The following is a 288,358-nucleotide window of genomic DNA, read 5'->3' as shown; positions in this document are numbered from 1 at the left end:
TAAATTTGTGCAGCTGCTATGGAAAGCAGTATGGAGTTTCCTTGAAAAACTAAGAATAGAGTTACCATATGATCCAGCAATCCTGCCCCTGGGTAGATATCTGGAAAAGATGAAAACCCTCATTCGAAAAGATATATGCACTCCAATGTTAATAGCACCACTACTTACAAAAGCCAGGACATGGGAGCAACCTAAGCATCCACTGAAAGATGAATGGATAAAGATGTGGTACATGTATACAATGGAATATTACTCAGTTGTAAAAAAGAATGAAATAATGCCATTTGCAGCAACATGGATGAAGCTAGAGATTATCACACAAAGTGAAGCAAGCCAGACAGAGAAAGAAAAATATTATACGATATCACTTATATGTGGAAACTAAAAAGTAATACAAATGAATTTATTTACAACATAGAAATAGACTCACAGGCACAGAAAACAAACTTATGGTTACCAAAGGGGAAAGAGAGGGGTAAGGGTAAATTACAAGTATGGGATTAAGATACACACCACTATATATAAAATAGAGAAACAACAAGGATTTACTGCATAGCATAGGGAACTATACTCAATATCTTGTAATAACCTATAAAGGAAAAGAATTGGAAAAAATAGGTATACGTATATAACTGAATCACTTTGCTGTACACCTGAAACTAACAAAGTATTATAAATCAACTACACTTCAATTTTAAAAAATAAGAAAGAAAGAAAGAAAGAAGGAAAGAAAGAAAGAAAGAAAGGAAGGAAGAAAGAAAGAAAGAGAAAGAAAGGCAAAGCATCCCAATGTCGGCCAACTTTGGTTCAAGGACTCACCCACAGCTTTGCTGAACCTTCCATTGACTGTAGTGAAGTCTACAAGGTCCCAGCCAAACTTCCTTCTTCCCATTCTTCTTCTCTCTTCCTCATTTGGGATCAGACTTGCATCAGGGTCTGACTTGTCTCCCAACCATATCTGACCTCTCCCCATTGTTTTTTAGCACAAGCATTTTACACTGGCCATAATTTCCTTATTTAATGCTGTCTTGGCATCTGCTTCTCAGAGCACCTAGATTAACACAATAGTTATTTGAAAGAGATGATATATATTCCATATGCCATTTTGTTCAATTAGAATTAATGTTCAAAATAGTGATCTTAAAATTTTCTAAGATCTTGAATCATTAAAGCAATATAAAAGTATCAAATTTAACTCATAAATTATAAAATTATATTTAGTAGGTTATAGCTTTACGTGAGGATATTATGCATTTATATTTAAAAGATTACTTTAAATGGAAAGGGGGAGTCATTATAAGAAATTCGAGCAGCTAATTGTATTAACCTCCCGTAAATATTCCAGCATTACAAATCACTGAGTTGGAATCACAGATAAGAGTGATCTTTGAGGCAATGCAGTATCCCAGGTAATTAGTATCTTTATTTTCCAGCTACTCAGAAAGATGAGGATCCATTTATGTTGTTCTCTGGAATCCTTCTCCAACTTTTTAAAACTTCTGAGCAACATTACTGCTTCTAATATTAAAAAATAAATTGTGATAATAGATGTATTTTATAAATAAGATGGATAAATACATTAAAAAGCTATCTGACTAACCAATCACTATAGCATATTACAATAAGTTTAGCAAACACTGTAGGTCTTTTAGATTGCAGGCAGCAAATAATCTAATGTTTCTCTTACACCATTGTTTCAAAAGAAATCCATACTCTCTAAAAAGGAATTACTTAGAATCAATCAAAACAAATGATTTAATCAATATACTAATTAGGTTAGCAACTGAATCATTCACGAAGTTATGGTGTTCAGGTTTATTGATGTGAGTATTCTAAAGGCCAGTGTAATTTGAGAATTGTAGCTTTGCTAGAGAATGGTAGTGTATCTCTTTAGAGGTTAGAATTTGACTTTGAAGAAAATGTCGTATGGATAAGCCTTTACTCAAAGGACTTGCGCTTCTTCACATTCTTAGGAATTGTTTACTTTCTCTTTTGCATTAAGCTGTGGTTTAGAAATCAAGTTTGCTGTTAATTCTATCTCTGTTGGATGCCTTTTGACTCAGGAGACTAACAGACTCCTAAATGTTAGCAGGAACATCAGTTGATCTTTTGAAAGGTAACCAATGAATTTGGAGTTTTCTTGGCCAAACAAGTCAGGGGATCACAGCCCAGTCCTGAGCTAAACTTAAGGACAATAAGATTAGTTCTGATATCTAGAAAAAGAATGGAACATATGGGAAAATGCTAGACTTAGAAAAATTAATATTCGCTGATTTTTCTTCACAGTTAAAATTAATGGAAAGCTAGAAAGGCTAGAAATGTTGTAAAAACTTAAATATGCACAATTAAAGAGTTGAATAATTACGTGGAAAGTTTGAATTATATAAAATTTTGCTATGAAAAAAAGACCCAATACAGATCTTTTTTTTTTTTTAATCTTTATTGGAGTATAATTGCTTTACAATGGTGTGTTAGTTTCTGCTTTGTAACAAAGTGACTCAGTTATACATATACATATGTTCCCATATCTCTTCCCTCTTGCGTCTCCCTCCCTCCCACCCTCCCTATCCCACCGCTCTAGGTGGTCACAAAGAACCGAGCTGATCTCCCGGTGCTATGCGCCTGCTTCCCACTAGCTATCTATTTTATGTTTGGTAGTGTATATGTCCATGCCACTCTCTCGCTTTGTCACAGCTTACCCTTCCCCCTCCCCATATCCTCAAGTCCGTTCTCTAGTAGGTCTGTCTTTATTCCCGTCTTACCCCTAGGTTCTTCATGACATTTTTTTTTTTTTCTTAGATTCCATATATATATATGTCAGCATACAGTATTTGTCTTTCTCTTTCTGAGTTACTTCCCTCTGTATGAGAGATTCTAGATCCATCCACCTCACTACAAATAACTCAATTTCGTTCCTTTTTATGGCTGAGTAATATTCCATTGTATATATGAGCCACATCTTCTTTATCCATTCATCCGATGGACACTTAGGTTGCTTCCATCTCCTGGCTATTGTAAATAGAGCTGCAATGAACATTTTGGTACATGACTCTTTTTGAATCATGGTTTTCTCAGGGTATATGACCAGTAGTGGGATTGCTGGGTCATATGGTAATTCTTTTTGTAGTTTTTTAAGGAATCTCCATACTCTTCTCCATAGTGGCTGTATCAATTTACATTCCCATCAACAGTGAAAGAGGGTTTCCTTTTCTCCACGCCCTCTCCAGCATTTATTGTTTCCAGATTTTTTCAAGATGGCCATTCTGATTGGTGTGAGATGATATCTCATTGTGGTTTTGATTTGCATTTCTCTGATGATTAATGATGTTGAGCGTTCTTTCATGTGTTTGTTGGCAATCTATATATCTTCTTTGGAGAAATGTCTATTTAGGTCTTCTGCCCATTTTTGGATTGGGTTGTTTGTTTTTTTGTTATTGAGCTGCATGAGCTGCTAGTAAGTTTTCTAGATTAATCCTTTGTCTATTGCTTCATTTGCAAATATTTTCTCCCATTCTGAGGGTTGTCTTTTCGTCTTGTTTATGGTTTCCTTTGCTGTGAAAAAGCTTTGAAGTTTCAATAGGTCCCATTTGTTTATTTTTGTTTTTATTTCCATTTCTCTAGGAGGTGGGTCAAAAAGGATCTTGCTGTGATTTATGTCATAGAGTGTTCTGCCTATGTTTTCCTCTAAGAGTTTGATAGTTTCTGGCCTTACATTTAGGTCTTTAATCCATTTTGAGTTTATTTTTGTGTATGGTGTTAGGGAGTGTTCTAATCTCATACTTTTACATGTACCTGTCCAATTCTCCCAGCACCACTTATTGAAGTGGGTGTACTTTCTCCACTGTACATTCCTGCCTCCTTTATCCAAGATAAGGTGACCATATGTGTGTGGGTTCATCTCTGGGCTTTGTATCCTGTTCCATTGATCTATCTTTCTGTTTTTGTGCCAGTACCATACTATCTTGATTACTGTCGCTTTGTAGTATAGTCTGAAGTCTGGGAGCCTGATTCCTCCAGCTCCTTTTTTTGTTCTCAAGATTGCTTTGGCTATTCGGGGTCTTTTGTGTTTCCATACAAATTGTGAAAATTTTTCCCAAGAAAGCATAACGCAAGTCTGAAGACCACACATTAGGTTTCCAGTAAGAGTCCCATTTCTATCCACTGGCATCCTACTCAGGTTATGGATATTTTGCTGGCTTTGTGGGTTTACAGAATTGCTGTTTGTAGCTTGATGGGCTGCAGAAAGAATTTAAAGTGATTAACTTCCCTTTTTGTTTACACATAAGCATTTACTTTAAACATCAATTTCAGGTGAAATAAATAAAATTAAACTCTGTTTAGAAAACAGTAAACCAAGACATTTGTGATGCACTTTATCCTAATAACTTGTGCATTCTTCAGTTTGGGGAGCTATCAACTCTGCCTCATTGTTTGAAATGTTTTTATTATGTTCATGTATTTGGGGAATGATATTATGACTCAGAATTACGTGGTAAGAATTGTTTAGATGATACACAACACCAAAAGAATAAGTTAAAAAGAGAAAAACATAGCTAACCAACTGATTATCTTATTTAGGTGCATAGTATCTGTATAAGAATGAACTCTATACTTAGACGAACTGGGTTCAAACCCCATTTCATGTATTTATTATGAAAGGAGGCTGATTAACAGTATCTACCTTTTAGGGTTAGCGAGATTAAGTGGGAGAATTCCTGTAAATCCCATTAGCATAGGGGTTGACACATAGACAGGGCTTGATGACTATGAGCCATATTGTTATTGCCAAGCTCAGCTGTCACCTCATCTGTGAAGCTCATCTCCCAAATCTTCCAAATACTTTAATGAGAACTATCCCTTTATTTCTGTACTACTTTGGCATTTTGTTTACATCTCTCTTATAGCACTTCTACTGTGAATTATGGTTATTAACATATACTATACCGGTCTTCTGCATTAGATATTAGGCTCCAGATGGCAAGAAGCATGTCTTCTTCATCTTATATTTTAATCTCAGTACCCCTTTCCCAAGACCTAATACCAGGTTTATGCGCACTGGACTTTAAATGACTGTTTATTAAGTTAACATGACATGTTCCTCATCACCGTTCGGGTCTCATATCAAATGTCACCTCTCTGTTGACTGATTCCAAGAAGCCTCCTCAGCCCTACCCACCCCGTAACCAAAGTAACTCTACGACATCACGCTGTTTATTTCTTTCACAGTCCTTATCATTTGGGGAAATAATGTAATTAACATATATTCTCGTTTGTTGTTTGTCTCTCCTGACAGAATGTAAGCACCACGATAGTGGAGCTCTTGTTCACACTGAATCCTTAGCCCCAGGACAGTCAAGAGTCAATTTAAGTACTCTGAAAGTACTTCTTAAATGAATCATTATACCTCCGAGGGCCCAGGTATGACAGTGGCAGTAGAAGTGATGTGTCCCAGTGCCCCTTGTTTAAAGAGCTAGTAAAGTTGCTGATGGCTTTTGAATGCTTAAAAAGGTGACATTCAGGAAGAACTGTGATAAGGTGCCAGTCCCCACCTCACTCACTTTGTCTTTGCCATCCCCAGCACCCTCTGCTCACAGAGAGACCCCACCCGCAGGCTTAAGCCCCAATGAATTCCCAAACCAATAATGGCATGAGGAAGGAAAGTCTCAAACAGCTGTTGGAGCCATGATTGAAAGAGTTAATGAGGCCCCAGTCATTCCTGCATGGTTTAGACGAGGTTTGCCTACATGCGAGGGTCTGCCAGATAGTACTCCCCAGACAAGCACTGTCTCTTCGTATAGGTAATGCAAAACTCTGGTTCACTAGCGTCTGGAACATTGCACCATTTGAATGATGCAACCAAAGTTTTGAATTACTTTTATTAAATGTAGTAGATGAAGATGGTCTTCCACTTGGCTCATCCCCAAATCTGTACCGGGGTCTGGTGAATGACCTGGGGCCTTGAGAACTAATCCAAAAGATCTGGTAGGATCTTTCGTAGAAATAGTGTTGGAGCCTGATCGTCATTACAGAACAAGGCCTTTTTGTTCTTCTTCTGATTGAAGAATACAGGAGTCTTAACCAATTATACAGAGTGTTTCATATATTATGGCTTAGAAAGAAAATAAACCCTTTTTGGCAGAATGTGTGACCTTGGTTTTTTTGTTTTGCTTTGTTTTTTATTTTTGGCTGCATCAGGTCTTCCTTGTGGCGTTTGGGATCTTTTTTTGTTGTTGTGGCACACAAGCTCTTTGTTGCAGTGCTCAGGCTTCTCTCTAGCTATGCGTGCGGGTTTTTTCTCTCTAGTAGTGGTGCGCAGGCCCCAGGGTGCTGGGCTCTGTGGTCTGCGACAGGCGGGCTCTCTCGTTGAGGCGCATGGGCTCAGTAGTTGAAGCGCACAGGATTAGTTGCCCCATGGCATGTGGGATCTTCGTTTCCCGACCAGGGATCGAACCCGCATCTCCTGCATTGGAAGGTGGATTCTTTACCACTGGACCACCAGGGAAGTCCCTGTGACCTTGGTTTTAAAGAAATTACATGAGCTATGCCATAGTATAAAATTATCAACTCAGCTTCTCATTAACTAAAAAATGGTATTACTTGGACCAGAAATCTTGACTCTGGAGCTTCCAGGTTGGTGACCACGTGGAGGTGCTAGGATAGTGACACTCCCAGAGAGGGCAGGGAAGTGCCACATTCCTTCCCACACACCTTGCCCTGTGCATCTCTTTTGCCAGTTGTTCCTGAGTTATATCCTTTTATAATAATCCAGAAGTAATCTAAAACACAAGACACAGAGACAGAACATCACATGGGGACAGAGGCAAGGACTGGAGTGATGCATTTACAGCCAAGGAACACTGAGGATTGCTGGCAACACCAGAAGCTAAGAAAAAAAATAAAACAGATTCTTCCCTAGAACTTTGAGAAAGAGCACAGCCCTGCCAACACCTTGATTTTGGATGTCTGGCCTCCAGAATTGTGACAGAATAAACGTCTGTTATTCTAATCTACCCAGTTTGTGGTACTTTGTTTTGGCAGCCCAGAGAAACTAATACGGGTTCCTCTACATGCTGCCATGCCCATCTGTGGATTAACCAAATAGTAACAAAATTTTCCTCTGAGCAAAGCATTCACTACATAACGAAAGAAGCACAAAAATTTTTTGCTTCTCAGAGGGTTTATTATAGTGGCTAGGTTGTTGCTTACTGGAGAAGGATTGAATGCATTTTCAGTTGTGATGGATTCCCGTAATAAGATTAAAGAAGGATACATGTCCTCTTCTGTGAAAATTGTAGAAATAGGCGTGAAAAGAGGAGCCCTCAATGTTCATTATATAATGTTGGGTATAAATGAGAAGAGAATTGATTTATTTGCTTTCCAGGGATAATTTGATGAGTCAGGATTTTAAATTATATCGTCTTTTCAGACAAAATTTAGATCCCCATGTGCTCAATTGTATTCCATTGGAATTGCAAAGTTTTGCTGTAGGAAGACTTAGCAGGACAAATGAGTGATAAAACCATAAGAAATTAGGTTTTAGAAAAATGAAAACTAACTTCTGGGAAGTTGCTGGAATAACACTGGTCAAAGAATAACGCAAGTTGTATTTTTACACAACAGAATAGGGGCATTTCATACATGTAAATATGTCTCTTTTGTTTTTTGGCCACACTGCATGGCTTGCAGGGATCCTGACTAGGGATGGAACCAGTGCCCCCTGATATGGAAGCGTGGAGTCCTAACCACTGGAGCACCAGGGAATTCCCAATATGTCTTTATTAAAAAACAAAACTTGACTCTCTCACAGCCTCCAACCAATCCGTCAGCATATTTTGGCTATGTGTCCTTCAAAGCATATCTAGACTCTGACCATCTCTTCTCACCCTCACTGCTCCCGCTCTAGTACAAGTTTCCATCCTTTTTCCTGGGGGTTATTGCAGTATGCTCCTAATTTGTGTCCCTGTGCTACCCCAGACCTTCTCACTCTTTCATTCAAAACTCTCCAGTGGGCTACTCAATTCGTTCTAAGTGATGGCCAAAGTCCTTACAATGCTCACAAAGACCTACATGGCCTCCCCCTGTGCCCCTGCCAGCAACCCGCTACCTCCCTTATGGTTACCTGCTACCGTCTCCACCTTGATCACTCCACTCAAGCCTCGGTGGCCTCCTTGCCCCTCCCATCCCCTGAAATGCTCTTCATGCAGGTAGCCACAGGGCTACTCCTTAATTTCCCTCGGGACTTCGCTAAAATGTGACTTAATCAATGACCCTCCCTCTATCCCACTGTTTTTCTCCATATCTCTCATCACCACGTGCCCCACCATACACCTTATTTGATTAGTCTGCCTCTCCATACCCGCAAGGTTCTGCATCTGCAGATTCAACCAAACTTGGACGGAAAACATTTGAAAAACAAAATTCCGGGAAAGTTCCAAAAAGCAAAACTTAAATTTGCGTTGCACCAGCAACTATCTACACAGCATTTACACTGGATTTACAACTATTTATATAGCACAAAAATACCGCGCTATTTTATAAAAGGGACTTGAGCATCTGCCGATTTTGGTATCTGTGGTGGGTCCGGGAACCCATCCCCTGCTGACACCAAGGGACCCCTGTATTTATCTACTCTCTGTCTGCACCCGCTGAAACGTAAGTGCAGTGAAAGCAGAATGTTTGTATGTTTTGTTCACTGCTCTACCCCCAGTCTTTAGGACATCCCCTGGACCACAGCAGCACTAAACAGATATTTTTTGATACATTTCACTTTACATTTTTCTGACTCCTTCATTAGACTCTAAGTAAAGACTGTGTTTTATTCACCTATTTCTGTGTTCCACATATGTTCTTTGAATGAATATAAAACGTTTTGAAAGAAATTTATAGCTCCATTTATTTTGAAATTCACTTTACACTTACAGCATATAGCAACTAATAGGCACAGATGGTGTTACTTTTAGGTTTGTTTGTTTGAATAAAAGAGGAAAATAATTGAAAGCAACCAATGTTCATTTTGAATATTGATTTCTAATCTTATTTTAAAATTCAAATTATGCTCTGACATGTCCTAAAGAACTGAAGCAGACATTTTCAATTCCATGGACATTGAATCCATATTTCTTAGGTTGATGCAAAACTGAGGCTCCCTGTTCTCTTATTTTAAATCTCTCTTTTATTCCCCATTTCTATACACAGGGGATAAAGGGAAACATTCATCCTCACAGAATGGCATGGCGCGCAGAAGTGATGAGGGTTGCACTCTAAGAGGATTAAGCACACAAAGAAGATAATTAACTTGCTGAGGCCCCACAGAAAACTGTGGAATAGGAAGAGCAGCATTCAGAGTTTCTGTTATCCTAAGAAAGATCGATTCAAATAGCTACAGTGCATGCCTCAGAGTTCATCTGTAAGCCCCAAGTGTTAACATAAATGAAGAATATTTAACCTTAAACGTAAGGCAGAGAAAATAAAATGTTCATAATTTAAAAGTGGCTTGCTTTTAAATATAGGCTGATGTCTAGTTTAAGACCAGAACAGACTATATTTTTGTTACTGTCTTTAAAATCATCCACAATAGCAATAGAACTCCACGTAATAAAATTTCACTAGGGAAAAATGATGAGAATGCAGAGATACTAGGCTTACTTCTCTAAATGCAAACCCTTATAGGTGGTTTAAATAGCCTCTTATAGGGTACTTTCCCTGGATGGGGAAATTATGAGCAATTTTAATTTTCCTTCTTTGAGCTTTTAGAGTCTTTCAAAAATTTTATAAAGAACGTACAGTTTTTAATCAGAAAAAATTATGACAACTATAATGTGCTTATATATTTTTCCTAATACATATAATGCTCAGCCCTTAAATTTAGACATTAGAAATGTACCTCACGTGTTCGAAAGCAAAACGCCCAGTTGATTGGGCAGAAAAACAGCTCCAAGGCTACTGAATTTGACTCATTCCCTGAGTGCTGTTTATTGTAAATTGAAAATGTAGTGCCAGGCAGATAAGTCATCATCTAAGAAAAGTGAGTCAGAGAGCGGAACCACTTTTGACAGGCAACTGGACTTTGGAAAGAAAGGGCTAGAGAAAGAGAAACTAATTGGAAAGAATCGGAGATTTCTTTGATGCCTGTAATACCCTACATGCAAGCATCAGTGAGAAATGGGCAACAGTTAATGTTTTAGATTTTGCCTAATGATCTATTATCCTCTAAAATCTTGGGAATATTCACTAATACTCTTGAATACATTATTTCAGACAAGATTTAAAATCATTCTGACACAGATATGTGCCTTCAGGACATTCCCCACAGGAATATCTTTTCTCCTTCCACTCTCTGGCTTTGGGAAGTTTGGTTCAATTTGACCCAACTCTTAGGTCTCTGCCAATGCAGAGTTGCTATACACAGAATGTTGGTGGCGGTCTCTTAGTCTTGATAATACCAGCTAGACTAAATAATTCCTCTGGGTGTCATCTGCAAGCCTAAAGGTGTAAATCAAGAAGAAAAGCAAAAGGAATTCAAGGGTGAAGGGAATTTCCGCCACCTTTTAAGTAGTGAGATGGGGCTAATTGGAGCAGAATTGGTTGGGACAATACAAATAAATGTGAGGTGTTTATAAGGAAATTGATGTACATTTTAGATAATTAAAACCCACAATTTTCTTAGTGTGTATTCAAATATCTTATAAATACAAACAATATATTATAATGTGTCAGTTTAAAAATAGAAATATTTATGTAAACCATGCACAATGCCTTCAAAGTTTCTTCAGCATTATAAATGGAGCAATACGTGGGAAGAGTGTGCCATCTAGTGGATAAAGGAAAAATACATTTTTGTGTAGGAAGTGGAGGGCAGGGTTAAAACTCTTTAAGTAAATGTTAGCATTCCTCATTATACTATTTTATTAATCAAACACTTCTTTCTTAATTCAGAATCAAGTAGATTCAGATATTTTGATATATACAGTGCTTTAAAACACATAAATGATTCTGCCAATACATTCTATTACTTTTTTTCTGTTTAAAAGTGTAACACATGCCATTGTAGAAAATTTCTAAACTACAGAAAGGTACAGAGAAGAAAGTAAAATCTATAACCCTGCTGCCTACAGACAACACAGTTAACATTTTAATGAATTTCTTTCAACTCATTTTCTATGCATTCACAAATGTTCATATAACTGACATCTCAGAAAGTAATGTTTGAAGGGTGCTTTAAAACATTAAAGTTACACTATGTGTTTTTAACCATGTGATTAACACTTGCTATTGTTCGGGGAGGTTCCTTTCCTGGAGGGAATAAACTATGCATTGCATGGATAAGTGAGAGAATATCTTATGTTTAGGAAACTGCGAGTGGCTCAATACTGTTGGAAAGTGAAGTTAGACATTTAAGTTCAGTGAGAAGAATGAACAGGAGTTGGAGAGGTATGTGGAAACTGGACCAAGAAGAACCATGGGTATGCCAGTTGGATATGTTGTCTGTTGATAGGGATAACTATTGAGGAATTTGGGGTAATGGACTGATGTTATTGGATTTGGATAGCACACAATAAAAAAAAAAGTAATTTGATACTAATATGGAGAGCAGACTGTAATAATGGCTCTCCAAGCTCGCTGCACTTTATTTTCTTTTAATTTATTTATTTTATTTATTTATTTTTGGCTGTGTTGGGTCTTCGTTGCTGTGTGTGGGCTTCTCATTGCAGTGGCTTCTCTTGCTGTGGAGCACGGACTCTAGGCTTGCAGGCTCAGTAGTGTGGCTCGCGGGCTCAGTAGTTGTGGCTCGCGGGCTCTACAGCGCAGGCTCAGTAGTTGTGGTGCACGGGCTTCGTTGCTCCACAGCATGTGGGATCTTCCCAGACCAGGGCTCGAACCCATGTCCCCTGCATTGGCAGGCGGATTCTTAACCTGAGCCACCAGGGAAGCCCTGGCTGCACTTTAGAACTACCTAGGGAGCTTTAAAAATACTGATCCCCAACTCCAGTCCAAACCAATTAAATCAAGATCCTTGGGAATGAGATCTTTTAAATAGTTTCTCAGATGGTATTATTATACAGCTTGGGGTGAGAATCACTAGACTAAAGAGAGATGAAACCAGAGACAGAAAATACCACTAAGAAGGGAGTTGCATTAGGTCATGTGAAAAATTAAGTGTGCCTAAACTAGGTTAGTGACAGTAGAGGTGTGGAGAAGTTGCGTAAGTGGTAGAATTGATGCGAGTTGATAATTAATTGAACACAAAGTATGAAAAACAAAAGAATCAAAGATTATTCTCTAATGGTATCTTGGCAGATGGTGTCAGCAGGAAATACAGCTGATTGGGCATGTGCGGGGGAATCAGAAAGTGTTTTAAGAAGCAGCTACAGGGACTTCCCTGGTGGCGCAGTGGCTGAGAATCCGCCTGCCAATGCAGGGGACACGGGTTCGAGCCCTGGTCCAGGAAGATCCCACATGCCGCGGAGCAACTAAGCCCTTGCACTACAACTACTGAGCCTGCTCTCTAGAGCCCGTGAGCCACAACTACTGAGCCCATATGCTGCAACTACTGAAGCCCACGTGCCTAAAGCCTGTGTTCTGCAACAAGAGAAGCTACCCCAATAAGAAGCCTGCGTAACTCAACGAAGAGTAGCCCCAGCTCACCGCAACTAGAGAAAGTCCATGCGCAGCAATGAAGACCCAACACGGCCAAAAATAAATAAATAAAATTAATAAATTTATTAAAAAAAATAAAAGCAGCAGCTACAATTTCCCTTTAGATTCATCGCTAATGACACAAACACACTTAGATATATTTTGTTTGCCTGTTGGGCCAGATAATGTCTCTCAGCTCCACCCCACCCTCTAATTCTCTCCTTTGGTGACCTTGGGACCCAGACTACAAATCACATCTTTCCTCCACCAGGTTCTTCCAGCAGGGGCATGAGAGGAAAACTGCAACACTGGTAAAGAAGAGGGATTTGCTCTTCCCCGTTTGCCTTTTTGGTGGCTTCCTGTCTGATAGGGGTTCTACTGAAAATCGCTTAGGCCACACATTTTTCACCCCTGTAGACATCATGCCTTATCTGTAGCCACCACTGACTCCAATTTGCTATTTTTTCAGCACTTGTAGAACCAGCCTCATCCCTACCCCACCCCCGCACAGACACCAGCGGCCAACAATCCAGTGTCTCCTCCTCAGAGGTCTGGGTTTCAGCACCCCAGGGACCCCTCCCTAAATTTCTAAGTTTTTCTCTTTGTTCCCTTTGCTCCTTCAGGCCTAGGGATGGTACATGCTTCCAGAAGTTGCTATTTCCACGACTCCTTAGAGTTCTCTTTTTACTCATTTAGTTGTTATCACCTTTATATCTATATGACTATTCCTTATATTAAGCTTTTTCTACTCAAATAACTTGTGTAGTATCTATCTCCTGACTTGACCCTAGAGGGCCACGTTGGGTAAAAAAGTTCACCCTCAACCCTAATTTGGCCTGACCCTCATTCTAAGGGCCACCACTCTATATTCTAGACTAAATAAACACTGAGCTACAATGGACGTTTCAGCAGCTCTTTTTATAGAAGAGTTAAATAAGCATCTCCAATCAGTACAAAGTATAAAAACCTAGAAGTTGTGGCTTTACCTAATTCTTTCTCTTGTACCACATAAGGGAGAGAGGAAGAGGGAAAGCCTCAGGGCTTCAGATTGTTGTCCTTTGTTTCTGAACTCTATCTCCCCAAACTCTAACCCTCTTCCTGCAGACCTTGCTCAAGCCTCCACCATCAAGGGTCTCCACCCATTTTCTCAGGGAAATTCAACTTGTCGCCACTTGAGAAAGGAGCCACGGTTCTTGTGTGTGGTTAAACACACAGGCTTTGTTCACAAGGTGATGGGGTTTTCCTGGGCCTGAGGTTTCCCAGAGGGACAGAGGAGTTTGCCAGTGGCCCTGAGGGCTCTGGTTTTGTGGGGCAAAGATGGTGAGTGCTCTGATTCCAGATTGGTCTCTTCATCAGTGGGGCACTCCTACCATTTTCCACTTGATTTATAAAAGAACAAAGGGGACTTCCCTGGTGGTCCAGTGGTTAAGACTCCAGGCTTCCACTGCAGGGGGCACGGGTTCGATCCCTGGTCAGGGAAATTCCACATGCTGCATGTGGTGGCAAAAAAAAAAAAAAAAAAAACAAAAGCAACTCACTTCCATGAGTTTTCTTCCCAAGACAACACAATCTAGCATTATATGAGGAAGGTATAATCTTCATATTGATGTGACTTTGACTCTACTTTTTTGGGAAAAAATAACCTTTGAATTCCTAGATATGGACCTTCTGGCTTTTTCCTGAGCATGTCCATGTTACTAGAACCATCGCTTTAGTTAGGAATTGCTCTGTATGAATCACTTAGGGAAAATGCCAGCCTCAAATGGATTCTTTCTGACAATGTAATATTTCCTCTCAGAAAAGTGTAAGTGATGGTGGAGGAAGGGGATCTTTTTTATCCCATCAAACTGTCTCTAACTCTATCTCTATCTCCATCACTTTCTATCTCTGTCTCCATCCACAAAACCATCACAGGGGGTGGGATAGGGAGGGTGAGAGGAAGACGCGAGAGGGAGGAGATATGGGGATATATGCATACATACAGCTGATTCACTTTATTGTACAACAGAAACACAACATTGTAAAGCAATTATACGCCAGTAAAGATGTTATTTAAAAAAAAACCCACCACAGCTGATCTTTTGTCCAAAACACTAAGGTAGGAGCAATATCAAAATTATCCATATTAACTGTCTCCCTTCTCTTCACTTGGAATGTAATTTGAGATTTCATACCCTACAAGCAGTGGATTTCATTCTAAAATCATAAACTAAAAAGCTTCTGCACAGTAAAAGAAATAACAAAATGAATGGGAGAAAATATTTGCAAACCATATATCTGATAAGGGGTTAATACCAAAATATATGAAGAACCCATACGCCTCAATAGCAAAAACTCAAACAATCTAATTTTAAAATGTGTAGAGGAACTGAATAGACATTTTTCCAACAAAGACATACAATGCCCCACAGGTACATGAAAAGGTACTCAACATCACTAATCATCAAGGAAATGCAAATCAAAACCACAAGGAGATATCACTTTATACCTGTCAGAATGGCTACTATCAAAAAGAAGAGATAACAAGTGTTGGTGTAGGTGCGGAGAAAGGGGAACCCATGTGCACTGTTGTCGGAAATGTAAATTGGTGCAGTTACTATGGAAAACAATACGGAGGTTCCTCAAAAAATTAAAAACAGAACTACCATATCATCCAGCAGTCCCATTTCTGAGTATATATCCAAAGGAAATAAAATCAGTATTTCAAAGAGATATCTGTCCTCCCATGTTTATTTTAGCATTATTTACAAGTAGCCAACATATGGAAACAACCTAAGTGTCCATTGATGGATGCATGGATAAAGAAAATGTGCCAAATTTATATATATATATATATATATATATATAAAATGGAAAATTGTTCAGCCATAAAAAAGAATGAAATCCTGCCATTTGTGACAACATAAGTGGACCTTGAGGGTATTACGCTAAATGAAATAAGTCAGATGGAGAAAGACACTGTATGATTTCTCTTAAATGTGGAATATAAATTTAAAAAAAATAGCTCATAGCAACAAACATAAAATGTAATTTAAAAATATGCCATGTAGGGCTTCCCTGGTGGCGCAGTGGTTGAGAGTCCACCTGCCGATGCAGGAGACACGGGTTCGTGCCCCGGTCCGGGAAGATCCCACATGCCGCGGAGCGGCTGGGCCAGTGAGCCATGGCCGCTGAGCCTGCGCGTCCGGAGCCTGTGCTCCACAGCGGGAGAGGCCACAACAGTGAGAGGCCCGTGTACGGCAAAAAAATATATATATATATATTTTTTTCTTTATATGTAATCTCCATAAATAATCTTTAAATAATCACAGATTTGTAATTTTCTTTGCAACGTTTATGCCTTATTGGGTTACCTAAACATCTAGTTCAATGCTGTATTGGAGTGATAGTGGTAATCATTCTTATTTTGTACCTGACCTAATAGAGAGTGATTAAGTGTTTCATCATTATGTGTGCTGCTTCTTTAAATATTCTATCAAGTTAAGGAGGGCCCTTTTAATTCTGGTATCTAAGTTTTTATCATGAATGAATGCATATTAAATTCTGTCTAAAATTTTTTATACAATACAATGAAATACATATTGATATCATTTTTCTTTTTTAGTCTTTTAATGTGGTTAATCATATTAATTGAATTAATCTGTCTTTTAATGTTAAACTGACTTTGAACCCCACACGATTGATCATGATAATAATACTCTTGGAACTCAGAATCCAAATGAGTAGGAACTATACATTCTTTAGAGACAAAGAAGTTTTCAGTTGTAAAACTTACCTACACACAACAAGCAACAAATGGACATATATTAATATTTTACTGACTAGCTCTAACTTGTGTCTTTATTTACCTCCATCAGTAATGCATCTATTTATTTAATAATCATTTGTTGAGCATTCACTAAATGTCATCCACTCTTCTGGTACAAAGATGACAAAGACATAACCTATCCCATTAAGAAGCTCATAATTTAAATGTGAATGGAGTGTGTGTGTGGGCTGGACCACAGGGTGAGGTTGGCACAGAGAGAACAAAAGATAATGGAAAACATATACAGTAAGTGCTCTACTACAGATGAATGAACAAAATGCTAAGGAAATAAAATGGGGAAGTACTTCAAGTGTTCTTTCAAGTAATTAGACTTGAATCTTCAATGAAGATACATGTTTGTCACCAAAAGATGATGCAGAAGAAAACAATGAGAGACTTTTGTGCGGATTAAATTTGTGTTATATGCCAAGACATTATGGCCTGGGGGATAAAGCAGTGAATAGGCCACAAAAATCTCTGCTGTTTTCGATTGACTTTCTAACCAACATCAAAGGAAAGAAACAACTTGCCCAGAGAAAGGACCTTTCCTGCTCAGGACAGCTTTTGTATGAGCACTCCATCAACAGTTCTGGATGCCACACAATGCAGCGATATCCAAAGTGGGCAGCCTGCAGGAAGATAATACCAGCGTTTCTATTTATATTTAGTTTTTAGATTCTTCTAGTATTTCTATTTTTGTCTATGCACTAACATGAACGTAATTTACAAATTATTATCCATAGACTTGGAGTGCGGACTCGTTTTATTGATGTGGGTATTTCATCCAAAAATTTGAGGACCACTGCTCTAGAGTCCTCCGAAGTCCTCAAAACAAAAAGTAATTTGAATTTAACTGTCTTGAAAGTTACTTAACACTTCTAAAACACTAGCAATGGAGGAATGTTACACAGCATTAGGGGTGGCTGGGGAAAGTATTTTTCTTAAAGGCCTTATAGACAATCCCGGAGGAGCTGCCTATATAATTGTTAATAAAGATTGAAAAAAAAGTTCTTAGTGTTTGCAGGTTTGGGCCGCCGCTGGGAGCAACTCTGGTTGTTCAGCTTAAATGTTCTGATACTAAGCAGAGTCCAACTGGTTGGACTGCTCGGTGCGTAATCCACATGGGCCGCCAGGTTCAAGTCTGAGCGGAGAAGGACCCGCTTTCGCCCCCCCGGCCCCGAAATGCGCCCGAGAACAGCAAGGCCGCGACCGACCGCTCAAAATTGCTCACCGGGACTTTTATCCAGAGCCCAGAGCGCTGCCAGACGCCGTACGTAGCGGGCGCAGGTCCAGCGTCACGTGTTCAACGAGCGCTGACCTCGCGCCTGCGCGCTGCCGTCCTTCTGGCTCCACTAAGCCTCTTCTACCTGGCGAACCCGCCTTCCCGCCGGATCGTCACTTCCGGCGTACGCTCTGCGTGGTTGGTGTCGTCACTTCCTGCCTGTACCGGTGTAGACGGTGTGGGTCGTGGCCGCGGATTCTGCGGTTCTCCCCCTCCCCTACTCTCCTCCCTCCCTCCCTTTCCCTCCCTCGACGGCGGTCGGTCGTCCGTCGCAGACTCCCTGACCCGTCCCTAACCCCTTTCTGACCTCGGGGCCACCGGATTGGCCTTTTCCCGTTTCCCGGCCCAACCCCAGAGTCAGGGCGGGGGCCTTGAGGAGTCGGAGGCGGTGCCACGGAGGAGAGAAAAGACCAGACGACCCTCGGCTCCCCCGCCGGATCGCACGGCTCGCAGCCGCCATGGCGATGAGGCAGACGCCGCTCACCTGCTCGGGCCACACGCGGCCCGTGGTGGATCTGGCCTTCAGTGGCATCACGCCTTACGGCTATTTTCTGATCAGCGCTTGCAAAGGTGAGCAGGGCCGCTGATCGGGCCCCTGACGGCCGGCACTCCCCTTTGCCGAGCGGACTGCGGCTCTCGCAGCCTTTGAGGTTAGGGTCCACGGTGGGCTGATAGGGAGAGGAGTAGTGTTAGGGTTTCCTCAGCTGACGCCGAGGGGCTTTGCTAAGTAATGCCCCTAACCAAGGTCTCTCATTTTAGCTTTATTGCTATTTCTGGAAAAGCTGAACTGTGCACTTGCTTAGACGCCCCGGCCAGCAGACACCGTAAATAATCTTTCAGGGATTCGGGGAATGCAGAAACTAGGCCAGGCCTTGTTTTACACCTTAGTTTACAAAGACTTGCTACTCCTGTTATCTCTTAGGATACTGTTTGTTGTATGGAATTTTTCATTTCCATTTTTCAAATGGAAGCTGAGACTTACTGTTAAGAAGTTTGTCCAAAATAAGACGCAAATCTAGATTGTTTTCATGCAGATCAGTAGTCTTCTCACCGAATTACAAATGCTTCCCAAAGAGAGTGTCCAGCTCGGTTCTTCAGTTAAGTTATTTCTGGACGTTCCTTAGTGATCCCTGTGAGTGAGAATAGTTAGACAACAAAAGCAGGGGAGAAAAGACCAGACGACCCTCGGCTGGTCTTTTCAATATGATCATTTTATGTTTGAATCTTAAATTTTAAGTAATCTAAACTTGTAAATCACATGTCTTCTTAAATATCTTTTAGATGGTAAACCTATGCTACGCCAGGGAGATACAGGAGACTGGATTGGAACATTTTTGGGTCATAAGGGTGCTGTTTGGGGTGCAACACTAAATAAGGACGCCACCAAAGCAGCTACAGCAGCTGCAGATTTCACAGCGTAAGTGCCGCCAAAAATGGCCCCCTTTGGAGTTGTCTGTGGATTGTGTTCTGAAATGATCAAAACTTCAATCAAAGTTATTCATAGAATTCTCACTGCCTGCCATATAGAACACATAGTGTTTGATCTCACCAAAATTCCACCCTGATCCTGCCTGCTTCTTTCTCTTAAATAGTTCTCACAATGTTCAGAGACTTAAATGACTAAATTCTGCATGTCTAGATTGGGACCCAGGAATCTGCATTATTAACAGACACTTCAGATAATGAATGTTGATGGTCATGCTTCCAAATACTGCCCCACATGTGCTGGCTGAGTGGTATCATTAACTCCTATGACTTCCTAGTGCTTAATGACCCCACATTTTTAGCCCAATTTCACTCTCATTTTTGTTAGACATATTTAAAACTCCCCAACTCAATTATTCTTCATATTTTAAGTTTTTTAAGGCTGAAATCTAAATCATTCTTGATTTTTCCCTTCCATCTAGATTATCATCTTCTTTGTTGATTCTACCAGCAGAATGTTTCCTGACCACATTGTTTATTATGCCTCGGCCACTGCTGTATTAGTTTAGGTCCCTAATACTTGTCCTTTCCCATCTGTTCATCCTCCCTGGTGCTGCCAGTTGTATTCGTGAACACAGATACAAATATCGTCATGTCAGTTCTCCATCTCATGATCTCTTGTCTTCCCTGTGCTTTGTCAGTGGTCCATGATGTTGGGTGTACATTAGAAGCTTTTAAAATACTCAGATGCATGTATCTAGAAATTCTGATTTAGTTGGTCTGGGGGTGCTGTCCCGAACATCAGTTCTTTTCCTTGAAGGTCTAGGTGATTCTGATGTGCAGCCTTTAACCACTGGCCTAAAGGTTAAATTTCACTTGTTGGCTCTTGAAAATTTGTTCTCATCCTAGTTCATCATTATCATCATCTGGCACTGCACACCGTATGCCCCACAGTCTAGTTATACTAATATTGTTGCCAGAATACACCTTACCTATTCTGATTTTTGGCGTTTGCGTATGTTATTAAAGTGATTTGCGGTGACCCACTTTCCCCATCTGAACATGTGTCATATATAACTTCGGTACCTCTAGTTCCTAATTGTGTTTGTGATTTAGCAGGCACTTAAATGCTTAAACTAAGGAAGGCAATGTCAAGGGCTGTTGCACATGTAATACTCTATTAAAAGATTTGAGGCTCTGGAGAGTAAAAGTGGTCTTGTTGATTTTTTTTTTTTTAACATAATTTCACACTAGGGAGCAATTGTAAATGTGTTTGTTGCTCCTTTGTATTAAGCAAATTAAACATACTAAGTTTATTATGAAAAATGAAGGCAGATTGATTGAGTGGTGGATACATGACTATATATTTGATGAAACCCGTAGACCTCTATATCTTGGAGTTAGTTTTACTATATGTAAGTTTTTAAAAATAAAATTTTTAAAATAAGGAGAGGGAGATATAATCCCATCCTTATGTGGGATTAAATTTGAGACGATGAGAGAGCAGTAAGAAAAGTTATAAATGTCAGTATGAACTTTTTTTCTGTGCCTTCAATGAATAGATGTTATTATGTTCATGAATAACCATTGTAAGGCTTTGCATGCTGCCCTATTGTGATTGTATGAAATTCTGATAAAATAAGGAACTGCTTGGTTTTATGTCAGTCCTGTAATGTCAACAGCTTCAGGTCAAATGTTGCTGTAGATGTCAGCATGTGTGCTTATAATGTGACAGAGACTCCTTTGATTGTTAATTATGGGAGGTGAAAAATAGGAAGTAAAAGTGATTCTCAGACGAGGAAGACTTGAGGAGTGTTGGAAGGTGAAGGTGCCCATTCCTTCTTTTTGCTCACACTGTTCCCTGTGTTAAACTTCTGGCTCTTATAGTACTTATTGACTTCAGTGTCATTGCTTTTTGAGGCCAGGGGCCATGTTTTATATTTTTTTGTATCCCTGGTTTGTTCAGTACTTTATGTTTGTCAAATAAATAACTTAAGGCATTTTTCTAAAGTAGAAGGATAAAGAATGGACGAATTATAGATCTTGGTTTTGCTTCTAAGACATTTGTGTCTGCCATGAGTTCAGCTTTTTTTTTTTCCCTTCCCCTTTAACTCCTCCAAAGTTTGTTTTTTGCTCAGTCCAGTAGGAGCATTGTCATTGGGAATGAATGTCATTGATTTTATAACAGAGATGGAAAATTGGAATTAAAAGCTCTAGATTTCAGATATTTGGTAAGTGGATTTTACAAATGTCATTATTGAAACTAGGTCCCAGTTTGGTGGTAAGTTAATAGTTAATAAAGTGGTATTTTAAGTTAAATATAATTAGGTAATAAATGTAACAAGATCTTAGACACTATAGACATTAGCATTAAAAGAGACAAGCTTTTGTTTTTTGTATTTTGTTTTGCGGTACGCGGGCCTCTCACTGTTGTGGCCTCTCCCATTGCGGAGCACAGGCTCCGGACGCGCAGGCTCAGCGGCCATGGCTCACGGGCCCAGCCGCTCCGCGGCATGTGGGATGTTCCCGGACCGGGGTACGAACCCATGTCCCCTGCATCGGCAGGTGGACTCTCAACCACTGCGCCACCAGGGAAGCCGAAAAGCATTAATTTTAATGGGGCCATATTGTCTGTGTTTGAACCCAGGCTCCATCCTTTAATAGCTCTGTGACCTTGTGAACTTTGTTTAATCTCTTTTTTTTTTAGTTTCATCATCTATAAAAATGAGAATAGTAATAGTGCCTACCTCTGGTTGTGAATATTGAATAAGTTGATATGTTTCTAATATTTAGAATATTGCCTAAAATCTAATAACTATGTAAGTGTTACATGTGTAGGGTAACACTGGTAGCTACCACCCCTACTAGACCAAAATCATGTGTTATTTTGGAACTTCTGTGCTAAAGCCATGAAACCTTTCGGTTTCATGCAAGGAAGTTTGAGTAGATTTAAATAACAAGAGGGAATAGTTTTGGGTTTTTCCCCCCTCAGTTAAGGCTCTCAGGTGCCATCATACAGTGAGAAAGATGTAAGCATTTACATTAGCCAGGCCTGAGTTTATGTGGTAGCCATGCTGTATTTTCAGTTTGATCATGGGATGCTTCTTAAACTTTGGTTTTCACATCTGTAAAATGAGTGTAAGTCTGATTTTTGTGCAAATCAGAGAGATCTTTCTCCACTTACATGCCTGGAGTCTAGCATAGTGTCTGTTACATAGTAGGTACTTGGTTAATGGATGCTGAGTCTTACCCTTCAATTGCTCTGTGTCTGTCTGTGAGGTGTGGGAGTATGTGCATTCTTTGTTTATATTCTTCTCTTTTAATGACTTGTATGGGGTCTGCTGTTATGGAACTTGACCCAACTAAAGAGCTCCCCAGCTTACCTGATTAACCGTAGTTGGTATAAATTATTTTTGGGTGATTGTTTTTGTTCCCTCATTCTTAGGTTTCTCAGAAAATTCATTAATTTCATGTTTATCTAAAGGATAATTTTGTTCCTATTTCTTGTGGAGAAAATATATTCAGCAGAGCCGGTCCGTGGGTCAGTTTAGAATGTTAACTTGAGTTAATTCGGGCAGTCAAGTCAGCTGATGTGTACACTGTCCCTGAAACACCATCCTCTTTATGTCTTTTAATTCATAGAGCTAATGTTAGCACTACATCTCCTGATCCTCTTCTCAGTCCCTCTACTGTCTTCATCTGGAGAGTGCCAAAAGTAAAGAAGATGCCTGTGCTCTGTCCACAGAGTGCTTAAGTAGATCTAGTACAAGTGACTAGAACATGCTCTGTCGAGAGTGCCGAACTCAATTTTACTAGTGTTTCTAAATAGGAGGAAAACAACTAGATGTGTGGGGCTTCTGGATGATACTCCTCCAGTCACTCCAGTGCCTTCCTCCTCACCAGTGAATGGACATGGTCTAAGCAGCATACTAAGATTTTAAGGAGTTTGGGGAAGATGATTGAATATACTTGAAATTAGTATTTCTAAAGACATTGCCCAGAGTTCCTTTGAGGCATGGCATCATATGAACAGGATAGAGGTTTCAGGTACATTTGATGTTTTCTTCACTTTTGACACCTTCTGTTATTGCAGCAGTCTAATCTTTGTGAACTCTTATCACTGATTTCCCTGTGATTAAGAGTAAGCATATGTAAACAAAAGTAAAAGCAAAGCAAAGTTAAACACAGTAATCAGTATAAGCTGAGCTTTGTGGAAAAAACAGAAAGGAATGGTTAATGGAGGTGAGATGAATAGAAGGTTTAGTGAAAAGATACCATTTGTGATCAACCGAGGGTGAGTAGAACTGTGATAGCTGAGAATGTAAAATACATGCTTAATAGAACAATATGAGCAGAGACAGAGGAGCCTGGAAGAAAATACATGGCTTGTTTGAGGAGTGGTCTATAATCTGGTGTGACTAGATTAGGAGAAATAATACAGAATGAGGTTGGGGAAGTAGGGTTGGACCAAGAGAGTTGAATTGGAAACGGGGGAGATTAGAACAGGTTTCCTGTGCAAAGAGAAATTAATATTTGAGAGTTTAGTAGCAGTACCACTCATAGTTGACATTGTTTCTCTCAGAACATATTTACTCAGCTACTCATGACTCAAGTATATAATTTGGAAGGTTTCTATTGTATCATCAGCATTTATTCCTGTTAGATGGTTCATGTTTCTTTACCGTTGCACATGCTATTAATGCTTATCTACAATGGCCTTTCCCTTTTTTTTCCCCTGGCATATTTCTACATGCTCTTTAAGGCTACAGGTTTTGATGCTTAGAGTTTCTGGACTTTCTGGCGTAATTAGTGGTGTGTTTTTTGTGTTTCTATAGTCATGTGTGTTTGTCATTTAATTATATTTCTTAAATGTATTATTTAATGGATTTTTTTTCCATCTCAGCTAAAGCTAATGCTCTACTAAGGCAGGAACTTTCTTTGGGATCATTTTTTTTCTCCCTTTTGTGCCCTAGTACTGAGTCTAGAGTGACATACTTGATATATTTCTTGTGTGTTTAATGAATAAATGAAGAAAAGATACTCCTTGCTTTTCTCTGTTTTTCTTTCTCCACTATTTCATTGTTCACTTTTTTTCCTAAAAATAACTGTCAATTACATTAAAATGGAAATCTTTAGGGAGCGTAGCTTGTTCCTCATAACAGTTTCTTTTCCTGCGTGGAAAGTTTTCTTGTTTATTTTTCAATGACCTCTTCTGACCTAAAATGAATTGTTTTTTTTTTCTTCTTCTTTACTGTTTAAGCTTTTTTATTTGGGGAACCCCTTACAGTATTTTTATGAACTATTATTTCATCATTATCCTCCAACGTATACACAAACATACGTATGTGTGTGTAATCACATACATATTTTGGGTTGGGTTAGGGAAAATAACAGTTGAGAGATTTAAAATCTTCTCAACATTAGCATTATATAATCAAAGGCTGTTACTTTGTGTGGAAGTTAATTGGACTAGGATTTGAGAATTTAAGAGTCAACTTTGAGGAAGAGATGGGGAGAATATTTTCTTCTCTACTGTCTTGTTTTAAAATTTCATGTAACTTCTGTCAAGGCTTTTCATTCTCCTGTAAAATTCTTTTAAAGGACTTCTTGTTTTTCATTTCTTGTTTCTCATGTACACGAGAGTAAAGAATAGAGAAAAAATATTGGAAAGGTGAAACTGAACTGGTTAAAATGTTTACAGTCTTGCTAAAAGGATATTATGGCTACAGGCTAAAATGAAAATAAGAATGGATTGCTTCATGAAACTTGTTTACTTAAAATTTGATATTTTCCATTGTCAAAATTAGATTGTTATATTGTTTTTACTTTATCATGTAGTTATATAACATTTCAAATATCTAACTTATTTGGTAATTGTCAAAATTACCACATGTTTATCTTTTAATTTTACTTTTTATTTTTAGCAAAGTGTGGGATGCTGTCTCAGGAGATGAATTGATGACCCTGGCTCATAAACACATTGTCAAGACTGTGGATTTTACGCAGGTATCAGAAAATGTAATTTGTTTTAGGAAGTTAAATTGCTGTTATTATAGGATATGACAATGGTTTTATATTTGATTGGTTTGTATATTTGGTTTTCTGGGGGAATATTTGGTGTATATTGGCTTATATTTGATTTGACTGTAGATTAAACTGTACACCTTTACAGTTGACTCTTGAATAACACAGGTTTAAACTGTCTAGGTCCACTTAACATGGATTTTTTCACTGATAAATACTGCATACTGCAGTATCACATGATCCACAGTTGTGGAATCTGCACATGTGGAGGAACTGCATGTGGGAGGAACCACATGTATAGAGGGCTGACTATAACTTATACGTGGATTTCGACCGTGTGGAGGGTGGGTCCCGTGATCCCTTTGTTGTTCAACTCAATGAGTATTTCTTCTTAGTTGATCCTATGAGGCTTTTAAGAACCCTGGAACTCTTGTATCAATACTTCAACAATAGCAACAAACATCCGAAAAGCCCAAATAATGTTTCCCAGCCACTTTCAAAAGGGAGAGGATAAATTTGAGATCATCACAGATGTACTCCTCAGTAGGCAGCCGGATCAGGGCCCACTAAGAGACGCCATGTGGAGGTGGTATGACATTTGAACTGGGAAGCTTACAGGGCTTTGGCTATTATGAAAAGATAAATGCTCTGCAGTATTTTCTCAGTAGTAATTGGTCTGTATGCATCTCCTTGTGACATCTGTGAGCCTTATTTGGATTCTGTTTGGTGTTGAAGAAGTTTCAAAGAGATGTAGCTTTTAAAATGGTTAATCTAGTAAGATCTTACTTATGTGTGTTTTCAGGATAGTAATTACTTGTTAACCGGGGGACAGGATAAACTGTTACGCATATATGACTTGAACAAACCTGAAGCAGGTAAGTGTAATTTATACGTATTTGTGGTTTTGTTTTCTTTTAATTTAAGTAACTTTTCCTGATTAAAGGAATTCATATTTAGTACTCAAATTAGGAAAATAAAGATAATCACAAAGAAAAAAATTAAAATATGAGTCCATCATCCAGTATTATTAATTGCTGATAACGTCTTTAGCTTTTGGTTCGTGTTTTTCCAGTTCTTTTTTTAATGCAGATATCTTTTGAAATATTGATTTATTTACTACATTGTGCTTGTATAGCCTTCCTACAATTTAAAAAATTATCATGGTAAATTTTTATTATGATACTGAGTCTAAAAAGGTGTGTAACAGTGTTAACTACCTTTTGGTTAGAAGGATGGTTATTATCTGTAGAAGGTGAGAAGGGTAAGAATTCTCAGTGTGTATACATACTTAGACTTTTGAACCACACTTTTGGGTATATTAGCTATTCAGAAGAATTTTAAGAATCTGTAATAATAGTTTTTTCATGTCTTTAAATATTCTATTCATTCTTTCTAATGACTGTGTGGCTCTCTATTCTGTGGGTAAGTGAACTAGCCAATCTCCTATTATGGCTTATTTGGTTATTTACAGATTTTAAAGATTATAAGCAGTGTTGTGCTTAACATCCTTATAGTTGCATATACTTCCACAATTGTTTCTGTAGGATACCTACATAGAATAGAATTGTTGGGACGAAAAGGAGGTATGCTTGGAAGCCACTGATAGATACTACCAAAGGGCCCTCCAGTGAAGTATAAAAATGTATCTATAGCTAACCTGTTCTAGCAAACACTGATAACTAGCTTTATCTTTGCCAATTTAATAGAAGAGAAATGATTGTCTTATTAATGTGCACTTGAAAAATTATTCATGAGATTAAAATACTGTTGAATACCATTTTAATGTACTTCTTCTTTTGTGAACCAAGCACCTGTACATCTTTTTATTACTCGTTTTAAAGTTTCTTTATTGTATTCTCAGTAGTCATTTGCTTTTAAATTTTGTCAGTAAGGTTTATGGTATGCACATTTTTAAAAATTGGTAAATGGTAAGTGGTAAAAAACCTATCATTTCCTTTATGAATTCTCTCATTGCACAGAAGTTGTAAGATATACCTTTTCTTCCCTAGTCAGATATTCACCTCTATTTTGTAGTATTTCAGTGCTGTTCTAGTCACATACTATGTATTTTAAAAGCTACCAAAATATGACAAAAAGAATTTTGTTTTATTTATTATATATTAGTTAGGGTCTTAAATTTTGTATCTTGGGTACTACTGTTTATTCATAAGTCAATAAACTTTTGAAGTTTGTAAGAAAGTCAAAGCTACATTGGAAATTAAACAGTTGTTCTTGAAATATCTTTTCTAAAAGTACTTCTAAGGTGAGGAAACAAACTACCTTTGTGGATTATTGTCCTTTGGCACCTGGTAATTTTTCTCTTCATTCTGTCTAATAACTTTATGCCAACACATAGCAAACTACTCTGACCTCACTGAATCAGTGTATCTGTCTGACTCAGCAAGATAGTTCAGGGCTCAGGTAGACAACTTTCGTCGTCTTTTACCTTTCTCAAAGCTGCCTTTTGAAAGTGGCTCTTCCACTGTCTTGCATTGGAAAGAAGAGCAATTAACTGAGCTTTTACTGTCTGTCAGAAACCCATTAGAAACTTTAGATGATGGCTGCTGTAACGTGTGCATGGTTTTCATCTGTGTCTTGGTAGCAGTGTCTGTCTGTGTTTTGCATTCAGCTCTTGCTATCCACTCAAACATCATGCAGCCAAAGAGTAAGTTGGGATCATAGTACTGGTGTAGTGTTGTCTCTTTGGACATATCCACCACTGGCCAGCCTCCAAATTCCCACACACAGAACTTTAGGAATAGAGATATTGTCGCTTGGGGAATTTAATGTGAAATACCTCTAGTAACTGTATTTTTTTTAAAAGGAAAAGAAAAAGGCAAAAAAAGAAACTTTGAATGTATATTCTCATATGATTCTTATACTCAAATCCAGGGTATAGTAACTATTGTTAATCCAGTTTCCAAGTGAAGAAATGTGGTCTTCAAAAGGTTGTGACTTGCCCAAAGTCAAAGTTGTGTTGAATGTTATTGCCTCCAACTTCTCCTTTTGCCCAGAGATAACAAGTGGTTTTGTTTTTGTTTTTTAAGTCTTTGGAAAGTCTCGGACAGAGACCAGTTCCCACCTTTTTGTTGCTTTTCTCTGCCAACAGTGACTTGGAAGAGGGTCCTAGCATTAGTGTTAGCACTAGAATTAGCTCAGGCTGTCTTGTTCCTGGGTCCATATTCTTATTAAATTATGCCACCTTAGTTATTCTTTTATTTCACTGAAGTACAACAGTGCTTTCAAAAGCAGAAAAGTAAGCTGGAGGGAGTGGTGTATTCAGTCCCATCTACATGTATAGTTCTTGGGTTCCTTGTCACGCAGATAAATTTTTGTTTCAGTATGGGAAAACTAAATGTATCCTAGGTAAACATCAAGTTTAAATTGTGGTGGGCTTTGAAAAGTTGCAGTCTAATTTAAAACATAGTTTTTCTTTTCTTTTTACATAGTTGTTCAAATATTGCTTCGTTTTAAAAATCAAATATTAACAAATGTATTTTAAATTGTTTTATCTTAAGACCCTAAGGAAATCAGTGGTCACACCTCTGGTATTAAAAAGGCTCTGTGGTGCAGTGAGGATAAACAGATCCTTTCAGCTGATGATAAAACTGTTCGGTAAGTAATTTTTCTTTAATAATTTAAAGTTTGAAAAATATTTGACCTTAGAGCTTATATTTGAAAGTTTTTTATAACTACTATGTAGGAAGAATTGTGTCTGAACATTACAACTTTGGCTGCGCAGGGGTCAGATTTTTCTGAAGCTATCCATTTACTGTTATAAACATAGAGCAGAATTCACAAGACAATTAAGACTACTGACACCTTTATACGCAGATGCTCTTAACCCGGGTCAGTGGGTAGGCTGGCCATAGGGTGTCAGTAAACCCCTGAAATTTTGTACACAGTTTTGTGAGCTGACACCTAATGTATTTTTCTGTGGAAAGATAACTATCAGACTCACAAAAATCAAGTGTAAGAACCATTATTTAGAGCAACGCTGAAATTGATTAGATTAGGAGTGTCTTAATAGCACAGTTTTGCTGAATCATTTGGGAAGTATATTTAAAGTATTAGTTTTGATTTCATCGACAAGCTACCAAATAATTTGATGTTTTATAGGATCCCCAAATTTCTCAGTATCATCTGTAATTTATGAGTTGGAGTAGAGGTTGTTTTACAATTGTGGTTATTTCATTGGTTAACCTGCAGATGTAATTTAAGCTGGAAGCGTTTTTCTTAAATGAGTAAATACCTCCTTACTGTCCTCTTTTTCTTTTTTTTCTTCAGCCTTTGGGATCATGCTACTATGACAGAAGTGAAATCTCTAAATTTTAATATGTCTGTTAGCAGTATGGAATATATTCCTGAGGGAGAGATATTGGTAATAACTTATGGACGATCTATTGCTTTTCATAGTGCAGTAAGGTATGTCTAAGAAATACCTTCATTTTCTTTTCTGGTAATACAGGGGCAGTTTAAGGTACTTAAAAATTGGAAGGCATATGCTAAGGTATTTAACTCTTTTAAAGGCAAATTTTGGCCTATATTATGTAATATGGAGGGAGGTGTTTCCATACCCAATAATAATGAGTTTTTTAAGAATTTGGTATACTTTAATCAGAGGAATTAATCAAATTAATTTCCAGATATTTAGGACATTTATTGGTAAAATTCACCAATTTTTAATCAGTATTTTTCTTAAAAGGATCACTAGACTGGTGCTGTAGTTTATATTGTTCATTACTCTATAAAACCTCTGTGATCTTGATTCTGCTATTTATTTCACTTTAAAATTTCAGAGAAATTAGTGATTTTTTTTTCTGCTTCCAAGTATGGTATAGACCTAATGATTTTTTAAAAAACAGACTTAATTTTTGTGACTGTAAATGTATTAAATGCTGATGTTGAAAATTTAATTTTTAAAAACCTACAATCGTACAGCCAGAAGGTTCATGATAAGCTCTATTTTTTGCTAGTCTTTTTTCTTCGTGTGTGTGTGTGTATTACTGTGGGGTTTTTTCTTTAGTTACTAGTACCCTAATGAATATAACTTTTATTTTTTATATTTTTTGCTGTACGCGGGCCTCTCACTGTTGTGGCCTCTCCCGTTGCGGAGCACAGGCTCCGGACGCGCAGGCTCAGCGGCCATGGCTCATGGGCCCAGCCGCTCCGTGGGATCTTCCTGGACCGGGGCACGAACCCCTGTCCCCTGCATCGGCAGGTGGACTCTTAACCACTGCGCCACCAGGGAAGCCCTATTTTTTTAATTCTAAAATACTCTTAGCCATTAAAATTCTTTGCAAACAGTTTTACTAGGTGTTTTGCATCATAGGTTATACTAAACCATGTATCAGTTCCCCTGTTTTAACACTGCAGTGAGATTTGTGGTACATCTCTTGAATGTTTCTTTACAAGAGAATCCTGTAAGTAGAATCATCAGTTCAGAGGTTAGGAATGTCATGGCTGGTGCAGTCTGCAGCCTGCGTGCTGCTTTGTCACCTGCCCCACCCTGCCTGCCACGGCCCTGGGTGGGTGCCTTCCACACGCTGTGCAATCTGCTCTCCAGTGGGTAGATTCACAGAGAAACATGACAGCAGAAAATGGTGTTGGAACAGTGGGGATCAGCAGTTTTTCACAGGAAGCTTTGGGAGATGTTGTTTAGTGTAGTCTCCCTGAAGTTGGAACAAAGTTGAACAAACAAGATGAGTTTGGTGCTTTGGAAAGTGTGAAAACTGCTAGTGAACTGTGTTCTCCTCTATCAGGAGAAGTAAGTGAAATTAATGAAGCCCTTGCAGAAAAGCCAGGACTTGTCAATAAATCTTGTTGTGAAGATCAAGACGACACTGTAAACCCTTCAGAATTAGATGAACTAATGGGTGAAGAAGCATGTGAGAAATACATAAAATCTATTGAGGAGTGAAAATGGAACCCCTAAATAAACTAGTTTGAAACAAACAAAACAAAGGGTGGCAATGTGTTTAAAGTTCTTAGTAAACATGCCACTTACTTGATTTCCATAAGGAATATACCACATTATACTCTGACCAGCAGTCCTAACCTTTCCTCTAAAGGGCCATCTGCAGAGCTAAGCTTCACTGAATGGCAGAAGGAAAGAGAAGGCAGTCATAATGGACATGAGCAATTAAGAATGTAAAAGAGTTCATACACACTCAGTGAATTGATAATAATAGTAATGTTATTGATAATAATAATGTTATTGCTCAGAACCATTAAATGGTACAACTACGTTCATTGTTTCTGGATTTGGGCAGCGTGCAGCCCTGCTGTAGAACGTTGCCTGAAATGTTGGTGGTGGAGGTTTGCTGGCCTGTTAATACATTCTAACATTTAAGTCAGAAAGTTGCTATTCAGTGATCCTGCGTAAGTCAGCTTTAATTTTCATGCTTTGTAGTGTGTGATGTGGGAATAGGATAGCAACATTTCAGAGCTGAAATACTCTAACGTTGTGTGTTGGAAACCTTTCAGGATTTTTAGGGTTAGACTGGAAAAGAGCCAATGTCCAAACTCATTGATATTCAGGTGATGCTACTGTTTTGCATTGATTTTTGTTATGTAGCTGCAGTCTCGGATTTAGTTATTGTTTTATAGCCTGATAGTTAAAAACTGATCCATTTTTAGCAGTTCTGTATTTCACAGTATTAAAGGTTTTTCCTGTTGCAGAAACTTATAAATTCTCAGCAGTTGAAAATAATATACAAATAATCCTTTATATTAATTACTTACTGTAAAAACTTTTCTATTTACAAAGATAATACATGCTTGTCCTAGAAAAATTAGACAATGCAGAATTAAATTTTTTTCAAAGCAAAAATCCCAGTATATTAGCCATACTGTTTTTTTTTTTTTTTTTTTTTTTTTTTATGCGTTACGCGGGCCTCTCACCGCTGTGGCCTCTCCCGTTGCGGAGGACAGGCTCCGGACGCGCAGGCCCAGCGGCCACGGCTCACGGGCCCAGCCGCTCCGCGGCATGCGGGATCCTCCCAGACCGGGGCACGAACCCGCGTCCCCTGCATCGGCAGGCGGACTCTCAACCACTGCGCCACCAGGGAAGCCCAGCCATACTGTTTTAATTAGCCAGCCCAGTCATTTTCAGGAAGGCATTCACTGCACAAAGTGTGGATATCCCTCTGTGGAAGTATCTTTGTATTTTGGAGATGAACTTCACTTGGGCATAGTATCCTTCTGAATTTTTAATTTTTTTGCTAATATTATTTAGAGGGGTTTTTAAAGGTGTTTTTACTCTTTTTTTTTAAAAATTGAAGTGTAGTTGATTTACAAGGTTGCGTTAATTTCTGCTGTATAGCAAAGTGATTCAGTTATACATATACATACATTCTTTCTTTATATTCTTTTCCATGATGGTTTATCACAGAATATTGAATATAGTCCCCTGTGCTCTACAGTAGGACCTTGTTGCTGTCCATTCTCTATATAATAATTTGCATCTGCTAATCCCAGACTCCCACTCCATCCCTTCCTCCCCGCCCCACAGCCACCAGTCTGTGTTGTGTCTGTGAGTCTGTTTCTGTTTCGTAATTTCATTTGTGTCATATTGTAGATTCCATATGTAAGCGATATCATATGGTATTTGTCTTTCTCTTTCTGACTTACTTAGTATGATAATCTCTAGGTCCATCCATGTAGCTGCAAATAGCATCATTTCATTCTTTTATATGGCTGAGTAGTATTCCACTGTATATATGTACCACATCTTCTTTATCCATTCATCTGTCGATGGGCATTTAGGTTGTTTCCATGTCTTGGCTATTGTGACTAGTGCTGCTATGAACATAGGGGTGCATGTAGCCTTCTGAATTATAGTTTTGTCTGGATATATGCCCAGGAGTGAGATTGCTGGATCATATGGCAACTGTATTTTTAGTTTTTTAAGGAACCTCCACACTGTTTTCCATAGTGACTGCACCAAGTTACATTCCCACCAACAGTGTAGGAGAGTTCCCTTTTTTGCACACCTAGAGGGTTTTTTTTTTTTTTAACATCACTGTGTTTGACTAAATGAATATTGGATTATTCCTTGAGTTTCAGAGTTTAGGAACAGTTTAAATGTATAATTGTTTCCTTATTTATTAAATAATAAAAATTTATAAATATTATCTAAATTTTTTTTCTAGTTTGGACCCAATTAAGTCTTTTGAAGCTCCTGCAACCATCAATTCTGCATCTCTTCATCCTGAGAAAGAATTTCTTGTTGCAGGGGGTGAAGATTTTAAACTTTATAAGTATGATTATAATAGTGGAGAAGAATTAGGTGAGTTGTCCTCTTTTTCTTAAAATGTAGGTACCTTGATGAAATGTTATGTTTCAGTGATTAATACCTCAGCCAGTTTTTTAGCTGCTACTTTGCTTTTAGCTGTCTTGCTTTACCGTCCAATGAACTTAAACTTGTTAGAATTATACACAAAGAATAAAAGACAATTTTATGTTTTGTTTCTTTGGGAAAACTGATGGATTTGGGTTGGGTAAATCAAACCTTGGTGAATAGACTAAATAGAATCTATTTTAATTGTTTATGGTTCATCCTTTGTTGCTTGAATGTAAGTGACTTTTAAAATTTTATTTATTTTTGGCTGCATTGGGTCTTCGTTGCTGTGTGTGGGCTTTCTCTAGTTGCGGTGAGCAGGGGCTACTCTTCGTTGTGGTGTGCGGCCTTCTCATTGCGGTGGCTTTTCTTGTTGCGGAGCACGGGCTCAGTAGTTGCAGCGTGTGGGCTCTAGGGCACGCAGGCTTCAGTAGTTGTGGCACTTGAGCTCAGTAGTTGTGGCTCATGGCTCTAGAGTGCAGGCTCAGTAGTTGTGGTGCACAGGCTTAGTTGCTCCACAGCATGTGTGATCTCCCAGACCAGGGATTGAACCCCTGTCCCCTGCATTGCTAGGCGGATTCTTAACCACTGCGCCACCAGGGAAGTCCCTATAAGTGACGTTGAAATAAGAGATTCTTTTCCATTGTTTTTATTTAATGTCACTTTTCAAAGTTTTAGAATGTTTTGGCCACATGTTTTATGCTCTGAAAAAGAGAAGTAAATTATTTGCTTGGTATCTGAGGTCACAGTTAGTGAATACTGAACCTTGGACCCAGACATTCTTATTCCAAAATCTCATATTCTTTCTGTTCTCATGATAATTTTTTACACTTATGGTAACATGATCATGATATTCTCTGGGGGAAGCTAGTGTGTGAGTGTCCTAGAGTTGAATAGACATGGAGACGGAACAGGATCACTTGTCTAGTAAACAGCTTTGAAAACTGATAAGGTGATAAGGCATTAGAAAGTAAATGAGAAAAGTTCATAACTAAGGATGTGCCTTAAACAGAACAACACCACTACTAATCTGTACATTTTCTCTTTAAACTCCTTATAGGATCAGCATTGATCCTGTATCTTTATGTTCTTTGTGACAGAACGACTAGTGCACTCTAGGTAGATGGCTGGGAAATGAAGAGGCAGAGTGTGTAAAAGAGCTCCATCTGGTGGCTCTCTATAGTCATAGTAAGAATTGGTTCCCTAGTAAACAGACAGTGAGTTTGGGATTTGGAAATGGGGATTGAATTCACAGACTTTAGATCTGCTTTCTGTAGATTTTAGAGGGGTTTTCATTCACTCCCTTTCTTTATTTTTATTGGGACATGACGCCTCAGTTTTTTGTATTTTCTTTTTTTAGAGACAGTCTGAAACCATAGTGTGTGCTAGGATTGCAAAGGAGTAATCTTACAGAGATATGGTAGACATGATGGACCAGTTCGTGATGAGAATCACTTTATTTTTAATTAGGTATAGTTCTTTGACTTTGCCCTCATGAATTTCACATCTTCCCAATAATGTAGACAATATTTTCTCTAGTGTATCAATACTTAAATGTCATGTTTAAGTATTAAATTATCTAAAAGCCCTTCTCTTCTTTTTCAGAATCCTACAAAGGACACTTTGGTCCCATTCACTGTGTGAGGTTTAGTCCTGATGGAGAACTCTATGCTAGTGGTTCTGAAGATGGAACATTGCGACTATGGCAGACTGTGGTAGGAAAAACATACGGCCTTTGGAAATGTGTGCTTCCTGGTAAGAATTTTTATTCATGATTTTGTATCATTTTGCACTGTTAATTTTTTCAGTATTTCTGTCTTTATAGATTTTAAAGTATATAATATGGTTACAGCAAGGAGAAGCCCGTGACTAATAAATCATCCACTGTGTTCTTTGGTTTAAATTTTTTTGTTATACAATATATTCTGTTCCTAAATTTTTACCCTAGATCATTTGGTGAATGGAATACTCCTAATTCAAAATTTGCTAGAGGACAGTATAAAGAACTTATAAGTAAATATATTTAATCTCTGAATAATACTACTTAGTGATTCTTACAAGTAAAGTAGACCTGTTTTTTAATAAAAATACTTAGTTAATGATCCCAGAGTAGTTGTAGTATGGATTTAAAAGTATGAATCTAAAAGACATACTTTTTTAGAACCACAATTATTGAGAAAGCTGTTCCTCTTATGTTTTCTAGCTCATCGCTTGGCATAGTCTCAGCGTACTCTTCTTGCTTGTTAAATGCTAGAAATTGCTAGTGATATTATAATTCACATAATCATCATTGCTTTTATTTTCATAGAAGAAGATAGTGGTGATCTGGCAAAGCCAAAGATCAGTTTTCCAGAGACAGCGGAAGAGGAGCTAGAAGAAATTGCTTCAGAGAATTCAGATTCCATCTATAGTTCAACTCCTGAGGTTAAGGCCTGAGCATCAGGCAGATGTACACAACTTATGGACTAAAACAAACAGAGAAAAGCATCAGCCTCCAGAGTTACTCTCTGCTTAAGGCAAACATGAGCAGTAAATAATGAGGAATATGAATTAGCTCCAGTGCTGGAACTAACCAACTTGGTGATACCTGTAAGTGAAAACACAAGAGTATCAGCTGAAGGCGGATGGAGTGATACTGTTGTAGTACGATAGTCTGTTGTCTTTTTCATGAATATGTGCAAACCAGCATCCAATTTCTCTTATTACAGGTAGATTTCTTGTAGCTGTTTATGTTATTATGAAGAGGGAAAATATATTGGCCTATTTTTCTGACTTTTCCCTTAAAGCAGAAAGCCATTTTTTTTTTTTTGCTTTAGTTATAAAGAAGAGGGGGAATACATGATAAAGTAACTGGTTTGATTTCTCTTTCATTGTAAACTGCTTCTGAACATCTAATTGTTTTTAGTTGTCTAAATAAAATGCCTCTAAAACAAAACTGTGTTTGTTTCTTGGGAAGCATTGATAGGTTTGAGTTTTATAAATGGAAATTGCCAGAAAGTTTTTCTACGTCATAACTATATTGAAAGACAACCCGGTTAAAGATTCTGTAGTGAACATAAATTGTTTCCTGATTTTGAAATTCAGTTACTTGTACTGGATTTTTGAAATTTTTATGTGCTTTGGTAGGGTTGTATATACCTTTCTTCCTCCTAGACTGGATAGGGGTACTTGACCTGCCTTTTAAAAAAAACTTTCAGAATAATGACTTATTTAAATGATACTTGCTGGTTAAAAGAGAAAAAAAAAAAGCAATTCAGAAATAGCAGAGGGCTTCCCTGGTGGCGCAGTGGTTGAGAGTCCGCCTGCCGATGCAGGGGACGCGGGTTCGTACCCCGGTCCGGGAAGATCCCACATGCCGCGGAGCAGCTGGGCCCGTGAGCCATAGCCGCTGGGCCTGCGCATCGAGCCTGTGCTCCGCAACAGGAGAGGCTGCAGCGGTGAGAGGCCCGTGTAACGCAAAAAAAAAAGAAAAAGAAAAGAAATAGCATAAAGATATCAGAAAAATCACTCAAAATCCCACTACCCCCAAAAAAATTCTGTTAAAATTGAGTGAACATTAACACACATGAGTGTACCTCTGAATGTGTATATGCAGATAGATAGGAAAGATTTTATAAAAATGGGGTAATTGTAGACCTGCAATGTTTGTTTTACTTTATCCTTTTAAGTTCAGGTGGTATTCAGAAAGCCTTTTTTTTTTTTTTTTTACCTTTTAATAAAATGAATCAACTGAGTTTAGATTTGTGATACATATATTTTTTAATATGGAAGGAATATTGAACTAGTAGTTTGTAAATACTTCAGAGAAATAAATAACATCTCTGCCAAATTGCTTTTTCCCTATCTTGTGAATGACCCTTGATAACTTTCCTTAAAAGGAATAACCAACCAAAAAAAAAGTTTTTGAGGATTTCTGGTAAACTGGCGGAAAGCACAGTAGGCTGTGACTGCCTTAGAGGGCCAAGAGAGGTGTGTCATGGGGAGAGCCGACTGATAATTCACACAGGGTCTCACAGCGTGAGCGTATTTTCTTGTCAACTTGCTACATGCCTGGTTCTCTGCTTTCCAGCAGCAGTATTGTCCGTGTACCACAGACTCTAATCCTAGTCTGACTTATCTTAAATACAGTTGAGATTTATATGCACCAGGTTGGCATTTTGAAATTGCTTGGTATTTATGAAGTTTATGACCAAAGGAAGTCTCTTCTATTCAGGTTTCATAAAAGTCAAAAGAAAATACAGGGACTTCCCTGGTGGCGCAGTGGTTAAGAATCCATCTGCCGATGCAGGGGACACGGGTTTGAGCCCTGGTCCGGGAAGATCCCACATGCCGCAGAGCAACTAAGCCCGTGCGCCACAACTACTGAGCCCGCGCTCTAGAGCCTATGCTCCACAACAAAAAAAGAGCATGATTCTGTTAACTCAGAGTAAAAAAAAAGAAAATACAGATGCATACTTACACCATCACTGGGTGGCATATAGCTTGAAATCTGTAAAAGTTGTTTTAAGTTTACGAGTTGAAGAATTTCAGGCCATGGAGCTCTGTCATACCATAACTTATACTTGTGTGATTAGCGAGTTCATGTTGGTCAGATCTCTGGTTGACCGTATTGTCAAGTTCTTAGGTTTTTAGATTCTGGTTACCCAGTCAAGTCATTTTAGGTTTTGGCTTTTGCCGGATTAATGATCGTTAGCTAAAATCAAGGTGTTGGCAGAGCTGCATTCCTTCTGGAAACTAGGAGAGAATCTATTTCCTTTTTCCAGCTTCCAGAGGCCACTGGCATTCCTTGGCTCGTGGTCTCTTTCTCCGTCTTCAAAGCTGGCAACATAGCATCTTCAAATCTCTGAGTCTCCTGCCACCCTCTTTAACTTATTAAAAGGACGTTTGTGATTACATTGGACCCACCTGGATAAACTCCTCAGTTCAAGATCCTTAACTTACTACCATCTGTAAAGTCCCTTTTGCCATGTAAGGCAACATTCGCAGGTTCCAGGGATTAGGATATGGACATCTTTGGGGGGCCATTAGTCTGTTTACCAGACCTTCTAATGGTAGAATCCTATAGTAGAAATGTAGCAAAAAGTTAAAGTATATATTTACGAAAATTGCATTTGTCAAAGTCTCAAGTGTCCTGCATGTTTCTAACCCAGTGGTCAGTTTTCTCATCTTACTAAACCTTCAGCAGCATTCAATAGTTGTCTACTTCCTTGTTTTTGAAATACTTTATTTTTTTCACTTCTCTGCAGCTTCTATCCCACTCCTGGTTTTACTTAAATCTTTCTGACTGCTTCTGAATTTGCCAATTCCTCCTTTTCTGCTTCAGGTCTGGTCTATACTTTCTAGCTCTGCTCTCCAAAGGGTAAACTCACTGTGGGATTCAGTGTTTTCTGAAATCTTTCAAATTCATATATCCAGCCTGCTGCCCTGAGCACCAGAGTTTAATGGCATAGTTGATGTTCTACCTTAACCTTTAGTAAGCATCTCAGACTTACCTGTGGAAAACAAAGCTTAATTTCTCAACCAAACCTATTTCCCCAACTTGTTACCCATTCTGATAATGGGCACTGCCTAAACTGAAAGACATAAAGTCCTTGAGTCTGTTCTCCTATCCCTATTTTTAGTCTATATGTAAGTCCTGTGGGTTCTCCTGAGTCTGTACTTGCCTCATGTCCACTGTTAACACCCTAGACCAGGCTCCCTCTGTTTCTTACGTAGACGGCTGCAGTGCCTTCCTAACTGTCCCCTCTTGCCCCTACTCCCCCACCCTGCCCTCATCCCATCCATTTTCTACACAGTAGGAAAGCTAATTGCTTTAGGGCTTGAAGAGGCTGAGTGACTGTCCTGTTTAAATCCATAGTGTCTTCCTATTATACCATGTTTTTACTATTTTCTGACTCTTACTGCCTTTATGACTTTTCATTTTCCCCTTGCTTGTCCTGCTCTAGCCTCAGTGGCTTCATTTCACAAGGCCTTTTCACTTGGCTTGCTATTTCTGCTACTGGAGCCACTCTTACTATATGCATGGCTGACCCTTTCTTGTGATTCAGGTCTCAAGTCCTCTGACCCTCTTGTCACTTGCTATTTTGCCCTATTTTATTCAGAGTTCTTACCAGTCTGAAATTACCTCGTATATTTTTTGTCTTCACCAATATTGCTTTGCTTAGAAAGGTGGCTGGTACCTCATAAGTGCTCAATAGATGCTGAAACAAGTCCCTAAATGAGCACCAGATCTTACCAGACCAGTAAGATTATTTTTCAGTTATGCAGCAGCCCGTCCTCTCCACTGAAGAGTCAGACGTGGCCGGAACCTACTCAGAGCACTTGCCTCTCCAGTGAATTCATGTACAGCTTTATCGGACTTGAGGTCCAATAACCTAGGAGGACTTCAGCTTGTGTGATACAGTCTCCCCATCTCCACCCTGCTTCCCATTCCATTCTTCCTCCGGCACTTCCTCTCTATGTCCTAACGTCATGGTAGCTCAAATCCTGCCTAAGTTTTAGTAATTTACCCTACGAATCTGCGTCTCCGTGTCATCTAGAGGTTTCTTCTAAGAAACCAGGATTGAGCGCAATCAATTCTCTTGAGAATTTTTCATGTCAGTAAAGTTCAACATACTCGTTTTAATGTCTACAAAATAGTAAAGATGTACCATAATAACTTAAAGGTTACATGTTTTAATAGTTCAAAGTCAATGGAATTATTAATTTAGCTGCCTGTTTTTGAGACGAAGGTGGAGGCAAATGGATGTAACTGTTCAGGATGGAGCAAGAGAATGGGGAATTGAAAATGCAGACCAAGGGGAAATATTTCTCTTGTAGGAACCTTATGTTTTACACCTGAATATTTTCGGACAAACAGTGGTTCTGTTGAGTTACATGTGGGTCTCACACTAGGGGGATTCCTGAAGAAAAAGAATCACTGGAGGAAGAACATTCTCAGATAGGCTTAGCTTTTCTTTGCTTAGCTATAGGAATGCACAGTGTGACGGTGTCAGGTAGATCAGTGTGACTTTAAAATTAACAGAGTTCTTGGAGAAACAAATGAGGCATCTAACAAATTGACCTGTGGAAACAAGGCCGGAGTATGCATCTAAATGATAGCTAATGAACAGTAACCATACTTTATAGGTTGAATCACTTTATATAATTAATGAGAGAATGGAACTTGGTCAAGTGGAAAAGAACTGGTTAAAGTTTACAGATGTGTGTAGAAATAGTATTTTTTTAATCTCTCCAATAACCCAGTGGAGATGGGTAGTATCTACATTATACATATGGGAAACTATTTTAGAGGTTAAATGACTTGTCTAATGAGTTTGGCTTCAAAGAAATAGTTGGGACAGTAAGTGTGTGGTCTGTAGGTTATATTGCCTGGGTTTGAACAGATTTGGTGGGGAGGGATCAAATAATTGATGGAATGGGCTTAACTCATCCGAAGCACTTAATATTAGCTAGTGTTATCTATTTATCAGTGATTTCCCAACTTTGGGATTTGGTGGAAAAATAGATTAAAAAGGCAGGGGGGGTTAGGTGGGGGTCGGTGGCAAGACTGAGTGGTCTGCCTCTAATTTTGCCAAGTGAGGCTATGAAAACATCTACCAGCACAATATTCATGAAAGAAAAGTTCATTTTAAAATCCAAGTTGGTAGTGAAGGGCATAGTGTCAGGACTGTTCTTTAAATTGAATAAAACTTCATAAAAGACTCAGTATAATTCTTATTTTTCTTATTTCACCATGAAGTAGGAACTAGATGTTCTAGAAGTCTCTCTGCAGTTCTGAAATATTTTGATTCTAATATTCATACTCTCCCCTAGTCCTCCCTGTTTCTACACTTTCCCCCATCCGATTTAGAAATACTGTTGACAATCCATAATCTAAGTGAATTTTTACCTAAGGAACCTGTGAAGGACTGCTCTAAGAAATCATAAAGACTACAGTCGAATAAAATTGGACTTGTTAAAACAGTGGGCACTGTAAGAAAGTAGCACAAACAGTAATATATGATCATTCATCTAACAAGTACTGTAGTAGGCCCTGGGCATATGACCAAGCGAACACAAGTATTGGGTTGGCCAAAAAGTGCCTTCGGTTTTTAAGCAAAAATAAAAGACAGTCTTCATTTTCACCAAGAACTTCATTGAACAACGTATTCACCCTTTTGTTCCACTACCTTCTGCCATTTTTCAGGCAACTTTGTAATTCCATCTTCCCAAAACTTTTTATCTTTTTGAGCAAAGAACTGTTCCAGGTGCCTTTTACAGCCTTCCAGGGAATTGGAGTTTTTTTCATTAAGAGAATTTTGTAAAGACCGAAATAAATGGAAATCCGAAGATGCAACATCTGGTGAATACGGCAGATGAATCAGAACTTCTCAGCCAAGCTGTAACAGGTTTTGCCTGATATCAAAGAAACATGCGGTCTAGCGGGCTTCCCTGGTGGCGCAGTGGTTGAGAGTCCGCCTGCTAATGCAGGGAACACGGGTTCGTGACCCGGTCTGTGAAAGATCCCTACATGCCGCGGAGCGGCTGGGCGCGTGAGCCATGGCCGCTGAGCCTGCGCGTCTGGAGCCTGTGCTCCACAACGGGAGAGGCCACAACAGTGAGAGGCCCGCGTACCGCAAAAAAAAAAAAAAAAAGAAAACATGTGGTCTTGCATTATCCTCATGGAAGATTACGCGTTTTCTGTTGACTAATTCTGGACGCTTTTCGTCGAGTGCTGCTTTAAGTTGGTCTAACTAGTACTTGTTGGAATTAATCGTTTGGTTTTCCGGAAGCAGCTCATAATAGAGCTGCTTTGGATGAAGACCGGCCTTTGGTGTGGTTGGTGGTATTTCATTTCACTTGCCCCACGATCTCTTCCGTTCCACATAATTGTACAGTATCCACTTTTCATCGCCTGTCACAATTTGTTTTAAAAATGGAACATTTTCATTACGTTTAAGTAGAGAATCGCATGCAGAAATATGGTCAAGAAGGTTTTTTTTTTGCTTAACTTACATGGAAACTAAACATCAAAGCGATCAACATAACCAAGCTGGTGCAAATGATTTTCAATGCTTGATTTGGATATTTTGAGTATGCCAGCTATCTCCCACATGGTTGATTGTTCTCAGTTATGTCTCGATTTGATCACTATCAACTTCAACTGGTCTACCCCACTGTGGAGCATAGACCAGGGAGAAATTCACAAACTACTTTTGACACGTTCCATCAGTCACAGCACCTTCTCCACACACTGCACAAATCTTTTTTTGCATTTCAGTTGCATTTTACCTTTCTTGAAATAATAAAGCATATTATGCCGAAAATGTTGCTTTTTTTCTTCCATCTTCAATATTAAAATGGGTATACAAAAGTTCACCAATTTTGATGTCTTTGTTTTTTTTTGTTTGTTTGTTTGTTTGTTTGCAGTACGCGGGCCTCTCACCACTGTGGCCTCTCCCATTGCAGAGCACAGGCTCCGGACGCGCAGGCCCAGCGGCCATGGCTCACAGGCCCAGCCGCTCCGCAGCATGTGGGATCCTCCCGGACCGGGACACGATCCCGCGTCCCCTGCATCGGCAGGCGGACTCCCAACCACTGCGCCACCAGGGAAGCCCCTTGATGTCTTTTTTTAAATGCATGCTGATAGGACAGCTGTCACATACAACCTAAAAAAACCTGTTTTTTAAAAATAAATTAATTTTGGCTGCGTTGGGTCTTTGTTGCTGTGCGCGGGCTTTCTTTAGTTGCGGCAAGCGGGGGTTACTCTTCGTTGCAGTGTGCGGGCTCTAGGTGCGCAGGCTTCGGTAGCTGTGGCACGTGGGCTTAGTAGTTGTGGCTCACGGGCTCTACAGTGCAGGCTCAGTAGTTGTGGTGCACGGGCTTAGTTGCTCCGCGGCACGTGGGATCTTCCCGGACCAGGGCTCGCACTCATGTCCCCTGCATTGGCAGGCGGACTCTCAACCACTGCACCACCAGGGAAGCCCAGGGGCCACTCTTCATCGCGGTGCATGGGCCTCTCACTGTCGCGGCCTCTCTTGTTGCGGAGCACAGGCTCCAGACATGCAGGCTCAGTAGTTGTGGCTCACGGGCCTAGTTGTAACCGCGGCATGAGGAATCTTCCCAGACCAGGGGTCGAACCCATAACCCCTGCATTGGCAGGCAGATTCTCAACCACTTCGCCACCAGGGAAGCTCGGTCCTAGAGATTCTGATTCAGTAGAGCTGTGGTGAAGCCTAGAATCTGTTTCAGGAAAAAAACTTTTGGGAGATTCCAATGTAGTAGTGGTCCAAAGAGCTGAGAGGCCTTACCTTAAGGATGGATACTTTAGAAGTTTCAGAAAGCAATAAATTTAAAAGGGAAGTTCACAAAGTGAAACTTAGCAACATTTCTTCATTAAAAAAACCCTCGCTTTTTGCATTCCATCCCTAGTGTCTCTGAATGCTGCCAATTTGACATACGTTCAAACTGTAGAGATTAATTCCAGATTAGCACTGTGCAACAGGCCAGTTTTAGAAAAAATCCTTGAGAAATTCTTGTCAGATATATTGCAAAAATGTTTGCTAGAGAAGGCTGTCCTGCTTCTGGTTTTCCAACTAAGTTAGGATCTCACAGCTTTTTTTGGTTTATTTTAATACATTTACATTATCCATGAATGCATAATGAATGGCTTGGAATCTGGCTTAGAGTTGTTATCTGCCTCTAAAAATTAGAATTCCATTTATTGTCTTTGTATCTTTTAGGGATTTCAGGCCTCTCCAGCCAAAGATCACCAGGAATAAATTTGGGTTTACTGACTTGCTGCAATAAGGGAGAACACTCACCAGGGGAACTGTGAGATGTCTCAGTTAGAGGGTGTCAGAAATGACATAGGATTTGGGCTTGTGGTTGGTGATTTGGGGAAAGTTCAAGGAAGTGGGCCATTGCTCTGCATTGATGTTGGCAGGAAGGGGTGATAATTCCGACAGGGCATTTTAATTCTTATCTAAAATACAAGAAGAATGGGGTGAGGCTAAAACTGACAAGTAAAGAAGTGACAGTCTCTTATAATAGCCAGGATTAGGGGGCTGTTTGGTCATTTTTGTGGTTTGGACAATGTTCATTTTTTGTGTTCAGACGTGATTACAAGGGGTCTTGTTTTTGTTGATTTATCAGGGGCACAACGGCCTTGGCTGATGTTGGTGTTCTGTGAAATTGTTTTACGTTCTACTGGGGAACACGGTGGTCTAGCTGTGAATGCTAGGCCAGCTCGGGGCTTTCAGGGTGAAGACAGAAATAGGTAAAATGCTATTATATAAATGAATGGGATGTAGACACTTTCAAAATGTTTGGCAATGGCTTTGTGCTGACAAGGCTGAGAGGCAGCTACGTGTGGCGGGAAAAGACTGGGATTACCTTTCCTATGTAGCCTATAATTGCTGTGTGAAGCTGACAGTAACATTCGTAGCTTCCATTTGTTGAGCACCTACTATGTGCCATGATGTGTGTTGTACGAGATGCTTTACACACGTACAGCACCTTTGCAAGTCAAATCTATTTTGAACATCCCCATTTTACAGGCAGTAACATTCCTGGAACCAGCTAGTCATTAGGTGGAATTGTTGGTGTATTGAGTTGGACCCGTTTGGAGTCTGCTCCATTACACCAGGATGCCTCTGTTCATAACTTTGGTGTCTGTATAGAGCAAGGGAGATACAGTACATACTTGACAGGATTGTTCTGGGATTCAAATGCTATCATCTCTCTGAAAGTACCTAGCATAGTAACCGGCTCATGGTAAACAAGCCATAACTAAGAGAGTTTCTTCTTTCAGCAGAGTGGAGCTGTCTCTGACCATGAGTACAGAGTTGATTAGTAGCCTGTGTTGAGTGACTCCAGATAACTTTAACCTCCTGCTCACAAAAAAAGCCTGAAAAAATTCTTAGTATCACAGAAGGAGAATTTTAGAGCTCCAAGATGTTGTTAAGGGACTTCCCTGGTGGCGCAGTGGTTAAGAATCCGCCTGCCAACGCAGGGAACACAGGTTCGAGCCCTGGTCAGGGAAGATCCCACATGTCGCAGAGCAACTAAGCCCGTGCGCCATAACTACTGAGCCTGCGAGCCACAACTACTGAAGCCTGCCCACCTAGTGGCCATGCTCTGCAACAAAAGAAGCCACCACAATGAGAAGCCCATGCACCGCAACGAAGAGTAGCCCCCATTTGCCACAACTAGAGAAAGCCTGCACGCAGCAACGAAGACCCAACACAGCCAAAAATAAATAAATAATTAAAAAAAAAAAAGATGTTGTCAAGGTGCTTTCTTACAGATAAGGAAAATGAAGCTTAGAAGGGCAGTTGATGGCCCAGTGTCACACTTAATCGCTGCCGGAGCAAAGCTGAGACCCCAGTTCTTCCCACTCCCAGGCCCCCTGGTTTTTCTAGCCACAGAGTTTCTTCTCTTCAGGAAGCCAAGCGTAGAAGTCACATGGCACCGGGCCCCAGTTTGCTGGTTGGCCGCCCTTACCAGGCTAAGGGATCACCGCTCCCGTTTCAGGTGTGGGGTCCTCGAGCTCTGGTCTCAGGCAGTAATTGGAAGGATCCTCTCCCTTCTTGTTCTGTAATCCTACGGTGAAAAGTCTCTAAATGCTTTTATTCAGTACAGTCAGCAACTTAAGGGTTTCACCACTAGTTCTGGCAGCATGGTTTGCGGGAGTTAGTACGCGAGTTCCGCACCTGGTGGAGAAGACCGAGGAATGCGCGCAACGGCTTTTCCTGGCAGAGAAAAAGACCCGGGATCCCGCCTCCGCGGCCCGGCCGGGGGCTCCGCCCCTAGAGCGGAGAGGGCGGGGCGTGCGGCGTGCGCGGAAGCAGGAAGGGCAGAGCTAAGGCAGGCGGGCCGGCGGGCGCGCGGGGCCGGACTGTGCAGTGGCGGCCGTACCATGTCGGCGCACCAGCGAGGCACGGAGCTCGGTAAGGGCCCGCGGTCGCTCTCTCCCCTCTCCGTTGCTCCGGTCCCCTGTCTCTTCGAGCCTCACGCCGCCCGGTGCCCTGGCCAGGGGTCCCTGGGCGCGTGCTCCCCGGGGCGGGAGGCGTAGGCATGGGGGCCGCACCTGGGAGACACAGCCCCTGCGCACGTGGACCCCGCAAACCTTGACTCTCAAGCCTTATATTTATAAGTGAAAGGAATAGGAATGGATTAGACTTTTATATTCCAACTCATTAGCTCACCTGGTTGCGAAGAACAGCAACAACAAAAAACCCCTAAAGACCCCCAGACAAACCAGATGAAAACCTCCCGTCCACGCTCCTAATAGAATTATCTTGTGCGATTTAATGCCGGGTTTTCCATAGGTAATTGTTAACACAGCCGTATCCCCAGAGTGATCGTGCTGTTGGAAAAGTTGTCTCTGGACTATGTAACTTAATGTAAATTGTGTGATTTTTAGAAGTACAGCGACTTCTAAAAGTGCTTGGATTATTTCCTCATTTATTGCATTTCATTGATGTTCTAAAATATTTCTGGCAAGAAAACTTAGTTTTGATTTCCCAAAATGTGAAAAATTCGCAATTCAAACATAGCAAAACCATGATGGAGCCAAAGGTTAAGGATCTCAGTTTAAGTATTATAGCTTGCATATCGGTATCCTGGATCTTCAGTTTAGCTCTGTGACTTTGGGCAAATAACTTAATCACTCTGTGCTTAAATTTCTTAATCTGTAAAATGATTATAATAGCACTTACCTTATAAATTGGTTTGGAGATTAAATGAGAGGATGTTAATTGTTTGGCACATTGTGAGTACATAGTAAGTATATAATAGTATTATATAGTAAGTATATAATAGTTTACTAGGTACTCACAATGTACCAAGTAAGTATGTACAGTAATAGTGTTAAAAGGTGAATTCTGTTTTTAGGGGCCAGTTTTGAGAAAATTAGCTATAAATTGTATGTAAGTCATACGGGTACACTTTTTTCTTTAAAAGTGACTGTTCTAACTAGAGGCTAGGCTTCATGAGATGGTCCAGAACTTTTGTCGAATGGTAAGAGCTTGTCTTTATAAAGGCAGGTGATTTCCTCGCCGAACTGATTCGCCTTTACTCACTGCCCTTTAGCAGGTTATATTTTAAACTCTAGTTCTATCTTTGGAATGTGGACTTTAGTAATAAAGGAGTTCCCTAGATTGGAAGATCCAGAAAGATGATGGATGGGGGATGGGGATGGGCTGTGGGTCTTAGTCATCTTGGTATCTTCAGGGTATGGCTGCGTGACTTTGTTCGCCATTTGATGCACTGTTATTTCCCCAAAACTTAGCAGTTTATTTTTCTTTCAAGAAACACAAACCTTTTTCTCTTTCTTTTTCTTATTGAGGTATAGTTGACATAGAACTTTTTTTACTTTATTTGCAAGAATTAGAATCACATCCATTCATTTGTTGAAAAGTAACAGTATAGACAAAAATCAATTGCTATGTAGAATAATAGTAAATGTGATTTTTATGCAGCTATTTAAATGATCATAGTTTTGTTTTATTCTCTTTGTTTAAATAACATCAGATATATTTCTAGCGTGTTTTTCCTTCACTGGTATTAATCATTAATCCAGACAGAGATTTGGCCTAAAATAAATTATTTGAAATATTTATGTACTAGGAAAAAAAATCATTCAGTATTAATTTATGCATTTTATTAGTTGATGTCTTTTATAGAGTTTTCTAATTAAAAGTCTTTTAAAATAAACACTAACTTTTTTAAAGAAATAAACTTTTATTCCCTTATTATGAAGGAATTCATGTTTATTGTAAAAATTTTAGAAAATACAGTTGGAACAAAAAAACTAAAATTGTTACTGATACAGTCACTAATTTATATTGTAGTGCATGTATATACTTCTTGTTAATAGACTTTTTTTTTTTAATAAATAGGTTCATTTGAGACTGAATCTGACCCTCATGATAAAACCTTCAAGGAAAACATTCTTTTATGGACCCATTGGACATGAGAAAGAAAGAACAGACCCTCTAATGTTCATTTTTATGTCAGTGTTTAGTGATCAATCCTATCTGTTTAAGATATTTTCTACTTAAAACATTAATTTCTGATTTTCTCCAACTTATGCATAAAGCTAAAAACCTCTTTTTCTTTGGGCAGTGTTTGCCATTAAGTGGGTAGGTGACAGCTGTGTCCTCCTATGGAGAAGGCTTGACCAGTTTGGAATCAGAAGGAAAAAGAACCCTAAATCTGGTCTAGCTCCAGCCTGGGGCTTTGGCCAGGCTACTTGCTTTCTTTGAACAGTAGATCAGCAGTTCTCAGAGTGTGGTTCTGGGACCTACAGCATTAACATTAGGTGACAGCTCATTAGAAATGCAAATTCTCAGGCCACATTGATCTCTTAATGAGTCAGAAACTCTGGGGGTGGGCCCTGGCATTCTGGTGGTTTTAAAGTGGTTCTGAAATGCACTCAGATTTGAGAACCACTGGCTTAAAGATCTTTAGGGCTCTATGGAGTGCTTCTGGCCCTTTGCATTCTATTAAAATGGACCGATGATGTTCTTTTCCTTATTCTGCTAGATGCCTCTTAAGTTTTGCCTAAAATGTAGGTGCAGCAGGGGCAGTGATCTTTCTTTTTTTCATTGATGTATCCCAGGCAGTTAGGATAGTGTCTGGCACACGGAAGGCCCACAAACATGCCTGCTGAATGCAGGAGTGAATTTAGAACTACTCCTTGCTTGGGAGCACTGGGGTATCCACCTGGGCCCTGTGTGTGGACAGGTGCTGTGCAGTCTCTACCTTCTCCCTCTTTTCTGAATAACGTTACAATTCAATTTTGTTACTTCTGTCTTTAAAGAGATCTCAAGAGGCTTACGAAGGATGTTGGCAGTGTGGCTTCCTTTCAAATGTGATTTTCTTTGGAGGCATCTGGAAAATGGGGGTGTTTGTATTAGGTGACTTCTAAAGGGTCTCTGCTTTGTATCTGTCTGTATATCTGTAAGGTCTTGTGTTCAGAAAGGAAATTTACAAAGATATCTGAAAAACAAAAAAACTAATTGAAAACTGATTTTTAACTGGGACAGGATGGGGACAATTCTACGAATTTCCTGTGTTGCAGTAAAAAGAGATTGTTTTAGGCATATATCCACAATTGGAATGATCAGGGACCATGATTACTGAGGAATGTTTTGCTCTGTAGGGGCATTTTTTGTAATCCAAGTCAGAACAAACAGAAGGGGCAGTTTATTTGCTTAAAATACAGATAAACGAGATCAGTTCTGGATCAGTTGCCAAACCAAGAAGGAAGACGGGATTTTATATTTTACAAAGCACTGTTATTCATCCAAAAAGTAGTTATCGAGTACCGATTGTCAACTGGGTAGTATTACCCTGGGCTCTGGGGATACAAGATGGACAAGGGTAGTCCCTGTCTTCACAGAGCTAGGTCCGATCCCTAGCTGGGCATCAAGCCAAAACTACAATTAAAATAAGTGCAAATGTGATATGCAGTTACTTTGCATTTATTTTTGTCTATTTAAGAAATTAGATAGTTGTGCCTAAACCACCTTAAATGAGTTGCCATAACAGAGTTCTGGCCGTCTTGGCCTTGTAACTTTTATTTTCCCTTTAAGAACTTCGATGAGAATCAAAATGTAAGTAGCTCATTTCTGCCACTTGTGCTAAGGCATAACTTTGGTGTAGAATGCTTCTGATTTTGGTGGTGGTGATTTTTCCACTGCAAAGTTATCTTAGAAAAGTTAAAAAAACATTTTTTTGACTGGAATCTTAAACTTTAAAGTTAGGCAAAGCATGGTTTGCTTGCACAATAATTCTTTATTTAACACTAGACACTATGCCTAGGTACTGGGTATAATGATGGTGGTTACCATAGAGCTTTAGTTTTGTGCCAGGTACTATACTGAGTGCTTTTTGCATTATCTCATTTAGTCTTCACAACAGCCCTGTGAAGATTTTATTATGATCTCTGTTCTACAGATGTGCAAACTGAGGTATAGAGAGTTGAAGTAACTTGCCAAAAGCCAGTTAGGCAGAGCTAACGTGGCAGAGCCAGAATTCACACCTAGATGGTTTGGTGCTAACACTACGTGCTTCACCACTGCAATTGGTCTATATGTGCTGCCTGGGGCACTCGATCTGTGATGTAAGAGAAGGCAAGTCGATAGCTAGTGAATAATTTTACTGTGAATTTCTTAGCTTTGATTTGCCTGTGTCTGTGTGAAAGATTTTTGTTTTATTACCATAACCTGTATCTTTTTTTTTTAACTTTTTATTTTATATTGGAGTATAGTTGGTTAACAATGTTGTGTTAGTTTCAGGTGTACAGCAAAGTGATTCAGTTTTATATATATATATACATGTATCTATTCTTTTTCAAATTCTTTTCCCATTTAGGTTGTTACATAATATTGAGCAGAGTTCCCTGTGCTATACAGTAGGTCTTGTTGCATAACCCACATCTTAACCATTGCAATTTGTTTGGGGGAAGATGAAGTTTATCCTGAGGGAGAATGGAAATATCCAAACTTTGGTGGATTATGAGAGTAAGCTTAGATGTAACTGAATAAGAAATTTTCTGGGCTGGCATCTTAAAGCCAGCCTTCCTCTGGGATTTCTTCAGGTAGGTGTGCTGATGTGCCTCAGGGCATCATGGGGTGGGGACCTGGGAGTGAGCTCCAAGCCCTCAGGTTTTTTTTTTGGTTTGTTTTCTTTTTCTTGTCTCTCTGTGTTTTTGAAAACCCCAGCTCTCACACTCTAGTCTTTGGGCTTACTTTGGCTTCCTGGGTTTAAAAAACAATCCTGTCTCTTGATGTGATCTTTAGGTGTAGAAAGAAAAAGAAAGAGAGAGAGAGAGAGAAAGAAAGAAGAAGATGGAGAAAAATTTTGATAATTATCTTTTGTTGATTTGAGGTAACTTTTTTGTCTTTTTTTTTTTGGTTTGTTTTTTTTGGATTTCTAATTTTGGGACCTCTTTTTATAGTTTCCTGAGAACTGGAATCTCTTTAGTTATAAACAAGGCAGTTTAAGGAGTCTATAGATTTCAGGTGAGAAACAACGTGAATTACCTTTCCAGAATCCCTTTTGTTGTTTATTTTTTGAGAGACAGAAGGGCATTGAAGATTAGGTAAGAATAGAATTAAAAATTATTAGATTTCTGCAGGGGATTTCCCAAGTGGAGTTAACTGGAGATTTCTTCTTAACTGTAAAATTGATTTGTGCCATATTTTAAATTAGTGTGGATTTTATATCTGAATCCAATGTTTTTTCTCTTTAATACTTAGTATATGTATATTTCTTTAGGTTTACTGTGATACTTTTGCAAACATTACCTCTTTTAATTCTCCCAGTAATCCTTTGGGGTAAGTTGTTATTTTCGCTTCATAGGTAATGATTCAAATCCAGAACATCTGACTACAAGTTCTTTATTGTTTGCTTTACGCCATAGCTGCCTCTGTGTGTATGTGTAATATTCTAGGTACTAGGGAAGAAAGATAATATGAAAATAATTATTTTTATGTAATTCTGATCTTACACATGAATTTATTATCTTCCACTGAGTACAGGTATCCCACTGCACTTGGTTACCTTACGCCACTTCACTTATGAAATGCCTGCATTAGTACCTGTGTTCACTAAAGGAAAGAAATTCAAAAAAATTTTTGCTTTTACGAAAAGTTACTAGACCTACTAATATAGGTCTTCCATAAGAGCGAAATGGCATAATGAGAACTTTCGGAAAGTGGGTGACACTTTTCACTTTGTGCCAGTTCGGCTGACCAAAGGTTTCCTAGGAGCCCTCTACTTTCAGATAGTAGGGGAAACCTGTATTGATTATAAACCAGAATAACAGAAGTTTTTTGCTGTATTTTTTTTTTTTAACTTTAAAGCAGTGTCAAACTTTTAGGGAAGTTATAAGTGCAGTAGAAAGAACTTTTTCCTTTGAACCACCTGAGGAACACGGTGGACTGACATGATGCACCACCACCCCTGGATACTTGAGTATTTCCTATGGGTAAGGACAGTTTCCTCAAAGGCTGCAACAACCCTGCAGTCCTCAAAGTGAAACCTTTAACGTGGACACATTATTACCATCCAATCCACCAGCTTCATTCACGTTTGGCCAGTTGTCCAAACAATGTTTTTTATTTCAAAAAGATCCGTTTCACAATCATATGTTGCCTTTAATTGTCTGTCTTTTTAGCCTTTAGGCTGAAATGATTGCTCAGTGTCTCATTGACTTTTGCAGCATACGGGCCAGTTATTTTATAGGATGTTCCTCCGTTTCTGTTTGCAGTGTTTTTTCCGTGGTTAGATTCAGATTATGCATCTCTGGCAGGAATTTCACAGAAATGATGCTGTGTTCTTCTCATTGTATCCTGTTAGGTAGCACATGGTATTGACTTGTCTCATTATTGATAGTGTTCATTTTGATTATTCGATTAAGGTGCTGTCTCCTAGGCTTCACCACTGTAAAGTTACTTTTTTTTTTTTTTAAATTCTTTTTTTTTTTTTTTTTTTTTATAAATTTATTTATTTTTGGCTGTGTTGGGTCTTCGTTTCTGTGCGAGGGCTTTCTCTAGTTGTGGCAAGCGGGGGCCACTCTTCATCGCGGTGCGCGGGCCTCTCACTGTCGCGGGCCTCACAGGCTCCAGACGCGCAGAGCTCAGTATTTGTAGCTCACGGGCCCAGCTGCTCCGTGGCACGTGGGATCTTCCCAGACCAGGGCTTGAACCCGTGTCCCCTGCATTGGCAGGCAGACTCTCAACCACTGCGCCACCAGGGAAGCCCTGTAAAGTTACTTTTAACCTTTGTAATTCATGTGTATTTTGTGTGGTGGTACTTTGAAACTATTTAAGTACCCTGTTTCTCTGCAGATTTTCAATTTATTTATGTTTGTCTATATTAGTATATATTTGAGGTTTCCTATTTTTTCCAAATGGGTTGTAATTGTTACTATTATTATTTAATATTCAAATTGTTTAGATTTTGCTAAGGGGAGCCGCTTCATTCTAGCTTCTCTCTCTTTCTGACGTGTACCATTATTTTTGAAGTACTTCATTCTTTTTTGGCTTAACAAGGTGTCCCAGGCTTATCTTATACTTCCCCTGTCCCAGCACTAGAGTCAGCTCTTTCTCCAAGGAATGTTTCTTTCGGAGGATAATGGTATTTAGATGCCATGATCTCGGCGGTAGGTATGCGTATGGTGACTGGAATGTCTCTGCTCTGAATCCCCTTACTTCGTAGAGCTAGAGAATGTGTACACACACACAACACCCACACGTTTACTTCTGTAGCTGTCTACTTATCATCTGTCTATATCTCTCTATATAGTGAAAACCAGGAGTCAGACTGATTCCTCCAATTGCAGTACAATACCACGGATTTGTTCCATTTTTCTCTCTTTGCATATTTGAAACCCTTCACGTGCTGGGCTGTACATACTCCACGGCCAGTAGACATTCTTCTGGACTTACTCAGGTTCTGACACTCTGAGCTGGGTACCTTCATCCAGCCTGGGCTCCAACTGCTTGTGTCAGGCTGCTGCCCACATTGATAGCCCCCAGCAGGTCTATGGCTCTCTGGGCCAGGCTGCCCATCCACGTAGATAGCCTCCTTTTCCTGCTTGTCTCGACTCCCATGTCTGGCTACCCCTTCCCTTCGTGCAGACACCCTCTGTGTTGCCATTGGACTCCGGCCTACCCGCCGTGCTTAAGTGCCTCCCTAGCTTGTTGGGCTCCCATAGCCCACTCTGGGCCATAGTTAGTCCCCCTTCTGACCTGGCTCAAATGACTCACACCCTCCCGCGGTGGGGGGTTAGGACAGTTGTTTAGGAGGGGAGGGGACCAGAATGCATTTAAAAATTTTATTCTTATGTATTATAAATTTATACACATTTAAAAAAAAACCCCAAAAACAAAGTAGAGTTCCTGCTGTTCCTGGCACTGGTTACTTGTTGCTCGTGGTAATGGCTGGGATACCAGAGTGACCATAGCCTGGTCCCTGCTTTCCTGCAGCTCACAATCAACGAAGGGACACTGTCATGTACATCATCACAGGAGGATACAGGTGACCATATAGAAGTAATCAGATTGGAAGTGATGGAGGAATTTACAGGTAGTCCAGGGGAGGTTTTTGGAAAGGATGTTTTTGACAGGGAGTAGTTTCTGCAAAGGAACTTACCCAAAACAGCCTGGCATGTTTCATTAACTATAGGAACCCAATTTCCAGATTTCTAGTGTAATCTTCTCATTCTGTAATGGCTAACAGTAATATTTTAGTGAAGAAAGAAGAAAAAAACCCTTCGTATTCTATGTATGAAATTCATCCACAGAGTCAATATAACGATCGTGTACGCTTTTAGGTTTTAAATTGGGCATCCTTTTCTGAACTCAAACTTTGTTTTTTACCTTAGAAGTCTTTTACCATTTGCTTATAAGCATGAGTGATGAGACTGTGTTTAATTTTTCTGCTACTGTTTTGGTAAACAGAAGGAACTATAATCATTTGGGTTTGTTGTATAATCAAATAAATAAAAGTTTTCCATGGTGCCTGCTAATTAAAAAAAAACAAACAAAAATTTTTTTAAAGCATCTGAGCTCTGTGGATTTTAATTGTTAGGAGGGAACACGAAGTTCAGGCGCTCATTTGAAATGGGATACCTCTGCCGGGAAAGAAAGACTAGTCAACGAGACAGCGGAGAGAGCCCTGGAGGATGTGATTTAGACGTGTCACTAGAAATTAAGTGGAGAGCGCTGGCCCTTTTAAAACGCTGCCTGTCACTGGAGGATTGTGTCACCTTGAAATGTGTTCATCTTTGAGTTAAAGGCATAAAAAGGCACTTTGAAATTTTTCAGTTAACTTTGGTGTGTGGTGTGTGCGCATCTGTGGATGTCCCTCTCCTCTGCCTGCCTCAGCCATGAAGAGTCATTTCCCTGGAAACCAAAGTGGTCACACGGGAGGGATAAATGTTTCATCTCCGCTCCAGCAAACTATACAGATTTGTAAGTGTTGAGACTCTCCCGGGCTGCAACTTCTGTCTTTGTAGAGTCAGGCCTACTTCCCCTAAAGCAAAGTCTGAGATAAGAGCAGCCTCTGGTAATTACTTCCTAAAAAGGTGCTACTTAAGTGGTACTTTGGTTCTCCTGGAATGTGGTTAATAATGTCAAGATTGTGGTGTTTAATGTCTGGTAAAAATATCCAAATTAACTGCTCTTGTAATTCAGAGTCAGGTAAGCTTTGCAACTGAACACCTAGTGGACACAACTCCTGCCCCATAGCCACAAGGTAGAGGTGTGTTTGTGTGTGTGTAAGTGTGTGATTTCATTCAGTGTCTAACATTTGGCATTGAACTAGATGTCTGGCATGTTTAAGGTCTACAGACTATTATCTCTGATGTAGAGATCCTTGTATAAACATTACTTAGGAATATGTCAAACACTGTTTCCTAGGGAAATAAATAGTGTCTGCATTTATAAAACTACCTCTTTTTTTTTTTTTTTTAAACATGTCACCTTTTCACAGCAGGAAGGCAACTTAGGTATCAGTCTCACAGATAATACCTTGTATTACAGACGAATAAATGGGGACCTAAGGAAGGTAAAGCTATGGTCACAGGGCTGGTTAGAGGCAGTACTGGACTTGAGGCTCAGGCTCTGTCTTTGCTGATTTATTCCAATACATTGCGTTACCTCCATTTACCACTAGCATTGTAGGAGCTCGGCTGGGTTCTGGCCCTGAATCAGGATCACCTGAGATGCTTGTTAAAAATGCAGATTCCTGAGCTCCACAATAGCTTTCCTTACCCATGTGAGAGGAGGAGCCCAGGAATCTACATTTCACAAGCTCCCCAGATGGTTCTCATGAACACTGCATATTGAGAACCCTGCAGTAAGCCAGAGTGACCCAGATCAGTTAGAGTTTCAGGGAATCTTCCGTTACTGTATTCAGTTGGCTTGTATCCGTGGGTTCCGCATCCCTGAAGGGCTGATTGTACTGTGCCATTTTCTGTAAGATATTTGAGCATCCGTAGATTTTGGTATCCGTGGGACTCCCGGGACGAATCCTGTGGATACCGAGGGACGACTGGATTCCTTTTTTGAGAAATCCTTTCTCTGTCACTTTTACCTTTACGTTAATATCTTTTATATGTCATAGTTTTTTGTATTTGGTTACCAAAGCTTCTGCAAGCAAATCTGGGGACAATTTAGCCTTTTATTTTCTAGTCGAAATATGTCACCAAACGTGCAAAGCATATTGTGAATTTATATCGGAAAAATCAGGAGTGTAAGGCAGTTAAGTAGGTGTATATATCTGAAAAGTGCATTGTATCTGAAACGGAGCATATTTTATTCAAATAATGCCGTGGCTAAATGGAAAAATACAGTCCAACAGTGGTCCTGATGATGATTTTGGTAACTTATCCGAGAGTATCTTCTCCATGGTCTCAGAGACTGGAGGGAGCAGACCCTAAAGATCCCAATACCCGCAGATGTGATACTGTCTACCAGAAAGGGTAATTTAGTTAGTTTTCTGGTGGGAGAAAGAACATATATTTCCTTGGAGGTTATTAAGTTTGTATTGTGGACTCAGGGAGGAAGGGGACAATCCTCTTTATGTTTGTATTTGGCAAAGTAGCTCCAGCTCTGTATATTTTGGCGTTTTGGGGGGAGATTTTTTTTTTTTCTTCCGTATTTAGGGAGAAACTGAAATGCTTCTGATAATTTTCCAAAGAAACAAGAAATGTATTTTAGTCTTGTATCTTTATAAGCAGAGTTTATTTTCCTTTTTCAAAAAGTTTTGACTCTTCAGGAGGTAATTATTATTATACTCTCAAACCCTTCCATCCAGCACATATACGTAGAGTACCTAGTGCGTACTCGACACTATCCACGTCTTTGTGAAAGAGACGAGGGCCACAGAAGGTGGGAGGCCCCGCCCTTGGGAAACTTGTCTTCATCAAACTTTGAAGTGTCACTGGGAAAGCACAGAGCTTTACTCTTGCCAAGGAAAGCAGACTTTGCTCATCCTTGGGATCTGCCGTTGCCCTGTTTCAAACAATGAACCCGTCAACATTGTATTGATATTTATTCCTAACATTTAAAAATACTGTGGGAAATCTCTTGCATGAGGCAGAGATCTCGTATGGGTTTTATCAGTGAAAACACCTCATGGATCTGGCCCCAGGAAGAAAAAAATCACAGTTTCATTCTGCAGATGAATATTGTTTGACTGGTTGTAATATTATGCCAGTAACTACATAAAATAGAGAAGCTGTGGGACTTAGTGATTAGCATGTAGAGTCTAGACATTAGGCATTGGTGCTACTAATACGGAAGATGCCTCAGAGAAAAAGCAGACTTCTCTCTGCTTCTGAAAGAGAGTTAAATTGTTTTGGTGCCGACAAGAGTACGTTTACATGTCAAGTGAAATCAGGCACCCTGTGGAGTGAATGTCCAGGGATCTGTACTTGGCCATGTATGCTTCACCCAGTGCATTGTGGTTTATCAGGAAAGGATACAGGATTGGGACCCAGGCATTTTGGTCCTTTCTCTGACAGCATCTGGCCATGTGACCTTGGGTAGGGGACTCCATTGCCCTGGCTTGTGCTTTCCAAATTGGTGAAACAGACATATGACTGTTCGTTGATCTTGTTGTAACAGATGTGCCACTCTGGCCGGGGGCGGGGGGGGGGGGGGGGGGGGTGGTAAATGGGAAGTCTCTGTACCTTCCACTCAGTTTTGCTGGGAACCTCAAACTTCTCTAAAGAATGAAGTCTATTAAGAAAACAAAACAAAATACAGACACATGATTTCTGAGAGTCCTTCTGGTTCTGAAGTTCTTTGAGTCTTCGGGTCATTGCTTAGAGTTACCATTCTGTGCAACTGTAGGTCTGCGATGGTCTCTGTGCTTGGAATTCATACCTTTCCCTCCTTCTCTGGTCATCACATTCCTCCCGGGCTTTCAAGGCTCTAAGTTCCAGTGATCAGTTTTTATCCCTCCCCCTGCACCCCCGCATTCTGTGATGATTGGACATAATGAAATGCATTAGGTGCTTTAGATGTTTCATGAATGTACATCTGGACTTCACAGGTCTTTCACGCAAGCAGAGCCTTTTATTTTGTATTCATTCCTCTGCATGGCAGAGTATTGATCATAGTCTTAGTGTTTCATTCATAAAAAGTACCTTGTAGATTCATCTCTTCCTCTTTTCTTCTGTTCCTACACTTCGCTCATTCTATCCCATATCTAAGTCATGACAGTGGTCTTTCTCATCTGCCCTAGGAAAATCCGTACTTGATTAAACTTTTCCTTATAGTTTTTTGTTCAAATAGAATAACAGCTTATCTTCTCATATTTGCTATTTTGATTATTTGGCTCCTTTAAGATGTATTTCCATTTCATGAAAAATATAAAATCTGACTTAGTCAAATTAATGTAATTGCGGTCTTTAGTAGAAAGGCGTAATTGAATTGGGGGGACAATCAAATAGTGCCGTCACCTACTGTATGGCTCAGGGAACTCTGCTCAATATTATGTAACAACCTAAATGGGAAAAGAATTTGAAAAAGAATAGATACATGTATATGTATAACTGAATCACTTTGCTGTACACCTGAAACTAACACAACATTGTTAATCAACTATACTCCAATATAAAATAAAAAGTTTAAAAAAAGGATGAATCGTTTAAAGTAACTGAACCATATATTAAAAAAAAAAAATAGTGCTGTCAGGAGGTGATGAATGGGTTTAGCCACATAGGAATTCTTACAAGACTGGAAGTGGAAATGTCTGTTAAAATCTGTTAAAGTTGCATGTCAAATAGTTGAATTAAGTAAATATGCTTTTCGCTCTAAAGATTTTATATACACGGCATCGTAGAAATAGCTTGAGTTTGGAATCATAGAGAGCTGTTTGAATCTTAGCCCTGACACGTGCTGTGTGACCTTGGATAAGTACTTTAATCTCTGAGGTTCAGTTTCCTGAAATGGACCCGATGTCTTCGTGGCAGAATTAGTGTGAATGTCCAATGAGAAATATAGTTCCATCACGCTTAACTTGATGAGTTACCAATAAATGGTAGCCATTATTCCAGTAATCTTCCGAAAATACAGCTTTCATTGTTTCACCTCCTCTGTTAAAGCCTTGCTTCATTTCCTTTACTGTTCACTACTCATCTCCTGAGGTCCTTTGCCTTGTCTTATGGCACCTACTGATTTCTGTCCTGTGTTTGCATGTTGTAGTGATGCTTTCTATAATAAGCTGCTCGAGGGTAGCATCTGTGTTTGTTGGGTCTCTGTGTCCCTCATATTACATAGAACAGTAGTTTTCATGGTGCCCGTAATTGTTTGTATTAGTGTTTGTTAAGTGACTGAATGAAGAAGCATCAGTGCCTTTTCTAGCAACTTACAATGCCTGTTGTGCGAAGCCCAGATATTTTGCTCTCTCTCTTTGAGGATCCTGGATCATTTGGCCTGTTCCTGTTACCCACACCTTCCCCCTTGGAGGTCAAGCTTAAATCCCTCCACTCTCCTGAAACCTTCTCTTATTTCTCTTGTTTAGTAGATGTCTTTTAAATTATTTTGATTTTTTTTTCCTCTGTAACTTTGCTTCTCACCGTGTTGATTACCTGATCCTTAACACCAAAGATGATAACTCCTACATAAGAGGCATACCTATCTGAAAACTTTGGAAAATGAATCAGTGTGGAGGTTTTACTCTTTCAAAGTATGAATGAAAAATGTTTAAAATTTATGCCATTTAGGATGAAATTTTCCTAAACTTAAGTATCTTTTTTTTTTTTGCGGTACGCGGGCCTCTCACTGTTGTGGCCTCTCCCGTTGCGGAGCACAGGCTCCGGACGCGCAGGCTCAGCGGCCATGGCTCACGGGCCCAGCTGCTCCGCGGCATGTGGGATCCTCCCGGACCGGGGCACGAACCCGTATCCCCTGCATTGGCAGGCGGACTCTCAACCACTAAGCCACCAGGGAAGCCCTAAAAGATGTTTTTGCCTAATAGGTAGTATATAGTCATCATAGAAATTTTAAAAAAATGTATAAATAGAATGAAATTAAACTTGCCCACTGTCATACCGTGGAGAAGCAGAACTCTGAAGGTTTAGTCTCTGTGTGAAGTAGAGTGCACTGGGTAAAATTTAATTGTTTTTTGGCGACTTGGAGGGTCGTCATTACAAGCACGTTAAGTCCTTGTAAGTACTCTGTATCGTAAGTACTCAGTAAATATTAACTTTTAGTAATAAAAGGTATAAATGGACTCCTGAGGCTTTTAGAGCCACTTTTCTCTAAAGTGCCTGGGCTGCTCTGCTTTGTTTTGGTTCGCTGAGTGTATTTTTTATAAAGTTTTTGATTCCTATCGTGTGATCAGGATGTCACTCTTCTGCTATGGAGATCTCCACCTTCTGACTTGCTGTTTTGAATATGCACTAGGCTAGAAACAAGAGCATCGAGGTTTCTAGAATTGTGAGAAAACTAAGAGCAAGAGGGTTCTGAGTGGAGGTTCCAGCGGCCTTCCACAGTTGGGGTCTGCAAGAGAATTAAGCCTTAATGCCCTAAGGCATCCATCATGTATAATGAAACAGTTTTTCTCTGATGTATTTGGAAGGGTACTAGTTCTTTCCTGGGAGGAATGAGAAAGTAGTCATTCAGATTTATTTGTTCTCTGCTTCAGATGAGGAACTGTGGTTAAGAAAGGCTAAGGCTCTCCAGTGAGTCGGGTGCATAAACGCCATCTGTGATGCTGTGAAACCTCTATTCACAGATCAGAGCCCTTCTCCATTTTTTTTTTTTTGCGGTACGCGGGCCTCTCACTGCCGTGGCCTCTCCCGATGCGGAGCACAGGCTCCGGACGCGCAGGCTCAGCGGCCACGGCTCACGGGCCCAGCCGCTCCGCGGCATGTGGGATCTTCCCGGACCGGGGCACGAACCCGTGTCCCCTGCATCGGCAGGTGGACTCTCAACCACTGCGCCACCTGGGAAGCCCGAGAGCCCTTCTCTTTACTTAGCCTATGCTTCTTGGTGACATGCCAGAAAGGTACAGTTGCCGCTTGCCTGATTTTTTTTTAAAACAATAGTTTACCTCATGGCACCAGTTCTGTGTTGGGCTCCTGGAGTGTTCTTAGTAAATATCTGTTGACAGACCAATTGACTGTTTTTCACCTTTTTATTATGAAGGTTTTCAAACATTCATAGAGATGGAGAGATTGTGGTAATGAACCATATACCTATCCCCTAGGTTCAACAGTCATAGTTTGCCACACTTGCTTTACTAGTCCCCCTTTTTGCTATAGTATTTGAAAGTAAATCCAAACTGACGTCATACCATTTTGCCCCTACTACTTTGATATATATCTCTAGAAAACCGTATTGTTACAGAACTACTTGATCATTATCATGCTGACAAAGTTAAACTTGATTTGCTTAGAATATTTTGAAAGGGAGATGCTCTTGCTTTCATGAAGATGGTACTATGAATACCATTACAATGAAAGTTAATATTGATTGAGTCCTTAAAATATACAAAATCATATAGCTAAGTACATGCATTAGCCTGTACTTTCTTCCTCCCCACAATTTTATATAGTCAGTGCCATTTTTATCCTGATTTTACAAAGTGAGGGGGCTGGGTTTTGAGAGGTAAGGCATCTTGCCTATAATCGTAGAGCTGGCAAGAGTGGTGGGCTGGGACTTAGCCCTAGTCTGTGTGACTTGGGAGACTGCTCTTAACCTGAGAGCTACCTTGCCTCTTTATATACTTATTTTTAATTTTTCATACTTACGTTTGTTATTCTTCATAAAACCTCACATTCCATATATGACCAATTGCTAATTACCAGTCTTAATTGGAAACCAATGAAGGTAGACAGGAAATCTATAATCTCCAAATGTTATTTTAATTAATAATTTTAAAATTCTTACTCATTATTCTTATATAGGGGTTTAAAAACAAGAGGCAAAAAATGATTACTTTAAAATTCAACTGTTTATATATTTATAATTTGGATTATATGGTGGACATGCCATGGGCAAGCAATGAGAACAGGAAACGGCCAGGGGCCTAGAGCGTCCTGTTTGGATCATTAACCCCTGGGTAATCAAGGGTTTAGCTGGTGTTTAGCTGGTTTAGCTGGTTTAATCAGCTGGTGTTACGGATACTGCTTATGGAGCAGAGGAAATTCTGCCTCTGGGGCACCTGCCTCTTGCTGTGAGCTTTCCCCTGAGCTGTCTGTTTGGAGGGTGCCTTTCCCCTTGTTTAAGAGCTGTCTGGGAGAAGAACAGAAAATTCCCTTCCCACCAACGTGTGAGAGATTGATGGTGTAACGAACCACTTTTCCTAGGAAAGTTACCTTTAATAAGTACCAAGGGATGACAGCTGTGCAATTTGAAACGTTTAACCAGAGGGAACATTGGGTGGTGGGGAGCCTTCTTGCTCTTCCCGAAATCTTGCCATTTTGACTTCTGTCCGCTCTGCTGGGTGTAGTTGACCTTACGTAAGTCTCTCAGTCTTCTAGGTCTGTAGCTCTTAAATCCTCCCCTGCAGACCGGAGTAGCCTTGTCTGCAAAACTTGGACCAGATCCAGCTCCTGTGGAGAGCTGACTCAGTCACGTGACTGCAACAGGTGCTTTCAGTTCTGGAGCAGGCTGGGTGGGGGGTGGTGGATTGGGGAGGGGGTCTGTGTTCCTGGGGTGTGCACCCAGGGGGAATGCTTCCCGAGGAGAGCGGCTGCAGAGATGCTCTTGTAGAGCTGACTCAGCCTAACTTCCGAGTTGGCAAGTCTAATCACTTCTTGTTTAAATTAGGGGTGCTGGTGCTTTCACGTTTTTGATGACTTGTCACAGAGCACCTCAAAGCACCGGCAAAACCAGCCCCCTTTTTAAAAACCTGTGCCACAAAAGAACTTCTTCCCGAAATTGCAGAAGGCTATCAGGTGCTGCCGTGGGAAGCAGTATTTTGAATCAGCACCCAGCACGTGGTGATTGCCACTCGAATTCAGTTTTGAACAGAGGTTCCCAGGCAGTGTTGGCAGTCACGGTGCTCCATAATGTGACGGGGTTGGTTTGTTGGTTTTGGAAGGCAGTGTCAACTGCAGCCCTGTCTGCTAACAGTCAGGGTGTTTTATTTTATTTTATTTTTTTAACATCTTTATTGGAGTATAGTTGCTTTACAATGGTGTGTTAGTTTCTGCTGTATAACAAAGTGAATCAGCTATACATATACATATATCCCCATATCTCCTCCCTCTTGCGTCTCCCTCCCACCCTCCCTATCCCAGCCCTCTAGGTGGTCACAAAGCACCGAGCTGATCTCCCTGTGCCATGCAGCTACTTCCCACTAGCTATCTGTTTTACATTTGGTAGTGTATATATGTCCGTGCTACTCTCTCACTTCGTCCCAGCTTACCCTTCCCCCTCCCCGTGTCCTCAAGTCCATTCTCTATGTCTGCGTCTTTATTCCTGTCCTGCTTTTTTTTTTTTTTCTAGATTCCATATATATGTGTTAGCATACGGTATTTGTTTTTCTCTTTCTGACATACTTCACTCTGTATGACAGACTCTGGGTCCATCCACCTCACTATAAATAACTCAATTTCATTTCTTTTTATGACTGAGTAATATTCCGTTATATATATGTGCTACATCTTTTTTATCCATATTTTAGCACATGTTAGATGCCTGCTGTTTTAGGGGTACAACTACATCCCAAGCTCCTTCTGCATGTGTTTAAATATATGTATTTAAACATAGATAAAGGCATTACTGGAGAGTGGGCACTGTGGTATGTAGGGATGTGGAAAGCGTTTGATATTTTCTGCAAATAAGAAGGTAGTGAGAAGATGATAGAAGGCATGTATAGTACGTACAGTAGCTATGCAATAAATGTTTATTTAAAAAATTTTTATTTTTCTTTCAAAACTTAGTTCACTTTGGGTTCTAAGGTTGATCTCGTGTCCCAGTTTGAGAATTTGGGTATGTAGTTCGAGACCATCCAGATTAAACTTTTCTGCAAATAAATACATATGTTGGGAAGTATAGCCTTTTATTTATTTTTTTCTGGCTGCGCCGTACGGCATGTGGGATCTTAGTTCCCCAACCAGTGATCAAACCTGGGCCCCCTGCAGTGGAAATGTGGAGTGCTAACTACTGGACTGCCAGGGAAGTCCAGTATAGCCACTTTTTTGAAAGGAAATTGACCTTTGAAGTCAGACTGCCTGGGATTCAAATCCTGATTCTTCTACCCATGGTTTTTGAGTTTTCACACCTAAAAAAATGTGGCGAATAAAAGCTAGGCCACAGGGTGAAGATTAAATGAGGCATTACATGTAGAGCAGCAGGCATGGTGCCTGGAACGTTGTGAGCTACAATAAGGATTACTTACCCTTCTCTTTACACAGGATATAATAGGAATGTTCGAAAGTTCTGACCTCAGCGCCGAAGAATAACTGATTGTGAACAAGGATATTTGCCAACTGGAATATAACATGGGGTTGTGAGGGAGAAGTTCAAAGGGTCTAGGGCAGCTGGAGCCCCAGTGTGTACTAGAGTGTAATGGGGTTGAAGTTTGTACTCAGTACTACCTTTATAGTGATTTGCTTCCCTTCATATGGAAATATATTAAAGGTAGTTATCATCGGGGGCTTTTCCCCCCAATGGGAATTTATCCCTCCTAAGTTCTTTTATTTTTTAAATTTTTATTTATTTATTTTTGGTGATCAGCGTTTTTGAAAACTGAGAAATAGCCAGACTGTAGGGTGTTTATTGGATAAGTCTCATTGGTGCCATCCTATGACTATTTTAGGTAACTAATCACAGACAAGTGCTCATACACTATTACTTGAGAACGGCGATATTTTTTGGTAAAAGTGGACATTGGTTTCAAAATCGAAATAAACAAATTTTAATAGCAAAATCGTAGTGATTCTCCAGAGGTCATTTAAAAAGTATTTGCCTAAAAGGTGAAGTGTCAGGAATAATATGAACTCATAAACTTCCATTAACATATTCTTTCTTTTTTGGGGGGAGATTAACATACTTATTTAAAGCAAGTAGCTTTTATTATTATTTTTAGTTCTATTATGTAGCCTTTAAATTAGGCTTATGATATTTTGATAGGATTAGTTGTGTGCAGGTCTGTTCTAGCACGTAAGGATCCTTGCAGACTCTAGCTTGTGTGACTAGCACGACGTCCAGCATGGGTAGCAGCTTTATGAATAATGTTTTCTATTAAAAAAAATAAAATGCCCAGAGCATTTTGGGATGCTTTCAGATTTTAATTTAGGAAAGTCTGTAATCAAGTCTGTCATCGAGAGGAAAGAGTTAAATAGGTTTTCTCTGAGGCTCTTAGCTCCTAGAGTAATTAATCAAATCTTCCCAAAGGACTGAGAGATGGATCTTTACCAGTAGGGGGCCAAAGTTTTCCAGCTGCTTGATGAATTTCTCCGAGGTCTAACGATTGCTTCTGAACACTAGGCACACTTAGGGGCTTGGAGAAACTGTCCAGAAGTTTTCTCAGAGTACATTGAATTGAAAGGCTAAGTATTTGGAAATCCAGATGTAGTTTAGTAAGTTTGATGATGTGTCTTTACGAGAGTGTACAGTAGAGTGGTAAAACCAAGATCTTGGCGATGAAATGTCTTGTAATATGGGAAACTGTTAACAAATTTATTTAAGGTGTTAATTTGTCTGAAAGACACGTGGTTTCCAAATTCGACAAGCATGTATGAGCCCAGGAAGGTTCCTAACTTGCTTTGCCTGGCAAAGTAACAGGTATAGAGACTGAAGAACCAATGCTTGATTTAGGCTGATAGAGTGAGTCTGTTTTATAAAGGCAAAAAATAGGCTAGGTAGAATGTAAAAGAAAACGTAAAGGACTTTTTGTCTTCTTCCTTCTTATATTTTTTTCTGCTGTCCTTACAAAGCAAAGCGTCTGGGATATGGTGAAATGTCAGTTATATTGTAAGTCCATGTGTTAAGGCTGAGTCCAGAATGTAAGTTCTGGTGGTCTATAGAAAGGAGATGTTGCGCCTTTTAGGGGTACAATGGTATACCTTCTAATCACATTTCTGAAATAGAGGGAAAATGAAATATGGGAATGCCTTGTTTATTGCACTTTAGTGGACTTGGCAGAGGTTGTGCTTTTTACAAATTGAAGGTTTGTGACAACCCTGCGTCGAGCAAGTCTATCCTCACCACTTTTCCAACAGCATTTGCTCATTTCTCGTCTCTCTGTCACGTTTTGGTAACCCTCGCAACATTTCAAACTTCTTCGTTGTCATTTTATTCGTTATGGTAATCTGTGACTTGGGATCTTTGATGTTACTATTGTAATTGTTTTGGGGCGCCACGGACCACGCTCATATAAGATGGCAAACTTAATCAATAATCGTTGTGTGTGTTCTGACTGCTCTACCGACCTGCCGTTCCCCCATCCCTCTCCCTCTCCTCAGGCCTTCCTATTCCCTGAGGCTCAACAGTATTGAAATCAGGCCAATTAATAACTCTACAATGGCCTATGAGTGTTCAAGTGAAAGGAAGAGTCGCACATCTCTCATTTTAAATCAAAAGCTAGAAATGATTAAGCTTAGTGAGAGGGGAATGCTGCTAGGCCTCTTGCACCGAGCAATCAAGTTGTGAATGCAAAAGAAGAGTTCTTGAAGGAACTTAAAAGTGCTACTCCAGTGAATACACAAATGACAAGACAGCGAAGCAGCCTTATTGCTGATATGGAGAAGATTGTAGTGGTCTGGATAGAAGATCAAACCAGCCACAACATTGCCTTAAGTGAAATTCTAATCCAGAACTAGGCCCTAGCTCTCTTCAATTCTGTGAAGGCTGAGAGAGGTGAGGAAGCTGCAGAAGAGAAGTTTGAAGCTAGCAAAGGTTGGTCCATGAGGTTTAAGGAAAGAATCCATCTCCAAAACATCAGAGTGCAAGGTGAAGAAGCAAGTGCTGATGTAGAAGCGGCAGCAAGTTATCCAGAAGGTCTAGCTCAGATAATGCAGGTGGCTGCGCTAAACAACAGATTTTCAATGTAGATGAAATAGCCCTATTTTGGAAGAAGGTGCCATGTAGGACTTCCATAACTAGAGAGGAAAAGTCAGTGCCTGGCTTCAGAGCTTCAAAGGGCAGGCTAATTAACTCTCTTGTTAGGAGCTAATGCAGCTGGTGACTTTAGTTTGAAGCCAGTGCTCATTTACCATTCTGAAATCCCGAGAATTATGCAAAATCTACTCTGCCTGTGCTCTATAAATGAAACTACAAAGCCTGGATGACAGCACATCTGTTTATAATACGGTTTACTGACTATTTTAAATCCACAGTGAGACCTACTGCTCAGAAGAAGAAAATATTCCTTTCAAAATATTACTGCTCATTGACAATGCACCTGGTCACCCAAGAGCTCTGATGGAGGCGTACAATGAGATTAATGTTGTTTTCATGCCTGCTGACAACAACATCCATCCTGCAGCACATGGATTAAGGAGTAATTCTGATTTTCAATTCTTATTATTCAAGAAACACATTTTGTAAGGCTGCCATGTGATTCCTATGATGGATCTGGGCAAAGTAAATTGAAAACCTTCTGGAAAGTATTCACCATTCTAGGTGTCACTAAGAACATTCATGATTCATGGGAAGAGGTCAAAATATCAACATAAACAGGAGTTTGGAAGAAGATGATTCCAACCCCCATGGATGACTTTGAGGGGTCTGAGACTTCACGGGGGCGAAGTAACTGCGGATGTGGTGGAAATAGCAAGAGAACTAGAATTAGAAGTGGAGCCTGAAGATGTGACTGAATTGCTGCAATCTCATGATAAAACTTGAACGAATGAGGAGTTGCTTCTTATGGATGAGCGAAGACAGTGGTTTCTTGAGATGGAATCCACTCCTGGTGAATATACTGTGAAGAGTCTTGAAATGACAACAGAAGATCTAGAATATTACATAAGCTTAGTTGATAAAGGCACGGCAGGGTTTAAGAAGATTGAGCCCAATTTTGAAAGAAGTTCTTTTGTGGGTAAAATGCTGTCAAACAACATTGCATGCTACAGGGAAATCGTTGGTGAAAGGAAGAGTCAACTGATGCGGCAGACTTCATTGTGGTCTTATTTTAAGAAATTCCCACAGCCACTGCAACCTTCAGCAACCACGACCCTGATCAGTCAGCAGCCATCAGCTTCATGGCAGGACCCTTCACCAGCAAAAAAGATTACGATTCACCAAAGGCTCAGATGATGGTTAGCATTTTTTAGCAATAATTATTTTTTAATTAAGACATATACTTTTTTTTTTAGAAATAATGCTATTGCACGCTTAATAGATTACAGTACAGTATAAGCATAACTTCTGTATACACTGGGAAACCAAAAAATTGTATGACTTTTATCGTGATATTCACTTTATTGCAGTGGTCTGGAACTGCACCTGCAGGATCTCTGAGGTCTGCCTGTAACGGGATGGAACTTAGAGAATTACTATAGAGAATTTAGTCTTATCTAAAGAGAGTTCTAGTTTTTGCCTTTGGCTTTGGGAGGTAATCTCTAAGTCCTTGAAATGTCCTGCCTGATAGGAGTGGTTTTGGGCCACACCAGATGACCTAACAGTGTGGTTCATGGTGAATGCTTTGGGTCATGGGTATCAGGGGACCGGTAACCATGTCTTTGTGACCAAACCCTCATAAGAACTCTGGATGCCGAGACCCAGGTGAGCTTCCTTTGTTGGCAGTACTCTGCATATTACCGTGCATTGCTGCCAAGAGGAGTTAAAGCTGTTCGTTACTCCACTGAGAGGGGACAGGTGGAACCTCGTGTGTTTGGAACTCTCCTGGACTCTGCCTCGTATGTCTCTTCCTTGGCTGATTTTAATCCATATTCTTTTGCTGTAATAAACCATAACTGTGAGTATAATATTGACAGCTTTTTAGCTTTCAATGAGTTCCAGAAGTCCTTTTAGTAAATTATCAAACCTGAGGGTGGTCTTGGGGGCCTCCCCACCCCACTACTTATAATTGATGTGAGAAATGAGTGTTGTCCTTGGAAAATTCCTCCAATTTTTGTATCAGTAAAAAGCTCATTAGATGCTTTTTGGGCATGAGTGGGGCTTCTCAACTATAGGATGATCCTGCTGGGGCATTTCATTGAAAGACTCCCAGCTGTTCATTAACGTCGGGTCTTTCTTCTTGGCCTGGTCCATTTCTGCGGAGTTGAATCCTCCAGTCTTCTGCCTGGGGGAACAGAAGCTACACTGCTAGTGTTCTGAGGGTAGAGGAAGGGAAGGGAGCTGGTGGTAGCTCTGGCTTTCAACTTTCACTGTTCCTTCTGTTTTCTCTATGATAATCTTGACGGCAGAAGTAGTACAGGGTGTTGAGAGAGCACGTGATTAGGGGCACCTGATGTATATGGGGTGTCAGGGAAAGCTTCATAGGGAATGATTAAACTGATATCTGAAGGATGAGAAAGGAGCTTGCCAGGTGAGAATGAGGGAATAGTATTCTAGGCAGAAGGCTTATAAATTTGAGTAGATATATCAGTATTACTTGGGAAAGGGGAGCAAGTAAGTTGTCAATTTGTGACAACCGTCTATATAATCAGAAAAATGGCACCAGGGATGTAATACCAAAGGTGATTTGTAGATTGAAGGGAATCCCTCTTTTGGTGGTTAGTAATATTAACTAATTAATACCATGTCTTCTTCAGAAATGTAAATAAAGGCAGTGAGGTTCTAAATGAAATTCTTGCTTAGGAGTCAGGATTTAAACTTACCACATTGGGTGTGAGAAGTTGGACTTTGTGAAGAGTTGAATGTTTACATTAGTCATAAGTTTTCTTGTTAATTTGTCTTAAGTTGCTTGTTGACTGTGTCTTCTAGATGTCACTTGAGGTTTGTTTGTTTTTTGTAGTGGTAATATGACCAATTAGAGTAGTTTCAAGTAGATGCTGAAATTTAGATTAGCTGTTACTTGTACCTAAGTATTCAGATGGCAAACTGATGGTTTGCAAGAACTTTTGAATTTGCCTTTAGAATCCTAGGGCAGATTATAATGACACTTCCCAGGTTTAAAACTTTGAAATGTCTCCCGGTTTTCTGTTGAGTTAGATATAATTGTCTCAATCTACCAATCTTCATCTTTCAGGCTTTGTTTCTGTTTCTCTCTGATATGTACTTGATTCTTCAGAAAAGAAAAAAAAGTTGGATTTTTCCTGAACTAAATTTGAGTTCTTCCGCCTTATAGTCTTGCTTCCAATGCTGCTCTTTGCCTCCTCAGCTACCCGCCACCTCCATCTCTACCTCTTCATAGCTGTTGGTGCCGTTCTTCCAACATGACTTCTTTTTTAGTTCCCCCACCAGCAAACCCTCACTTTCTCTTAAATTTCCATAGCACTGTGCCCCTTGTTTACTCATTAAAAAGGCAGAAGAAGGCTTAAGGTCCTCATTTCTACTCTTATTTTCACATCTCTTGGTTGCAAGTTATCTAACTAATTTTGGCACCTGGTGTGATAGGACTTACTAAATCTGTTTATAGCTGACTTGAATTCAGATTCCTGTTTATTTTCCCGATGATCTGTTTTCAGGTTTTCTCAGTCTGCTTTAGAGAATGCATATGTGTTCTAATATCCCCATTTTATTTACCTCTGTATTTGACATTGTAATTTGATATCAAAGGCAAAAGAGCCTACCCATTTGGCCCTGTTTTTTTTTTCCTTTTAACTGTTTCTTTCAACTGTTTTAAACTAGCTTATTTTTTTCCTCCCAGGTTTTGAAAGAAGTAAATGTTTGTTATGCAGAATTGGCAGCAACTGGGCCGTAGTTTTCCCCCCTTTCCATTCTATCTTACATACCAACTGATCAAATCAATTAACAGGAGTTCTCCAGTATTTCACATGTGGGGTCCTCTGTCTAAATTTCAAGATTCTCTGTGACCTGCTACCACCTTATCTATGCCACCATATCTTTATTCCCAGATACAACTTTTGGTCATTGTTATTGTTCTGTGAACAGACCATCACCATTCCTATATTGGTCTTTATTCATATTATACCCATTTGAAGTGTCTTCCCGCTCCTTGACTTGCAGTTAATTTCTGCTCATCTATCAGGGCAAGTAGGACTGTTGAAAGCTTCCTTGGCCGGCCTAGGCTTCTCATAGTGACGGAGTGTAGTGACGGAGTTGGAGCCATAACCCAGCGTCCTGCCTTTTCTGTACTGTCGTGTCCTCTGTTTACCACTCCTGCCCAGATCCATTGAATGATGACTGTCACACCAAGCTGGCTGGTTCTTTCCTCCTTGGCAATGATGGCTTTCTAACCTGGTGGGTAAGTTAATCAGCAAAGACCTATATCATCACACCAGCTGTACTATAAAAACATTGTAAAAGTGCCCAGCACAGTCAGTGCTCCATAAACAGTTGTCCGTGGTTTTCCAACTCCAAATCCAATAATGGCCATATCACAGAACCAGAATCTGGAATCCCTTTCTTCCAGGGCAGTGCTGTGTATCCAGAGCTGGTGCCCCTCGTGCTCCTCTGAAGCTCCTAACGTGGCAGCCTAGTACAAGGCCTCAGTAGATGGCCTGTGGGTTCAGTCGTGTTACCACCGTGCTGTTAAAAGTTTTACAGTAAACTCACTTGGAACTCTAGTAAATTAAAAACGAAATGGGTGGGAACTCTTGGGTATTTTAACCGCCAAGAGGACATTTCTCAAACAGCTTTGATAAGTGGACTGCTGAGGAAAACTATACAATCCCAACCTGGCAGGTTAACAGTTCTTTGAACTAGTTAATGATGCTTCCTACTGGAAACCTGGAGAAATACGTAGTTTCTGAAAAACCTTTTGATAATGCTTCCCCTAAGAGTTTAAGAAAAATGCCAACAGAGTAAAAAGTACTGCTTTTTTCACAGATTTCAACATGTTTAAACAATAGCAGGAAAGGGTACAAGGGAAATAGCGGCTGTTTGTTCCCCAGGGAGGTCGGTCATTGGTTGACACCAGCTTTATAATGGCAAATAATATTTTCAGTGCTAACAGAACTCTTTGCAGGAGAGCTTAGAAAAACAGCTGATGGACATCAAACTAAGGGTATTTTGAAAAGTGAAAAATATGTTAGCTTTGTAAATAAATTGAGGTGGATTTAAAAACAGGGGCACCCGTTGCTATGCTATTTTAACCTATAGAGTTTCACTGTAGTTTTTAAAAACATTTAATTGAGGTATGTCTTAGTCTATTCAGGCTGCTATAGCAGAAATATCATAGAATGTGCAGCTTATAAGAAACAGGAATTTATTTCTCACAGTTCTGGAGGCTGGGAAGTCCAAGGTCAAGGTGCCGGCAGATTCGATGTTTGATGAGGACCAGCTTCCTCGTTGGTGGCTGTGTTTTCACTGTAACCTGACAAGGGAAAGGGGCAGGGGATCTCTCTGGGGCCTTTTTTATCAAAGTGTTTTTTATTTTCTTTTTTTTATTTCCCCGGTACGCGGGCCTCTCACTGTTGTGGCCTCTCCCGTTGCAGAGCACAGGCTCCGGACGCGCAGGCTCAGCGGCCATGGCTCACGGGCCCAGCCGCTCCGCGGCATGTGGGATCTTCCCGGACCGGGGCACGAACCCATGTCCCCTGCATCGGCAGGCGGACTCTCAACCACTGCGCCACCAGGGAAGCCCTGGGGCCTTTTTTATAAGGGCAGTAATCCCATTCATGAGGGCTCCATCCTCATGACCTGTTCACCTCCTAGGGGCCTCAACCTCCAAATACAATTACTTTGGGAGTTAGGTTTCAACATATGAATCAGGGTAGAGGGAGGGCACAAACTTGCAGAGCTAGCAGGGCATAATATATACAGTAAAGTGTTCTAATCATAAATGTATTGTTTAGTTTTTAGATACCTGTATAACTGAGTTTCAGTGTAATTTGATTTATACATTTGTATTAGTGGAATGTCAAATATTTACATTTTAAAGTTTGAGAAGAAAAAAATAGTTCTTAGTCTGCCACTTTGTACTTGTGAAGCAGTTTGCTATTACAAGCTTTTCATATTGGTTTCTGTATGTTATTTATTGCTATAAAGTAAATTACTGCAAAACTTAATGACCTAAAACAACAATAAACATTTATCATTTCACACAGTTTCTGTGGGTCAGAAATTTGGGAGTGGTTTAGCTGTGTGGTTCTGGCGTGGGGTCTCTCATGAGGTTGCAGTCGAGTTATCAGCCCAGGCTGCAGTCACCTGCAGGTTTGACTGGACCTGGGGTTCCACTTCCAAAGCGTCTCCCTCCAGTGTTTGCAGTTAGTGTTGGCAACTGGTGAGAGCCCTCAGTTCTTGGCCACGTGGACCTCTCCTTAGGGCTGCTTGAGTGTCCTTATGACATGGCCTCTGACTTCTCCTAGATCCTAGATAGTAAGGCAAAAGCCTCAATGTGTTTTGTTACCAATTGTTGGAAGTCACACACTGATATTTCTACAGTATCTTGTTGGTCACACAGGTCAGTCCTATTCATTGTGGAAGGAGCTTGAATATCAGGAGATAAGAATCACAGAGGGTGATTGTGGAGGCTGACTATATTAGTTTCCTTTATTCATTGTGTTATTTATTTAGCTTGTTTTTGTATATAGTTTTTTTTTTTTAAGATTTCAAACATTCCAAAAAGTAGAAGTTCTAATATAAAGAACACCCATATATACCAATCACCTAGACTTAAGAGCTGCTAATAATTTGCTGTGTACTTTGGCAGTTTTTTTTCTGAAACATTTTAAATTAAAAGTACAGACATCGTGACATTTCATTTATAGTTTTTGCATCTTTAAGAAATAAAGGTATTTTCTTGCAATACCATAATACCATTGTGACAATAACAAGATTTTTAAAAAATTTACTTATTATTTATTTATTTTTATTTTTGGCTACGTTGGGTTTTCTTCGCTGCATGCGGGCTTTCTCTCGTTGAGGCGAGCGGGGGCTACCCTTTGTTGCGGTGCCCGGGCTTCTCACTGCGGTGGCTTCTCTTGTGGAGTGCGGGCTCTAGGCAGGTGGGCTTCAGTAGTTGTGGCTCGCGGGCTCTAGAGTGCAAGCTCGGTAGTTGTGGCGCACGGGCTTAGTTGCTCTGTGGCATGTGGGATCTTCCCAGACAAGGGATCGAACCTGTGTCCCCTGCATTGGCAGGCGGATTCTTAATCACTGCACCACCAGGGAAGTCCAGACAATAACCAAATTTAAAATAATTCCTTGATATCCTGTAATACCAAGTACACATTTAAATTTCCTTGGTTGTCCCCTTAGGGTATTTTATAGCTGGTTTGTTCAAGCCAGGATCCAAAGAAGGACCGTGCATTATATTCAATTGTTGTATTTGTCTCCCTTAATCTGGAACACCCCTTTTTTTTTTAACTGCCATGAGTTCGATGATACCGGGTTACCTGACCTGTAGATTGCCCCAACTTCTAGATGTATCTGATTATTTCCTCATGATGTCGTCTAACTTATTTCTCTATCTTCTGTATTTTCTTTAATTTGGAAGTTATATCTTGTGTTAGTCTGGCTTCTCTAGAAAAAAAGAACCAATAATAGATAAATGGATAGATATATAGATCAATAGATAGATAGTTATATACATACACACACACACACACACACACATATATATATATATAGAGAGAGAGAGAGAGAGAGAGAGATATTGATTGATTGATTTATTATAAGGATTGGCTCATGTGATTTTAGAGGCTGAGAGGTCCAGTACCTGCAGTTGGCAAGCTGGAGACCCAGGAGAGCTTATGGTGTACTTCCAGTCCAAGTCCAAGTCCAGAGCTAGGAGAATACTGATGTCTCAACTCCAAGACAGTCAGGTAGAGAAAGAGAATTCTTTGTTAATCAGCCTTTTATTCTATTCAGGTTTTCAATAGATCGGATGAGCCCACCCACCTTGGGGAGGGCAATATGCATTACTCAGTCTTTAAGTGTCGAGCCCATCCATAAACACCCTCACAAGACATGTCCAGAAATAATGTTTAACCACATATCCGGGCACCTTGCAGCCCAGTCAAGTTGACACATAAAATTAACCATCACATATCTAAAACTTGATTAGATTCAGATTAACAGTTCTGATAAGAGTACTGCATAAGTGGTGCTGTTTATTTCATTTTATATCATATGAGGCACAAAACAAGGCCTGAGTTGGATTTTGATAGGGGTGACCTAGCATTCAAACTAAATACTTCTGATCGTGAAAAGGGGCACTATAAATACTTAAAATGGTATGATTGAAAAATATTTATTGATTAACAAATTGTTTTTATTTTTTGGTGGGCCTTCTATTCAAGAGAAAATAACTATTCAAAAACTTGTAAAAAATTCATCCTAAAGGAAAATATATTCACGTGCATCAAAATAAAAAATGTATTCCTATTAATTTTTCAGCATTATAAAATAACGTAAGTTGAATTATTACTCAGCTTTAATTAGTTTCTTAGCTGTATCATCTCTGATATGCCATTGGTAGTTTTTTGAAGAATAGTTTTTTTCAGTTTCTTAAAGTATTAAAATGTTCAGCAATGTTTTCAAACTTTCCTTTTATATTTCTTAACTTTGAAAGCCTTGACACCTTCAATTGATTTTTCTTTGTGGAACATAATATTTTTAATTGACAAAATATTTACAAATGCTGAAGGTACTCGGTAAACTTAGAACACATTCTGTAAATGGAGAGTATTCTCAATTCTCATGGGTTTTTGTATTGAAATGTGTAAATATTTCAGCACAAGTAGTTTCACCGTTAATGTACTTTGCTCCATTCTGAGGCAAAATAATATATATTTTTATAAGACAAAACTGGTCAAATAAGCTGTCTCAGTTTATGATTCTTTTGAAGGTTTTGTTAAGTTTGTATACTGTAACGTCACAGGCCCTCTCAGTTTCGTTTCTGTGACATTGTGATTTATAGTAAGAAATACATATTTAGTGTTCATCCTTCCTCGGCACAGAGCTCCTAAACCCTTCAGATTTCCTATGATGAGAGCTATAAAGGTGTCTGGTTATGGCAACGATGTGGTTTTTGGGCCTTACCTAAGCGTGGGGCCTGGTTGCCTAGAGAACCAGCCACTGATGAGGTTGTTGGAACTTTCTCTGCCACCCCTTAACTGACCTGTGGGTTAGGGAGAGGGGCTGGAGGTTGAGTTCGATCGCATATCATGGCTAGTGATGTAATCAATCATGCCTGTGTAATGAAGCCTCCATAAAACCCCAAAAGGGTTAGGGTTTGGAGAACTTACGGCTTGGTGAACATGTGGTGATTCAGGGAGTCATTCTCTTAGAGAGGACTTGGAAGCTCTTTGCCCTTTCCCCCGCCTTTCCCTTTGCATCTCTTTCATGTAGTTGTTTCAGTTATATCCTTTTATAATAAACTGCTAATCTAGTATTCCTGTGAACTGGTCTAGCAAATTAATCGAATCCACGGAGGGGGTTGTTGGAACCTCCAGTGGTAGGTCAGAAACACAGGTGGTAACCTGGACTTGCATCTAGGTCTAAAGTGGGGGGGAGGTAGGGGGTTGGGCAGTCTTGTGGGACTGAGCCCTTAACCTGGGGAATCTGATGATAATATCTCTGGGTAGATAGTGTCAGAACTGAGTTGAATTGTAGGACATCCAGCTGGCGTCTGGAGCATTGTGGTAGTGTAGGAAACCCCTTCTCCCCACATTGGAATTAGGTGTAGAACCCTTAAGTTCTTTACAGTACAGAAAGTAAATGTATGCAGTTTAAAATAGGAGCTTAGAGTAGCCAGTCTCCAAAGATGGACTAGGTCTCCGGGATTGATGTCTTTGTGTCGTCCTCTGCTGCATTGATCCAGGCTCACCCGAGACTCTAACTATAGAAGGTGACAGAAATGATAATAGCTGCTGTATGACTGGGGAGCCCTCAGCTGCTCTGTGAGAAGTTCAGCTGCCCTGTTGGAAATGGCACGTGGAGAGGGGGACGTTCGGACCGACATGGAGGTGTCCCGGCAGAGCCCAGTCTCCTGCCGCTCCTCTGAGGCACCGGACATGTGAGTGCAGCCATCTCGCGTGTTTCAGACTCATCATCACCTGGTGACCGCCACACAAGATCTCAAGTGAGAGCAGTAGAACTGCCCAGCTGAGCCCCAGTCAACCAACAGAATCCGGATAAATAGTAAAAGGCTTGCCGTTTTTCGGCATGACATTTTGTGGTGGTTTGTTACATAGGGATAGATGGTAAGCAAAACAACTAAGTCGAGATATTCCAAAGTACAATTTTAGAATTTTAAAATTCAACCTGTACGCTAGTTGAAATCTCATTTAATTTGTCCAAGTCCTCTCATTTGTAGAGGGATAAATTTCAGTGTCTTCCTGTTTGCAATATTTACAAACAGTTGTCAACAATAGTTGTAGTTCACTAAGTTTCAAAAGCTGGAGGCTTTGGGTGTTTTATTTATTTAATAAGTTTTTTTAAAAAAAGATTTTTCGACTGATACTGAAAAAAAAAAGTAAAGCCAACATTTAAAGGTCTCATTTATAAAATATTCAAGACTTGTGTATGTCAGCTTAGGCTGATTGACAAAATGGTTCTTCCTCTTCAAACAGTCAAATGTTCCTAATAATCAACTGATGATAACCAGCAGAGAGATAGTGCACACTGCCAGGAAGAAGTATTTATTTTTAATTAAACATCAGCTTTCTCACAAAGATCAGGTAGTTCACTTATTCTGTGTATATATAAAATATTTAAAATTTGACAGCTATAGCTTGTGTTTTGATTGTTAGACTATGGAAGCTTATTTGGATGAAATTATAAGTTAGGTGTCTGTCACAACCAGATTCAAGTGTATTTCTGCTCCCTGGGTTTCTTAATAAGAACATTGTTTTTATTGTGATGCTGTACTCCAACAAAATTTGCATCTGTGTCATCTCTGCAAAATCAAGTAATTATTTGTTCAGTGCTAACCTCTTTAACTGAATTTACATCGGCAGTCACAATAATGTCAGGTGTTTTACCTTCAACGAATAGATTTCTGAAATTTTTTTCTTTGATTTAATGTTAGGTTTTTAAAAATAAGCCAGTATTTAAATTAATTTAACTCATTTTTCTCTTTAAAGCACCCATGACTTATATAAAACTTATATTGTTTAGTTGTTTGTGAAATTCTTCTGCTTCTGGAGCCAACAAATTAATAACTACTGCTTTTCTTCTTGTACATACAGTAGAATTTTGGTTGTGAAAACAGGCACTATTTAGAGTACTCATTTTATCTCAATGAAAAGTCATGCTTCAGAGTTTTATGTAACTGTATCTTCTGAGGCTTCTGTTAAATTGCCATCTTTAAGCACAGGCTTCTTAACTGCTAATTTTTTATGTAAATGTGAATGTTATTTAGCAGATTCGGGTCTTGTAGAGGTACGCTGGCCTATGATAGATGTTCAAAAGCATTTTGTGTAAATTATAGATCATACTTTTCCAAGAGATGGAAATCCAGAATTTAATTTTTCATTAAGCATTTTTTTTTTTTTTGGCTGCACCACGCTTGAGGGATCTTAGTTCCCTGACCAGGGATTGAACTCGGGCACTCGGCAGTGAAAACGTGGAGTCCTAGCCACTGGACTGCCAGGGAATTCCCTAAACATACTTTTCTGAGTTCATTGTTGCTGATAGATTTTTTTTTTTCCAAAATAAAAAAGCCTAACCCCAAATACATACTTTCAGGCTTACAGAATATAAAAATGATAAAAGCAATGCTTTCAGTTTGCTGTCCTTCAGGAATCTAGAGGTCCCCTACACATATGCCGTGGTCGCCTAACCTACAGGTTCTCTTACTTCTCATGCCCTGCTGACTGCTGGCATGGTGCGTCTGTGTCTCTTGCAGGCTTGGGCTCAGGCCAGGGCCCAAGCAGCTGGTATGTTCAGAGGCACAACGTCATGCATATTTCTCCCATCACCACCCAAGACTGGAGGGCGCCGCCAGTATTGCACGTACCTGTCCTCATCAACGGATGTCCAGAATGCTGGTAGTGTTAGCTTTGTAATGGCTGGAAGAAGGGTGGGGGAAAGAGTGAAGTTTTGGCCTCTACAGAGTGACCCACATGTCCAACTGAGATCTCTTCACTGCTCTTGTCTCTCACACACTTTTACTGGTGATGGTGGTAGAAGCTGGAGTCTACCAAACCCATGCTGGTTTGTCTTAAGGTTTGTTAAAAAACAAAATATACGGGACAAAGGCTAAACCAGATGGGACAGGGGGTGTACACTGGGCATGTCCTGGGTGAACTAGGATGATGTGGTTCCCCTGGTGAGGACCAGTATGTATGTATATGTTTATCTGTCTCTTCTCATTAGAGAAAGCTCTGTGAGAGTAAGGGTTGGTTTGTTCATCCGCTGCTGAATCCGCAGAGCCTACGTCAGTGCTGGCACCATCGTGGGTACTCCTTTGATGTTAGTTGAATGAATGAATAAATGTAATTCGTAGCCAGAATTGCATTTAGCAAGCTTCCCATGAAGAAAGTCCCTTGTCTGTCTCTTATCTTACGTATGAGCTGTTGACTTTGGGATGGAGACCCCCGTAGACTCTGTAAGTAGGCCTAGAGCCATCTAGTCTGGAAATGCTGGGGTCCTGTGCACCTTGAGCCTGGACCAGAAGGGGAAGGTGATCCTGGGGAAAGTCTGTACTCTTGGCGCCACAGAAATCCTTACCTACGGGGAAGGGCACTGCTATGGGTGGGCCAGAGCAGAGCAGGCTCTCTAGAGTGTGGGCCCGTCTTGCCCAGGTGTGATGTTTGGTATCATATAGGATTCATGTAATAATCAGCTTCCGTCTGGTGGCCCACGGTGCTAAGGTTTTGGTGATCTTTTCTATGGGAGCAGTAACAGTGGCATCTGGTATTATCATTTCTGCCTGGCACTGTGCCGTTGTGTCAGGCTGGCCTTGTGGAAGATCTCTGTGGCCAAGGATTGGTCGTGAAAAGTTTGGTGGGGTAAAATGCCCCAGGGAGACATTACACATGCCGATGCCTGGGCTACAGCAGCAGCCGTCTTACTGGTCTACCTACTCTTGTCTCCCTCCCTTTCCACCTGTCCTGCACACTGCTACCTGGCAGTGCCTCTTAATTCCAAAGAGTTAAGTATATTTTGTTTTTACTGCTCGATAAGGTAATGCATGCTCTTTGTAAAAAGTTTTAAGTATTATGTAAATGAAAGTAGAAATCTTAATGTAATTCTACCTCTGAAGAGAAACACTTTTGTCAACTTGGTATACATTCAATTATTTTTTTGCACATATACCAACAGATATATGTTTTGTACTTTTGGGTTTTTTTAAACATTTTTAATTTAAAAAATCACTGCTGTGCAGGTTACTTATTTTCACTTAGTAAAGAATCATAATCAGTTTTCCGTGACAGTACTTACTGATCTACCTCATTCTTTTTAATGGCTGGATCATATTCTGTATTATGGATTTGCTGTGTTTCATTGAGCTGATCATAGATCTTGGTGTCATTTGCAGCAATACTACCATAAATACCTTTTCATATTTGCATTTGCATACTCGTGTAAGCATTTCTATGGGACATATACTGTATGCTGATTAATTTTTAGTAAATACTTCTTTAATTCTGTTACAGCCCGGTTTGGAAATTTTCAGTGGCTCTGATCAGTTTTAGGATAAAGTCTAGAGCAGTGCTGTCTAATAGAAATATAATGTGCAACACAAAGTAATCAAAAATCTTCTAGTATGCATGTTGTAAAAAGTAGAAACAGGTGAACATAATTTTAATAACACTTTATTTAACCAAACGTGTCCCACATATTATCATTTCAATTCAGTATGTAGTCAGTATCAAAACATAGCTAAAATGATACTTTACATGCCTTTTTTGTACTAAATCTTTGAAATCTGCTGTGTATTTTGTACGTAAAGCACATCTCAATTTTGATGATCCACATTTCAAGTTCTCGAAGAGTTGCATGTGGCCAGTGGCTACTGATGGGCTAGCACAGATCTAGACTCCTTAGCCTGGTACTTAAGGAGCCTTACAGGTAAGCCACTGTCAATCAAATAGAGCCAACCTGCATTTGTTCCTGATATTCCTGTTACCCGCAAACCTCTTGTACTTCCTCTATATTTTTCGTGAAGCCTGCCCATCACTCGGGCAGGGTTTCTCAACCTTGGCATTATTGACACTTGGGCTCAGATAATTCTTTATTGTGGAAGGTGGTACCATCAGTCCTGTGCATTGTAGGAAGTTTACCAGCACTTCTGGCCTCTGCTCACTAGATGCAAGCGGCAGTTTCCCACCCGAAGCTGTGACAACCAAAAATGCCTCCAGGTTGAGGGCCATACTTCAGGGCCAATTTCAAATCTCTGCTTATCCATGAAGGGTTTTTTTCTGGCCAACTGGATGAGCCTACTCTAAGCTACCCTTCATCTGAACTTGCCTTATTGTCCAGCCAGTGTGGTAAGTATGTTATAGGGAAAAATCATTTAGTGGTCAAGTTTGAGAAGTGCTGGATTAAAGAAAATTCCAGAGGTTTCTTAAATGTGGGCTTTCTCGTAGAGTTTAATAAGCTACTGTACCTTCTGCATCTCCAGGAAAAGCTTTCCCATCTAGCATGTCCCGAACTTATTGATCATTGTCATAGACATTTATCCTTTTCTGCTCTTCAACAACCAACTCACATCCTCTTATTGTTGGGAGATCTCCTAGTATGTAGACTCGGTTGGGTCTGCTACAGAGGAAGGAGTAGATCTTTCCTCTCCTACCGGGCCCCGCAGTCACGCATGGGTCAAGTACCGGATGTGTTTATATGGACTTGGGGCCCCGAGTGAGTTCAAGATGGCAGTGGTGTCCGGCAGCAGCTGCTCGTGGCATCTTGGCCAGACTGTTGCTCTTAAACGCTGGCATTATTCTTCCAGCTTTTGGCTCTCTTTGGTTCCTGTCTGTTTTCTGATCTTGTTCTTCTCTTCTCCATTATCTGAGTTCGTAATATCCTTCCCTTTTTGTTTCAGTCAACAAAGTCAGTTTTCATCATTTTTCAACTGAAAGATTCCTAACTGATGGAACCTGTGGGATCAGTTGGGAGCCGCTGGTTGAAAGCATTGCTTTTTGCTCTCATGTGTGGACTTACATTTTGTATTATTCACTTCCTTTCCTCCCCAAGCTTTTTCAGGAGAGGAACAACCTATTTACTGCCACTGCGTTCCTCACACCGTTTAGCACAGTGCCTGTACTGAGGAAACGCTAAGTGGAGAGGCTGTAGGACTTGCACGTGGGCACTTCGTTCCACCAAGGATTTATGCTCGTCTAGCTGCATAACTGCAGCCACCAACTGCTGCTAAGCTTTTGAGGCTGATAACCAAGTGATTATGGGCATCCTGGGAACAAGTGGAGCTGAAATAGCCAACTGAGGACTGGAGCAAACAGTGTTTTAGGTGCCACAGTAAACGGTTGGGTTCTCCTTTCAGTGTCCAGAGTCACCTGCTGACAGTAGCTAATGAATCGAGGAGTATGATTGACAGAAGTAGGCAGCTGATTACCAAAGAGCAGCAATAGTTGAGAAATGGCTGATGTCTCAAGGAGGGATGAAGGATAAAAAGAAAGTGAGGAAGCTTTAAAATCCTGATGTGGCACTGCTGTGCAAAGCCCGGTGCAGGTGTGCACACACCTTGTCACGTGAACCCGAACTACCTTCTGCTCTGATGAGGTATTCTGAGAGAGCGGCATAACCCGTGTAGCTGGGGATGCAAGACCGCCTGATGGAAGAGGAGTGTAAGCAGAGGATAGACAAGACTGGTGCAGAGGAAACCAATCGGCAGATCAAGCTGGCCTTCAACTTGGTGCCAGCGGTCTAACAGAAGTATTTCAGAGGGTGTAGTAAACTCATCACTCACCTGGGCTTGGGTTGGTAACCTGAAGAATGGTCTGGCTGGTAAATGTATGTGGGTCGGGACTTAGAGATTTAGGAGCAGAGGTGCTGTGGGGAGATATCATAGTAGCAGGGCTTTGTGGGCTGTGGCCATATATGCTGCTAGGTTGCTGCTGTTTTAGTTTCTGGACTGTCCGTCTGGATTCTAAGGACTGTGCTTACACAGTAGAATGTTAGAATCTAGAGTTGGCTAATGCCCAGTGGGGACATGGATGCCTGGAGGGCTCACCCAGGGTTTACTGGATGCTAGACTAGACCTTGGGAAGAAGACTCATTCCAGACCCCACCTGCTGGAAAGGATGAGGCTCCCAGCACAGTCTCTATCTTGTATCTTTATGGCTTAGGACCTGGGCAAGGCTGAGTCTCCTCACTTATGTAAACTGAATATCTTCTTAGCTTGGCTGGATCGGGCATATATTGACCTTCAGGGCTCCTTTTTTTTTTTTTTTTTTTTTAACAAAGATAACCAGGGCTAAGTTTGAAAGACTAGACATGATGAAGTTGATACTTCACCAGTTTCAGTGCCTGAGGTAAAAGATAAATTTCCTGTGATGCAAGGGGTTTATTGAGCACCTATTTCTGTGCTAGGCACTTGTAACTGATTCCTGGGAAGTTGCAAATTAGAATTGAAAATAAACAACACAGAAATAATAGACATCTGGGTGCCTACAGTAGGAAGGGGTTCTCAGTAATAGACTCTGGGATTAAAAATGTACTGCACAAGAAAGGGGTGGGGTGGGAGGAATTGGGAGACTGGGATTGACACATATACATTATTGATACTATGTATAAAATAGACAACTGATGGGAACGTACTGTATAGCACAGGGAACTCTACCTCATGCACTGTGGTAACCTAAACGGGAGGGAAGTCCAAAAGGGAGGTCGATATCTGTATGTGTATGGCTGATTCATTGTGTTTGTGCAGTGGAGGCTAACACAACTTTGTAAAGCAACCATACTCCAATAAAAATTAATAAAAAAAAATGTACTGCACAAGTGCATATGAAGAAATGACTGGAGACAACACTAAGGCAGAAATTTGGATGGTACAATTAAATGTAAAAACCCAGAAAGAATGAGAAGTAAAAACACAGGAAGTTTAGTTTTTCTTTTCCAAATTTGGGCAAGTCTCTAATGAATTATCACAATTGATTTTTCTCCTTTGAGAACAAAGGTGAAATCAAAATACAACATAAACCTCCGTTCGTGGAGTTGTCATTGGTATTACACGTTTTAGGAATATTGTACAGAAGTACAGGAATGTCCCTGCAGACAAATGGAGGTGATGGAAAGGCTATGAAGTACATTTGCAGGGAAAATGATCTCTGTCCCCACTGAGACTTAAATAGGAAAAATAAGAATCATAAAAAATTGTGAGAGGAGTATTTGAGAACAAATTTATAACTGAAAGGAGGGCCTGAAAGCCGCCAAAATGGCATACTAAGAGGAACACTGGGATTTTCTTCTCGGGAGAGTTTTCGGAAAGGAGTATCATCACCTTCCAATTGTGGCTTCGCGTCTGTTCTCCCCAAAGGCCCGTGTACTCGAAACCCCTCCTGGCCCCGTAAGAGAAGCTTCTATGATCCTGATGAGATTGTGTGCCTTAGAATCACTTCTCCTGGAAAAAAAGACGCTAAAGGGTACTCAAATAAAATATTAAAAATGGTGAAGGACATAACAAAGGCCAGTCAGTCCTTTCTTTTCCCCAGACCCCATTATAGGAGAACAGGGTTATTTGATGAAATTAAGGAGTAGCAAATTAAGTGCTAATAAAATGGGATAGTCACTTATATAATTCATTACCATGGGAGATCATGGAGGCAAATTCTGTGGCTGGATTAACTATGGGGCTGGATGATTTTATGACCACTAAAGATATTTTTAGCCGTGATACTGTGGGAGAAGTAATCCTGTTCCATTCTCCCAGAGATGGTTTGCAGGGACCTCTCTGTCAAGTGGTGTCTGAAACGTGTGAGAGCAGGCCTCGTGGGTTCTAACCTTTGGTGAGTTGTACTAAAAATTAGTTTTTAAGGGGAATGTCCTCAGGTATTACATTCCTGTCTCTGTCCCAACTTCTCTTGTGGAGATCCAAAAGCCTTTAATTAGAAGCAATTGGGGTACAGAGTTTCATTATACAAGATGAGGAGTTCCTGGAGATCTTTTGTATAGCAGTGTGACTGTAGTTAACAGTGCTCTGTTGTATACTTTAAATTTGCTAAGAGTAGATCTTAAATGTTCTCAGCATACATAAAAAACAAAAAGAAAAAAGGATACAGAAAATGTGTGAAGCAATAGATAATGTTAATTAGCTCGACTGTGGTGATTATTTCACAGTGTGTACATTTATCAGGACATACACCTTAAATATTTACTATTTTTATTTGTCAACTATACCTCAGCCAGGCTGGGGGGAAAAGTAAGCAGTAAAAAAAAAAGCAGCAATTTGGAAAGACATCGCCCAGATCATTTCTGGTCTTTGGGAACCCTTAGTTTATTTCTTGAATGCCACCCGTGCGTCAGGTACCTTGCTTGGAGTTTTAAAAATCTGTTGGGAATATGAACATCTGGACAAATCAGTGCCATTCAGAAGGCACTAAAAAGATGGACTGTAAGTATTGAAAGCATGGAAGCACAAAGAAGCAAAGGAATAGCTCAACCTGTGTAGTTCAGGGAAGGTTCACAGAGAAGGTGGCAAATGAACTGTCAGGATAACGGAGGGCATGCGGAGGGAGCAAACAGCACACACAGGTCCAGAGACAGAACACGATGTGATGTGTCAGTGAGCTCCCAGGAGTTTAGGAAGGCTGTGCCTCAGGGTTAGGCGGGGTGGAGAGGGAGAAAATGGCACGTGAGGGAGGATGGAGCCTGATGGTGAAGAGTCCGGAGATGGCCTGAGACCTCTCTCCTGCAGCAGGGCCTGGGGGTGGGGAGGGGAGCTTCTAGGAGGTGTCATGTGACTGATTAAGGACCACCCCTCAAAGCCTTGCCCTACCGCCTAGGCTTCCCTCTTTTGGCCGCTGTCAGCAGTGGCTTGGCGGTCACACTTGTATTTCACGCCACTCCTTACTTCTGTAATTTTGACTGTTGGCAGGGAAACAATCTTTACCAGGAACCTAATCACCATTATTAGTAGTGTTTTTTGTTTGTTTGTTTGTTTTTTGCGGTACGCGGGCCTCTCACTGTTGTGGCCTCTCCCATTGCGGAGCAACACGCTCCGGACGCGCAGGCTCAGCGGCCATGGCTCACGGGCCCAGCCGCTCCGTGGCACGTGGGATCTTCCCGGACCGGGGCGCGAACCCGTGTCGCCTGCATTGGCAGGCGGACTCTCAACCACTGCGCCACCAGGGAAGCCCCATTATTAGTAGTTTTTTTTTAAAAAAAAGCCTCTCCAGCCTTTGGGTAGAGAGGGCTTGTTACAGGTCTTAGATAAATTGGGATGAGTCTAGCATGTCTGCCTGGTCTGACTCTCTTGGGCTCTACCTAGACCCAAACCAGTCTTTGGGTGGAGAAGAAGAGGCAGATTTCATGTCCCTGACCGTAGACTCCCATTTCCTCTGTGAAGCTGGGTCAGCAGACAAGCTGGAAAACATACAGTGTCTTCAAGGAGCAGATGGATTGAAACATTAAAAATCTGTTTTGTTACAAGATTTTGACTAACAGAATAATTTAACCAGAAAAAAAAGCGCTCAAACTTTGTTCCTTCTTCAGTGATATTTATTTATTTTATTTTTAATTTTTAAAATTCTTTTTTTTTTTTTGGCCACACTGCACAGCTTGTGGGATCTCAGTTCCTTGACCAGGGATTGAACCTGGGCCATGGCAGTGAAAGCTGGGAATCCTAACCACTAGACCACCGGGGAACTCCCATTCTTCAGTGATACAAGAATATCATTATTAATCACTCAGACTCTAATTTGGAATTTCTATACCGTTAATATTGATAAGAAGAATTGAATGAAAATGAGAGAATATCTTTTGTAGAAACTGGTTTTCTTGGTGGTCTTATCTTTGAGGTGGATGCAAATACTTTATTACTATTATGATATGTGTTGTTCCATAGTACAGTATGCATTCAGCAGTTTTCTCCATCACGTTATAAAGAATTGTGTAATTGTGACATGAATTACATGTCATGTCTAATGAATCACCTTTCCCACAGCAGTTTTTTTTTTTTTCTTTTTTTAAATAAATTATTTATTTATTTTTGGCTGCATTGGGTCTTTGCTGCGGTGCGCGGGCTTCTCATTGCAGTGGCTTCTCTTGTTGCGGAGCACGAGCTCTAGGCAGGCGGTCTTCAGTAGCTGTGGCTCATGGGCTCTAGAGCGCGGGCTCAGTAGTTGTGGCGCACGGGCTTAGTTGCTGTACGGCATGTGGGATCTTCCTAGACCAGCGCTCGAACCTGTGTCCCCTGCATTGGCAGGCGGATTCTTAATCACTATGCCACCAGGGAAGCCCCCCACAGCAGTCTTTTAAGGCTCTTTTAAGATGATTCTTCAGGAACGTGAGGTTGCTAGAGAGATACAGAAATGAGTTTAGTTATAGAAGATAAATGGGTGTGTGTCCAGTTTACTATGAGGAGGCCACTTTTGTTATAGAGTGTCTGGGTGAAGTTGAAATGCACATGCACCAGACACTATGTTTGGTGTTAGACACGCAAAGACGGATACGATCATGGCTCACATTGTCATAAGTACAAGAGACAATTTTACGACTCCTTGATGAAATACAGGCTCTGTAGTAGAGGTCTACCCAAATGTTAGTTCTAGCTCTGTAGTAGAGGTCTACCCAAATGTTAGTTCTATCTGGGGAGCAGGCAGTGGTTTCACAAAAGCTAACATTTAGGCTGGGTTTAAAATAGAAATTACAGTCAACCAGAAGAGGATGGAGGGTGGAATACAGGTAGGAGAGAGCATTTCAAAACAGAAGAACAGAGATGTTTCCCGGAATTTAGAACAGCTTGTTTTTTCTTTTCCCTCTTCTGACTTTTGTTATGTCAGTGCATTAATTTCTTTTTATTTTTAAATAAATTTATTTATTTATTTATTTTTGGCTGAGTTGGGTCTGTTGTTGTGAGCAGGCTTTCTATAGTTGCAGCGAGCCGGGACTACTCTTCGTTGCTGTGTTCGGACTTTTCATTACGGTGGCTACTCTTGTTGCGGAGCACGGGCTCCAGGCGCGCGGGCTTCAGTAGCTGTGGCTCACGGGCTTTAGAGCGCAGGCTCAGTAGTTGTGGCACATGGGCTTAGTTGCTCCGCGGCATGTGGGATCTTCCCGGACCAGGGTTCGAACCCATGTCCCCTGCCTTGGCAGGTGGATTCTTAACCACTGCGCCACCAGGGAAGCCCCAGTGCACTAATTTCTAATACACTTTGAAAAATTCTCCTTTGAGGAAAGAATGGGCTGTATCCTATCAGCATCTAGTAGTTATTAATTTTATCAGCAAGGATTCCTTTAACCCCCAATATTAATTCACGTATGTGTTTATTAACCATTCATTCTCCTGTACTGGACACTCACAAATAAGTCTCTGCTGGCAGAAGTGAGGCCCGTGGCATGAGTAGCACATTTTCCTCCGTTGTTAGACATATCTGTGTAATGAATCAGTACAGGTTCTCCTAGTTCCAAATGTACTTGATTTTACACCAAGTAGGCCTTTTCATGGCTGGACTTCCTTCAACGAGGTTAGTTATTTGTAGTTCAGCAAAAAAGAAATATAAGGCTTAAAAGAGCTTTGCTACTTGGTGATAAGTCTGTCCTTTCAAGGACCATGTAAAAGCAGGTGAATATGTTTAATAAAACTTTTAAAGTGTTGTTCTTTTGCCTTTAGACCTTAGCTGGATCTCCAAAATACAAGTGAATCAACCGGCAGTTCTGAGGCGTGCAGAACAAATCCAGGCCCGCAGACCCGTGAAAAAGGAGTGGCAAGTAAGGGTTCTTCTTGAGAATTCTCTCCCTGTAGTTTACAGCCCTGGTCTCTTCCCTCAAGGCCACGAGATTGAATTTTGCTCAAGATGCATCTAAACTTAAAAGATTGCAGCTGTCCATGACTTATTTTAATAATTCATATATGATGATGATGGGTTGGAGAAAGATAACACATTTATCCAAACAAGTTAAAAATCTTATCACTCTTGAGTGGCAAAGCCACAAATGAATTTGAGGCATCTTTATTCATGAGTGAATTAAATGGCATATTTTGTCAGTGTATTTATTCAGTTTCTTAGACATACCTTCTTTGGTTGGCTTCTATTTTAATTTTAAAACCGTAACACCTAAACCTGGTGTGTCCGCTGTTGAGGCCCTGAGGTATGAGTTGACCTTCTTTGACCATCACGTTTACCATACTAATTAATTTTCCTAAATCATTTTTCAAAATTCGAAAAATGATGTTTCATAGAGTACTTGTGGTCAGCATATTCTTCAGTGTGTACCAACGAAAGATGTGCTATGTATGCATCTCAGGACTAAAAGGAATTCAGAGTTGATTTCACACGTGATGGAATCCTTTAGGATGACAGGTCACATTTTGCTCATCCTTAGAAATAATCTGATTGAAAAGGTAAAAGGAATTCGTCAGAATGAGTTGTGAAATATGAATATGGTTTAAAAATTATAATTGGATTAAATTGAAAAAAAAACCAAAAAACAAAGAAGATGGAGACTCTTTTTACAGTGTCTCATTCCAGACCCCAGGCTGGAGGTAAAATGTACGATAGAAACTCTTGTTCCCAAGTTCTCCCCTAGCGGGTGGCCCTCTGAGGCTCCTTGTGAATGAAATGGAAAAGTCACATGTGGGGAGACTTGATCTATTAGGGATTTCAATTTGGGTTACCTATGGGAGAAAAAACATTTATAAGCTCTTTTCTCCCCTTTTATTTTATTCTATGTAACCTTCATCTTTTTGGTCACTCTTGAGCATATATCAGAACATATGCCTTAGAACAGCATAGACAAGAGATTTTAGCACCCATATGTGCCTAATGGTTCTTTACTAACTAACTGGGTTGGAGATTAATTATTTTTTTAAACCTTGTTTTTAACTTTTCTTCAAACCAGGCTGCTTGGCTCCTGAAAGCTGTTACCTTTATAGATCTTACTACACTTTCAGGCGATGACACATCTTCCAACATTCAAAGGCTCTGTTATAAAGCCAAGTATCCAATCCGGGAAGATCTCTTAAAAGCTTTAAATATGCACGATAAAGGTAATGTGTAGTCTGTCTGGTGTTTACCGTTTTTACAATAACAGTTACTAAATCTAAGAGGACTTAAGATTCAGCTGTTAAAATGATGGTAGCAATAAAATCCATGATAGAATTGTGTACATAGAGAAATAATTGAGATTCTTCTCTGAGAAACAGCAGAGGAAGAATCTGAGTCTCATTTTTAGGTCAGTTCTTTCCCATCATGGATTAAAGTTGCAAGTATTGAGTTTATTTTTCTTTCTAGTTCTTCAGTTTTGGAAGTTTTCTATCTAGTGACTCTCAAATACTGATTCTGATTCCCTAGCCACATATGAAAAAGCCAGTCTCATTACTTAATAATCACACCTCATACATAAAGTATTTTCTGTGAGTAAATGAAATGCTTTTGAGAATAAAATACAAATGGGATATATTGCAAGCTTGTATATTAGGTTAGATCTTTTGAAAAAAAGTTACACTCACTCTCTTCGTATACATGAAAGAAAAGACTTTCTAAAGTTGCCGTAAGTTTAGAACCTTAACATTTTAGAAATGAAGGAGATTTTAAGAGTCGATGCCCTTGTTTCTAAGTGAGGAAACTTGAGACCTGGAAGGCGAAGTGGTATTTCCAGGACAATGTGTGTTGTTACTCAATGGGCTTGTTTTAGGAATCAGATCTAAACCATGAAGGGATCCTTCATGGTTCCCAGGTGCCTGTCTATAATGAATGCAGCTAGAGATGCTGCATTGGCCCAATGCAGGTATTTTATCCCAAATAGTTTGTGGATAACTTATAGACCTAAACAAACCTACAGCTTTTGAAAAGTAGTATTTTTCTTTTGAGTTGACAGTAAAACACCTACCATTTATACCACTTAAAAGCAACAGCTTTATATGAGTCTTATGTTAATTGTTTTAGGGTGGCTATTTGATTTTTCAATTTAAGATCTTATTGCTCAAAATGAGGGCTTCAGATCCAGATTTTATTATTTTCTGCAAAAGAGGGAATAGAATTAGGTAAATGTCATTTTGCTAAACAGGTGTAACTTGTTTTATTGCACTTTGCAGATACTATGTGTTTTACAAATTGAAGGTTTATGGCAGCCCTGCGTTGAGCAAGTTTATCGGCGCTGTTTTTCCAACTGCATTTGCTCACTTCATGTCTCTGTCACATTTTGATAATTCTTGCAGTATTTCAGACTCTTTTTTTTTTTTTTGCGGTACGCGGGCCTCTCACTGCTGTGGCCTCTCCTGTTGCGGAGCACAGGCTCCGGACGCGCAGGCTCAGTGGCCACGGCCCACGGGCCCAGCCGCTCCGCGGCATGTGGGATCTTCCCGGACCGGGGCACGAACCCGTGTCCCCTGCATCGGCAGGTGGACTCCCAACCACTGTGCCACCAGGGAAGCCCCTCAGACTTTTTCATCATTGTTATATTTGTTATGGTGATCTGTGATCAGTGATGTTTGATGTTACCATTGTAATTCTTCGGCATTTTTTAGCAATAAAATATTTTTGAATTAAGGTATGTACTTGTTTTAGACATAATGCTATTTCACAGTTAATAGACTACAGTATAGTATAAACGTAACTTTTATATGCACTAGGAAACCAAAAAATTCCCGTGACTCACTTTATTGCGATATTCGCTTTATTGCGGTAGTCTGGAACTGAACCCACACTATCTCCAGGGTCTGCCTGTACTACCCTGTAAGGTTCACTTACATTTTTCTTCATCTGCTGTCCTGTTTGAATGCTGTAAAAACCTGGATTTTATTATCTGCATGAAATAAAACAGTTTCATTGGATCAAAGCCACCAAGTTTACTATTTAGGAATTTTTTTACAAATGGCACTATGTTAACCTCCAAGAACAATGTATCAAAAGTATTTTATTCCAGTGCTTGCTTTGGCAGCACATATACTAAAATTGGAACGATACAGAGATTAGGATGGCCCCTGTGCAAGGATGACACGCCAATTCGTGAAGCGTTGCATATTTTTTTTAAAAAAAGAGTTAAACATAGAACATGGCACCATAAAACTCCTAGAAGAGAGCATAGGCAAAATATTCTCTGACATAAATTGTACCAATGTTTTCTTAGGGCAGTCTCCCAAGGAAATAGAAATAAAAACAAAAATAGACAAATGGGACCTGATCAAACTTGCAGGCTTTTGCACAGCAAAAGAAACCATAGAAACAAAAACAACAACAACAACAAAAACAAAAACAAAAAGACAAGCTTTGGAATGAGAGAAAATATTTGCAAATGATGCAACAGACAAGGGCTTAATCTCCAAGATATACAAACAGCTCATATAACTCAACAACAGAAAAACAAACAACCCAATTGAAAAATGGGCAGAAGACCTTAATAGACATTTCTCCAAAGAAGACATACAGGTGGCCAGTAGGCACATGAAAAGATGCACACCATCACTAATTATTAGAGAAATGCAAATCAGAACTACAATGAGGTTATCACCTCACACCAGTCAGAATGGCCTTCTTCAAAAAGTCTACACATAACAAATGCTAGAGAGAGTGTGGAGAAAAGGGAACCCTCCTACACTGTTGGTGGGAATGTAAGTTGGTGCAGCCACTATGGAAAACAGTGTGGAGGTTCCTCAGAAAACTAAAAATAGAATTACTGTATGATCCAGCAATCCCACTCCTGGGCATATACCCAGACAAAACTATAATTCAAAAAGGTTCATGCATCCCTATGTTCATAGCAGCACTATTTACAATAACCAAAACATGGAAACAACCAAAATGTCCATTGACAGATGAATGGATAAAGAAGATGTGGTACATATATACACAATGGAACACTACTCGCCATAAAAAAGAACAAAATAATGCCATTTGCAGCAACATGGATGCAGCTAGAGGTTATCATTCTAAGTTAGAAAGACAAATATTACGTGACATCACTTATATGTGGAATCTAAAATATGGCACAGATGAACCTATCTACAAGACAGAAACAGACTCACAGACATAGAGCACAGACTTGTGGGTGCCAAGGGGGAGGGGATGGGGGAGGGAAGGATTGGGAGTTTGGGATTAACAGATGTAAACTATTATATATAAGATGGATAAACAACAAGGTCCTACTTTATAACACAGGGAACTATATTTAATATCCTGTGATAAACCATAATGGAAAAGAATATTAAAAAAAGAATGTCTAGATGTGTATAACTGAGTCACTTTGCTGTGCAGCAGAGATGGGCACAACGTTGTAAGTCAACTATACTTCAAGTAAAAAATATAATAAAATTAAAAAATACATATATTTTATTCCGTTACGGTGATGATGAGAAAATGATCTACGTTGTCAAGAGCCAGAAGGGAATGTGGAAAGTAAAAACCTTTTAATTTGTTGCAGCATCGTAGGGGAATTATTTTTTCTCTCATTTTGATTTCTGCCAATGTTGAAGTATAAATAATAATTAAAAGCATATTGTGTGACTTGAACTTCACATAAACTAGGCTGTTATGATTTCTTTCTTCATAGGCATTACTACAGCTGCCGTTTGTGTTTATCCTGCCCGGGTATGTGATGCAGTAAAAGCACTAAAGGCTGCAGGCTGTGATATCCCAGTGGCATCAGGTAAAATTTGTGGCTTCTGTTGTCGTTTAATCAACATGTTTCCCGTTCTTCAACTCAGACACTTTGGGGTAGTATCTCTGTAGTTTTATACTATGATTTTAATTAGTTTTATATATTTAATTGGCTGTATTTATCTATTATTTTCGTATTTATTAATTGCCTGTTGAGTAGCAGACATTATATGTATTAATTCCTAAGAATATAGAACTGTATCTCTGTCCTTAAAGGAAACTTAGCTGTTTAGGGGGAATAGTCAAGTTTAAAAAAAAATTGTAGCACAGGACATGTACTATTATTTATATGTAAAATATAACAATAAAGATATGCAGAAGGTACAGTTGTGACCCCGAGTGGGTAGTGACTTATTCTGCAGAGGTTGATGACTCTCATTGGGTAGGGGGATGCTTCACAGAGGAGATACTAAGACCCCTGCATTGGGTCTTAAGGTTAAGGAAGAGTTTAGAGAGTTGATAAGCTAAGGAATGGCGTTTTAGACAGAGGAACTAGCACATGTGAAGGTGCAGAAGCACAGTTCAGGGAACTGAAATGGGTTTCTAATTGTTGGATCCTAAAGTAGGACAAAGACAGCGCTTGGGAGTTGAAGCTGGAGAGGTAGATTGGGGTCAGATCCCATGGGGAAACCATACCAGGCCGTGGCATCTGGGTTTTATTTTGGTGACGGGGAAGATACCAAAAGATGTTAAGCAGAGACATACCATGATCCGCTTCATGACGTAGTTAAGATAGGGGATGGTAGTGGACAAATTGCAGAGGGGTGAAATGGAGTTAGTTAGACTCATCACAGGCCGCGTGGGAGATGATGAGAGCCACCCCCAAGCCTGAAAGATAAAGAAAAGAGAGTGTGTTCAAGAGTTTTTGACTTAAGATAGATGTAGGGACTTACCTGGTGGTCCAGTGCGTAAGAATCTGCGCTCCCAGTGCAGGGGGCCCAGGTTCGATCCCTGGTCAGGGAACTAGATCCCACATGCTGCAACACAAGGCAGCAAAGATCTGGCACGGCCAAATAAATAAATATTAAAAAAAAAAAAATTACTGACTTAAGATAGATGGAGTAGGAGAACGAGGCATGAGGGAGGGAAAAGTCTTACTAAAAGCTTCCCTGTATGTGTGTGTGTGTGTATTTACATATGGATAGATACATATAAAATTAGATTCTCCTTTTAAAAAGTATTAGAGGAATATCCTGGTGCTTTAAAGAAGGAAGCTAAGAAAATCATTATTTTATTAGAGATACATCAAAAGAAACAGACTATACAGTATTTATATACAACCTATTTGTGAAGATTCCCAGAGTATTTGTTAGCTAGCTACACCTTTACCAACCTTCATTTTTCATTAGCCTCAGTCAATTCAGCTTTTCCTTTATACAACAGGTAAACATGCTTTCCTCTAAGGTAACAGACCCAAGGAATTTAATAACATCAAGGAAACATGAAAGGTTATCTTTAGACACAGGAATGGAATTAATGATTAGCATGTTAAAAATGTTACTACTTTTTCCAAAGTGTCATTGTGTGTTTATTTTCCTTTTATTTATGCGTGGCCCTGCTCTTCCCAGTTTACCCCTGCCCCAGTTTTGTGGACGAATTAGGTGCTTTTCCATCGTGCAACATCTCCCGTTTATTCTCATCTGCTTGGCTGTTCACTTTAAAATGGGCAGTGGGAGGAACCTATATTACAGTTTGGTTACAACAGCTCTAAATGTAAATGAGTAAATCATGACAGTGATAGCCAACTTGGTCATGAGTAGGATCCAGAATTAACTAGTGCCCATCAAGACAGGGCTGTAGCTACTATCTTATGACTTTCACTTTGACGATGACATATCTTCTTAATTGCTATTTACTTAAAGCACTCCCATGAGCATCTCTGTAGCAACTTAATCTCAGGTCTTCCAAAGGATATAGTACTAATATTTATCCTAACGTCAGTACTATATAAAATTGCACTCAGTTTCTTTACGCTTCACTTTGCAAGGTAGGCATGAAGTTCTGAAGTGTCATTCATGCTTTGGTCTAAATGCTAATTTTTTTGGTCTGAAATTCTTTGTTGAGATACTGACCAATTGAAATTTGTCTCCCTCCCTCCCTCTCTCCCTCCCTCCCTCTCTCCCTCCTTCCCTCTTTCCCTCCCTCACTACCTTCCTTCCTTTCTTTTTTTGTTTTCTTCTTTCTCTACTAGTGGCCACTGGCTTTCCAGCTGGGCAGACTCATTTAAAAACACGATTAGAAGAGATCAGATTGGCTGTGGAAGATGGAGCTTCAGAAATTGACGTGGTAATTAACAGGACCTTGGTGCTGACAGGCCAGTGGGAAGGTAAGTGCACACACATCCTTACCCAAGAGGGAGACTTGGTTCTTCCCTGGTCAGTCCCATGGCAAGGATCTGATAAGAGGTAGCATGGTGTGGAAGTCACTGTTCTAGATTACAAGTCCCTCGATCAGAGGGTGAATTGAGGAGAAAACTCGACCAAGATTGCGCATCCTGCCCACCTGCATGAACTTTTTAGATCCCTTTAGGCGATTAGTTATTTCCATGCAGTGGATTATTAACTTTTATTCTATTCTCTACTGTTTTGCTACTCAATACAAAAATCACTCCAGGCAAGTCTTTTATGCAGAGTTTATTTTAATATGATGGAGGAAGCTTTCCTTTTTTATGTTAATCTTTGTGGGTTTGGAGGATGTGGGATTATTAATTAGTCTGCTAAGTCTGTTTTTACTCCTGTTCTTGAACGTAGCTCCTCTGGGTATTATTACGTATTCACCTTCGAGATTCATGATTTACTATCGTGTCAATTACAATAGGGTATTTCCCATTCCAGTAACAAGCTATTATTTTTTTGATGGAATTGATTTTACCTCTGCCTTAAATGCATTTTGTATACTTAGAGATTGTTGATAGCTAAAATAAGTACAATTCTGTATTTCAGAAAAATCATTGTAACAAGTAGTTTAAGTAAAAATTTTTAACACAGTCATAGGATTAAGCCAGAATAACGTGTTGTCTCTTTAGATATGTGAATATCAAATAATTGGCGTATTTTATTCTAATTACAAAGGTTATACCTTCTCACTGTTAAAAACAAAAGTTCTGACCAGTAATAAAGAAGTGGATGTTCTACATAATCTCATCCTCTACAAATAACCCTTGATAACACTGCAGTGCACAACTCTGCAAACTTTTTTCTCTTCATATACACACGTGCAACTCCCATCCTTCTGTTAAGTTTAAAATCAAAATTTTTAAAAAGTGAAAAAATTAAAATTAAAAATAGGACTATATTTAATGTATTTTTTCTTAACCTACCTATTGGTCTTGCCAATATCTCATAGATATCTATGACTCTATCCATCAATCCATCTATCTCATCTTCTGTAAATTATAATTCCATTGTTTATCCATTAAGAAAAGATTCAGTCAGTGGTTTAAATGCTCAAGGATTTACTCTCTCACATGAAGTTGGGAAGTAGGTGTTTCAGGGGTGTTGTGAAATACAAAGTTCTTGGAGACCTGGACTACTTTTATCTTCCACTTCCAAAGAGTGTGGCTTCTGTCCTCATACTCAAGGGCAGTCCATTGTCTGTGATGGCTTTTGAAGCTCCAGCTTTTACGTTCATCTCCCGGACAACAGGAAATAGGGGCTTGTCGTGTCCCCAAATCTCACACACCATCTTTGCTTACACCTCATTGGCCCTAAGTGAGTTCCATAGCTAGGCTTGGCTGCAAGTGAAGCTGGAAAAGGTAGTCTTTTGGCTTGGAATATTAGCTACATTCCCATACATTCTTTTTTTTTTTTTTAATTTATTTATTTTTGGCTGCTCTGGGTCTTTGTTGCTGCATGCGGGTTTTCTCTAGTTGCTGCAAGCGGGGGCTACTCTTCATTGTGGTGTGCGAGCTTCTCACTGTGATGGCTTCTCTTGTTGCAGAGCACAGGCTCTAGGTGAGCGGGTTTCAGTAGTTGTGGCACACGGGCTCAGTAGTTGTGGCTCGTGGGCTCTAGAGCGCAGGCTCGCTAGTTGTGGCACATGGGCTTAGTTGCTCTGCAGCATGTGGGATCTTCCCGGACCAGGGCTCAAACCCGTGTCCCTTGCATTGGCAGGCAGATTCTCGACCACTGTGCCTCCAGGGAAGTCCCCCCCATACATTCTTAATATGTTAGATGGTGCACATTTCTGTGCCTTAATGGAAAGGAGTTGGCAGGGAAAGAGAGTGGGCTGCGTGAGCCAAACAGGATGTGATCATAAAAAGCCTCACAGCAAAGGTTGAGGCAAAGCAACAATAACAACAGTGTTTAAATAAAAAGATTTATGAAGTCAAAAGGCACAGCTGTCTGGACAGCTATGAGGCAGGTCATCTCAGAGATTCCAGTAGCCCCTGGGAGCATCCCTGTATTCAAGGAGAATCCAGTCACACAGCAATTCTGAAGGATCTAGGAAAACAAATGTCAGGCCATTCCCATTGCCTGATGCTCCCATCTGTACTTACCAACATCTTTTAAGCCTTGCCAGGTTTAAATTCTTGACAGTTCACAAATATCTTTTTGTGCTTTTGATTTTTGATCCTTTTCTTATAGTTCATGTGTGCTTTGGGCAGTTGCAATCATTCTTAAATGGCTTATTTTAAGTAGATGTCCCTTGTCCCTATATATTAATTCTGCTTGTCTGTTCCTTGTCATAGATTTCAGTTAAGATTTAAGGCCTAGAGTAAGAAAAAAATGAGTCAGCATAATAACTTAAATCTAGAAATAAACTCTATGTCATTTATTTGGATAAAAAACTGTATGTCCTTTATCTTTTATTAAGTAGTTACAGATATAGAAGTATAGTTTATATTATAACTTGTGCTCTTGTCTCTAGAATACTACTAATTGGAAAATAAAATACTATAGGAGATGAGATTTGATGTAATTGCCTTTCCCTTAATGAACTAGAAATGATTGTTTTTAAGAACTGATAATTTCCCAATAACAGACATTCATGCAAAATATAATAACACATCTTTGTCCCAGACCATACTTTTCTATTAACTCTTTTTATGGTGTTAATAACCTCTTGACCCAAAACAAATTGAAAAGGAACATTTAATACTAGAAATTTAATTCTAACTAGAAAACTGCAAATGTCTTAGGCCTTTTTTCACTGCAGTGTTTTATCTTAATTTCAGTTTTCAATTTGATTACGTATTGTATTTTTTGGTGTCGTGTTTTATTATTAGCTCTTTACTAAAATATGAGCCTAACATTGATTTCTTGGAATTTGCTGATGGAAGCGTCTGTGAGGCTGTTCCACCTTCTAATCCAGGATCCTCTTCTCTGTGCACTGAGGTGTGTAGGACACTGGTTAAAGCACAAAAGAAAGAATCTTGTTTTCTAAACCTGGCCATTCAGAGTGTACCTTCACCATTTCTCATGGTCACAAGGGTCCATAGTTTAGATTATGGACTCAAAGGGGAGACTGGAGAGGGCTCGTATTCCTCTTCTTGGATTCTCCTTGACGACCATTTAAAATCTACTCCCTCAAACTTCTAACTTTTCCACCCACCTTGAGGCTCCTTAAGTACTGGCAGACAACCTACCTGCTGCTTCTCGGGAAAGATAGAATCTGTTACGCAGGAACTTCTCGGTGTCCTTGCATCAGATCTACTCCCCTTGCTGCTCCTCTTCTCCTTCCTCCTGAATCCAGTCCCTGGGCTGTGCTGTGGCTCCCACCTCCTCCCATAGTTTCACAGCCTTGGGCCTTTTTTTTTTTTTTTTTTTTTTTTTTTGCGGTACGCGGGCCTCACCGTTGTTGCCTCTCCCGTTGCGGAGCACAGGCTCCGGACGTGCAGGCTGAGCGGCCATGGCTCACGGGCCCAGCCGCTCCGCGGCTTCGTTGTGGTGCGCGGGCTTCTCATTGTGGTGGCTTCTCTTGTTGCGGAGCGCGGGCTCAGTAGCTGCGGCTCGCTGGCTCTAGAGCGCAGGCTCAGTAGTTATGGCGCACGGGCTTAGTTACTCTGCGGCACGTGGGATCTTCCCGGTCCAGGGCTCGAACCCTTGTCCACTGCATTGGCAGGCGGATTCTTAACCACTGCACCACCAGGGAAGTCCCTATCCAAACATTCTTATCCAGTAAAAAAAAAAAAAAAAAGCCTACATGTCACCATTCCTCCTCATCCCCAGCCGAGTCTCCCTTTCCATTCTCCCCTTTGTGGCTGAAATTCTTAAAAGAGCCGTATGTACCTGTTTCTCTTGAATCTGTTCTTTCCAAGATAACAATGCCCTGTTATTTTGCTATGCCCGGGAGATACTCTTCAGTCGTTTAGCTTTGTCCTGCAGCAGCAGCTGACACAATGGACCGTTTCCTCCTGGAAACACTCTCTTGTCATGGCTTTGGTGACCCTGCTTTCTTCAGGTTTTCCTCCGTGTTTCTGAATACTGCTGCGTCTTGTTTGGAAGCTCCTCCGCTTCTTCTGTCATCACTCAAGTTCTGTCCCAGCAAACTCTCAAACGTCTCAGACTCTGCACACTCTCCCTTGGAAACCTCCTATCCTCACTGATTTCGGCTGTTCCCTGTGCTGAGGACCAAACCTCCAGAGCACGGAACCCGCATCTCTCTAACTCTGGAATCCGTGTTCCGTTTCCCCACCAGAATGATTCCCCATGAAACGATGCTTTTCATCGATTAGTTTCACATAAGCAGACATTCAAATTCAGTGAATCTTGACCAAAGCAGAGTTTTAGCCACTTTAGAAAGAAATGCATTAAAAAATATTTACATTTCCCCGACTTTATTTACACTTTCTATTAAATACAGTTTTTTCTAGATCATTCAGAACTATTGTATCAGTGATTATAGGCACCTCATTTTATTTCACTTCTGTCTGTTGCACGCCACAGATTTTGGCAAATTGAAGGTTCGGGGTAACCTCGTGTCAAGCAAGTCTGTAGGCACCGTTTTTCCAACAGCATTTGTTCACTTCATATCTCTGTCACATTTTGGAAATGCTCAATATTTCAAACTTTTCCATTATTATTATATTTATTATGGTGATCTGTGATCAGTGATCTTTGATGTTATCATTACAAAAAGATTATGACTTGCTGAAGGCTCAGATGGTGGTTAGCATTTCTTAGCAATAAAATATGTTTTAATTAAGGTAAGTACATTGTTCTTTCAGACATAATGCTATTGCACATTTAGTACATTAAAGTATAGCGTAAGCATAACATTTATATGCACTGGGAAACTGAAAGATTCATGTGACTCGCTTTATTCTGATATTTGGTTTATTGTGGTGGTTTGGAACTGACCCCGCAGTATCTCTTGAGGTTTGCCTGTATATTATCCTGGAATACAGTGACGTTCTTAGGGGCTACTGAAGTCTCCAAGGTGACTTGCCCCATAGCTAATGGTCCAGACTGCTGTGCTTGTTTTTGGATTTTGTATACCTTTGTATTTAAACATCTTTGTTATTGTTGTCGTGCCTGGTCCTTTGCTGTTAGGCTTTTTACTGTCAGCTCATTATACTGTCCTTCCCTCACTCCTTTCCATCTGGGTACAGCAACGTGCACCATCTAACTTATCGCTCCGGACGGTGGTTTTAACTGGATGGGGTGTGGAATGTATTGCTGGTTCTCAGAATTATCTGACAGATGTTTTCTGATTACTTGCCCCAGCTCCCTTCCTCACAGAATCTAGCACATTCCCCTGAATATGTGTAATATCAGGATTGGGGGTTGGATGTAAGGGAGGAGTAAGAATCTACACTGAAAATCACTCTAGGTGATTTTAATTCCACCCCTTCTTCCCCTGCCATCCCATAGTCCTAAGGAGAAGTACTAACTTGGAGCATCTTTTTTGTTTGTTTGTTTTTAATATACTTCTGGTTCTTTTTTTTTTCTTTTTTTTTTTGCCAAGTGGCGTGCGGGATCTTAATTCCCCGACCAGGATTGCACCTGTGCCCCCTGCATTGGAAGTGTGGAATCTTAACCACTGGACTGCCAGGGAAGTCCCCCAAAGCTTCTAGTTCTTGATTCTACATAGTTTAGGTGCCGCGTAATCGAAGCATTGCTGGATTTACATATTGATTAACTAGTACAAATCATATCTCCCACATGTTGCCATTTATTTAACCTGGCTCTGCAGTTAGCCGTGAACAGGAGGCTTAAGGAACAGTGTTACTATGGTGTGTTTAGCCAGAGAGACATCTACTTCTGTGCTCTTGGGCGGATGGTTCTCCTCTCCCTGGGAAGACTGCTCTGAGATGAAGAGAGCAGCTCTCCTGTGCTGTACCGGGAGAGAGGGGGGGTACCTAGCTGGCCAGATGGGTCAACTGTCATTGGAGTCACAGACCCAGAACATACCCAGAAGGGATACATTGTGGAGGAAGAAGGGGGGGTCACTCTAGGAGACCCGAAATAGTTGGTCTGTGCAGGGTCTTTGCATTAGACAGAACTTGGTTGGAATCCTGGTGCTATCGTCAGTAGCTATTTGCTCTTAGACAAGTTACTTAACTTCTCTGTACCTTCTGTTCCTTCTCTGTAAAATAGGAATAGCGGTATCTACTTCATGGGGTCGTAATAGGGATTAAATTAGATAATGTGCATAAATTGGTTATCCTGTTGCTTGGCCCACATGAATCCCTCCTTGCCACCTGCGGTTTCTTCTCCTTCCCGCTCTTCCTCCTGATGAGGTTAGTATGTTGTCAAGGGAAATATTGACACAGCACATGCATTGAGTTAATGAGGAACTCACACGGGTTTTAGTATTTATAATTTTGCCAATTTACACTGAGTCCTTGGGCAAATACTTCACTTCTCTTTGCCTCCATTTAAATAAGCTACCAGTGAGGGGATAAGGCGTAAGGACTTCTGCAGTCTTTTAGAGCTACAATGGCCTGTGATTTTATATTTGGTGTTTTCATTGTCTGTGTGTATTATTCCAATGATAAGGACTTGTAATAACGGTATTTTTTAATGATGATATTGAAGTTGACACCTCAGTTGCGTTCCATAAACAGTTCTTTGAAGAAAGAATTCACCAGAAGAGGTTCATCATCTTATAAACCTTATTGAGCAGGTTTTGAAAATTAAATGCATTCCATGTTCTGTAAATATACAAAGGTGTTCATTTTTTACTTTTTTATGACCTCTCTCTGTCTGCTGCATATATTCACCTAATACGTTACCAGTGACATGGAAATGCTATCAGATTCAAGAATCTTCCAGGACCTTGAGCTTATTAGGACCTAGAACTGGCTTTGCTAGTTTTTGGAAACCCACTCCACACTGGAGCACCAGCACACATGACTCCAGAGGTGGCTACTTCTGTGACATTTTTCCAGCATTGTGTGTTCAGAATCGCAACTGGAAATATTGTTTGTCTTCTGTATCCAGAGCCTCACGTACTTCTTTTACCCCATTCAGTCCTTCAGCTTTGACTTGCTTTCCCACATTTGGTTTGTGGAGTACGCGTCTCATGACTCTCAGGAGCTTTAGGGTGAGAGAATGAAATATTCCAGCCAAAGCCACAGTGTCTATCATTGTGTTGCATGCAAGAAGATCTTGAAAATCTTGACTCTGGGCAGCAATTTATTTTTCTTACTCGCTTATTTTTACAAAAGAAGGGTGGTAGAAAGAACATCTCTTAAAAGAAGTTAGGATTTTTCTTTGTTTTGGAGAACTGTTAATCATAGTATCTTATGAGAAAAGCAATCTCTAAATCTATAGACACGTTTTGGGGAGGAATCACATAACCCATAATCTGTGCTTTCTGTTTTGAGGGTTGTTTATAAAAGAAGAAGTCTGGAGATACTTACGGTAGCTGTATGCTTTTATTTTATTATTATTTTTTTTGATGCTATGATTCTTCAGAACTTCAAATACTATTGACAAAAATGTGTGTGTTTTATCTCTTGCAGGTTATTTTACTACCTCGTGTTTTAGCTCATCTCTTTTAGTCTTACAAGATTAATTAGTTGCCTTAGTGGATGAAAACTGTTCTTGAACATTTTGTGGCTTTTTTAGATTAAAAGGTTGCTGTATAATTTTATATTAAGTGTTTGACTGTACATATAATTATCTTAAGAGTTATTTTCAGGCCACTCATGTGCAGTGTTGAACATCTTTCCGGTACTCAAAAAATAATTGCTTAGATATGTTCGTTAACAATTATTTTTTAAGTGCCTTTGAATAGCACGAAATGTAAAGGGAAATCTACTTCATGGCTTTTAGATAGAAGATATTGTCTTTAAACACTTGGGTTCTTACTCAGTTCATAATTCCTATACATGAAAGCTTCACTAACATAGTTTTCTATATCTACAGCAGTGCTTTTCCCAGAAAACTTAACAGGTTGCCAGCAGCCACAAAATTAGGAATCTGTTTTCCTTTTAGGTGGGAGCTGGAAAGAAAGAGGATAATTTTAGGTAGAGAAACGTAGAATGCTTTAGATGAGAGTTCCTGCTAACACGGGGAGGCAGAAGGTAGAGCCGGTGGTCGCCCTGTTTTGGATGCTGTGTAAAACTGATGCAGTGTGAGCCCCTCCACCCCTTGGATCAGCATCGTCATGCACACAGGCCATTCCCAGAGTGGCTGAGTTCTCTGAGTCCTACCAGGGACCACTCCACCAGCACAGCCCCGCTTGTTGTTCCCACTGGCAGTGACAAGCTGAAGGTCAGGCTCTGACCTCCGTTTCTCTTCCTCAGTGTAACACCAGTAGGAGGGATGAGACGGGACAGACAGGAGACCACACCTCTGCTGGTTGTGCCGTTGTATTGATTAAGCATCTACAATGTAATCCATCCTGGGTTTCTCGTATACCCACTCTCACTACTCCTGAAAAAGCTCGTTACAAGTCAAAACATTTATTATCAGGTTTTTTAATGTGACATCACTATGACAGCCACTTCTCTGCTGTGTGTGTTTTGTTAAATTTTGCATTATTCTGACTAATTTGCAGTCGTGGTATTTGAATTCCATTTTCATTTGTCAGCCATCTTTTATAATAGCCTTCCAAATTATTATTTTTCTGGTACGTGAAAGAATTGTTCTTTCTTTTTTTTTAAGTGGAGAATTTTCTGTTTCTGTAATGTTTGAATTTTTAACAATGAATATGTACTATGAGTATGTGAGCAGAAAAATTAATAAATGCTCTAAGGAATATGTCATGACGTATGCAAAGACTTAACTATAAGGGTGTTGGCTGAAGTATTGTTTATAAGAGCAAAAAATCTGAAACCTTAAATATCCAATAATAGAAAGATGATTGAATACATTATTTACGACCATGCGATGGAAAATTGTACAGCCATTAAAAATTGTGCTACAGACCTGTATTTATTAATTTGGAAAGATGTCTATGATATATCAAAGGGAAAAAAAGCAGGTTATAAAATAATATGTGCCACATATAATCACGCATTTTTTTTTTTTTACAAAACAGTAGAATGGTTGATAGTTTCAAAAGCCCTCCCATGAGAAAAATACCTGGATGCTAAATAAATTACAACAGCATTTGTTGTAACTTTTTAACTTTTGTTTTTGAATAATTTAAAACTTGTTACAGAAATAGTACACAAAACTCCTGTTTACTCTTCACTCAGATTCCCCAATTATAAAATTCTACCCTGTTTATCTTTTTGCCTTCCCTCCCTCTCTCTGTGTGTAGGCAGATCAATAGATAGATAGATAGATTGATAGAGATTTAGATATAATTTTTCTTCGAATTATTTGAGATTAAGTTGCAGAGCTCTTGATCCATTGCTATTAAATACTTCAGTGTGTATTTCCTAAAAACAGGGACGCTCTTATACGAAGCCGCAGTGCACCCTCAAAGTCCGGAAATTAGCACTATCATACCACCATTAAACCCACAGACTTCGTTCAGGTTTTGCAGATTATCCTAGTAATGTTTTAATTAGGTCCAAATTCATTGTTCCATGTCTCTTTAGACTTCTTCTATCTGGAATAGTCCTCAGTCTTTCCTTGTGTTTGAAGAATGGAGGTCTTTTATTTTGTAAAGTGTACCTCAGTTCGGGTGTGTTGCATGTTTCCTCATGATTAGATTCAAGTTAGGTATTTTTGATAGGAATAACACTGAACTTTTGCTCTGTTCTTCTCAGTGCATTATTTCAGGAGTCCCAACATGTTGATTTGTCCCATTATTGATGATGTTACTTTTTTACTTGGCTAATATGGTTTCTGCCAAGTTTCTCCGTTGTAAAATTAATAAGTATTTTGTATTTTAATAGGTAATTAGCATCCATTATGAATGGAGATATTTTGAGACTATGTTAATATCCTGTTCCTTATCTAACTTTTACTCAGTTGTTTTAGTGTTCATTGATAATTCTTCAGTTATTACTCCGATAGTTGCCAAATGGTGATTTTCTAATTCCATCATTTCTTCTGTACTTACTAGTTAGCATTACTTTCTCCTCCCTCCCTTTCTTCCTCTCTGTAAGAACTCATGGATGCCTATTTTACTCAGTTGGTTTAATCCATTACTGTCATTATTTATTTTGGTACTCAAATTGTCCCAGATATGGGAAGTGGCAGCTGCTTCAGACTGGCTCCTCTGTCCTTTTGACATGTTTCCATTTTTCTCTAAGACCTTCCTTGTAATTCTTATACAAGATATTTCTGGCTTATTTTCAGCTTTCTCTGCCCCAAGCTTGGAATCAGCCATTTTCCCAAGGAGCTCTGCTTCCTTTTATTGAAGACTGGCATTTAGAAACCAAGATCTGGGTGCCAGGTGTACTCATTGCTACAGGGTTGTTGTTTCTAGGCCTTCTCAGTGGAACGCTCTACAAAATATGTGAATGTATACAATACACATACAAACACGCATACATCTGTTTGTCTATCTATCTATCTATCTATCTGTCTTAGAAACATGAGTTCGCGTGGATAACTTCCATTACAAGCCAACAGCACATGGTCTATTCTTGCCCTCTCCTTTTCTATATTTATGCCTCTTTTTCTCGTCAGTGAGAAATTTTCCTCCCATTTTCATCAGTATAGTTACTTATTTGCTCAATTCCCTTGTATGTAACAGTCTCTCGATGGTGCAGGCTGTCTCCCTGGCCCAGTACTGCGTACTCAGGCTGGCTGTGCTTACCAAGTTTTCCAGAATTCCCAACCCTCACTGGTAAGAGCGTCCCTCAATGTGTAGACAACACTTTGAGAATTTTTGAAGGAAGATGCTTTGAAAACTTGGAGGATTTTTAATTCTTTTGGGTAATGATTCCTAATGAGGAATTTTTTGGAAGGAGGATCTCTTGAACTTGCTACTTCACTTGTAATTTCCTCCACATATATAGTCCTGTAGCAATTATATAAATCTACATCCTGCTGCTGTCCTTTCCTGCAAGTGTAGGAGGAAACCCACCCATTAGTTTTTCCATTGTTTTGCTTATTCATATTGAAAGGAAAGTGAAAGTTGAGTATGGTAAAGGACATTATGATTGGAGATTGACTAGGTTACATTTCAGCCATCAAGTTGCTTTGATTTGCATATGGCATTTATCTAGTTTCCAGGGTGACTGTTACTGCAATGCCAGGTGTTCAAAGCTACCAGTGCTTCTTGTGGCTTCCATGGTTTGTGTTGGAGTGAAATGGTTTATTTATTTATTTTTTTTGTAAGTAAGGTCTGTAAATTCTAAGTATATTTTTATAAGTATTAGGACAGTACTTGCTTTGATTTGTTTTCTAAAGTTATTTTTGGATTTCAGAAACTACATAAGGAAAAATATAGAAAACTAGTATGGAATAATTAAATGCTTAGCAAATGTCTGGTACTCTTCTAGCTACGTGTATTCTGTTTAATCTTCCCCAAAATATGTGAGCAAACTGAAGCCCCTTAAGTAATTTAGGCTTAGAAAAATGGTAATTCCTACAAGTTTCCATGACTAGCAAGTAGCCAAAACTGTCTTATACCAGCAGTCTCTGCTATCCAAAGGAGCATGGGCTCTGAGTTAAACAAAGCTAAAAGACGTTTGTGATATAGTAAACTACACTTATGTTCTAGTGCCCCAAAGCGGTCATATCTTATGTTCTTTAGGAAACGTAGATCATGGTGTCCTCTGCTTTTGCCAGTCCCTTTGTGCTCTGAATGTGATAAGCACTCAGCAGAAACTGTAACAGCATCACCGCCACTACCAGTGGCAGGAGAACAAGTGACTGACGTTCCCTGATTGTTAACTAGGTGCTGGATACTGTCCTTAGAACTTTTAATGTATAGTAACCTATTTAATGCTCGAAATAAGTCCACAAAATATGTGAACCTCTATTATCCCCATTTTATAGATGAGAAAACCAAGGCAACGGTTAAGTAATTTTGTGCAGATCAAACAACACATTAGTTTAGAACTAGGATCTCAATCCAGGCCGTCGGAGCACCCACACTGTTGCCCACTACACCATACTTCCCCAGTCTTCTGTATGTGTTCTACTGGAGTTGTGGGTTAAAAACTAATGAAAACAATTCTGATTAAGCTGAAAGGGGATTCATTAGGAGGATGTAGAGTAGCTCACTGAATCAGTGGGAAGCCTGGAGAACCAGGCTTAGAAAACAAGCAGGACCATGAAAGAGTGGGGAGCTGAGAATAAGCCAGCTGTGCCACAGGAAGAGTCTGCTTACAGGGCCACTGCCGGTGTTGCTTCCAGCGGCCAGCACGGGTACCGTGCTGCTGGCTGGTGGCCACTGGACTCTTGGATCGGCTGCCATTGCTGTTGCTGCAGTACTGATGAAAACCCCTAACTGTCCTTCATCTTTGCATCACTCAGTAAGATTCAAAGGACCAAGGAGAAGCATTCATTTGATGGAGCCCAGGCAACACTTTAAAAAGGCCAGACCTGGTGTGTGCTTCTTGATGTAATTGTCCTGGTATACTCTGGGCAGAATGGTAACAGAAACAAATAACAACTTTCCCAATGTTGATCTTTAAAGATTTAAGTTATTTGCTCAGAAAACCTTGATCCTGTTATGTGGTGAAATAGGTCAGTAAAATGATTTGAGGAGTTGGCAGTTAAAGAATCAGAAGGCACTAGTTCCATATTTGTTAAATCCAGTTAAGCTTGAAGTGACCATTTTTGGTTCATTCTGTTTGCATCATGGATTAAAAAGCGTAAACTACAGATGGCTGATAATTGAGTCATACAATACATCTGTTTTTTCTGGTTAACTTTAACTGTAGGTGAAGAAATTCACTGGGTCAAAAGGTAATATGTTTCAGAAAAAGGCTGGTGGTACTTTTGTTCATAAACATGCTCAGGATCAATGTTTTAAGAATTTTGCTATACAGGCCAAAGTTCACTTTAACAAATGCTGTGATAAAATATTTTCAAGCCGTATCTGATGGCTCACTGGTTGTAAGCACTAATCCGTATAGCAAGATTTCGGTGCAGTACGAAGAGTTGGCTGGGTCAGGCCATGCAGCACGTTTGACTTTTATCACACAACACTTAGTGAAAACTCATTTTACGAGAATTCTGAGCTTGATGATTAAACTTTTTGAGTGCTTACAGTAAGACAGGCAATGTGTGAAGTACTGTATATATATCTTCTCTTTTAATCCTCATATAACCCTATAAAGTAAATATTGTTATTGACACTTTAAGGATGGAAGTGAGCTGACAGAAATAACTTGCCTGAGGTCACACAGGAAGTGACGGAGTTGGGTTTTAAATCCACATTGGTTTCACTCTTAAGCTTGCTTTTGATGGCAACATTGTACTAGGAAGAAAAATCATTAACTAAATCATAAGTGAACTGCACATCAGCCTATTTCTTTTTTAAAAAAATTTTAATTTTATTTATTTTTTTTGTACAGCAGGTTCTTATTAGTCATCAATTTTATACATATCGAGTGTACACATGTCAATCCCAATCGCCCAATTCATCACACCACCACCCCCATCCCCCTGCCGCTTTCCCCCCCTTGGTGTCCATACGTTTGTTCTCTACATCTGTGTCTCAATTTCTGCCCTGCAGACCGGTTCATCTGTACCATTTTTCTAGGTTCCACATATAGGCGTTAATATACGATATTTGTTTTTCTCTTTCTGACTTACTTCACTCTGTATGACAGTCTCTGGATCCATCCATGTCTCAACAAATGACCCTATTTCGTTCCTTTTAATGGCTGAATAATATTCCATTGTATATATATACTACATCTGCTTTATCCATTCATCTGTTGATGGGCATTTAGGTTGCTTCCATGACCTGACTATTGTAAATAGTGCTGCAGTGAACATTGGGGTGCATGTGACATTTTGAATTATGGTTTTCTCTGGGTATATGCCCAGTAGTGGGATTGCTGGATCATATGGTAATTCTATTTTTAGTTTTTTAAGAAACCTCCATACTGTTCTCCATAGTGGCTGTATCAGTTTACATCCCCACCAACAGTGCAAGAGGGTTCCCTTTTCTCCATACAGTCTCCAGCATTTGTTGTTTGTAGATTTTCTGGTGAAGCCCATTCTAACTGGTGTGAGGTGATACCTCATTGTAATTTTGATTATCATTTCTCTAATAATTAGTGATGTTGAGCAGCTTTTCATGTGCTTCTTGGCCATCTGTATGTCTTCTTTGGAGAAGTGTCTATTTAGATCTTCTGCCCATTTTTGGATTGGGTTGTTTTTTTTTTTAATATTGAGCTGCATGAGCTGTTTATATATTTTGGAGATTAATTCTTTGTCTGTTGATTCATTTGCAAATATTTTCTCCCATTCTGAGGGTTGTCTTTTCATCTTGTTTATGGTTTCCTTTGCTGTGCAAAAGCTTTTAAGTTTCATTAGGTCCCATTTGTTTATTTTTGTTTTTATTTCCATTACTCTAGCAGGTGGATCAAAAAAGATCTTGCTGTGATTAAGTCAAAGAGTGTTCTTCGGGGTTCCCTGGTGGAACAGTGGTTGAGAGTCCGCCTGCCGATGCAGGGGACACGGGTTTGTGCCCCAGTCCGAGAAGATCCCACATGCCGCAGAGCGGCTAGATCCGTGAGCCATGGCCACTGAGCCTGCGCATCCAGAGCCTGTGCTCTGTAACGGGAGAGTCCACAACAGTGAAAGGCCCACGTACCCCTGAAAAAAAGAGTGTTCTTCCTATATTTTCCTCTGAGAGTTTTATAGTGTCTGGTCTTACATTTAGGTTTCTAATCCATTTTGAGTTTATTTTTGTGTGTGGTGTTAGGGAGTGTTCTAATTTCGTTCTTTTGCATATAGCTGTCCAGTTTCCCCAGTGCCACTTATTGAAGAGACTGTCTTTTCTCCATTGTATATCCTTGGCTCCTTTGTCATAGATTAGTTGACCATAAGTGCATGGATTTACCTCTGGGCTTTCTATCTTGTTCCATTGATCTATGTTTCTGTTTTTGTGCCAGTACCATATTGTTTTGATTACTGTAGCTTTGTAGCATAGTCTGAAGTCGGGGGTCTGATTCCTCCAAGTCTGTTTTTTTCCCTCAAGACTGCTTTGGCTATTTGGGGTCTTTTGTGTCTCCATACAAATTTGAAGATTTTTTGTTCTAGTTCTGTAAAAAAATGCCATTGGTAATTTGATAGGGATTGCACTGAATCTGTAGATTGCTTTGGGTAGTATAGTCATTTTCACAATATTGATTCTTCCAATCCAGGAACATGGTATATCTCTCCATCTGTTGGTATCATGTTTAATTTCTTTCATCAGTGTCTTAAAATTTTTGTACATACAGGTCTTTTGTCTCCTTAGGTAGGTTTCTTCCTAGGTATTTTATTCTTTTTGTTGCCATGGTAAATGGGAGTGTTTCCTTATTTTCTCTTTCAGATTTTTCATCATTAGTGTATAGGAATGCAAGAGATTTCTGTGCATTAATTTTGTATCCTGTAACTTTGCCAAATTCATCAATTAGCTCTAGTATTTTTCTGGTAGCATCCTCTATGTATAGTATCATGTCATCTGAAAACAGTGACAGTTTTCCTTCTTCTTTTCCAACTTGTATTCCTTTTATTTCTTTTTCTTCTCTGATTGCCGTGGCTAGGACTTCCAAAACTATGTTGAATAATAGTCATGAGAGTGGACATTCTTGTCTTGTTCCTGATCTTAGAGGAAATGCTTTCAGTTTTTCACCATTGAGAATGATGTTGGCTGTGGGTTTGTCGTATATGGCCTTTATTATGTTGAGGTAGGTTCCCTCTATGCCCACTTTTCTGGAGAGTTTTTATCATAAATGGGTGTTGAATTTTGTCAGAAGCTTTTTCTGCATCTGTTGAGATGATCATATGGTTTTTCTTCTTCAGTTTGTTAATATGGTGTATCACATTGATTGATTTGTGTATATTGAAGAATCCTTGCATTCCTGGGATAAATCCCACTTGATCATGATGTATGATCCTTTTAATGTGTTGTTGGATTCTGTTTGCTAGTATTTTGTTGAGAATTTTTGCATCTATATTCATCACTGATATTGGTCTGTAATTTTCTTTTTTTGTAGTATCTGTCTGGTTTTGGTATCAGGGTGATGGTGGCCTCATAGAATGAGTTTGGGAGTGTTCCTTCCTCTGTAGTTTTTTGGAAGAGTTTGAGAAGGATGGGTGTTAGCTCTTCTCTAAATGTTTGATAGAATTCACCTGTGAAGCCATCTGGTCCTGGACTTTTGTTTGTTGGAAGATTTTTAATCACAGTTTCAGTTTCAGTGCTTGTGATTGGTCTGTTCATATTTTCTATTTCTTCCTGGTTCAGCCTTGGAAGGTTATACCTTTCTAAGAATTTGTCCATTTCTTCCAGGTTGTCCATTTTATTGGCATAGAGTTGCTTGTAGTAGTCTCTTAGGATGCTTTGTATTTCTTTGGTGTCTGTTGTAACTTCTCCTTTTTCATTTCTAATTTATCAATTTGAGTCCTCTCCCTCTTTTTCTTGATGAGTCTGGCTAATGGTTTATCAATTTTGTTTATCTTCTCAAAGAACCAGCTTTTAGTTTTATTTATCTTTGCTGTTATTTTCTTTGTTTCTATTTCATTTTTTTCTGCTCTCATCTGTATGATTTCTTTCTTTCTGCTAACTTTGGGTTTTGTGTTTTCTTCTTTCTCTAGTTCCTTTAGGTGTAAGTTTAGATTGTTTATTTGAGATTTTCTGTGTTTCTTGAGGTAGGCTTTTATAGCTATAAAGTTCCCTCTTAGAACTGCTTTTGCTGCATCCCATAGGCTTTGGGTCACTGAGTTTTCATTGTCATTTGTTTCTAGTTATTTTTTGATTTCCTTGAATTTTTTTTTTTTTTTTTTTCTTTTGGCCACACAGCACAGCATGTGGGATCTTAGTCCCCCGACCAGGGATCAAACCCCTGTCCCCTGCCGTGGAAGCACAGAGGCTTATCGTTTGACCACCAGTGAAGTCCCTAGCCTTCTTGAATTGTTAGATCAAGAGATTTCCTTGTCATTAGTTCTTAGTGGACAACTTTCTCTTTTTAGATTTGGTAACTCAATAAATGTCATTCCATCCAAGATTCATGCTCTGAGTTAAAAGAATATAAATTGTTATTGCCACATATTCTTTGGCTGTTTATACCATTCTCACATGTTGTCATATTGGATGTGTGGGTAAGATGATTTTCTCATAGTTTACGTGGGATGCACAGGGTAAGGTGGGAGGTGTGGCATCTCAGATGGTCTCTAATACTCAAAACCAATGATTATTAGGGATTTGTGAAACTATTCAATTCTTTCTTAAAAGGCCTGTGGGTACCTCTTGGAGGCAACGAACACTGGACTTTACTGTGCATCTTGTAATAGAATCCTTGCCTTTATTTGTGTTCAGTTTTCACTCTTGAGGTTCAGGTTAAGTTCAAGTTTTCTAGGATTGAGAAGACAAGTTTTGTTTATCTTGTTATAACTTTCATGGTTTGACTGAGTTTGCTGACTTGAGACTAATTTTTTTTTTTTTTTAATCCAGCTGTTTTCAGAGTCCTATATGGAGTTCTAGAAAGCCAAATGTGCTGTTGGGGTCAGAGGTTAATAGATTCAAAGCTGCATCTCTGAATTCCTCTACAGCTGGATTTGTGTACATACATCCATCACTACCTGGCCAGGCTGAACAGTTTTTAGTCCGATATATAGACAGATACCCTGGCAGATAGGGGGGCAAGCTCTTATGTCTTTATTACCATTAGCAGAGCTCTCAGGAAAGGCCTGCTTTATATTCCAACAAGAGAACTTATTTTGTGTGAATGTGAGAATTAATAAGGACCTGAGGATTTTTTTCTTCAGTTTGCAAAGTTGCATACCCTTGTGTATCTGGTAGATGGATTTCTTTTTTATTGTAAGTAACCATCATATGGAAGCAGTAAAAACTGTTTGTAATTTCCATGTCATTATAATGATATTTTAAAAGCTCCATGGCTCAGGACCTTGGGCCAGGGCATAGAAAGAGTTTCATGATAGCAAACTAAGCATTCCTTGTAACAGGATGTGAACTGCAACAGAATGCTTGAGGTGATATTAAATTGGGGTGATTTTTAGAAAGTGACAAATGGTTTATGTTTCCTAAATCTGAGATGGGTTCTACCAGCTCCGAACGGCTGCCAAGTTATGTTATCACTTGCCTGCTTTGTAACTGCCTCAATTATTTCCTTCCCCAGCCCTGTATGATGAGATTTGTCAGTTTCGCAAGGCCTGTGGGGAGGCTCATCTGAAAACCATCTTAGCAACAGGAGAACTTGGATCTCTTACGAATGTCTATAAAGCCAGTATGATAGCCATGATGGCAGGTAAGCCAGGTTTTATACTGAAATGATGGTATATACTGCATTGATGTTTTTAGAAGAAATAAGTGAGTCAGAGCATTTGGCTATTAGCTGCAAGTGCTGACCACTTGGAGTTTGTTTTGGTGGGGCGTCAGATACTTTATGAATACGTGTGCAGTGGGAGATGTTCGCAAACTTGGCTTTCTGCCACGTCTTTTGGTGGCATTTTATCATTGCAGTATCCTTGTGAGGCAGTAGATGGCTCTCTTGTTAGTGAATTGCTTTCTGTGTTATTCTTTGATTATTCATTCATCAACATATGTTAGACAGAAATTTCCTTAACTGACTTCTTCCCCTCTGTGAATTTAGGGTTTGATTTTTCTCAGAGATCCATCTCCATACTGTCTAAGGCAGCCTGTGCTTTGTTTGTGTTAATTTTTTCTTCTTAAATTTAGGGCAGTGTCCTTGTTTTTTATATTTTGAAATGTAGCTTGACTTATTCTTTATCTTTACAGACAGCATGTCTAGCCAGTCATACGCCCAAGCCTGAAACTTGGGAGTCCTGCTGGATTGCCTTTTCTCACCTTCATATGAATCAGTGAACGCGTCTCGAGAGTTCTACTTTTTTACCGTATCTAATACGTCCTTGCTCCATTCTGTGTGCTGCTCTCTTAGACCACTGTCACTCCCCACATGGATCACTTCACCGGTCTCCTAACTAGTTTTTCCTGTCTCTACTTCTGTCCCCTTTCAATCTGTTCTCCACACTGTTGCCAGAATGATCGCTTTAAAATGCCAATTTGGTTATGGTACTGCTTGCTGAAGATCCTTCAGTGGCTCCCCTTCATTTTCAAGATACGATATAAATTCCTTCAGCCCGACTTTAAAAAAGGACCTTCCCAGGGAATTCCCTGGTGGTCCAGTGGTTAGGACTCCACACTTCCACTGCCGGGGGCCCAGGTTCGATCCCTGATCGGGGAACTAAGGTCCTGCAAGCCGTGTGGCACAACCAAATAAAAATAAAAATAAAAATAAAAAGGGTCTTTCTCAAGACCCTGCCTGTGCCTCTGCCATCGCCTCATTTTCCCTGCATACCATGTGCTCCAGCTCTATGGAATTACCTGCTGTGCTCTGCACATGGCACCGTCCAGTCCCTTGGAGTCTTTGTACCTGCTGTGTCCCTGCCTGGAATGCCTTTTGCCCAAATAACTCTTGAACATCTTTAGATTCAGCATAGTTGTCACTCTTCTCGAGAATATTTCCCCAATACTGCTTCCTCCCCCACCACTTGGTTTATTATCCCCTCTGCATGCCCTCATACTGATCTGTTAAAACCTCCATCAGATACTATACTGTGACTCAGTATTGGATTTTTAGGTGCCCTACTAGTGGCTCCATGTTTGGAAGATACGTGACTTCTCAGGTCTTAAATCTGGGCCTTTGTTGTGGTCACCCTCTAGATTTTTCTACTCGTGCACTTTTTGAAGACTCAGACCTTCGAAGCATCGTTCCCTGGAACTCTATCAGCCAACTAGGCGTTAATGAAGCTGTTACTCTGGTCACTGCCGCTGTATCCAAAAGATCTCTGCTCTGCTTGTTGTATTTAGAGCAGAATCTCTGAAAACCCAAGGATAGGGAAGAGTGGATCACTTTAAAGAGTGGGTCATCAGTTATGTTGGCATTTCAGAGGCCCCCAGTAATAGAAGATGCTGCAACTCTCAGGAACCTGGGCAAAGTCCATTGGAGTCTCAGGTAGACAAGTAGCCTCCCTTTTCACGCTCCTCACCAGGACAAGGGAGTTAGCCCAGAATGCCGGGATCCAGGTCACAGTGAAAGTATATTCATTCTGGGCCAGCAGCCAACCCTGTCCTACTCCCTGCACCTACTGCATAGGATAGGAACATGGTATTAGGTCCTCGTGCTTGGACACTTCTGTTCCATCCTCCATCCCACCCATTGCAGCCACAAACAGAAATGTGACTAGAAACACGCTCTCCCCTGTTCCTGTTGGCTTGTATCCATGTCCATGTCATTGTTTATCGCCTTCATCTAATCAGTGTCTATTACTGTGAGTAATATAACTTTGTCTGTGAGGTGTTTTACTAGATACGTTACAATAATATTTCTTCACCTTCACACCAGCCCTGTAGTTGATGAAGAAACTTAAGATGGAGAGACTTGCCTAAGGTTCACAGCTAACTGATCACATAAGTCATTATTTGAACCCAGATCTTCTGGCTTCAGGTGTATTGCTTTTTCAGTTATAACCCAGCTGTCTCCCAAGGCACTGTGCTAGACCTTATCATGAATTAAAGGCACATCTTTGTGAAGTATCATGCACTTCCTGGCCCACAGTTTATGCTTCCTATTTTGTTAAGAAGGTATATAACATAAACGAAGTATGTTTTGAAAGATTTTTTAAATTCAAAAACTTTATGGTCTAAACTCATGTTTCATCCTATTTCTGTAGTATTTTTTTTTTTTTTTTTTTTTTTTTTTTTTGCGGTATGCGGACCTCTCACTGTTGTGGCTTCTCCCGTGGTGGAGCACAGGCTCTGGACGCGCAGGCCCAGTGGCCATGGCTCATGGGCCCAGCCGCTCCGCGGCATGTGGGATCTTCCCGGACCGGGGCATGAACCCGTGTCCCCTGCATCGGCAGGCGGACTCCCAACCACTGCGCCACCAGGGAAGCCCTGTAGTATTTTTTAAAACTGTTTTTGTTTTCTTCAAAATCAACTTCACTGAGGTAAACTTACATTCAATAAAGTTCAAGTGTTAAGTGTACGATATGATTGCAGTCCCACTCTTTTTACCTTCTGCTCCAGGTGCAATAACTGATCTGATTTTATCACTATAGATTAGCTTGCCAGTTTTAGAACATTATACTTATATAGTATGTACTCTTTTGTGCTTGTTCCCCCTCCCCCACCCCCGAGGTAATAGCTGTGATATCTGTCACGTTCTATGTATAAGGAGTTTGCTTAGTGGCTTTTCATTATACACATATATGAGTTGCTAAATTTATTGGTCTGAAGTGTTTGTAATATTCTCTTATTAGTCTGATGTCTGTAGGGTCTATGGTTATGTCTCCTTTTTTATTCCCGATATTGGTCATTTTTGTTTTCTGTTGTTGTTCTTTGTTTCATTTTGGTAGAAAATAGTCTTGCTAGGGGTCTGCCAGTTTTATTAGTCTTTTCAAAGAGTTCAAGTTGGTTGATCACACTTTTTAGATCTGATTTGCTTGGTTTCACTTTGGTGTACTTTTTCTAGTAATTGCTGAGAGGGCTGTTAAAATCTCCAGATATGATTGTGGATCTGCATACTTATCCTTTTAGTTTTGTCAGCTTTTTCTAACTTTATTATGGAGCTCTGGAGCTCTGCTGTTAAGTATAGACACTTTTAGGATTGGTATGTTTACCTGTTGAATTAGCATATTCATCATTATGACACGTCCCTTGTTATCTCTGGTACTAGACCTTCGTCTGAATGTTCACTTTGTCTAATTTTTTTTTTTTTTTTTTTTGCGGTACACGGGCCTCTCACTGTTGTGGCCTCTCCCGTAGCGGAGCACAGGCTCTGGACGCGCAGGCTCAGTGGCCATGGCTCACGGGTCTAGCCGCTCCACGGCATGTGGGATCTTCCTGGACCAGGGCACGAACCCGTGTCCCCTGCATCGGCAGGCGGACTCTCAACCACTGCGCCACCAGGAAAGCCCCCACTTTGTCTAATATTAATCTAGCCACACCGGATTTCTTGTGCTTACCATTTGCATGGTATATCTTTTTCCCATCCTTTTATTTTCAACCCATCTGTGGTTATATATTTAAGGTTATCCCTTAGAGACAGATTTTTTAAAAATTCATTGTGGTAATCTCTGCTTTTTAACTGAAATGTTTTGTCAATATACATTTCACATAATTATTGATATGATAGGATTTAACTATCATCTTGCCATTTGCTTCCTCCTTGTTCTGTTCTATTTTTGTTCCTCTTTTCCTGCCACCTTTTGGGTTCATCAGATACAGCACTTCATTTTTATTTTTTCTATTGGCTTTTTATCTGCAACCTCTTTGTAGTTTTCTAGTAGTTGCTCTAGCAAATTACAGTATGCATTTTTAACTTATCACAGTCTACTTAGAATTAACATTACAGATGTACCATAGAGATAGTGCAAGTTTGGGTCCAGACCACTTCAATGAAGCGAATATTGCAATAAAGCAAATCACATGAATTTTTTGGTTTCCCAGTTCATATAAAAGTTATGTTTACACTGTACTATAATCTGTTAAATGTACTATAGCATTATGTCTAAAAAAACAATATACATACCTTAGTTAAAAAATGCTAACCATCATCTGTGCCTTCAAAGAGTTGTAATTTTTTTTGCAGTAACATCAAAGATTTCTGATCACAGATCACTGTAACAAATATAATAGTAATGAAAATTTTTGAAATATTTCAAGAATTACCAAAACGTGGCACAGAGACACAGAGTGAGCAACTGCTGTTGGAAAAATGGTGCCAACAGACTTGCTTGTTGCAGGGTTGCCACACACCTTCAATTTGTAGAAAATGCAATATCTGTAAAGTGTAATAAAGCAAAGCACAATAAAATAAGGTGTGCCTGTATTCCACTTTACACTTCAAATGGCACAAATGTAAACACCTTACAGCAGTTCCATTTACACCCTCATTAGTCCTTTGAATTATTTTAATGTACTTCTTCTTCCAACTATTTATAAACTATTCCTCAAAATGATGTGATTTTTGTTTTGACAGTCATTTGTCTTTTAAGGAAATTAAAAGGAAAAAAACTAAGTAAAACTATTCTTTTACATGTCGTTTCCATCTTTTATCCTTCCTGTAGTCTGCTGGTGATTAATTCTCTCAGATTTTGTTCATTGGAAAATGTCTTTATTTCACTCCCATTTTTCTAGGATGGTTTGCTGAATATAGAGTTTCAGGTTACAGTTTTATTTTTATTTCAGCACTTAACCATATCATTCCATTTCTTGGAATTCTATTTCTTCTTGTTTTCCTATAAGTAATGTTTTATCAAATACCCAGTCAGTATTTTCTCTTTATCTTTGTTTTTCACTAATTTGACTGTGAGGTGCCTAAGTGTGGGTTTCTTTGTATTCATCCTGCTTGTAGTTTGCCGAGCTTCTTGGATTTGTAGGTTGTTGTTTTAGGACTTCTCTGCCCCACTCTCTTTCCTTCTAGGATCCAAGCACCTGAGTGTTAGATATTGTCTCACAGCTTACTGGCGCCTATTCATTTTAATTTTAATCTTTCTCCCCCGCCTCTGTTTTTCTGCGTGGCTAATATACGTGGATCTTTCTTCAAGTTCATTGACCCTTACGTTCCACCTAAAATTTACTTTTATGCCCATCCATTGAAATTTATGCTCCTGAACATTTTTAGTATTAGAATCCATTTATTCTTTTTTAGAATTCTAATTTTTCTGCTATTTCCCATTTTTTCACTCATTGAGATCATTCTTTCTTTAAAATCCTTGAACATATTTGTAACAGCTGATTAAAGTCCTTGTCTGCTTATTTGTATATCGTAATTATCTTAAGGTCTGTATCTTGAGCTGCCAATTTCCCAGTGCCTAAAAATAGTTGCCTTATATATTTTGCTCAGTTATATAGTTATTTATAGCAGGAGGGCAAGTCTGGTAACATTTCTTCTCTCATGTCTGGAATTCTTCATGGCTTTTGTTTTCCCATTAATTTAGCATCATAAATCTCAAAAGGAAAGGGGTTTGTCATTTACGTTCATAATAATTTTTATCTTACAATTTTGATAGCCATTTCAATTATTCTCTCAAACACAGTTCTCTAAAGAGAGAAAGGTGGAAATATATAACTACGTTAGTCTAGTATCATACATCATTGTAAGTAAAATCTTAGCCAGGGTGTGTTTATATTTTTGCTCAAATAAGTGATTCGTAGCCTACTTTTGGTTTATTCTTGTTTAGGAATCTCTCAAAATGTTTTAGCGGAAGGAGCCATGTTCATAGGAGTTAGAAGACCTGGACTCTTGCTCTATCTTGCAGAATTTGTGACCTTGAACAAATAAATTAACCTGATCATAACTTCAAATGAAGTAATGTATATGACCTTTGGAGTAACTATAGGAGATAAAAGCTATTGAGCTGGATTACATTCTGTACTGATCCCAAAGCTTACTGTATTTGTAGGATTGTTCATTGAATCTTACATATGAACTTGTTTTGCTGGCTTTTGACTCTGTCTTAAAAAAGAAAGGTGCAAAAAATATCTGATTCGTTGAGAATCGCAATTAGATGTGGCCCAGTTTATTTTTCTCATGGCACAGTTCTTAGCTATGCTTGTCATTGCTCCTGATTCTTTTACAATGGAAGCTGTAGCAGCCACCTCAGCTCTTCAGACATGTATAAGATCACTTATTCAGCAGCCGCAATGATCCAGAACCAAGCCAGGAACCAGAAAAAAATAAGTAAATAAAATATTTTGAATAGATGAAATATATGTGATATAAAGTATAATACAACAGTAATAATAGGTAACATTTCTTGGGCATTTACCTGTGACAGGTACTATTTTAAGGGCTTCATATATATTTACATTTAACCTTCACAACAACTTTACGAGGTAGGTACTCTTCTCTGGCAAAATAAGAACATCAGTTAAAAGGATATCTTTGCTGCTATTCTGTACGGTCATTTTTGCTATTTGTAAACATCCCAGGTATTTCTGTCTTTGTTATATCATTTTCTGTATCTGTTATAGCCTTCTCCCCTCCTGTTAGCTGTTTTTAAAGATTTAAGTGAAATTTTCCTACTCTGTCAAATCTCTCTATTATCCTTTAAAGGCAGAATTAATTGTTCATACTGTCCTTCTCTTAGGTATATAATACCAGGAGAATTAATACTGGTATATAAATACCAGTAGCATTTGTCATCTAGTATCACCATCAGTTGTTTTACCTCTTAGTTTTTTTTATAAAACTATGAACCTCCTTGAGGCCAAGAATTATCTTACTTATCTGTATCCCCCTGTGATTGCTACCCTGCCTGACATCTAGGAGAGCCTAAGGAAATATTTTGGAATACACCAATGAGTCAGTGAGAAAGACAGACAGAGGTAAGGAAGAGTGAAAATAGGCAAAGTGAAATTAGATTAGATTAGGTCTAGATTCATCTTCCCAGATGTGCCACCACCTTGTAGAATTTGGACATGTTATTTTGAGAGTTTTAATTTTAATTGAAAAAAAGATAGAAAATGTATACCTTTGACAAGGAGATTATATATACAAAGTATGGCTTAGGCAGTCCAAGCAGTGGTATGATGTATAAAAGTTTTGTAGGATTCTCAGAAAGTTCTAGAAGCAAGGAAAAGACCAAGGAGAACTTTTTGTCTTGGCTTTTTGGTCATTGAAAATGGATCTTACTTTTACATTAGTGGAAATGTGGTGAGAGAAATATAAATAAAGGAGAAGGTGAGGTGGGAATAAACAGTTTGAAGGGAAAATAATCAGGGAAGAGAAACGAGAGCCATATTTTTTTCATCAAATAAGCCAAGAACAAGGTGATAGGAAGTAAGATAGAAAGGGAAACATGCTTATAGAAAAGAGAAGTCAAAAGTTGACCTGCTAAGGGATTTCAGCCCAGCAAATGCACACATTAAGAATAATGCCGGTAAAGATGTTAAAAAAAAAAAAAAAAAAAAAAAGAATAATGCCGGAATGTAGAAAAGTGGCTTTATCTTTCAGTAGCCTGGACTGTTTGCACACATGCAACAGCTAACAAGCTCTGCTCTGAAGTTATGCTAGACCTTATCTTTGGAAATAATGCAGGCATGATAAATAAGGTTGGAGTAGAAAAGCACTAAAGATGCAATCATAATGTCATCAGGTTTGAATTGCTGATGAAGATCTGTGGGAAGAGTACTAACATAAAAATATGGGGCTTGAGAAAAGCAGACCTTGAAGGGAATGCAAAATGAGTTTTGAACTTGGCTGGGATTTTGTAACATATAGGAAATGAAAAATGAAAAAAGTAGGAACCAGGGGAGGGAATACTCGAAATTCAACCCAATAAGATCAAAGTAATACAGAAACAATGAGATGAAGCAAAGAAATAGACAAAAATAGGAGGGAAGCCATTAAGTAAATAAAGTAAAGGGGAAAAATAGTGGGAGACTTGCTATGACTAAATGAAACCAAAATCCTAAAAAAATGCTGTGATTAATAGCAAATTAACATCTAAGATTTTTAAAAAAACATTAAAAAAATTTAAAAATATGAACCAAATAGTAGAATAAAAGACCGTGTAGATTTATTTTTCTAAAGATTGTCAGAAGTCACACTGAGTCCTTCATCTTAGGCTGCAAATCTTTGTATTCTCAAGGAGTATTGATCCAGATGGCACATACAGACCCCTGGGGTGTTCCAGCCTGTTTTTTTTGTTTGTTTGTTTTTGTTTTTTAAGTAAGATCTTGCCTTTCATAGGAAAGCATTTAATTTATGAAAAATTATGCTTCAGTTGAAAGCTTATCACTGGGGAAAGCATAAGAATATAGATGTGCATTAGGTTAAGAGGTAAAGAATTTAAAGAGTAAATTTATTTACAGTTCCTTAAAGTAGCCCTGAAAATTAAACCACTTACAGGGTAAAAACTAATTAACTTGCCATCTCATTCAAGGAGTCAATTTAAATTCAAGGCCCCAAGCAAAAATATCAGAAAGTTTACCTTCACTCACCCACGCCCTCCCCATCCTTTCTTGAGTGCAAAGTAAAAAACTGCAGAAGAGAGGAGTTATCATGTTTTCTGGCCTCCCAGCAGTACAGGAACTACTGATGGTGCATTTTGGTCTATGAATGTCATTTTTATAAAAGGTTAAGTCTATACATTTAAGCATAAAGCATTTTCTGTGGCTCTTCATGGCTGGGCTTCTGGAGGAAAAAAAAAAAAAGGGAAAGCTTGAAAGCTTAGTTTTTTGTGTGTTGTATACTAGCCTGTGTAAAATTTTACTGTGTGAAATTTTTTTTAAATGTAACCCACCTTATTCCAAAAGCACATGACTGCCTTCTACAGACCTCGCTTTGCCTAGAGAAGTTTCTGGCACAAAGGCTTGCACGTAACAAGTGCCTAGAAAACGCTCATTGATGGGTTAGGTTATCAGGTACAAGGACATCAATAGATACCTTTGTAAACAACATGCATAAAATTCATTTTTTTAAAAGAAATTTGTATTTTCTCAGCAAAAGAATAAGGGATTTTTCTTAATGAAATTTTGGTATACGACATAGAGGTGAGACCTATAGGTAGTTGCTCATGTCTCTGAGATTCTGTTATTCATTTGTCTTTAATTCCTAACACGTTAACTTTTGTTACTTACTCTTTAATGTCTGTGCCAGGTAGTTAACTGATCTTTTAGCAAACTCTTAAATGCTGGGAAATTGGAATCCTCGAATGGGTCCCTCAGTACTTTGTACCAGGTAGATACTTGATAAACATATTTGTTGAATGATTTCGTGAATAAAGGTTAGTAAATCATGTGAAGTTAGTAGTTTACTGAATTCTTTTTGCAGTTGTTTTAAGAGGGAAGTAGGGGAGGTACCTTATCAGCGTTGAGTGGCTGGAGACCTGAAGCTCGGAAGTTAAGTGACTAGACCAAGGCCACGCATTTAGGACGCGGCAGAATTCTGGAGGACTCTGGACTCCAAATTCCATGCTTTAGTTATCGTGCAGTTCTGCTCTCCACCCTGCAATTGATCTGAATCATGTAAGATATGTTTAAGCTGTGTTTAACCTTCGGAGGCACAGATGTCTTTCTGGAGTCACTGAATGAGATTTATATATTGAGCTGTACTTTTCTACTGAGGACAAGAAAAATAAGACAATAGACCGTTTGGAGAAAAACTCTAGGGGGTGGTGGACATGAAGTACACATGAAAGAGCAAGTTGAAAGCAAGCCTAGAGCCCCGCCTGTGATGGGCCCACAGCAAATCCTCGTTGAAATGAAAAGGAAAGTTGCAAGAGGACCCTGACCTCAGGCAGCTTCCACTGTAATTTTGTGTCCCCCTGCGCTGCTGATGGTTCCGTGATGATACACTTGGCACGTGAGCAGGGTCAGGCTTATCAACTGCTACTTGAGTTCAGTACTAAGGTTTTTGTTTGTTTTCAGATTCCCCTCCCTGGGGTGCCCAGGGAACAGCTAGGGAGTGACAGTGGAAGTGGACCTTCTTCTTGTCCACCTGAGGAAGGAGAAGGAGAGAGGACAAGGCTGAGGACAGTGTAAGAATGAAGGAGCAGAGGGATGAGGTGAAAGGGTGCAGAGGACGGGAATGGTATTGGAGCGTGTGTAGAGGGATGTCCCAGCGTGGGATGAGGGAAGTTGAAACCTTCCCATGAAGAGTGATGCAAAACATAGGGGCGCCTTATCTAGGAAAAGCACGATCATTGGGGCTGTGGTATTGTGTTCAAATACTTGTACACACATATATACACAAAAAATGATGAAAAAGCATGATTGTTATCTATTACTCCAAGGTAGGAGGGCTGGGACCATCTTTTAGAAGTTATAGGAAGATGGATTTTGGCCTGGTATAAAGCAGAGTTTTGTTAAAGTTCAGGTATTCTGGAACTTGGATGGGCCACGTCAGGAGGTGGGAGGTGTTGAAAGCACAGGCTGGGCGACAGCCTGATGGAGCCAGTGTTAGATACATGGCACTCAGCAACCATTGGGGTGCTTTCTGTTTTGGAGTCAAGTGTGATCCTACAAGAAGAAACGTTTTATGTGAATCTTTGGACCTAAACATTAAATGTGATCCTTTGGAATCGAGTCTGATCCTTGAGGAGAAAAATATTTTACACGCACGCACACACACAGGTTGTGTGTGTGTGTGAAATTTCTGGGTAGATTTCAAGCCAGGATAGACAGGGCCCCCAAATATGGAATTAATGGGAAAAGAGGGAGGGTGTTGGTTTTCTAGGATTGCCGTAACAGAGTACCTCAAACTCGGTGGCTTAAAACAGCAGACATTTATTCTCATGGTTCTGGAGGGTAGACGTCCAAAATCAAGGTGTCCACAGGGCCGTGCTGCCTCTGAAATCTGTAGTGGAGAATCCTTTCTTGCTAGAAAGCTTCTGGTGTTGGCTGGCAATACTTGGCATTCCTTGGCTTATAGATGCATCACTCCAATCCCTGCTTCCATCATCACATGGTCATCTTCTCCCTGTGTATTTCTGCATCTCTTCCTTTCTTATAAGGACATCCACCATGTAATGGCCCACCTTACTTAGTAAGACCTTACCTTTACTTAAGTAATTGCGTTTGCAATGATGCTATTTTCAAATAGGTCACTTTCTGAGGTACTAGGGTTTGGAACTTCAGCATATATTTTTAGGGGGCACAGTTCAACCCATAACAAGAGAAGTGGGGTTCTTGCACTGTGGTTCTATTATTTCCTGTAAAGACCTGAAGAAGTTCGAGAAAAATACTTTGAGTCAAACCAGCAAACTTAAATTCAGGTACAAAAGATTGATTTTTCCCTCTAAGCAATGTTGGATGGCTTTGTGGATAGGGGAAATCTAGTAGATATTAAATATTTTTATCTGCAAAAAGCATTTGGTAAGGTTCTCAATGGGAGATTAATGGCTAAAATAAAGAATGAGGCATTAGGAGATAAATTTGCTTATGAGCAAGAGACAGAGACTCACAGTAGAAGGAAACACTTTTTAGATTGGAAAGGAGTGACGTACAGCACAAGCCAGGAATCAGTTTTGGGACCTATGGGTTTTTCACTTTATTTTTATTGGACTTTGTAATAAAAATACAGATCTTCAAACAGTCCAAGACACAGAGTGAGTAATACTACAAGCATCAGTAATCCAAAGTTATTCTGTATCATAAACTAAATGACTGATAATAAATACTGACTCAAGACTACACAATGTGCTGTAATATTATAAAATGGAGCAGGCAGTTCTCCTGTGTTCTCTTTTCTTCTGCATTTCTTTGTTTTTCAAAAAATATTTGCAAGTTTCTAGGTTTACTTTATAAGCCAAATCAATGAAAAAAAATATTTTAAACTTGGAAACATGTGTTAACTAAGAGAAAAATTGGTTGAAGCAAGACAAAGGTTATAATGCCATCCCTAGAATAAAGAAATTAGGGACCCTGTATGTTAAGTTGCTCAGTGAGCTATTGAACAAAAAGATTTCAGGAGCGAGGGGGCGTTATTGAAATCCTCAGCTTATTCTGCAGTCATGGCTTTAATGGAAGCGTGTGCAAAAAAGTCATTGTTAGCATGATAAAACTACATATCTGAGGGAGTGAAATATTATAGTATGGAAACTTTTTTCTTTTCTTTTCCTTTTTAAAAATTTGAACATAATGGCTCTAAAAAAATCTATAAAATTGAGTGATTGTATATGTAACTTTTGTCCTCCCAGGAACTAGTTGAGTATGTGGGAAACATACTTTTCAAATTGGAATTTTGCCTGCAACTCCTTCTGTCTCAGTCACTAAAAGGTCTTTGCAGATTCCTGTCTGTTTTTTCTTGACTTGTACATTGTCAGATAAGCCAAGAGAAATAGAGCAACTAAACATTAAAAAATTAACTCATAAAAGTTCTAAATGCTTTGAAAACTGGGAAGGCTTATAAAGAATCTTGTTCATCTCAAAGCTTTCATTTTATAGGTGAGAAAACCGAGATCCAGGAAAGTCAGATTCGGAAGGAATTTACCCCAGAACAGATAAGTCAAAACACGGTCTAGAACAAGGTTCTCAACCCGGACTGCAAATCAGAATATCCTGAAGCGCTTCTTCCATAAACTGGTGAAAAGATCCTACCACCCAGAGGTTCTGATTTTAATGGTCTTGAATGGAACCAAGAGAATCGGTACTTTTTAAAATCTTCTCCTGGTGTGTCTACTGTGTAGGCAGGAATGAGAGCCTCTGATCTGGAATCTAGGTTTCCTGGTGTTAAGACAAGAAGTTTTTCCACTCAACCCTGATAGTTTAGAAATTATTCAGAGAGAGAATTTCAAATTCGAGGGGAAAAACCTTTAACAGAGATACTCCACAATGAACAGGCTGATTGTCCCTGTAGTTACAGATGGCTTGTTGGGAACTCTGAACCTATATTCCCACAGAAACAAGATCGTAAGTGGTTATTTGGTCTCTCTGCCAGGCCTGAGTTTAGCAGACAGAATAACTGAAGTTTAGCTCTGCAGCAGTAGTTCTGTACGTCCTGACACGTGACAATGTTTTTTTTTTGGAAGGACGTGAATTTGTATTTCTAATTAGGTCTCTAGGAATATTTTTCATCCTTCTGCCGCCTTGATAGTATTGAGGTCTCTCCTCCTTCCATCTGCAAGTTATTAGGTTTAGGGTTTGAACAGGGACTCCCCACAGTTCCAAGCTGTGCTGGGGGGAATGGGAGGAAATGAGGGGGTGAGGGGTGGTAACAGCTGTGGTGAAGACGGAGGGGCTGGGGGAAAGGCTAGTTGGGAAGAGAAGGGCTAGGTTTTCTGTCATCCTAATACCTAGCGTGTTTGTTTCCCTCGAATGGGCTCATCCAGCAAGTATTTCATGAACATCTAATGTTTATCAGTGCTATTCTGGGCATTGGAGAAGGATGAGACGAGAGAGAGGGGAGAGAAAAATAAGTAAGATGTAGCTCCTTCCCTTTAAACACTAACAATCTTTTAGTCTGGTGAGGAGGTGAAAATGGGGTTTATGGTTTGCCCTGTCGGGAGCCCAGAGGCCAAAGGGACACTTGCGCTGGGGCTGCAGGAACCTGGCGAGCCCTCTGGAGGACTCATGGATGGGTTTGCAAAGCAAGTGGCCTTTGTGGAGGAGTCATTAGGTGCAGAGGTAGAGGAAGGGCGTTTCAGGCAGAGAAGCACGTGCCCTTTTATACCCGTGGAGAGCATGTCATGGTGAGAGCGCTGGTATGATTGGGGTGGAGAAGTGGTGGGAGAAGTGGAGGAGGAAGCAGGTAAGCTGTCTGGGGCTCATGGCCATGCTATGGAGTTTGTGTTCCCATCTGTGGGTGTGGAGAGTTTTTAGCCTTTGAAAGTTTATAGCCGGGAAATGAGCAATTGCTTAATTCATCCATCCATTTATTCCTCCACCAGGTGCCAGGCACGAGGGATAGAGATCCATAAGACATCCTCACTCCAGACTCCTCTTCCTCCCTTACTGCTCTCTGTGGTCCTGGAGCAGTGATCAGATTTCCACTTTAGGGGCAGTGGATTTGGGCTGGAGCCGGGGAAGCTGTTAGGAAGCTGTTGTAGCAGTCTGGCCGACCAGGACGAGGAGCTGAACCGGGGCAGTACGGTGGGGATGGAGAGGAGTAGACGGCCGTGGTGGGTATTAAGGGGGTGGAATGAATAGTACTTGGTGAATGGTTGTCTGCTGAGCAGGGAAGGGAGAGGACAAAACAACTCATCATGGTGCAGTTTATCAGGTTAGGGAATTCAAGAGAAACAAGGCCTTTGCCAGCCCAGGAAGCTGAGCCTCTGCTTCCCATTACAAGACCTCCACCTGCTCATTCTGTTGTCGGCTTGTTGCAGAACCCACCGTAGTCTCACCACTTTTTCCCTACCCTTTCTGTTCTTGTAACAAGGAAAGGAATTTTTAAGGAAATCTGAGCAAGACTATGAAGATAAAAGAGAGGCTATTTTTCGGTTTAAAAACATTAGCAAGACAAAGCACATCAAGCAAAATGGAGAATGAATACAGTTATTTTGGTGATTCGGGAGGAAAAGGAAATTCATGTTTTTACTTCAGTTGTCAGGATGACGCTTTGCTTTCCTAGTGACCCAAGATTGAGTGTTATAATATGCTTTTTGTAAAAAATGTATCATTAACTAGGGCATCGAAAGTTGAGTTCCTATGTTACAGAGCTGCTACATTCGGCAGGGACAATGGGGGGGGCACCGAACAGTCAGTGAAATGGGAAAGAATTTAGATCATCCATGTCACATGAAGCCAGCAAAAGGCTGGAGAATGTTAGCTGCTATCACACTGGTTTTATGTTAACATTCTAGTGAATAATTAAAATTTTCCTGTTTATTTTTCAATAAAAAGGAAAAGCACATAAATTACCTCAGAGTTTATAATATTATGTGTAGTCACATTCACAGATATGGAGGTTTCTGAGTAGGATTGCAGATTAGATAACTTAGACAGTTAAAAAGCAGATTTTCTTCTTCCATTCCAGGTGTTCTCATCTCACCGTGTTCATTATTATAATGCCTTTCAAAAATATAAAATGAAAATCCTTAAAACTACTACTTTGAGACATTTTCATTAGAGGTGGTATTTTCTAAATTGAGTGGTTATTAAATATATTTTTTCTGCTGAAATTATTTTTGAAGTACATTGCTCATTTTCATCTTCTGTCCATAAGCACACACCCAGGCATGGCGGGTTCTCTCTTCCCGCTTTGCTTTTTAACATGCGGACTCCCATGAGGTGATCAGGGACTCCCTTATAATTCACTATACTTTTCAGTTAAACCCACCCTTCTCCACTACTGTTTTCCTTGCTTGTTCCTTGAGGGCTAGACTGGAAAAGCTTGGGATTTTTATTCAAGCAATTGACTCAGAGAAAAAGAGCTCATGCACAGATAGGGAAGAGATTCAGCCTCAGAAACAAAGAGAAGGAGACAGACGTTGGGAAGCCACAGTCTTACGGTCTTGGGTGATGCTGTATTTGATGCTTTTACGGATGTATTCACGGTCCCAGAAGAAGAAGAGAAAAAGAAAGGGACTGAGAAAATATTTGAAGACATTATAGTTGAAAACCTCCCTAATATGGGAAAGAAAATAGTCAAGTCCAGGAAGCACACAGAGTCCCATACAGGATAAATCCAAGGAGAAACATGCCAAGACACATATGAATCAAACTATCAGAAATTAAATACAAAGAAAAAATATTAAAAGCAGAAAGGGAAAAGCAACAAATTACATACAAGGGAATCCCCATAAGGTTAACAGCTGATCTTTCAGCAGAAACTCTGCAAGCCAGAAGGGAGTGACAGGACATATTTAAAGTGATGAAAGGGAAAAACCTACAACTAAGATTACTCTACCCAGCAAGGATATCATTCAGATTCGATGGAGAAATTAAAACCTTTATAGACAAGGAAAAGCTAGGAGAATTCAGCACCACCAAACCAGCTTTACAGCACATGCTAAAGGAACTTCTCTAGGCAGGAAACACAAGAGAAGGAAAAGACCTACAATAATGAACCCAGAACAATTAAGAAAATGGGAATAGGAACATACATATTGGTAATTAGCTTAAATGTAAATGGTTTAAATGCTCCAACCAAAAGACATAGACTGGCTGAATGGATAGAAAAACAAGACCCGTATATATGCTGTCTACAAGAGACCCACTTCAGACCTAGGGACACATACAGACTGAAAGTGAAGGGATGGAAAAAGATACTTCATGCAAATGGAAACCAAAAGACAGCTGGAGTAGCAATTCTCATATCAGACAAAATAGACTTTAAACTAAAGATTATTACAAGAGACAAAGAAGGACAAAACATAATTATCAAGGGATCAATCCAAGAAGAAGATAGAACAATTGTAAATATTTATGCACCCATCATAGGAGCTCCTCAATACATCAGGCAAATGCTAACAGCCATAAAAGGGGAAATCGACAGTAACACAATCACAGTAGGGGACTTTAACACCCCACCTTCACCAATGGACAGATCATCCAAAATGAAAATAAATAACATAGGACATTCCATCCAAAAACAGCAGAATACACTTTCTTCTCAAGTGCTCATGGAACATTCTCCAGGATAGGTCATATCTTGGGTCACAAATCAAGCCTTGGTGAATTTAAGAAAATTGAAATCGTATCAAGTATATTTCCCAACCACAATGCTATGAGACTAGATATCAGTTACAGGAAAAAAAAACTGTAAAAAATACAAACACATGGAGGCTAAACCATACGTTACTAAATAACCAAGAGATCACTGAAGAAATCAAAGAGGAAATCAAAAAATACCTAGACACAAATGACAATGAAAACACGACGACCCAAAACCCATGGGATGCAGCAAAATCAGTTCTAAGAGAGAAGTTTATAGCTACACAATCCTACCTCAAGAAACAAGAAACATCTCAAATAAACAACCTAACCTTACACCTAAAGCAATTAGAGAAAGAAGAACAAAAAAACCCCCAAAGTTAGCAGAAGGAAAGAAATCATAAAGATCAGATCAGAAATAAATGAAAAAGAAATGAAGGAAATGATAGCAAAGATCAGTAACGCTAAAAGCTGGTTCTTTGAGAAGATAAACAAATCGATAAACCATTAGCCAGACTCATGAAGAAAAAAAAGGGCGAAGACTCAAATGAACAGAATTAGAAATGAAAAAGGAGAAGTAACAACTGACACTGCAGAAATACAGAGGATCATGAGAGATTACTACAAGCAACTGTATGCCGATAAAATGGACAACCTGGAAGAAATGGACAAATTCTTAGCAAAGCACAACCTTCCGAGACTGAACCAGGAAAAAATAGAAAATATAAACAGACCAATCACAAGCTGAAATTGAGACCTTGATTAAAAATCTTCCAACAAACCAAAGCCCAGCACCAGATGGTTTCACAGGTGAATTCTATGAAACATTTAGAGAAGAGCTAACACCTATCCTTCTCAAACTCTTCCAAAACATAGCAGAGGGAGGAACACTCCCAAACTCATTCTATGAGGCCACCATCACCCTGATACCAAAACCAGACAAGGATGTCCCAAAGAAAGAAAACTACAGGCCAATATCTCTGATGAACATAGATGTAAAAATCCTCAACAAAATACTAGCAAACAGAATCCAACAGCACATTAAACAGATCATACATCATGATCAAGTAGGGTTTATCCCAGGAATACAAGGATTCTTCAGTGTACACAAATCAATCAATGTGATAAACCGTATTAACAAACTGAAGGAGAAAAACCATATGATCATCTCAGTAGATGCAGAAAAAGCTTTCGACAAAATCCAACACCCATTTATGATAAAAACCCTCCAGAAAGTTGGCATAGAGGGAACTTACCTCAACATAATAAAGGCCATATATGCCAAACCCACAGCCAACATCGTTCTCAGTGGTGAAAAACTGAAAGCATTTCCACTAAGATCAGGAACAAGGCAAGGATATCCACTCTCACCGCTGTTATTCAACATAGTTTTGGAAGTTGTAGCCACAGCAGTCAGAGAAGAAAAAGAAATAAAAGTAATCCAAATTGGAAAAGAAGAAGGAAAACTGTCACTGTTTGCAGATGACATGATATTATACATAGAGAATCCTAAAGATGCTACCAGAAAACTACTAGAGCTAATCTATGAATTTGGTAAAGTAGCAGGATACAAAATTAATGCACAGAAACCTCTTGCATTCCTGTACACTAATGATGAAAAATCTGAAAGAGAAATTAAGGGAACACTCCCATTTACCATGGCGACAAAAAGAATAAAATACCTAAGAAGAAACCTACCTAAGGAGAAAAAAGACCTGTATGTACAAAACTATAAGACACTGATGAAAGAAATTAAAGATGATACAAACAGATGGAGAGATATACCATGTTCTTGGATTGGAAGAATCCACCTTGTGAAAATGACTGTACTACCCAAAGCGATCTACAGATTCAGTGCAATCCCTATCAAACTACCACTGGCATTTTTCACAGAACTAGAACAAAAAATTTCACAATCTGCGTGGAAACACAAAAGACCCCGAATAGCCAAAGCAATCTTGAGAAGGAAAAACGGAGCTGGAGGAATCAGGCTCCCTGACTTCAGACTACAAAGCTACAGTAATCAAGACAGTATGGTACTGGCACAAAAACAGAAAGATAGATCAATGGAACAGGATAGAAAGCCCAGAGATGAACCCATGCACATATGGTCACCTTATCTTTGATAAAGGAGGCAAGAATATACAATGGAGAAAAGACAGCCTCTTCAATAAGTGGTGCTGGGAAAACTGGACAACTACATGTAAAAGGATGAAACTAGAACCTACCTCCCTAACACCGTACACAAAAATAAACTCAAAATGGATTAAAGACCTAAATGTAAGGCCAGACACTATAAAACACTTAGAGAAAAGCATAGGCAGAACACTCTATGACATAAATCACAGCAAGATCCTTTTGACCCACCTCGTAGAGAAATGGAAATAAAACCAAAAATTAACAAATGGGACCTAATGAAACCTAAAAGCTTTTGCACAGCAAAGGAAACCATAAACAAGACGAAAAGACAACCCTCAGAATGGGAGAAAATATTTGCAAATGAAGTAACGGATGAAGGATTAATCTCCGAAATATACAAGCAGCTGATGCAGCTCAATAACAAAAAAACAAACAACCCAATCCAAACATGGGCAGAAGAGCTAAATAGACATTTCCCCAAAGAAGATAAACAGATTGCCAACAAACACATGAAAGAATGCTCAACATCATTAATCATTAGAGAAATGCAAATCAAAACTACAATGAGGTATCACCTCACACTGGTCAGAATGGCCATCATAAAAAAATCTACAAACAATAAATAGTGGAGAGGGTGTGGAGAAAAGGGAACCCTCTTGCACTGTTGGTGGGAATGTAGATTGATACAGCCACTATGGAGAACAGTATGGAGGTTCCTTAAAAAACTAAAAATAGAACTACCATACGACCCAGCAATCCCACTCCTGGGCATATACCCTGAGAAAACCATAATTCAGAAAGAGTCATGTACCACAGCGTTCATTGCAGCTCTGTTTACAATAGTGAGGCCATGGAAACAACCTAAGTGTCCATCGACAGATGAATGGATAAAGAAGATGTGGCATATATATACAATGGAATATTACTCAGCCATAAAAAGAAATGAAATTGAGTTATTTGTAGTGAGGTGGATGGACCTAGGGTCTGTCATGCAGAGTGAAGTAAGTCAGAAAGAGAAAAACAAATACTGTATGCTGACACATATATATGGAATCTAAAAATGGTCATGAAGAACCTAGGGGCAGGACAGGAATAAAATCACAGATGTAGAAAATAGACTTGAGGACACGGGGAGGGGGAAGGGTAAGCTGGGACAAAGTGAGAGTGGCATGGACATATATACACTACCAAATGTGAAATAGATAGCTAGTGGGAAGCAGCCGCATAGCACAGGGAGATCAGCTCGGTGCTCTGTGACCACCTAGAGGGGTGGGATAGGGAGGGTGGGAGGGAGATGCAAGAGGGAGGAGATATGAGGATATATGTATATGTATAGCTGATTCACTTTGTTATACAGTGGAAACTAACACAGCAATGTAAAGCAATTATACTCCAATAAAGTTAAGTAAAGAAAAAAAAGATGTATTCAATCATTGTTCGGGTAATTGTACACCCATATGGGATTACTGGGCCCCACCAATTTCCAGAGGATTTGCCTGAATTTAGGTCTGTTTGAACGGTGTTAGTAGGTAGGAAGAGGGAAAATGCAGCTGAGGAAGGAGAAGAAGAGAGTAAATGGTATTAGAGGAAGAGTCTTCTGAAGAGGACGAGATAATGAGTACGAGAATACTAACACTGAATGCTGTGTCTCGTGCACCCCAGGGTCAGAAATGGGGGGAGGAGTTGTTTGGCCGGAGACTTGTGAAGAGTTCAGGTGCTTTGGGAGCTTAGAAAGGAAGTCCCAGTGTGGACTTTTCAGACAAAACATTCCTTTCCTTAGTGCCCCAAATAGGTCCAATCAAATAAAAGTAGGATAATTGTTACTGGGCACTTTATAACAGCAAGGTTATCAACTCTGAATTATTTGCTAGAGAGATTCCAGTTGGAGGAAGAAATACCAGGTAGGACCCAGTGTATATAACCTTGACTTCATTGTGGCTTTATGCACAATGAGGAACTAGCAAGAACAGTGGCAGAGGACATGGGGACACCCTGGCTCTTCAGAGCCCGCTGCCCTCTGGGAGTGGCCTTTTCCTCCCCTTCTCCTACCTCCTTAGCTACTCCCTGCCTGTGACCCTTTCCTTGTCATCTCCTGAAATTCCACCTTGTCTTGGGCAGGGCAGCCCATCCTCGTCTTCTCTTCCTCTGCGTCTGATGCTCTGCACAGCCCAGTGCTGCTTTGTTGGCTGTGCCGTCCTTTCTCTTCTCTTTATTTGTCTCCTACCTGGTGAAACACCCTGGAGAGTTGTTTGGATTTGTTCTGAAACATAAGTGACCTAAGTTTAGTCTTTGAACTGTTCAAGACCCACTTCTTATCACCTGTGCATGTGATATCTTTTTTTTTTTTAATGGATTCTTATATCAGTTTCCTAGGGTTGCTGTAATAGTACCACACACTGAGTGGTTTAAATAATAGAAATCTATTGTCTCACAGTTCTGGAGGCCAGAATCCTGAGGTCAGGTCTCAGCAGAGTTGGTTCCTCCTGAGGGTGAAGAGGGAGAATCAGTTCCATGCCTCCCCCTAGCTTCTGGTGGTCTGATGGAGTTCCTTGGCTTGTAGAAACATCCCCCCCCCAGTCTCTGCCTTCATGTTCACATGGCATTTTCCCAGTGTATCTTCACATGGCATTCTTTTTACAAGGTCGCTAGTCTTATTGGATTAGGGGTCCACCCTACTCCAGTTACTAATTATTGATACATCTGCAGTGATTCTGTTTCCAAATTAAGTCACATTCCAGTATGCTGGGCTAGGTTCGGACTTTGACATATGAATTTGGGGGAAGACACAATAAATCCCTAACAAATGAGTTCTAAATAAGGAAAGTAAAGCTAGAATTTAGGAAGGTACACTATTTCATTGAAAACTACTCTGCTGAAGGGGTCTCATGGTCAGACAGCTTTGGGGACATTGCATTATATGTACCCTGTAAGCCATTCACAGTGCACACGTGCTTAGCAAAGACCTCGAAAGTTCACAAAAAGGACAGTTTTGCGTTTTTGTTTAAACCCATCATACAAAACTTAAGTGTGGCAAAGTTTTTCTTGTGTATCATTATTACTATTGAACCAAAGAATAGAGTCAGTGAATGCTTACTAGGTTCTGTGAGGTCCTGTAGACACAGAAGATTATACTCTGTAGCGCTGAGAGAAGATTTCAGTGCACATGGAACTGTGGGAACATAAGCGTTCCAGTGTAAGTGGTCCAGTTTTAGAAAACCTCCCTCGCAGTCTCTTTAAACATCACCCCCCTCCCTGCTCATGTGGCTAATGTCTGAAATCCCCCTGCTAGAGCCTCATTTTTAAGTTTAAGCCTATGAAAATTTAAATCCATTTGAAGGAGGCCACAGGTTCAGTAACTGTGTACATTACTTGTGCCAAACCAGTCAATAGAAGAGCGCTGGATGTGGACTTTTTGAAAATATTTGACTTAAAAAAAAATCCACTGAGTTGAAACCAGAGGTTACAGTCCCCAGTCCCTTCTTCACTGTGCGCGTGCACGTGTGTGTGTGTGTGTGTGTGTGTGTGTGTGTGTGTGTGTGTGTGTGTGTGTGGTGGGACCGCCCACTGAAGAGATGTCAGGACATTTGTCCAACCAAAATCAGAAACTCTTCAAGAAAAGAGAAAATTTCTCCTTAGGCTGCAACAGTGTTGCCAGTCAAGATATTTTACGTGAATGCTCTGACTAAATAAAAAGCTTAGAAACGGAGAGCAGAAAAAAAAATGTAATATAATTTTGCTTAGTTAAACTGAATGAAACTAGGACTAAAATCAGAAAAACAACATGCAAATTCCACCAGTGAGTTAGTGGAGAGCCCTAATGTAGAATGTGCTGGAACTAACTGGCTCTCTCCCCATTCACTGCTCCTCTGACTTCACCACCGGCCGAGGACAGAAACCTCAGCCCTTCACTTCCTCACGTTATAGCCCCTGTGGATGGCAGATCCGCCGCTGCACCCTGATTGCACCTGTTGACTGCTCTGTGCTCCCCAGCACTTTTTTTTTTTTTTTTTTTTTTTTTTATGCGTTACGCGGGCCTCTCACTGTTGTGGCCTCTCCCGTTGCGGAGGACAGGCTCCGGACGCGCAGGCCCAGCGGCCATGGCTCACGGGCCCAGCCGCTCCGTGGCATGTGGGATCCTCCCAGACCGGGGCACGAACCCGCGTCCCCTGCATCGGCAGGCGGACTCTCAACCACTGCGCCACCAGGGAAGCCCCTCCCCAGCACTTTTTACACACCACCCAGCACATATGCCTGCCTCTTTCTCAGAAAGGAGGGTATTAATCGTCACTGAGCACAGCCTAGAACACAGCAGTCATTCACGAGTACTTGTGGTGGGACAGACTAGGCCAAGGCAAGTTCCTTGGAGCCAGAAGCAGAAGCTTGTGCTGCCGTCAGGGGTTTCTCAGGATTTCTTCTTGGATACTTTAGCTTTACAAACACGTCTCCTCCTTTGACCCCTGAACTTCCGCAGCAAGATGGCTTCAGTTGAAGGTTGAAGTGTCAGATACCCGATTTATTTTTCAAGATATGTCAGGTGACGTATAAAGCTCTTAGGACGATGCCCAGCACATGGTAAGTGCTGTGCAAGTGTTTATTAAGGAGATGAAAGAAATAAAAACCCATTTATTTATACAAGTAGGCAGCTGTGGAAGAGTTTAGTTACGTTCAGTATAGACATTATGCTTTAGTAAAGCTTGCCTAGCACTGAATTCATTTAGCTTTTGTATTTATTAAGTTTATGATTTGACCGCTGTGCCACCGAGATGTGGTCAATATCACGATGATGAGTGGGTGTGTAGTTCACTTGGATGCGGAGTGAGGGGCAGGCCCATAGAGAAATTTCTCAGCTTATTCACTTCCAGTATCTTCTCCAATGAGATTTAAAGACTTGAATTTTAGTTTCTTCCTCCATATTTTACTCTTGCTCAAGCTCCTTGTATTTTCCATTTGTTAATAAAACAGTTCCTTTCTGTCTGTTTCTTGAGTAACTTGTTCAGACGGATTGGTGTACAGAGGCTTTGTTCACGAGCCTCTTAGGTGGTTGCTTCTCCACCAGAAATCTCTGCTGTTCTGTGATTTTGTCCTTTTAGCTTTTCTTAGTAATTCCTGACAGCTTTCTCGGATCCCTGTTTACCTGCTACTTTTCCTTCCACATTTTATTCAGCTGGACTCTGACTCCTTCTGTCTGATTTGCCCATGCGGATAGAGTGGAGAGTTAGGGGCCCGGATAGGCATAGGTGGTAGTTTCCTAGAGGTCTCAGCCCCGCAGAGCAGAGCATGTGTAGGGGGTGATACTTTGTGTCCTTGGCTGCAGAGAGCGATTGCAGAGAGAGCAACATTAACAGATGTAAGATGTAGTGCACCATTGAATTTCTAGGTCAGCAGAGGGAAAGTAAATAGTCTAGGGACTGCATCAGTTAGGATGGAGTGTTACGAATAGCACGGAACTTGACAACGATGGCTCAAATAAATAAGGAATTATTTTTCTCATATAACAAGAAGTCTGGAGGTGTAGCCAGCCACTGCTGTTAGTTCATCATCATTGTCAAGATTGGTGCCTTTGTTATTCTCTTGGCTTTTCCCTCATGGTTGAAAGATGGCTGCCACAGCTCCAGTCATCACATTTACATTCAAAATGGGAAGAAAGCAGTATCGGTGCCATTTCATATTGAAGGAAACGGTTGAACTGGGCCAGGTAGGATTTTGACAGAGAGAAAAGATGGAGAGTAGAAAGTTGATAAGGTAGAGGGTGTTTCTGCAAAACAATAATGAATCTGATTTAGGAGGTAGAAGTGTGTAGTGGTGAAACACCTGGACTTTGAGTTAGAAAAAGTTGTGTTATTCCATTTATGAGACTTTTAAAAAAATAAATTTATTTATTTATTTATGGCTGCGTCGGGTCTTCGTTGCTGCGCGCGGGCTTTCTCTAGTTGCAGCAAGCGGGGGCTACTCTTCGTTATGGTGTGTGGGCTTCTCATTGCGGTGGCTTCTCTTGTTGTGGAGCATGGACTCTAGGCGTGGGCTCAGTAGTTGTGGCTCATGGGCTCTAGAGCTCAGGCTCAGTAGTTGTGGCGCATGGGCTTAGCTGCACTGCGGCATGTGGGATCTTCCCAGACCAGGGCTTGAAGCCATGTCATCTGTATTGGCAGGTGGATTCTTAACCACTGTGCCAGGGAAGTCACCATTTATGAGACTTAAAAACTGTTGTCTTAGACAGTTTCTTCAATATCTATATCACTTGGTTTCATCATTTGTAAATGGAGATAGTAAGAGTACCTGTCTTTCAAGTTATTGTGATTAGTTGAAAATAGATACATAAATCCAAGCTCATAGTAAGTTCTCAGAAAAAAAAAAAAAAAAGACCTCCTCCTCTTGTCGTTCTATTATCATCATCAGAATTAGCTGGAGTCCAGGATACTTTAGGGCGAGCAGCAGAAGGAAACAGTGGACTATTAGGCTAAATTCAGATCCTGGAGAGCGGAAATTCTAGGATTTTACTCTTTAAGCAGTTGAAGGTTTTGAAATGAAAAATGCCACAATTAAACCCATCTTACCTGTTCATTCCATATTTCAACACTTTTTAGCTCCTCATACTTAAAAATTTTTTGTGCTCTTTTGTTTCCATGTATTAAGTATAAAAACCTGGGCCAAGTCAACCCAGAGAAACTTATTCTTTCTCAAGAATAAATTTATGATATTTGTGACAGAAACACAAGTAAATGGATCTCCAGCACAAGCTGACACTGTTAGCTGTCTCTAACCCAGTTTTCTAAATGCCTTTTTCCCTCATAGGTTATCACTGTGAATCCCATTTCCCATTTTTGGTAATCAACTTAACAGCTGAAATTTTTTCTTCACTGAGGTTTTACATTTTAAAGTTACCTATATATTCACTTTGAATTTTGACATTTAATAACTCCCCTGAAATACCTGGGAGAAATTTCATCTATGATAAAACGTACTTTAGGGGGAGGAAATAAATGCTACACTCAAGGCAATTATACAGGCAGTATTAAAAACATTAAATATGTGTCAAAAACTTTAAATATAGGTCTAAAAGGAATGTAGATGAAGACCTAACATATACATATTAAGAAACTATTAATATTCTGCTTTTGGGGGGAGGAGATCTCCTAAAATGGAGCAGCCTTAAATCAGACTTATTAGTTTTGTAATAGGAAGTTTTGTGAAAGACAAATAAAGCCCCTGTATTTAATGTGTGGTGTAAACTATTTGTCTGAAATACACATTCTTACCATGTGGTTATATGCAATTTCTATTTGAGAGTTTTGGAAAAGGAACCCGTAGCCCTTCTGCTATGAGGGGAATACAGGATATGAGCATATATATTTATTTATTCACTGTCAAAGCAGTGCCTTGAGGGGGAAAAGCAGTTGGCATCCAGGGAGGTCTTACATGAGTTCTGGTTAATATGTAAAATGGATCCAGCATGTAGACACGTTGTATTAGCTCATGACTTTCGTACAGTCTAGGTCAGAACCATTCTTCCTGCCCAGTTCACAGACTTCTTCTTCCTCCTTTTCCCTGCCTGGTGTGTTTTCAGGAATTTGTGAATGACCCTAACATCCTGATGGTGCATATGACTTGGCAAAAGTTTGTGGTGTTCCGTTCCCATTATACCCTCACCCACAGATGAGATCTGCTGGGCTCTGTCACTTTTTCTTTTACCAGCATATCTGTCTTTTGTTGACGACTCAAGGTCTCTGGTGGTGGCTGAGTGAAAAGGAATAAAGATAAAAATGAAGGTGTGACTAGTTGAAAAATAGCGAGAATTTAAACTTGATAACAATTTGTGAACAGAGGCGGCATTGTCTTTGTAAGTGGTTGGTAAGTGCTAACTGCATAACCCAGGTGGCTGGCCAGAGAGCTCCACGTGGTAAATACTTTGCATTCAGAGCTTTTCAAGGTTCACCCATCTATGGATCTGCTAATGGGAAGCAGATGAATCTCCAGGTACAGTGAAACAGTCACCTAGAGATAACACCCCTTAGAAAAATTAACACAACTTCTTTTATGAAAGACAAGTCACTGTAAAAAGTCACTCTACATACTTATCATCAATTGTTGGGGAAAAAGAAAGATTTATGATGACATTGAGGTATGATAATCTCAAATATGCTCTGCATTGGTTTTTTTTGTTTGTTTGTTTTTGCGGTATGCGGACCTCTCACTGTTGTGGCCTCTCCCGTTGTGGAGCACAGGCTCCGGACTCACAGGCTCAGTGGCCATGGCTCACGGGCCCAGCCGCTCCGCGGGATGTGGGATCTTCCCGGACCGGGGCACGAACCCGTGTCCCCTGCATCGGCAGGCGGACTCTCAACCACTGCGCCACCAGGGAAGCCTTCTGCATTGTTTTTAAAAGCTTTGTGTTTAATATTCATAGCACTTTCTAATCCTGATAAAGTAGCCTAATTTTCTAGCTTGCTTTTGTTCAGTAAAATGTATTTCTAAGTCCATTTTAAGCAGCTCTTTATTCAGTTTGAGTAATTTTCTCTTGAGTTAATAGATTCCACACAAGCGTTCCTGACTTTTAATGTTAATATATATTCTGTATATTCCAAACTTGTTAGTGACAATAGAAAGCGCAATCAGAATGAAATTCAGCTGTTATTTTGTTAAAACACTTCTTCATTTTACTCTTCTTTGCCAAAGTATAGTGATACCAAATCACATTTTACCCTGTATTGAGGTTGCATCTGCCTCTTCCCTCCCAGCAGATGGGAAGGAGAAAAAGATGTGTTAGGTATGGTTGTGTCATTTTAAGATAAGATGGCTTTAAAACTACTATATCAATAGAGGACATTTACTTACCGTAGTAAATCCCTACATCATAAGTTCAGCTGTAGCTGGCCCAAAAGGAAAGCGTTTTGATTTTGAGGCATTTGGCATTGGTAACTTGATCTATAGATTGATGTTTTCATCTTATATTGAGTCTAAAACATTTTACTATTTTATCCAAACTATTATACCTCTACAGTGACAATGCCTGTGCATAGTTTTGGCATCTTCTTTTGATCATAGATAGGCTACTGGCCTAATGTCATTAATCTCTCTCTCTTTTTTTTTTTTTTTCTTCTCACAATGCCACCAGCTTTCTGAAAAAGAGGGTAATGTAATGGAGACAGATAAAACATTTTTTTAGGTAGCCAGACCAAGAGAAAGAGAAAAACAGGTATAACTTATATAACTAAGTCGTCGTTGCCTCTAATGGTGCAGAGCCCCGTAAAGGAAAGCCTTGTCTTGTACTCTGCTGTGTCCCCCATTTTTCAACAGTACTAGCACATAGTAAGCGCTCAGTAAACATTAGTTGGATGGCTATCGAAGGGTTGGGATAGAGTGGTTGGACTGAGCACTGTCATGAGTTTGTAAGTGTAGTTTTAGAGTTACTCGCGTATGTTTGAAAACTAAAAACAAGGCCAGTTTCAGACAGGATTAAGGGACTAGTCAGCTGGCCAGTCTCCCGGGGTGCTAATCCATAAAAGACATTGATAACACTGAAAACATTGAAGACAGAGAAAATTGAGTTTACTAGAATTCCTTTACAGTATGTGATTGGGATTGGGCCTAAGACATTCTAGGGACATGCTCTTTTGTTCTCTAAACAGATCTTTGTTTTCTAAGGAGGATGGGTCCAGGTTAATTACAGAGCTTTTGTTTGGCTGAGTGAAGTATTCAAATCGGGAGGGGCAGAGCCAGAGTTTTTCGACAAGCGAGAATGTAGTTAAGTGCTGTTACCAGGGATCTTCTTATTCTACTTTTAGGCAGAATTGAGCCTTTTTTTCTAAATGAATTTAAAGCAACACTTAAAGAATGTTAGTTTAAAAGGATATCAAATTGTAGCCTACGCAAGGTGATTACAAATTTTGGTGTCTCGTTGAAGCTGTGGACTAGTGCTGTCTTATAGAGATAAATATTTTTAAAGAAATTTGATAGCCACACTAATAAAGTAAAATGAAACAGGTAAAAGTAATTATAAAAGTATATTTTATTTAACCCAATAAATCCACAATATATCATTTTAGTGTATAATCAATATGAAAATTATTGGTGAGATATTTTACATTTTATTTTTTGTATTAACTCTTCAAAAACCCATGAGTATTTTTGGACTTAACTCATGGCACATCCCAGTTTGGACTTAACCACTTTTCTGGTGCTCAGTAACCACATTGGTTAGTGACTACTATATTGGACAGAGCAGTCCTAGACTATGTCCAGGATAAGAGTCAGTGACCCCAGTAGGCATCACTGAGCTGGTCGTAAAAGGTCTTTTAAACAAAATTCTCTCTGTGGCCCGCATGAAATTCTCAGTGGTGGTACCATTCTTTAAAAAAATTTTTTTCAGGAACTATAATGATAAGTGTGTTGAAGTATTTTCCTTCATTTGTGATGCTGTAGGTTGTTTAATGCTTAAATAAAATGAATGTCGTTCATTCGGTTAACCTCATCTACAGAGTAAAGCATTACCAATTGATAACTACATCTGTTTAGACCAGTGATGGCTAAATGTTATGTTACGGTAATTAATGGCGATGAGAGAGGAGGCCTGGTTTATGGATGTCATACTTGGGAGCTGGTGGGAAACTACTTACGGAGATGACTGGGAGTAGCCCTAAGATGTGAGTTCAGGAAAGGTGTGAGGGTACAGATGATTATATGTGCTCAATTTGTCAACCGATTGATAATTTTACCTAGAGTTTAGTTGTAGTAGTTTTCCTTTTTCTCCTCCTTTCTCAGTCATTATCACATGTTCTTTGTTTTCTTTTTTTGTTTTAAATTGAGATGTAATTCCTGTAAGATGAAATTCACCTTGAAAGGGTGCAGTTCAGGGGTTTTTAGTGTATTCACAAAGTTGTGTAACCCACCCGCACTATCTAATTTCAGAACCTGTTGTTTTAATGACATAATCTTCTAGGGTTTACTTTCCCAACTCTCCTTCCTTGGTAACTTTACTCAAAAGAGGGAGAAGGAAAGAGAGAGGTGAAAACTAGGAAGGACAGCGTGGTTTTAGGAAGCCCATTTCTGAACTCTGGACTGTATGTGGATACATCCTCAGGAGCATTAATACGATAGTAGAATTGGAGGAGGTTTAGAGGTTGGTTTAGGAGATATTCTGCTGTTTCCCATTTCCCATCTTGGCCCAAAATGCTGACAATATGGTCTTATAAACATCTGAGTTAAATAATCCTTTTATCAAATTGGAAAAAAAAACCTATTTAGAGTTGTTTGAAAAATTACACAGTTTAAATCCACTATAAAATAGATGTTATTTGCATTGATTGGTTACTCATCTGTAACATTATTCTAGTTCTAAAACTCATTTCAAGTAACCTAAGTTTTAGAAGTGAAAGGAAACTTCGGGCATATTAGACATAGCTCAAGGACTCTTGTTTGTGTCAAGCCATTCTACCATATATCTTTGTATGGTTACCGTAATTGTTTAGAATATTCTCCTAGGGACATTATTGTCAATTACCAAGGATTATATAGTCAGTTCCTACCTTGCATTTCATTTGAATCGTACTGTTCTGCATTGTTTTAAATGGCCACGTTTTTGTTTTTATTGAGAGGAAGGCAACTGCAAGGAATGTGGTTATCGTGAGCCAATCTGACCTTTAGGGTATTTGAGATATTTTCCAACTCTGAGATTGTGGTTGCTTTCTGATTGCCCTTCTCCTTGAACATGCCTTACTGCTTGCTTAACTGTGATGCTCTGTTCCTTTTTTCACTTGATGGACTGGACCAAATGAGAAGTATTTCCGGAGCTCACTCTTCAGATTGAAGGAAAGAACTGAGAGAGCTTGTGTTTCTATTTTTTTCTTTCCTTCTTAGGCTTTCGTCTTTCTTCTGGAAAACGTTTCCGCCACTTTTCACAAGATTAGCCAGTATCCCTGGATCACATAAGGATGGCTTTGTGCTGTACTTCCAGACTGAGCAGAAGCACCATGTTGATATCTCCACAGGGGCCTCTGCTTCCACCCTTCCTCTGGCCAGTTCTTCAGCCATAGACTGGATCTTTTTATCTCACCCCAAATTATTTTCAAGCCTACGATGAGTGAAAGAATATAATATCTAAGAATATGGTTTTAATTGGGGGCTTCATATTTTTGCACAGTACATTTGTTTTTTTTTTAAAGTGTCCCATTGCAGATTGCAAGTATAAATTACTGTCAGAATTACCGTACAAAACTCGCTTGCTGACTCGAATTGGTGGTATCTTACAGAGCAATAGAAAACATGGTGCTAATGAATAGTGTGCCCAGAAACTCTTATTATAGGGTTGGCATGAATTCTGCTTAATGACAAGCTTTCTCAAGCGACAGTTGAGTTTAAATCCTCTTTTTCATTAGTGAGGTATAAAATGTTCATAATACCTTCCATTGTGCTGTTCTTTTGTAGCCTAGTAGCATATATCTTCCATGTTCACCAAGACACCCTTTAAGATCCTACCAGTTACTTCCTATCTCATAAGTAAGATTTGTTCAGGAAATAAAAATGTATGTTTTCCCATTGTTAGCTGTATGTTTTTCTAATAATCACATCTGAAGCTTATTAGGCAGTAATAGCCTTAAGATATTATTTTTTTAAATGTACTACTTTGGTCTTAATACTAGTTTTTAATCTCTTCTTGTTTCTGTGAAGTCTGAATGAGATTTTCAAAATTGAATAATAATTTGATCCGTTAATCTTTTGAAGCTAGTAATTTTATTTTCTTCTCTTTGCAGTCTCTGAGGTTCGCAAATGAATAGAGCTTCATTACTGCAGTCTGCATTTAATAACCATTATCCATTATCTTGTAATTAAGACTCCCTGTAACGAATCATGAGGACAATGCAAAAATACATAGTACATTTCTTTAATGAACTGGAAAATGTTCATCTTGTTCTATTTAGTAATGAGTTGCTGAATAGTCATTAAATCCACTGGAGAATAGAGCTAGATGGATTTTGAAGACTGTCTTGAGTTTGTGGTTAATCTATTAGAATTAGAATTTCATCTTCTATTTTTATCAACAGCTGATTAGAAGTCATTCTGTTTGACCGAATTGATTAGAAGACCGTATACAAGGGCAGCTGTTGCTTAATGAAAGTTTTTAATGAAACTGTACCATGGAGACTTGCAATTATAGGCCTTAGAAAAGCTTTGAGTTGCTTTAGACCACGAAAAAAGTCTTGTGCTAGAGATTTCAAATTTGGAAAATAAAAAAATACAATGTAATATCATACTGTAAATTTATTATTAATTTTAATTTCAACCAATTACATTTGAATACTAGTCTATTTAATGTGTTGCTTTTGACTTTTCAGGCCTTTCATCTCCTAGTTTAGTTATTTCATTGAAATTATGGGCACTGATGAAAGAACATTTATATGGACAGCTATTTTAATTGTGAGATATTTTCTCATATTCTCATAAGGTTTTTTTCCCCAGGCTGAGCAGAGGTGAACTTGGTTTAATGTTGGATTTACATGAGCTCTGAGGAGAATCTGTGGTGCTCTGTGGTGTTGGTAATTCGAAATCTAGCATTTATTTCTCTAAGGTAGTTTTGTTTTAGCAGAGGGGGCAAGGGAAGCAATATTAAAATAAGTAAAACAAAGTGTGTGCCTATCTAGTCCCACTGGAAAATCCATTGTTCTTTTGACAGTTGTAAAATACGAGTGTACTTTCTAAAGTATTTTGTGTAATTAAAGCTCGGCCTTATTCCTGGATTTAAAGAGATAGCCAGGGGTGCCTACCTCCCTGCTATTTGAATCTCTTATGTGGTCTCTGATTCTCAATTGTCCTTCCTCAACCTCTCCAGCACAGACACCCTATTTAGTATCTTAAACACTGATCTCAGGTGATCAACGGATTTTTACAGTCAGTTTTTAAGACACGCATTGACACACACACCCCAAATATCACCACTCCCTGTCTCTGCTCCCTGTCCCTCACAGAGATTCCTTAGATGCATCCATTTATTATTGTTGGGATGTGTCTTGCACTTTCTATGCTTTTGGTGTTTCTTCTAATGGTGGTTTTCTTCCATTTGCTCTCTCATCTTCACATTTTATCTCTCCTTCAAGGTCTCTCCCAAATTCCCCGTTCTATGAAACCTTCCCTTGTTTTCGCTAAAGTGAATCTGAACCTTTGCATTTCTTGTTGACTATAATACTTACTTGGCGTCTGTCCAAAACACTGTAAATACTGTATATAATTTGTATCTTTATCCATATGTGATTTCCATATGGATTTAAGGACTTCTTGCATTAAAATTTAAGGACTTCTGGTATCAGCTTTGGCATGTGAAGAGCTTGGAAACTGTCATAACTGTCCTTGGAGCAAGAAAAAGCCAAGTAAACTGAAAATCAGTGACTTTTCTCAGACCCATTAAGGAGCTTAAGTCACAGGGCAAACTGCCACCTTGAAATCTGTAGAGACAGGAAGATCCTGAGGGTCACAGCTGAGATCTGCTTACCTGCTAGAGCCATAAACTGGTAGGAACACTTACACGGTAATGTTGACAAAGTGCTGGAGGCTGCATGTGGGCCCCACACTTTTGTGGCTTTTACCTCCAGGAACCCCAGGTTCTCACAGTGAAGAGCTCAGAAAGATCCTCTCTTGGCTGTGGCAGGGGAAGGGGAAGATAATCATTATGAAATATGCCCAGAGCATTCTCCCTGTCAAAGGTCCACTTTCCAGGGCAAAAGACTTTATTAGAACCTTATCCTACCTGGGAGGGCATTTCACTCTAGTCTTCCTACCTCACCAAAGTAGGGGAGAAAAGCCAAGACATACTTATGAAGGTTACAGCCCAAGGACAAAGGCCCATTTAAAGACTAAAATTTAATAAGACTATAAAATACTTCCTCTCTCCCATACACTATCATCACAGCAATAGGGCTCCAGTAATCCAGTGGATTACGGCTGACAGAGCTAAAAGACATAGACTGTCTCTAAGTAGGAAGACTTAGGAAGCCTAAAGTAAACATGAGAGACAAAAACCAGGATGTTATAGGACTTGAAGTCTCCAATACCTGTGGCTACAACAGACATTAAACACAGCCCAACTCTTAGCCAGATTAACATAAAATCTCACAGTGAAGTCCTATCTATCTCAATTCCTATTACCTGATGTCACGACTGGCATTCAACAGAAAATTACAAGAGAAGGACTTCCCCAGTGGCACAGTGGTTAAGAATCCGCCTGCATGGGGACACTGGTTCGAGCCCTGGTCCAGGAAGGTCCCACATGCTGTGGAGCAACTAAGCCCGTGCACCACAACTACTGAGCCCGCATTCTAGAGCCCACGAGCCACAACTACTGAGCCCGCATGCCACAACCACTGAAGCCCGCGTGCCTAGAGCCGTGCTCCGCAACAAGAGAAGCCACCACAATGAGAAGCCAGCACACTGAGACAAAGAGTAGCCCCTGCTCACCGCAACTAGAGAAAGCCTGCACGCAGCAATGAAGACCCAGTGCAGCCAAAAATAAATAAGTAAATAAATCAATAAAATTAAAAAAAAATTTTAAAAAGGGAAAATTACAAGAGATGCTAAAAGGCAAGAAAAAACAGAATCTATACAGACAAACAACAGAACCAGTCAGATATGACAGATATGTTAGAATTATCAGAAAGAGAAATTTAAAGTAACTATGACTAATATGTTAATGATTTGAACGGGAAAAGTAGACAACATGAAGGAATGATACGTAATATAAACAGAGAGACGGAAACCCTAAGAAAAACTCAAAAGGAAATGCTAGAAATCAAAAACACTGAAGCAGAAGTGAAGAATGCCTTATCAGTAGACTGGATAGGGCTGTGGAAAGAATCAGTGACTATGAAGATAGGTTAAAAGAAATCTCCTAAACTGAAATGTGAAGAGAAGAATGGATGAAAAAAAAACAGAACATTCAAAAACTGTGGAACAGTTTCAAAATGTGTGGCACATGTACCCGAAATACTTGAAGAAAGAGAAAATTGAGTAGACAGCATATTTGAAGTAATAATAGCCACGAATTTTCCAAAATTAATGACTGATACCGAGCTGCAGATCCGGGAAGCTCAAACACTTAGCAGAATAAATATCAAAAACAAACAGACAAACAACAAAAAACACTACATCTTGATATATAATATTCAAACTGAAGAAAACCAAAGACAAATAGAAAATTTCAGAAAAGAGCCAGAGAAAAGGAAAAGGAAACAATTCCAGTGGACTTCTCATTGGAAACCGTGTCGGCAAGAAGCAAGTAGAGTGAAATAGTTAAAGTATCAAAGGAAAAACCCCACCAACCTAAAAATCTATATTCAGTGAAATTACCCTTCAAAAGTGAAGGGCTTAGACATATTAAAAACTGAGGGAAATCATTGCCAGCAGATCTGCCCTATAAGAAATGTTAAAATGTTCTTCTGGAAGGAGGAGAATTATATAGGTCAGAAACTCTGATTTACATTAAAAAGGAAGGCTGTCAGAGAAAGGATAAGTGAAGAACAAAAAGAAATTATGTTTCTTTCTCAGTTGATCTAAAAGATAACTGTTTAAAGATTATACCATATGGATAAGTGAAGATGAATTTTACAGCAGTGTTATAGGGGATAGGAGGGAGAAATTAGGAATACTTGGTTGAAAGGTAACTGCAGTGCTTGTGTAGCAATATAGTGTTATTTGAAGGTAGATTAGTTAAAAATATATATTGAAAACTCTAAAGAAGTATACAAAAGAAGTATAATTGATATGCTGAGAGGAGATAAATTGGAATCATATAAAATGCTCAATTAAAACCAGAGAAGGTAGAAAAAGGTGTAACAATTAATAAAAAATACAACAAATAGAAAAAGGTATAATTAATTATAAAAAGTAAGACCCTATTATATGTCATCTGTAAGAAAGCCATTTTAAATATAAAGACTTTGAAGGTTCAGAGTAAAGAGATGGAGAAAGATATACCATGCTAACATCAGAGTAAAGCAGAAGTAGGGGTATTAATTTCAGACAAAGCAGACTTCAGAAAAAGGAACATTTTCAGGGGTTGGACAAAGAAGGGCATTGCATAATAATAAAGGGCTCATTTCTCCAAGAAGACATCCTAAACAATCCTAAACATGTATGCACCTAACAACAGAGCATCAAAATATGAGGCAGAATCTAGTAGAACTGAAAAGAGAAATAGACAAATCTGCTATTATAGCTGGAATTCAAGACCCCTCTTTCAGTAGTTGATAGCTCAAGAAAGCAGAAGTATCAGCTAGGATGTAGTTGACCTGAGTAGCCTTTAATCAACATAATCAAATTGATGTTTATAGAGAACTCCGTCCAACAGCAGCAGAATACATATTTTCAAGTTCTAATGGAACATTCACCAAGAAAGGACACATCCTGGCTCTTAAAACACACTTCAATGTTTAAAAGAATAGACACCATACAAAGTATGTTCTTGGACTGAAGTGGAACTAAACTAGGAATCAATAACAGAAAGACAGCTGAAAATCTCCCAAATAGTTGGAAATTAAACAACATACTTCTAAATAATACATAGTTCAAGACATTCTCAAGAAAAATTTTTAAAATTTCTTTTGAATTAAATGAAAATTAAAATACAACTCATCAAAATTTGTGAAATTGTGCAAAAGCAGAGCTTAGAAGGAAATTTATAACAGATGCATATATTAGAAAAGAAGAATGATCAAAAATCAGTAATCTCAGCTTCTACCTTAGGACATAGAGAAAGAACCATAATTTATGTCTCAGGCAAGCAGAACAACAGAAATCAAAATTAGAGCAGAAATTAAATGAAATTGAAAACAAGAACAATAGAGAAAATTTTAAAACCCTAAAAGCTGGTTCTTTGAAAAGATCAATCAAATTGATAAACTTCTAGTCAGAATAACCAAGAATAAAAGAGAGATTACTAATATCAGAAACGAGAGATCATAACTGTTCCTATGATCGTTAAAAGAATAATAAAGGAATACTATGAACAACTCTTTGCCCACAGTTTGATAATGTAGGTTACAGGGATCAATTTCCTGAAAGATAGGAACAACCAAAACTCCCACAGAGAGAAATAGTCTGAATAGGCCTATGTCTATTAATGATGTTATTTTAATTTTATTTATTTTATAAAATGTTTTAATTATAGAGTGTTATAATAAATTTGCTTATTTATTTAATAATATAATGATATAATGATAATACTTTAATAAATTATTAAAGAAAAATAATTAAAACCTTCCAAAAAGGAAAGTACTAGCTCTAGATGGTTTAACTGATGAATTCTACCAAACATTTAAGGAGGAAAATAATACCAATTCTCCACAGTCTCTTCCAGAAAATAGAAGAGAGAGCACTCACTCTGTGAGACTATCATTACCCTAGTACTAAAACTAGATAAAGACATTACAAGAAAGAAAAACTATAGATAATTGTTACTCATGAACATGGATGTGAAAATCCTCAATAACATAGTAGCAAAATGAGCCCAATGTATAAAAAGAATAATATACCACAGCCAGCTGGGATTTACTCCAGATATGCAAGGCTGGTTCAATGTAATGTAATCCACCATATCAAGCTAAAAAAGAAAAAAATGTATGCCAATATCAATTGGTACAATTTTGGCATTTGACAGATTCCAACACCTATTCATAATAAAATCTCTCAGCAAATTAGGAATAGAGGGAACTGCCTCAGCTTGATAAAACATACCTACAAACAGACTTTAGCTAATATGCTGGGAAACTGGATGCTTTTCCCCTAAGACCCCTCTAAGAACAGGGAAGGATGTTCTTTCTCACCACGCCTACTCAACATTTTACTGGAAGTCCTAGCTGGTGCAATAAGACAAGAAAAGGAAATACAATGTATAAAGATTGGGAAGTGTGGTAGACTGATAATGGCCCCCAAAGATAGGTTTACATCCTAATCCCCAGAACCTGTGAATATTACCTTTTTTGGGGGGGGAAAAAAAGAGCCTTTGCAGATGTGTTTAAATTAAGGATTTTGAAACGAAGCTATTATTCCGGCTTATCCGAGTAGACTCAAAATGCCACCACATACGTCCTTATAAGAGAGAGGCAAAGGAATATTAAGCTCACACACAGAAGGGAAGGCAATGTGCAGGTGGAGACAGAGATTAGAGTGATGCAGCCAAGAATGCTGGCAGCCATAAGAAGTTGCAGAGACAAGGAACATGTTCTCCTGAGAGCCTCCACAGGGAGGGCAGCCATACTCACACCTTGATTTTGGACTTCTGGCCTCCAGAACGGTGAGAGAATAAATTTCTTTTTCTCTAAGCTACCAAGTTTGTTATAATTAGTTACCACAGCCACAAGGTATTAATACAGAAAGAAAGATATAAAACTGTTTTTCTCTGTAGATGACCTCCCTGTCTATGGAGAAAATCTCTCCAAAACAACAAACTCCTGAATTTACTAAGTGAGTTTACCAAGGTTTCGTGATACAAGATTAATATACAAAAGTCTGTTTCTTTCCTATTTACTGTAATGGGCAAACAGAATTTGAAATTTAAGAAAACTACCATTTACAATAGTAATTCGTAATTGACATAGTTGGTATAATCTAATCTAACAAAATATAATCTGTACTTGACCTGTACGCATACCCGTTAGATTGCCTAAAGTTCAAAAATTGACACCACCAATTGTTACCGAAGATGTAGAGCAACAGGAACTCTCATTTGTTACTGTTGGGAATGCAAAATGGTGTAGCTACATTGAAAGATAATCTGGTAGCTTTTTTCAAAGCTAAATATGGTCTTACTGTAAAATCTAGCAATTTCCCCCCTAGTTATTTACCCAACTGATTTGAAAATTTATGCCCACACGAAAACCTGCATATGAATGTTTATAGCAACTTTATTCATATTTGCCCAAAACTGAAGCAACCAAGATAGCCTTTAGTAGGTGAATAGATTAACAAATGGTGGAACAGTTATGCAATGGAGTACTATTTATCAATAAAAGGAAATGAGCCAGGAAAAGACAGAAGTGAATGTTAAGTGCATGTTGCTAAGTGAAAGAAGCCAGTCTGAAAGGCTGCGTGATTCCAATTATACAACATTCTGGAAAAGGCAAAACTGTTGAGTTAGTAAAAAGTTCAGTGATTGCTGGAGCAAGGGGGAAATGAAAATGTGAAGCATAGGGGATTTTTTAGAGTGGTGGAAGTATTTTGTATGGTACTGTAAAGATGGATATATAACACTATACATTTTTCAAAACCACTAGAAGATTCACTACGAGTGAACCTTAATATATGCAAACGAACACAGCCATTTAGGGGGTCAGGGGATTCCAGGATGGAATGCACACTGTGGCCAAAGAATCAAACTATATTACAAATGTACAAAACAGCCTCACTGAAGGAGGTGGGAGAAAAGGTGCTGAGTTACATATCTTTGTAAATGAATTTAGTCTATAAAGCTTACAGGCCAGTGAAACTGCACGTTAACCCTAGACAGTCGTCGATGCAGTGGTTTTCCTTAATGGTGTGGTTAACAATTCAGAGAACACGATACATGCATACTGGATGTGCACAATTAAATAAATGGATCATGGATGGTGGGTGCCAGGTTCTCACTGTTGGGGTGGGAGTTTACAGATAAGCAAGGGGAGAGGCCTAGAGCAATCCTTGTAATGGGTCAGAGTTGGAGACATCAGTATAACTCGTCTTTAGTTCAATATAGACGTAGATAGTTAAATATGGAATTGTAAGTATATATGTATATATCAATGGGTTAGAATATACACACACGTTTTTCCTTGCTCAGTCAGCTGAGAAGGCCTAAAAGCAAGATCCCTAGCAATAGCAATGAGCACCTAGCACCAAGATCTTAGTTTCGAACACTATTTTCCAATAAAAGGAACCAGGGCTCTTTGGAGAAATGGCTTATTCTTGGACTGGGGTGGAAAATATATAAGATGAGCCTGGAGCATCTGGTAGTACCAGAAAGTAAGTGCTTAAAAAAACAAAAAATCCACATTATGGTGGTGTGTCAAAGGAAAACAGGAAGCAACTGAAAGAACTCCCAATGGCCAAACCTAGAGCCATTTGGGCAACAAAATAAATTAAGTAATATTGGATTATAAACCCAAGTAAAGAATAAATATCTTTGAGTCTATATTCATATAAATAAATGATTATAAATAAATGAATAAATGGAGAAGAGACAAGTCTCTCATGCAAAAATATCCAAAGAATGTATGTAGTTGCTCCTCCCTGAAGGAAGTGGCTTGCAGCTCCCATTCCTTAAGTGTGGGATACACACTAAGGACTTCTTTCCAAAGAGTACAGTATGGAAAATAGGAGGAAAGGAGTGACTTTTCACTGGAGAAACCTAGCAAATACCACCTACACCAGTGTTCAAGGTCAACTTCAACAGTGGGAAGTGATATTGTTAATATGTACCCTTGATGTGATGTGATGAAAATGGCACATTACCTCTGTGGTTTTCTTCCCCAAAAAACATGTAACCCCAGTGTAATCATGAGAAAAATGTCAGACAATGCCAGTTGACAGAAATTTTATGAAATACCTGACAAGTACTCCTTAAAATTGTCAAGGTCATCAAAATAAGGAAAGTCTAAGAAGCTGTCACAGCCAGGAGGAACCTATGGGGACATGACAAATATATTATAGTATCCTGGATGAAATTGGATCCTGAGTAAAACTAAGGAAATCTAAATAAAGTATTATTTATCTAAATAAAATATTATTTTGGTTTTAATACATCAATATTGGTTCATTAATTATAACAAATGTACCATACTGATATAAGTTGCTAATAATAGGGGAAACTGAGTGTGGGGTATATGGGAACTCTCTGTAATGTCCTCGTAATGTTGCTGTAGATCTGAATCTGTTCTGAACTTAAAATAAATAAATAAAATGATATTTTCTTCTAAGCCACCTGCCCAATTTTGTTACTGGGACTGGAATGAAACCCCAAACTGTCTTCCTTTTCCCCATTAGTCAGTTAAACATGGAAAATATTATCATTTGCTTTTTATTGGTGTCTGTGGCTACCCACCCATCCACCCACCCAAAATTTATTAAGCTTCTCATGTGTGTCACGCTCTGGGGATACAGAAGTGCACAAGAAAGGTATAGCACCTGTCTTCAAACAATACAGTCAAGAAAGAGACACAAACAATGTGTAGGCCACCATTACAGCTCCTGGGCTGCTACTGCTACCACGGTAGGTGTTTTCTTCTAGGTGTACTAGGAAGACAGTCTCCTCCGTAAGGGAGTTTGGCTCTTTTGGTTAACTTTAGATGGTGTGATTTTTAAGTGACCGTACCTTTTTTTTAGGCTTCTAAATATGGCCTTGGTCTTCTGTCTTAATAATCTTCTCTTCCGAGATGCTTAGGAGAATTCAGATAGATCCAGTGTTGTACCCAAAAGCCTTCTAGTGAACCAGAAGACAGTATCACCTGTTAGGAAAACACATCATGGTTGCAGTGTGAATTTTTTAGTAATGTTCCTCTCACCTCTTACATCTGTTTGCGGGCTTTCATTTCTTCTCTTTGCTTGTTATTTCTTATGTTGTAGGGGCCAGGCATTGGTCGTGGAGTCCCATTTAATCACTCATTCATCACCTTAGCACATGCCTACCTCAGGGCCTTCGCACTTGCTGTTTCCCTGCTTGTGGTGCTCTTTTCACAGATTCCCTTCATCAGTCTCTGAATTTTACTCATCAGAGATGCCTTTATGGTGACTATTTAAATACAGCTACCTCTCCCCGAATCTGTCACTCTCTTTCTCATTACGTTGCATTATTTTTCTTCACCACACCTCACTCCACCTGGCCTTTTTTATGTAGTTCTTTGTTTATTGTCTTTTTCTTCTAGAGAATCTGGTCACAAGGGCAAGAACTTGGTTTTGTGTCATGATCTGTTCCCAGCATGTAGAGCAGAATCCAGCACATAGTAAGCGCTCAGTGAACACTTCTTGAATGAATGCAGGCATGACAGGCACATCTCCGTTTCCCCAAACGGGCCTACAGGCCCAAAGGAAAGAAGGCTTCCAGTGACCTGCTTGGATAGATCAGAATTCCTGTGCTTCGTACACAGATTGCAACCCTACCTAGGTCTTTGCTCCATTTCTCTTTGTTTAACACTTGACAGTTTTCACAGTCTTTTCACAGAGATTGTCTCTTTTGATTCTTTGTATAACACTATGAAGCAAGTAAGAATTTCCAGACATGTTTTATAAATGAGAAAGGTTAGGCGATGGAACTTGCAAGGTAGATACAGTATCTGGCAGAGGGGGAAACCAGATCTCCTGACTTCTGACTCACCAAGTGATTACGCAGGATTTATGTTTCCTCTATACCTGCTCATAGCATGTATGCTTTTGAGGGAAAGGGCTTGAATGCTTTGTGTTTATATTTCCCACTGGGCCTTTCACACAGTGTGCTTGCTGAAGGCGCACTGATTTGAACCTTTCTATCCACAGGGTAGTCCTGGGCGTGTCTTTTGCAGTTGAAACCAGAGGGGAAAGTTTTGGCCACTTCTTGTCTCCACTTCTTTTGACCATTTCTTTGAGAGACGTGGGAGAATCTCAGAGATTAGTCTTATGTAGGGTTCCACAGATTTTGTGCGCGAGGGCCATGCACTGGCCCAGGAATCACCTAGGAACCTTGTTTCTATTCAGATTATGATTCAGTTGGCCTGGTGTAGGGCCTGAGAGTCTATGTTTTATTTATTTTATTTTTTAAACAAACTTTTTTTAAAAATTTATTTAATTTACTTATTAATTTTTGGCTGCGATGGGTCTTCGTTGTTGTGCGCGGGCTTTCTCTAGTTGCGGTGAGCGAGGGCTACTCGTCGATGCAGTGCACGGGCTTCTCATAGCGGTGCCTTCTCGTTGCCGGGCATGGGCTCTAGGCACGCAGGCTTCAGTAGTTGTGGCACGTGGGCTCAGTAGTTGTGGCGCACGGGCTTAGTTACTCCGCGGCATGTGGGATCTTCCTGGACTGGGGATTGAACCTGTGTCCCCTGCATTGGCAGGTGGATTCTTAACCACTACACCACCAGGGAAGTCTGAGAGTCTACGTTTTAAACACGTTCCCTGGTAGTGCCTGTGCTGCTGATCTGTGGTCTGCACAGAGCATTGTGAGGATGGTTCACCACCTGAAGGATGGAGTCTGTGTTTGGCTGTCTGACTGTGTGACCCTCAGTAAGTTTCTTAGAGACTCTATAGCACATGGGTTAAGCTGTATTGCTTTGGTTAGAATTCTACCTACCCCCTGCCCTGTGTGACCTCAAGCAAGTTACTTTACACTTCTGTGCCTTAATTTCCTCTTTAAAAATGGGGATCGTATTAGTACTTATACAGTTATTGTGAGGATCGATTGAGTCAGCACTTACAAAGCACCTAGAATAGCGCATAGTGCACAGCACTCAGTGACTCTTAACTATTATTATCCTCTCTTTGTCTCCTTGTGCTATTTTGTTTTGGGTTTCTATTCAGCAGAAACCTACATCAATAGGTTTAAGATACATTTGAGAGACAGGAAGTGTTTAAAATATTTGCAAGTTGAAAATGCATGGTGTCTTTCATGAAAATCACAATCTGGTTGGAAGACAGAGCTTTCATTAACGAACAATGCAGTAGGAATCAGCTAATGGTGTTTCTCCTTGTGTTGTCACAGCTGTACTGTGTACTTTCTATCACATGTAAGAATATGAGTAGGCCCTCCGGTTTTGTCGTAAAATGTTACGATACATGATGCTAAGCACAGGGCATGAAATTGTTTCTATTCCTCTCAGTTTTGCGTTAAATAAACCAACTTGGTTTTAATTGCTGATATGGAAATATAGAGACAAGAGCTCCAGGGATCAGTGAGAATCCATTTGGTGCCTAATTTAATCCATCGTATGGTCAGGGAAAAAAAATGTGGACAGAATGATTTTAAAGAGAGATTTGGTTTTAGTTTTTCAAATAATTGATGAAAAATAAAGTCATGTTCCTCAGGAAAAAGAATTTACACAACTCGTTTCTTCCACTGACTCAAAAGTATAAAAAATAAGTTTTTTAATTAACATGGAGTTTTTTCTTCCTTTTGTTTTAGGATCAGATTTTATTAAGACCTCTACTGGAAAAGAAACAGTAAATGCCACCTTCCCAGTAGCTATAGTCATGCTACGGGCCATTAGGGATTTCTTCTGGAAAACTGGAAACAAGGTATATTATTGCCAGCAAATCTTCCTTTGGAGTAAAGATAATGTTATTTACAATACTCGTCACAGCCATGATAACTGTCTTTATAGGCATTATAGGCAGATGGTGTGAGTGCGTTACCTGTATTAAGATAAACGTTTAATTTACCTTTCACTACCAAAGAATACATTCGGGGGGAAACTGTGCGATTCCCAGAAAGTGAGTATGAGTGTGGGCGTTAGGATGTGTGATCAAGGTGTAAACTCACTTTGTGTCCTTTTATTAACCGAAGACAATTTTATCACTGACGAGAGATTCCTAAATGGGTTCCTTAACGGACTAATTCTGCTGCAACACAGAAACTTTCTGGTAAGGCGTTGGCCAGAGAAAACAGGTTAATGCAGAAATTAAACTTCTTGAGGAATGGAAAGAATTGCAGGGTAACATTTATTGAATGATAAGCTGTGGTGGTGATATGAAAAGTTTGCAATATAATGAGAAATAATCTTTTCCTGTCATTATTGAAGGACACACATAAATTGGTTTTTCTGTTGGGAAACCCCCGGTCCAGAAAAACTTATTACTTTTAATAATATGAGGTGAAGAGAAAATTCTCGAGGAGATGAACTTATTAAACAAAATAATGAAATGCTGTGAAACAGCAGGGAAAAGGTAGCTAGACGTTATATAGCTCTTGAATTAAATATCCACTTTTGCGTTTTATGGCAGCTGGAGGTGCTCTTTGGAAGACTGTTAAGCTGAGGAGGGTATATGCTCGCTTTTCAAAAAATAATACATATTTTTGAAACATGAATTTAAAAGGAAAAATGCGTATGAGGTGTTTTTTTTTTTTTTAGATGAGTTTGGATTTTCCTTTTCACTTCAAGTTGCTTGTTTAGCTGCAAATTATCTCAAAGGATTTTTTTTTTAACATCATTGGCGAGAAAGGTAATTTTTATTTTTAAATGAGACTTTCCCTTCCTGAAAGGCATCTTTTAAAACCAATCTCTTGATTTCTGCTGAATAGAAACCCAAAAAAAAGAACTTTAATCCTTTGCCAGCTGGTTGTGATGACTTTATATGTGACTGTATTTCAGTTTATTTTGGAATCGGAGACCTTTTTAAGAAGGTACCTGGGTTTGAGAGGAAAGGAACTCCTTGCAGCATTTGCTCCTTCAGAATACCTTCATACTTAGAAGAGTACAAATAGGATAAATACCTACACGGTGACCTACATGTGAAAGTTAACCGAACTTGAGTAACCTCTACTTGGTAGCCTTTCTGCAATGGTCCAAATTAAAAAAAAAAAAAAAAAAAAAATTATAAGAAAAGCTGTAAGAATGAGAACTCCAGCTTTGGGCCCCCCAAATGAGACCACCACCACTCACTAGATCAGTGGTTCTTACTCTCAGCCGAAGAACATCCCAATAGATGGGAAGCTTTTTATACTTCCAGATGCCTGGGTCCTCACCCCGGCAGTCCTGGATCAGTCTTCAGGCATCTCTACGTTTCGTAAGCTCCATAGTTGGGGCTAAGATTCTCCAGTGGGGGCCCAAGTCCTGTTTTGTTTTCAGTAAACATTCATTGAGTCGTTACCTGTGTGCCGTGTTAACCTCTGTTAAGTGCTAGGGATACAAAAGTGAACACGCCCCTTCTCAAAAGAGCCCTTACACAAGAATTTCAATAAAAGTTTTAAGTGTTCAGTGTTCTAGATCAGGGTAGTGAGGGAGGAACATTTTGCTGTCTTTCATTACTTTCTTTTTAATTGTATCCCTCCTTTCCTCAGCTAATAAATAAAGTTCATCCTGGTTTTATTGAGAAACAGGTACAAGTCAATTCATATTCATCTTGATCACATTTGATTTCACATAGGACCTGTGTCTATCTGCAAACCAGGGGCATTTTTTTGGATTGTTGACAAGCTGCCCGGGCAGCCCTTAGACTGTGAAGCTTCCACATCATTGATTTAAGGGGTGTTTTAAAATGTGACAGGCCGCCTTCCAGACCATGATTAGTGTCACTCCTGAGAAGCAGAGGCTTGATATTTCATAGCTGATTTCACTGCAGATTTATGTTTTCCATATTCTCTCCCTTAAAAAAAAAAAAAAGGATAAACTTACGCTAGAAACTGTCTTTCGAAACATTGCCAAATAGATTTGCTGGCACAACTGAATTGTATAGAAAAATCTATATGCAGCACTGCCTAATTGACAGAAAATGCTCCTGTGATTAACGCGTATGCTAATATGAGCTAAAATTTATTCTTTTTTTGCCTCATCTCAATAAATAACCTGACTCTACCTATCTCCCCCTACTCCCCACACCTCCCCTCACTCTTTTTTTTTAATTGTTCTTTTGAAGAAATATCATTTTATTTTATTTTATTTTATTATTTATTTAATTTTTGGCTGCGTTGGGTCTTCGTTGCTGCATGCAGGCTTTCTCTAGTTGCGGCGAGCGGGGGCTGCTCTTCGCTGCGGTGCATGGGATTCTCATGGCGGTGGTTTCTCTTGTTGCAGAGCACAGGCTCCAGGCACGCAGGCTTCAGTAGTTGTGGCTCGCGGGCTCTAGAGCGCAGGCTCAGTAGTTGTGGCACACGGGCTTAGTTGCTCCGCAGCATGTGGGATCTTCCCGGACCAGGGATCAAACCCATGTCCCCTGCATTGGCAGGCGGATTCTTAACCACTGCACCACCAGGGAAGTCCCTCCCCTCACTCTTACAGGGTCACTTGGGCTCCAGAGCGATAGGCAGATATGGTTCGAATCTCTGTACGGCTGTTGCTTAGCTGTGTGACGTATGTCCGAGGCAGGGAAACCGGTTAGGAGGCTTCTCCCGATGTTCCAGTGAGGGCTGACGAGAGTCTAAACTAAAACAGTGGAAGGGAGAGTAGAGAGGAAAGTACGTGTGGAGATAGACGAGTTCAGAGGGTGGGATCGGTGGGACTTGACTTGGTGGGTCACTGGATGTGATGTGAGGGACGTGGTGGAGTCCAGGTTATCAGGAGTTTCTGGGTTGGGTTTGCTGACCTAAAGCAAGTAGACCGCTAGCTATTTCTCCGCCAAAGCTGGGCTTATTTGAGATCAGCCACCATGGCGAGCCACATGCAAGTCCCTGCAGGGCAAGGAAAGAAGTGTGCTTTATAGAGAGGAAAAGGAAGACAGCGTATACTAAGCAAGGAGTCCGGGTCTTTTCATTGGCTGAGTCCTTTGCAGAAAAGGAGTCTTTCTTCTTCCTGTCAGGCTCTGTTATCCAGGAGTTAGAACCCCCGCTTCTGGTCTCCCGACTCTATTTAATCAAGGCTTCTGTTTAATCATTTTTTACAGGTTGATAATGGGACCATTCATTTATCGTGTCCCTTCTCTGGCATTCTCTGGCAATCGCCCCCTGCTGGCGCCACCTGTCAGAGCAGCCAAACTCTGAGTGGTCGAAGGCATGAGCTTTAGTTCTTGGGCTTTGGGTGTTTACTGTACCGGATAGTCAAGTTCTTGAGACAAGCATATCCAAATAAGCAGGTTTTACTGTATATAGGACACGTTTATCATTTTCGAATGGACCCAGGGACATCATTTGCAAACATCAGATATTGGCCGAATTGTGCTGTTTTGTGGTCACCTTCAGAGACTACTGAAGTGTAAAGGTCCCCTACACCGTCTTTTTCACCTGTGCTTTTTTAACTGTTTGGCTGCTCTACGTAACTTGGTCTACTTACAGCTTAGAAAAAGAGTCCCTGCAGTTAAGTTGATTAAAGTAACTGTCACCTCTCCTTGCTGGTTGCTGCTAATTTGTTTAGTGTGGCCTCACTGAGTCTCTCCTCTTGTTTTAAACCCACATATGTCTCTTTTGCAGCTCAGGATGGAGGGCTGGAAGGTGTACATTTCTTCTGGCCTCCTGGTAGAAACGGAGAATGAATGGGCTTTTGTGATATGTTTTCCTGTTTATTGACACCTCTCTTGTTTATCCCAGGTTCACAGCTATGGTCTAGATGGTTGAGGTTTATGACTTTCCAGTAAGTGAAATGTTAATGAGGGTTATTAACTCTCATTAGTGTCTCAGAGGCAGTGACATTCTTCCCATTAATCTTGGAAAAGTCGTTTTGTAGTGTAAATGGGCATGAGTCAGTGCTCTAAGGTCTTCTGCGGGGGCTGGGGGGAGGCGGGGGGACACGCGAAATAGGCTTTAGAAAAGAGAGGATGGAGACCCCGTATTAACACAGGACCAGTTTTTAAAGCAACCCAATAACAATGCTAAGCATTGCTCTCTTTCCCACCTCCCCTTTTAGGTAGGCTTTAAGCCGGCAGGAGGCATCCGCAGCGCGAAGGACTCCCTTGCTTGGCTCTCTCTCATAAAGGAGGAGCTGGGGGATGAGTGGCTGAAGCCAGAACTCTTTCGAATAGGTGCCAGCACTCTGCTCACGGACATCGAGAGGCAGGTGAGGAGCAACCCGTTGTCCTTGGAACAAACTGACAAATATTTTTGAGAAAGAAATAAAAAGGCACTTATTGGGTTGTGAGAACTGGAGATGGAAACTCATCTGATGACCTCGTTGTACACAGCCTCTGCCTTCTAACAAGCAAACCTCCACCTCAATAGGTTGGATGGAGATTCTGCTGAGTACATAAGGTGGGGCTTTATAATGAAATGTTAACTAAAATTATTATGTAATACTGTAATTATTAATTGATATGTATAGTAATATAATAATTAATGACTAATTCAACTCTGCTTTCCCCACAGATTTACCATCACGTGACTGGAAGATATGCAGCTTATCATGATCTTCCCATGTCTTAAATCAGCGACGAATTCCAGAAAAGTCCTTTACTATTTTTCTGCATGATTGCTAAAACTATTTCATTAAAAAAATGAGGGAATAGGTAACTGACTTTTTTCCCTTAAAATTTCCATTGAATTTAACTCAAAGAATGAAAGGGAAAAGCCAGGTACACACATGGTGTGTACACACATGGTCCCCGTTTCAGCCATGTCTGAAATGGTCTTGATTGCTAGAAGATCTCCATTGTTAATTTTGTGAAGGTGTTCTCTTAAGAACTCTCAGTAAATTGTTAATGATAGCTTTGACAACATTAAATTCTAAGGAAGCAAAAGGTTGACTTGCCCAAGAACCATGCTGTAGCAAAAGAAAATGCAGCACCCCTGAACCGCTCTTGTTTTCTCACTGACTTCAAGATTCACTTACTCGGCACCAATTTCCTGCCCTGAAAATCCGTCTTTAATTTTTGCAGCAGATATGCCCTTCTACTAATTGTTTTGCTAATGAAATTTCTGTCATTGTTATGTGAAACTATGGATATCATTGAATTTTTTAATTAAAAAAATTCCTGTAGTTGTTTATTTTTAAAAAACCTTTCGATTGTAGTAATACATATTGAAAAGTTAATCCATTAAACATATAAAGAGGTTTTATCAATGACTTTCTAGTAGAGTCCTTGGGTATTTATCTCAGATAAAGCACCTCAGTACATTATTAATAAATACAACTTATGTCTGTATTCTGAAACTTTCTCTGATAGAGTGAATAGGGAAGAAACAGCAGACACTAACAGCACTTAGTATGTGCTAAGCTCCTTATGTATATCAATTTATTTCACCCTTATTTAATCTCTGTTACAGCAAGATTAGTACAGTAACGTTTTTAATCCTCACAACAGTCAGTACTGATGTTATCATCCTTTTGTACAGATGAGGGACTGAGGCACAGAGAGCTTAAGCAACTTGCCAAAGGTCACAGAGCTCAGAATTAGCAGAGTCAAGAATCAAGCCGAGGCAGGCAGTCTGGCTCCTGAGTCTGTGCGGTCGCCCCAGGTACGTAAAACTGTCCCCTGGCACCCAAAGACCCATAGACAGAGCCCCCGGTCAGCTATGGGGAATGGTCATCTGCTTTGTGGGCTACCAGTTCCTTTACTGTCTCTCTCAACTGCCCACCTCCGCCTTTTTGGCTTGCTAGCACCTCTCCCACATTATAGAACTTAAGTTTTCTTAAATGGTGATTTTCACGGAGAGCATCTTTTTCTTCCTGCCTGAACAAGTCTCCAGCTACTCATAAATGGAAAACTCTGGACTGAGGAGTTGGTTTTGGCTTCATCTTCTCATCTGCTGAATTCTAGCCCAGCCTCTTCCTCTTTCTAGCTTTGTGACATTAGTCCAGTCTATTCACATCTCTGGACCTCAGTTTCTTCATCTGTAAAATAAAGGGGTTGATGCAGATGATATCAAGATTCACTCAGAGTTCAATTTTTCTTACCCTAAAGATAATGATAACACATCCAAGAAAATGGTACATGGCTCTAAAGAGAAAACACTTTTGCAGCAATCTAAATTAGAATTTGCCTCTCAGTAGTCAATTAGGCACATCCCTCAGAGCACCTCTCTGTGAGTGAAATGATTAAAAATAAGAGCAGAAAAGATATTCTGCTTTCCCCTCACACCCTAGCAGAAAGCGAACTTTTGACTCAGGCCTTTGGATGTGGTCAGCGGCTCTGAATGCCGTTTCCACCTTCATAACATGCTGGTCCACGTGCCCACCAGCACAATGGCCAGTCACCTTTGGAGAAGAAACTTTTCAGAAAAGTAATTACATTCCATCACCTTTGAAGCTATTCCAATTTCACAGGGGTTTCTGTTTTCCTCCCATTAAACCCAGCTGGTCATTTCAGTCGATCAAGTGAACAGGCATCATTATCGTCAGTTCTGATTTATATGCCGCGTCCACTGAAATGGACCCCTGCGGACAGTTACAGATTCACACAGGAAATTAAGACCAGTGAGCCCCTCAGACCTATTAGAGGCTGATGAACATGGCCTGATCTAGAGGTAAGTAATCATATATTTGGGAGGACAGTTTATTCCAAGGACTATCAGACACTTCATCAGGAATGTCTGCCCCTTACTTGGCTCTCAAAATCAAATGTAACACAGATGACTTTAACAGAAAGACAGTAGTAAATGTTGGTTGCCATGAAAACATAAGAGGAAGAGGTCATTTCTGAGGTGACCATGATTTACTACAAGCCGATTTGGATACTTCAGGACACGGGGACCAGATGCTTTATACAGTCAGGAGATGAGTCACCCTGTGCTGTGTTTAAAGCTTCTAAGTTAATGAAAGCAACCCCCAGCCCTTCTCACGGAAATTACTGCAGTTGTTCAGTAGGCATATTTAAGCCTTAAAGATGTGTTTAAACAACCAATCATATAGTTTAGGGGTCTAAAGAGACTTTAGAGAATATCTAGTTCTACGTTTTCATGAGAAAAGAAACTCAAAGTGGGGATGTCACTTATGCAAGGTCACACAGAAAGTCAGAGCCGAGACCAGAACTTAGATCCACCTCATGCCATGACATATTTCACAGGACAGAGCCAGGGCTTTGGAATTAAAAGTGTCTTACTTGCTCATACACTGTGCCACACCAAATATTATGTTTGTTGTCATGTGAATTTCAGGCTTTCAAGACTCAACTTTTGTCTCTAGTCATCTTCTAAATGGGGTCTTGGAGAAGACCAACCATCTAAATCTAACCGATAGTGTGGTTAATTTAATCTGTTAGACTTTCACAATTTTGGGTGATCTCAAGAATTGACTTCTTTTTGTTTTTATAAAGAGAGTTGAATGTTGCTTTGTGAGTTATTATTTTTTAAATTTTATTTATTTTTGGCTGCGTTGGGTCTTCGTTGCTGCGCGCGGGCTTTCTCTAGTTGCAGCGAGTGAGGGCTGTTCTTCGTTGCAGTGCGTGTGCTTCTCGTTGCAGTGGCTTCTCGTTGCGGAGCTCAGGCTCTAGGTGCGTGGGCTTCAGCAGTTGTAGCACGTGGGCTCAGTAGCCGTGGCTCACGGGCTTAGTTGCTCCACGGCATGTGGGATCTTCCCAGACCAGGGCTCGAACCCGTGTCCCCTGCATTGGCAGGCGGATTCCTAACCACTGCGCCACCAGGGAAGTCCCTTTGCGGGTTATTTTTGTTTGTTTTGTTTTTAAGAAAAAAGAGGGAGCACTTATTTGAATTCTAGTTGGTCTACCGATGGAGAGAAAATGACTCGTGTAATCACAAAACAATTTTGTAATTACAGTATCTTTGCCTCATTCTGGATTGTTTCAGCACTAATGGGAAATATAGGCGAATTAGTTTGCATGAACTATAGCTTCTAAGGAGACCTGTGCAAAAGCAGGAACTGTTGTAATGTCTATCTGGAAGGGCAGCCTCACAGTGACACAATGGAGTCTCCGTCCTAATTGAGCAGAACAGTGGCTATGTCACACACATATGTCTTAAACCAAATCAGTTTCTTTGGAAAAGTCAACTTACACTTCTAGTACAGACAAAACCAACACGAATTTTTCTTCCATCAACTTGATCCTCTTTTGACACAGCATAAATAGGACCAGGATGCAGAGTTAGAAGAAGAAAGAATTTGAATAGATCCTACTTTCAAAGGAAATGAAACGTTATGCCCATTTTGGCACTAGGAAAAGGGTGTGAGGTGAAATCCATTTCTCATTTGTTTTCATGATCGTGCTCAAGAGTCTTGCTTCCCAAAGGAAAATATATATTTTATAACCACCACCAAATGATCCTTTCCAGAAAAGACTGCAGGTAACATCTGGCTGATATATAAAATACATAGTAAAAATAATCATTTTTAATTAACTAAACCCTGCTCAGGAGAGAGAGAGGAATGTCCATCTGGTCAGTTCTTATTTAATGGGGCAAATGAGGATTAGAATGTTTAATCCAATATATATGAAATACGTAGTGACCTTACGATGAACTAAAACTTTTTTTAGGAAGAGGAACGGGGTGAAGAGGAGGAATCAGAATATGTAGAAAGGACAGACCTAAAATTTGATTTTTTATTTTAAGAAGTACATCTCATACTGTAAAACATAGGTAGAATATAAGAAACCTAGGTTTTTTGGAGTTAATTTCCGTGATAGAAAACGTGTTTCAGTTAAACTGAACAGTCAGATGAGGTTATGTTTTACTCTAGCTTGACAAGGATGATGAGTTTTTAAAAAGTCTTAAATAAAGGTAAAAGGGACTGAGGTTATTTAGCCTGAGGAGAAGATTGAAGGGTACTTGATGTCTAACAGTCCCCGGGAAAAGAAACTTCCCTATGGGATCTTAGTAAGCAAGAGTCCTGTATCCCCTCAATGAAGAAGAAATGAGTTTATGCTACATGTGAAATTAAGCTAGTTCTAGGGAAGAACTCCTTTAATGCTCTGAAATGTGTAATTGAGAGGGTACATCTTGCTATTCCATCCTCAGAAGTAAGTTCTCCTTTGATTGGGGTGGTTTAGTTGTGCTGCCAAAGAAAGTGGTTCTCAAACTTCAGCATAGAAAAGAAATACCAGGAGAGTTTATAACACGGAATTCTGGGCGCCACCCCCAGAGCTTCCAATTCAGTAAAATTTTCATTTCCAAGAAATTCCCAGGTGATGTCGATGCTCTGACTCAGGAACCCCACTTTGAGAACCATTGTATGCAGCTCCTAGATTCCAAAGTAACTGTATCCGTTCAGTGGTAAAGTCCATCAGCAGCAGCCCTTCTTTATCATGAAACTCCAGGATAAAGGTGTATATTTGATTGCTTTTCATAGCCAAGAACAAGAGAGGGAACAATGGAAGTAACATTATTCCTTAATCCTTTCACAGTAGAGGTGAACTTGATCACACTTTGGGCTTAAAAGCAAGCTTTGGAGATTAGCATTAAACTTTTTAGATGAGTTTAGAATCATCATCCATGAAATCTTCCAAAGGATTTCAGCAAGTCTAGATAGTAAGATTCAGCGGTATTTGATTTTACCTCTTAGGAATGCTTTAACTTTTGATGCTTCTCGTATAACTGCACTTAAAACCAAGACCTATTTTAACAGAGCCCATTCTTTAACTTATATTTAAAACAGATATAATGTTCTAGGAGAGGGACATATCACAGATACTTGGTATCTTAGTGTGAAGTTGCTGTGTATACGTGATCTCTAGACTGGGAGCTAATGAAAACATTAGGTCCTTGGTCTTTTCGAGGTTAATGGGTGTTTTAAATTTTTTTGTTTTTGGGTTTTTCTTGTTTGTTTGTTTTGTTTTTCAAATGTGTGTTCTGCCAGTACTATACATAGTCAGGCATTGTTCTTAGTTGTAAATAACAGAACTCCCTGCTACCTAGATTGAGCAGAAAGTAAGGGTTTTTTTAAAAAATTGTATTTATTTATTTTATTTATGTTATTTTTGGCTGCGTTGGGTCTTTGTTGCTGCGCGCGGGCTTTTCTCTAGTTGCGGCGAGCAGGGGCTACTCTTCGTTGCAGTGCGTGGGTTTCTCATTGCGGTGGCTTCTCTTGTTGCAGAGCATGGGCTCTAAGCACGTGGGCTTCAGTAGTTGTGGCTTGCAGGCTCAGTAGTTGTGGCACACGGGCTTAGTTGCTCCGCGGCACGTGGGATCTTCCCAGACCAGGGCTCGAACCCATGTTCCCTGCATTGGCAGGTGGATTCTTAACCACTGTGCCACCATGGAAGCCCAGAAAGTAAGTATTTTTTTTTTTTTTTTTTTTGAAAGTAAGTATTTTTAAAGCATACTGAGTACCTTACAGAATATCTAGGAAGGCCAGATAGGCACAGAGACAGCCAGCTTGGAATAACACCCAAGACATTCTTTAGAACCGCTCCAGTGGAGGCTCACTCCTACCACCTCTGGGCACTTTAACCCAGAACCTCTGCCTTTGCCACCCCTGAAAGCTGACACCCTCATTTATCCCAGTGGCCAAAGATGCTCTCTTGGTTGTCAAACTCTGGTGTGGTTGTGTCTGATGGTTGCAGCCTCAGTCACATGCCTGTTCTAGCTGTAAAGGAAACTGGGAAAGCAACTTTGGCCTTTTTGCGGAGAAGTGGCACATAGTATTCCAAAGATGTCAGCTGGTCACTAGTCATGATAATTGTCAGCTACAGTATAACAAGTTGGTACTGGAGAGATGGTTTGTGGTAGGGAAGGACTCATTCTCCTCAACTGTTTTTTCACTTCCAGCCAGTCCCTAAAGCTAAACTCTGCAAAGTTGCCCCTTATCTGTTGGTCCCATACAACAGGTCTAAAGATGTCCTATGATGTCCTTTCTCACCAGCAATATATGACAGTGCCCCTCCCCGCAAATACTTAAACTTGTATTTCTTTAGACAGCTGTCTGTTGACTTCCTGACATGAGTAATGGTAAAATTAGTTTTTTCCACTTTCTCCCAAAGTCACCTGATTCTTGATGATTACGTAATTTTTCATATCATATTCTTTAGACTTTGAGATGTACTTACAGGTCTGTTACGTGATTTATCAGCTTCAATAATCTTTCAGTCCTCTGCTCTACCAGACGAGAAAATCATCATGTTGACATTACCACCTACCATCTGTCCTCTTCCCCTCCAGACCTTTGCTGTATTATTTCTACATCATTAGCGTTTATAACATTTAAATTCTGTTCTGTGACCATAATCGCCAAAATTGTTTTAGTTTTAGTCCTACAGTTAAATGAGGTCAGTACTTAGGACCAGTATTCCATTTATCTGGGCTCTTCAAAGTTTGGCTTGTAGTAATTTCTTCAGGAAGGGTTTGGGGTATATTCCCTGAGTTTTGCGAGTTCAAAAATGTTCATTTTCATTACTCTTTGATGACTATTTGACTGTGCACAGTTCTTAAATCATGTGCTTTATATCCCCGAGGACTTTGTACCACTGCTCCAATGTCTTCTGGTGTTAAACATTGCTATAGAAAGTAACATTCCGACTCAAACTTTTTGCCTCAGTGCACAAGTTTTTTTGTTTTTTTTTTCCTTTCAATTCCAGTAACTCTACTAAAATGTGATTCAGTGTTGAATGTTTTGTGTCAGTTTTTCCTAGGGTTCAGCATGCCCTCTCAGTCTGTAGATTTGTGACATTTCTGGAAAGTTACTCTGAAGTATATCTTTAACTTTTTTCCTGTTTTGTTGTGTTTTTACCTATTCTTCAGGATACCAGTTATTGCATATGTTAAGACCTTTTTAATAGTCCTGTCTCACTATTATTTTTTTCTAATTCTTTTGGATTCCTTTTTTTCTACTTCTTTGAATTTTCTACTTCTTCTTTTTCCATTTCTGACATTCTTGTTTCTTTCCATGTTTTTAGCAGAATCTGGTTGCTGTCAGTGAAATATTTGTTTCCTGGGCTCTGCCAAATCACATTTCACTTCCTGTCATCTTGCCGCATCTTCCCTGAGCTCTTGTATATTTGATATGATCTCTTGCTTTATAGATACGGTAGCTTTATTTTGGTCTCTTTCTTTGTTTTAAAGTTTATGGCAATATGTTTGGCCCAAATTTTTATCTGCTGTATGGAAACATTTTTTCCTGGGACATATCTGTCTTCCATTTTTTTTTTTTTTTTTTTTTTTGCGGTACGCGGACCTCTCACTGTTGTGGCTTCTCCCGTTGCGGAGCACAGGCTCCGGACGTGCAGGCTCAGCGGCCATGGCTCACGGGCCCAGCCACTCCGCGGCATGTGGGATCTTCCCGGATCGGGGCACAAACCCGCGTCCCCTGCATCGGCAGGCGGACTCTCAACCTCTGTGCCACCAGGGAAGCCCTCCTTTGCTTTCTTTATGCCAAACTGGGTCCAGGAAAACTCCTGCTGACAGTTTGTGCACCTCCCCCTGTTGATCCATAGAAGTTATGGATGGATATGCCACCTTCTTTGATCTGCTGCCTTTGTCTGAGGCCAAGGATTTGAAATTTATATATGACTATTACATTTGAAGAGGAAGAGTTGTTAATTGTGTTTGGGATGAATACAAATTCTGGTTCACTTTGAAATCTGAACTCTAAAACTGAAAGTGCTAAGAAATGGGAGTTGAAGTTGTAGCAGCTGAGGCGTCTAGTATTTATCTCACCCTTAGATAAAACATCTTCCCCATCAGAAGATGGAGGGGAATAATAAATCTGAACTTGGAAAGTGCCTGGCATGTAGAAGCCATTCAAAGAGTTCTAGTTCTCTGTTACCATGATGACACTACAAAAAAAGGTGGAAGATCACATGTGTGAAAATATACTATTTTGGTAAATACAAATCTGATTTTTTTGAGTATAAACATGCCCCTTCTGCTCCAGTTCCTCCTACTGGGATCCTTGAAAACCATCACTAAGCAACATCAGAAGATTCAAAATCAGAAGCCATGTCTCACTCTTATGACCTACTGTAATGGCTGGTTTCTATCATTCTTATAATAAAATTATTGCCTTGTGTGTTTCTTTATTTTTCCTTTTATGGCAGGCAGGTTTTGTGGGGAGGGAGAAGTAAGGGGTGGGGAGGGGTCTAGGCTAAGTACAGTTGGTCCTCTGTGTCCAGGGGTTCTGCCTCCCTGGATTCAACCAACTGTGGGTCAAAAATGTTAGGAAAAAAAGTACCAGAAAGTTCCAAAAAGCAAAACTTGAATTTGCCATGCACTGGCAACTACAGGTATACCTTGTTTTATTACACTTCACTTTATTGTGCTTCAAAGATACTGTGTTTTTCACAAATTGAAGGTTTGTGGCAACCCTGTGTCAAGAGAGTCTATCGGCACCATTTTTCCAACAACCTTTGCTCACTTTGGGTCTCTGTGTCACATTTTGGTAATTCTTGCAATATTTCAAACCCTCCACCAGAGAAAGATTCAGATTCGCTGAAGGCTCAGATGATGGTTAGCATTGTTTGGCAATAAAATATTTTTAAATTAAGGCATGTACGTTGTATTTTTATTTATTTATTTATTTATAAACATCTTTATTGGAGTACTGTTGCTTTACAGTGGTGTGTTAGTTTCTGCTTTATAACAAAGTGAATCAGCTATACATATACATATATTCCCATATTAGACTTAATGCTGTTACTGCACACTTAATAAACGGTGTGCTGTAAATATAACTTACATGCAAGGGGTAACCAAAAATGTTTGTGATCCACTTTACTGCAGTGTTTGCTTTATTGTGGTGGTCTGGAACTGAACCCACGGTACCTGAGGTATACCTGTATTTACATAGCATTTACATTGTATTCAGTATTATAAGTAGTCTAGGGCTGGTTTAAAGTATATGGGAGGGTGTGTGTAGGTTATATGCAAACACGACACCATTTTACACAAGGGGCTTGAATATCCTCGGATTTTGGTATTCTGCGGGGGTCTGGGAACCAATCCTCTGTAGATCCGGAGGGACAAAGCAGAACTGGCAGGTCTCTTACCTGGAGTTTTGCAAATCTGGGACTTGAGGGTGGAGAGAAACCTGAGCGAAGAGGCTCTAAATGTGTGTCACCAAACACACAAGCCTAGGGTGGGTATAGGGAGCTAGATTTTAAAGTAAGAGGTCACGGAATAAGAAATTGGGGGTGTGCGGCAAACAGGTCAAGCAGGGATGGTCTAGGACAGAAGTATGGTTAGACTGTGGATTCTCCCTTCCTCATGGTGACCCATGGCCTGGAACTTGTAAAGTGACAGGGACAGAGCAGATTGTCTTGAATTCAGTCTATTTGTCAGCATTGCCTTTCTGCCCACGCTGAGTGGGAACCCTCAGGGGTAACACTGTTGCAGCCGGCTTTAAACCCCGTACAATACCCAACAAAGTACCTTACAGAGAGTAGGTGCTCCAGATTTATTTGTTAAATTAATTTAAAAGATAGTTATCACTTTGGATAAATACAGGGAAGGCATGATTATAAAATAAGGCTGATCCACAAGATAAGCTGAAAAAAATCAGTACCATTAGGTAGACAAAAGTACAGCTTGGCTAGTGATTGGAATTCCAAAGTAAATGCATGATACATATTTTTAGGGGAGTTTATCATAGAAGGTCCACACCTTGAGTTTAATGCATTTTAATTTTTTGTAACAATGATCCATTTTACCAACGGTTTCTGTAATTTCAGACTTAAAGCTGTCTGGATGAGTTGCAAATGTATGAAAAATGGTTTGGGAAAGCAATTTTTACTCAAAGTTGTTTGTTTTGATGGGTTAAAAAAGCACGTATCTTTTTAAAGTAATGTTTATTTCATGTTTTGAGTGGCAGCAAAAATAATTGCATGTTTGAAATCTTTGAAATATGTTTTAATGCTTTTAAAATGACTTAAGAGCAAACGTGCCAGGTTTACCCACTGCTTTAGCCATTCCATGGTTGAAAGTTAGCTTCACTTTCCATATTTTATGCTCTTCGATTATGTCTTTTAAACTGCAGTCAGTGTCTGTACCTGGTGGACTGATTAGAACATTTGATACACCTACAGCAAGATTTTGTGAAGAAGAGGTAGTACAGTTTTGTAGATGCTTGATTCTACTCTAAAAAAAATGGATATGTGTATTTTTAATATAAAAGAATTATGCAAACATGGTCTTATAATAGGATTTTATTGGTAGATTCAGTATGTATATGCCTGGTATATATGCTGAGAATTCGTTTTCAAAAAAGACTAACTGCCTTTCTAATTTAAAACCTTTTCATTTTAATGAGACAGGCATTTAGAAGGATTCGGATAAATCTATAAAATTCAGACCCAAGATCACTCTCCAGCATTTCCCGAGTGCCTAATAAATGTATATTTTAAGTTACTGGGAGTTCATGGAATTGTAGAATTCTTTGAACACGTATTCGCTGGTACGGACTAGTAATTGACAGTTGATTATACACTTAGTATGTGGTAGGCACTATTCTAAAGTGCTTTACATGCATTAACTATTTGATCCTCACAATATGCCTATGAGATAGGTGTGATTATATTCATCATTGTATAGATGAGTTAGCTGATGGAGGCATAGAGAAATGAAGTGATGTGTTTTAAGGGCACACACAGAGCTGGAATGGGAGGCCAGTTACTCTTGGCTCCAGCATCCGTACTTTTTTTTTTAACATCTTTATTGGAGTATAATTGCTTTACAATGGTGTGTTAGTTTCTGCTTTGTACTTTTAACTACAGTGACAGAGTATGTACCAGGCACTTTGGTAAAATGCTAACTTTGTGCCATACTTCCAAGGAAAGGAAACTCACTAGAATTATAGAATTTCAGGGGATAAAAAGAGACCCCCAAAGGTCATTTAATCTAACCATCCAGCCAATGATAGTGCTCTCAAGCAGTCTGCAAGCTGCCGTGGGGTCGGGGAGGAATAGCAAGGCAGTAGAATCTCTATAATGAGCTGTTCAGGGACAGAAACTGCCCTCCTTATAGGTTAAACATGTTATATCAGGCTTTTATTATATTTACTGCTGGGTCTTAGATCTGGGATGTGGCCCATGTTGTTTCTGAATCCTTATATAATGAGCTGTGTTACTGCAGGTTTCTACCATTATAGCTATAAATTCAAAACCCACAAACACACAAAGGCATCCATCCAAGTATAAAATTACTAGGGAAATGGGAAGGACAAAAAACGAATTGTTAGGTTTGGGGGATAATTACTGGTGGCACTGGTGTGGCTCAATCTTGATAGGAAATGAGAGTAGTTCGGAAAGATTTCAGGGGCATCGTGAAAGTCAAGTACAGATTTGCGAGGGTCAAGTGATGTAGACAGATTTCAGATGCTGCGATGACATGCCTAAATTATTCCATAGAAAAAGGATGCCTGTGTGTTTCGTGCTTCCAAATTTGTCGACAGAATGAACGTAGGGGATAAAAATCTGAGAGCTATATTGGAGCTGCTGTTGTAGATACTGTTTCCCTAAGTTTTTGAAAGCAGAAGTAGTACCTTATTTGTATTTGTATCCTTTGTCCCTTGCCTGTTATGGTCTTACTATCACTTGTTGAATTTATTTATATGTGCAAAATGTTATGTAAGCAGAGGGGAGACTATGTCAGGAAGTTACATAAAGCTTCATACAATAAGTAATGTTTGAGTATGACTAGGGATTTTATAGGTAGAGAATGTTTTTGTGGTGTGTGTGTGTGTGTATGTGTAGGTGGGGTGGGAGATACTCTTCAGCCCCATTCCTGTTTTCTTTTGTGTAAAAGTAAGCCGCTAGCCTACCACTTGTAGTTTCTCGTCTGAGTCATCCCTCTTCAGCAAACATGGAGTGATTTACCTGATTGTTGGTTATTGGTTAAGGAACTGGGGATTTGACTGTAGCTCCAGTCATTCCTCCTCTCCTCTTGGGAGTGAGCCCTTTCTCCATTCTCAGCATATAATAATGGAGCAGGGGGCTCTGTATGGGAAGAGCTGCTGTTGTCTAGCACCATGTGTCTCTGGCTGGTGGGTCTGTAAAGTTCTGGGGGTGGAATATGGGAAAGCCCACTGTCGCCATCTAGTAAGTTACACTCTTCAAAATCAGCTGCATTGGTAATAAAGGTGGTAACTTGGTTCTCTCTGTTTGCTTTTTTGTTTTGTCTCTCAGTTTATTCAGAACTTGGATAAGGTTATAATTTATTGAGCTCCCTCAAATCCCAATATAGCCACCAGAGACAGGCATTCTTGGAAGAGAATAATACATGTGAAAGCATATAGAACTGAAAATGCATAATGTCAGAATTCTGTCTGGCTGCAGGAATGAGCACAACAGAGGATCATCGAGGAAAGGTTAAGGTTGAATGAAGAAAGGACTCTCATGGCACGCTAAAGAGTTAGCCTTTATCCTTTGCATTTTATGGTTCTCAGAGTATGGTCTGGAGACCGCTAAAGTCTCTAAGAACATTTCAGGGGGGGCCCAAAACTACATTCATAATAACACTAAGACATTGTTTACTTTTTTCACTCTCATTTTCTCATGAGTGTACAGGGGAGTTTTCCAGAGGCTACAGGATGTGCAATATTGCAACAAATTGAATAGTTATGAGACTAAAGTAGATCTGAGTCTCAAAGTAGATATGAGACTTCAGCTCCTACTATAATAGAACATCTTCTTTTAAGCCGGTAATTAAAGAGATTTGCAAAAATGTAAAGCAATGCCACGTATCTCACTAGCGTTTTTTTAAAAATATTTTCATTAAAATGTTATGTTAACGTGATGGATTTATCATTTTTAATGAATTAAATAAAAAATTAAAATTTTTGTTTATATTAACTTACAATAATATCAATTTATAATACAGCAAATATTAATAAACATAATTCACACAAACAAAAGCTGTATGGGGCCCTCAATAATTTTTAAGACCAAGTTTGAGAATGTGTCCTATGCACGAAAGAGAATCTTTGGAGGTTTTAAAGTAGGGGTTCAACATGATCTGGTTCATATCAGATATTTAATTCTTCAAAAGTTACAAAGAATGGCCATGCCCAGTGTTGGTAAAGATGTAGGAAATGAGTGTTCCACTGGTAGGAATATGAATTAGTATGGCCTTTAGATAGGGTGTTTTGGCAATATGTACCAAAAGACTGTAAATAAGCATACTTTTTGGCTTAGGAATCCCACTTTCAGCAATTTATCCTTAAGGAAATAACAAATATTAAAGATATAAATACTATGTTTTAATATTTGTTGTAGTATTGTTTACAATACTTTAAAAAAAATAGAAAATGACCTAAATGCTCATGTTTTAGGTTCTACAAGTTTTGGAAATCACTCCACTTCCCGGGCCACACTGAGCCTTGATTATTTTAATTATAATGAGATCGAGAGTTCTGCATTTCAAGAGGTAGAGGCTGATTAAAGGATCTCATGTACCCTTTGTTTTCCATCAGAGTCAGCACCCAAATTATATCCCACACTTACTTGCACTGTGTTCAGCCGTCTCCCTCAAGGTGAGAGATTTAGAAGTCCAAAGGGTCCAGACACCCAGAGCAGACATTGTTCCCCCGGAGGCTGAGAGAACATAGCAGTGAATGAGAATCGTCCATGGCCACACAGCTGTACATGTGCAGATTTGACTGGGCTACCTTTCCTGTGATTAAATAAAATTCTACAATAAAATTCTTTTACATCTTCCTGTTGACATATTAAGGATATAAAAATGTGAGTTTCTCATAAAACTTCGTATATATATATGTTTAAAAAAGAAACATAGTTCATAAAGTACACAGGTTCTAATCAAAGGATTCACAGCAGTGACTCATTTCCCAACAGTACAAACCTACAGATTTCTTAGTGTAAGAGCATAGCGATCCTTGACAATATTAGATTTGTTCCCAAAAGAAGAAAAGAAAGCTCGCATGTTTGGCACCAGAATTTTCAAGCCCATTTAGTATTTCCCCAAGAATCTCCAACAATAATCCAACAATAAGGAATTCATAAAATTATGGTACATAAATAAAATGGGCTACTAGTAACCTCAAGAATGAAGAAAGATGTAATTTTTATCTTTGTGCCTCTATAAGTAAGATTTTTTTCCCTTTGGTTTCTTTCAGGGTTTTTTATCTTTGATTTCCCGTAGTTTGGAAATGATATGCCTAGATGTAGTCTTTCTGGCATTTATCCTGTTTGGTGTTTTCAGAGCTTCCTGGACCTATGGTTTGGTGCCTGATGATAATTTGAGGAAATTCTCAGTCATTGTTTAAAATAGTTCTTCTGTTTCTTTCTTCTCTGGCATTTCCATTATGAATATGGTACACCTTTATAGTTGTCCCACAGTCCTTGGAGATTTCATTCTGTTTTATTCAGACTTTGTTTTCTTTGCTTTTTGGTTTTCAAGGGTAGTATTGATATGTCGTTTAACTCACAGGTTCCTTATTCATTCACATCCAGTCTATTAAGTCCATCAAAGACATTATTTCTGTTACAGTGTTTTTTTTTGTATCTAGCACTTCATTTTGGTTCTTTCTTAGGATTTCCATCTCTCTGCTTACATCGCCTATTGGTTGTTGCATGCTCTCTACTTTATCTACAGTGCGCTTACCATATTAATCACAGCTGTTTTAAATTCCCCATCTGATAATTCCAACATCCCTGCCATGTCTGGTTCTGATGTTTGATCTGTTTCTTCAAATTGTGTTTTTTTCATTTTGGTATGCCTTGTCATTTTTTCTTGATAGCTAGACGTGCTGTACCAGGTAAAGGGAACTGTTGTAAATAGGCCTTTAGTTGTGTGGTGAAGTGTGGGTAGGGGAAGTGTTCTGTAGTCCTGTGGTTGGGTCTCAGTCTTTTAGTGAGCCTGTGCCTCTGGACTGTGAACTTCACAAGTGTTTCTCAGGTTTTATTCTCCTCCACCCCACATTAGGTGGCATAGGGTGGCTAGGGTGGGCTGGAGTTGGATATTTCCCTTCCCCAGGTCAGTTAGGCTCTGATGATACCTGAGTAAGTTAGGCTTTCGTTAACCAGTTTCCCTTGAAGGCAGGTCTTGTTAAAAACAAGGTGTTCTAGGGCTTCCCTGGTGGCACAGTGGTTGAGAGTCCGCCTGCTGATGCAGGGGACATGGGTTCTTGCCCCGGTCCGGGAAGATCCCACATGCCGCAGAGCAGCTGGGCCCATGAGTCATGGCCGCTGAGCCTGCGCGTCTGGAGCCTGTGCTCCGCAACCGGAGAGGCCACAACAGTGAGAGGCCCGCGTACCGCAAAAAAAGGAAAAAAAGAATGAATGCATTAAAATTTATCATTCAAATTTCCATTAATAGACTGTAAAATAAATGAAGAAATCCATATAAGTCTATAGTCTGTTTAACTGCTTTGTACCAATGTTAAATCTCTTTAACTGTTTTGTTGCAGTGTTAATTTCTTGGTTTTGGTAATGTACTACAGTTAAAGTAAGATGTTATCAATGCAGGAAACTTGATGAAGGGTTCACAGGAACTCTGTACTATATTTTACAACTTCTTGAGTGTCTATAACTATTTAAAAATAAAGTTCTTTTAAGTAAATGAAACTAGAAAAAACATTTGCAACACAAGAAGGAAAAAAGAATCAAAGCTTTGATATATAAAAAGCTTACCAAGCAATAAACAATACATCCTAGCAGAAAAGTAGGCAAAAGGCATAAATAGGTATTTTGCAAATCATGGGTGGCTAAATTTATGAAAAGTTGTTCAAACTCACTCAGCCAAGAAACAGCAAACAGAAGACATATCGCTTTCTATTTATCAGCCTGTTAATGATTAACAATGAACATAATAATATCAAACACTGCCAAGCATGTAGGTAATTGGGCACTCCATCTACTGCTAGTAGAAGGGTGAGTTGGCACAATTTCATAGGAAGCCAATTTGATAACACACAAAGTCACAAAGAGTTGCAATTTCATATGCAGGAGTTTATTTTTAGGAAAATAGGATATACACAAATATATCTATAAAAATGTTCATCAAGCACTATTTATAATAAAAATCTTAAGGAACAATAATAGGAAAATGATTAGATAACTATAGCAGAATATCATCATTGTAGGAGAATATTAAATGGCATGGGGAAATGATGCCAAGTATAAAAAATCCAATTAAAAAACAATATGAAAGGATATGTACAGTATGATGCCAATTATACTTCCAAAGTTTATACGTAATGAAAAAAACATGGAAATAACAAAATAGCCATAATTGGATATCCTGGGGCAGTGGGATCCTGCATGATTTATTTTCTTCTTTGTGATTGTATTAGGTTTTCATCTTTTAATGTTGATCATGTATTACTTTTATAAGCAAAGCAATAAATAAAACATCATAATAAAATCTGTTAACCAGATTTATTAAACTCCCATTATTCTAGGTCATACAGGAACAATACTCTTTTATACTTTTAAAGCTTATAATCTAAAGGATAAGCTAATATAAGATGGCAGGAACACCTAAACACATATATAATCTAGTAGAGTTATTATAGGAGAGCTAAGAGGAAGTTTGTGTAAAGAAAAGAATGTGAACTTGGCAGTCAGTCAGATCTGGCCTTAAATCCTACCTTTAAAGATTAAAAAAAATATTTATTTGGCTGCATCAGGTGTTATTTGCAGTATGCGGGATCTTTTAGTTGCAGCATGCGGGATCTTTTTTGTTGCGGCACGTGGGATCTAATTCCCTGACCAGGGATCGAACCTGGGCCCCTGGCATTGGGAATATGGAGTCTTAACCACTGGACCACCATGGAAGTCCCCTACCTTTAAAGATTAAAAAGAAGTTCAGTTTTCTCATCTAAGAATGGGGGTAATAATACTCACATCATCTGACCTATGATGAGAATTAAATGAGGTACAGAAGTGCCTGGTATACAGAATATGTTCAATAATGGTTAGTTTCCTTTCCTAAAGAGAGTTTTGGCAATAAAAGAAACATATCTTGAAAAGTTTGGAAAGAGAAAAATAAAAACGCAGTGAAGAGGTAAGAGGTCATAAATTATCCAGACTGGAGTCAGATAGGGTGGGATGGATGTCGTGGGAGGGAGAAAGAAGGAAACTAGCAAAGACTGAAATGAAATGGAAGAGAGCTGTCCCCTGAGCTCACTAGAGCTTCTCTGGTTAGGAGGGGAGGGAGGGGGATTATAGTAGAAAAGGAAAAGGGAAACTTGCTGAAATATTTATTGCTGTTCCACTGGAATTAAGCTTCTTGAGAGCAGGTACCTGTCTGTCTGGTTCACTCTTTTTTTTTTCTTCCAGTTTTATTGAGATATAATTGACATACAGCACTAAGTGTAAGGTGTGCAGCCTCATGATTTGACTTACCTACATCATGAAATGACGACCACAGTAAATTTAGTGAACATCCGTAATCTCATGGATACAAAATTAAAGAAATAGGAAAAAAATTGTTTTTCTTGTGATGGGAACTCAGGATTTACTATCTTGACAACTTTCATATGTAACATACAACAGTGTTAATTATATTTATTATGTACGTTACATCCCTAGCAGTTATTTATCTTATAGCTGGAAGTTTGTACCTTTTGACCACCTTCATCCAGTTCCCCCTCATCCTGCCACCCACCTTTGGTAACCACAAATATGATCTCTTTTTCTGTGAGTTTGTTTGTTTGTTTTTGAAGAATAATTGACCTACAACACTGTGTCAGTTCCTATTACACAACGTAGTGATGCGATATTTCTATACATTTCAAAATGATCACCACAGTAAGTCTAGTTACCATATGTCATCATACAAAGATATGACATAGTCATGACTATATTCCCCACAATGTACGTATCTATCTATCTATCTGATTATTTTAAGTTACTGATTTCTTAAGTTCAAACGATTTTAATAACCCTGCATTTTTACCCCTTCCCCACCAACTTTACTGTTTTGACGTCATATTTTAAATCTTTCTGTTCTGTGTATCTCTCAGCTACTCATTCTGGATACAGATGATTTTTTTACTCTTGTCTTTTAACCCTCCTACTAGCTTTATACATGGCTGATTTATTACCTTTACTAGTAATATATTTGCCTTCACCAATGCGATTTCTCCTTTCATAATTTTCATGTTTATAGGTGTGGCCTTTTTTTGCTGCTTAGACAAGTCCCTTTAACATTTCTTGTAAAGCTGGTTTGGTGATACTGAACTCTTTTAGCTTTTCCTTGTCTATAAAACTTTTGATCTCTCTATCAAACCTGAATGAAAGCCTTGCAGGGTATTCTAGGCCTTTCCCTTTCATCACTTTAAATATATCATGACACTCCCTTCTGGCCTGAGGATGTTCTGTTGAGAAGTCAGCAGATAGCCTTATGGGAGTTCCCTTGTATGTAACTTGTTTCTTTTCCCTTGCTGCTTTTGATATTCTCTCTTTATCCTTCATTTCTGCCACTTTAATTACACCGTGTCTTGGTTTGTTTCTCTTTGGGTTGATCCTGTTTAGGACTCTCTGTGCTTTCTGGACCTGGATGTCTGTTTCCTTTCCTAGGTTTGGGAAGTTTTCAGCGATTATGCCTTCGAATATGTTCTCTGCCCCCTTTCTCTCTCTCTTCTCCTTCTGGGACTCCTTTAATGCAAATGTTAGTATGCTTGATGTTGTCTCAGAGGTCTCAAACTCTCCTCATTTCTTCTTATTCTTTTTTTCTTTTTTTCTGTTCATTGATTTGCACAGCTCATTGACCTGTTCCTCTGTATCATCTCGTCTACTGTTAATTCCTTCTTGTGCATTTTTCATTTCAGTTATTGTATTCTTCCTTGCTGTTTTTATTTCTGTGTACCTGGTAGCTTGGTTACATTTACTGACCTTGGAGAAGCGGCCTTTTGGAGGAGATGTCCTTTATGTCCCAGCAGCACAGTCCCCTCTGGTCACCAGAGCTGTATGCTCTAGGGGTGCCCGTTATTTGGGTTGTGTGGGTCCTTCTGTATGACAGCCTGACTACTGTGGGCAGCCTGGTAGGTGTAGCAGGCCCCCCGGTTCGGTCGGTTGCCAGGCGCTGCCTTGTGCAGAGGCTGCCAGCCTGTCCGACACTGGTGGACAGGGTTGGGTCATGAGGCTACTGGCTGTGGGATCCGGCGCGTCCCAAAGCTGGTATCAGCCTGCTGGTGAGTGCGGCCGGATCCCAGCGTGACCGGCTGAGGGGTCGTGCTGTCCTGTAGCTGGTGCCGGCCTGCTGGCGTGTGCTCTGGGTCCCGGTGTGGCAGGCTGCAGGGCTGTGGTGGTCCTGGAGCTGGTGCCCACCCACTGGTGGGTGAGGCCAGATTCTTGGGCTTGTGCTGGCTCACTGGTACGTCCTGGGGTCTCTGGCTTCAGGGCCGTGGGGGTCCTGGAGTTGGTGTTTTGACCCTCTCGTGGATGGGGCTTGGGCTGGGGATGACTTGAGGCCGGTGCATCCCCATTCGTGGGAGAGGCTGGTCCCGTGGCTAGTGCTGGCCCACTGAAGTACAGGTCTGGGTTCTGGGCCCTCTGGTGGACAGGGCCGGGTCCCAGGGTGACTGTGGGCTCAGAGGGCCTTACGGCAGCAGACCTGCTGGTAGGTGGGGCTGTGTCTCCACCCAGCTAGTTGCTTGGCCTGAGTCATCCCAGTACTAGTGCCAATAGGCTGGTGGACAGGGCCAGGTTCCAGTGCTCATAAACCGGAGGAAGGATTCCAAAGTGGTGCTTGCCAGTGTCCCCGTGGTAGAATGAGCTCCCAAAATGGCTATTGCCAGTGTCTGTCTTCCCAGGGGGAGCTGCAGTCACCTCCTGCCTCTCCAGGAGGCTCTCCAAGATCAGCAGGTGGATCTGACCCATAATCCTTTCAAATTCCTGCTTCTGCCCTGAGTCCCAGAGCATGTGAGATTTTGTGTGCACCCTTTAAGAATGGAGTCTCTATTTCCCACAACCCTCATGTTCTCGCAAAAGCCCCGCTGGCCTTCAAAGCCAAATGTTATGGCAGCTTGTCTTCCCAGTGTAGGACGTGTAGGCTGGGGAGCCGATGTGGAGCTCAGACCCCTCACTCCTTGGGGCGAACCTCTGCAATTGTAATTATCCTCTCATGTGTAGGTTGCCTACCTGGGAGTATGGGTCTTGATTATACTGCAGCTCTGCCCCTCCTACCTGTCTAGTTGTGGTTCCTTCTTTTTTTTTTTTTTTTTTTTTTGGCGGTACGCGGGCCTCTCACTGTTGTGGCCTCTCCCGTCGTTGCGGAGCACAGGCTCCGGACGCACAGGCTCAGGGGCCATGGCTCACGGGCCCAGCCGCTCCGCGGCATGTGGGATCTTCCCGGACCGGGGCACGAACCCGTGTTCCCCTGCATTGGCGGGTGGACTCTCAACCACTCCACCACCAGGGAAGCCCCGTGTGGTTCCTTCTTTATGTCTTTAGTTGTAGAAGATCTTTTCTGCTAGTCTTCTGGTTTTTCTCATCAGTAGTTCCTCTGTAAATAGTTGTAATTTTGATGTGCCCATGGGAGAAGGTGAGCTCAGGTTCTTTCTGCTCTGCCATCTTGGCCACTCCCTGTCTTGTTCACTCTTGCCATCCCAGCTTCTGGAACAGTGTAAGGCACGTGGTAGCTACTCACTGAATATTTATGGAGTGAATAAATGTTCAGTTGTAATATTTATTTATGTGAAATGTTTATGAATACAGCTTCCAAAGAGCATATCAAACAGAAGCCTCCTTTTAGTGTGTTAGAAGTGTATTCCTTTAATTTTTTGATTGTAACAGGTTTACCAAATGCCTACATGTGCCCTAATGTAGGACTTAACAGTAACGAGTAACAAGGGGACCCGTGTCCTCAAGCAGTGGTGTGCTGGAGCCAGTTAGCATTTCCTTGTGAGAGTCAGTTGTTTAAATTTCAGGAGTTTTTTGAAAGCCGGTTGTTAAGCAGAGCCATTGTAAGAAAATTAAATTATATGACCTTACCAAAACCAATAAATTATATTGTAAATAAAGTTAATAAACCCTCAATACTTACTCCTTCCCAGTTTATTTACAGCATTTTACTATCACTGATACTGCTGAGGTTCTTTATTCTGTTGTATCTGAATAGTAGAAATACTGTATATTAAGTGCTGCTGTTTATTTTGTCCCAACTTTATGATAACTGAGACCATGTTGGTGGCTTGAATTTGTTCATGGTGGAAGTATTTATACCACAGGAGTTGATAAACACTATAAATCAGGGTGTTTTCCTAGGAGAATCCATTTTAAAACATTACCAGAACACCACTGCTCTCAAAAAAAGAGTACATTCCATGCATAGAGACCCATAGAAGGGAACCTAGTTTGTGGGGTTTTATGGCCAGGTGGGCAGAAAAACGTGGCTAATTAGGGGTTCCCCATGTATAGCAAGGCTTGAACCACTATATGAGGCTAAGAAATAAGGCTTTAGTCACCAAAGAAGGGGGACGAGGAAGAGCAGAAGGAAGCGGGGGGAATCAAAGTGGCAACCCATTCCTGAGACCTGATACATAGGGCAAGGGGAGCTTCTCCCAAGGCTGTACGGTGGACGCCAGTGGTTGCCCCTGGGCCACCAGATCCTAGGATATGGGGGTCAGCCAAGGGACTTGGAAAGTCCCATTGGTCAGCATCAGAGTACATGGAAGAATGTCTAATATGAAGCCCCTCTAAGTATACATGGATTTATGTACTTATGTCCATATGTGTGTACGTATATATATATGTATATATGCATGTATGTATGCATTTGTATGTATGTTGTGGGAAGAATGGAGGTGAGGCTATTTAAATACTTCTTGTACCTTGCCTTAATTCCTAGAGGAACCGAAGTCTGAGTCTTTGAACGCCATGTGGGAACAAAGATGGTTTGACTCAGCTGTGTGGTGTGAGAATGAAGATGATTTGATGTAGCTGTGACCGCAGCGGAGGCAGAAGGCCAGGAACTAAGGTAGGTGGATGCAAGCTAGAAACCAGCAACCCATGGGTGGCATCCAGTTACTGTATTTGACTCCCACAGTCAATTCTCTTATACCATCACTTTCAGAACCTTTTCTTGCCAGTGACCTGTGTTCTTTGTTTCCAGATTGGGTGGGACTTTCTCTTTCTTTGTGACTAGTACATCCTGATAAATGTACACATTTATCAGTAGACAGTCTACATTTCATGACTCATTTTCTCTCTCTCACAACGTGATAAGTCACCATGGTTAATAAGGGCTGATAGACTAGGTTCTGTATTTCTGTAAATACAAGGCTAGTACTAAACAGTGGAGGGCCAGCTGATGGCACTGGTTTTTCTACAGGTTTTGGACTGAGATTGATGTGATTTTGAGTCCCAGCTCTTCATTTTTATTGTATGACTTCATTGCCCTCTCTAAGCCGCAGTTTCCTTGTCTATAAAATGGTGATAATAGTGCCTTACCCATTAAATGATACAATGCATATTAAACAACTACCATAGTGCCTGGCATAGAGAAAGCACTCAAAAGTTTTAAAATTACTTTTATGGATTTAATCTTAATGTAATGATTCTACATTGTTACATGCTACAATCTGTATGTGTGTGTGTGTGACAATAAATACGTTTTATGACTGGAAATGGGACAGAATGTTTGTGGATGTAATAGCAGAATAGTTATTGCCAAGCTGACGCATTCCATTATCTGGTTTCTTTCACGCAAGATAATATCTATGAGATGTATCCATATTGTTGCCGTATCAGAAGTTTTCTCCTCTTTATCTGCTGAGTAGTTTTCAATTGTATAACCATACCACAGCTTATTCACCTGTGCAGAGGCGTTTGGGTTATTCCCAGTTTAGGACTGTTATGAGTCGATTTGCTATGAAATCCTTGTGTTAGGTCCTTTTGTGGATATATGTTTTCATTTTTATTAGGTAAATACCTAAGAAATGGAATTGTGGGGTCGTTGTGTAGCCTATGTTTAACTTTATAAGAAAGTGCCGCACCCATTTCCGAAGGAGTCACATACCAGTTAACACCCACCAGCAGCTTCTTTGTGTTCTGACTGCTTCACGTCTTTACCAACTTTGGTGATGTTATCTTTTTGCTTTTATCCATTCTACTGGATGTGTCGTTATCTCGTGGTGGTTTAATTTACGTTTCTCTGGTGACTAATGATGTTAAGTATTTTGTCAGATTTTTGTCTTCTGCGCTAATCTGATGTCCTCAAACGAGGATGACAATAATGTAAAATCAAACACATCAGCTGTGTAAAATACCTCCTACAAGCAGTTTGCCTATCGATTCACTTTTATTCCCACCCCAGTCAAAGTGTTATTGTATATACACCTTGAGGACGTATGTGAGTTTCCATCTCTTCCCTGCATTTTTTCCCCCATTATTTAGCTAGATTTAGTACAAAGTGACTGTTCTCTTGGTAAAATCCCCCTGATTATTTATATGATAATCATGAAATGGTGCTTTTCAGATTACTTGTGGCTCCATACTTGGAGGCCTTCCTTTCTATAGGAGAATTCAAAGTCTTTTGATGTTGATATTCACAAAATCTTTGTGAAATGGATGGGAAGCACTGGGAGAAGAAACCAAAATTTCCAGAAGGCGAAGTGACTTAGCCCAAATCTCAAAGCGAACTGGAGAAACGCAGGCTGTAACTTGAATCACAGTCATTAGATATGTCATTAGACGTACCACAACCTAACAAACCAAGGTACCTCTCCTCAGGGGGTCAGGCTGATAAAGGTTTCAAATAAAGTCACATCGCTCCATCTGCTCATGTAGAGTTAATATCGTTTCCCCCTAAATCTTTTCAGAACTAGAAAGTTATCATGAGGCATGCCATGTAGAGCCCCCATGGATTTGTAAAGAAAAACAGTCATTCTGCCCCGTGGAAAAAGATATGTGAGAATGCAATAATGCAGGAAACAAAACTTTCAAGGAACGATACGCAGAAATCTCTTATCCTCTTGCATACACATAAATATTTTCAAATACGAAGACTCTGTGTTTTGAGAAAAACAACAAAGAAAAGGATAGGCCATCTAGCAATAAAAAAATAAAACACACCAGTGTTCCAGGTCGGTTTTTCCTGTATCTGAAAATACTGCATATTTAAAGAGTCACTCTGAAGGGATATGTCTGATGTTTAACAAACATGCCAGAATTCACACACCCAAATATGGTGCTTTTTTCCCTCAAAGTAGGCATCTCGGGATATTTATACACTTATTTCAATGTCACTTTGTCACTGATAAAAACATTGTTGGAATTGCTATTTCGGAATTGACTTCAAAGCCTCCGGAGTGTTCTTTTGAATGTCTTCAGGATCCTGTGACTCCTTAAGAAAGTATGCCTCAAATACTTTCTTGCCATTTGACTGCTTTTAAGTCTCAGACTCCTTATTCTGGTCTCTTCTAACTCCACATCCCCACCCAGTTCTGATCCTCCTAGTTTTTGAATTTATTACTTAATCTTACATTTGCATCACATTTTGTAATTTAGACACGACAGCGAGCCCACAATCTTAGCTGTAACCTTCACTCCTTTGCCTGACCGCGCTCTTGACCTGTCTTGTGCCTAAGGCGCTATGGGCAGCTCTAGGTGGAAACCCTCTTTGTCTAGCCTGACTCCAGGAACAATTCTCCCGCCCACCCCCAGGACACATGACTACACACCCAATGCGTCCATCATCCCCGGAACGGTGGCTAAAGACTCGGTGGCAGTGACCCTCATCATCTAAGGGCAAAATTAATTTGTTAAAAGGGCCTACGGTCATTTGGTACCAACGACAGACATGTAGGGAATGACATGTCAGCTCAAGCTGCATAAGGAAAATAAAGGTTGAAAAGTGGCTGTAAAGTGGAGAGACTGGTGTTGTCCCGTGGCTCTGAGGGCTGCATTGAATCCCTCCCCGTAGCCTAGGGGATGCTGCCTGCATGGCAGCGTGGGCTCATCTATTGCTCCCACTAAAGTTGGGTCAGCTCAGGCTCTGCTCCACATCTTCCTGGGACCCACGCTGCTGGGCCTTGTCTCTCGATGGAGGAAAATGTGACATAGCGAACCACGCACTCACAAATATTTTGGGTACCGACGTAGAGTTGGAATAAACACACGGCTTGCCATAGTTGATTGAAGGGAAAACTCATTTAGATTTATTTCAGAAGGCTAAATTTCTATTGGTTTTGTTTTAAATATCTTTATTGCGTGGAGGGCTCTTCTGTTCCTATCTCCAGCAACTTTGAAATATTTACACTGTAGAAGGAAAAGTTACGTAACAGTAAATAAAAACGCCGACAATAAAAATACATTAATGTTTTCTTTAGGATAGTACTTTTTTTTTTTAACATCTTTATTGGTGTATAATTGCTTTACAGTGGTGTGTTAGTTTCTGCTTTATAACAAAGTGAATCAGTTATACATATACGTATGTTCCCATACCTCTTCCCTCTTGCGGCTCCCTCCCTCCCACCCTCCCTATCCCACCCCTCCAGGTGGTCACAAAGCACTGAGCTGATCTCCCTGTGCTATGTGGCTGCTTCCCACTAGCTATCTACCTTACGTTTGGTAGTGTATATATGTCCATGCCTCTCTCTCGCTTTGTCATAGAGGATAGTACATTTTTATAGTGGCATTTATCAACTTATATTCCTCATTGCATTTTACCTGAATTGATAGGAACACAAGTTATATTTTCCAAGTGCAGGAAAACAAATTATCCCAAATATAGAAATGAGGAAACTGACTATGTCTGTGTGTTGGTTCACAGTCTTAGGAGTCTCCTGGGAGGAAATCTGAACCTGGACGTGGAGGGTAAGGAGAGAACAAAGAAAGGCAGACCCCCTCCAGACTGGTAGGTGGCAGCTTTCACAAGCAAGGGCACTTACAACCAGGCTTGTTTTGGGCAGCTGCAAGATGAGTAGATCTCTGCCCTCACCAGCCAGAATCTTAGGAGTTTACATAGAGGCCTTAGTGGGGTTCAGTCACATGTACTGTCCAGGTGGTCTCAACACCATTTCACTCTCTCAAGGTTGCGTCCTTGAAATGGCCCCAGCTATAGGAACGGGCGGCAGAATGTACCGAATGCATTCCCAGGACAGGAGGGTGAGAAGCCTCTGATTGCCTGAGTCCCTCCAGCTCATAGGTCAGCCACCAGTCACATCCTCTTTCTGACTTGTTTTCAACACTGTGGTCACTGCTCACGCGCAAAGATGACCTCTTTGTGGGATCCTGGATCCTATGTTGGGGTAAGTCAAAATCCAGTGCGTGGTTTGCAATATTTCTCACGCCAGTTTCCCCTGAAGAAGCTGACATAAACCCAAAAGAAAACCACCTGATTAATAAAAACACTAAGATCCTAGTGCCAGGGTTTCGGCTAATGCCTCAGAAAATCAGATAGTTCTCCGAGCATGTGTGGGAAAGGGGCAACTCTGAGAATTTATGGGAGGGCAGGGCAGGGCAGGGCAGCCTAGGCAGGAGAGGGTCGGGGAGCCCGGGCAGCAGGGGCCTTGTCTTCATCAGCAAGGCCTGCCACAGACCCACAAGGAGGGAGAGAACAGTGAAGGCAGGAAGTTGTATTGCATTCTGTTTTCTCTCTACACACTGAGGTCAGGGTTCCTGACATGCAGGGGAGAGGATGGAAAGGGCACGCTGTCAAAGCTCCATCATCGCAATCCTGCAAAGGAAACAGATTTTAAAAGCCGCGAGAAGGATTTATGACTTCAGGGACGTTTGTGAGTCCTTTTATTAGCCTAGTACATCACTTTCCTCCCATCTTTATGCTGACAACACTCCTTAGCCCTTCCCTGGATTTCTTGTCAAACTGGGCAAGTATATAAAATGAACAGACCAGAGCTGCAGGAAAGGGCTGATTGATCCCTGTGTGTGCCTGCACATTAAGAAGCAGCTGTATTCTGCTGAGAGGTTCTCTTACGCAGGCTTCCAGGAGGGAACCTCGGATTGTGTTCTGCTGAGAGGTTCTCTTACGCAGGCTTCCAGGAGGGAACCTCGAATTGTGTTCTGCTGAGAGGTTCTCTTACGCAGGCTTCCAGGAGGGAACCTCGGATTGTGTTCTGCTGAGAGGTTCTCTTACGCAGGCTTCCAGGAGGGAACCTCGGATTGTGTTCTGCTGAGAGGTTCTCTTACGCAGGCTTCCAGGAGGGAACCTCGGATTGTATTCTGCTGAGAGGTTCTCTTACGCAGGCTTCCAGGAGGGAACCTTGGATTGTATTCTGCTGAGAGGTTCTCTTACGCAGGCTTCCAGGAGGGAACCTCGGATTGTATTCTGCTGAGAGGTTCTCTTACGCAGGCTTCCAGTGAGGGAATCTCGGATTGTTTCTGACAGCTATGTGTTTTTAAAGAGTTTTATTTTTTCTTACAAGGGTCTTCCTGAGAGCATAAATCAACATGTAAAGAGAAGAGCATGCTAGCCTAAACAGTTTCACAGAAGTTATTTGAAAGTTTCGAGAGGGCTCTGATGAATGTGGCTGGCCCATGACAGTGAGTGAATGGTGCAGGCCCTTCCTTTCAAGCCATCTATGTAGCTGCCTTTTCATTTCTACTAACTTTATGAACGTGAAGTTCACAAGGGACAGCTCAAATGTTATCTCCTCTATAAAGCCTTTTTTTTTATTGAAGTATAGTCGATTTATAATATTGTGTTAGTTTCAGGTGTACAGCAAAGTGATTCAGTTATGCATATATATGTATATATTTCTTTTTTCAATTCTTTTCCATTATTGTTTATTACAAGATTTTGAATTAGTTCCCTGTGCTACACAGTAAATCCTTGTTGCTTATCTATTTTATATAAAGTAGTGTGCATCTGTTTATCCCATACTCCCAATTTATCCCTCCCCCCACTCTTTCCCCTTTGGTAACTATTAGTTTGTTTTCCACGTCCATGAGTCAGTTTCCATTTTGTAAATAAGTTCAGTTGTACTGTTTTGTAGATTCCACATATAAATGATATCATATGATATTTGTCTTTCTCTGTGTGACTTACTTCACTTAGTATGATAATCTCTAGGTCCATTCATGTTGCTGCAAATTACATTATTTTATTCTTTTTTTATGGTTGAGTGATATTCCATTGTATGTATATACCACATCTTCTTTATCCATTCATCTGTCGATGGACACTTAGGTTGCTTCCATGTCTTGGCTATCGTAAATAGTGCTGCAGTGAACGTTGAGGTGCACACATCTTTTCAAATTAGAGCTTGTAAAGCCTTTCTTGATTTCTCCAAGATTGAATTAATTTCTTCTTTGTATTCCAACAACAAAAGCAACAATGAAATTAATAGTTGCAAAAATGTAATGAGCATTTACATGTTCTATAGGCTTTATTCTACATGTGACTCACTGATTCTCTACAACAACCGTGTGATGTCTGCCTGTTATTTTCCGAGGCTCCGAACAGTTAAGTGACCGGACCAAGATCACACAGCTACAAAGAGGAAGAACATGGATTTTTACCTAGTCATAGGCAGTCTGACTCCAGAGTACACATTCTTTCTTTTTATTTCAAACAAGTTCTGGTTCAAAGAGTAAGAATACCCTCTCAGGCTGTCAGTACTGCCACTTTTAGTCAGTCATAGACATAATATGCTCACCGTGTACTTGCTTTGAATCTCACTGAACTCTCATGCGTGGTGGGTCCACTGGAATTCTGTGCTCACTGGGATCCTGACTGTGGTACACCAGTGGGGGAGCAGGGCATTCACACACATTGAATAGCACACACATTGTGCGTGTCTCCTCTGCCCACGGGCACGCTCCATTGTCACCTTGGACTGCACTTACAAAGCACAAGCTAAAACAGAAAATTATTAATAATTTCAAGGTAGTGACATCAGAGCATTAAACCAAGTGCGGGCCCCTGCTGAGCACAGGGTCCTGTGTAACTAACTACTCAGGTTACGTATCCAAGAAGTCGGGCCTGGTTACAAGACAGTACTTAATTTTTTTGTTTTTCAGACAAGATAGTGATGGTTTGAGAAGTTAAGTAACATACTTAAGCTCAAACCAACAGAAATTGGAGGAGCCTGGATTTGAACTCTGGGCTGTCTGATTCCTGAGTTCACATTCCCAAGAGTTCAGTACTGTAATAACTCAGCTATGCAATTGCCTGCACATAACCATTAGTGGATTGTAAAGAGTGGATTATCAATTATGCATTATAAAGTGTCCGAATTGCTCTCCCTCTCTGTTCATGCTCCTGTGTAGCACTTGACCGAAGTACCCGACCTTTACTGCACTTTATATTTTTCTAAACACCTTCCTTCTCAATACCTTTGATCATCACCACAATCTTAGGAGAGACTTAGGGTCATTAGTCTTTCTGTAGGTGAGGACATTGAGGCTGAAACGCACAAAGTGGCGTTCCCAGGTCACTCCATCAGAGCAGAGACAAGTCTGGAGTTCTTTCCTAACGAGACACCTTTTGAGCCAAAATTCAAATAAACAGCAGGACTTGTGACCAGGTGATAAGGGGAGGAAGAGTATTGGCTCATAAAACAAAATGAGGTGTTCCGATTTCCTTTACATAACAGGGAGCCTGATTTAGTGGAAAGAACCTGTGAATTGAGGTCAGAGAGCCTGGACTTTAACACTGCCAGCTAATAATTGTATAAACTTAGCAACTTCCACTTCTGAGCACTAAAACCCTCATATGCAAAAAGGGATATTTATGCTTACCCCAAAGGACAGTTTTATCAAATGAGAAAACTTGTGAGACTTGGTAAATGTGAGTTTCCCTGTTCCTACTGGTCATGATCTATTGGTCATGGAGATGGTGGAGAACGCCGTCTAACATCCTCTACTCCAGAGAGGTGAGGCTGGCCTAAGGCAAATTCAGAGTGAAGGAAACACCTAGTCTTACTGTGTTTCATTCTTCCTCTTCACACAGTCTCTGCTTCTGCTTCTATTGCATCATCAATATCAGGTATGAAGAAGAGACAGCACCAGGTACTATAATTAATACATAAAAGATGTGCTAAATGTGTGAGGCCATGGACGTTCTGGTCTTTATATGAAACCAATTCAGATATTTCATTGTGAAGTCATTTAAAAGTATGAACTAATGGGCAGTTTGACCACACTTACCAGACTTGAAATCATTATTAATTTCTTTAGTACCATAATAACATTGATTTAGATGAACTTTTATGACATAGAAAGTGTATGGTATTTAGCAGTAATTAATATCCTTTAATTAGGAAGAATTGCCAAGTAGTTTTCTCTCGTGTCTGTTGTTGGCTAAGTGCAGCTGGATGCAAATTCAGCTTAATTACAAAGGGGACAGCTTGTGTTTTACGTTAAATTTGCCTTTAATGGATTAAAAAATATTCTTTGGTATTACATTTTGTCATAAAGAGGCACATTTGAATCACCAGTGTTATAGAATGTGAAGAGTCCAAATGTCATAAACCTTACGTACAAAACCAGTCACCTAGAGATGCACACATAAGATATAAAGTGAGTGTGGAAATTTGATATGTCTGTCCATATGCTCATCGAGCTGTGTAAGTCTTAATCCTGGCTTTGCTATTATTATTCCTCTAAAAGCACAATATAAAATTTCACGTTTTCACGTGCATTTATAGCAAACGTTACTCCTTGCTAACCAGAGAGGCATTTAGGCAATTGCGGGGTATGAAAATTGCTGACATTTTCTGAATTTCAAATGACAAATGAGATGTTCCTGTCAGTTTACTGTGTAACTCCATAGCATATGGTGCTTCTGCTGGTGGGTGTTATTTCAAAGTTTGCAGATCACACCACTAGAAAGTCCCTCTGGTGGGCTCCTGGAACACTTAGCAACTGTGAATCTGAAGTGACAGTACAGAGGGAAAAGACTAAAAAAAAAAGGAGTTGCTTTATTTTTTGACAGTGAGAAGGCAGTACAAAGTGAATGATAAGTTAATACAGGGAGGTGGGGTGTACAGACACCAATCTAGTAAAAGAAAAAAAAAAAGCAGTTTTCCCTTTTATATGACAAACCAGGAAGTTATCTAAATTCTTAAAACAGAGTATAATGTCAGGTTTCAGAGAAAGAATAAGAATTAAGGGACTGACTAGAATTAGAATAATTGTCAACTGTGTTACACAGAAATGGAGGGGAGATTGTTTCTGGGGACAGAGAAGAGTGCCAAAATTATATCTATACCAGAAATCACAAAATAACTCTGAATAAGGAAGATTTGAAAGGAAAGCCTCTGCTATTCAAAATGGGGCAGCTTATTTAAAACCACGTCTCAGCAGAGCCCTGTTCCTTTCATTGCGATCTATTTTAATGGGTCACTCTGTTTTGCTTTGTTCAATAATGCCTGCATTCCAGAGCGTTTCCAAACAGTGGTCAAGCTACCAGTCAATTAAATGGAAAAAGCCAGTGAAATTGGTTGCTGGAACTAACTGACTGGCCAGTTCCATTACAGTAGTTCCAACTGCCCTAAGGACCACTGCCCAAGACTCATTTTTCTATATGTTCCTCCTTGGAACCCAAAAGCTTTCCATTCTTTGTCAACCACCAATATTTTCATTGATGCCTAAAGAGTGTCGAAGAGTGAGTGACTTAAAGTGATGTGTTTTTAAAAGAGTTCTACTTCCCATTCCTCTTATTCTGGAATCTTTCAGTATTTTCACCCCCAAATCTATGTAACACTAGATATTTCACATAGGAAAGGAGAAATTATCCAGTAAAATAAAGAGTGTGCTGAATGGTATTGAATCTCTTGGTTAGTGAACTTACAGGTGTTAGGAGTTGACGCAGACAATAACAACAGACGTTAATAATAATAGGTAAAGTGTATTCTATTCTAAGCATGTCATGCAAATGTAATCACATAATCCTCACACAAAAAGATTTACTATCCCTATTTCACAGATGAGGAAATGAGGCACACAGAGACCAACTAGCTTACTCATATTCCCTTGGGAAGTAGAGTAGCGGCAACCTTCTTCGAGTATTGATGAAAAATAGGTGTTGGTTAATTTGTCTGCAGAACCTTGAGCTCCCCTCTCCCCCATACACTCCTTAGCCCCAGGTGAGCCATTACAGTCTCACATTTATACTTTATGACTCTGACCTCTCAGGTCATAGATAATTGGCTATAAAGGCTGGAACGGGCCCAGTATTTTCTTTCTCCCAAGACTGCTGGGCTTATCTTAGGGTTGGGGTGGCCCAGAGGCACCTGAGCAAGGAGACGAGGACAGGAGGCTGACAAGGAGAATCACTGAAGAGAGCAGTGGGAATGAGAGGAACCCTTGGTGAGAAGGAAAGAGCAAACTCTAGCAGCATTTTTACTCCCCAGTTCTTGTCTGCAAGAGACCTGGATGTCCTTCTTGACATTGAGTTCCATGGGAGACCCCTATGGCTTTCTACCAAGCCTCTTTTTATATTTTCTTAACCATGCTTGAGTGAGTTCCTATTATATACAAGCAAATGATTCTAAAGAAAACTCTGACTCTTCTTTGAGGGGATTCTGTTCTGCTTCACCCCAAACCACTCTGAATTGCTACACTGAAACACATGTTCATTCGTGGGCTTCCAAAACACCTTTTGTATCCCCCCCGACGCTGGTACTGTCATTAGAAGGCAGGATTGACAGAGGGTAAAAACAAAGGTGCCGGGAATTCCCTGGCGGTCCAGTAGTTAGGACTTCGTGCTTTCACTGCCGATGGTGCGGGTTCAATCCCTAGTGGGGGAACTAAGATCCCACAAGCCGGGCGGCACAGCTATGTGGTTTTTAACAAGATAGTATATGTCAAATCACCCATCATGGTGCTCGGCAGATCAGAGTCCCTTAAATGTTTGTTTTCTTTTTCTTCCCATTTATTCAGTAAACCTTATAGCAACAGTGGGTTCTATATTTTGTAGGTTAAAACCAATGGAAATCTCGTGTTCTTCCATAAGTATGTGAATGTGTGTTAGTGTGTGTGTCTCTGTTTTCATTTGGGGAAATATGCAGTGGAGCAGTGTGATTAAAGGGGGAGTCAGGTTGACTGATAATGATGTCAGTCATTATCAGATTGACGTCAACTTGGCTGGGCTAAGGGATGCCCAGATAGCAGGTAAAACATCATTCTTGCATGTGTTTGTAGGGTGTTTCTGGAAGAGACTAGCATTTGAATTGGTGGACTGAGTAAAGAAGAAAGTCCTAATCAATGTGAGGGGGGCATCATCCCATCCCTTAAGGGCCCGAGTAAAGCAGAAAGTGGAGGAAGGACACACTCACTCTGCTTGAGCTGAGACATCCATCTTCTCTTGCCTTTGAACATCAGCACTTCTGGTTCTCAGGCCTTTGGCCTTGGACTGAATTATAGCTTTTCTAGGTCTCCAGCTTGCAGAGAACAGGGCATGACACTGTTCAGCCTCCATGATCACTTGAGCCAATTCCTATAATCAATCTCTCTCCCCGCCCCATGGAGAAAGATTTATTATATTAAATAATATATATAATAATTCCCTCTGTATATGTATTTATATCTGTATCTATCAATATATATCTATATCTATACCTATATCTGTTTCAGGGTTCTCTAGAGAAACAGATTGGTTCTATTTTGTCTGGAGACCCCTGACTAGTATACCATCTAGAGGCTTAGAACGGTGCCTGGCTCAGCAAAAGAGTTCAGGGAATGTTAGCATTAATTATCATTTTTATTATCGTCATTATACTTCTGACCCCTTTCCTCTCTCAATGACATCATTTCTACATCTTTGGATTAGTACTAACCAAGCTTATTCTCTAGATTCTGTGGAAAGATATTACTGATGAGTAAGTTTGATTTACAGTAGCTGCCTGTGTTTCTTTTCTTGAAAGTAATGGTTATTAGGCCCAGTATATCTTATTTGCTTGCAAATCTTATTTTTTCCTCTGTTTCTCCAAGAAATATAGCAAAACACTTAAAGCTTGTGTATAAATTTGTTTTGTGTGACACTTTTTTATCATATAAAGAATTGCTTGTCAAAGATATTTTAATAGAACTAGATTTAAAGTTACTTTCCAACTGTTTACTTGTTCTGAGTTTCTTTAGTAAATGGGGATATATATCTTAAAATAAAGGAGATGGTTGTTGATAGTAATGCTTCATAAAATCCGGATAGTCAATGGTACAGCTCTCCAGTTTTCTGCTTTCATTTAATATCAAAGTATCATAGAAAAGAGGGGAAATAATGTAAAAAAAAAAAGTGCAGTATACAGAATCCAACAGAAAGCCATGACAGGAAATATTAGATTGTACGTTACTTTTGGGCAAGGATATAATCTCTTCTTCTTTCTTTGTAACTTCGCCAGACTCCATAAATTTTGACTGAACTGACATTTATTCTGCCCTAAATACATTAGAAAGAGAATCTTTCCTTCAACATATAATTAGTGTATTTCTTGAGATCAGCAGGATAAACAGACTGCTAGATGTTTATAGTAATGCTATTATTTCATTTTAGAGAAAAGTAATACAAATAGGAAGAAATGACAAGCCATAGTTTCATGCTATGTAGATCTAGGCAGGTATCAATTACTATAATGTCCTTATTAGTGGAGATACAATTGTGATTTGATGTCACAAAACATTACCCTTTCCTGACAGATGTTATAAGCCAAACTGCTTTTAAGAACCAATCAGCCTCAAAATGACAGAAGTCCTGTATCCTCAACAGATTCCGCATGGGGAAGGGTTTCGCCTTTCATCTGTCACACTTACTTGATGTACATGAGGTCAGTTGCAAGGCCTACATTTGTAATAACAAGGTGTCCAGGTGTCCTGTTGACATCAAAGCTCAGAGCACAGGCTGCTGTGTCGTTGGAAAGGAAGCCACTAGGATAGGGAACCAGTTGCCACATAGGTCAGTTCAGTCTGACGTGAGACATGCAGGAGTGCCAAGAGGTTACTAAGTTCAGTTTGAAGGCGTGGTCAATAGAAAATAACTAAGAGATTACACTCCCACAAATTTTCTCCAAGAGGCAGCCACCTGAGCAGAACAGTTGCTAAGAGCAAACCAGACTAAGAGCAACCTTTGAACGCCAGGTACCCCAAAGCATATTTCCACGACTCTTTCAAAAACCACTAGGGCCATAGAGTGCCTTCATGAGAGTCTGAAAAAGGCATCCCTATGGGTGTACAAGTTAGAAGAAGGCTGCTGTCTAGCTGGATGTTCCAGTTATCAATCTATGGCCTCTCAGCCACGGATCCACTCTTCCTCGCCCTGCTAACGGCTCTGGCACATTTCTTCCTTCCCAGCTGGCACTAAATTAAGCCTGTCAGTGGAGGGTGCTAGAGAGACACGGAGGAGAAAGCCCCGGTTCGGGTGTGTGCTCTCTTCTGGCAGTAAGTCACCTCCCCATTGGTGTCTCCCTCCACTTCTCCAAAGGGTGGCTTTCCAGCAAGGTCTGCTCTGGCTGCACCTCAGCCGACTTCTCTGCCATTTCGTGGACCCCCGCAGTGCTCTCTCCAGCAAAGTCTGTATGTCAGCCCTGGTGGACAGGGGTCTTTCTTCTAGGTTCATTCCTTATTTGGGTGCTTTGCCTCAGTCGTCGAGGTAGTAGCTGATGCCTACGTCAGTGATCTCTGTATTGTTTCGACTTCTCTTTACCCTTGATAGCTAACCTGTTACTCCAATCCTCTATGGTGGTTAATTATTCTGTATATTAAACTTTCCCTGTTCACAGTATATATGGTTTCTGTGTCCTGAATGGACCCCGACTGACACAGTGGATGAATTAGAGTGGTGGCCCTTTGATAAGATTTAGTGAGTACAAAGGAAAAAGTTCCTCTCTCCCCCGTGGCAGCAGCCCTCAGCAGGACATTCCACTTGCTGGGTGAGCAAGGGCTGAATTTCCTCACCCATTTGCTTCAGGACATTGGCGGCATCTTTGAGTGCTTGCAAAACCTGTACAATTATCAGGAATTGCCCTTTGATGAACCATTGACGCTCTATAAATCAAAGCATGCATTGCTGTCTCCACTCTCAAGATGCCCTCAGGCTAAGTGGGAGAGACAGACAAGTAAACAATGGGAAATAGGCTTTGATGGAGGGAATCGCAAGGTACTATGGGAATGTATAGGCATAGGTGAGAGACCCCGATTATATTGCTGCATAGAATATTCCAGAACACAGAGGCTTAAAACAACAGTAACTATTTATTGTCTTACAGAGCTTCTATGCGTCAGGAATTTGGGAGTGGCTTAGCTGGATGATTCTGTCTTGGGATCTCTCATGAGGTTACAGTCAAGGGTCAGCCAGGGCTGCAGTCGCTTAAAAGCTCAACTGGGGCTGTGGGATCTACTTCTGAGATGACTCACTTGCTTGGTGACCAAGTTGATACTAGCTGTTGGCATAAGGCCTCACCATACTGACCTCTCCATAGAGCTGACTGAATGATTTCTGGGCTTCTCCCAGAGTAAATGATAGAAGAGAAAGCAAGGTAGGATTTACTATTTTTATTATGACACAGCCTCAAAAGTCACATATTTGACTCAGCCGTAAAAAAGAAGGAAATGATGCCATTTGCAGAAACATGGATGCAATTAGAGATTATCATACTAAGTAAAGTAAGTCAGAAAGAGAAACACAAATACCATATGATATCACTTATACGTGGAATCTAAACTATGACACAAATGAACCTATCTGCAAAACAGAAACAGACTCATGGACATAGAGAGCAGACTTGGGGTTGCCAAGGAGGGGTGGCTGGGGGAGGGATGGACTGGAGGTTGGGGTTAGCTTTTATATATAGAATGACTGAACAACAAGACCCTATTGTATAGCACAGGGAACTATATTCAGTATCCTTTGATAAACCATAACAGAAAAGAATATTTAAAACAAAGAATGTATATATATATATATATATATATATATATATATATCTATATCTGAGTCACTTTGCTGTACAGCAGAAATTAATACAACATTGTAAATCAACTATATTTCAATAAAAAAATCACATATTCGACAATTTCCTATAGGTTACACAGGTCAAGCTTACTTAATTTAGGAGGAGACCGCACGAGTGTGAATAGCAGGAGGTCCTATAATCAGCGGCCACTGTAAAGACTGGCTACTGCAGACCCCCCACAACAAAGCAGCGGGAGGAAAGCTTCCTGCCAGAGAGAGTATTGGAGGTGGGGATGGCAGCCTGCAGTAGCAAGTGATGGAGAGTAAAATAATGTCCCAGGCAAAGGTATTAGCATGTGCAAATGTATGGGAAGGTGAAAGGTATGGCAAGTGTTGAAGTATCATTCTGTTACACAATTCAGGGTTTTGAGGTAGGAGGGTAGTGCTGGGCAAATGCAGTGAGAAATGACTGGATAAATTGTCAGAGGTAAAAATCACAAAGGACCTTGTTCAGCATTCTGCTTGGAGGCTATGGGTAGCCATGGACAAATTTTAATCAGGGTAATGATTTTTAATACTTGTACCTGGAAAGAAAGCCACTCAGATTCAGTGCACCTATTGCAGTGTTAATTTCCAACTCTTCTTAGAAGCACAAATACCTTCATTGTGGACCCCCTGCCCTATTCTCTGTGCCTTCTTTCATTTTCTTGTCCTTGAGCACATCTGAAGCATAACAGGCATGGCCAGGGTGAATTGAGAGGTTATGTTACCGGTTCCTACAGCCTTCCTGGGAAGCCCCCGTTATGGGCCTGCTGGCTTGCTGGGTGTTGCAGGCACTGTGGTTGAAAACAGACTAAGTGACATCGGCTTCAGTCAGTGACAGTGCTGGAGTCAAGGGACATCACTGCTCTGAAAAGGCCGTTTTATACAAGTGTCTGTGTGGCAGGCCAGCTGGGGATTCTTCAGTCTTTTCCGCAGTAATCATAAGCAAGGAAAATAAAACTGTTGACGTTAGCATTTTCAAAGATAAAGAACAACAGTGTGTGTGTGTGTGTGTGTGTGTGTGTGTGTGTGTGTGTGTGTGTGTGTGTATAATACATTACACAAATATTATGTATTATAGATATATAGTATAATTTTGTATTTTATATATATAAATATAAACATAAACATAAATAAATTATACACCTCCCCCCACCCACACACACACGTTAGGTCTGAGACCCTGGATTAGGACACATTACGTGTCTCTTCCAGGAGCAGAAGCAATCCATTAAAGTCAATTTCCAATTTTCCATAGAAGGAATAAGACAGAAAATTAAAATCCTTCCATATTCCTTACTCTCATTTCTATTGTCATAGTCTTCTCTTGAAGCACCTTAGAGGCGTAAGCAAGTCAGTTTACAAGTAACAAATGGCCTAATTTTAATCCCTTCCACTAATTTATTCACATGCCTTGGCAATCTACCTTCCCTTCTTAAGACAATTGGCTCACTGCATAGTTAGGGAGTAGGCATGGCTAGCCTTTAAAAATCTCTTTCAGATTGAAAAGATCCCATTTTATGAATTTCAGTCCTCAAATACACACTCTTATTGGAGATGCTAATGGCTAATGGGAAGTGTGAGATATGAAAAGATACACAGTAATTCCCAAGCCATATAGTCAGTCTCTGAATAATTTAAAATTTCGTGTGCTACTAGACCCTGTGTTTTACTTGCTGTTGACATAATTAACAAAGGGAAGAGTCATCAAAAGCTCCTCATGAAGAGGAAGTCCATCTTGCTGATTCCTGGTCTGATTTTTTTCAAGAAGTACCCTAACTGGATTAGTATAGCTCTTAGGAAAAGATCATACACATTTAAAATTCACTGTCCATTTAAAAGAAAATATAGATATTTTTTTAAGATAACCTGGGGGGCCTTATACCTCCTTATTTAGTCCATTCTTCCCAAGATATTTCTTGGTTCCTTATACGTTTTCTCAGTGCTTTGGTACTGACTTGCACTCATGGTCCGTAGAGGCCCAAGGACTGAAGAGCCATCCCAGCGGCCAAGAAAGATACAGGAAGCTCTGGCCGACAGGGCAAAAATCCCAAACAGGAAAGACACACGCAGTTCACAAAACAGGGGCAGGATGGAAGGAGGAAGCTCTGATGAACACTGAATTACCCCAAAGTTCCTCAGTTACAGCTATTTGAGTTGACTGTCGATGAAATCTCAACTAGTCACTTATTTTGTTAGCAAATGTGATAGTTAACTTTATGTATCAACTTGACTGGGTCATGGGGTGCCCAGGTATTTGGTGAAACATTATTCTGGGTATTTCTATGAGGATGTTTTTGGATGAGATTAACATTTATATTGGTAGACTGAATAAAGCAGATTGCCGTCCCTACTATGGGTGGGTCTAATTCAATAGTTTGAAGGCTTGAACAGAACAAAGAGTCTGATTCTCCCCCAAGTAAGAGAATTTCTCCTGCCTGTGGGCAGAACTGGCTGCCTTGGTAGAGTATAATTATTTGGGGAGAGGGGCAGGGAAAACGTCTCTTTTTCCAACCCCACAAAAGTCTTTACTACCTACTGATAGATACCTAAAATTCTTCTCTCTTCCTTCTTGATATATTTCCAAAACTTCCAAGAATATAACATTTTGAATAGTTATTTATAGCATTTTGGGGTCAGTTAGCGTCCAGACAGGAAGTTAGAAACCACATTAGGTATTTCAGTAGAGAAAGTTTAAGATAAAGAATTGCTTAAGCAAATGTTGGAAGAATGAAAAAGCAAAGGGTGAATGTTTATGTTACACCAAGATAGTGATTGTAGGAAGTAGTCCCCTTAGGAACAAAAGGAAGAGGGTGGAGTTATCTAAATCTACAAGCTTAGGGAGGAGGCCATGCAGACTTGGAATTCAGACTTCTTGGTACGGGTAGCTGTCTAGCAGCATCTGGTACATAGAAATCAGAGCAGTGGCCCCATGGATGCAGGACTCAGAAACCTGAGTGGGAGAACTTCGCAGCTTCACCTCTCAGGTGTCTGGGAGTGATGAAGAAGGCTGGGGACTGGGTCCACTAGGCTATTGCCGGCAACACATGAACACCTGGCATATAAAAAGCAAGTCCATGTTCCATCTCTCCTGTCTCTCTCTCTCCTGCCCCCTATTGGTTATGCGTAACAGACAAAGGATAAACAGTTTTGCCAAGTCCTAGTCTTAGCATCTCATAATATAGAGGGGTGGATTTACATCTGGGAGATAGTAGTTTAATAGCCATTATGAATGGAAAGATTTTAAAACAGGTTTTGATAGAGAAGAAAACCTAAATAGATAGATTCTAGTGGTATTAGAGGGGAGCATGAATGAAATTACAGGAGGGCGGACAGCGGAATAGAAAGGCATCCTTGTGACAGTTTTGTACAGTATCAGCTTTGATGCCTCTAGTAATAATAGTAACAAAGAAAGGTTAAAGCTAGTGGTTAAAGGTTAAAGCTAAAATAGTAGTAAATCTAGAAATAACAAAACAATAATATACACTTATATTTAAAATCTGTATTGCTTATCCAGCTAAGCACGGTGTAGAAATACTTTATACCCACGCTGATACTTTGTAATCTTCAGTGACTCTGATAAAAATGATTAAACTTATTGTACATATAAGAAATAACGATAGTAATATAATTGAAACATTAAAACATCATCACCTTGGGAAATTATTCCAAATATTTAAAGAGGTAACATTGGATAATTACAATGTTCCTGGCAATGTTTTAAGGGCTTTACATGTATTAACTCACTTAGTTCTCAGCAGAACCCTATTTCTCTTATTTTACCCACTTTATAGATAAAAATGTCTATGACAGATATGAGTTAAGTAACTTGGAAATAATCACACAGCCCCAAGCGGCAGAGCTAGGATTTTAGCCCAGTATCCCGACTCTAAAGCATTCCAGTTTACACTGTTAGTAAAAACATTTTTGGATTGAAAAAAAAATCTCTTTCAGTCATATTGTGAGCTTTAGTTTCCTTATCTATAAATAAGGATAATAATTTCTGCGTGATAGGATGTTTGTAATGATTAGATAATACATTTGTTAAAAGTTCTAGTACAAGGTTTAACGTGTATTAAATCCTTAATAAGTGGTAGTTGTCATTTGTACTTCTGAATATCTTTATTGAGGTGGGTGAAAGGTAAGTCATGTGGTGGCTCACTTGATATTTTGGAAATAAACAAAAATACCTCCTGTAACCAAGATTCATGCATGAGCAAAGGGAGAGCTCATACTAGCCACTAATACAGACTGCTAAACAACAGTGGACAGGAGGTCCATTGGACCTAGTATGAGCTAGCTAGGAAGGACAGCATGGATTTTCTTATGTGCTTTTTAAGCCGTTAGTTATATTAATAGATCATTATCCGAATAATCATCCTAACTTTTAGAATCTCAATTTCTTGGGGCTTCCCTGGTGGCGCAGTGGTTGACAGTCCACCTGCCAATGCAGGGGACATGGGTTCGTGCCCCGGTCCGGGAAGAATCCCACATGCCGTGGAGCGGCTAGGCCCGTGAGCCATGGCCGCTGAGCCTGCGCGTCCGGAGCCTGTGCTCCGCAACGGGAGAGGCCACAACAGTGAGGCCCACGTACCGCAAAAAAAACCCCAAAAAACTCAATTTCTGAAATAAATGGGAAGCATGAAAACAAAACAATTACTAGCAGAGACCTTTTGGCCTGCCCCACTAGCCCTACCCAATCTGCACTCAAGAGGGAAAATACAGTTTAGGGACTTGAACAGTGATGGGCTCTCAGGCGATTTATTTTTCTCTTTGCTTTTAAAAAGAGAGAGATGAGAGGATAATGCAGTGTAATGGCTGCATTGTATAATTGTGGATACAGCAAAGATAATAATATGCTTCTCTAGCATGAAACAATAATTCTGATTCTTTCTCATTATTCTGAAAGTGGATGAACACATATATCCAAATGTTCTAAATGAAAGCTTTGTTTTGTATGGTTATTTATTGAAGAGGCCTCGTACAAATACCCATGTAAGACTAGGCCTCCATATTGATTAAAACTAACTCAGATGGGCCACAAAGAAGAAAAAAAAAAGAATGCAACACTTTGCTCTTGGGGTGTTTTAGGAAATTTCAAAACATGGCTAGAACTGTAATAACCGAAAGCATCGCAGGTTTGTAACCAAGGCAACTCTTCCAGCTCCGCATTCAGGCTTCCCTGTTTATCTATTGTAGTGCCAATAATTGCAGCTGAGAGGAGTCTCTGTTTGTTGTGAGAGACAATTAGCACTTGAAATAAAATAACAGATTTAAATAAATTGGGGGACTCAACAGTGTGACCTGATCTCTCAGAAACAAGCAACAGCTTTGGAATAAGATTGTGTCTGCAGCAGCCTTCAGAGCGAGAGAGTCATCATCCAACGTAACTTGAGGTCTTATTGGTGATTACTTTAGTTGTTATGGTTGAAAACCATTTGTTTCTCCTTAGATTCTGTTGGAAAATAGTTTAATAAATCCTAACCTTTAAGAAGCCTGCAAGAAGGCGATACCGAATTTCCAGTGATAGGCTTCTTCAAACAACTTGTCTCTCCATGTAATGCTTCATTAAAAATATTTCCTCCAATTACTGTCACAATTACTCTTCTCTGTTCTATAGGCTGTATTTTAAATGACTGCTTATTTTCATTCAGATGCAAATGGAAAGCTTTGCAACTCTACATCTTTGCCTCACCTGCAATTTTTGCTTTCAAAATGAAACTCACCGTTAGTATTAGGACCATTTACAGAAATCATTCCATGGCACAGACTCTCCAAATCAGTGTTAATGAACTCGTGGACCTGTGACTCTTAGAGACTATCTGAAGTCTCAATAAATCTCAATAAAGTGTTGCAAGGACAAATAAGTTTTCCCCGGCTCTACTTTCTTTCAGAGTCTCATTTATTGTTTGTTTAACCAGCACTCTGGTCTCCTTTTCCATGTGATGAGATTTCTGCTAGAATGATACTCCTAGCCTCTCGCTTCAGCTCTCCAGTTTGTGAGTTCAAGAGAAGAAACTGAACGAGCCGGACTCAACGCATTCTGGACTTTTCTTTTTCAGAGTGAACTTGCCCACAGGCTTCATGAATTCCCATCCACCCTCAGCCATGTGGTAAAGGCTCTGTTTCTAGGGGGAAGTGGCCTGCAGCTGTTAAACTATCCCATGAATAAAGAATCTTTTAAATTCGCCGATAAGGGCAGACCTAAAGCCTCATTCTCCAATCAGCTTTAACAGTAATAAAGCTGTTGGTTTGATCTCCATCTGTCTATCTCTTCTATCTCTAAATTGGTTCTGAATTCAACTGGGAAAGAGGGATGTTATGTATTGGCTGCTCTACACACCTAACGTATGTCTTCCCTATCAAATGTAGTTGATAAATATTAACTAATGACAAAGTCATAGAATGTAAATTCTACGAGAGCAGAGCCCTTGCTTGTGTTATTGACTGCCATTTTTCTAGTACATAGAAGTTATTAAAAAATACCTGTTGAGTGGCTGAAGTTACAGCTTCTTTAGCTCAGATCGCAAAGGTTCTCACATTTCAGAAGAAAGCATTTGGGGCATTTCATTTTTTTTCTCACTAACACCGAAAGATTGATGAAAGATGGTCTCAATATAGATGAAAGGACTGGAACCACAGCAGAATTGTTGAATTTTTCACAGGAGAGATTGACAGTCTGGTGTGCCACGGATTGGAATTGAGGCTTATCTAAGGCTTCTTCTCTGGCCCAGGACCACAGGACTGGGAAATCTCAAAGGATGGAAAAGGAACAAAGAGCACTGACATGGGCCAGTGATAAAGGCTGGTCCTAAGGAACACAAGGAAGGGATTTGAGGGTGTGAAAGGTAGATTCTAAAGTAGATAGGGAGCTCACACAACGCTGGGTGTGAAGCAACGGAAGAGAATGTCTCTGAGCCACTGCCCCCAGCAGGATGTGTAGACTGACAGAGAATAGGGTGGCACAGGACACTGGGAAAGATGTTTTCAGAACAGGAAGCCACTCCTGATGCCAACGACAGTGGACTTTAAAATCTACACACTCTGATCCTGTCTGCCAAAGAGACAGGAACTGGCTGTGAGAGCTGTAGCAGGACAGACTACGCTGAGCCAGAAACAAGTGAAGAGGCCGAGTGCCTAAAACTCTACCTACTGGAGCTTCCCTGGTGGCGCAGTGGTTGAGAGTCCGTCTGCCGATGCAGGGGACCCGGGTTTGTGCCCCGGTCTGGGAAGATCCCACATGCCGCGGAGCGGCTGGGCCCGTGAGCCATGGCCGCTGAGCCTGCGTGTCCGGAGCCTGTGCTCTGCAACGGGAGAGGCCACAACAGTGAGAGGCCTGCGTACCGCAAAAAAAAACCCAAAACTCTACCTACTGGAGGGGAGGAAAGCCTGCCAGAAAACTCAGAAAGGGGACACTTAAGAGAGCTACAGGCAGCTGCAAATGAAAAGACTGAGAATTGATCCTAGAGACCTCAAAACAAAAAAGACAATCCCACAGCACAAGAGTGTAGAACTGGGACAACACACGGTGAAGAAGATTCGAGACCAGAAGCTATTCCTTTGCTCACACGAGCTTAAGGTTCCTAAGAGGAATTGGTATGTTATCTCCACCACATAGTGTTTATAATTTGTTGTCCATAATTAGGCCTAAGAATAGCAAAATGTATATGGCTCTCACTCCTGTGTATGGATTCAGGCATTCCCCAGAAATCTCTTAATGAAGTCCCGAGGCTACCTTTCGGGTACTGTCATATGTAGAACTCAACTCTTAGTTAATATTACGGTGCCTAGCATGGCTAAGAACGTGCAAACGGAAGTGCATCGTTCTATTTTGATAAAGCACGTTACTTAAGTGACAGACTCCCGGGAGTTCAGGCGTCGTGCCTGATTTCAGGCTCTGCAGTTAGAGCACCTGGGTTTGAACTCCGCCCAGCCACTTACTTGCTAGTTGTAAAAGCTTGGATCAGTCACTCCTCATTTGTAACTTCAATTTCCTCATCTGCATAAACGTACACATGGAGATTAGAAGAGTGTTTACAGTATAGAGCTGTAGCAAGAATCCGATAAGGTGAGTCACATACATTAAATAAGTGTTTATATAAAATGAATTGATTACCTGTTTATATAAATTTCATGAGTTTTTCACGATAGATAATTCACATAAAACCCTTTGCACCGTGACTGGCATACGGCTAAGTTCACAGAGATGGTGAGATGTTACTGTTAATGGATCCTAAACGTGTGCTGGGTCCCTGCTGTGTACTTGAGTGACTGTCGAGAATGTGCTGAATATCCAGCTATTGCTATCCAGCCACACTTTATATTTCATGTTTGGTCCAGCCTCTTTCAAAGCTGCAAATTTTCCTTTTCTCTACAGTATCACTGATTTTCTTCTTCCAAAGAGCATAAGCAGTATATGATTGGTCTACCTCTCGCAATCTACCTCTTCTCTTCCCTATTGAAATTTTAGTGACAAGTGACTTGGTAAAATGATCAGTAATCCCTGGACCCCCTGCTTTTCCCATCCTTGTATTATTCAAGGGCTCTGATTCCCATCGCCTCTTTCCATCCCCTTTCCCCCTCTTCCTTCTTTCTTCATGTATTTCTAAGCCTCTGTTATGTACACTGTATATTGCTAGAAGCTGTGGAAAATCCCAAGAAGCACACTCACATGTACACACACACACACCCTGTTCTCAAGCATTTAGGATCTATTTGAGGAGACAAGACATAAAAAGTTAAATATAAGACTTGAATGGCAATGCAAGACACTATTGCAAGATATGTACCAAAGCTGTTTATAATATGTGATCAGTGATAGTCCTTACAAACCTAGCATATCGCACTGTCAGTCTCTGTTGTAAATAATTTAGAGTCTCTGATTCCTTCTTGAACACAGAGATGGCTTTACTCTATAGATCATGAAGATGTAGAAATCATCTAATTCCAGTGATGCTAGATGAACTTAAAACCTTAAGCTGGAAGAAGTTAGAGATCCAGACGTCCACATAAAGGAAATTCAGTAGCAGTTATATTTTTGGAATTTGATGCAATTATTTGTTAGAGGGGCTCCTCGAAATCACCCCCAAATTCCTACTAGAGTGTGGATGAGCATAAAATATGAACAGAAAATTTGCCCACTAATGATATACAGAGAATTATTCCAAGTAGTGATGCTTTGATAAATGGAGCTATTGTATTTGGAAAATGTGCAATGAAACACAGATATTCAAGTAGGAGGAAAAACTTGGAAAGCAGTAATGCTAAGTGGACTGGGGTTGTAACTGGTGGCAAATTCATATGAACACGGAATGCGAGGGGGTGCAGTAAAGAAAGACAATATGACTTTAGACTAAACAAAGAAATCACATTATGCGTCAAGGGAAACATAGGCAAGTCTGTTGACATCTCCTTGGTGAAACACTTTTGGAATAATACACATGACCTCGGGATTTCAGCACAAGGAAGACGTTGAAAAACGTACGAAATTCCGATGTGAAAAGCACAAGTGGTTCTGAGGACCTGCCAGATTGATTTATGAGGTGTGCCTGGTACAGTCACCACCTAAATCTGTGCACACATGTGAGCATCTCATACAGAAACCCAATGATTATCAAAACAATTATAGTCTTCTTTCTCTGTTCTCTTGTCAAGGATAAGCTTTTGTTGGCTTAAGATCCCTTGCCTTGAAAATGAGATTATTTTAAAATTTGTCATCAGGCAGGCCCTATCCGGGAAATAAAACTAAATGCAATTCACATACAATTGTCAAATTCAAGTTCAGTTGTAATGAGCTAAAGAGACTGTAGTTCTAAAAACAAATGGTTCTAGAGGCAACAGAAATGAAAAATAACCTTAGCTGGTGGATAACTAGTAGTTGTTGCTAGACTTAGTCTTTGCCAATAACCCAAGTGGGAGAGGAGACGTAATAGAATGCAGAAAGAAATGAAAAGCAAACAAGGCTGAAGGATGAGACCTGCGCATTCAGTGACATAGTTTCTTAGGAAAGATGAGAGAGCTTGAGCTAATTTAATGATCAACAGGAAGGTGTTAAAATTATCTGGTTCACTTAAAAAAAGATAACTCTATTGTAGGCCATAAATTACTGAAATTATTATACCAGTATATAAGGAAAACACGAATGTTTTAAATATAGGATAAAAATAGATCTTGTTGGGGATACTGTTTACTCAAAAGGCTGACTCTGCATATATAAATGTTACAAAAGAAATCACTTTAAATTCCTTATGTAGTCAACTGGCGTTTTATAGTGAACTGCAAAAAAAGTCAACAGCAAACGCAAAGAAGTTTAGAATACATATATCTCGGAAGTGATTGCCTTTTACTTATAAATGCACTTTAGAATATATTCGGCATGAATTGTTTTCTGTTTGGAAATAATTGCCTATAAGTGGTTTAAAGAAAAGGAAAGTTATGGGCAAACACACAACTTGTAAAACTAAAGTATGTTAATGATTGTGATTCCACATATACTTATGCTTGATTTTAGGGGAAGTGTTTTGAAATTCATGTAGAGCTCTGAAAAAAAGTTATAGCACAGATGATTCAAGATGAGGTCAAGCAAATTGTAAATCAAAACATAAATGTACCTCACAGTACATTTATTTTCAACACAGTCACAAAATAACCTGTTTAGCTGCTGAAACAAAGCTTAAGCATTAAAAAATTGATTTTCGGATTAACATCTTTTGAAAAAGTCAAAATTAGCTCCATCTGTACAAAACCCTCCCATTGCTGATCATTGTTTATTGAATCAAATGAACAATTTTCAGCTTATAGGCAACTCAGTTATCTATTCCAGGCTGCTCCACAGTATAGATGACTCAACCTATTTTTCCTGTTTCATTAATTCATGACTTACAACTTAATAGTTGGTTACTTCTTTGTGAAGTGAACAGAATAATTTTAAGCACCTTCCTAATCATAAAGAAATTCTTTCAGGTTCTTAGAAAATATCTCATATGTTTCTTCTTGACTAGTTGTTGCCCTTCAGATGTCTACGCAGGCCATGTAGGTAACATAAGTAGATACAGTGGATCTGGAGGGGACCAGACACATGGGAAAGGACACACCTGTCTGAGGGTGAACCTCTGCACAGACCTGATTGTTGACATGCAGTAATGCTCTGCCTGGTTGCTAGCTCTTCCAATTCTTTAAGAGGAGCCTGAAGTCTAACTCTTATGTGAAATTTCCAACTTTTGAAAGTGGGAATTGATTTTTAAAAAAAAAAATACTATGTAAACTCCAAAAGAGAATCAACAGTTTCCAGGCTAAATATGGTCCTTGGGCTTTCATCATTTTTTTTTTTTTTTCTTTTTTCAGCATCTGAAATCTTTTTCATAACAATGCAGGATCTGGAGTTAGTTTTTGTAGCCACGGCTGGCCTGTTGGCCTTTGGGCCCTTGGAGCATATGTGGCCATGTGGGGTTCCTGGGGCCTTACCGAGATGCCTGGACACCTGTCGGCCGTTTCAAGGACTGGAGAGGAGGACAGAGCCACAGCCCTTAGGAGGGGGGCGTCCAGGGCCAGCTGGTCAAGGGGGAGGATCTTGTCCCTGGCCTTGGGGATGTGGCTCTGGTGCGGCCGCCTGCCCACAGTGTCCTGGCCAGGACACTTCATCTTCCGGATCATCCGGTAAAGGGACAGAGGCGGCTGGTGGGTGCGACACACAAACAGCCTCTTCAGGCCAACCTGGTTGAAGGTGGAGTCAGTTTGTCCAGAAGCCTGTGCAGATTGGCCAACAGCCTTAAGGAGATGTCCTGGCTCTTGGGCTTGTCAACGAAAATAATCAATAAACAATCAATAATAAGAATAGAAAAGAGTTTTATATGAGCCAAACTGAGGACTATCGTGGAAGCCCCCTTCCCAGATTAGTCTGAGAAACTGCTCTGGAGAAGCAGGGTTTTCAGCACGGTTTTATATCTTGTCAGAACAAAGAACATTAAACAAGTCAGGGTCAGGGCTTCCCTGGTGGCGTAGTAGTTAAGAATCCGCCTTCCAACGCAGGGGACACGGGTTTGAGCCCTGATCCGGGAAGATCCCACAGGCCAGGGAGCAACTAAGCCCATGTGCCACAACTACTGAGCCTGCGCTCTAGAGCCTGTGCGCCACAACAAGAGAAGCCACCGCAATGAGAAGCCTGTGCACCGCAATGAAGATCCAATGCAGCCAAAAATAAATAAATAAATTTATTAAACAAACAAACAAGTCAGGGTTACATTTCTTCAAGGTTTCAAAAAAAAAAAGCAACACAAAACAACATACACAGTGAGTCAGCATGGCTGTGGCATCTGGGAAGGGAGTCTTATCCTCAAAGGAGGAGCAGCATTGGTGTCCCAGGAAGAGGGCATTTAATCTTTACTTTTGACATGGACATTCTTTACTTTTGGTCAATGTGCCCTTTTTCTTTAATAATTAAAGCAGATGTATAATGTGTGTTTGATAGGCCACCAACAGGCTCTCTTAGTTAGCATAAAATTCAAGTTAACGCATATATAAGCCAGAATGACTTCCCTATGTCTCAGTATGCGAACATTTCTTTTATCAGGCTCCTCGTGTCAAACCTTTCCGTCCTTGTTATGGGGATGTCAACTCCATGACGGCGCCCTGTCCTTGGCCAGGTCCCGAAAGAGAGAGCAGAGCCAGGGTGGGCGGGGAAAGCCTTCAGCCAGTGGCATCTTAGTCCTTGAACTTTTGGTTTTAACCTCTATGGCAAACTCTAAACCAGCTAACTCCCAACCTCCCATTCAATTTTCTGCCCTTGTGTCTTTGTTCACACCAGTTCATGGACAGCCGTCTTCCCTTTTTTCCCTGCCAATTCACTCTGAAACTTCCCCTGATCCTCTTCTTCATGAAATATTCCTTCTTTTTCTCCAGATCTCTTTTTTATCCTCTGGATCCATGTAATAGTAAACCCTTTCCTACGCCAAAGTGTCCCTTGTGTCTTATTCATTTATATATGTATTTTATTCTTACTGCTAACAGCATAAATTCCTTGAAGGCACAGATTATTTTACTAATGCCTGACACTTAGACCTTCAGTAAGTGCTTGTAGAACTGAAATGAATTGGATATGGAAGATATGACTTACAGGTGCGCTGTTGGCAGTGTTTTCCATGGATACTCTTTTTTGAGCTGAACCATGTAGAGTTAATATTTACAAGGCTAAAGTCTAGGAAAAAAATCAGTTACATCATGTTTCTTTAACAGATGGTGCATCTGTGTTTCCTAATGCAATATCCTGACTCTGTATAATTGTCATAATTAAGTAGTAGTTGCCTGCACAATCCTTGGTAAAAAAGAGTCTCTCCTCTATGTGGAGTTTAAGGTAATGTCCCAATCCCGATGAATAAATGCTCCTGCATTTGACTCAGTGTGGGCTCTTTCTGGTAGATTTCCTTCTTTGACCCCAAACAATCGATGAAGTCCTTCTTGGTTTCAGTTTGTGAAGGTAGATAGTTTAGACCAAACCAGGCCTATGTGGTTAAATTCTGATCCTGGGACCCAGAACACAGAATTTTCTGGCTTTCTGGTCACTCACAGCTTGGTCTAATGCTTGCGTTAGTACTGGGGGGACTCAGCAGAGCTTGAGGAATGTTGATGGATTTTTTTTTTTCACTCACTTGAGCGCTAAGTACATTTATCCATAGAATAATGATAAGAATTAGAAATTGTTATCATTCATACTTCTTTCTGTTTGATCTATATGAAGTGCATTGTTTACAGGACAGCTGGGTGTGTGGTGGAAAGATCATTAAAAGAGACCAGCTGTTTGAAAAGCAAGGAGGTTACCTGAGCACCCCAGGACTAGTTTTCTCATGTGTAAGATGAAAAAAATGATATGCCTGCCTCTTAGAGTAGTCCTCATTTCAGGATTAAATGAAATAATGTATGTGAAAACAACTTTGTGAACATGCTTTCCAAGTGTTCACTTACGCACTGTTCCTTTGGTGGTTGATATCTAATTTCTTGGGAACCCTTCTGAGTCAACAAACAATGGCAGGACCAAATCAGGCCAAACCCACTGGTTTACTTATTGTCTAAGACTGCTTCACTCAAGCATGGCGACGTTGAGTAGTGACAGCAGAAACCTTAGGTCCCATAAAGCAAAAAATATTTAATGTCTAGTTCTTTGCAGACAAAGTTTGCCTACTTCTGCATAGTTTTTCACTTGCAGGAGATATTCAGACATTTGGCTTCAAGTCTGAACTTGAAGAGTGCCCCACCTAGACTTTCTTAGGTTTATTGTTTATTTTTCCTGTGGTCACAGGGCAGGAATGAAAACACCTGTGGGACTTGGGACCAGAACAATAATTACTTCTCAGTCTTATCTGCTGAAGCCAGAAGAAAACATCTGCTTTTTTAATTTTGCAGAGAAGGGCAGAGTTAAAACTCTCTGGGGACTTCCTCTGTATTTCTGGCACAGAGAAGGAAGGGTGGAAGGCAGGTGAGAACATTTCCTGTGTAACAATGCAAACTTAACACAAATCACATTAGCTGAGGGTGAAGCCTGGGCTTTAAAGTTTAAACCTAAATAGGTCTCATTGCTGTTCTTGAACCAGTGGATATATGTTAGCAAAAGTCCCACTAATTCTTCGATTTGTTTAATAAAAGTCATTTTAAAAAAAATCAAATGGATCACTGGGCAGAAATTTGACCAGAAGCACCTTCCAAGTGATAATTAGCTAGCCAATTTTTTTCTGAGTTTTATGTTACCATAAATATTCATGACACATTCCCCATCAAATTGTAAGTTCTTCAGGAAACACTGTTATCAGTTTAAGAACATGAATCAGACTGATAAAGCTAATTGGTTAGGCTTCTTTTTTCTCCTTCATTTTAAATAAAGCTGTCCAAGGTTCCCAGGGTAATGAAGAGCTTTGTTGTTATGACAACTGCTTATTCCTTTCCCTTTGAAGGAGCTTGTGATGTGATAGGCAACACATCAGGAATAATTAAAACAAATGAGAAACGAGACACATCCGCTTAGAGGAATAAACCAGCACAAACTTAAACCATTTTACTGGTTTTCAATTACTGTTTTCATCGCAGGAAATTCACATCATTTGAGCTGGTCATTTGTGCCAATTTCCATCATTTCTTGATCCAAAAATCTTGTCAGTCAGGGAGGATTTAGTTATATACCGAGACCTTTTTTGCCCAGTACTTCTCACTGTCTAACTTACTCTTCTCCAAATAGTCTGAAACAGCAGAAGTGATGGTTTATCAGGGCAAAGGGGCACACTTGAAAATGATTCTGAAAGCTCACATGATTTACGTGTTCTGATTTCTTCAAGGAAAGGGTGGTTGCAGTACTATGGCTTTAGAGCTAACTTCCTAGAACCATAACACAGCTTTCACTTGTTGCTTTGTGCCAAGTTCTTTCACATCCCTTTCTCCTTTAACTTTTACTTGTTGATATCATGTCCATTTCACAGCAGAGGACTCCAGCCCCCCAAAGTCCAGGGGACACGCTCAGGGTAACTTGGCTGAAAATAATTAGGCGAGAATTCAAACTCAAGTCTTTTGACTCTCGTTGCTCTTTATAAGATGCTAAACTGAAGGAAAACATTGATTTGAATAATTAAAATACAATGCTCTACTGAGGTGGGCTATTACTCGTACTCCAATTCCTCCTCATTTCTTTGCTAACCACTTCGACTAGCTTGCCTAATGCATTCTTCCCCCAACTCCTGAGCATGAACCATTGGGGGGTTATAAAAATTTTAGGGATAAAACACGGATTCTTTTCTTTTTAAAAAATTAATGAGAGGGCTTCTCTGGTGGCGCAGTGGTTGAGAGTCTGCCTGCCGATGCAGGGGACACGGGTTCGTGCCCCGGTCCGGGAAGATCCCACATGCCGCGGAGCGGCTGGGCCCGTGAGCCATGGCCGCTGAGCCTGCGCGTCCGGAGCCTGTGCTCCGCAACAGGAGAAGCCACAACAGTGAGAGGCCCGCGTACAGCAAAAAAAAAAAAAAAAAAAAAAAAATTAATGAGAGATTAGGATATAAAGTGTCAGGGTTTCTTCACACGTATGAGGGTTTTATGTATGGTTTTATGACTTTTTTTTCATTTTATATATTCTCGTGTATACTTGGTTGTAAGTCATGGTCTAAAAAGCTTGAAAGTCACTTCTCTATACTATCTTTGTTCACCTCTTAATTCTCTAATTTTATTTCACTTCTCTTTTTCTGCCTTTTTTGATGCTGATAGACATGAAATGCACTGTTAAATATTTGTCTTTAATAAATGGTTACTGCAAAATCAGACTTGGCTACCTCTCTCTAAAATAGTAAGAAAACAAAGAAAGCTGTCCTTCTTACATGAAATTTAAGACTCCGTTTTTCTATTATGAGAGTCGGGGAACTAAGACCTCAATGAAAAAAAAATGATGCTTCAGCCCTCTAAGTTAAATGCTATACATATATTGACAAGATTTTCTTCCATACTTTCTGTGAACCTCTTCAGTTTTACTGTAGGGTTCCTGGCTTAATTGTTACTCTTCTTGGAAAGAGCCACAGAGGATTGGGAAGGAATTTATATGAGAAGAGTGAATATGAAAGTGTATTGGAGAGATGTAAACATAGGCTAGACGTCTATAAAGTATTCTTGCCAAAAATATTTCACCCAAATTCATCAAGCCTCTAGACCTAATCTGTAGAGTAGAGGAAATACAGGGGATGGAGGCACAAGTTAAGTGACACCATAGAGAAACAGACAAATTCAGAGGGTGTATTGCTTTAAAGGCAAATTTGTCTAGACTTTCTTAAAAGGAAAGGTCATGGAGGGAAAAAGAGTGGGCTTAGGTACTAGCTTAAAAGAGACTAAAGAGACAGTTAACAACCAAATGTAATAAGAGAGAATTGATTGAATACTGCATAGAAGATGAATTTATAAAAGTCATTTTTTGCATAATTGAGGAAAATTAAATATGGGCTGGATATTAGATATTATGGAATTGTTAATTTTCTTAAGTGTGATTATATTATGGTTATGTAACTGAATGGCTTTATTCTTAGGACATGCATGGTGAAGTATTTAAAAATGAGGTGTCACGTCCATAATTTGTAATTTACTTCTTAATAATTCATTTATCTATCATCTATCTACCAATCCTGCATCTATCAAAAGAGAGAGAGGTAGATTGAGCAAGTGTGGTCAAATATTTACAGCTAGTAAATCTAGGTTAATGATATATGGATTTTTAAAAATACAGTCATAACTTGTCTCTAGGCTTAAAAAGTTTTCAAAATAAGAAGTCAAGAGAGCAAAAAATACATATGGTATGATTCCATTTATATAAATTTCAAAAATAGACAAAACCAATTTATGGTGTTAGACATCAGGATGTAGGTTGCCTCTGGGAAGGACTGAAGTGATTATGATTGGGAAGGGACAGAAGCGGATTGAGGTCTAGGACTATTCTACTCCTTAACTTGGGAAGTGGGTATGTGGGTATGTTTCCCATTGAGACAGATCACTGAGCTGCATATTTTGTATATGCCTTGTGCTTAAAGAAGTAAAAAGACAGAGTGGATAATTAACATTCGAGAGTAGTTTATTTCTGCTGGGGTTGAAGGGACTGATTTTTCAGTGTGAGAAAAGGGAAAGTAAAAGGCTGGACTTACATCAAAGGCCATGTCTGCGTTTGGGCAAGGCCTTCAGAAATCTCTTGAGTTTGGGGAAATGGGAGCTTAAGCTAATTTGTATAGTTTCTGCATGTGGCTAATTAAAAAAATACTTTGCTGTTAAAATTGCTTAGATGTAAAAAAATTACAGTAATTAAAAATTATTGCTTCAGATGTTGAATTTGAAAGCCCTGCTATACCATATATGGTTGTCATACTGCTGTGAGTTCATTATTATACAGTTGTGTTGTAGCTATTTCTGTAAGATTTTTACAAGATCCAAAATACTATGTATTTTTTATGCTAAGAGAGTATGTGCTTATCTTCCAAAGGTAATGGTACCGCCAGGCAGAATGGAATCTGGTTTATGGGCAAAAATGGCTGTTTCTCAGTTGGTATTTCTCTAAGCTTTTAACTTTGGATTAGGAAGAGAATCAATAATTCTCCCCACTTTCTACTACTTCTCACCTATCATGGGTGGTTGCAGGTTTCCTGGATGATGGTTTACAACTCATTCATATACTGGGGCATTTGCTACCCAGAGGGGATTATGAATGAAAAAAGTACCGCTAAGCTCCTACAGTGGCGTAAGATGGTCTTAACTGACGTTATGGTGATTCCTATGTATCACGACAGTTTCCGGGAAGTAAAACCATCCACTCTGACCTGGGTGCTGTTTATTTTTCTTCTGCTATATTCATCTCTTCTTTCATTCACTTATTCAACAGAGTCCTTCACTTGAATGTACATTTCATGAGGGTAGGGACTTCATCTGTCTTGTGCATTGCTGAATCCCTAGTACCCAGTAGCTGGCACATGGGAGGTGCTTCGAAACTATCTGTTGAAATAATGAATGGATAAATGTGCTTTAAGAACCTAATATATGTTCAAAGCAGGCATAGAACAGAGAGGAGGACTGGAGGTTGAGACTTAGTATGAGCGGAACAGTGGACTCCTCTGCCTGTCTTAAGGGATTTCAGCTCAGAGTTTTATCTCCTCAACTCTTATATTAGTTAAGGTATTGCTGGCTGCCATAACAGGAAACTCCCAAGTCTTAGGGGCTTATGATATCAAACATTTATTTTTTACTTAAGTGACATTCAAACTTTGTGTTTGGTACCAGCTGAAGTGGAGGGTGGGGAAAGCAGGATCCGTGGAACACAGTTAGTCTGAGATCTGGGACCCTGGAGGCTCTGACATGCACAACCCAGGCATCCGAGCTCACTCTGACCAGTGATATTCAGCTGGTGGAAGAGAAAGGATGGAGAAGACGCACGTGTTTCTTAACGATCTTGGCTTGAAGTGATATCTACCACTTCTGCTCACGTTCCGTTGACAAGAACTAATCACACCCTTCTTTATCCCCTACTCCAGATGCAATGGGGGCTGAGCAGGTATAACTTCACAGGCTAATGACCTGTGCAGCACAGGGCCTCATGCCTAGAAGGGTGCCATGCTGCGTTTAATGCTCTGTTATCATTGTCTTGAAATTATTGATAATTTTTTAAAAGTGGGGTCAGCATTTTTTACACCAGGCCACACAAATTATTTACTGGGGCCTGAGGCTGAGAAATGTACTCTTTGACAGGGCAGCCCCTTCCCAACAATTGCTCTGCATTATGGAAGGGAATCATAAATATTTGGTGGACAGCTAGCTATCTCTGCCAGCCCTAAGCGTTGTTTCCAAGTTTGAAGCAAATAAGGGTCCATGTGATATTTTAAAAATCGAGTATTTAAGAATCCCCAGTAACCAAGTGAAAAGAATCAAAAAAGTACTGCTAAGCTTAAAGTTTTTTTAAATGATAGAATGCCACTAGCTTGGCTAGGAAAAGTTTACAGCAAGGGCATATCTTAATAGAATGGGCATCTGTGGAAAAGCAACATGGCACAGATATATGTGACAACTGTAACCACATGCCAGTTCTAGTATTTTGGATTCAAAAAATATTTAATAAGTATATAGTAAGTGTCAGCCATTCATCTGTGGTTGGGAAACCACAGCTAAGATGGACCAAAAAGAAAAAATCCCTGCCAATAAATTTATATTTAGTGTCATTCTTTTATATGTATATATATGTATGTATGTATATGCATGTATGTATAAGAGAATGGCATTAAATATATATTTTATATATTTAATTGAAGTATAGTTGATTTACAATATTGTGTTAGTTTCAGGTGTACAACAAAGTGATTCAGTTATACATGTATATTTTTTTCAGATGATTTTCCATTATAGGTTATTACAAAATACTGAACGTAATTCCCTGTACTATACAGTAAGTCCTTGTTGCTTATCTATTTTATGTATAGTAGTTTGTATCTGTTAATTTCATACTCCTAATTTATCCCTCCACCCCTCCCTTTCCCTTTTGATAGCCATAAATTTGTTTTCTATGTCTGTGAGTCTGTTTCTGTTTTGTAAATAAGTTCATTTATGTCATATTTTAGATTTCACATGTAAGTGATATCATATGATATTTGTCTTTCCCTGTCTGACTTACTTTACTTAGTATGATAATCTCTAGGTCAATCCATGTTGCTGCATATGGCAATATTTCATTCTTTTTTATGGCTAAGTAATATTTCATCATATATATATATATCTATATATATCTATATATATATCTATCTCACATCTTCTTAAACCAGTCGTCTGATGATGGGCACTTGGGTTGTTCCATGTCTTAAATGCCATTCTTTTATATTTCACAAACAGCTTTATAGAAGTGTAATTGGCACAATAAGCTTCATATATATAAAGCATATAGTTTAACTTTAAAGTAGTGTAATTTAGCATATGTAATACCTGTGAAATCCCCTTCCCACCCCATTCAGTCTCCAAACAACCATTTATCTGCTTTCTACCAATATGGATTAGTCGGTATTTTCTAGCAGTTTATATATATGTACTATTTTTTGTCTGACTTCTTTTTCTCAACATAATTATTTTGATATTCATCCATGTTGTTGCATGTATCAGTAGTTCATTTCTTTTACTGCTGAGTAGAATTCCATCGTATGGATATACCAACTTGTTTATCCATTCATTTGTCGTTAGACATTTGAACTGTTTCCAGTTACTGACAGTTACAAATAAAGCTGCAGTGAACATTTGCGTACAAGTACTTCTGTGGACTTAGGCTTTCATATATCTTAAGTAATACCTAGAAATGAAATGGCTGGTAGGTGTATGTTTAACTTTTTAAGGAATGGCTAAACTGTTTTTCAAAGTGGTTGATTTTGCATTCCTGCCAGCAGTGCATAAGAGTTACAGTTGCTCCAAACCATTAGTATTTTTTAAAATTTATTTTTTTTATACAGCAGGTTACCATCAGTATTTTTAATTTTAGAGATTTTAATAGGTGTGTAATGGTATTTCATTGTGGTTTTAATTTGCATTTCCTGAACTACTAATGATGTTTAAAATCTGTTCAATACATTTTTATTATTTTTGTTTTAAATGCAAATGATCTCTTAGGGAGCATTGTATAATAAGAAAAAAGTTTTTATATTATCCACATAGTTTCTAAAATATTATTTCAGCTTTTGCATTTAAAAAATATTTGCCTTCATTTTTGAAGTACGTTTTTACAGGATATAAAATTGTAGGTTGACAGTTTCATTCTTCCAGTACCTTAAACTTGGCAGCTCCACTGTCTTCTCACGTGTCTTATTTCCAGTGAGAAGTCTGTTATCCTCCTTATCTTTGCTCTTCTGTACATAACGTGTCTTTTTTTCCTCTGGCTGCTTTAAATTTTTTTCTTTATATGACTGGTTTTTTTTGGCGGTACGCGGGCCTCTCACCGCTGTGGCGTCTCCCGTTGCGGAGCACAGGCTCCGGACGCGCAGGCTCAGCGGCCATGGCTCACGGACCCAGCCGCTCCGCGGCATGTGGGATCTTCCCGGACCGGGGCACGAACCCGTGTGCCCTGCATCGGCAGGTGGACCCCCAACCACTGCGCCACCAGGGAAGCCCTTATGACTGGTTTTAAGCATCCCAATTATGATGTTCCTTGGTGTAGTTTTCTTCATGGGTATTGTGCTTGGGGTTTGTTGAGATTCTAAGACTTGTGGGTTTATAGTTTTCATCTAATTAGGAAAAAATTTGATCATTATACCCTTAAGTATTTTATCTGCCCCATCTCTTTCATGGATACCAATTACATGTATATTAAGCCACCTGAAGACGTTCCACAACTCATGGAAGATCTGCTCCTTTTTTTCCAGTCTTTTTTCTTTCTGTGTTTCTTTCTGGATAGTTTCCAGTTCTTTGTCTGAAAATTCACTACTGTTTTCATCTACAGCATCTGATCTATTATCATCCCCATATGGTGCATTTTTCATCTCAGGGATTATAGTTTTCACGTCCAGAAGTTTGATTTGCATTTTTTATATATTTTCATGTTTCTGCTTAACATGTTCAGTCTTTCGTCATAGTGAACATAGAAATTCAGTTGTCATAACTGCTTCAATGTTCTGGTCTATTACTAATCCCGTCACCTGTGTCATTTCTGGGCAGAATTCCATTATGGGGTATAATTCTTTTGTACTCCAGGGCGATCCACTGTAGATCTTCAGAGCTCTGCCTGCAGCTCTCTCCTCTCTGGTTACCCTTCTTTGTGGATTCTAGCTGCCTTGGCCTATGTGGACTTCCAGCTTCGTTTCCTCAACTCAGGCGCACCTCAGGGTTTTACCTAGGGTCTCCTCTTCTGCTCTACAGCCTGGGAACTCTCCCCAACTAGAAACTGGGACAATTGTTAGGCTCACCTCATTTCTTTCTTATCTCTCAGTGATGGTTGCCTTTAATTTTCTGGTGTCCAATTTCTTGAAAACCTCTTTTAAAAATATATTTTGTCTTTTTTTAAGTTGTTTCAGGCAGGAGGCTAAGTCTGGTCACTGTTATTCATCTTGGCTGGAAGTGGATATCTCTATGACATACTTTTTAAAAAAAAAATTGTATTGTATAATGGAGTATAGTTGATTAACAATGCTGTGTTAGTTTCAGGTGTACAGCAAAGTGATTCAGTTACACAGGTACATGTATCTATTCTTTTTCAAATTCTTTTCCCATTTAGGTTATTACAGAGTACTGAGCAGAGTTCCCAGTGCTATGCAGTAGGTCCTTGTTGGTTATCTGTTTTAAATGTAGCAGTGTGTACATGTCAATCCCAAACTCCCAAGAGTTTGGTAGACATTCTTGACTACCTCTTAGAATCTCCCAGCCACCACCAACACCAGCACACACAAAAAAGGCCCTGTCAGAGAACTGAACCGTAGTGAAGAATATAAATTTCTTGTACACAATTGGTGCTCAGTAAGTATTGCACAGGTAAACGAATGAGGTACTGGAAGGGATACCTCTGAGAAGAAACACAAGGGAGGAGGAGAAGCAGAGTTGTATTTGCCTTCATCATACCACACCTTGGTGGTGGGGATAACGGAGATGAAGCCTTCAGTTATGTCGTTTGTTGGGTATTGCAGGTTCAGAAAGCAACAGTGCAGGTGTAGGTGCCAGGGAAATGAAGCTTTGCTACTTAGCAGAATGGGAACACTTCAGTTCCTCGTGCTAATGTCGTCATAGGGATAAAAGCAAATACATTTTAGCAGATGCTAAAAAAACAGTGGGGTGAAATTGATAGTGTCTACAGTATGAAATATCTTTGGATGGAGATATACAGTTTGTGAAGTAATGTCGTAGCACTTCCAAGTCTCTTGCTGCCCTGATCCCACCCTGAAATTTCTCTTTCCTCACCAGTGAAACGACATATTGCATAAATGCCGTGATGTTTGGGGAGCACCCAGTGTATCCGTGCAGAACATTATCTTAGCTGTGTGTAACGAGGAATCCTGCGGCCTGAAAAAATGGGAAACTGCTGTGCCTGCTAGCATTACTATTATTCTCCACATGGAGCTGGGAGCTATTTCGAGTTTAGAAAAAATAAAAAACATGGACTAAACCAACTGAGTATAATATAATTCTTGAAATACAAACTGTCCTACACTTTTCTTTTAAATCCACTTAAGTACCTGAAAAGCTTTAAGGAGGGATTTTAATGACTTAATGCAAGAGCTGTGCACAGAATTAGCATGTCTGAAATTTTCTTCTTTCTCCTTTAAACTACTGAAGAAAGGACTGTAAAGAATTTCTGAGATTGGGATATGTGGCTTATTGACATCAAAACCATGTACCACAGGGGCAGTTTAGACAAAGTGAATGTGGCTTCGTTGTTAGCCCTTAGGGAGAGGCTTCCTCTCCACCAACTTTCAGAGCACAACCCCTGTCGCTGAGTTGGCGACACAGAGGATGAACCTACCTCCACGGTTTCTGTCTAGTGGACGATAAACACTAAATCCCCTTGTCACTGATTTGTTTTTGTGAAATTGTGTGATCGCATTGACCTCTCAACATGCAAATATTCCTAGGAGAGGTACCACTATCAGATCATTTCTTCTCTTTCACGAAAGAGTCTGGTCAACATGAAAGGCCTGAGGACGTTGGGAAAGGAAGGAATAATAGAAGGGATGCAGAAAAAGAAAGCAGGACCCAAGGATGTACCTCCAATTTCAGAATTCTGCTAAGGAGCAGTAATGCCATCACTCATTCATCCATTCATGTATTCAAGCCAACAAGATTTTACTGAGTGTAAACACATAATTTATTATTTTCTGTCCTTCCTCATACTTAAAAGGATTTTTGTGTTTATGATACACATCCAGTTCCTAGTTTGGACATGACATAGACCCAAAGGCCACAGAAAAACTGTTTATAGAAAAATGTAAACAAAAAGGCCAATCATATATCAAAGTGTAATGTGCTATATACATGAAGGTATTATAAGTTGTGACAGGCACCGTTCAGAGGAAAGGAGAACTCTAAAAAGAAAAGGGAGAGGCTTCCCTGGTGGCGCAGTGGTTGAGAGTCTGCCTGCCGATGCAGGGGACGCGGGTTCGTGCCCCGGTCTGGGAAGACCCCACATGCCGCAGAGCGGCTGGGCCCGTGAGCCATGACCACTGAGCCTGCGCGTCCGGAGCCTGTGCTACGCAACGGGAGAGGCCACAACAGTGAGAGGCCTGCGTACCGCCAAAAAAAAAAAAAAAAAAAAAAGAAAAGGGATAGAGTTTGGTAAATAACTAGAAGTGGATATGGCCCCAAGGTCTCCAGTTTGGGCAACTAAGAGTTATCATAACTGAGATATAAAATGCTGGCAAAGGAACAAATTTTGGGGAAAGATAATGAGTTCAGCTTTGGAAATACTGAGTTTGTCTATTCTATAGGCAACATCCAATGGTGGTTGGATATACTGGTCTAGAGGTAAGAAGAGGCCTTTCTAAACTGGAGGTAGAGATTTTGGAGTTATCTGTTTTTATGTAGTAGTTTACTATGTGAGTTAATAAGATTGACCGGGAAGGTCAAATACACTGAAAAGAGGGTAAGGGCAGAAGAACAATTTTAATGGGAAGCATAGGCAATGTCGAAAAACTGAATTAGGAGGTAGGGGCACAGAAAGGCAAGAAAGAAACCAAGGGACAGTGATGTGACAGAAACCAGGGGAGGAGAAAATTTCATGGGGTTGGGGAGTGGTTGTCAATGGTGCCAAAGGCTTTAGAGGGGTTAGGGAGACCAATGTAGGAATTCGACAGGACAATTCAAAAAAATCCAATAATGCGATGGAAGCGAAAGCTAGACTTCAGTGGATTGAAAAATGAGTGTCATGGAAGCAACATAAATGTCCATTGACAGATGAATGGATAAAGAAGATGTGGTACATATATACAATGGAATACTACTCAGCCATAAAAAAGAACGAAATAATGCCATTTGCAGCAGCATGGATGGACCTAGCGATTATCATACTAAGTGAAGTAAGTTAGACAAAGACAAATATATGATATCGCTTATATGGGGCAACTAAAAAGTGATACAAATGAACTTATTTACAAAACAGAAACAGACTCACAGACATAGAAAACAAATTTATGCTTATGGTTACCAAAGGGGAAAGGAGGGATAAATTAGGAGTTTGAGATTAGCAGATACAAACTACTACATATAACATAGATAAACAACAAGGTCCTACTGTATAGCACAGGGAACTATATTCAGTATCTTGTAACAAACCATAATGGAAAATAATATGAAAAACAATATATATATATATATATATATATATGTGTGTGTGTGTGTGTGTATAACTGAGTCACTTTTCTATACACCAGAGACTAACACAACATTGTAAATCAACTATACTTCAATAAAAACAAACAAACAAACAAACGAATAAATAAATAAATAAAGGGTTACATGGTTAGTTTAAAAAAGAAAAGGAGTGAATGTCAGGGAAAGAAGTGTAGATGCTAAGTTTACCCTTTCAAGGCAGGTTAGCTGTGAATCTATTAAACCCCTCCAAAGTGTGGTCTCTGGCCAAGAAATCGTATTGTGTTCCTAAGGAACTTATCTGAGATAAGCACAGAAAGGTACATATACCAGTACTGATCACAGCATTATTTATGATGATACAAAATGGGAAACAACTTTAATGTTCAATTATAAGGCATTGGTTAAGTAATTTATGGTTCAGTCATATAAAAAATACTACCATTAAATTTATATTGAAAGGAATATACAGACATAAGAAATGCTTACAACACGTTTTCTAAGACTTCTGCATTGAGACTATATTCATTGTGTAATTTTGGGAAAAGTCACTAAACATGCTGTCTCTACCCAAAATAAGCCTGGCTGTGAATGCAGAACAGAGATAAGGTGGTTAGTGGAGGGAATCAGTCAGGGAATGGTTTTCCTTTGCTTCATCTTCCTCTCCCTCCTCTGTTCCCCTTCTTCCTCTTTAGTTAATTAGACACCCTGGAACATGCTTATTTGCTTGGAGGAAGGAGCCAGCAGTGAAAGGCTTAAAATACTGGGGACTTGTGGGACAGGGAAGAATAAGAGAGGAAGCAAGATTCATCTGAAGTTGGGAGAAAATCAGATTCGGAGAAGAGATGAAGAGTGTAATGGTAAGAAAGAATGAAGAGAGGACGGGGGAGGGAGAGAAATAGATGGGGCTGTAAATGCGTAGATTGATAAGGAACGGGGGTGGGGGGAGACCATTTGAGAAATGTTCATTCAATATGCTTTACTTTTTCTGTGAAAGAAAAGCTAGATCACCCATCTGCAGAATATAAGGAGGTCACGGGTGGTGCTGAAGGCTTGAGAGGGGTTAAAGTTTAGTAAGGGCACCGTTTGTAGGGAATGGGAGAGAACACATCAGTACCTGGAATGAAAACTTATAATGCTAATGTGTGCCTTGCTTCCTTTCATGTCAATTCCACGATGAGACCAAAAAAAGGGGGAACAGAGTGTGAGTGTATTAGTGATAGGAATTTAACTGTAAGTGTGTGAATGAATAAGCTTCTGCCTCTCCATCTCATTACAAGCAGTAACATGTATTTATTAAATTCTTGTGATCAAGACACCGAAGGAACTACAATGATGAGGTATGGTTCCCATCCTTATGGAACTTACATCTGGTTGGGGAGATGAATCACGGCCACTTGAAAAATTAACTGCATTACAAGGTAATTTTGCCATAAGTGATGAAAGCGGCATAAAGAGTCAGACAAATGATTGATCACTTACAACTGGAGTAGTCAAGGAAGCTTTCATATTATTTTTACATTGCCTTTGTGTATTTATTTATTTCTCTTTTCCGATAGAGTAGGCACTGCCACGTTCATCTTTAACCCCTGTCACATTTCTTGGTACATGACAAGCACTTAATAACCATTGCTGAATGAATGGACTAATGAAACAACAAACAAGTCAAGTAAGATTTGACTAACTTGAGGGGAGGAGGGGTGGAAATTCATTTCAGTAGGGTTATGGTAACATAAAAATGTAGAAGAAAGGGGAAAAGAAGAAAGGGAAAAAAACAGCATTTACTGAGTATTTATACACCGGCACTGTGTTATATGCTTTTACCTACGTTATAGAATCATTTAATTGTCACAATAACCCTGTGAAATCGCTATAAATATCTCTGCTTGAAAGGATGAAGAGTTTCAGAGAGACGAGGCGACTTGCTCAAGTAGTAAATAAATGTCAGCGCTGGGCCCGGAACCTCGGAACACGGGGCCGGTCCTAGGGCAGTGAAGAGGTGGGTTTTCATACACCCCCTTGTGAGGACGTGGCTCTCGGCAAGTCCACTACAGCACATGTCATTCCTCTAGCCTTAAACTCCTGTAACTACTGGTTACGTCTCCGTGCATGGTGGTGGTGTTGACCTGAATTCCCATCTCCCGAGTCTTCAGTCTCGCAGAAGGGTCCCAAGTGTCCAGGTCCCTGCCCTCTCCAGCCTCATCTCAGGTGGCCATCCCTAGTCACCAACATCCACGCTCCAGGTTCCCTGAACTACACTTGCTCACTCACCCTTTTCCACCTTCCCTCATGCTATTCTCTGCGTCCCAAGGGCCCTCCTTGCCTCGGTACCTATTCATCTTTCACAATCTAACTCCCTGGCCACTTCCTTTTTTCTTGACTTGCAAATAATATTGGTTGCATGAACTGATTCTTTTGTCTTCCTAAGTTTCCATCATATTCTCGTCTCCTTTCTTTTCCTGCAAATGGCTATGTTCATGGATTCTTCTCTTCCCTCTCCTTCCCTAAAGAAGCCCCCCAGCCAAAGTGCAGTTTAATATTTCTACTGTGACTTCCAGTTGTGAAAGACAAGGGAAATTTGGGCACTTATCCCTAAGGCCAGGACTCTGAAATATTGTACCTTCTGTAATTACAGGACCTACTCCCCTAATTCCATGGGATAAAGGAAGAAGAGAATTGAAGTTATGTATATGTGTATGGATTCATTTGGAGCCCATGAAATTGTTCAGTTTTATCAAGTTCTGGAATTCCTAAACTGTTCTATCTGCATCCTGTCTTGCCCCTATATATATTTCTGTCCATGTTGGGGAGACCTGCTAAGCTGCTCGAGAAAAGTAGAGAGGCCGCTTCTGTGGGCTCTGCCCCAAGGTGGTGGCCAGCACGCGACTCCGCAGGCTCCATGGAGCATTTGAACCTCGGAGCTGGGAGGAAAGTACTGGTGCCTCGAGAGAGGCTTTCTCAGGAACAGCAGGAAACAACACCCGTGTCTAGCTTCAGGGATTAATTAACACTATTTTAAAATAAATCCTTTAGAAGAATTTCCCTTCTCTTTGACAGAAATCCATTTGCAAATGTGGACTAATTTTCTATGAAATGAGCCTAAGGCTAGTCTCCTCACGTAGTCTTCTGGAAGTAGCTGATGACGGCAGAGCTAAATACCACCCTTACTACCACTATGACCAGGGCATGCAGAGGGTGTGGCGAGTGTGGTCTCTGCCACAGGCTGGGCCTGCAGTTAAGTGTTCCTGGTAGTGGTGCCAGGAGAGATTGGGGTTGATACACAGTTTAACCTGACTCCAGTTCAAGAAGATTTAGAAATAGCCCATGGCAGTCACCTGGGCCAGAAGGGGAAAGAGGATTGTTCTAGGAACTCTTAGGAGAGTCTGTGCTGATCCCTTTCTCTATAGTTAGATGACAACTGGAAGGGGGGAAGCAGCCACCTGTGCCCACAGTCCACCAAGAAGTTAGTCCACCAGGATTCCCAGCTCGTCCACTCCTCCAGGCCTTCCGTCTCTCCCTCATGGGTGGGGAGGGGCTCCCTAAGGGGCCCCAGCCTGCAGCTCTTCTGCCAACTTGCTCTAGTGCAGTGGTATCACAGAACAATGGCAGGTCACCTCTTGCACCTCATTTTTACAAAATCATATGAATGTTGGCTTCTTATCAAAGAGAAAAAAGTACTGTCTTCCAACAAATACACAGGCCAAATCAGGATGTCAAACTAAGGATATTGTGACTAGAGAACGGAAGGACAGGAGGTGGGAAGGTAGAGTAAGAGGCCATTGTCAGAAAGGATCAACATTACACCTTTTTTGTTTGTCTGTTTGTTTCTGGAAAGGTAATCTATTCAGTAAGTATTTTCTGAATGTTTACTATTTTTTTTCTTTTTTAAAAAATTTTTATTGGCGTATAGTTGATTTACAATGTTGTGTTAGTTTCTGCTGTACAGCAAAGTGAATCAGTTATACATATACATATATCCACTCTGTTTTAGATTCTTTTCCCATAGAGGTCATTACAAAGTACTGAGTAGAGTTCCCTCAACAATACGTCTTTAAGTGCTCATTCATCAGTTTCTAAGAATCACCTATTCCTAAAAATCTCTGTGTATTGGACAACTAAAAGCCGTACGTTACCTAAATAAATACCCAACCTTTTTGCCAGAAGTAGTTTTGGTTTGTTTTGTTTCTTTTTGAGTTTAGAAAATGAAAATTAGGTCATGCTGGAAACCCTTTTTCTATACAGAATATATTCTCTAAATTAGAGGAAGTGCAGTGACTAAAGATAACATGGACCATCCAGTTTGTTTATTAGAGAAATAAACAAATTAAAAACTCAGACATCACTTTGGCTCCATATTTGTGTACAAGTAAGATTATTTAGGATAAATTCTTAGATGTGAACTTGCTGTGTTAAAGTATGTAACTTTCATAGATATTACCATCATATTGCAGTTCTGTGTCTTCAAGTTTAATTCATCTTAACATGCTTAACACATTAATATTTAGCACACTTATGGAGTCCTTCCCATCTTCAAGGGACCGCATTAACACTGGAGATAAAAAGGTGAATACAACGCAGTCCCTACTCTGGAGGAGTTCCTAATAGCCTGGGGGACACTAACATGTAACTCAATCATGACAAAAAGCCAGAGAGGGTGTCCAGTATACGGGTAGTTAAAGGAAGCAGTGACTGATTATACCTGAAGGTGTTGAGAAAGTCTGTTCAGATAAAGTGACATTTTAGTGAGGACCTTGAAGGATGAGTAGAAATTCACCAGATGGAGAACAAGTTGGCAGAGGGATGGCGGAGTCACCGTGAAAGAGCAACAGCCATGAGTACCGGGTTTGGCTGCCTGTGGGGTGTCTGGTGGGGTGAAGTGAGAGATAAGCTGGAAAGCACGTTGGAGCCAAGAACGTACGTTTTGTTCTTTTGACTGTGGGGAACCTTAGAAGACATTTAAGCAGAGGAGGGATACTATCTTGTCTTTGTTTAGAATAACATCTCTGTTGGCAGTGTTGTGACGCAGGAGGTGGGAAGTCATTGTCATAAAGGATGAGAAATAAGGCAGAAGAGTGGGGAGGAGGGGATGAATCTAAATGATGCCAGTTGGGTAAAATAGTAAGGATTTGGTAATCGCTGAATGTAGATTGGAAAAGAATGGTAAAATGGCAAAATGTAAAGAATGTAGAATGGTAAAGAAGGGTTGAAGCCACTTTGTGTTTCGGATGACTGGGACGATGATGGTGATGATGATGATGACGGTGATGATAATGATAATGATGGGAATAATGTGCTTCCTCTTTTTTTTAACATCTTTATTGGAGTATCATTGCTTTACAATGGAGTGTTAGTTTCTGCTTTATAACAAAGTGAATCAGTTATACATATACATATATCCCCATATCTCCCCCCTCTTGCATCTCCCTCCCTCCCCACCCTCCCTATCCCACCCCTCTAGGTGGTCACGAAGCAATGTGCTTAGTCTTGAATGCGTTAAGTCTGAAGTGCATTGCAGGCATCCAGAGAGAAACACCTCCTAGATGACAGGGAGAATGTGTATGGATCAGAAGGATGAATACTTACAAAGGTGAAGACTTGGAAGACAAAGCAAATACACGGTAGTTGAAGGTGAAATAATATTCCACTGGGAAACAGAGTACGGAAAAAGAAAAAGGAATCACTTTAAAATATCAACTTTAGTGAACGTTTGAGAGGAGGAGAGCCAATGAATTGGAGTCAGAAAGATAAGATAAGAAGTAGAAGAAAGGGGTGTGACAATACTAAGAGAGGAACAAGTTTGAAGAGGAAGAGTTTGGTGAATGACTTCATATGCCATAAGGATGTGAAGCAGAACTAAGTTGGACCTAGTGACCGTATTAGTTGCGGTTCCCCAGAAACACAGAACGAACAATGTGTGTGTGTGTGTGTGTGTGTGTGTATGTGTGTGTGTGTGTGTGTGTGTAGGAATTGGTTGATGCAATTATGGAGAGTGAGAAGTACCAAGATCTACACTTGGCAAGCAGGAGACTCAGGAGAGCTGAGGGTCTAGTCCAGTCTGAGTCTGAAGGCAGGAGAAGACAGATGCCCTGGTTCAAAGATAGTCAAGCAGAGAGAGGGACTTCTTTCTTATTCAGCCTTTTTGTCCTAATCAGGCCTTCAATGGATTGGATGTGGCCCTCCCACACTGGGGAGGGCAATCTGCTTTGCTCAGTCTCCCAATTCAAGTGTTGATTCTGTCTAGAAGCATCCTCCCAAGACACACCAAGAATAATGTTTAATCAAATATCTGAGCCCCGCCCCCATTGCCCAGGCAAGTTGATACATAGAGTTTTCTATCACAGCAGAGAAAAGTCACTGGTGACCAGAGACCTTACCAAGAGGAGTTCCAGATGAGTGGTTCTGGCGAGATCCAGATACCAAAGGACTGAGAAATAAACAGAAAGTAAATAAATGGAGACACTAGGAACGGACTGCTCATTCAAGAATGTTAGTTGACTGCAGAAGGAAGGGAAGAGGGAAAGCAACACATTCAGGAGAAAGATAAGTTGAGGAGGATTTTTTTAAGGTGAAGGAAATTCGAGTATGTTTAATATTTATTGGCTGAGACGGATGCATTTGTGAAGAGCAAATGATTGAAGTAACAAATGGGAAGAAGAATTAATTAATAGGGCAGGATATTGAAAAAGGCTGAAAGGAAAGTGATGTGTGTGCAAATAATTAGAATATAATGCAAACTGAAGTAATAATATTACAAAGTGAGAAATATGTTCCATTGCCCAAGTATTAGATTTAGGCTTTAAACCTACAGAAAGATCCATGGAGAATTATATCCTAACATATGTTCCATGCATTTATGCAAGAAAGTGAATAATATCAGATGATTACAAACGCAGGTGGTGATTTTTTTTCAACTGTCCCAAAGAGTGAAACTTGATCATTATAAAGGTGTCAGGAACGCTATCCTGAATCGCTGTCTAAAGCCCCTGCCTAATTCATCTGCCTACTGTCTCAAATAGACATCAAGTCAAAGACTCCACTTAGCTCCGGGAAGGAATGTCTCAGAAGAATCTTGTCATGGATTTTTCAAGAATGACATAATTATCTTCTGTAGCAGTCAAGCGCAGAAGGGACGTAACTCTGCACAGATGCAGAGCGTCATCGTTATGCAGAATTGAACAACACTGAATGACAGGTAGCTTTAGCCAAAAGGCGACTCTATTCTATTCACCACTGTGGTCCTCCTGCTTAGCTCCCAGGACTTGGCACCCAGAAAGCATTCAATAAATATTGGTTGTATGAGTGGATGAGAATGCTGTGATCCTAGGAATGCATTGTCAGTCTTCACTCGAAGGTCAGTATGCCAAGAAAATTCTTTAAAGGCCAAATTCGCAGGCATCTTTGGAACTTTAAGGCAAAACTCTTCATCTGAACATAAGGCCAAAAGGCACTGAAGGGGCCAGATGAAATGCAAGCTTGTAGAGACACAGTGTGCATGGTCCACGGGTTGACTGAAGAGAAGTGAGGTGGTGCTCCGTCCCTATCCTCCTTAGGATGGAGGCACTCCTGTCCTTGCACCTGGGGATATTGGTGACTAACAGCTCTTACCTGAGGGACTCTCAGGGAATTACCCTCAAAGGAAGACAGAGCTACTTAGCCTAAGGTCACACCGCTTCCCCAGGAGCAGCCCACATCCAATGGGTGGTTAACGGCGGGGGTGGTGGGGGCGCTGGTGTCCGTGGTGGGAGTGAAGTCCCATATGCCCCGTACCTCAAGGTGAGACGAGTCTGAATAGCTAGCCCAGCTCCAGAGCTTTCTGTGGGATTGTCGGTGGTCTGTATTTTGCCTGCATCACAACTCCAGTCTCTTCTCTGCCCCATTCCTCTCCTTCACTCCCTCACGGATGGTGGTCCCTGTGGGCACTCTCTGTAAACTCATGCATGCAGCTCTCAGTTTCTGGGTCATCCTGCTGTGGAGGCTGACCCGAGACATTCTGTGTCACTTACCGTTTCTACATAGACAAGAGGGCAGTCTTCGAAGAGCTAAAACGCTCCAGGGAGCATTAGACTGAGGGCCTTGGCTCCAGCTCAGTGCTAGGCACCTGCATGTTCCAGAATACTAAAAATGGGAACCAGAGAATCAAGGGGGCCCGGCTTGGCTTGCGTGGGTCAGAACAAGTGTCTTTGTCCTGTCACGTAGAGGAGGGCACATCCTCACACCTGCAGCGCGCACCTGCTGGCTACTCTATGTCCGTGCCTCGCAGCGCCAAAACGCACCTTGCGTGGGTTTTGCCTGATTAGTTGAGATGTTCCTAAGGTTATTCCCCTTTTGTTCCTGTTGTTCCCAGCACTTAGACTTAATTTTTTCATCCTTTCGAGAGCTCTAATCCTGAAGGATAGTCAACTTCCCCTTCCAACCCAGGAAGAAAACAAAACTCTTCGATTTCATATCTTCCCTAGAGTCCAGTTCCCAAGATTCAAGCCAAATCTAGGTATTTCTTGAGACTTTCTCAGAATGTCTTGATTTTGCGTCTGTTTTCCACCACTTGGCTGTTTATTATGTTGTTAGGACATTTAAAGATGTTTTCAGTTTAATTTTAAGTATAGCTAATATTTATTTAGCACTTATTAGTTGGTGGACATTTCTATTGCAAAATATAACACGGATACAGAAAATCACACGGAAAAGCAAAGAGTAATGAACTGTGTGCATGTTTGTAACCCCTCCTCAGGATTAGAAATAGAACTTTTCTGGGCTGCTACTCCAGCAGCCCCTCTGTGTACCCCACCCCAATCTCAACTCTCCTCCTTCTCTCCAAAGTAACTGCTACTCAGATTCTGTAATAATCACCTCTTTGCACTTCTTTAGAGTTTTATCAAAAAGTGTGCATCCCCAGACACTGTACTTTTGTCTTGCCTGCTTTTAAAAATTCAAATTTCTTTAAATCTGCAATTTCCCCCTCCATCCCTTTCTTTTCCTCACACAATATCTGTTGAAGAACTTGGGGCATTTGATCTGCAGCTTCCCATAGTCTGGATTTTTCACCTTGTCATTTTCTTCTCTCTTCTGTATTCCCTACAAATTGGCAGCTGGATCCACACTTGACCAGACTTGTGTTTGATCCCTTCTGCAAGTGAAGGGATTTCAATCCCCATTCTGTCCATTCAGATATCTTTATTGAAGCTCAAATTGTCCTGTATTTGGCTAGTGGGGGCCTCTTCAAGTTGGCCTCTGAGTCTTCTTTACATGAGTCTTTGGTAAGTTCTTTGCTATTGGGTGTGTCAAGATTTTCCAGGCTTATCTTGTACATTTCTGGCCCCAGATATGGAAATAGCTACTTCTCTAAGAAGCTTTGGACATTTTTTCAGGGAAAATGATATTTCAAAACCACAATCTCTTTGCTTGATTATTGTTTCAAGGCTTCTTCAGTGGACACGTTACTTTATGAGTTCATACTAATAGTTCGAATTTAAATTCAGGAAGACAGGGCTTTTTACTTAACTTCTTCTGTATTGCATCTCTATTTACTTTCTTTTTTAAAAAATATTTATTTATTTAATTTGTTTATTTTCCTTATTTTTTTTTGGCTGCGTCTGGTCTTGGTTGCAACGCACGGGATCTTTGCTGAGGCACGTGGGATCTTTTTTGTTATGGTGCGCGGTCTGCTCGAGCTTTAGTTGTGGTGTGCGGGTTTTCTCTTCTCTAGTTGTGGCGCGTGGGCTCCAGAGCACGTGGGCTCTGTAGTTTGTGGCACGCGGGCTCTCTCGTTGAGGCATGAGAGCTCAATAGTTGTGGCACGCGGGCTTATTTGCCCCGTGGCATGTGGGATCTTAGTTCCCGGACCAGGGATTGAACCTGTGTCACCTACATTGGAAGGCGGATTCTTTACCACTGGACCACCAGGGGAGTCCCTCTATTTCCTTTCTTCCATACCAAAATCCTAGTTCTCAAGGACACAGGGAATGACAGAATCAGAATATTGCATCATTACTCATCATCATTACTCAATTCCAATAGTATATACACAAACGATACTAATCCTACCACTGGCAATATGATCATTGAAAATAAACACAAATTTTGTTGCATGTACTTTCCCCATCTCCCATTAATTTTTATAGCTGTACTATATCTGTATTGCCTAATCATATAGCCATTAATACTCTACTTTCCCCTTTTAATGCTCATTTGCTTATAGTTCTATAATAACTCTATGTTTTATATATTTAGTTCTCACCATCAGTCCTTGTGTCTATGTCTCTAGTGATTTTGGTTCTCTGAAGCTCATTTCTAGAATATTCCTCAGGCAGCCTCATGGGAGTAATAGTCCTTGAGTTTTTACAGGTTGATAACAGTTTGTGTATGCTCATTATGTCTGAAAGTCAGTTTTGCTAAATAAAAATTCTCTTCTTTATATTTCCTTTAGACACTTCTTTCCTTGAGTATGTTAATTAGGTCACTCTGGTTTTTTTTCCTGTCATAAAGCATTGCTGTCATAAAGTCTTACGGTAACTTAATTTTTTCCCTTATAAATCACTTGCCCATTTCCCCTAGATGCTCAAATAATTAATTTTCTGTAAAATCCGATGACTTTATTAGAATATGCCTTGGTGTTGGTCATTCTGAGTTGATATTCTCAGATGTGTGGTGTGTTCTTTCAATATATAATTTCAATTTTCTTTTTTAATTTCAGGAAGGTTTTCTTAAGTTATTGTTTTTAGCATTTGTTCTCTTTCTTGCTTTGGTTTATTTCCTTATATTCTTATATTGTGTAATTTGAATCTGCTTTGCCTATATTCCGTTGCTACTTTCTCTTTAATCATTATCTCTTTATTTCTTTGTGATTTTTAAAACCTTCCTTCTTTTCACCTGCTATTTTCTTAAGGTGTATTTTGTGCTTATTTGCGTTTGTGTTCCTTCCAGTTTAGTCTTTGTTCCAGAAATGTCTTCTCATTTATTTATAATTCTTTCCTATGCTCTGTCACCTCATTTCTGAGTTTTTCTAATTCTGACTATACTGTTCTTTTACATCTTGTATCATTTTCTTAATGTCTTTTAGTTTATTTGAAATAGGTTACAGTTTTGATCTGTCCCTGTCTTTCTGATATGCTTTTATTATCTATAGTGATGTTATTCTGCTTTCTGTTCTCTTTTATCATATAATAACTTTGCATAGGACTTGACTTCGATGATTTTCTGCAGCTCATTTTTATGTGAAATCAGTTTTCTGAGATTTTAGAGGCCTGATACAGGCTAGCTTTTCTAACTTCAGAGAATCCCCTCTTCTGCTGTTTTCCAAGACTTCTTGGTTCTGTTCTCCACCTCCACTTTTTTTTTTTTTTTTTTTTTTTGCGGTACGCGGGCCTCTCACCAGTGTGGCCTCTGCAGCCGCGGAGCACAGGCTCCGGACGCGCAGGCTCAGTGGCCATGGCTCACGGGCCCAGCCGCTCCGTGGCATGTGGGATCTGCCCAGACCGGGGCACGAACCCGTGTCCCCTGCATTGGCAGGCGGACTCTCAACCACTGCGCCACCAGGGAAGCCCTCCACCTCCACTTTCATCTGGATCTTTTCTTTCCTTTTTCTCAATTGGGCCAATTCTGTTCAATTTTCATTACATTCCAGAAGTTTCTCCGTAGTGCTGGGCCCTTTCCTGAAAGGGACCCCTGTCCTAGAAGAAATCTCATAAGTGATCAATTCTTCTAGTCCCAGTTTCTACCGAGAGCACCCTTGCACTTGCCCATTGCTGGATTGCATGAAGCCCTCCTGGTTTCAGTGGCCGTTCCCAAGTGGGTCCATGGTGCTTTGTCTTTGCTTCTCTCTGCTTTCTGCTGCCTAGATGCTGGTGCCACTCTGGTCCTGTGACTGGTGATTTGTCTTCCCTGGCTGATATTTTGAGGTTTCTAAAGAAGTCTAGTCATCTAGTTTCACAGTAAATGTTGACCATGGATTTTTGGTTTACTACCTAATTGTCTTATCTGTTTTAATATAGCGATTCAGAAAGAAGAAGAAAATTATGGCACATCCACTGCCACCATCTTCTCTGGAGCACTAAGTGTTTGCCAAGTCCCCTTCAACTTTCAGGACATCCCAGTGGGATAGGAATAATTATTATTCTTATTTTACATACAAGGAAACTCAGGCTCAAGAGGTCAAACCGCTTCCTAAGGTCACCAGCCAGTAAGTGGTAGCTTTGGGATTTGAACCTATGTCTCTTTGACTCCTATGTTGGCTAAACTTTATATCAAAAATGTTATAAGATCATGCCTTTAACATTTAAATTGTGCATTCCCATAGAATGTTTTCCTAACCAAAATGTTGTAATTTATGATTAACAAAATATTAGAAAGTATTCAGCTTTAAACATAAGAACTTGGATGATTTTTTTCTTTTCTCTTCTTTTGTGCATATCCCCAAATTTCCCTAATGAGGAGATATCAAATTTAAATTGGAAAACCCAACACACCTTGTTTAAAAAATTAAAATGAGCATGGTTGAAAGGTTCTTTGGCTAGTCCCAAAAGTCTATTTAACTTATTATATACATGAAATACAGTACAAATATGTGTATGCATGTGTGTATACATGTAAGACACATATACAAATTTGATTAACTCAGCAAAACATGCACGAGCAATATTAAATTATAGCACAATTGTTAGGCGCATAATCGTTAAGGATGTAGTATCTGTGTTCAGACAAACCTGAGTTTGAATCCTAGATCTTTATCTTATTTGGGTTAACTGGGACAAATTTTTCAGGTCATTCATTCAAGCTGCAGTCTCCTTATGTGTAAAATGGAGATAATCTCATAGCGTTGTCCTGAACATAAACTGACGTACTGCGTGTGAAGCAAAGCACCTAAGACAGTGCCCGGCAAAAATAAGCGCTCACTAAATGTGAAAGGTTATTAAATACAACCAGGACAGTGGAGAAACTAGGCTTAGTTAGGGGAAGTAGATGGAGAATTATAGCCACTCTGAAAATAATTTCTGCGTAATATCAAGCCTTTAGAAACAGGTGGGTTTTTTGTTGGTTTGTTTGTTTTAGAGGGGAGAGTTTTTAAAATTTATCAAAGATCAGTGAGTGCCTTTAAAATTGTTTCACAGCTGGAAGAAACAATAGTTATAGTAAGTAGCCTTAGAGGAGGTGGTCCAGTGTGGAAATGACAACTCACACATCACATAAAAAGCATGTATAGGTCAGATACTTGTTGTAACTTGGAAATTGACCTCCTGTAGTATTCTGGGGCCAGATTGAAAATTGCCCTGCTGGGCCAGTACATACTTGACAGAAAACTTTGTCAGACCTCCCCAGGATGTATTTGGAAGGCCATTTGTAACCCTGATGATTGTAAACAAATTGTACTGAGGTGGTAACTTGAAATGTGCACTGGTGACAATTGTTAGAATATTCAACTGCAATGAGTTTAATCGATTATAAAAGAGTGGTTCCTATTGGACGATGTAATACACATTGTCCTTCCTGCACTGAGTTTGCTATTTTGTGTCATTTGCTGTAGAGATAATAGAAGCATTTAATTTTATTGACCAAAAACGTGTGAGTTGAAATATGTAAACCATGATGCCTCCCTCTGTAATTTTCAGCTGTAACATCATTTGTTCAGTGATAAGATGCCAGTTAACATCCAGAAGCTGACCTAGAGGTCATTTTCTGTGCTCGGAACCCGGGGAAGATGGAGAAGGGGTGGGGATGGTGCTTGTACTGCCATTGCAGTCACCTGGTGACTGCAGTGGTGTCAGTCGAGGTGCATTTTTTGCCAATTAAAGATTGCATTAGTACTGGTCCAGCTGCCCCTCATCATCCCCTCTCCCTGAAACCAGCTGGGAAATTTGAGTAGTGGTGACAGTAAGCAGGGGTGAGAACAACTGCACCGTTGGCTCCAGTGCATCCTACGAAGGGAAACCACAATGTGAAAGAACTTCTTAGTTAATGTTTGGTGTAGGAAACCTCCGGCTACAAGTGCTAATTACAGTCTATACACAACAGATGATTTTCAGCTCCAAGAATTGAGAATGGATTCTTCTCAGGTTCCGGTTTCTAGAAAAGGTGCATTTTTCCTGAGCAACTAGTAGTTTTTATTTTCTGATAGGCATTTTGTGATTTTGAAACAAATAATGCTTTTCTCTTTGTTTAGGTCACTAGGCAGTCACATTTGTGGCATCTCTACAAACCCTACAAGATCTAAGCCCAGTATATTTTTTTATCAAAAGATGTAAGCTAAGGTGAATGTAAAACCAAAAATTAAAATTTCTTTTCATATAGGCTTTATATTCTCCTAAAATATCCAAACTAGTCTGTTAAACATTCAAGGTAGTCTATTAAAAAGTAAAATACAAGGCTTCCCTGGTGGCGCAGTGGTTGAGAGTCCGCCTGCCGATGCAGGGGACACGGGTTTGTGCCCCGGTCCGGGAAGATCCCACATGCCGCGGAGCGGCTGGGCCCGTGAGCCATGACCGCTGAGCCTGCGCGTCCGGAGCCTGTGCTCTGCAACAGGAGAGGCCACAACAGTGAGAGGCCCGCGTACCGCAAAAAAAAAAAAAAAAAAAAAAAGTAAAATACAGAATATAGTGAATAAATATCAAATTTTTAAATGTAATTTAAGAGAGCTGACAATTTTAAATTAAATTTTAAAACATTTAATTCAATTGTATTAAATGTTTTTATAAAGATAGAACAATGCACAATTCTAGAGTTCAATACCCATCAGGTTACCAATGTAGTGAAACCATGTCATGTTTCACAGGTAATGTCAAGCCTAGCGCTTCTCATGTGGGGAGATCTGGCAATTTCTGGAGATACTTTTGGTTCTCACAAGTGTTTCTGGGGAGAGAAGCTATTAGCATCTAGTGGAGAGAAGCTTGAGATGCTGCTAAGTAGGTTACAACGCACAGAAAAGCACCAGCCCTCTACAACAGGAGGAACCACAGCAACAAAAGGAAAGAATTATCCTATCCCAGATGTAAATAGTTTCAAGGTTGAGAAATCTGAGTATGTGTGTGTGTGTATGTATATATTTGTATTTATATATCCAAATTATATACACACAAATGTAAGAGTAATGTGAACATTTAAGATTATAGAATGTTTCTCAGCTACCAGGTGCAGTGGTTGCACATATTGTACTAATTTGTGAATACCTCTGGAACCATGAATTGGAACACAAAAGCAAAAAAAAACCCAAAAAACAAACAAAAAAAAACCCAAAACAGCATTACTGGGAAATGATACTTTGTTATTCAATAATCTGTCACATTCACATTTCCTCAGAGGAAAGATTTGACAGGCTAATTAATTTGTCTCATCTCATAAGTACTTTTGCCACTGGAATCTCCTCCGTGCTCTAAAGCAGTGTCCATTCATCAGCAGTGGCACAGCCCACAAACTTTTACAGTAATTGAGTGAAGTCACCTTTTGTGTGGAAGTTGTGGGCAGGAGATGAAGAGTGTTTCTCTGGGGTCTTAACAGCATTGGTCACGAGGGTGGATGATTAAAATACAAGTTGTCCCGTGCCAGCGCCAAATCCCGAGAGACAGAAGCACCCATGCAGTCCTTAATAAATGTGCGTGTGTTTGTGTATGTATGTGTGGGTTTGTGTATGAACGCAGTGTGCTATGGGGACCCTCTAAAGCCCTGACCCAGTACTGTGGCCCCTTGTGCTCAGATCTGAGTACTGACATAAATACTTTTAAAAAATGTGTAAAATTTGAGGGCTTGGATTTTCAGCTTGAAGCCAGAAGGTGTTTAGGTGGGAACCAAGTCAGAAATAAGTTGGAGCACGAGGTACTATTAGAAGAATTCGCTTACATTAATACTTGAATGTTGTAATAAAGGACAAGCATTTCTGTATGTCTGATAGACTCCTGGGTAAAGGGTAGCACAGGTGTAGCTGAATCCCGGGTGAAGCTGTTTGTGCCTAGAGCAAGATTAGAGGTGAAACAGCCGAATATGGGTGAGGCCTGGGGGCACAAGGACCCTGATCCTGAGGCTGCCTTTGCTTAATTCTACCCAGGGGATAGCAAAGGCAAGAAAACTTAGGTTTAAATACTTTCACTTTCCAGGATCTTATTTCCCTTCCCCACTCCAATTTCCCTGGTTCATTTTCTCTTAATTGGTCCTGATTGGAAGTCATCATAAATCAGAATAATTTCTCTTTCATGCTCTTCAAATTTTAACTCACCAAAAAAAGTCTTTAGCTGGAAATGTCCATAAAAAATGAATGTCAGTGGTTTCATCTTTAACAGGGAGAAAATGAAACTCAGACATTTTGGAGTCCCAGTCAAACTATCTGAGTATGATTGTGAATTGATTTATACAGGGCCTTTAAGAAACTTCATGTCCTTTTTGGAATATACTAAGTAGGAATCACTCTTTCGCAGATCCAGAAATTATAGCCACCCGTGAAGTTAAATGCTATATCTGTCTTAGCCTAGGTCTGTACCAGGCTGATAATTTACTTCGAGACTCAAAAAGGCGATTTGACTCTGTTATCAAGTTCTCAAAACGACTTATTCAATACTGAGTATTTAGATAAAGAGTAAAGATTTCTTTCTTTTTCCCTTTCCTTCCTTCCTCCCTCCCTCCCTCCCTCCCTCCCTTCCTTCCTTCCTTCCTTCCTTCTTCCCTCCCTCCCTCTCTTCCTTTCTCCTTCTTCCCATCTTTCCTTCCATTTTTTAAATCCACAGGCTCTGGAGTGACAGCCTGGGACAGCCCTGTAACAGCTATCACACAGGAGCTGCGTGGGAAATACTAATTTATATATGGATAGAGATTACACATGTTCCCTTAGCTCCGAAGTTGTAAATGGAACGACCTGCTTTCTAGTAATTTCTAGTCCTTATTTGAGTAATTTAAAGTCGAGTATGTTAAAGACCTTTATACATCAGTGTTTATGAGTTTGTTCGACGCCAACTACCAAATCTAGGTTGTTGAGATAGAAGAGGGCTAGGGTACGGGTAAGTTCCTTCATTTCATTTGAATAGCCACTGGGTTCATTTGATCTCTCCTGTAAACGTCTTCAGGTAGTAGAGTCTAGGCATGAGCATCATAAGAAACTTGAGAAGACGTTTCAGTGAAACAAACCCAAGTACCCAACATAATTCTTAGGGTAGTTTATTTTTTGGAGCGATTTTTAAATTTTTAAAAATTCACTGTATTAATGCTGTAGAGAAGGTCAACCAGAAAGTCCTAGAAAAGATGACAGTCAAGAGAGTAGAACTTTCATGTTGGAATCATGTTTTACTCTTTATGGTGCCATAGAGACCCTTCCAAACAAAGCTCCTTTAGTGCTGTCGTCTCAGTGGAGGCAAATAGGAAGGCTCCCTTACATTATTTTTTACCTTATGGCCATATGACCTTGAAGAAGCCCTGAGCTTCACTTTATCTATTTGCAAAATGGGGGCAACTGCTTTCCTTGTTTTGCAGAGTTGTGAAGCCTAAGAGTGGTAATTATCAGTTATAACCCTGGTCAAACACCAAAGCTTTATATTGATGTAAGGCAGTAGTATTGTGACAGACATCAATGGTTTTAAAAAATAACGAAGAAAGGATAGTCCTTATTTTATGGAAAGCAAAGGGTGCAGGATAGACTCCCAGGATTAGGCAGGTGGAGTGCTAAGGGGCATTGTAAGAGGAGAGGTAAAAATGCGAAATATAAGTTTTTCCCACTTCATATTTTGCTTAGGCTTTTTTTTTTTTTTTTGCGGTACACGGGCCTCTCACTGTCGTGGCCTCTCGCGTTGCGGAGCACAGGCTCGGGACACACAGGCTCAGTGGCCGTGGCTCACGGGCCCAGCCGCTCCACGGCATGTGGGATCTTCCCGGACCGGGGCACGAACCCGTGTCGCCTGCATCGGCAGGCGGACTCTCAACCGCTGCGCCACCACGGAAGCCCTTTGCTCAGGCTTTGTTTGGCATTTAGTCATTCTTCTCACCTGATGTAAGGCCATTCCATCTGCTGAAGGAAAAACAGAGATTTTAGGGTCTTCAGATTTGGGGAGTGGCATGTACATGAGATACAGAAATAGTTTCTCCTGCAGGATGCATAAAAGGCTGCCTGGCCAAGAAACTATGTTCCTCCCCTTAGCCTTCCAACACTTCTTTAGAAGAGTTTGAAGTCTTCCAAGTATTCATGTCTTGAATAGGACTTCTCATCTTACTGAGCTGAAGTAATTCGGCTTCTGCCTGTTTTCTGCCTGTTAGTCATGTACAGCAAGGTAGTAATAGAAACAGATGGAAAGGGAAGGAAAAGGAGGGAACAGAGAAGGAAGGGGGGATAGAAAGGACCAGAACATTTACTGAGTATCTGCTCTGTGTCAAACACTGCATCAGACATTTTATAGTTTAGAAAGTTAAACCATATAGTCTGGTACTTTCTTTGCCTACTCCAGTGACTAGTGGACATTTGAGATTCATTTATTATTTTCAGATGAAGTGGTAATAACTTAAAATTTTACTTTCTATGTCTCTGAGCCAAGTGGTATCTTTGGGCAGTGTCTTAGTCAGTTTGGGCCGGTATAACAAAAATACCACAGACTGGGTGGCTAAAACAACGTTTATTCCTCTCAGTTCTGGTGGCTGGGAAGTTCAAGATCGAGGCATAGGCAGATTTGCTATCTATTTGGTATCTGATGAGAGCCTACTTCCTGGGTCAGAAGTGACCGTTGTTTTCCTATGTCCTCAAATAAGGGTAAGGGTTAAGAAAGCTCTCTGGAGTCTCTTCTATAAGATCACTTCCCAAAGGCCCCAGCTCCTAATACTGTCACACTGAGGGTTAGGATTTTAACATATGAATTTGGCAGGAGGTCACAAACATTCAGTGCATAACAGATGGGGAAAAAGAAATTCTCCCTGCCATGCTACTCTCTTCAACCAGAGTTTGGTCCTCTTCAGCTGAGTACCATAGACACTGACAGAATGCTACAAGTCCTGATAAAGCTACTCACCAGCTCTTGAGAATTTTCTGTGTCTCCTCTTCAGGAGCAGCAAGTTTAGTGATAAGAGATAGATGAATAAACCCTAGAGACCAATTAACAGGCTAGATGTGTCTTATCAAACCAGGCTGTGACATTCAAACCCAAGCTTTCCTTGTGTGCCTGCCTGGAAGGTGTTTGGTGGAGAACACAGATGTTTACAAATGAGCACCTGCTTTTTAGATGAACAGAGTGGGATAACAGACGGGATTATTATTTTTTTTTTTTAAAGAGTCCTAGCTTTGGGCTAAAGGGGTTTGAAGTCCTCAGTGAAACTTTATTTTTTGTTTTCACATTTTAGGTAGGCTCTCACTTGACTCTACTGGCCTGCTGAAATTCATAGACCAAGCAGAAACATAAGAGAAAGAAAGAGAGGGATCAAGCCGGATTTGGCAGTCCAAAGGATTTTTTTTCAATCAGCATGGTGGGGTGCTTTTGCATGGTGGTCCACACAGTCTGCTATTGAAAGTGATTAATAAGACGAACTCTCTGGTTAAAAAGTCCCAAATCTCCCCTTCTTATATGAGGATGAAGAGCTTCTGTTAAAGCAATAGAATTCTGGGACCAGGGTTATTTTGACTTTCTATCAGTCCTTTACTTTAAAAGACCTCTCTCCTCCAGTGAACTAATATCAAGAATGCGAGAGATGGCATGGGTTTAGGAAGGGGTGAGTTGGGAGAGGGGATGAAAAATGAATTCTGTTTGGACACATCAAAATTGTACAGCTCCACGTGGAGATACCTAATTAGATGGGTTTAGAAATAGTTCTGGAACTCAGAAAAGAGGTATGAAGAGAGAGACTTGGCTTATTAGACCTAGATGGTAGTTGACGCCATGAAAGTAGATGAGAGTTTCTGGAACCAGTGATGCATAAAGTTAAGAAATGGAATCTAGGGTAGGACTATGGAGGGAACGCCAACTTCTTGTGGTGTCGATGGCAAAAGAAAACCAGTACAAGAAAACTACCACTAAACACACGATACCCAACTGAAATAGAAATGGAAAACTTCTGCTTGTCTAAGTCATGATGATGACATTTTAGCCCTCTTCATAACTTATACTCTGAGAGAGGTGGTCCAGTTCGTGGTGGCTGGTAGCGAAACAGGGAATCTGTCAGAGTTCAAGGTTGGGGAGAGAGATGTGTGTGAGAGGGTCAGGGGACCAGAGTATGGGAGAGTGAGAGAGGGAGAGACAAATACGCTTAAAAGGAGGGAAAAAGAGAAGTCTATGTGTATGTATGTGTATGTGCGTGTTGTCAGCTACAAATTGGCCCTTGCCGTTGGCACTTGCCATCGCCCTCTACGAGGATTTAGTTATGAGCTGCTGCAGCTGCTGACTTTCAACACCCCCTTAAAGGAGTTCAGGGTGGAGAGCTGAAATGAGGCGCTCTGTGCTCTGGGAGAAACTGGCAGAGCAGGTCTTCAGAGAGATATTTTCAGGTGCCAATTTTATGAGCCCAATTCTTGTTTTTCCTCATATCTAGAGAAACACTAAAATCCTTCATGGTGATGACTGTTACTTGTGACTAACAGAAACCTTCTGCAAAAAAAAATATGTGCTCGATTGCATGTACTCCCCCTTCACCAAAATCACATACATGCTGACCTTCACCCCTACCTCTTTGGAGCAGTTTCTCGGAGCTATCTGAAATGCTGTCTCCTGGGCTGCAGTCCTCATTTTGCCCCAAATAAAACTTAACTCGCAACTCTCACGTTGTGCTTTTTGTTTTTTTTTTTTGAGTCGACAGTGTGTATGCAGAGTTCAAGCTGCAGAATATTCAGTGAGTACCCCTTTATGTTTATCAGAGTGTTATGAAACTAACTAATAAGTTGAACAGAAATATACTCCAGAAATAACTGATTATATCCTTGATTCTTTGGTTGTGTGCATCGTCTGCCTAGTAAAAGCATTGCTGTGAGGTTTAAAATTCTGTCTCCAGTGTTCATCTCTGTCAACAGCATGCATTTGAAATTTCAGAAATTCAAAATCTGAGGGTGCCTTTCCTTCCTTGGGTTCATTTATTAATTTTCAATTTTTTACTTCTTTTTTTTTTTTTTTGCGGTACGCGGGCCTGTCACTGCTGTGGCCTCTCCCGTTGCGGAGCACAGGTTCCGGACACGCAGGCTCAGCGGCCATGGCTCACGGGCCCAGCCGCTCCGTGGCATGTGGGATCTTCCCGGACCGGGGCTCGAGCCCGTGTCCCCTGCATCGGCAAGGCGGACTTCAACCGCTGCGCCACCAGGGAAGCCCCAATTTTCAATTTTTTTTTCAGACACTTATTGACTTTGATCTTTGTCCAACGTTTACTTAAACATATACAGGATCAGGGAAAATGATTTCTTCTTTTTGCAGGGCAACAGGGGCACACAGCAAAGCAGTACCTGGGCCTGGAGGTGAGAGCCGTGGGGATGCCTCTTGTGGACTCAGCAGATTTCTCCTCAGATAGGCCTCCCTAGAAGGTCATCTCTAGAGCCAAAGTTCAGATCTTCAGGCAACTGTATACAGTTGGCCCTCTGGATCCTTGGGTTCCATATCCATAGGTTCATCCAGCCATAGATCCAAAATATTTGAAAGAAAAATTCCAGAAAATTCCCCAAAGCAAAACTTGAATTCGCTGCAAGCTGACAACAATTTACATAGAATTTATATTGCATTAGGTATTACAAGCAAGCTAGAGATTATTTGAAGTTTACTGGAGGATGTGCACAGGTTATGTGCAAATACTACACCATTTTATACAAGGGCCTTGAGCATCCTTGGATTTTGTTATTCCCCAGGGGTCCTGGAACCAATCCCCATGGAAGCTGAGGGATGACTATAGTCTGAACCAAAGCTGCCCAGAGAAGCTTTAGTCCCGGCACATCAAAATCAAAATATCTAAAACTTGATTCTTCATCTTGCCTCCTTTGCTGCAACTTCTCCTCCTGTGTTTACTTTTGTTGTGACACTGTTATCATCCCCTCAGTAAGTGATTTCCTAAACACGTTCTAAACTGTGACACATTAATGGGTTGTGAAATTAATTTAATGGGTTGTGACCAGTATTTCTTTATTCATTTATTTTTATACTGTAGGAACAGTAAAACGTGTGTTTTTTTAAAATTGAAGTATAGCTGATTTACAGTGATTCAGGTATACAACAAAGTGATTCAGTTATATATATATATATATGTATATATATATATACATCTTTGTCAGATTCTTCTCCATTATAGGTTGTTACAAGATATTGAATATAATTCTCTGTGGTATATAGTAGGTCCTTGTTGTTTATTTTATATATAATAGTGTGTATCTACTAATCCCAAATTTCCAATTTATCCCCTCTCCTCTTTTCCCCTTTGGTAACCATGAGCTTGTTTTCAATGTCTGTGACTCTATTTCTGTTTTGTAAATAAGTTCATCTGTATCATTTTTTTTTAGATTCCACATGTGAGTGATATCATATGATATTTGTCCTTCTCTGTCTGACTTAGTATGATAATCTCTATGTCCATCCATGTTGCTGCAAATGGCATTATTTCATTCTTTTTTATGGCTGAGTAATATTCCATTGCATGCATATATATATATATATATATATATATATATATAAGCACACACACACACACATACATATATCACATCTTCTTTATCTATTCATCTGTGACCAGCATTTAACAACAGAAACAGAATTGAAAATATCAGAGTGCATTACATATAGTAAGGCTCAGTATTGTTTTGTGAAACTTTAGTCTCAGTTATTCATAAGTGTGAATGCAAGCGTGGTGTGTGTATGTGTGTACACAGTATCTCAATGTAAAATGCTTCCTAACATGGATCACAGTCAAAATGCTGAACGCTGCTGCTCTTGGTCATCCAGCTGAGAAAACCAGGGGTTGTATTAACTTTCTCCTTGTGATTAGATATATTTCCTTTCCATCCCTCCACGACTGTCTTCTTTCAGGTCTCCATTGTTTTAGGGAGATTTATTGCAGTAATCTAACTTGTCTCCATCTCCAGTGGTGCCTTTCTCACACTCTCTTTCACGTACCTGCTGGAGTTATCCTTCTGACATCCGCGATCTGGCCGCAGCCCACCTCTCTAGCCCCATCTCCTTCTTTTCCTCATACAACTCTTACGTCAAGTCATACTGCAAGAATCCCAGTGCCCTGAATACTCTTACTTGACTCTGTGCCTAAGCGCACATGGTTCTCTGCCAGGAAGGCCTTTGCATTTTTCTTATCTCTTATTGCTGTGCATTTAATTTTTACTCTTTCTGAGGGGCTTAGCTTAAGGCCATTGCTTCTGAGAAACACTTCCTAGCTCCTCAGTCTGGTTTCCCTGCTCTTCTTTGTGCTTCAAAAATATTTTGTACATCTCCTCAAATATATTGTCATGTGTCTGAATTTCAGTCCACTACCTAGGAAAGCAAAATGTATAAGTAGGCTACAGCTCAATTTATATATTAAGACCCTGTTTTCTCCCAAGGTGATTGATACTTAATGTCAGTCCATTGGAGATTTAGCCTTCTTCTTCTGGATTAGAGACTGAGTTTTAGGGCCCTTGCATTGTGCTCAAGCTTGGAGAGAGTGGAGGGTCTGGAGAGGCAGAACATGTGATCTTTGTTATGGACTGAATGTGTCTTCTCTCAGATTCATGTGTTGAAGCCCTAACCCCCAGTGTGATGGAATTTAGGGATGGGGCCTTTGGGAGGTAATTAGGGTTAGATGAGATCATGAAGGTGGGGCCCCCATGATGGGATTAGTGCCCTTATAAGAAGACCAAAAGAGTACCCTCTCCCTCTGCCATGTGAGGACACAGCAAGAAGACAGCCATCTACAAGCCAGAAAGCTTGCCTTCACCAGAAACCAAGTCTGCTGGCGCCTTGATTGTGAACTCCCAGACTCCAGAACTTTAAGAATTAAATGTCTTTTGTTTATAAGGAAAAAAAAAAAAAAGCCAGCATCTTCTAAATATCCATCACCCCACGTGTGGATTGAATTCTGTCCCCCAAGAGATATGTTAAAGTTCTAAATCCCTAGTACTTGTGAATGCCACCTTATTTGGAAATTGGATCTTTGCAGATGTAATCAAGTTAATATGAGGTCATACTGGATTAAGATGGGCCCTAAGTCCAATGACTGATGTCCTCATAAGGAGAGAGAGATTTGAAGAAACAGAAGAGACATAGGAGGAAGGCCAAGTGAAGATGGAGGCAGAGATTGGAGTGATGTGTCTACAAGCCAATGGATACTAAGGAATGCCAGCACCACAGCAAGCTGAGAACACAGAGCAGACCCTTCCCTAGAGCCTTCAGAGGAAGCACAGCCCTGCTGACCCATTGATTTTTTTCTTTTTCTTTCTTTCTTTTTTTTTTTTTTTTTTGCGATACGTGGGCCTCTCACTGTTGTGGCCTCTCCTGTTGAGGAGCACAGGCTCCAGACACACAGGCTCAGCGGCCATGGCTCATGGGCCCAGCCGCTCCGCGGCATGTGGGATCTTCCTGGACCGGGGCACGAACCCATGTCCCCTGCATCGGCAGGCGGACTCTCAACCACTGCGCCACCAGGGAAGCCCGATTTTTTTGTTTTTTTAAAGATTTTTTGGCTTCCCTGGTGGCACAGTGGTTAAGAATCCACCTGCCAATGCAGGGGACATGGGTTCGAGCTCTGGTCTGGGAAGATCCCACATGCCACGGAACAACTAAGCCCATGCACCACAGCTACTGAGCCTGCACTATAGAGCCCACGAGCCACAACTACTGAGTCCACATGCCACAGCTACTGAAGCCTGCATGCCTAGAACCCGTGCTCCGCAACAAGAGAAGCCACCGCAATGGGAAGCCCATGCACTGCAACTAAGAGTAGCCCCTGCTCGCCACAACTAGAGAAAGCCCACGTGCAGAAACGAAGACCCAATGTAGCCAACAATAAATAAGTAAAATAAATAAATTTTATATATATATATATATAAAGCAGATGCCTGCTTAAAAAAAAGATTTTTAAAATGTGGACCATTTTTAAAGTTTTTATTAAATTTGTTACAGTATTGCTTCTGTTTTATGTTTTTTTGGTTTTTTGGCCACGAGGCAGGTGGGATCTTAGCTCCTCGACCAGGGATCGAACCCGCATCCACTGTATTGGAAGGCAAAGTCTTAACCACTGTACTGCCAGGGAAGTCCCTGACCCATTGATTTTGCACTTCTGGCCTCCAGAACTGTTGAGAGAATATTTTTCTGCTGTTTTAAGTCACCTAGTTTTTGGTGTTTTTTCAGGAAATTCCCAGAAAAAGAATCTACTCCATCATCCACATGGCCCCTTCTGACCACAGCTGCTCTCATGCCTTACTAGGTAAGAAATCTTCCTGATTTCTTGTGGCTCTGTGTAGATTTACCATAGCGGTCTCACTGTCTCTCTTCATCCTTCCAGCATTTTACTCCAATTTGAGAAAGTTATTAAAAAAAATAATATCCTGCTACATAATTAACACACTTCCCTATAGTCCATGACTTACTTGACTATTTCGAGGAGACAGATTATATCTTTTTGACATGATAACTGCAGTGCCCAGCCCACAGTGTGTGTTTAATAAGCGAGTCTGGTCGACAGTGTGTCTGAGGGAGAGAATAATGAGCAGAGGTTCTCATAAACCTGTGTGTCAACACCCTTCGTAATACTGGAATTTCTGGCAACACACTTAAGGGGATTAAAACAGAAAAGGTTGTTTAAATAAGCAAATTGGGAAAATTGAGAAAACAGTGTGCCTTGCTTTCATGCATTCACTTGCTGCCATTCAACCACATAGGACTATTTACTGCCCTGACCATGTTTTCTTATTTATCTAGGAAGCAAAATTCTGACAGTTTCAGTAATCACATGATGTGAGGTCACAAATATACTCACACTATAGTCAGATGCGCAAAGAAAATGTAAATTCTTCATTTTTCAATAGTAAGCTGACCTTCTTCACAAGCTCCCACCCACTGGATAGTGGGGGAAGAAAACCCCAGCTATTTTTTAGTCTAGTGTTTAAATAGTCTCTTTATGTAAATCAGCCTCTCTGTAGATGGCTCAAATAAAATGCTCAGTCTTTCGGAATTCCATCTCCAAGCCCATTAGATTAGTTTCCTCGTTGCCTGCTACAGCAACGTACCAAAAACTGGGTGGCTTAAGACACAGACATTTATTGTCCACAGGTCTGGAGGACAGAAGTCCGAAATCAAGGGCCATGCTCTGCCCAGAACTTTTAGGGGCCTCCTTCCTTGCCCATTCCTAACGTGTGGTAGTACGCTAGCAATCGTTGGCATTCCTTGGCTTGCAGCTGCATAACTCCAGTCTCAGCCTTCATCTTCACGTGGTGTCCCCCTGTGTATCTCTGTATTCATATGGCCATCTTCTTACAAGGACATCAGTCATATGGATTAGGAGACCACCCTACTTCAGTATGACCTCGTTTTAACTAATTACACCTGAAACAACCTTATTTCCAAATAAAGTCACACTCTGAAGTACTGGGGGTTAGAATTTCAACATATCTTTTTTTAAAAATTTTACTGAAGTATAGTTGATTTACAATGTTGTGTTAATTTCTTCTATACAGCAAAGTGACTCAGTTATACATATATATATATATATTCTTTTTCATAGTCTTTTCCATTATGGTTTGTCACAGGATATTGAATATAGTTCCCTGTGCTATACAGTAGGACCTTGTTGTTTATCCATTCTATATATAATAGTTTGCACCTGCTAATCCCAAATTCCCAATCCATCCCTCCCCCATCCCATTACCCCTTGGCAACCACAAGTCTGTTCTCTGTATCTGTGAGTCTGTTTTTGTTTCGTTGATATGTTGATTTGTGTTAGATTCCACATATAAGTGATATCATCAACGTATCTCTTTGAGGGAACACAATTCAAACCTTCATAACCATCTTTTCTTTACCATGGCATTGAGGTACATGGAAGAGGGTAATTGCTTACCTGACCATGAGTCACTGTGTTTTGTACCTTGCTGATCTCTGCCAAGGGATGGCTGTTCTGAGCTGCTCCTTGAACTGAGTGCTCAAGTACAGCTTTTCCTATTCTTCTTCTAATAGTACCAGGGCTGAAGTGTGATACTGGTGTAACCCATCCCCCATTCTCTTCCGCTTGGTTAAGACTGAACTAATTTCTAATTTGCAGTTCAATTTCTCAATCCCATCTCCATCATCAGGGACTGGGGGCAGTCAGGGGAGCTGACTTCTGGCTTTCCTTTTCCCTGAACATGATGAGCCATTGAGATTACATTACTGTTGCTTCTCGTAGGTAAAGAGAATGCGTAAAGCAGCCTCTTTCAGCTTTCTTTACATCTAACCCCTTTAATTCTACAAAATCATGAGGATGGTAAGGTAGGAGAAGAAAATAATAAAAGACTCTGATATCTGCTTTCTTTTTCTACCTCTGTCTTCCAAAATTTTCCCACAATCCCATAGACTGAAAGGGGTGGGCCTTTTCCACTATGTATCAAATGGGCCTTCTACCTTAGGACAGTAAACCTTGTTGCCAGATCATCATAGAAGAAGGCTTTTGCCCTTTTCATTTTGGAAGGAACCCTATGATTTGAGTCCTCCTGACATGGGTTTAATATAGGAGATTTAAGATGTCTTTGAATTGGGAATAACCAAATAGATTGGTTTAACACTCTTCCCCCACAAATCATCTTATGTGCTTATAGCTTGAATTGCAGTGTATACATTCAGAGAATAGGGGTTGGAATGAGACTTTCTGGGTTCAAATTCCAGTTCTACCACTTACTGTTGAAATTGGGAAAGTTACTTAATCTCAACAAGTCTCTTTTTCCTGGTCTTGAAAATAAGAATAATAACAATACGTCCCCTGAGGGTTATTGTGAAGATGAAAAGAAGTAATAAAGAGTTCCAGAAGCACCTGAAACATAGTGCTTGCCCAGTAAACATTGGCTGATATTACTAGTAGCATTTATTTGGCATTACCCACTTGGCCATTTTGCTATACCTTTTACTTTTTTATTTCCAGCTCACTGTAGTCCTCTCTGTAAGGCATTTTATCTGATAAGACATTGCCTTTCACACAACAGTTTATATCCTCAGTTTTAACCCAGACACATTCTACTCTTGGATCACAAATTGCTGATATGTCCATGGAAGGTTGCAGCCCCTCAGCACGTGGTAGAGGTCTTATTAAGAACCACCAATCCAGTGTTGAATCACTCCACGCCCAAGCTTAACCATGAACTTTCTAAGCTAAAGAGGAAAGGTTGGCCTCTTCAATGCTAAAACAGACATAACATAATTTACTTAAGTGTTTTTTGTTTTATTTTGAAGTAGTGCTTTTCTTTGTATTCTGAATATATAGAAAAGATGACATTGGAGGACAATTTTCATCTTTCTGTGTGATGTATGTATCAATTTAAAATAAATACAGTAGAAAATTTTATGAAACAAATCTTCTTCCTGGTGGAAAGAAGACACTCTGATGTCTGATTTCTAATTCACATTTTTATATGGAAACCCCCCGATGATTTATTGATCTTGGGAATAAAAGCTCAACTGAGAGAGAAAGTTCTATAAGGACAGGAGGCTGCCATAGCGACATTTATATATATATATATATATTTTTTTAAAGAAGATGTTGGGTGTAGGAGTTTATTAATTAATTAATTAATTTTTCCTGTATTGGGTCTTCGTTTCTGTGCGAGGGCTTTCTCTAGTTGTGGCAAATGGGGGCCACTCTTCATCGCGGTGCGCGGACCTCTCACTGTTGTGGCCTCTACCGTTGCGGAGCACAGGCTCCAGACCTGCAGGCTCAGTAATTGTGGCTCATGGGCCTAGTTGCTCCACGGCATGTGGGATCCTCCCAGACCAGGGCTCGAACCCGTGTCCCCTGCATTAGCAGGCAGATTCTCAACCACTGCGCCACCAGGGAAGCCCCACGACATTTATATTTAACTTATTACTTTTTACAAAGGACTTTTACTTTATTAGTACCATTATGTGGGACTCTACCTCGCAGATATTCCTGCAGCATATTTTGAAGAGTAATAGAACCTAGTTTGTGAGAGCTCTTTATCTACCTTTGTGTTATTAAATGCTTATTGAAATGTAGCCAAGACTACTAGTTTTCTTACTGGAAATTATAGGGTTTGGAAATTATTGAAGTGAGAATTAGTGAGGTTCTGCTCTATTTAACCCAGGTTTTCCCTACTACAGCTTAAAAGCCATTAGTTCTTGTTCTGTCCTTTTGACTAATGAGAATAATTGATTCCTGTCTTTGTTTTACATTATTCATTTATGTATTTTTGTCCATTAAGCTTTCCCTTTTAAAGTAGTGTTTTCAAGAAATGCCACATAGATGACCTGTGAGTAGAGGTTCCTGGTTATACTAATATGAAAAGGTGAGTAACCTCATTTCTGGGTCATTAAACCAATTGGTGGATTTGGAATTAGACAGATCTTTTCCATCTCTAACTTTAGCATGTCTATCAGATTGGAGTAAAATGCTTTGCTTAATGCTTTTCATTTCCCTATTTACCCACTAATTACTTGAGTCTGTTCTTTATAGAATTTTAGAGCAGGAAGTATCATTTGAAACCATGACGTTCGATTTCATCATTTCATAGATGGCCCAGGATGGTTAAGTTCTTTCCAGCCCCAGGTTTTCTCATATACCTGTAACACCATCTTATCCATCAGGTCTTAGCTGAAAGCTTAAATGTTAAATGTCACCACTTTAAAGAGACCTTCTCTGACTCTCCTGAGAAGGCTTTTTCCTTCCTTCCCCTGTCACTGTACCTCCTCGATTTTCTTCCCAGTACTTACTATATGAGTCATGATATGTTGTGTACTTATTTATTTTCTGCCTTTTCTGCTGTACTCTTAAGATTCATGAAAGCAAGGTTGGTGATACCACCAGGAATTGCAAGGTGCCCAGTGCCCAGCAAGGTGCCTGATGCTGTGTAGGCACTTGATATGAGAGCTGGACCAGAACTTTATCTTCTCTCTTTTCTTCTTTAGTTACACACACACACACACACACACACCCCTGATATAAACCAGCAATACTGTTTACATAAATTCTTGGTCATGTGACAGCTATTGGGCTTTTGCAAATATGGTGGCATACTTACGCCACGCAGGAGTTCTTACATTAGTGTTAAGTGCAAGGGACTAATACGATTATGCAGAAATCCTTAGCTGTAGCATCTGGGAAGTGCAGTGTTCATGATTTTTCTCCCAAAAGGGAGTGTAGATTCTGAAAGTGGAAAATGCAGGGTAGGCTAAAGACCCAACTTTTGAAACAGTATGTAGACGTGCTAAAGTACTAAGTTGAAGCCAGTGATTTTGGAAATTGTTGCCATGAGAAACTATGTTGAACCATAGTCTGCAATTGTAGTGCAATTTAGGGTCATCTGTAGAGTTTCTGAAAACCACTGATGCCTTGCTATACCCCTGGATCCATTGGAATAGAAACTCCAGCGGTGGGTCCTGAGAGTGCATATGTTTAAAAATTGCCACTCGTCATTCTGTGGTGTATCAGAGTTCAGAACAAAATACAGGCTGCACTTTGGTCTTGGGTAACCCAATTTGTGTTCAGTGTGTTGAGTATGTCTTTCCAAAAATCGCTAAGCCAGTAACTACAGTGGATGCGATATTACTCATGACACTGAAGTTTCTTAACTGAAGATATTTCGTAGGTAATTATTGATGGCGTTACTTTAGGCTGCAGTCTATATAACTGGTTATAGAACAGTTCTGAAAATGGTTCTGACATTTTAAATGTGGTCCATCTACATGGTAACTTTGTTGCCGCGATTCCTTTTCCTGGAAATAGGCCAGTTGTGCCTTCACGTAGATTTGTAGCCTCTCTCTGCCCACTCACCATATGGATTCCTCCTTCTGTTTTAAGTCAGAGTTCAGGGCTTGTCTCCTTCAGAAAGCTTTCTATAAACAGCTCCTCTATCCTCCTGTAGCAATACGGTTGGATACCGATCCTTGTTCACCTTTGTAAACCACTATGTCTTAGGCATGTACTCCTGTGACTTGCCTATTGGTTACAATGTCACCTTAATAGCCATTCAGCAACTTTTAAACATGGATTGCAAGGATGCAAAGACCTGATGACTGTCCAGTAAATATTTGTTGACTAAATGAGGAGCCAGGCCTGTTCCTTCCACGCAAGCATTCTTACGAGCGCAAGTTTAAAGAAAAAGTAGGGGGAGGTCGTTGGCAGTTTGCTCCTTGAAATAAAAATGAAATAGAGTTTTTCTTTTTCTTGTGGCTGATTTCCTTTAACAGGTCTCTTCACCAACTGGCTAGTGTCCAACTTTGTCAGAGCTGAAACATCAGACAGCTAGAAAAGAGGTTCTCAGTTGATAAATATTTGATTTACAAGGTATTGAGAGGTTTAAAGAAATGGAAGGGAGTTTGCCGAATGGGAGTCGTGTTTAATACGGTGAGGAAGATCCCCAATAAGCGGGTCTGTTTTTCCTTCCAGCGGCCAGTGGGTACCTAACTTTATCACCCTGGTTGCACTACAGATCGTTCTGGGTTGAGCGGACGACTAAACAAAACGAGGAAGACTGGTACACTCTGGTTCCACAACGTAAATACAGCTGAAGGGAATATTCTTAGATTTTTCTTTTCTTCTTTGCTATAACCTGTGATAAATATTGTATGTCTCAGCAGCATAGGGAAAAAAATGATTGATCCTTTCTCAGTGATATAGATACGTGGCTGTGTATGTTATACGCAGAATGAATGATTGAGAGAGAATGGGAGAGAGGGGCGAAGAGAGAAATGCAAGGCACTATGTAGAGAATTGCCAATAGCAATCTATCAAAGGCATGTCAGGAGTGCTCAAACAGATAGTGAATTTTATCTCTAATTTAATCATTTGCTGCTTTTCTATTGTCAAAGTTTTCTTTTCTTTCTAAATTTCACTTCTCACTACCCCCACCCCACCCCCAAGTTTCAAAGAAATAGGAACCTTTTGGAAAAAAAAATAAACTGATTGAATGAAATGCGTAAGAGAACGATGTGCTCTCTTTTATATATGCTGTGACTCTTACACGCAAAGGTAATTCCACACGTCCGGCACTGCATTTTAAGAGCATTGCACTTTAAATAGCTTTTTTCCCCATCAGATTTAGTGCAGACCATTCATTCTCAATGGGGATAATATTGCCCCCAAAGGAACAAAACTTGGTTTGGCCAGGGTGGGACGGGGGAAAGATTATTGGATATCATTATAGTTTATGACCCTCCAAAGGGCTATAGTACGTAAATAGATATACAGTATTTCTGTCATTTGTCTTAATCTCACCTTTACTGAAGTTTTTTCTTTGCTGAATGTATTAATTTGGAAGATCTTTAACCAGGTAATTTTATAAGACCTGTGCTTTGTTGGAAACTTGGTGTCAAGACTAACGGCTGAACAAAAAAGAGTTTGAGTCGGTTAGCAGGTGTAAATCCAAATTCTTCATCAATTACTTAGCTACGTTCGCCTTCTCAAACTGTTGGAGAGAGTAGGTGTATGGGTGGGAGAAGTTTACTGCGATTTCCGGGACAGTGTGCGAACCTTTGATCATGAATACTATATATCTCTTGAAGGGTTGGTAGCTGATATACTTGGGTCTGTTTATTCAAGCAGTGGAGATCGGTTTACGAGTTTTCGCCGGGACGTTTCAGATTTCTTCCCCCACCCCTCCATCTCCCCACAGTGTGAACATGATGTGGTACTTCATCATAACTCTCAGAGTTGTCTGCACTGACCCTCCAGCAATTCATCAGTTATAGTTCACGTTTTCCTACCTGCCATTGGTTCCCACAGAGGTTTCCATTTATGTATTTCTGCTCTGGCAATCCATGAGTCCCTGTATTCACCTATCTGTCTTTCCAGTCTTGGGGGCAGTGGTTTGCCCTCTGTCCTCTCTAATGGATCCAAGAGGAGTTGTTGATTTTTCAGGTTGTGTAGCTTTTTACCTTTTGTTAGGATGGAGTGGTGACTTCCAAGCTCCTTACCAGAGGGACTGGAAACAGGAAGTCAGTGAAGCCTTGTAAAGAGTCTTTTTTTGTTCACTCTTGTTACGTGTCTTTATCCTGTCTTCGCATCTTAATTGTATATTCCAAAAGGGTAGAGATCACGTAGAACTATAAAGCATTAGAGAAAGAGAAAGGGAATTTCAACAAGCGAAAATTCACTCGTTCCTTCATTCATTTATTCACCATTCACCAAATACATGTATACATTTTTTGTGCACATATCACATGGCAAGCACTGTGTTGAAATTTGGGAGTTACAAATATGAATTAATCATCAATTAATCATGTTTTTAGAGAACTTAAGTCCAGTAACAGGAATAACACATTTCCCATGCCTTATAATTTCCTCAAAAAAACCCCAATTTTTAATGGCTGCATTTTGTATGAATATACTATCATTTATTTAATTATTCTCTTATCATCGGACTTTTAAATTTCTTGTTATAAACAATACTGTAAGGAACACCTTATACATAAAAAGCAATTCATAAATCGCTATTTCTAGCATAAATTTATGGACATCGAATTACTAGGCTCAGAAGTATGAATTCTTTAGAATGTCTTGATTTTAATGCTCTTTTTTTATATTGCTCTCCAGCAAATTTTTACCAGTCTGCATTCCTGGTAGTCATGTGTGACTGTGACTATCTCACTATACCCTCACTGGCGTTGAGTATTATTATTGTGACGAGCTTAATTATTTAATAAAAAAGATTTAAAAATGTATACTTAAAGCCCAGACTGATTGCAGCCGTTTCTGCTTTTCAAAGGAGGTGGCCTAATTCAAAGAAATGAGAAAACAAATATCTCAACCATTCCATTCTTTTCAGAGAATCTTGTGGACTGGACAGAAGGTCAAGGCAGGAGCTTTCAAAGTCTTGTCGGTTCAGTTTTTCTGTGCAGAGGGTGGGACACAGAAGAGAGATTTATTATTCAGGGGAAAATATCAGTGTCTCAGAATGCCTGAGCCAAGTAGTGGGTGAAAAACTGCAGGAAAAAAATGAGGGATATTGAGTTTTGATGTGTAGGTAGGAGATTCAGGGCAGAGGTGGGGGCATGGGCGGGGCTGAGTCCCGGGACCGGTATTCAGAAAACAGAGGAGGCGGGGCAGCCCTTAAAATAAGTAGGGCTTAGAGAAATCCGACTCATAACCTTGCTGTCACCATAAGCCTTTGGTAAATCTGTTCTTTGTATGAAAATTAAGGAAAGGGGATATGGTCTATGTTTGTGGCACATTGTTTACAAAAAAAGGACAGCATTATGAAATAACAAGATGCTCCATCCACGTGCGCAACTCATTCAGCCAAAGTGAAATAAGACGTGAAAAGAATTATAAGTGATTCTGAAGAATTCCAAAGGCATTAGGAAGGATCTAGGCTTTCCCCTGTGAAGACTAAATTGGGTTATATGTCATTGATGTTTAAAGTTGGATGTTTTAAATTAGTTATGAGGCTGAACATTTTTTCATATGGGTTTTAATTTTTTTTTGGCTGTTCAATTTTTCTTCTGTGAATTGACTGCTCAGATCCAATGCCACTGGCATTCACAACTTACATAAAAATATTGTAACTGGGCTATATGGGAATCAGCCAAAGCAAACTTCTCTCAGGCTTGACATGGATAGGCTTTATAGTGATAAATAATATTTGTCAATATACTGGCTAGATATTCTTCCTAGAGGACGAGGGCTAACAAATGTCGATACCATTATGGGCCTCCAACAATTATTTGTTGCGTGTCTAAGAATGCTAGTTTTTTTTTTTAATTAATTAATTTATTTATTTTTGCTGTGTTGGGTCTTCGTTTCTGTGCGTGGGCTTTCTCTAGTTGTGGCAAGCGGGGGCCGCTCTTCATCGCGGTGCGCGGACCTCTCACTATCGCGGCCTCTCGTTGCGGAGCACAGGCTCCAGACGCGCAGGCTCAGTAGTTGTGGCTCACGGGCCTAGTTGCTCCGCGGTTTGTGGGATCAATTGCCGACCAGGGCTCGAACCCGTGTCCCCTGCATTGGCAGGCAGATTCTCAACCACTGCGCCACCAGGGAAGCCCTAAGAATGCTAGTTTGACTCTGCTGAATGCCTGTTGCTAGAGGAAGGCTAGGAATATCTCACTCATATTCCAATAGCAACAAGAATCTCCTTCTCTACCACTTCCCCTCAAAACATTGTCTCTTAATTTCAAAATGGTCATGAGGGTTCAGAGATAAAATGAACATTTTCTCAGCAGGCTGAGTTATAATGTGCATTTTTCTAGACAGCAGGAGTGGAGGAAAAAGCACTGCCACTGCATTAAGACAATGCTTGGGACAGGGTTTAATGGCATACTAAAGTTTGGAGCCTGGGTTATGGAGACCATCAGACTCTACCCAGGAACACCCAATTTTGGAGCTAAATGCCAGACTACTTGGTTGATCTCTTTTTTCCATGCTAATGAGGTGTTCAGTTTTCAGTAAAGTATACTTGACAAAAAAAGAAATCCAAAGGTGACTTTGTTTTGCTTCCGATTTGAACACTTTCAGAACGTCCATTAAAAAAAAGTCAATCTCAAAAGGGCTTATCATCACAAGAGCAATAGTTTAAAAGTGAAAAACTTCAAAAGCAGGATGGGATTCTGTTTGTTTTCCTGCTGGGATAGATAGTATCTCCCAGGATCTTCCTTTGGGAATCCTTGTCAGAGGATGAAAAGAACAAGGTTTATGTAGGCAGCGCCAGCTCCTATTCCCTTTGGGGTGGGGGGGTGGGGGGAAAGAAACAAAAACAAACAAACCAAAAAAAAAAAAAAAACCTCTTCCAGTAGTTTGCCATGTGGATATAGTAAAATTTTACTTGACCTCCTGTTAATTGATCACTGTAAAAAGAAAATAGATTTTTTTTTTTTTTTTGCAGTACGCGGGCCTCTCAGGGCCCAGCCGCTCCGTGGCCTGTGGGATCTTCCCGGACCGGGGCACGAACCCGCGTCCCCTGCATCGGCAGGCAGACTCTCAACCACTGTGCCACCAGGGAAGCCCTAGATTTATTTTTAAAACTTATTTAATCAACACATTTTGTTAATTTTCTGCCTGAATGGGAGGAGGCTGAAGGAGAAAAATATTGAGATCAAAATCCCTTTGGGCCCAGATCATTGATAAATTGATTATGATGCTAATCAAACCCCCAAGCTGGAGAGCAGGAAACCTGGGGACAAGTTTATTAGGTTCACTCAAGTAAACCTAGGTCCTGGAATTGCAGTGGCATTGCTTATAGCTCTAACTTATTCTAAGGAGCAGAACAGAGCTGGCAACCTGCTTCACATTGTCTTGCGTCTCTAAGGAAATCCTGATCTTGTACTCCCTGGGTTTGTGAGAGCAGAACAAATCTTGCCTCTAGTAGATGGGAACAGAGTCAAAAGTGCCAATTGCACCTGAAATGGACTTCCTTCGTCAACTTAACCCTAAAGAAACTGAAATGTAGATTCAGCGTTCACGGGTAACCCTGATACAGACCTGGCTGTGGGAATGATGTGGGGGTTTTGTCTCCCCACAGATTATCTGCAGACTGTGGTCTGGAATTTTCTTCTTACAGATGTCTGAACTCCCACCGTCTTCTCTGTATTAGACTGTTTGATTTACAAATGACAGAAAACCCAATTCAAATTGGCTTAAGCAGAAACAAAAGAAGACTGTATTGGCTTGGGAATGGCAATATGTCAGGCCAGATCTAACTTGAGATTGCCTCGATCCAGGGGCTAAAATGATGCCACCAGAACCAGTTCAGCCATCATCTCTTCATTCTGCCTTCTTTAGTGGCTTCATTCCCAGTTCTGTGGGAAACTTGGAGCTCCAACCCAGCATCCTTCAAGTTCACATCTCATGGAGAAATAGAACTCCATTCACTAGATAGTCCAGATGCAAGCTGGAACTGACTCCCATCAGCCCCGAGGTCATAAGCTCACCCCCAAATGAATCACTGTGGCCAGGAGGATGGAATTTTCTTCTCATGCAGTCTGAGTCACATACCCATTGCTGGGGCAGAGTGGTGGTGTCAACTACGCCAGAATTTTGTATTAGGAGAGTGGAGAAAGGAGGTTAATAAAGGAAATGGAGGATGCGTTGATACCCACAAAGAGGCAGTGGATGCTGCATGGCCAAAAGACCACAAAGTCCAGTACATGGTTCTGCATGCTTACTGATGAGATCGCAAAGCCCAGCTCTCTCCGAAGACTGACACAGATTTAATTGGAATAGGAATTAGCACAGTAAGCTTTTCGTTGAAAGACCCAGTGTCCTATGCCTCATGGAAGCCACTGCAAGACAGTCACCTTTTCTCTCCAGCCCCTTGGAAAATAGAAATTTCACCTCTAAGAAATAGGCTGGTGATCTCGAAAGAAGTGAACGTATGAAACACTATCATTCCTTGTCATACACTTTTCTTTTTTGTTTAAAAAGAAAAGCATGAAAGTTGAGGGCCTGGTATCAGCTTACTGGGATGTTGTTTACTGGGGAGAGTTATCCAGGTTTCAGAGTCAGAGTTGGGTCTGAGATAAATGTGATACTACCATAAAGATATCTTCAGACACAAGGAACACCATTAATCTGGTCCCAGTATCAGTCAACAGTTGAAGTTTCTTAAGGCCTTTTCTTGGTCTTCTTTGTGTGATACACTTTATCTAAAGGAGATCATCCACTTCAAAAGCAGTCATATGTTGGTAGATACTACTCACGTCTTTCACCAGATGAGATTCATTTCCTAGGCCCAAACTATATAATTCAATTCTTACTGGCATCTCAAACCCATTATATTTAGTATTGAACTCATTATCTCTAGTCTTGTTCTACTGACTGTGTTTTGTTCCCTGTCTCAGTTTATCATATCATCATCATCAACCCAGTCATCCAAGCCATAAACTTCCCTCTGCCTATTGACTTCCTTGCATCTCTCAAACCATCTTTTATAGGATTCCCACTTGGGTATTTGTCTACATTCAAACAACATTTCATGTGTCTAAATTTCAAACCCACTATGTGTCAGGTCTGTTTTAGGTGTTGAGGATACCACAGTAAACAAAACAAAAGTTCTTCTCTTATAAAGACTATATTTTAGTGGGAAGAGAAATATAAATAAAATGGGGAATGGGTAGAGGGAGAGCTGAGAGTAGGGAATTGCTATTTTCTATAGGGCAGTAGTGGAAAGTATCCTTAATAAAATAGTATTTGACCAAAGAGAGTTTATGGAAGTGAAGGAGCCAGCAGTGTGGATATTGGGGTAAAATGAGACGAAGTTTATGGAATAGCAGAAAATACAGAGGTGAGAGTGTGTACGAAGAATAACAGGGGGTTCCTTGTAGCTGGAGTGGAGGGAGCAAGGGGCATAATGGGAGAAGGTGAGGCCAGAGGGGATGGCGGGGGTAGGGTGGGATCAATCAGGGGAGGGCAGTGTAAGGTTTTGGCTTTTATGGAGTGAGATGAGAAGCCGTTGGAGAGTGTCAGGTTAAAGAATGAGTTCATCTGACTGCCATCCTAAAAAGAATCGTATTAAGACTAGGTGGAAAACAGACTATAATTTTAAAGTTGTTATGGACTGAGTGGTATCCCCCCAAATTCATTTGCTGAAGCCCTAACCCCCCAGTGTGAATGTGTTTGGAGATAAGGCCTTCAAGGAGGTAATTAAGATTGAATGAGGTCATAATATTGGTGTGCTAAGGACTAGTGTTCTTGTGAGAAGGGGAAAAGACACCAGATCTCTCTCTTTCTCCCCCGACAGGGGCACAGGGGAAAGGCTATATGAGGAAACAGCAAGAAGGCAGCCATCAACAAACTGAAAAGAGAGGCCTCACCAGAAGTCAACCCCGATGCCACCTTGATCTTGGACCTCTAGCATATAGAACCGTAAGAAAATGTATTTCTGTGATTTAAGCCAGCCAGTGTGTGGTATTCTGTTATGGTAGCCCTAGCAGGTTGATACAAGGGTAACATCTGCTATTATAACAAAGGGAAGAAGTGACAGACATGTCAGATGTTGCTGATGTTTCAGTGAAGTTGAAATTGACAATGATTGGCAATTGGGAAAACCCTGGTGACCCTGATATGGCTGTTTCATTGGATCGGAGTGAGCTGAAGAGAGAATGGGAAAAGGGGAAGCAAAGACCAAACATGGACACATTTTAGAAGAATTGGAATATAAAAAGGAATAGTGAAATGGAGTAGTAACTCGAGGGTGACTGTGGGAACATGAGAGGGGTTCTTTAAGATGAGAGATCCTAAAACAGGTTTTACGTTGATAGGAACAATCTAGTAGAGAAAGAAAAAAATGTCATGATCTGTAAGAGGGAGGGAGAATTGTTGAGTGGCCCTAGAAGGTGAGATCTGTGTTCAAGTGTGGACCTTGGTCTTAAATAGGAACACAGACAGTTCGTCCACTGTACCAGGAAAAGGTAGGGTAAATGGGTACTGATGCAAGTCAGTCAATAGGCATGACAGTAGACGAATGTGGGCACTCTTTTCTGATGGCTTCTACATTATCAGCAACCCAGGAAGCAGTGTCATCAGCTATGAGCAAGGACCAGGAGAAAGGTATGGAGGGTTGAGGAGAGATGAGAAGGTGTGAAAGAGTCTTCTAGAAGATGCGGGGAGGGACGTGAATACAGTCAGCAAGTGTAGAATTGTTGCTTGACCTCTACGATTATGGGTTTAGAGTGAGATAGAAGAACTAAGGGCGTTTCTTCAGCCTTGTTCAGCTTTGAGGCTGTAGGTGCAGAGGAGACAGAGTTGGTTTAACCAGCACTGGGGTTTTGCAAGGTCTGTCAATCAGGCTACAGTCGGAAGACAGGAACCACATCAGGAACTGGAACAGGGAACATTTAATATAAACAATACCTAGGCGAACCGTGGCTAACTGTTAAAGGGGTAAGGATAACTCTAAGTTACGCAGAGGTCGCCACTGCAGAGAGTGGCTTCCAGGTCTAAGGCTGAAGGAAAGGTGAACACAGAAGGAATCTGGAAACCTGGAGGAGGGCCACACAGGACTGAGGTTCAGGTCTCTGAGGAGAGAGCATGGCCTCTGTAGGAGCTGTGTGCTGAAGAGTGATGCTGACCAGTGAACGGTGCCACTATGCTGGATGCTGCTGGGATGTCCACGAGCCAATCCGCTTGTGTCACGAAGTAAACACGACACCAGAAGTGCCTTCTTCCTCCTCCAGGCTCGCATGCTCCCTCCAGGGTCCTCTATTGGCAGGGCCTGTCTTGGAGCAGCAGGTAAAGAAGAAATGAAGTCTGCAGAACCCAGCTCCCACATCACAGAGCAGGGCAACCAAGGGTGGGTTTGGACTGAAAGGCAGGAACAGTAACTGGCACAACCAGGTGAGCCCAAGGGAAAGGGAGAGAGGGCAAGAAAGTGGAGGCTGTTTGCCAGAGAGGGATTATAATAATGAATCATGGAATCTTACCAGAGAAAGGTGGGAGGAGAGGAAAAAGGAGGTGAGGGGCAGTAGAAAGAAGTAGGATTCAGGGTCACCATGTACTGCAGTCCATGAGAATGACAGTCTCTAGAAGTATGCAGAGCATGACCTGCTCCACTGTTTGCCAAGGCCCTGGAAGGCACCACGGGACGCAGTGGGACCAAAGAGAGATTGGAGGAAGGTTCTAGGCACGAGCAAATCCGGTCTTGCTCTGCCACTTTCCAACGTCTTCATAAAGCTCTACTAGACTGATCCAGTTGAAGAAAGTCAGCCGATAAACTAACTTCTAAGATCTTTCCATTTACTCTAAGGAACACGGAGAAGGTCAATGTCCACCCAAACTGTTATTAAACGTTGCAAAACTCAGGACTCTTTCAGTGCGTTTCTCCTTTATTTTCTAAGCCAAGAAATACAAAACCAAGAGCTTTAGTTCCAGTAATTGTATAACCAAGCAATGAAGTATTAGATATGTTTTCCAAACCACCTGAAGAATCTCATCTTCCCCTGCATCTTAATTTCCTCCACGTCTCCCTGTACCCACCCTCTTTAGAATCACTGACCTAAACATATAATTGTCTAATAGGGGAATTTCAGCTATCTGCTAGAAGCCACCCAGGAAGAAATCTCAGGCTCGAAGCGTTTTACCCCTAAAAGTCATAGTAGTAACTGAGTGGCCGACTCTGCCTGTGGTAATTATAATCTGTCAGAGTTCACGGGTGATTGCATATCACAAGGACGCGTGAATCACACAAGTCTCACATTTCTTAGTAGGGGCCCACCCTCCAGCAATATATATATATATATTTTTACATCTTTATTGGAGTATAATTGCTTTACAATGGTGTGTTAGTTTCTGCTTTATAACAAAGTGAATCAGTTATACATATGTTCCCATATCTCTTCCCTCTTGTGTCTCCCTCCCTCCCACCCTCCCTATCCCACCCCTCCAGGTGGTCACAAAGCACCGAGCTGATCTCCCTGTGCTATGCGGCTGCTTCCCACTATCCAGCAATATTTTGACAAAAGGACAGCTTTCAGGAAGGTATAGGATCTTATTTAAGTGAAAAAATAAGTAATAATAATAATAGTCATTTTTCACCCTAGGACCATAAATGAGGCTGAAATGAATGAATCTGCAGAGTCAGAAACACTGCTGATGGTGCTAGATCAAGTTTGGTTTGGAGCTGTTTATTGACTTGACATTAGCAGACCCCAGACTCATGTGGGGCAACAAGTGGTGTGGTCTTAATTTATCTGCCTTTTTTTTTCAAAAAACCGTACTCATCCAGATCTCTTAAGGGTAAGCTGCCTCCTTTTTTTTTTTTTTATCTTGGCAGCACCACATGGCATGCAGGATCCTAGTTCCCCGACTAGGGATTGAACCCGTGTCCCCTGTAGTGGAAGTTCAGAGTCTTAACCACTGGACCGCCAGGGAAGTCCCTTGCTGCCTCTTTTTAATCTACCTATGCAATATGAAATTCAGAGCGTATTACACCACCGTCCAATAAAGGTGGGCTTTTAAAGGAGAACTGGAGAGTGATATACAGGGTTTACTAATCACTACACCTAATTGCAAAGAGGGGTGAAGAATTTTTCATGAGTATCTGAACTATAATTAAGTACAAATAATCAACTATGAACTTCCTGTTATTTTAGCAGTGTGTTCTGAGGCTACCACAATTTTCCCAGGAGGACATAGATTACTGTTTGTGGTAAATCAAATGAGTATGAAAAAAACGGCATACAACCAAGTGGGAAATCAGGGAGATAAGACTCCAAGAAAGTAGTTCTAAGAATTCCTGAGTCAGGTAGAGGTAGGAGACATTTTAGAGGCTAAATGGAGAAGAATTAAATAAAAAGAAAAACCCAAATAGACATGAAATGGAGGAAAGGGCAGGTGGAGAGGCAGAACTGAAAGGCAGGTACAGGGATCATATCTCTAACCAGCTGGGGAGAAGATCAATCAAAAGCAATCATTTTCTAACCTAGACTTCATTAGAAAAGTCTTCACTCCATGGGGACAAATTCAGCTTCTAATTTTTTTTTACCCACAGCAATTGATTACTGGATGGGCAAGGTACACACAGAGTAGGATTTCTTATTGTGTGGGAGTAAAGATTCTAGAAGGAAGGCTATTCATTGGGGGGTGAATATGGAAAGTGGAAAAGTGTTCTTGCCCTTCTAAGGTCAGGGGGTTCATTCATTTTTCTTTAATTTCACATTTCTTTGGCATTTCCTAGGTGTTCGGCAAAAACACTTTTTCACATTTGTGAGCCAGACCAATAACTTCGCTCCTTTCATGGTACTTATATTTTGGCTAAAGAGAAAGACAATATACACATAAGTAATCAAGATAATAGCAGGCAGTTATATCCCCTGTGAAGAAATTACAGCAGAATGGTGGGATAGAGTATCCATTTTCTTGCATAGAATGAATTATTAGACACTTTTATCTTTCCTCCCTCCCTCTCTCCTGCTGTCCTTTTCTTCCTCCTTTTCATTCTTCACACATTTTATTAAGCCTATATTATGTGTCAGGGGTATCTGGTTCATATTTTTATACTCCCTAACCCTCACCCAAGATAGTGTTTCGCACCTAATAGGCACTCTGAAAGTTGTTTGAAAGATTTAGTTATTCACAGACTTTGATTTTAGTAAATGAAGGACATAAGGTGTCAAAAGACAGAAAAGACAAAAATTAAGCGTAATTAACACAGAAACAGGTTAAAATTAGATGACAGTGAGCCTTATTGGCACAAATAATGACTATATCAATATGGCATTTGAAATAGCAGGACGGCATCACTTATCTCACTTTTGTGTCTCATCTGTCTTATGAATTCGGAGAAGGCAAGGCATTTTGCCAAATTTAGAAGCAATTCAAATTGTACGTATTAAGAGTTTCTACGGAAACCTGTGTATGTCTGTATTTGATTGCTGGCAAGATAAAAGTTTCCTAGTTAAAAGAAAATCAGTTCTTAAAACAATGAGAACAGGAGGGAGGGAGGGAGAGAGACAGAGAGACAGTGACAGAGAGACACAGAGAGAGCGAGAAACCCAATGTGCACAGTTAATTGTAAATAATCAGAATCAGATGGTCTGACCTCTTCTTAAGGGGCAGAAGGGAAAACAAAGGGAAAACAGTGATGGGCAGAATGCATTTTGGAGGTCCTTGCCTTTCATCACAGAGCCTTCGTATGTTGGGTGACCAACAAGTGTAGGCCGATTTCCCCTGGTAAAGCAGCTTTGGATGACACAAGCCAAACATTTTTCCTCTTAATTCTCCTGGTAATAGCAATTTATCTTTTTGAAGCAGTGTGAGAATGGAGGAAGGCACACGAATGCAGATGCCAGACCTTTCTTCCCACCTCATATGTAAATGTTATAATAGGATTTACCTGACTTAGCAGTACAGTAGAGTGAAGGCACCCAGAATTCATTTTGATTTCTACTCCCGCTCACAAAGCCTCCATAGGCTTGTAGAAAAGATCAGCATTAAGCGGAAAAAGTCACAGCCCCACTAACACTTTTAGGAAGTGTGGGTTTACCGTAACATACAAACCAATCCGAAATCTAAGTCAGAAAGTTATGGGTGTCTAAGGGTGGAAGAGGCTGATACACAACTGACGTAGGCAGATAGATGTTGCAATTGGTATTATGTTGCATTTCAACATTTTTGCATAAATTCCCTCAACCTAAGGCAAATAAACACATATTCATGAAAGAACCCACATGACTATTTTCAGGAGATTACATAAAATATTTATGTCCCTCTGTCCTCCTAACCAATTATTTCCCTAAGGAAAAAATATAAAAAGTATGAAATGTGATTTAAAAATTTACCTTGTAACAAGTAACTGGCAATTAACTCATTCACATCCACATTTCTTTGTTCTCAGTTACAGCTGGGATGTATTGTAAAATAACTATCACTTTTGAACTTTTCAAACTGGGATCCACCATATCAATGGTGGCAGGCAACTCAAAACACAATGTAGATTTTGTATCAATCAGAATGTCAAATGATCTCATTAGAGTTTCAGGTCTATATGTGGGTGAATTTCAACTACTCCGCGTTTCCTGCATGAAAGTTTAGCAAAGATTAAGTCATTTACCATAGACAGTTGGCAGAAGCAGCTGAGTAGAAGCTTTGATGAAATGTGTCAATCATTTTCCAGCCAACTCTGCCTTTGACAGTCGGCTACCGGGAGCAACCGCTGTCACTAAGCTACATCAACATGGCTGGAGTTCTTTTGACCTAATATTTCTTCTCTACATTTTTGCCTTTAACTTGTTTGAGAACGCTTTACTTCTACGATTGTTTTTACTCTTAAAATTAACTTTCTGACGATCATACCCTGGAATTCTTTTTTGAAAAAAAAATTGGGGGGAAATAATAAATTGAAGGGATGAGCTTTAGAAGTTGTATGAAGAAACAGCACATAGATAGTACATAATTAAAGAGTGAATATACCTACTATCCCATTTATATAATATTTTGTTCCCAGTTTTACTTAAGATTAACTACCTACTCTTACTTAGCTTAATTCTCAGAGTCAAATATTGTTTCTGGTCTTGTCCCTCTCATAAGTCTGAAGTAAATCCAGTGTCTGGTGGTGCTGGTATACAGCATAAACGCTAAACATCTACTTGTGACATAACTATGTAAAGCCAAAAAATCTTGGCCTTCCAAGGGTCTCAGTAACAGATCACTGCAGGAATTATTCCAACTATTTCAGAATCTGAGCTTCCAAAACACTGCACTTCTCTTTCTCTGAGGAATTGGTAGTGATCAGATACTAATAAAATTTGCAGTCTCTGAACATGTACACAAATATCACATAAAATGATGAGCAAATTTAACACATAGAAAAATGAATTTGAAGCAATGACCATCTGTTATTAAAACAGTGATTTTACCCAATCTTTACATATTTTTCTTAAACTAAAAGAAGCTACTTTAAATTTATCTTATATAAAAAATAGCACCAGGTTCATGACTTGTGTTTGAAAGTGTCTCATGGAATTCTTAGCCACACGGCAGTATTTTTAGTTAAGAACTCAATAATAACTGAATAGACTGACCTTTTATAATGAAATGTATTAGCCTGGGCATTATTACCATAAACCGGAAGCAGAGGACCTTCTAATTCAAAACTATCCTCTCAAATTAGCTTAGGTGTGTTTTAAAACGTGAATATTCATTTTAGGATTTTACATGTTGATGTAAGGCATTTGTGAAAAGGCATGTATTAAGGAAAATGAACCAAACAGTAGAAGCATTGTTAAATATTTTCTAAATATAAAGGAACATAATTTGGGTTTAATTTTTAAAGGAGAATATTTTACTTACAAAAATTGACAGTTTTGTTGTGAGATCTTGAAAACCTTTAGTAGGTGAATTATCAAGTGGCATTGATTTGAGGGGGAAAAAGACATGTCAACAGATAATTACAATAAAGTGTGATAAGTGCTATTAGGAGGATTTGCGCCAGGTCCTCTGAGAGGGCTCCTCCCCTTCCATATGGGAATTTTGGCAGTGACAGAATCAGGGTGTGGGTGAATTTGCAGAAGTGATGGCAATCAGGTCAGAGGATTACAGAACTCTTGAAGTAGGGACTTAAAACAGTCTTTCTTCTGATGTTATACTGACTTTGAAGGAAATAATGTTAAATAGGATAAAAAAAAGACATTATTACAATTATCTAAGAACTCACTCTGGCATTCTAATTGAGATTAAAATTCCACCTAAAATTGAATACAGTGATAATGCTTAAAATGTATTCAGCACTCTGTGCTTTACAGAGTAATTCCTCATTGTGGTAGCATTTGCTTAAAAAGTAATTTAATTGTTAACATATTCATTCATATACCATTCATTCATTCAATATATATGCTCTGTGCCAGATACCGTGTCAGGAGTTGATAATTCCGGGAAGAGTAAGACATTGGTCCTGTGTTGTTTACAGGACTGTATGCCACCTAGACTGTGAACATCTTTTCTTTTTTTTTAACATCTTTATTGGAGTATAATTGCTTTACAATGGCGTGTTAGTTTCTGCTGTATAACAAACTGAATCAGCTATACATATACATATATCGCCATATCTCCTCCTTCTTGTATCTCCCTCCCACCCTCCCTGTCTCACCCCTCTAGGTGGTCACAAAGCACCGAGCTGATCTCCCTGTGCTATGCGGCTGCTTCCCACTGGCTGTTTTACATTTGGTGGTGTATATATGTCCATGCCACTCTCTCACTACGTCCCAGCTTACCCTTCCCCCTTCCCATGTCCTCAAGTCCATTCTCTACATCTGTGTATTTATTCCTGTCCTGCCCCTAGGTTCTTCAGAATCATTTTTTTTTTTTTTTAGATTCCATATATATGTGTTAGCATACGGTATTTGTTTTTCTCTTTCTGACTTACTTCACGCTGTATGACAGACTCTAGGTCCATCCACCTCACTACAAATACTCAATTTCATTTCTTATTATGGCTGAGTAATACCCCATTGTATACATGTACCACATCTTCGTTATCCATTCATCTGTCGATGGACACTTAGGTGGCTTCCATGTCCTGGCTATTGTAAATAGAGCTGCAGTGAACATTGTGGTACATGACTCTTTTTGATTTATGGTTTTCTCAGGGTATATGCCCAGTAGTGGGATTGCTGGGTCGTATGGTAGTTCTATCTTTAGTTTTTTAAGGAACCTCCATACTGTTCTCCACAGTGGCTGTATCAATTTACATTCCCACCAACAGTGCAAGAGGGTTCCCTTTTCTCCACACCCTCTCCAGCATTTATTTTTTGTAGATTTTTTGATGATGGCCATTCTGACAGGTGTGAGGTGATATCTCATTGTAGTTTTGATTTGCATTTCTCTAATGATTAGTGATGTTCAACGTCCTTTCATGTGTTTGTTGGCAATCTGTATATCTTCTTTGGAGAAATGTCTGTTTAGGTCTTCTGCCCACTTTTGGATTGGGTTGTTTGTTTTTTTGATATTGAGCTGCATGAGCTGCTTGTAAAATTTGGAGATTAATCCTTTGTCCTTTGCTTCAAATGCAAATATTTTCTCCCATTCTGAGGGTTGTCTTTTCGTCTGGTTTATGGTTTCCTTTGCTATGCAAAAGCTTTTAAGTTTCATTAGGTCCCATTTGTTTATTTTTGTTTTTTTTTCCATTTGTCTAGGAGGTGGGTCAAAAAGGGTCTTGCTGTGATTTGTGTCATAGAGTGTTCTGCCTATATTTTCCTCTAAGAGTTTTACAGTGTCTGGCCTTATGCTTAGGTCTTTAATCCATTGTGAGTTTGTTTTTGTGTATGGTGTTAGGGAGTGTTCTAACTTCATTCTTTTCCATGTAGCTGTCCAGTTTTTCCAGCACCACTTATTGAAGAGGCTGTCTTTTCTCCATTGTATATTCTTGCCTCCTTTATCAAAAATAAGGTGACCATATGTGCGTGGGTTTATCTCTGGGCTTTCTATCCTGTTCCATTGATCTGTATTTCTGTTTTTGTGCCAGTACCATACTGTCCTGATTACTGTAGCTTTGTAGTATAGTTTGAAGTCTGGGAGCCTGATTCCTCCAGCTCCGTTTTTTTTTCTCGAGATTGCTTTGGCTATTCGGGGTCTTTTGTGTTTCCATACAAATTGTGAAACTTTCTGTTCTAGTTCTGTGAAAAATGCCAGTAGTAGTTTGATAGGGATTGCACTGAATCTGTAGATGGCTTTGTGTAGTATAGTCATTTTCCCAGTGTTGATTCTTCCAATCCAAGAACATAGTATATCTCTCCATCTGTTTGTATCATCTTTAATTCCTTCATCAGTGTCTTATAGTTTTCTGCATACAGGTCTTTTGTCTCCTTAGGTAGGTTTATTCCTAGGTATTTTATTCTTTTTGTTGCCATGGTAAATGGGAGTGTTTCCTTAATTTCTCTTTCAGATTTTTCATCATTAGTGTATAGGAATGCAAGAGATTTCTGTGCATTAATTTTGTATCCTGCTACTTTACCAAATTCATTGATTAGCTCTAGTAGTTTTCTGGTAGCATCTTTAGGATCCTCTATGTATGTGTCATGTCATCTGCAAACAGTGACCGCTTTACTTCTTCTTTTCCGATTTGAATTCCTTTTATTTCTTTTTCTTCTCTGATTGCTGTGGCTAAAACTTCCAAATCTATGTTGAATAATAGTGGTGAGACTGGACAACCTTGTCTTATTCCTGTTCTTAGTGTGGAAATGGTTTCAGTTTTTCACCATCGAGCACGATGTTGGCTGCGGGTTTGTCATATATGGCCTTTATTATGTTGATGTAAGTTCCCTCTGTGCCTACATTCTGGAGAGTTTTTATCATAAATGGGTGTTGAATTTTGTCAAAAGCCTTTTCTGCATCTATTGAGATGATCATGTGGTTTTTCTCCTTTAATTTGTTCATATGGTTTATCACATTGATTGATTTGTGTACATTGAAGAATCCTTGCATTCCTGGGATAAACCCCACTTGATCATGGTGTATGATCCATTTAATGTGCTGTTGGTTTCTATTTGCTAGTATTTTGTTGAGGATTTTTGCATCTATGTTCATCAGTGATATTGGCCTGTAGTTTTCTTTCTTTGTGACATCTTTGTCTGGTTTTGGTATCAGGGTGATGGTGGCCTCGTAGAATGAGTTTGGGAGTGTTCCTCCCTCTGCTAAATTTTGGAAGAGTTTGAGAAGGATAGGTGCTAGCTCTTCTCTACATGTTTGATAGAGTTCACCTTTGAAGCCATGTGGTCCTTGGGCTTTTGTTTGTTGGAATTTTTTTTTTTTTTTTTTTTTGCGGTATGCAGGCCTCTCACTGTTGTGGCCTCTCCCGTTGCGGAGCACAGGCTCCAGACGCACATGCTCAACGGCCATGGCTCACGGGCCCCGCCGCTCCACGGCATGTGGGATCTTCCCAGACTGGAGCACGAACCCGTGTCCCCTGCATCGGCAGGCAGGCTCTCAACCACTGTGCCACCAGGGATGCACTGTTGAAAGATTTTTAATCACATAGACTATGAACATCTTTGAGGGCTAAGGTATTGGTAGCATTTAGGTACTCGTGAAATGTTCATTGAATGAATAAATCAGTGCATGTTTTGATAAATGTGGCAATGTTAAACTTATTGGTGCTGGAGTTAGAAGACCTGATTTTAAGTTTCAGCTTGGATATACTAGTATGATACTGGAAAATTCACTTAGCCTTTTTCAGTCTCAGTTTCCTCATTGTCGTGTAGAATCATCTCTCTCTTATAAGGTTTTCATGAGGATGGATGTGAAAGTGCTTTCTAATCTAAAGTGCTGTGCTATTTAGATGTTAGTCATCACTGCAAATAAGATTCCAGTATTCTACATTATAGAGCAACATTTAAAGGGAAGTGATTCTATCAGAAGTAAAGCAATGTAGCCTTTCCAGAATGGATAAATCAAGCGTGCTGGTCATGGCAGGATGCCAGGTACCCTGGGGGAAATACATCAACTATTAGAATCAGAGGTCAAGACAGAAGGCTGTATAGGTGAGCAGACTAAAGGGCACTGGAAGTGTGACTTGTGGGTAGCGCAGATCTTAAAGAGCTGTAACTGAAGGTACAGTGTTCTAAGTCTGACTAGCAACAAGGCAAGCTTGCTTCAAGGTCAGTGAATGGTTCCAGCTGTCATCACACAGACATCTGGATTTTGGTTTTGGTATTCTGACAATATTTGGAACTCCACTGAATGGGAGCTAAGGAACTGGATGGGTTTATAGATAAAAGGGTATCATGGATGTTGATAAAAACATGTGAAGACAAAATTAATTGAACTGAGGTGGGGTTCATAGGCTGGATGGCAGGGATCATAATTACGATACTATTACTACCACCACTACCACCAATATGTTGACAGTTTACCAAGCATTCTACCTTATTTCTGCTTTTTTTTTTTTTTTTTTTTTTTTTTTTTTTTTGCGGTACGCGGGCCTCTCACTGCTGTGGTCTCTCCAGACGCACAGGCTCAGCGGCCATGGCTCACGGGCCCAGCCGCTCCACGGCATGTGGGATCTTCCTGGACTGGGGCACGAACCCACGTACCCTGCATTAGCAGGCAGACACTCAATCACTGCGCCACCAGGGAAGCCCTCTACCTTATTTCTATTAACAATCTTAAAAAGCTTGTAAAGCACTTATTCTCATTTTATTTTACAGATACAAGCATACGTTCATATAACCATATACATGCTGATAAGTGACTTATAAGCATCAAGTACCATATTGTAAGCAAATTGACTCAGCTCTTACAAATCCAGGTCCCCTGCTAATTCATGTGAGATGCCTGCTTCTTTATGTCAGGACACCAGGATGCCAGGGTGCAGTACAGCTTGGACTGGGGGAACAGCATTTGCTACAGGATGCCTTGAATTATTTTTTACATATATATGTTTTCTCCCTTATGAAGTGGAAGCTTCTTTTTTTTAATTAATTTTATTGGAGTATAGTTGATTTACAATGTTTTATTAGTTTCAGGTGTACAGCACAGCGATTCAGTTATGCATATACATACATTCATTCTTTTTCAGATTCTTTTCCCATATAGGTTATTACAGAATATTGAGTAGAGTTTCCTGTGCTATACATTAGGTCCTTCTTGATTATCTACTTTATAGTAGTGTGTGTATGTTAATCCCAAGTTCCTAATTTATCCCTCCCCACCATGTTTCCCCTTTGGTAACCATAAGTTTGTTTTTTGATGTCTGTGAGTCTGTTTCTGTCTTGTAAATAAGTTCATTTATATCCTTTTTAAAAAATTAGATTCCACATGTGAGCGATATCGTATAATATTTGTCTTTCTCTATCTGGCTTACTTCACTTAGTATGATAATCTCTAGGTCCACCCATGTTGCTGCAAATGCCATTATTTCATTCTTTTTTATGGCTATATTCCGTTGTATATATTCCATTGTATATATGTACCACATCTTCTTTATCCATTCCTCTGTCAGTGGACATTTGTGTTGCTTCCATGTCTTGGCTGAAGTGGAAACTTCTTGAGAGCAGTAAACATGATCTTATTGTCCTTTTTCAAAGGGCAGTATGAGTACCTAGTAGATTGGATAAATTAATTTTAGCAATTATTTATATTATAATAATAAGCTATTCCATTCAAATAGTTAGCCATTCTTTCCATCTCTAACACAAATATACCAGTTTCACTACTGAGCCCATTTCTTTTCCATTGGGCTAGATCTCTCTAATATATCCCACAACCAGCACATCATGGCAAGCCTCATCAGGCAGGGAAGTTCCTAAGCATGGCTTCTTGATGACTTCTTTGTCCATGACCATGATTCTCTCTACTATAAACATAGCACATGGCACACCTAATCTGCAATGCATCATCCCTTTTTTTTCCTGCTTGCTTCTCCATTCTTCAAAATTAATATTTCAAAATTAAATAGCTTAGTAAAGGAAGGAGAGACAAAAGGGAAAACATAATAAGTTGAAGTAGAATGAATGAAGAAAGACAAATTAAAGAAATGTCGGACTTTAAAACATTACTTGTATTCAAAAATAATTTGCATGTCTACTTATTCATAGAATGGAAGCTTAGGTGAGACCAGAATATGAGAGAGACACCCATTTTTATTGTTTATGAAGCTGCTTCTGGTAGTGTAGGATCTGTCTGGCTCTCATTGCATACCAGATTCTTTCTTTCCTGGCCAGATCTTTTTAGAAACCAGCTAGCAAGGGCTTCACAGGGTGGCCAGCTGGAATTGACAGAGCTGGGACCGATGGCTGCAAAAAACCCTTACTCAGCAGTCCTCAACCAGCAGGCTATAACAGAAACATCTTGGGAGCTTTTCTGGCTATCCAGGCCCATTCATCCTCTTGCCAATGAGATATCAGAATATCTCATGGAGCATGTAAAAGTTGAAAAATCTTCTGGTTGATTGGACTCCCTCTGCCTATCGTTGGTCTGAGGATTGCTGGCTAGGGGTTAATTTTTGAATTCAGTCACTTCTGGATTCAAGTCTTGGCCACTTGCTAGCTCTGGATAAACTACATACACTCTGATCATCTTATTCTCTCATTTGGAAAATGCTATTAGTAACTCCTGAAATACTTAGACAAAATAGGCTAAAATATGTGCAAGACCTGTACAGTGAAAAAATGTTTTTAAAAAGACTGATAAGGGGCTTCCCTGGTGGTGCAGTGGTTGAGAGTCCGCCTGCCGTTGCAGGGGACGCGGGTTCGTGCCCCGGTCTGGGAATATCCCACGTGCCGCGGAGAGGCTTGGGCCCGTGAGCCATGGACGCTGAGCCTGCGTGTCCGGAGCCTGTGCTCTGCAGTGGGAGAGGCCACGGCAGTGAGAGGCCCGCGTATCACAAAAAAAAAAAAAAAAAAAAAAAAAAAAAGACTGATAAGAGAAATTTAAAAAGACCTAATTAATCAGAAAGTTATATCATATTCATGGATTGGAAGATTTAATATAGTTAAGAGTAATTCTTCACAAATTGATAAACATCAACATATATTCCATACAGAATCAATCTAAAGCCAATAAAAATCTTAGTGTGAGTGTGATTTATAGATAAAATGATGAGCTGATCCCAAAATTTCCAAGGAGATGCAAAGGAGCTGGACTAGACAAAAACAATTTTGGGGCTTCCCTGGTGGCGCAGCGGTTGAGAGTCCGCCTGCCGATGCAGGGGACATGGGTTCATGCCCCGGTCCGGGAGGATCCCACATGCTGCGGAGAGGCTAGGCCCATGAGCCATGGCCACTGGGCCTGCGCGTCCGGAGCCTGTGCTCCGCAACGGGAGAGGCCACAACAGTGAGAGGCCCGCGTACCGCAAAAAAAGAAAGAAAAAAAACAATTTGGAAAAGAGAAAAGATGTCGATGATGGAAAAGATGGAAAACTTACACTATCTGATTTCAAGACCTACTATATAAAATCATAGTACTAAATACAGCATGATATTGGCATAATGATAGACATAGAGATCAGTGTAATGGAAGAGTGTTCAATTGATTTTTCACAAAGATGCCAGGATAATTCATTGAGGAATTGAATTTTTAAATTAATTTTTTAAAAATCAGCTATATGTATGGAAAAACAAGAATCTCTACCCCTACTTCACAATATACATTAAAATAAACTGGAGATGGATCATAAATCTAAAGACAAGTAATGAAAATATAAAACATATAGAAGAAAACATAGAAAAAAACTTTTTAACATTGGGGTAGACAAAGATTCCTTAGGACACAAAAAGCATACAAGAAAATAGTTGATACATTAGACTGCATCAAATTAAAAGCTTCTGCTCTTCCAAAGACACCATTGAGTAAATGAAAAGGAAAGTAAAAAACTGAGGAAAACACTTGCAATATCTAACAAAGAACTGGAATCCAGAATGGATCAGTTACTCCTACAATTCACTAAGAGGCAAACAACCCTCCAAAATGAGCAAGAGATTTGAACATATACTTTTAAAAAGAAGATGGATAATGTCCAGTAAACACATGAAAAGGTGCTGAACAGTATTAGTTGTTAGGGAAATTCAAGTTAAAACCAAAACCAATACAACTTCACACCCACTAGAATGGTTAAATGAAAAGACTGACAATACTTAGTGTTGGTGAAGAAGTGGATCAATGGAAAAAAAAAACCCTCATGTTTTGCTTGAGGGCACATAAAGTAGTACAATCACTTTGGGAAACAGTTTGACAGTTCCTTATAAAATTAAATATACACTCATACCTAACAATTCTACTCCTAAGTATACATCCAAGAGAAATGAAAACGTAATGTCCACAGTAAGGTATGTATACAAATGCTCATAGCAGCTTTTTAAATAGCAGCCCCAAACTGGAAGCGACTCAGATATCTATCCACTGGTGAATGGATAAGTAAATTGTGTTTTAGCCATAAAATGGGATATTACTCAGCAATAAAACTGAATGAATTGATGTAGCAACACTGATGAATCTCAAAATATAATGCTGGGAAAAAGAAATCAGACACAAAAAAGTATACACTGTATCATTCCATTTAAGTGAAATTTTAAAACAGGTAAAAAGAATCCATTGTGACAGATCAGATCTGTGGTTGCCTGGGTGAGGAAAGAGAGTGCTTGACCCAAAAGGGATTAAAGAGAACAGTTTGGAATGTTCTGTATTTTGGTTTACATGGTGGTCACATCATATATTCATCTAACAAAACTCATCAAACTTTATGCTTAAAATGAATTCATATTATTGTTTAAAATTGTACCTCGATATAACTGACTTTAAAAAAATCCTGTCACCTGTAATTCCTGTGAGAAAAAAACGTATACACACATATGCACACAATATATACATACACATGCTATTTTATATATATATATATATATGATTTTATATATATATAGTACTTAGCAAGTGTCTTGCATATAGTAACAAAAAGAATAAATAAATTGTATATTTAATCTACTTTTACTGTTGTCATCAGGAGACTCTGAGTCTTATTGAAAATCAGGGCGATGGTAGAAATATATGGGAGTGTGGACTCATCAGTTAAATGTCGGTCAGACTGTCTGAAATTGAAGAGGGACTTACATGCCATCTTTTAAAAATACAAACTTAAAAACGTATTGGGATAATCTGAGAGATCATCAGTAGTCTAATGTTGTGCGCACATAAGAATGAAATACAAAATATAAAATGAAATACAAATGAACGAAATACAGGAATGTAAGCTATGATCATTATAGAGTGCAGCAACTTACAAAGACTTCGACTGAAAATTAAAAAGCCCAAAACAACAGCAACAACAATAACAAAGAAAAAAACCCTACACACAAATGAAGAAGATATTTTGTTAGCATATATTTGGGTTCTTCAATGAGAGTTGGTAAATATTGCAAGAGAAAAAATTTGCAAGAGAAAGTTTTGTTGTTCTTTTAGATGCTTCATTTTGAAGAATCTGGAAGACATCCTTTACTGTGGGCATTGGTGCCATATTCATACTAAGAACATGGGTACCATGATACAGGAACAAATGAACCATCAAAATGAAGTGGAAACTCGGTAGTGAACCAGCAGTGAGAGGCGATGCTGGACACCTCTCTGAGGCAAACTCCAAATGAACTGGAAAGTAACCCAGCCAGAAAAGTTAAGTAATGGATTTGTGTCATCTTCTGGGTTCTGTACATTTGGGATAGACTACCAGTGAAATTGTTTTGAATCTGGCAATGGACTTGACTCATGTGCCTTTCCAAAGGACTGTGGCCTTAAACTTAGGTAAAGAACAAAAAATATATGACCTATTTATAGGATGGTTTATAGAAAAAATATTTGTAGTACTAAATTCAATGTTCAATGCAAGTTTTTAGAGCTGATTTTTCTACTTAAAATCTTCCGATCCATCAACCACATACCAACCAACCACAACATAAAAACCAGATGCCGTCTTAGGCTGTAAGATGACTAGCCTCTGCGCTGAAATGGCAAGGTAGGGAGTACGGGCTGTAGAGATTTCATTAGGAGGGCTGATTGTGAGGGAAGAACATGAAAACTATGTTGGGTAAGGAATGAATGAAAAGAGGAGGGTCAAATATTTGAAAATCTGTCAGTAAAAGAGAAAATAAGAATTTTTCTTTCCAGCTCTCAGGGCTGGAAACAAAGCCAATGGGTGGAAGTACAATGTGGGAGATTTGAACTTGAATCATTGTCAAATATGGGTTTTCAGATGTTCTGCCTCTGCTGGAGTATTTCTGGGGGAGGGGGAGAAATCACCACAAGGTAGCTCCATCTCCAGTGAATGGCTCTCACTGTTAACAGTGAGGAACCATTTCATAGTTAAAAGAGCAGACTCTAGAGTTTGAATTCCATCTCTGCCTGTGCTTCCTACATGACACTGGACACATTGCTTAAGCTTTCTGAGCTCATTTTCTCCGACTTGAGAATGGTACTTTCCTCATAACATTTTTGTGACAGACTAATACACAGGTGGTACTTAGCACAGGATCTAGCACTTAGTAAGTGTACATTAAATGTTACCTACTGATGACAATTATTACCTTTCTGGGGAATTGAGGTGGAGATTTCTGTGTGAAATGGGAGGTTGGGCAAGATGATCTCTAAAATTTCTTCCAATTCTATGTTTCAGTGGTTCAGCGTGTTGGGAAACAGCCATCGTCTCAGAGGTTTGCAGCTCCTTGGAAAGTGACATCTAGCCTTCGTTGTGGAATTATATTCCATGAAGGTTTTGAAATGGTAAGCCTCATCTAGGTTAGATTTCACATGAATTTTCAAGCCAGTTAAAATGCTTACAGATGAGGCCGGCTTCTCTCTCCAGCAAGTCTTTTATCCACTTTTCATGTGTGATATTCTCAGTGAGAAAAAGAATGGAGCACAATGCCTTTTTCCGTTTTGTTTTGTTTTTCCCCAAGCACTCTACATAAGTATGGAGGGCATAGTTATATGAGAGTTTATTAGAACATACTGGTCAACAGACTAAAATAGATAAATGAATCTCCACCCAGTTATAAATCAATACATATTTATTAAACACATACTAACACATACTATGACATAGACATATGCTAAGCACTGGAAATCCCACTCATCAAAGTCCAAATTAAATGATGCTGACGTGTATCATTTTCTATTGCTGTGTAACAGAAGATCCCCCAAATGAATGAGTTTTTTGGTCTTAATTCAGCCACACAGTTCTTCTGGTCTTGGTTGTGGTCAGCTTCATCCTGGCTAGGCAGCTCTGCTTATGGCAGGTAGATGGGATGTTGGCAGGAGTTATGGGATGACGTTTCTCTCATTTTTCTTCAGGCTAGCCTTGTTCTAATTGCAGAATCAGGGGTTCAAGAGAAAGAACTGAATCTGCAAGGCCTCCAGAGCCTCGGCTTAGAACTGACACATCATCCTTCTCACCAAACCCTAGTGACCAAAGCAAATCACAAGCCCAGCCCATACTCAAAAGATGGGGTAATAGATACCACCTCTTCATGGGAAGATCATGCAACATTTGCAGAGAGCATAGACCAGGAAGACCAGTAATTGGGGCCATTAGTGCAATCTATCTTCCACAAGATGCAATCATTCAAATAGACAAGAAATGCTAATATCACCCTGATACAGAATCAGACACTCTGCAAGACACTGTAGAGATTAACCATATTCACTGTACAAAGCGTCTTGGAAGTAATAGAAAGGTGAGCTACACAGGGGCTCTGTCAGTTCTGCCTTTCTTTACGTAGTGTTCCCAACAAAAGTCCAATAAACTGATAAATATATAAAAATTTAAAACAGTAGATACATCAATTATAAAATATTGTCCAGAGTAATTTAACCAAAGGTACCAGTGTAAATAGCCAGTGATGTGAGTGTTGCAGAGGTATGAAGAGTAATTATATAGTGTGAGAACCAGGGACTTCTGTTTACAGATAAGGAGTTAAACTCTCACAGCAGTGCTAGAGAAGACTTTTGAATTAATGACCAATTTCAAAACAAAGCATTTAATATTACCACTTGAAATGTTTCAGTAATAATTCAAATGGTTTTAATTCTAAGACATTTATGATTAAATTTCAAATAAGCTAAGGTGTTATTAGACATTTATGGGAAAATCATTTTTTCCCCCTGCAAATTAAATGTTCTTCTTTGACAACGATTCAAGTTACGATGGGGGGTCCTTGTTTCCTTTTCATTATAGCCCAAACACTTATATGGATAAAGCAGCAATATGATCGCTATTTCATTTTGGATCCATTATTACCGAAATGCAAAATATCTCAATCTCTCACCCTGTCCCCCGCCTCCTAGGTTTTCTTTTTAATCCCATAAAAGCATCTGTCTTTGATTTCAAGTGGAGTACCTGCTGTGCAGGATGCAATGCAAATCCAATTTGTGTGTAACAAAACCAAATGGGCTGAAATGAGCTCTGCATTTTAAAGATGTTTTTGTTTAATCATCGCCATCCCTCGTCTTTAATGAATGCATAATCAAGTTAACTTCAGGCAAGAAGTGGAATGGCTCTTCTTAAGACAGAGAAAGCAAATTCCTGTGATATCCCTCATTGCTGTTCTTGCTCCTATTCCTGCGTTGGCAGGAAAGAAAGAAGAAAGATCTTCAAATGCATATTATGGCCAAACTGTTGAGAACCATGGCTGTGAGCAGTACTGCTGCTCATTTTTCTCTGCTATCTTCAGAAATCATTATAATTATTGCTTAGAGCAGGAAGTGAGGATGTAGGATTCCTGGGTTCTTATTTTGTTCTCCTTCCTTTTTCTGTATCTCATGGAAGGCAAGAGGTATAATAATAAAGTACTTTGGGCGTTTAGAGGAGGGTACGCCATGAGGCATTTCTGAGTCACACGTCATCTACCCTAAATGTTGATATGTAATTTCCTCAGTACAGAAGGTCTTTCTGGTAGTGAACTTGTGTGGTTCTTTCTATTAGAAGGAGAGCATCTTCTCCAAAGACCTTATGATGTCAGATGACTTTAAAAATTTTTTTTAAATTGAGGTATAGTTGATTTACAACGTTGTGCTAGTTTCTAGTGTACAGCAAAGTGACTCAGTTATATATACATATATATTCTTTCTCAGATTCTTTTCCCTTATAGGTTATTACAAAATATGGAGTAGAGTTCCCTGTGCTATACAGTAGGTCCTTGTTGGTATCTATTTTATATATAGTAGTGTGTTTATGTTAATCCCAAACTCCTAATTTATTCCTCTTCACCCCTTTCCCCTTTGGTAACCATAAGTTTGTTTTCTATGTCTGTGGTTCTATTTCTGTTTTGTAAATAACTTCATTTGTATTCTTTTTTTTTAGGTTCCACATATAAGCGATATCATATGATATTTTCTTTATCTGGTTTACTTCACTTAGTATGATAATCTCTAGGTCCATCCATGTTGTTGCAAATGGCATTATTTCATTCGTTTTATGACTAATATTCCATTATGTCTCTCTCTCTCTCTCTCTCTCTCTCTCTCTCTCTCTCTCTATATATATATATATATATATACATATATATATATACCACATCTCTGAAGAAAACTATAATTTGAAAAGATACATGCACCCCAGTATTCAGTGCAGCACTATTTACAATAGCCAAGACATGGAAGCAACCTAAATGTCTACCGACAGATGAATGGATAAAGAAGATGTGGTATATATGTACACCAGAATATACTCCATGACTTTTGTATAGTCATAATACTGGACAAACTAATTCCAAACAAGGAAATGGGATGAGAGAATATTTTATAATGATGGACCTTAGAGATCATCTAATTTACTCATTTTACAGATGAGAAAACTGAGCTTGAAATGTATACTGACTGATGTGGAGTCAGATGATTAATGAGTAGGAGAGTTGGAGCTGGAACGCTGGTCTCTTGGTCCTCAGTCTTTACAAAGCAATCCTGCAGTATAACACTGAGTTCCTACAACACAGCAATGAACCTCACAACAGGAAGTATATTCTAGAAGAGTCGTTAAGGGATGAAATGTCTATAGGAGCTTTTCATTCAAGGTGAATGCGAATTACAGCAGGATTAGGTGCAGTGTATGCAAAAATCTAGAGATTTATGAGGAGAATGTAGGTCTTCATTTCTTCTGATTACTTTTAATGGTTAAGAATTAGGATTGACTTCATCTATAGCTGAGAGTCTACATGCTAAGATCTATAAAACTCTGAGATGGACAGTTACACAGCTGCCTGAAATTCCAATATTGCAAGTTATTTTTATGTGATAAGGCATTGTCTTCTATAAGGAGAAAGTTCCTTTGGAGCAGTAACACTGCCAACCAGCATCTGACCTTTACTCTTAAATTTTTAAAGGTTCATCAATTTCCTTTTTGATTAGGAACATCTCCCTGGGAGCAGGGTCCTGTGATTGAGTACCATGGTTAAGTTTTTTTTTTTTTTTTTTTTGCTTTTGTTTCCCTTGCCTAAGGAACAGTATGCAAAAAATATATTAACAAGACCAATGTCAAAAAGCTATTGTCTATGTTTTCTTCTAGAAGTTGTATGGTTTCAGGTCTTACATTTAATTCTTTAAACCATTTTGAATTAATTTTGTGCACGGTGTGAGAGAGTAGTCCAGTTTGATTCATTTCCATGTAGCTGTCCAGTTTTTCAACACCATTAATTGAAGAAGCTCTGTTTTCCCCATTGTTTATTCTTGCCTGCTTTGTCATAGACTAATTGCCCATACAAGTGTGGGTTCATTTCTGAGCTCTCTATTCTGTTCTATTTTATATGTGTCTGATTCGGTGCCAGTACCATACTATTTTGGTTACTGTAGTTTTTTAACACCTTTATTGGTGTATAATTGCTTTACAATGGTATGTTAGTTTCTGCTTCATAACAAAGTGAATCAGCTATACATATACATATATCCCCATAACTCTTCCCTCTTGCATCTCCCTCCCTCCCACACTCCCTATCCCACACCTCTAGGTGGTCACAAAGCACATAGATGATCTCCCTGTGCTATGTGGCTACTTCCCACTAGCTATCGGTTTATATTTGGTAGTGTATATATGTCCATGCCCTCTCTCTCACTTTGTCCCAGCTTACGCTTCCACTTCCCCGTGTCCTCAAGTCCATTCTCTAGTAGGTCTGCGTCTTTATTCCCGTCCTGTCCCATAGGTTCTTCGTGAACTTTTGTTTTTTTTTTAAGATTCCATATGAATGTGTTTAGCATACGGTATTTGTTTTTCTCTTTCTGACTTACTTCACTCTGTAATGAACAGACTTTAAGTCCATCCACCTCACTACAAATAACTCAATTTCGTTTCTTTTTATGGCTGAGTAATATTCCACTGTATATATGTGCCACACCTTCTTTATCCTAGTCAATCTGTTGATGGACACTTAGGTGACTTCCATGTCCCTGGCTATTGTAAGTAGAGCTGCAATAAACACTGTGGTATG

General features: G+C 39.9%; 2 protein-coding genes, 2 non-coding genes and 1 pseudogene across 9 annotated transcripts; all 5 read left to right on the top strand.

Moving 5' to 3' along the window:
- Positions 1-17,870: 17,870 nt before the first annotated feature.
- On the top strand, positions 17,871-36,451 carry STRAP (serine/threonine kinase receptor associated protein). 2 transcript variants are annotated; one of them, XM_032646496.1, is made up of 9 exons: positions 17,871-18,296; positions 19,008-19,143; positions 25,076-25,157; positions 25,978-26,050; positions 28,694-28,790; positions 29,463-29,600; positions 33,329-33,465; positions 35,122-35,271; positions 35,825-36,451. In XM_032646496.1, exons 1-9 carry the CDS (start codon positions 18,185-18,187, stop codon positions 35,950-35,952), a joined length of 1,053 nt encoding a protein of 350 aa, XP_032502387.1. In that variant the 5' UTR covers positions 17,871-18,184; the 3' UTR covers positions 35,953-36,451. The 2 variants fall into 2 exon arrangements, with proteins under 2 accessions (XP_032502387.1, XP_032502388.1); XM_032646497.1 differs by having other exon boundaries at positions 17,880-18,296; positions 35,828-36,451.
- Positions 27,739-27,923, top strand: LOC116761399. Its single transcript, XR_004351970.1, has one exon. It is a non-coding gene; the product is annotated as a small nucleolar RNA SNORA23 (small nucleolar RNA).
- Positions 30,326-32,027, top strand: LOC116760937 (annotated as a pseudogene).
- A 9,890-nt stretch (positions 36,452-46,341) lies between the features above and the next one.
- On the top strand, positions 46,342-231,116 carry DERA (deoxyribose-phosphate aldolase). Of its 5 annotated transcripts, XR_004351874.1 has the most exons (14): positions 46,342-46,448; positions 89,248-89,345; positions 90,477-90,624; positions 94,125-94,220; positions 96,423-96,557; positions 159,018-159,130; positions 163,387-163,536; positions 163,842-163,981; positions 164,808-164,930; positions 165,769-165,938; positions 186,105-186,233; positions 227,648-228,621; positions 228,846-228,951; positions 229,588-231,116. XR_004351874.1 is itself a non-coding variant. In XM_032646387.1 (10 exons), exons 4-10 carry the CDS (start codon positions 90,612-90,614, stop codon positions 163,896-163,898), a joined length of 693 nt encoding a protein of 230 aa, XP_032502278.1. In that variant the 5' UTR covers positions 46,383-46,448; positions 77,335-77,529; positions 89,248-89,345; positions 90,477-90,611; the 3' UTR covers positions 163,899-164,614. The 5 variants fall into 5 exon arrangements, 4 of the variants coding, with proteins under 4 accessions (XP_032502276.1, XP_032502277.1, XP_032502278.1 ...); XM_032646387.1 differs by lacking the exons at positions 164,808-164,930; positions 165,769-165,938; positions 186,105-186,233; ... (1 more) ...; positions 228,846-228,951; positions 229,588-231,116 and adding exons at positions 77,335-77,529; positions 114,834-114,962 and having other exon boundaries at positions 46,383-46,448; positions 163,842-164,614; XM_032646385.1 differs by lacking the exons at positions 164,808-164,930; positions 165,769-165,938; positions 186,105-186,233; ... (1 more) ...; positions 228,846-228,951; positions 229,588-231,116 and adding an exon at positions 114,834-114,962 and having other exon boundaries at positions 46,351-46,448; positions 163,842-164,614.
- On the top strand, positions 92,501-92,604 carry LOC116761463. The gene has a single exon (XR_004352029.1). It is a non-coding gene; the product is annotated as a U6 spliceosomal RNA (small nuclear RNA).
- Positions 231,117-288,358: the final 57,242 nt, after the last annotated feature.

Source organism: Phocoena sinus, chromosome 10 (assembly GCF_008692025.1).
Source record: "Phocoena sinus isolate mPhoSin1 chromosome 10, mPhoSin1.pri, whole genome shotgun sequence".
Classification (NCBI taxonomy): domain Eukaryota; kingdom Metazoa; phylum Chordata; class Mammalia; order Artiodactyla; family Phocoenidae; genus Phocoena; species Phocoena sinus.
The sequence above is the reverse complement of the archived record's forward strand: the minus strand, read 5'-3'. Positions and strand labels throughout refer to the sequence as shown.

Bases quoted from the DNA above. Each gene is read 5' to 3' on its own strand.
- STRAP (XM_032646496.1), top strand. From the start codon at position 18,185: ATGGCGATGAGGCAGACGCCGCTCACCTGCTCGGGCCACACGCGGCCC. The intron at 26,051-28,693 runs GTAAGTGTAATT...TTTTATCTTAAG, and splicing joins CTTGAACAAACCTGAAGCAG to ACCCTAAGGAAATCAGTGGT. The intron at 28,791-29,462 runs GTAAGTAATTTT...TTTTTTCTTCAG, and splicing joins GCTGATGATAAAACTGTTCG to CCTTTGGGATCATGCTACTA.
- DERA (XM_032646385.1), top strand. From the start codon at position 46,418: ATGTCGGCGCACCAGCGAGGCACGGAGCTCG. The intron at 94,221-96,422 runs GTAAAATTTGTG...TTTCTCTACTAG, and splicing joins TGATATCCCAGTGGCATCAG to TGGCCACTGGCTTTCCAGCT. The intron at 96,558-114,833 runs GTAAGTGCACAC...TTCCTTCCCCAG, and splicing joins GCTGACAGGCCAGTGGGAAG to CCCTGTATGATGAGATTTGT.